Raw genomic sequence first — 250,416 nt, 5'->3', positions numbered from 1 at the left:
TGTCCGGAGAGTTGGAGAACTGGTTAGTGTGGGGGAAAAAAATCCACCATTTGGTGGCCAGAAGTATTGAGTCACCAAATGACATTCTGAAATTGAGCAGGACCCTGTAGGGCCCTCCTGGGCACAAAAGCTGTTCTGTGCCCCCCATTTCTTATTTGCAGGAAAAAGACTTCAGCCTCCTAGACCTTCCTCAATGCCAAAGAGCAGGTCCAAACAGTTGCTATTCAGGGAAATAAGGAAATGCTGAAACAGAGGAGGAACAATCAAGAAACTATAATGCAGAGATTATAGCAGGATCCTGGTTCCTCCTCAAGGAATATACATAACAGTATCTTCGAGTTCTTCTGCAGGAACTGAAGTCCTCACCCAGGTGGAGGATGGCAACTTCAGGCTGAGCACGGGATTCCTGGAACACCGCCCTGTTACCTCACCAGCAACCAATCCAAAGAAAGTCACACACCCTGCAGCCCTCACCCCAAATTTTGCCTATAAAAACTCCCTGAAAACCATCAGAGAGTTTGGGTTTTTGAGCATGAGCCATTTGTTCTCCTTGCTTGGCACTGCAGTAAACCTTTCTCCACTCCAAACTCTGACATTTTGGTTTGTCTGGCCTCACCGTGCGTTGGGCACGTGAACTTGCATTTGGTAACAATTTTCAGTTATATCATGTCCATAGAGTAGTCAAATTCTTAGAGACAGGAAGTAGAATGGTATTTGCCAGGGGATGGGGGTTTGGGGTGGGTGGGGAGTTGTTTAATGGGTACATAGTTTCAGCTGGGGAAGATGAAAAAGTTCTGGAGATGGATGGTGGTGGCAGTTGTACGACAATGTGGATGTACTTAATGCCACAGAACAATACACTTAAAAAGTGGTAAAAAGGTAAATGTTGAGGTTATTTATATTTTACCATGTAGGGGAGGGAAAAATTCCTTTTTCTTCTACCTTTCTAGAAGACTGGGGCACTAGAAGGCCAACTGATATAAGGCAGATGGACAAGAGAAAAACAGTTTATTGACATGTGCAGCATGCATAAATATGAGAGAAATGCAGTGCTGAGTAACTCAAAGGGGTCCTTAGAACTTGGGGTATATGTAGCATCTTAACAAAGAAAAACAGATCTATAGAGAAATGACAAGACAAAGGAAAACCAGGTTAGGTTTTTAGGGGTGGCAAACTGTGAGAAGGTAAATATATGGGAGAAACTACTGGAAGATGAGGGTTATTTATTTATTTATTTATTTTTATTTATTTTTTTGCGGTACGCGGGCCTCTCACTGTTGTGGCCTCTTCCGTTGCGGGACACAGGCTCTGGACGCACAGGCTCTGCGGCCATGGCTCACGGGCCTAGCCGCTCTGCGGCATGTGGGATCCTCCCAGACCGGGGCATGAACCCATGTCCCCTGCATTGGCAAGCAGACTCTCAACCACTGCGCCACCAGGGAGGCCCAACACTTTCATTTTTATTCAGATCTTATTTGAGGGATAAAATATATTTTGTATAATGACTATGGCTATTGCTTTCTTTTAGCTAGTATTACCTGGTATCTGACTAATGTTTTTTTTTTTTTTCCTTTCAACTTGATGGGTCCTTATGGTTTAGTTTTGTCTTCTGTAAACAGTACAGGTCTGGCTTTTGTTATTCATCCAACATGACATTTTATTTCTCTTATTTCATAAAACCAATCAATACTAACTTATTATAATAACTGATATATTTAGAATTAATTTCAACCATCTTATTTTTTACTTTATCCGGATTGCGTCATGCCATTTAAGAGGAAAAAGGAAACAAAATTATATATGTACAATATGAACATATATTTTACTCAATCTATGTAAAAATATACATTATTGTGGAAGAGAGACCAGAAGGAAAGATATCTAAGTACTAATGATGTAATGGTTTTTCTTAAAGAAGTGAAATTATGGGTGGTTTCTTCTATTTTTTTCCATATTTTCTAAATGTTACATGATGAGCAGATACTATTTTTAGGGTAAAAAAAAATTGGCCAGCAAATTAAGATAAATTTTATTTAAAGAATAAAACTGATGAGGATGAGGATGAACAACCCCACTCCCACTGGCGATCCTTCCCTTCATCCTGTCCAAAGAGCACCGGAGGCTCCTAGGGTGTGTGTGTCTCCGCTCACCAGTCCCTAGAGTGAGTTTTCCTTTTATGTCTACAAATGGCAGTGTCCTCACCTGGCCCTTGACTCAGGGCATGGGAAGAAAGGGGAGGGTTAAGTGAATGCTCAGGGCCTTATCCTGACATTGAGTCTCCTAGGATATCAGCAGGATGTGGCCCTGAGGTTTTTCCTCCCCTGGTTTCCCCAAACAGAAAATGCCATCCATTGTCTAGACAGTACTTTGATGGACTGTGGATACAGCCATATTAAAACTTTATCTGAAGTAGATGAAAATGTCTTGCAGCCACTTCAAATTTAATTTGTGGAGGTAAATGTTTGTTCACTCTTGGTTCCCAGCCTGGATGCAATTTGGCCGCCAATACCTACTGAAGTGCTTAGTCTGAATTTAATTTTGATGTACCCTTTATTTTTTGTAAATTCTTGGCACTGTTTGTAATGCCTTCTGATGTTGATCTGTGTCTTTGGTTAACAGGAGTTTTGTCTTTTCAAGTCCCAACTTTTAAAATCTAGGCTACCCTGTAAGAATAATAAAATCTCATACATTTTTCAAATGAATGAAACACAGGACCTAAAAACAAGCCAAAGCAAAGGAAGCAGTATCCTTATTGTTTTGGAATGATGAACAGCTCCACCCAGGGCTGTTTTAAAATCTTATTAAGTTCTGGACAGGACCAGCTACACAATTTGGAGGGCCCAGTGATAACTGAGAATGTTGGGTTCATTTTTAAAAAATTATTAAGACTTCCAAGATAACAACAGCAGATCATTAAACCAATCTCAGGGCCCTTCTCAACAGGGGCCTTGTCCTAATGCACAGGTTGCATGTCCACAAAAGTGGCCTTGGCTTTGGACACTTCTGATGGGTCCCACCCCACATAAGTTCCCATGTCAAAATGCACTCATATCCTACAGAAGATATGCTTTAATGTTGGAATCATTTGAGAAAGGAGTTTGCTTTGAAATTATGTGGCTACAAATAACTCATTTACTTGATTGACTGTAATATCTCTATCCATACAAATAGTGTATATGTTTAGAAGCACCAGTGCGGTGAGAAAACCAGACCTTTCAAATCACTTTCTTTTTTATTTTTTTAATATTTATTTATTTGGCTGCACTGGGTCTTAGTTGTGGCATGCAGGATTTCATTACCATGCGCAGGATCTTTAGTTGCGGCATGCGGGATCTAAATAGTACCCTGACCAGGGATTGAACCCAGACCCCCTGCATTGGGAGCAAGGAGTCTTAACCACTGGACCACCAGGGAAGTCCCTCAAATCACTTTCATTAACATTTTCATAAATATTAAAATTGGCAATGAAAGGAGTTGTCATTGGTTGTGTTGTATGAATATTTAAATAACTGTAAATCTCAATATTACAGCTTTCTTTTGATATTTTGAAGTTGATAATTGTGGGTTCTTTTCCTTTTTTTGCTTTTGTTTTTGTTTTGTTTGTTTTTGCGGTACACGGGCCTCTCACTGCTGTGGCCTCTCTCGTTGTGGAGCACAGGCTCCGGATGCACAGGCTCAGCGGCCATGGCTCACGGGCCCAGCCGCTCCGGGGTATGTGGGATCTTCCCGGACCGGGGCACGAACCCGTGTCCCCTGCATCGGCAGGTGGACTCTCAACCACTGCGCCACCAGGGAAGCCCTGTTTTTGTTTTCTTTTGCCTGAATCAGGTCTTAGTTGCAGAACGCAGGCTCTTCCTTGAGGCATGTGGGATCTTTCATTGCAGCTCGTGGGCTCTTCCCTTTGGCGCATGGGCTTCTTTCTAGTTGTGACGTGTGGGTTTTCTCTGTCTAGTTGTGGCACACAGCCTCCAGGGCATGTGGGCTCTGTAGGTTTTGCAGCACACGGGCTCTCTCGCTGAGGCACGTGAGCTCAGTAGTTGTGGCACATGGGCTTAGCTGCCCCACAGCGCCATGTGGGATCTTAGTTCCCTGACCAGGGATGGAACCCACGTCCCCTGCACTGGAAGATGGATTCTTTACCGCTGGACCACCAGCGAAGTCCCGATAATTGTTTTTTAGACCCAGATATTGGCATAGGTCCCTGAAACACTCAACACTCCATGTGCCATGACTAGAGAACATAATGGGGGAAAAAATGGTGCTAAGCACCCCGACTCCTATTCTGACACGTCCCCTCATGAGAGCAGGCCAGCCCTCTTCCGACGCATCCCGCTCATGCACATGCACACACGCGCACACACACAGAATGAAGGTCACTGATAAAACCCATGGGACTACAAAGCTCTGTCTGGTACAGAGGACATTTAGGGCTTTGTTTTCTCGTTTTGTTCACCTGAAGTTAGAACCGAGTGTCTTGGTATCTGTACACCCTGTAACGGACTTATCCTCACATCTCATTGGTTAAAATTGTACCACAAGTTCACTGGCAAGGGAACAGAACTCCTAAAAGGTCTAGATTCAACTCCTAAGGTGGCTGAATCCACCTTTTCTGAATCACAGGATGGCATGGAGTATAGATATCAGAACGAAACTGGGTCTGTGCCAGCAGGAAAAAAAGGTAACACTCAGCAATGTCCTCTCACCTGCCCACTTGGCCAGATACCTGCCTAAGCTCTGTCAATTGGACTTACCCACACAAGATTTTGATCTAGGAACTACTGATGCCAAGAGACTGACCTGTGTGGAATCCATCCTGTCTTAGGTAGGGCTACTACAGCCAGTTTCCAGAAGTGTGCAGGTCACGGTTCTAACAACACGGTCCCAGGTCTAGGAACAGTGCAGGAGGCTATGTCTGTGGCCAGTGGCAGTAGCAAGGGCATCTTCACAAGCCTATTAGAGCGGCACAATTTCGGACGTATTTTTTCTGTGGATATAGCCTTCAATCCTAGTTGTCCCCCCTACTGGACATTCTACGAATTATGCAAAAGCCTGTAATAACTTTTCCCCCTGATTAAGTTAGTAGCTTGGATTCTTTTCCTTGAAAGTCTGAACCTGTGATTATCCATCCCTTTCTGAGGGTCTAAGTCAGATTGTCACATGTGAAAACGCCATGCAGAACTTAGGTGCACAGGAAGAGAAATTCATTTCACTGGTTCTATTTTACAGCTTAATAGTCCAGGAAATCCTCAATTTGAGCTTAAACTTTCTCGTTCGGATAACCCAAAACTGAACTTAGAAACTTCAATTCTGCTTTCATGTGAGTTTTGCTTTAAATCCTGAAAAGAAAGGAGCGGCCTTATTCACTGAGCAAGACAACTCCTTCCTGGTTTGTAATATTCCTCTCTTTCCCTCTTTGAAGGTGGCCTCAGGGGACCTCTCGGGAAGGAGGGAGAGGTGCTGAAAGAGAAAGTTCCACAATGCTCAAAAGACAAGCTTTTCCTATTTCATAATAAAGCCAAGTTCCATTATCACATTGACCCATTCAGCAAAGATGTGGTTGCATTGTACTAACATACGAGTTATTGGGGGGCATCTTAGGATATGATGAATTTGTCAGTGTTTGGATGCTGTTGAGGAACGTGCTACAGGACATGCAGACTAAAGATAACGTACTCAGAATAGAACAGGATAGAGGTGTCTACTGGTCACTGGTATTCATGTGGGAGTATTATGGGCTGCAATCTTTTTTTTTTTAAATAAATTTATTTATTTTATTTATTTATTTTTGGATCTGTTGGGTCTTTGCTGCTGCGTGTGGGCTTTCTCTAGTTGCGGCGAGCCGGGCCTACTCTTCGTTGCGGTGCGCGGGCTTCTCATCGTGGTGGCTTCTCTTGTTGCAGAGCACGGGCTCTAGGCACACGGGCTTCAGTAGTTGCAGCACGCAGGCTCAGTAGTTGTGGCTCACAGGCTCTAGAGCACAGGCTCAGTAGTTGTGGTGCACGGGCTTAGTTGCTCCGCAGCATGTGAGATCTTCCCAGACCAGGACTCAAACCTGTGTTCCCTGCATTGGCAGGTGGACTGTTAACCACTGCGCCACCAGGGAAGTCCTGGGCTACAGTCTTGACTTGGCATCCTCAGGTCATCTTGAGTGAACTTCATAAGAGTATGAGGCAACCACACACCCAAGAAGAAATACCCATGTGGAATGGTCACATGAACCTTTAGAAGACCTGGGGCATCTGAAAGCCTTCAGACACCTGGAGACTTTTATGAGATGGACTATAGTTAGAGGGCAAGGATGACTACATATGCTACAGGAGCACAGTCGTGGGTCTGCAGATCCCCCCTGCAGCTCCTTCCTGGGCTCAGGCCCCTATCCCTGCTGCAGGGACATAGATTTTCCATTGCAGTTACCTTCAGGTAGAGCTCAAATACATTAACTCCACCATCTTTTTCTATCTTGGCCAATCCTGATGATCATAGCAGTGTGTCTCCTTGTTTCAGTTCTTCTGCTCTAGAGGAACCACGCGGAAAAACAATTCCTAAAACTATGGAAGTCACAAGACCACTCCTTGAATAAACTGTTTAAATTGCTGTCAGGCATGGACACCTGGCAAAGAGTCATTTGGAACTTTTGAGTGCTAGAAGTGTCCTCATTCTTCATGTAAGCTATTCAGAAGCCACAACCGAAGAAGAATCATATAATACCATTGCAAAGTTAAAGTCAGGCAAAACCTATAAATAGCTTGAACATGAGTTCCATGCTGAGTTCCCCCATATTGCTATGAGTTTCTTCTCTTTGCCAATATGTGATAGAAAATTTGGAGCTCCCCGCCCAGGTTTTTTTTCTGCCTGCACGGCTGGCGGGATCTTAGTTCCCCGGACCAGGGATTGAACCCGGGCCCACGGCAGTGAAAGTGCCAAGTCCTAACCACTGGACTGACATGGAATTCCCTGGAGCTCCTCTTTTAATCTTCAATGACATTATCTTTCCTATTCCGTCAGAACTGAGTAATTTAACCTGAGCCCTTCAATTTTTCTTTCTTTTTCTTTCTAACTTAGCCCGTATAATCCCCAAACAATGTGAATTTGCTCCTTGCCCAATATGTCTTTACTGACTAATGATGCCTTGAAATTCCCTCTCCTGTGGATTAAGATTCCATCCAACTACTGTTACTGAATTCATAGAATTCAGTGATGGTGCTTGGTTTTCGTATGTGGGATACAAGAGTATTTGGGGGATTAACTGAAGTAAGGTGGGAGATATCATTTGAATTTATAGGAAAAGAATCTGAGGCTCAGAGAAAGTCCCTGGTTTGCCAAGGCCACACATCTCAGTGACAGTGACAGAGCTGGGCATAAACCCACATATTTTTGACTCAAAGCCAGCTATCTTGACTTTCTCCAGACAATAAAGGATCTTTACTGTCCACATGTAGATGTATTACCTTGGCAAGGATGAGCTTCATATTAGACCACAGTTAACATAAACATCAGAAGGTAAGTTAGCTGAGGAGCTTTGTCAGCTAAGCCCCAAGATGATGCAGAGAAAATGGGGACCAGTAAAAGGAGTGCAGGATACCTGTCCTGGTGACTTGGGCAAGAAGAGCTGGCAGAAGTAGTTACTGGAAATGGAAAAAGAAACAAATCTCCCCTGTTCATTATCCTGCTGCTTTGAGTGCATGCTGAATGTTGCCCAGCCATCTCCCTATTATTCATGGGTCATCTGTACCTCACTTCTCCCCAACAGTGTTCTGTGACGTTGAAGATCAGATTGCCTGGATCTAATATCTCTCCTATTCCCCGTGTTAATCTGTTCTTATCCCAGAAGCTGAACCCCAATTTGAAGATGAGTACTATATACCAAATTTTCTAGATTCATATTCATGTCTTCCATCTTTTACAACTCTTCTGCCTCTGGCTGAATGACACGTATTCTCTGAACTCAGTTTCTCATGGGTAAAGTGGGTACTAAAAAGTAGTATCTATTTCACAGAGTTATTATTTCTGTGAAAGTGCTTAATACAGTTCCAGGCACATAGGAGTTGTTCAATAAACAGAAGCTATTACGGCAAGATATTTTACTAGAATACTGAATTGGCTTGTCCCTTGCTATGGTCTAAATGTGTGTGTCCTGCCCATCCCCCATCAAATTCATATGTTGAAACCCCAATCACCAAGGTGATGGTGTTAGGTGAGACCATTGCGAGGTGATTAAGTCATGAGGGCAGAACCTCATGAATGAAATTAGCGCCCTTGTAAAAGAGGCCTCAGCGAGCTTACCTGCCCCCTTCCACCATGTGAGGATACAATGAGAAGTCTGCAACCTGGGAGAGGGCCCTCATCCAACCATGCTGGCACCCTCTTCTCAGATTCTGAGCCTCCAGAACTATGATAGATTTCTGTTGTTTGTAAGCTACCCAGTCTGCAGTGTTTTGTTATAGCAGCCAAAGTGGACTAATACAGTCCCTGTATCTTCCCTCCACCAATTCCCCAATCCCAAATAAAAGAAATAGATAGCTAGGTTGCTTTTTTTGTTTGTTTTTTTTTTTGGCCATGCCATGGGATCTTAGTTCCCCGACCAGGGATGGAACCTGTGCCTACTGCAGTGGAAGCATGCAGTCCTAACCACTGGACTACCAGGGAATCCCCACCCCACCCCAGCTGCAATTACTTGACTGGGGAATTCTGGCACCAGGGAGAGTTGTGTGGGAACCAGACATACCGCAACTTCCATAACACATTTCAAATTTCTTGAGCCATGGTTTCCACCTGGGGGAGACCTGGCCCTCCAGGGGACATATGGCAATGCCTGGAGGTATTTTTGGTTGTCACTACTTTTGGGAGGGTGCTGCTAGCTTCTAGTGGGTAGAAGCCAAGTATGCTGTTGAACATTCAACAACGCATGCATGGGACAGCCCTCCCAAATGTCAACAGAGCTGAGACGGAGAGACCTAGATATAGGGCCCAGGGTCTTGATGGGCAGGCGAGGAGAAGAGATTGAGTAGAGTGTAAGATAGAGGTTGTAAATGAACAGAGCTGAGTCTTATGAACTGAAAAAACAGAATCAGTCAGATTTCATTAAGGGAGAGACAATAACATAGATGAGCTGGAAAAACACCTTTTGAAAAAACAATAAGCCACTTTATGTATTTACCCCGATGAGTAAACTCTTATTTTTGTTGTTGTTGTTGTTTTGTTTCGCTTTCTAGAAAGATATCAGATGGGATGGGGTAAAATCTTATTGTTGCAGCTGTTGATATTATTAGAGTTACTGTCTTGTATAACCTCAATTTTTCTATAAGAACTCTGTATAATCCCCTTGTTGCTGCTTTTTGTTTCTTTCTTTTTCGTCCCCCTCAGCTTTACTGAGTTGCTGTATTTCTATGTAACATAAAGGAAGATACTGGTGGGACTTTCCTGGAGGTCCAGTGGTTAGGACTCCACACTCTCAGGGCCAGGTTCAATCCCTGGTCGGGGGAACTAAAGTTCCACAAGTGAAAAAAAAAAAAAAAGATATTGGTGCCCATGCTTGAGACAGAATGTATGGTGGTAGTAACAGGAAGAAAACATGGCCCTTCTATTCCCATTGTCATCTTTGGAAAATCTGAGTTACAATTTGCTGTGACACAGATGCAGTGTAAGGCAACAGGCCTCTGTGGAAAAACAGATTCTCATAGCTGATATTAGTCACTGGGACCACCAGGCAGTGGGCTCAAAGCCTCAGGGTCAAGTCACACTTGAATCTTCTCAGTTTGTCAAGTACATCCATTGATCACCCCAAGTCAATGAATAGAGTGGGATGACAATGGACTCTTAAAATGGAATGTTAACCTTCTGTTTCATTATACTTGTTCACTCTCAAATGTCCTCCTAAATATTTTTAAAATAGAAAACTAATAGCCATATTCTTTGAAGCATATTTATTCCTGATATCTAAACACCTTATGTTTTTTCCTTTCAGAATTTTTGTTCATGACTAACTCTAATATATCCTTTTTAAACAGAGAAATTCTTATCTAATCTTTGAACTGTTTTCATACTTTTGAAATGTTTTTTGGAAGTTTTTTTTTTTTGGCCATGCCACATGCAGAATCTTAGTTCCCTGACCAGGGATTGAACCCGTGCCCCCTGCAGTGGAAGCACAGAGTCTTAACCACTAGACTGCTAGAGAAGTCCCTTGAAATGTTTTTTGGATGTTAACTTTTCCATGCCACCATGACTTAAGCAAGAGTATAGTTGAATTTTAATAAAAATATCACATCTGTATCACTGTACTTTGTTTCTTTGTATTGTCTTTAACAGTACATCAGGTTGTAATTCTTAAAGCAAGGGCAGATTGGGCACTGATGTTAAGTTCACATGGTTCTCTGCTAAACTTCTAAGTAAGCATTGATCTAGTGGAGAGTCAAAAGGCCTGAGATCTAATCCTGATATCACTAATAGCATGTTTTGGGCAAGTCATCAAATGCATCCAAGCTTCAACCTCTTGCCTGTAAAATAGGGGTCAGCACTCCTATCCTGTTTATATGAAGGCAGCTTTATATGCTGAACCTTTAAGGATGAGACAGTTTCTAAATCTGATAGTAGAGAAACAGCATTCTAGGCAGAGAACAACGTGTACAAAAAGAAGAGACTATACAGGAACACTGAGTGGGTACATACTCAGTTGAAATGTAGGGTTTTTGGGGGTTTTTTTGCCATTTAAAAAAAATGTCATTTTTAATCTCAAGTGACAACCAAAAAAATCTGTTGCCAAAGGGAGATGATATTTATTTATTTTTTTAATACATTTATTTATTTATTTTTGGCTGTGTTGGGTCCTGGTTGCTATGTGTGGGCTTTCTTTAGTTGCAGCAAGAGGGAGTTACTCTTCGTTGCGGTGCGCGGGCTTCTCTTGCTGTGGAGCACGGGCTCTAGGCGTGCGGGATTCAGTAGTTGTGGCTCACGGACTTCAGTAGTTGTGGCTCGCAGACTTCAGTAGTTGTGGCTCGTCGGCTCTAGAGCACAGGCTCAGTAGGTGTGGCACATGAGCTTAGTTGCTCCGTGGCATGTGTGATCTTCCCAGACCAGGGATTGAACCCGTGTTCCTGCATTGGCAGGCAGATTCTTAACCACTACACCACCAGGGGAGTCCCTCTCTCGTATATCCTAATGATAAACTCCACAGCTGAGATAACCTGTCCATGTTTTTTGCCTGACAGAGTTCAATTTTTATCTAGTTATTTGTATTTAATTTTAATTTAATTTAGTTTTATTTTTGGCTGCACCGTGTGGCAGCGGGGTCTCAGTTCCCAGACCAGGGACCGAACCTGGGCCAAGGCAGTGAAAGCACAGAGCCCCCCAACCACTGGACTGCCAGGGATTTCCCTAATTTTTATTCTTTATGCGATAGAGAGATGTAATAAAGGCATTCCAAAAATAGTTGCAAATAACTGTTGCAAACTGAATTACCACAAGTCCACAGACATCACCTACGGATGATCTGGAAGCTATTTGCCATAATAAATGATCACAGATAATGTAATTGAGAGAATATGGGAGTCAGGGAGGTTTGAAGGAAGAAAGCAGACTGACTGAAGTAGATGTGATTTATCCTGGCAGTTCAGGCTCCCAAGTCACACTGGGAGCCCCTTGCAACAGCTGGGGTTTCTTTCACTTGGGACGTTCTAAACATCTCTCAAAGCAGTAACATACAATCTGAGAATATGGGAATTCAAACTATGAAATGAGAAACTCTAGGGTTGTTGTTCTCAAAGTTTTTGGTTACAGAACCCTTTCATTCTCTTAAATACTATTGAGAATCTTCAGAGAGCTTTCCCTTTTATGGTTAAACCTGCTGATATTTACCATATTAGATAGCAACACTGAGAAATGTTTAAAATATTTACTAAGTCACTTAAAAATAATAGCGAGGGCTTCCCTGGTGGCGCAGTGGTTGAGAGTCCGCCTGCCAATGCAGGGGACACGAGTTCGTGCCCCGGTCTGGGAAGATCCCACATGCCGCGGAGCGGCTGGGCCCGTGAGCCATGGCCGCTAAGCCTGCACGTCCGGAGCCTGTGCTCCGCAACGGGAGAGGCCACAGCAGTGAGAGGCCCGCGTACCACAAAAAAAAAATAAAATAAATAAAGTAACAACGATAAACCTATTCAGCTTGACATAAATGTCTCCTACACTTGCAAATTTCTTTAATATCTACTAGTGTAACAGACAACAGCTGGATTCTTATACTTGTTTTTGCATTCAATCCATCATTACATGTTGTTTCAGTTGAAGGATACGCAGAAAATCTGGCCTCACCCTGATATATGGTTGGAAAAAAGAATCTCGAACATCTCCTGAAAGGGTAGTGGGCACCCCCAGGAGTCCTCAGACCACACTTTGAGAACTGCTGCTACAGACTTAAACAACAACTGTATATATATAAATTTTTTTTTTGGCTCCGCCACTGCACAGCATGCAGGATCTTAGTTCCCTAACCAGGGATTGAACCCATTCCCTCTGCAGTGGAAGTACAGATTTTTAACCACTCGACCTCCAGGAGGTCCCTACAACAAACTGTAAATACACATGGTGGAGATTCTGATATTAACTTCTTGTTCTTTAATGAGGAAACTGGGGACATTCTCAGGCAGATATGGACCATTTTTCTTATTGTATTTGGGGTCTGTTGATTCTACTCTGTGGATCGTGTGCCGATCCCTAGGGTTTTGACTTCCTTCTTTCAGAGTCATTCTTATTCACAGCAGAATGATTCTTGGATTCTGTGTACAGTTACTCAAGGGTCTTACCAAAAAGAGGCTTTTACTTGGTGGAATTTTAGGGAGAGTTTGCTCCTGTCCAATACTCTGCTAACAAGCCTGCCCTTACATTTTATCTATCACCCAGGGGTGGAACGTGCAAGCCTCGTGGCAGTGCAGACTCTTGGCCTGAGACCTCTGTGCTCATAGCCCACTGCCCTTCTCCCACTGTCACAAGAGAATTGAGGACAAAAATCCTGTTCATTCCTCACGAATAGTTATTTCCAAACTAGGTTTCAGCTAAAAACAGATTTCCACCTAATGCCTAAACATGGCTGTCGCGATGCTCTCTGTGTCACCCACTGAATACCCCTTCCACTGGAAGAAGGAAGTATTCTGGGCTTCCCTGGAGGCACAGTGGTTAAGAATCCGCCTGCCAATGCAGCGGACACGGGTTCAAGCCACGGTCCGGGAAGATCCGACATGCCGCGGAGCAGCTAAGCCCACGCGCCACAACTACTGAGCCTGCGCTCTAGGGCCCGCAAACCACAACTACTGAAGCCCAGGCACCTAGAGCCCATGCTCTGCAACAAGAGAAGCCACCGCAATGAGAAGCCCGTGCACCGCAACTAGAGAAAGCCTGCACACAGCAACAAAGACCCAACGCAGCCAAAAATAAATTAATTAAATTTTTAAAAAATCTTTGAATAAAAAAAAGAAGGAAACATTTTAAGGATTTACAGTTTAACCACACCATGCCCTCTGCTGGGTGAGTGTGGATTCAAGGCTGCATAAAATGAAAGCATTGCCCACTAGCATAAGAACGACAAGCTATATTTGGTTTTGCTTTTTAAACGTGTGGTAACAACTATGTCCTCCTGCCGGAAATGACATAGAAGTAAGAGATGCAGCCAGGACCAATTGTTCTGTCGGAATGTTCCTGGTGTGCCTGGCTCTCATATAGAATAAGCCTAATGTCTTCATATTCAAAATCCTTTTTTCTCCCTTATCTGAGCTCAGTGTTTCATTTACAACCTTTATCATACCCTCTTATCCTTGAGTCACTGTTGGAGTTAGATTTCAAGACCCTCAAGATCCTTGATTTTACTCTCAATTAAAGAAAGAAAGCATTCAGGGAATTTCCTGGTGGTCCAGAGGTTGGGACTCCAAGCTCTCACTGCCTAGGGCCCAGGTTGTATCCCTGGTTGGAGAACTACGATCCCGCAAGCCACGGGTGTGGCCAATAAAAAAAAGAATAAAAGCATTTAAATTTTTCTTCAAATTGAAGATCTGAAAATTCAAAGTGACATGCCTTTGCTAATTTTCCCAACACATAAATGATTCCAAACTAATGTGTATCTAGAAAATCTAAGTTATGCAAGATTTAAGAATATTGTAATAATTAACAATATCAGTTGTATCTTATATGAAATAAATATTAACATATGAATTGCATTGTTCCAAAGACTTCAATCTGCTATCATGAACAGACATGTGCCTGTATTATGTGTAATAATTTAAAAGTTTCATAGATAGTGCTTCACAAGCTTTAATGTTCACACAAATGACCTGGGAATCTTGTTAAAATGTTGATTCTGGTTCAGTAGGTCTGAGAACTTCTATTTCTTTCCTTTTTATTTTTCTTCAATTTTTGCCGTGCCACATGGCTTGTGGGATCTTAGTTCCCCGATCCCCAACCAGGGATTGAACCCAGGCCCCTGGCAGTGAGAGGGCAGAGTCCTAACCACTGGACCACCAGGGAATTCCCAAGAACCTGTATTTTTTTAAAAAATAAATTTATGTATTTATTTATTTATGGCTGCATTGGGTCTTTGTTGTTGCACACCGGCTTTCTCTAGTTGTGGAGAGCGGGGGCTACTCTTCGTTGCGGTGCGCGGGCTTCTCATTGTGGTGGCTTCTCATTGTGGTGGCTTCTCTTGTTGCAGAGCTCGGGCTCTAGAGCACAGGCTTCAGTAGTTGTAGCGCACAGGCTTAGTTGCTCTGAGGCATGTGGGATCTTCCTGGACCAGGGCTTGAACCCGTGTCCCCTGCATTGGCAGGTGGATTCTCAACCACTGCACCACCAGGGAAGTCCCGAGAACTGGTATTTTTTTACCCTTTCCCAGGTGATGCCGCTGCTGTTGATTCATGGGCCACACAGGGTATAGAGCATGCTACCTGCCTTTAATCATTATTTCAATTGAATTTTTTAAAATACACCAAAAAGTAAAATAGTGACTTAATGTTTTCTTCTTGCCACCAGGATGTCTTATTTTGTTTAGAATATATTAAATACATATTTTTGTCTCTCTGTAGTTATCAGTCTCTTGTTTAGATCACTAGTACTTATTAGCACAGGAATCTGGGAACTTTATCTGATAGAGAAATCCTTTGTTTACTTGATATTCAGAAATCAGGCCAGGAGCCAGCATTTGTATAGCAGAATTAGGTTCCCATGGCAATTTCAGAGCTTTGCCACTTTTGTTGCTATGCAGGATAGGAAAACTCCCGAGGTGGACTTTAAAGCGCTTTGTGAGCTAAATCCTGTTTGGCAGCTTTTAAACTCCTCCCTATTGTGTGCCTGTTGTATCCGAGGATTCCTCTTCAACAGTTTCTGGTGAGAACTGCCTCCCTGAACAGCCTGTGAAGTTCTTGGGGCCTGCTGTCTGATTACGTGTGTCACACGCTCATCTTTATAATCCCTCGTCTTCTTGAGCAACAGCAGGAATGGTCTGCTGTTGGAACCTTTCGTATTAATGAAAGAAAGTCACTCTTACGTAACTGCATGATGTCATTTTTGCACCCCTGTAATGCCTTTGTTACCCTGTGGCCCTTCCTCCTTTTAACACTTGGCATGGAAGAAACAGACCACACAGAGCGCAAAAGGAATGAAAGAATGGAATTCTTGAGTTTTTCAGCTTGAAGGGAACTGGTGCTGGCATAAAGAGCACGGTTTACAAGAAAACGTATCCAGCCAAGTTTTCCTCCACAGAAGAGAGGCTGAAACACAAGTCACAGGAGAGCAAAGGTTTGGGAACGAGAGGCACAGAGTTGGAGATCCCTGTCCCCAAGTGTCACCATCCCCAAACTCCTGGGCAAGGGCAAGTTAGGGGGAGACAGGATATGGCTTGTGCCTTACCGTTACTACAAGTGTGCGCGCCCGACGCAAAGTGAGGCCAAACTGAGACGCTGGAGTTTGGAGCAGAGAACGGTTTACTGCAAGGCCATGCAAGCTTATGCCCTAAAAATCCTCGAGCTCCCTGAAGGGTTTCAGCAAAGCCCCCTTTTTTTTTTTTTTTAATCTTTATTGGAGTATAATTGCTTTACAATGGTGTGTTAGCTTCTGCTTTATAACAAAGTGACTCAGTTATACATATACATCTGTTCCCGTGTCTCTTCCCTCTTGCGTCTCCCTCCCTCCCTACAGCAAAGCCCTTTCAAAAGCCAGGTGAGGGAACCGGGTGGCAGGGTATGTGATCAGCTCGTGCACAGTTCTCTGACTGGCTGATGCTGAGGTAGCCGGGTGGTGTCACAGAGATAAACGTTATCAGTCCTTAGGCTCCAGCACGCCTGGGGCTGTGTGCTCATGGTCGTTATGTCCTTAACACTTTCCATTTGTTGGAAGGAGTTTACATCTGCAAAACCACTCAGGAAGTGTGCATCAAATACTATTATCTAGGTACTTCAGAGAGGAGCTAAAGCAGAGGATATGGGGGGAGGGCCTGTCCCCCACCGCCGAAGGCCCCACGGGGCCCTGCTCGGTTACAATTCCCCCCTTTTCTTTGATACGCCTCAATCTTGAGGAGACAAAACTTTTTTTTTAATTAATTAATTTATTTACTTTTGGCTGCGTTGGGTCTTCGTTGCTGTGATGCGGGCTTTCCCTAGTTGCGGTGAGCAGGGGCTACTCTTTGTTGTGGTGCGCGAGCTTCTCATTGCGGTGGCTTCTCTTGTTGCAGAGCACGGGCTCTTGGTGCGTGCGTTTCAGTACTTGTGGCACGCGGGCTCTAGAGCGCAGGCTCAGTAGCTGTGGCGCACGGGGTTAGTTGCTCCGCAGCATGTGGGATCTTCCCGGACCAGGGATCAAACCCGTGTCCCCTGAATTGGCAGGTAGATTCTTAACCACTGTGCCACCAGGGAAGTCCCGAGAACAAGTTTTGAACAAGAAAAGGAATGAAGGTTCGGATAAGGAGGTGAATCGTAAACTTGACAGAGGCACCCACGTTCCGGCCGACACTGCTCTGAGGATGGCTTGTGGCACAGCTACCCCATTTGTACTTCCAAATGCATTTTTCTTCAATGGCCAAAGCAGATGTCACCATTAGTGATCTTAATGCTTTTCTATATATGACAAGATGCAAGGATTTGGACTCATAAAATCTTCTGAAAATATCTAACTATCTGAAGGCCTGTTCTGCCAGTTTTTCCCAGAGCACAGCGTGCCTCATTCCTCATCTCCACCTTGAACTCCTTTCAGGGGGTGTTGAAGGTCATCAGCTGCAGTAGAGGTAGATGGCAAGTGCTGATTTTCAGCTGGCAGGGCCCCTTCATGGTCATAAATTTGACCATGGTTTTGGGGGTATTTCATGACCATTTCGTCCCATGGTGCTAGGAATGCTCATTCCCAGGTCTGGCAAAGATTTCATTGGTAGGCCATTCCACGTGCTCTCACTGGAGCAGGACTTAGTGCCAAGAGTCTCTGGACTACCTACCTTACTAGTCTCTTATGGTCCAGGAAAATATTCCCTCCTGTTGCTTCTTCCCATATCTAAAGATTACATTATTACAATCACTGATCTCATCTGGAACTATATATCATTTTATCAGAGGCTCAGTCACACATTTGTTCATGCAGGAAACAACAAAAAAGGCAATACAGGTTATAAGTTGTTGCAAATATCTCCGGGTTTCTGCCAGACTCAGGAGAGGATGTGTTAATTTCTTCTTTCCTGCAGACCTTCACAGGTGGGCTGGGTCAGGATGTTCCCTGTGAGCTGAACAAAGGTATTCTAGCTCAACATTCAAGCATGGGGGTAGGGGTCCCTGAGCTGGGCCATTATGTATATTTTAAGCTATAGGTAACATCCCTTTAGTGATTAACTTGTAGCAAAAGCAATAGAATATGAAAGTGAAAGTGAAAGAAACAGGCCTAATATGGCGTCAGATTTGTTCTTTCCTATTACATTACTTCCTGCTGTAAGACAGTCGAGTTGGCAGCTTTGTAGAAGAGACCCCCATGCCATCAGCCTGTATTCCGAGTGAAGTAGAAAAGCCCTCATTTCCCACTTGGCGTCTGGAAACTTCAGAAAGTGAAACCAAGCAGGATCCTGTGGGGCTCCTGGGCAGAGAGCCCTTGTTGTTCCCCCGTTTCTCGCAGACAGGACTCCAGCCCCCATGACCTATCCCGAGTTCCAAAGGGCAGCCTGGAACTGCTGCTAGTCAAGGGAGGAGCAGCCAAGAAACCACCTGAGGCAAGATTAGAAGGACCAGAGAAGCTCCTCAAGATTTGAAGACCAGACCACCTGAGATGAGATTAAGGGAGTGCAGGCTCTGCACACACCCTCATGCTGTCAGCAAACACACCCTTGAACTATTGCTATAAAACTCCTCATCAGGGCTTCCCTGGTGGCGCAGTGGTTGAGAGTCCGCCTGCCGGTGCAGGGGACGTGGGTTCGTGCCCCGGTCCGGGAGGATCCCACGTGCCGCGGAGCGGCTGGGCCCGCGAGCCATGGCCGCTGAGCCTGCGCATCTGGAGCCTGTGCTCCGCAACGGGAGACGCCACAGCAGTGAGAGGCCTGCGTACGGCAAAAAAAAAAAAAAAAAAAAAAAGAAAACTCCTCATCAAATCCGCCCAGGTTGGGACACACAGTTTTTTGAGGCAGGAGCCCACTGTGCCTCCCCCGCCGCTTGCCTGGCAAAGCAATAAAGTGATGCTTTTCTACTCCACCCAGAACTCTGTCTCCACTGGTGTACAGAGAGGCTGAGCTTTCAGCATGAAAAGGGGGAGGCAGCAGGATTACGGACACTGTGAGCCAAGATAAGAGAATGCCATAGAAGAAGACGAAGCATGTACCATCCAGCTGGGAAGTACATGAGGACTCAGTTACAGCCGTCCTTTAAAATCCTGTAGCAGGGGCTTCCCTGGTGGTGCAGTGGATAAGAATCTGCCTGCCAATGCAGGGGACACAGGTTCAATCCCTGGTCAGGGAAGATCCCACATGCCACGGAGCAACTAAGCCCGTGCGCCACAACGGCTGAGCTTGCATTCTAGAGCCCGTTAGCCACAACTACTGAAGCCAGCTCGTCTAGAGCCCGTGCTCTGCAAAAAGAGAAGCCACTGCAATGAGAAGCCCGCGCACCGCAGTGAAGAGTAGCCCCTGGCTCGCTGCAACTAGAGAAAGCCCAACACAACCAAATTAATAAAAAAAGAAAAAATCCTGTAGCAAAGTTGATTTTGAAAACAAAATAAATTTTAAAAATATCTGCCCAGAAAAGTGGAAACCACTTTGCTAAAGTTTAAGAGACAACAACAGGAAGATAAATAAGAACGTTGCTTAAATCTAGAGAATGTTGTTACCGAACCAAAGCCAATCCGCTGACACTGGGTTGTGGTGAAGGAAAATGTAACTTTGTTGTAAAGGTGCCAATACAAGGAGGACAGGTGGCTCGTGCTCTAAAACCCCAAGCTCCCCGATGGTTTTTTTGGGGGAAAGTTTCTATAGGCAAAATTTGGGGTGAGGGCTGCAGGGTGTGGCTGATTGGTTGGTGGTGAGGCAACACAGCACTGCTCCAGGAATCCCCTGCGCAGCCTGAAGTTACCGTCCTCCACCTGGGCGGGGGCCTCAGTTCCTGCAGAAGAGCTCAGAGATACTGTTCTGTATATTCCTTGAGAAGGAACCAGGAACCCTGTCCCCTGCACTCTTGTTTCTTGACCGCTCCTCTTTTTTCTGCATTCGCTCCCTTCCCTGATTAGCAACTGTTTGAGTCTGCCCTTTGGAAGTCAGGGAAGGTCAAGGAGGTTGAAAGAAGCCTATTTCCTACAAACAAGAAAGAGGGACACAGTCACAGAAAGGATTTGTGCCCAGGAGGGCCCCACAGGATCCTGCTCCATTTCAGTATGATCTGTAACCAGGTTAGGCCTCTAATCCGTACTCTTCATCCTCCACAGTACAAGCACAGACACACTGTTTCCATATTGACAAGGCCATCTTAGCCTGTTACCTGGGAGCCCAGACCTGGTTCTCTGCGCACACTGATGTCTAGGCCCTTTCCTTTCCCATTTAACTAATACCCAATTCTCTTCTGCAAATAAAGGACACTAAGGACTCTCACTCATTTCAGGAGAAACATCAAACCCCTAAAAATAGGGTTACCTTATGGGTAAAAAAACAACAAAATAAAACAAACAAAAAACATTACATTAATACCTTCTCTCTTTGGACATTCAGGCATAGGGTCTCTTTCTCTTTATCAGGATTATCTCCATTGATACCAAAGGAAACAGTGATTAAAGGTAAGGTAGTCCCCTTAATTTTCAGCAGCCCATGCTGTGACAAAACTGACACCAACAAAGCCCATTAACAATTCCCTGGGAGAAAAATTGAATCTGGGTAATAAAATAAACCCTAACTGTTTCTTTCCCTTTGTGCTTCGTCTAGTTTTGAAGCAGGAGGGAAGGGGGCAGGGTGCAATCTTTAAAAGAATGACTTAGCCACAGGACATAACAAAAACTGAATAGGACCAACTAGGCCCAAGATGGCGGAAGATTCTACTTCCAGTGGACCTTGAGCCTCATTATATGTTCACTGTAATATATTAGCATGCAAAATGACACACCCACCAGCGCTATGACAGTTCTGAGGCCAACCACAAAAGGTTAAAAAGTGGGCAGTGGACCAATTCCTGGAAATCCCCGCCCCTTCCCCCAAATAACTGGAATAATCCTCCCACTCATTAGCCTATGAAATTACCTAGCCCATAAAAACTAACCACACCATATTTCAGGGCCTCTGGCCTTCTGAGATGTCCGACACTCTATCTGTGGAGTGTTTCTCTCTAAATAAATCCACTTCTTACCTATCACTGTGTCTCTCACTGAATTCTTTCTGCAAGGAGCTGGGTTTAGGCTGGGTTCGAGTCCTGGGCACTTGGATTCAAGTCCCAATCTGAGTTGCACGGCTTCAGTTTCACTTGCTCACAGGGCACCTCGTGCAGAGGCCTCGTACCTGGCCCTTCAGACCAGAGTCCCTAGTGCAAGATGGCTGCGCTGACACCTCAGCTAGGCCGGCCCGGTGCAGTAATGCTACGCTTGGCACTTGAATCTGGAACACCCCCTCCGCCAAGAACTTTATAAAGCAGCCCTGCCTATGGCCTTTTGGAGAGAGTATGTACTCTAGAGCAGGAGCTTGCACCTCTCCATTTTTTGATCAAAGACTAAAGGTGTCCATTGCTTCTGAACAGTACTTAGTTCAGAAAGGCAGCCCTAGAACTGGTAACTTGGCAAGTACCCTCATACCAAAAAGGCCAGATCCATCCTATTACTCCCTAGTCTATACGAAGGATGAAGTACACAAAGCCCAGGAATGGGGCTTCAAAAGAGATCTAGGAGGCCATGGAGGGGTAGTTAATGAATGTGGGCAATACTTCTTTCCCCAAACAGCAGCTTGTCAAGTCATAAGGAGGCTCATCGAGGAACTCACTATGGGAGGGATGCCCTATACAATTGGTTAGTTCACCTCATGGTAACTCCCGGCATGAAAAGTATAATTAGTCTGATAGTTGAGATGCGTCCCATCTGCACAATGAACATCCCCAACACCAGACCCCCAGAGGCCCCCAGATAAGGCCTATTCAGCCCAGAGGGACATATCCTGGAGAAGACTGACAGACTGACTTCACTGCCATATCGAGAGCACAGGGCAACTTCAGGTATCTCTTGGTGCTAGTGGACATGTTTTCAGGGTGGGTAAAAGGGTTCTCCGCTAGAACTGAAACGGCAGGCGAAGTGGTTAACGTAAAAGAGATAATCGCCAGGTTTGGGCTCCCAGGATCCTTACAAAGTGCTCATGGCCCAGCATTCCTGTCTCAAGTGACAAAAGGGATGGCAAGTGCCCTGGGCATAAAATGGACCTTGCAGTCAGCCTGGCGACCCCAATCATCAGGGAAAGTGGAGAAATCTAATCAGACCTTAAAATGAATCTCAGCCAAGCTATGCCAGGAAACTCAAGAAAACTGGATTAAGTTAATTCCAACTGCTCTACTCAGCCTGTGGTTAGCCCCAAGGGATAAGTTAAAGGGTGTTTGATGTCTTGTACCATAAACTCACTCCCCAAGCCCAAGAGAAGTGACACTTTAACCCCCTTGAAATGGAACGACTCGAGTGTGCCCTCCAGGTAGGAGACACCGCGGTAACCGGGTGCTGCCGCACCCTCCGACCTGCCCCCCACCCCTTTCAGCCAGAGGACCAGGTGTATCTGAAAACCTGGAAAACCTGCAGCCCCGCAATACCAGCGACTCCTAAGAGGCACGGACCCCACTTGGTGATGCTAAGCACCCATCCGCCCGGAAGCTGCAGGGCGTCACTCCATGGGGACATGACACTCGCGTGAAGGGGGCCCCGGAGCCCCAACCTCCAGAGGGACAACCTGGGGAAACGGACCCCCGTGATTACTCTTGCGAACCCCTCTCTGACCTGAAGCTTCTCTTCCGAAAATCAACAAGAGTCTGTCTCGAAAGAGCAGACGACTAATTATAGGAAACAACTGTGCTCAGAGGGGAGCTAGTGACCTTGGCCGGGGGAACCATATACAACACTGACATCATAAAAAAGCTAACAGCCACCCTGGCCACAGTGGCCAACGAAACCGGCCTGGACTTCCACATGTGACAAAAGTCCGCCGACTCACTGGCCGGTATGGTCCTGGGGGACCGGGTTGCCCCGGATCACCCTTAGCTTCCCCGGGGAGGAGGGCGGCGGGGGTCTGTGCACCGGGCAGCACGTGGAGCTCTTTTCACGTGGATGCACGCGGCCTCATTGGAGGAGGCGCGTACGGACCACGGGGAAGGCCGCTTGGCTGCAGAAACCAGGCCGCCTGACCTGGTGAACACTTCTGGAGCCGGGGAAACGCCGGCCACCCTCGCGCCGCTGGGGCTGGGCCTTTCCTGGGCCCCTTAATGACCCTCAGGATCTATAAAACTCCAGACGGCGGTCACTCACAGATGCAACAGTTAGGGCTGGGGCCCCGGGGGGCCACGAGACACGGCTACAGGCGGCGGGAGACGTCCTGCTCCTCCCCCCGGGGCCTGACGACCCCACACTCAGCAGGAAACAGCTCCAGGAGCCGGACCTGCGCCCCTCGGCGCCCCTCAGGAACGAGGCGCAGGACGGAAGCCAGAGGAGAGACGTGTCACCGGAAAAGCCCATCAACAAGTCCCGGGGAAGAAACACAGAATCTGGGTCCTAAAATAAAGTCTCACCTTTTTTCTTTTCCTTTTGTGCTAAGTCCAGCTCGCACCCGGCCCTTCGGAACGGAGTCCCGGCTGTGAAACGGCTGCGCCAACACCGCAGCCCAGCGGGCCGTGCGCAAAGAAGCTGCACCCATCACCGTGATTCAAGATGGCGGTGAGGGGGCCGTGTGCAGAGACGCTGCACCCGGCCCTGCGATCTGGAGCATAGCTGCGCCTGACCCACCAAAACTCCGCCCCCCTCCCCACTCACAGGAACCAAATAAAGCAGCCAGGCGAGTGACTTCCGGGGCAGTGTATGCTAGAGCGTAAGCTGTCACCTCTCCCTTCTCTCTTCTCTGATCAAAGACTAAAGCTTCCCTTTGCTTCTCATCTGAACTTGGGGTCCTTCTATGGGCACCAGGCGGAAGGGTCTGACTCGGGAGGGTCGGTAACAGAACAGGAAGAAATCAAACCCTCTTCTGCCCAAAAAAGGTATGTGACATCTCCCAAGGGAGAAGCACTGGACTAGCTAATTATTGGTTTCTTAAATGTGAGTGTAGTCTGCATCGTTCCGTTGAAAAGTGACGTTTACCCTTGGAAACTTGCGCCTCCCCTCCTGATAGAAGCCAGGTGAGGTTTATAGACCTTCTTGTTCTATCAGGTCAGAGACTTAAAGAAACAGACACTCAGGAACCTCTCAGAGGTGGGATTCTGGAAGGAAATCCGTTGTCCGGGAGACCCAGGCTCACACGAGACCCAGGAGCCAGCAGCATCAAGTGTTTTCTCCTTCAGACACCCCACCCTACTGAGCTGAGCCCCAGGAGACGCCCCTGTCACTCTAAACGGAATGATTTAGACTTGAGACTTGGCGACTGGCCAGGGGAATGGAGCCTGACGCAGGTGATGAGACCCTCCTGGGGATGAGGTTTTCCTATGAGGACGGGTCTCCTGAAGGTGATGGGTAGAGATTCACGTGAAGAGAGTTGAACAAGGGCCCTCAATAAAAAACCAGGGGCAAGAGGAATGGTGTGGACCCTGGGGAGTTCCCACGAAGGGACTTTTTGCAAAAGGCCCAGTTCTTCAAGTGATTTCCCTTTTAGAATCTGGGAAATGACAGGTTGTCAAAAACTCAAGCCATTTCCTTCTGCACTGAAGTAAATACCCTTTTGAGTTTATTCCGGCCCTTGAGTTAACTGAATTAGAATATCCCTGCCCAGTGCAGTGCTGCAGTTCCAGGGAGGCTGATGGGACAGGGTGGTGAGATGGGAAAGCAGACCCAGTCTCCTGTCCTCTACTCACTGACCTACTGACGAGAGAGAGCATCATCCTGTCAAGTGGACCGTGACCCAGAAACTCAGGTCTTGAGCGACAGTCCTATGAAGGGTGACAGAGCCAGGAGGTGAAGGGAAAATTCCACACAGTATCAGGGAGGTCTTCTCAGTGCACAGCTCAAGAACGCCAGTGAGAATGAATCTGCTGTCTGTCACTACATAATCCACCTGAGACATAAGTGGCTTAAAACAGCGGTCATTTATTCATTACTTAGTACACTTGTGAGGGCTGATTAGGCAGTGTTGTTGCTGGCCTCCCTGGGGTCACAGGCCCAGCTGGAGGCTCAGCTGGCACTGGGTGTCCAAGACGGGCCTCACTTCCATCGCAGGCCTGAGCTGGGATGGCTGGAAGAGCTGGGTTCGAGTGGTTTCTCTCTCCACGTGGCCTTTCATCTCAGGCTGCTTACAGCTTGGTGGTCAGGGAGGGAGTCTGATGGGGTAAGCTGTGAGCTGAGGTCTCCTAAAGGATTAGAAGGCAGCAGTGAGTCGGCCAAAGGGGGAGAGGCTGGTAAGAGGGAGGGAAATGATTTATAAGAGGGAATAACATGTGCCAAGACCCTGTGAGGGAGGAGGAAGTATGATGCTTTCTAGAAAAAGAGGAATAAAGTTAGTCTGGTTACTGCACAGAACACAAGAAAAGACGGAGGGTGGCTGCTGGTCATGCAGGTTCAAGGAGCTGAGGATTTTCTGTTTAATCTTATACTAGGAAAAATGGGAAAGATTAAAAGGTTTTAAGCAATGCGGTGACATGATACAAGTTGCTCTTTAAAGGAAGAGCATGGGGGTTTCCCTGGTGGCGCAGTGGTTAGGAATCCGCCTGCCAATGCAGGGGACACGGGTTGGATCCCTGGTCTGGGAAGATCCCGCGTGCTGCGGAGCAACTAAGCCCGTGCGCCACAACTACTGAGCCTGCGCTCTAGAGCCCGTGCTTTGCAACAAGAGAAGCCACCACAATGAGAAGCCCGTGCACCGCAACTAAGAGTAGCCCCTGCTCACCGCAACTAGAGAAAGCCCGCGTGCAGCAACAAAGACCCAACGCAGCCAAAAATAATCAATTAATTTTTTTTTTTGTTAAAAAGAGCATGGTTATGTATTCGAGGTATTGCAGGGGGACTGGAAGCAGGCTTTCTCAACCTCAGCACCATCGACATTTTGGACCAGGTAATTCTCTGTCGGTGGGAGCTGTCCTGTACATTGCAAGATGCATAGCAGTGTCCTAGACCTCTACCCACTAGATGGCAGTAGTCACTGCCCCTGCCTCCCCCCCACTTAGTTGTAACAACTGATAATGTGTCCAGACATTACCAGATGTCCTCTGGGGGAGCCGAATTCCCAGTTGAGAACCACTGGGCTGGAGTGAATGCAGGGCTTCTCTGGCCAGTATGACTGTCTTCCAGGAGAGAAATACTCTTCACTGGGCTTGAGTGGTGGAGCTGGAGCTGAGATAAGCAGATGGGATTAGAGATTCAAGGAGATGAACTCAACAGTATTTGGGTGGACAGACCCATCAGGACAGTCCAGTCCTCAATGCTCCCTCCACTTCCCTCCTTCAACATTCCACCCGCTCTGAAAAAAGAATCTGGTGTTGGGAATACTCATGGTCAGATGGCAAAAGGATAACATGTGAAGTATAAATTTCATTTTCACTCCTTTGTCATTTGTTGATGCAAGGCTCGTGTAGGGTCAAAGTCTGATCAAGGAATTGAAGATCAGCAAGGCAGTGTGTTTCCAGGCTTACTTTGGAATAAGGGAAGTCTAGGGATTTGGAGAGCAAACCCTGAGAAGTGAGGGCGGTGTAGAGAGGGCTCTGGAATGACCCTGCATGAGTCACTGGCAGCAAACCCTAGCAGTGAGGGCTGCAATTGTCCGATGTCCCAGCCATCAGCCCACCTGTCTGCAGAGGCCAGCTTGTTCTTTCTTATTGTAATTGTGCCCTCCTTCCCTTGGTTTTTACACAAAGACTAATAATTCTCTATCCCGCGCCTGCCTGTAAGGAAGGATTGTGAGGAATGGTGAGTTCCCAACCCTAAAATACTTGGAATTCATCGGATAAAAGATCCTGCCCTTATTTCTCTACCTACAGAGTGCGGTTTTCTGCAGGAGAGGAAAGGTGGTGTTTTCTGCCCCTATAAAGAAAAAATAGAAACCAAAACCCCTTTCAAACCAAAGTATTTTTCTTGAGTCAAAAGCACCTCCTGAGCCTCCAGCCAAGTCCATGAAAAGGCTTTGTTAGATGAAAGCTACCAGCGTTCATAAAGGTCATCATATCATCATTCACACTGAGCTTGAGAAGTCTGTCCTTTCTCTGCTTCTCACATGCAGAGGAAATTGAATGAGAAACTTTCATGTCATTTCTACCCTACCCACACTCTTTTCTTTCTGACTTAATGAATATAGTCACCCAGAAGATAATCAGTCATGTTATGGTCTATTTTGCTGTGAAAGTGTTATTATTAAATTAATGACAATGTAATCACATAATATTTTAGAGAATATGAATAACTGAAAGTCAATTCTTTTCTTCATGGTCAGAAGGCTGGTGCCTTTCCATCCACCTCCCAATTTTTCTCCTGGACAAAGGTGACCATGAATCATCACCACAAACCACAGAGCCATCAGCCAGGACACTGTCCTACCCACTGTCACTTAGAAGTGAGCAGAAGACTCTTTTAGAGTAAATTCCAATTAATAAACGTAGACAGATTGGCAGAAATGTTAAAAATTACCCTGTGGTAAACATCACAGTAATAATAGTTACAGGTAAGAATAATGCTAAAATTAATAGGCAAAAATATGAGAAACAGGATATTGGCATAGACTCAAAGTATATCCCCCAAAACCCCTAGTAAGTTGGAAGGGAAACAGTAAATTCACAGTGGAGAATCCTGTGATTGAGTTAATATCACCAATGCTGAAACATATCTACATCATGTATCTCCTAATATGGTGTCAGCTTGACTGGCTACAGAGTGCCCAGATTCACCATTGTTTCTGGGTGAGTCTGTGAGGATGATTAGCATTTGAATCAGTGGACTCTAAAGTAGATTGCCCTCCCCATTACGAGTGGGCATCATCCAACCTGTTAAGGGCCTGAACAGAAGCAGGGCAGAAGACAGAGGAATTCACTCCTTTTTTTCGTGTCTCACCGCGTGAGTGGACATCTCATCTCATCTTCTCCTGCCCTTGGACTGATATTTACATCTTTGCCTCCCTTGGTACTCAGGCCTTCTTCGGACTTGGACTGAATTACGCCACTGGCTTTCTTGGGTCTCCAGTTTTCAGATGGCAGATGGTGAAACTTCTCAGCCTCATAATCACGTAAGCCAATTCCTCATAATAAATCTCCCTTATATAGGTATATATGTATCTATATATATGTATATATCAATGAAAAATAGATCAATCGTCAATCTAAGAAAGAAATGGAAAATTTTATTGGTGCCAACCTGAGGATTATAACCCCGGAACACAGTCTTTTAGAAAGCTCTGAGGACTGTTCTGCCCTGGTTAGAGATCAAAGCACAGTTCTATATGTTTTTGAGACAAAGGGTAATTTGTCAAATGACGTATTGACAGTTACACAGTCCAGATCTGCAGGTACAAAGTAAGTAGTGGGACATCTGACACCTTACAAGATTAAGAAGGCAGGTTATCTCCTGAGGAGTTATCAAGTAATGGGTCATCCTGACTCTTTACAAGGTTAAGAAGGAATGTTATCTCCTAAGAAGGTCTGGTCAATGCAGATGCACGATACACACTAAAGGGGAGGGAGGAGGCCCATATGGACAGAGAAAATTTAAATTTTTCTTGTCTTGCCATAAAATATGAATTTTATTTCATCTCCTGTTAGTTTTTTTTCTCTGGAAGGACACAGCATCATTTCTGTGTTATTCTTGCCAAAAATGCGTACCTGAATTTAATCACAAGAAGACATTAGACAAGCCCAAAATTCACCAGGAACCTTCGTGTTGCCGAATTCAATAATCATTTCTCATTCCTCATTTTACTCAACCTATAAATATCACATAATATTGTTGAACAGCCGTCTTTAAATCACTTTCTTCTCTTGCTCTCTAGGGCATAACTCTCTTTTGATTCTCCTCCTACCTTATAGTTAGTCTCCTCTTCAGATTTCTTTTCATCTTCCTACTAATGGAACTTTACTTTCCATCAGTTGTACTGACCCCCAAGGTGATCTCATCCACTCCTATGGCTTTGCAGCTGCAGGAGGACCACTGATTACATTCTCATTCTAGGCAGCAGGTATAAAGAAGGGAAGGATAAGGCCCCCAACCAACACCCTTAAATATAAGCACAAAACTACTCCACCTACGTTCCATCAGCCAGAATTTAGTCCCACGGCCGCTCTTAGCTGGACGGACCATGTGCCAAGCTGCCAACAAGGTCCTGTAATTGCTGAATAAGAGAAGGACAGACATTGGATAACTAGTGACTCTTCTGTAGGTGGCAAATCTTATCACTCCTCTGGTTTACACAGTGCAGAAGCCAGATGGATCTAGAATAAAACAAGTGGATTATTATAAACTTAATCAGATGTTAACTCTATTAACAGCTGCTGTTCTAGGTAGAATTCTTTCCTAGAGAAAATTAACACAGCATCTGGTACCCGATATGTAGCTCTTGAGCTGACAGTTTCTTTCCTCTCACCCAATAAACAGGGAACATAATAGGCTGTTGGATGTTATCCTGATGTAGAGTGACATAAAGTGACAGAAGGCATTTTGTCCCAATTTGGCCTGCAGTGACTTTATCATCTCCTTATTACACAGGGTATCAGTCTGGTCCACTGCATTGATAACATCGTGCTGATAGGACCTGTAGAGTAGGAAGTAGCAGGCTTTGCACTAAGTGCTTATCTTAGGGAGACGTGGACTGCTGTGGTGTATCAGCCACACTCAGGGATAGCACTGAATAAGTTGATGTGAAATATTCCCTGTCAGCAAAATTTTGAGTGGTACGTGCACATCATTACCCACTTTGCCTAGAAGGCATGGCCTGAGAAATATGAACAGACATGAAGGTATATGTCCCTTTCCCCCACTTCCTTCCTCGCTTCCTCCCTCCCTCCTATCTATCTATCTATCATCTATCATAGCTAAAATTTTAGCCAGATGATAGGAATTAATGGTTGGAAGATTTGTACCAAGTTCTAAGGAAGAGATACATGAATGGATGGATGTATCTTTTGGCATCACAGTGAGAATATTTTTGTCCTATGTGAGTGCCCACTGGAAGTCCCTCACTGCTGAGGATGTTTTCAGATTGGGTATTCCCACTCTACGACAGCTCTTTGCTCAGCCTCTTCAAGACCTGCCCAATGAGTTCATGAACAAAGTGGCAAAGGTGCTAGGGCTGGAAACCGTGCCTGGACTCAGTAATACAGATCCCTTCCCTCCAAGCTAGCCTGGCTGCTGTCACTGCTGAGTGTCCAGCTTGCCTGCAACAGCAGCAACCAACCCTGATACCCTAATATGGTACCACACCTTGGGTACACAAAGCCACCCCAGCCATCAAATGGCATGTTGATGCCATGGGCCCTTCCATTGTAGCTAGGGCAGCAATATGTCCTCAGTGGAATAGGCACATTCTGGATTTGGATTTGGTTTCCTTGTGTACCATACTTGTGCCAGCCCCACCATCCATGGGACTTACTGAATGCTTTATTTATTTATTCAAGGTCATGCATTCCATTCCAAAGTTGATTCCGATCAAGGGCACTTAACCATGTGCATGAGCTATGGGACTGCAAATTCTCTACATCAGTTTCACTAGATTAGGTCTAACTGGCCCAGGGTCCTGACCTCCTCAATATAGACTTTCTTCCAGTTGCACCCCATCATCACCTGGACCAGATTTTTTTTTTTTTTTTTGCTGTACGCGGGCCTCTCACTGCTGTGGCCTCTCCCGTTGCGGAGCACAGGCTCCAGACACGCAGGCTCAGTGGCCATGGCTCACGGGCCCAGCTGCTCCGCGGCATGTGGGATCTTCCCAGACTGGGGCACGAACCCGCGTCCCCTGCATCGGCAGGCGGACTCTCAACCACTGCACCACCAGGGAAGCCCCAGACTTTCTTTTCACTTGGTGGTTTTGCTTCCTCCTATAGGGTGCATCTCCATCTATATTTCTCCCCCATACCCTGCCTCCCATGCTGCGAACTGCTCCTGCTTCTAGCTTCCAGAACTATGAACGAATACATTTCTTATATGGATGGTTGCTGCACACCCAGCTCATGGTGCTTCATTACAACAACCCTAGGCAGCTAGAGCCATATTCATTCATTGATTTCAGAAGTATTTGCTGGCCATCTACCATGTACCAAGCACTCTTAAAGACACGGAGGAATACAGAAAAAAAAAAAAAGCAAGAACAGATAAATAGTGTCTATTCCAGCTTAGTGGAGGATGACATATAAAGAAGTGAAAAAATGAAACCAAATCCCAATAACTTCAGATAATAGGGAGAGCTCTGAAATAAATGCAACACTTAGAATCTTTCCTTTTAAGGACACCAGTCATTGAATTTAGGGCCCACCCTAATCAAGTATGACCTTATTATTATTATTATTATTATTATTTTGGCCATGCCACACGGCTTGCAGGATCTTAGTTCCCTGACCAGGGATTGAACCCCGGCCACCACAGTGAAAGCCCTGAGTCCTAACCTTTGGACCTCCAGGGAATTCCCAAGTATGACCTTACCTTAACTTGATGACATCTGCAAAGACACTATTTGCAAATAAGATCACGTTCACAGATGGGAGTATTGGTGTTCAGACTTCAATATATTTTTTGGGGTATGGGGGGCACAATTCACCTCGCAACAGATCAGGACTGGGAGAGTGGCATCTCTGTAGAGACTATAGATAAGTGAAGGCCTAAATGATAAGCCATGTTGCACAGCACTACTGCAGTGTAGACACCAAGTGCTAATGGCTCTTGTAAACAAACAAATCCAGTGGGAACTAGTGGGTTTTCATTGGTGAAATGAATAGCTCATAATTGGCATCCTGGGTGTAGAAGTGAATCCTCGCTGGTGACTCAGTGGTACTCAAACTACAAGAAGAGATTAAAATATCTGAGACAGCATGATGTAAAACCACACCTTACCTGAACAAGGTAGACATAACTTCGAAAGACTTCCCTCTCTCTTCATTTGGACTGGATCCCAAAGCACCTTTCTGAAATGGTCTTGCATGTCCAGCCATGTTTTCAGATAATTTTGATTGCCAGTGGGTTAACTACTTATTATCTCTAGATTGCTGTAACTGTCTCAAGTCAACCTTTCCTAAGGTGTAGTTACAACATATATAAGGATAGGGAGCTGGGACTTTATGGAGTTTACAGAACAAGTTATGTGAACTGTTTTTATGCTCTCTTGCTCATAAATGTTTGCTAATAGCTGACTCTCCTTGTGGCAGAATTCCATCTGAAATCAGCTGTCATTAAAATTCTGTAGCAAGGTTGTTGCAGAGTAGTTAGCCTTTTCTTTTTTTTTACTTAAATTTGGCAGCTACAGAATATACCAAAAAGGCTCTGGGGATCTCCATAGGCTCTGACCTCAGTCTCCATTTTGAACCCTCTTTCTCTCTCTCTCTTTTTTTTTTTTTTTGGAGTCTTAACCACTGGACCGCCAGGGACGTCCCTGAACTCTCTCATTTGAGCCTGATTCTGAATGTTTCTGACCTCATCCTGGACCTGCACTTTCTGCTTTTCTCCTAGTCGCTTTGATTGATATCCTGGGTGGCACTGTCTTTCTCTTTCAGTTTCCTTCCAGATATTGCCTCTTGGAACATCCTTGACTCCAGGTGCTGCTACTCAAATCAAGTCCTAACCACCTAGGCGCAGCACAGGTCCCAGGAGCCCAGCCTGAGAGGACTGCTCCAATTTCTCTTTTCTAGTCAGATCACTTGGGCATTTTTTAGAGTCATAGGAAACCTTCAAGCCAGTTCCTATCTCCGTTGTTACATATCCCACATTAGCAGTCAGCATAATATGAAATATTCATTAACCTGGACTTCAAACTGAATTGAGAAAAACAAGGACTGACTTTATTTATTTATTTATTTAAAAATATCTAACAAAATTGATTTTAAAGGGACTATTCATCTATCAAAATATTTATTGCTATAAGGAAAGTTAAGAACAAACAAAAACAACTTAATAGAATTAACATATGTTCACTGAATCCATACCATCTGCAGTGTACTGGGCCTTAGATAATTTTACTTTCTGAAAAGTTTGCTATACTTGACGTTATTTTTGTTCTCTGGACTCAGGCAAATGTACTGCAATCAAGTCACAGCTTACAAATACTATTGCTCCATGACATTCATTTCTTATTTTTATCACAACTCAATAAACTTAAAAAAATAAAAAGTGTTTACTGTGTTGCACTCATTAGGGAAGAAGCACTGACTTTAAATTACAGGCATCAAAACCTTGCTAGGGGGGACTTCCCCGGTGGCACAGTGGTTAAGAATCCGCCTGCCAATGCAGTGGGCCCGGGTTCGATCCCTGGTCCGGGAAGATCCCACATGCCACAGAGCAACTAAGCCCGTGTGCCACAACTACTGAGCCTGCGCTCTACAGCCCGTGAGCCACAACTACTGAGCCCGTTGCCACAACTACTGAAGCCCACGCACCTAGAGCCCGTGCTCGACAACAAGAGAAGCCACCACCATAAGCCCGAGAGCCTCGATGAAGAGTAGCCCCTGCTCTCCGCAGCTAGAGAAAGCCCACGCACAGCAACGAAGACCCAAAGCAGCCAAAAATAAATAAATTAAATAAATAAATTTAGTTTAAAAAAAAAGCTTGCTAGGAGAGGAGTATATTGAATAGTACCATGACCTGTGGCTGTACCCTGGGATCTGAATAGTTAGGCTTTTATCTGGGCGAGGCATTCACTGTCTGAGCTACAAGAGTCTATACTTTGCCCTGGTGCTCATCCCACTTGGAATTTGGAACCAAATTGAGTCAGAATGTCCAATAAACATCAGTAAAAAAAGAGGTTACTCCAGCGAGATCTAGTCTGTATTCCCTTTCAGAATTCAAAGGTAAGGATGACTTAGCAATAATATTTTGATGAAACAAGACTTTTTTTTTTTTTTTTTTGCGATACGCGGGCCTCTCACTGTTGTGGCCTCTCCCGTTGTGGAGCACAGGCTCCGGCCATGCAGGCTCAGCGGCCATGGCTCACTGGCCCAGCCGCTCCGCGGCGTGTGGGATCTTCCCGGACCGGGGCATGAACCCGTGTCCCTTGCATCGGCAGGTGGACTCTCAACCACTGCGCCACCAGGGAAGCCCGAAACAAGACATTTTTTTAGTAACAGTGTTGAGAATTCATTGATTTAGTTATAGATTTAAATCAGTGTCCTCTACAAAGTATCAGCAGAAAGCCAACACTGTTCAAAGAAGACAAGCTGTGGCCTGATATAAAATATGTAAATGGGAATTTAAAGTAGAAGCAACATTGCTAAGCTGTAAGCAAAATTATCTTGTAGGTTCCATGAACTGTGAATTCACAAATATCTGGAAATACAACCAGGTATTTCTGTGTCACTAAAGGGGCCAAGGAGAGGTCTTCAGGGCTGGGATTAACTTAGGCTACTGAATGCTCAGAAGGGCCATAGAGTGAACCTGATGCCTCCTGTTGATTGGAAAGACCCCAGTCCTGATCCTTACTTGGGGAGGTTCAAAGACCTGCCCTCCTAGTTGTGTTGTGTGTTTGCCTTTCTACCACTTCTCCCTGGTGATATGACGGACCATCCCAGAAGTGCCAAGACTTTACAAGAAGGCAGTTTAAGGGGAATGTGGAATGCGGCATGGGAGGTTGGGGCAATGCAGATGGTACACCAGCCCAGCAATTAGTACCTCTGTCTGGTTCCTAGGAGGCCACATTGACATGGAAAATAAAGCGCTACACTTCCTGGAAGCACCAGGAAACCACCTCCTGAGTGACTTCTGACAGTGCCTAGCGCACTGCACTGACAGGATGGTGGTCCTGCCCACCCCTGAGTGAGTTTTTCCTGGAGCTGTTATCCTGGAAGGACAATAAACACCACACCCCTGAGACACACGTGGTGTCAGCAGCTGACCCTTTAACCACAGGAAGAGCACATGTGAGGCTGCCCAGAAATACCCGCTGAAACTTGGAGCAGGTAGGCTCCATTGATTTTACAAATGGGGGTTAGGCCAGGGACTGTTGCCAAGTTTCCATGCTCTGCCTTTATCCTTGAGTCAATGTAGCTGGAACATTTACTCAGCTAAGTGAGCCTTGGGTTCCCTACACCCTGTCTCTACATTATCTGTCTCTGCAATGGCGCCCACAGCTCAGTGACGGCAGTGACCCCAGCCTTTGGTACTGGAGGAACCAGTACCAAAGTTCTGGGAAGTTTGCAAGAGAACACACTGCTGGCCTCAGGCATTTAAGTATCCCTAAACTCCAGGATCCTTATAAGAATCCCAACTGTGTGGCAAAACTGTGTGTTTAACTTGCTGGAAGGTGCGGTGCCATGTCTTTTGGACTTTATAATCATACTATGAGGAGAATATCGGACATTCCCCTCTCTGTTGTAGCCATCTCAAACTCCTGAACTGGTTTTCCTACCACCAAAACGCAGGCCATTCTTGACAAATCAATCTCTCTCTCTCTCTCTCTGTCTGTCTCTCTCTCTCTCTGTCTGTCTCTCTCTCTCTCTCTCTCCCTCTCCATTGCTGACCTGGTCTACAGTAGTCATCTTTGACACATGCTTCTCCCTTCTCCCTTATTTTAGTCAAGCAAGTAGTCTTTGTTTCACCTTTGCCAGTGTTTACGTCCAATTCTTTTACTATGCCCTGGCCAGTGCTGCATATTAAGCTCTTGAAGTTGGGTTTAACTGTCTACATACCAACCATTATGCTAACTGCAGAGATAAAAGTAAATACAAGATTTCGTCCCTGTGATCAAGCTGTTATTATGTTTTGGGCAAAACGTAAAGATGGGAAAAGCTGCATGGTTTTTGTAGACCAAACATTGAATATCTTGCCTTAAAATTTAAAAAAAAATGTTTTTGCTTGTTCTGGTTATATTTTTTCTGTGATCAGTACTTTGATAGGATGCTACCTGCTATCCTCAAGTCTTTCCTCAAGGAAGTAAGTACCCACCAAAAACAGCAAACCAACAAATAACAGAAAAAATCCCTATGTTACAGCTCACTATACATCAGGCAATGTTCTAAGTGCTTAGTAAAAATTAGCTCATGTTATAAATATAGCTCACAACGCTTTGATAACGTTAATTGTTACTATTATTCCCATTACATGGATGAAAAAACTGAGCACAGGGAACTTAAGTAAATTCCCCCAAACTTTTATGACATAAACTGCAAAACTAGTATTCAGATCTAGGTGGATTCCTGACTTCAGGTCTTAGGCTGAATCCTCCAGGTCTTAGGCTCTTAAGTACTACACCAGTGGCTTTCAAACTTATTGGACTGGGACCCATAGTTAGAAATATAAATATTTATTTTATTTATTTATTTATGGCTGTGTTGGGTCTTTGTTGCTGCACGCGGGCTTTCTCTAGTTGCAGTGAGCGGGAGCTACTCTTCGTTGTGGTGCGTGGGCTTCTCATTGCGGTGGCTTCTCTTGTTGCAGAGCATGGGCTCTAGGCGTGCAGGCTTCAGTAGTTGTGGCACATGGGCTCAGTAGTTGCAGCTCGCGGGCTCTAGAGCGCAGGCTCAGTAGTTATGGTGTGCGGGCTTAGTTGCTCCATGGCATGTGGGATCTTCCTGGACCAGGGCTTGAACCCGTGTCCCCTGCATTGGCAGGCAGATTCTTAACCACTGCGCCACCAGGGAAGTCCCAGAAATATAAATATTTGCCGTATTTCTCTGGTGGTCCAGTGGTTAAAACTCCATGCTTCCACTGAAGAGGGTGAGGGTTTGATCCCTGGTCAGTGAACTGAGATCCTGCATGCCACGTGGTGAGGCCTAAAAAAAAAGAAATATATTTTGTATTGTGACCCAGTATTATCTCAACTATTCAGATGATGAAATTGAAGCACAGAAGGTTTAATAAAATTTCTCATGTAAAGCGCAGAGCTAGAATTTGAACACAGAAATCTGGTTTCAGAATCTGTTCTCTTATTTCACGTGGTGTCACACAGTGTGAGCTTAATAGATATGTTTAATACTCATCCTAGTGTGAATTATAGGATATTTGCTTTAGCTTTGCCATTTGTAGTTTTCTGGGATGGGAAGCAAGAGACTTCTTCCCTGAAATTTCCACAAAGGTGGTATGGCATCACGAAGAAAAGATGGGCATTTTCTGGGGTCCAAAAAATCCCATTTTTCTCCTCCTTGAGCCAGCTCTGCGAATTCTAACAGAATTGGCCAATAACTTTCTACAATTTCAAGTCATTAAGTAATTTATAGAATTAAATGCAGCACCATAGGCAAGTAGACATTTAAAAATAATCTTATAGTCATATCTTGATTATTATTTTTCACAAAATTATCTCATTGGACCTCAACAATTTATAAGGTATTAGAAATCGTATGCAAGAATGTTTCACTAGAGGTTTAACAACTTTATTGATCTTCTCAAAGAGCCAGCTTTGGATTCATTTTCACAGCCATTTTGCTGTTTGCTATTTCATCAACTTACACTTTGATCTTTATTATTAACTATCTTGCTTAATTTGGGTTTTATTGCTCTACTTTTCTAGTTAAGGGGAAAGCTGAGGCCAATTATTTGAGACCTTTTTCTCCAATCTGATACAGTCATTTAGTGCTATAACTTCTCCCTAAATACTACTTTGCTGGCATTCTACAAATTCTAACATGTTCTGTTTTCACTTTCAGTCAGCTCAAAATATTTCCTAATTTTCCTCTTGATTTCTTCTTTGATCCATGGGTTATATAAAAATATATTATTTCATTTCCAAATATTTGAGGATTTTCACTATATATGTATATATATATATATATATATATATATATATATATATATATATATATATATATATTTTGGCCGTGCCACGCGGCATGGCATGTGGGATCTTAGTTCCCTTATCAGGGATGGAACCCGCGCCCCCTGCATTGGAAGTGCGGAGTCTTAACCACTGGACCGCCAGGGAAGTCCCCAAACAGTCGACTATCTTTTAAAGAGATTTAATAAATACTCAGAAAAAACTTAGTATTTATTACTTAATATTATCTAATACTTAGCATATGCTTTCCAAGTAGTGACTGTTTCCAGTGCTCATCATTCTTGTGTGTAGATTCAGTGTACCACCTGATAATATCTTTCTTATGCATGAAGGACTTTCTGTAACATTTCTGTAGTGTGAGTCTGCTGTGATGCATTCTTTCAGCTTTTGTATGATTGCAAAAGTCTTTTGCTTTCTTCTAAAATAAATTTATTTTATTTATTTATTTTTGGCTGCGTTGGGTCTTCATTGCTGTGCACGGGCTTTTCTCTAGTTGCAGCGAGCGGGGACAACTCTTTGCTGTGGTGCATGGGCTTCTCATTGCGGTGGCTTCTGTTGTTGCGGAGCACGGGCTCTAGGCACGAGGGCTTCAGTAGTTGTGGCTCACGGGCTCTAGAGCACAGGCTCGGTAGTTGTGGCACACAGGCTTAGTTGCTCCGCGACATGTGGGATCTTCCTGGACCAGGGCTCGAACCCGAGTCCCCTGCATTGGCAGGCAGATTCTTAACCACTGCGCCACCAGGGAAGCCCGTCTTTTGCTTTTTTTAAAAATGTTGTAAAATTCTTATAAATTTGGTGGAACAAAGGTCATTTGCTTCAGAGCAAGAGATATCCCTGCTAAAGGGAAATTGGAAAGAGAAGGCCTTGCAAGAGGGACTCAAAAGCAACTTTATCAAGGCGTATTTTTTATGTCATATAATGCCCTCCTTTCAATTGTACAATTCCATGATTTTCAGTAAATGTACCAAGTTGTTTTCACTTTTGCTTTTGAAAGATAATTTTGCTACTTACACAATTCTAGTTTCAAAGGGTATTTTTTCCCTCAATATTTCTTTTTTTTTTAACATCTTTATTGGAGTATAATTGCTTTACAATGGTGTGTTATCCCTCAATATTTCAATGACTCTATACCAATATCTTTTTTCTTGAATTTGTTTCTGACAAAAACTTTGTTGTCATCTCGATCTTTGTTCCTGGTTTTTTGGGGGTTTTTTTCGACCGCGCTGCGTGGCTTGCAGGATCTTAGTTCCCTAACTAGGGATTAAACCCAGGCCCATGGCAGTGAAAATGCTGAGTCCTAACCACCAGACTGCCAGGGAATTCCCTCCTCTGTATTTAAAATATCCTTTTTCTTTTCTTTTTTCCTCAGGATGTATTTAAAGTTTCCTCTTTGTCATTGGCTTTGAGCAATTTGATTATGATGCACTTTAATATAGATTTCTTTGTATTTCTTATGTTAGCATTAATTGTGCATCTGTGATCCATGGGTTTTAAGTTTTCATCAAATTTGGAAATTTTTTTTTCAAATATATTTCCCCTTTCTCCATTCAGGGCCTTCAACTATACATCTATTAGGCTGTTTGAAGTTGTCCCACAGCTTACTGATGCACTTTGTTTTTTATTTTTTTAATTTCTTTTTTATCTCTGTGTTTTATTTCAGACAGTTTGTATTGCAACGTCCTCAAATTAATCTTTTCTTCTACAATGTCTAAACTGCCTAATCTGATTATTTTTTCACCTCAAAAATTGTAGTCACTAGAGTTCAATTTGAGTCTTTTTATATCTTATGTGCCTTTATTCAACCTTTTGAACATATGGGAAATAGTTATTATAGCTGCTTTAATGTCTTTGTCTGATTCTAACATCTGTGTTAGTTTTAGGTTAGTTTTAATTAATTGATTATTTTCCTTATTATAAGTTGTATTTTCTTTGTCTCTGCATGTATTTTTGTATAATCTTTCATTAGGTGTCAGCCATTGTGAAATTTACCTTGTTACAGGCTGGATATTTTTATAATCCTTTAAATATTTTTGAGCTTTATTCTGCAATGTGTTGCTTAGAAATTGGATTCTTTAGGGTCTTGCTTTTATAATTTATTAGGAGGCTCTGGAGTAGTAGTTAGTCTAGAGCTAATTATTCCCCATTATTGAGGCAACATCTTCCTGAATACTCTACCCAATGCCCATAAATTATGAGTTTCTCAATCTGGCCATTGATGACAGACATGATTCCTGGTCCTGTGTAAGCACCAATGCTTATTTCCTCTCATTCTTTCAGATGATTCTCTCTTAAGCCCCGGGTTTCCTCACATGCATGTGCTGATCTGTATTCTAGTGAATGCTTTTTTAAAAAAAATTTTATTTAATTAATTTTTTTATACAGCAGGTTCTTGTTAGTTATCCATTTTATACATATTAGTGTATACATGTCAATCCCAATCTCCCAATTTATCAGACCACCACCACCCCCCGACACTTTCCCCCTTGGTGTCCATACGTTTGTTCTCTACATCTGTGTCTCTGTTTCTGCCCTGCAAACCAGTTCATCTGTACCATTTTTCTACATTCCACATATTTGCGTTAATATACGATATTTGTTTTTCTCTTTCTGACTTACTTCATTCTGTATGACAGTCTCTAGATCCATCCATGTCTCAACAAATGACCCAATTTCATTCCTTTTTATGGCTGAGTAATATTGCATTGTATATATGTACCACATCTTCTTTATCCACTCGTCTGTCGATGGGCATTTAGGTTGCTTCCATGACTTGGCTATTGTAAATAGTGCTGCAATGAACATTGGGGTGCATGTGTCTTTTTGAATTATGGTTTTCTCTGGGTATATGCCCAGTAGTGGGATTGCTGGGTCATATGGTAGTTCTATTTTTAGTTTTTTTAAGGAACCTCCATACTGTTCTCCATAGTGGCTGTATCAATTGACATTCCCACCAACAGTGCAAGAGGGTTCCCTTTTCTCCACACCCTCCCAGCGTTTATATGTAGATTTTCTGATGACGGCCATTCTAACTGGTGTGAGGTGATACCTCATTGTAGTTTTGATTTGCACTTCTCTAATAATTAGGGCTGTTGAGCAGCTTTTCATGTGCTTCTTGGCCATCTGTATGTCCTCTTTGGAGAAATGTCTATTTAGGTCTTCTGCCCATTTTTGGATTGAGTTGTTTGTTTTTTTAGTATTGAGATGCATGAGCAGTTTATATATTTTGGAGATTAATCCTTCGTCCATTGATTCATTTGCAAATATTTTCTCCCATTCTGAGAGTTGTCTTTTCGTCTATTTGTACTTTTCGTTTGCTTTGCAAAAGCTTTTAAGTTTCATTAGGTCCCATTTGTTTATTTTTTATTTTATTTCCATTACTCTAGGAGGTGGATCAAAAAAGATCTTGCTGTGATTTATGTCAAAGAGTGTTCTTCCTATGCTTTCCTCTAAGAGTTTTATAGTGTCCGGTCTTACATTTAGGTCTCTAATCCATTTTGAGTTTATTTTTGTGTATGGTGTTGGGAGTGTTCTAATTTCATTCTTTTACATGTAGCTGTCCAGTTTTCCCAGCACCACTTACTGAAGAGACTGTGTTTTCTCCATTGTGTATCCTTGCCTCCTTTGTCATAGATTAGTTGACCATAGGTGCATAGGTTTATCTCTGGGCTTTCTATCCTGTTCCATTGATCTATGTTTCTGTGTTTGTGCCAGTACCATATTGTCTTGATTGCTGTTGGTTTGTAGTATAGTCTGAAGTCAGGGAGTCTGATTCCTCCAGCTCCGTTTTTTTCTCTCAAGACTGCTTTGGCTATTCGGAATCTTTTATGTCTCCATCCAAATTTTGAGATTTTTTGTTCTAGTTCTGTAAAAAATGCCATTGGTAATTTGATAGGGATTGCATTGAATCTGTAGATTGCTTTGGGTAGTATAGGCATTCACATTATTGATTCTTCCAGTCCAAGAACATGGTATATCTCTCCATCTGTTTGTATCATCTTTAATTTCTTTCATCAGTGTCTTATAGTTTTCTGCATACAGGTCTTTTGTCTCTTTAGGTAGGTTTATTTGTAGGAATTTTATTCTTTCTGTTGCAATGGTAAATGGGAGTGTTTCCTTAATTTCTCTTTCAGATTTTTCATCATTAGTGTATAGGAATGCAAGAGATTTCTGTGCATTAATTTTGTATCCTGCGACTTTACCAAATTCATTGATTAGCTCTAGTAGTTTTCTGGTGGCACCTTTAGGATTCTCTATGTATAGTATCATGTCATCTGAAAACAGTGACAGTTTTACTTCTTCTTTTCCAATTTATATTCTTTTTATTTCTTTTTCTTCTCTGATTGCCATGGCTAGGACTTCCAAAACTATGTTGAATAATAGTGGTGAGAGTGGACATCCTTGTCTTGTTCCTGATCTTAGAGGAAATGCTTTCAGTTTTTCACCATTGAGAATGATGTTTGCTCTGGGTTTGTCGTAGATGGCCTTTATTATGTTGAGGTAGGTTCCCTCTATGCCCACTTTCTGGACAGTTTTTATTATAAATGGGAGTTGAATTTTGTCAAAAGCTTTTTCTGAATCTATTGAGATGGTCATATGGTTTTTATACTTCAATTTGTTAATATGGTACATCACTTTGATTGATTTGAATATATTGAACAATCCTTGCATCCCTGGGATAAATCCCACTTTCTCATGGTGTATGATCCTTTTAATGTGTTGTTGGATTCTGTTTGCTAGTATTTTGTTGACGATTTTTGCATCTATATTCATCAGTGATAGTGGTCCGTAATTTTCTTTTTTTTGTAGTATCTTTGTCTGGTTTTGGTATCAGGGTGATGGTGGCCTCATAGAATGAGTTTGAGAGTGTTCCTCCCTCTGCAATTTTTTGGAAGAGTTTGAGAAGGATGGGTGTTAGCTCTTCTCTAAATGTTTGATAGAATTCACCTGGGAAGCCATCTGGTCCTGGACTTTTGTTTGTTGGCAGATTTTTAATCATAGCTTCAATTTCATTACTTGTGTTTGGTCTGTTCATATTTTCTCTTTCTTCCTGGTTCAGTCTTGGAAGGTTATACCTTTCTAAGAATTTGCCCATTTCTTCCAGGTTGTCCATTTTATTGGCATACAGCTGCTTGTAGTGGTCTCTTAGGATGTTTTATATTTCTGAAGTGTCTGTTGTAACGTCTCCTTTTTCATTTCTAATTTTATTGATTTGTGTCCTCCCTCTCCCTCTTTATCTTGATGGGTCTGGAGAAAGGTTTATCAATTTTGTTTATCTTCTCAAAGAACGAGCTTTTAGTTTTATTGATCTTTGCTACTGTTTTGTTTGTTTCTATTTCATTTATTTCTGCTCTGATCTTTATGATTTCTTTGCTTCTACTAACTTTCGGTTTTATTTGTTTGTTCTTATTTCTCTAGTTCCTTTCGGTGCAAGGTTAGATTGTTTATTTGAGATTTTTCTTGTTTCTTGAGGTCAGATTGTATTGCTATAAACTTCCCTCTTAGAACTGCTTTTGCTGCATCCCATACGTTTTGGATCGTCGTGTTTTTGTTGTCATCTGTCTCTAGGTATTTTTTGATTTCCTCTTTGATTTCTTCAGTGATCTCTTGGTTGTTTAGTAACATATTGTTTAGCCTCCATGTGTTTGTGGTTTTTACAGGTTTTTTTTCCCTGTAGTTGATTTCTAATCTCATAGCGCTGTGGTCAGAAAAGATGTTTGATATGATTCAATTTTCTTAAATTTACCGAGGCTTGATTTGTGACCCAAGATGTGATCTATCCTGGAGAATGTTCCGTGTGCACTTGAGAAGAAAGTGTAATCTGCTGTTTTTGGCTGGAATGTCCTATAAATATCAATTAAATCTGTCTGGTCTATTGTGTCATTTAAAGCTTGTGTTTCCTTGTTAATTTTCGGTTTGGATGATCTGCCTATTGGTGTAAGTGAGATGTTAAAGTCCGCCACTAGTATTATGTTACTGTTGATTTCCTCTTTTATAGCTGTTAGCAGTTGCCTTATGTATTGAGGTGCTCCTATGTTGGGTGCATATATATTTATAATTGTTATATTTTCTTCTTGGATTGATCTCTTGATCATTATGTAGTGTCCTTCCTTGTCTCTTGTAGCATTCTTTATTTTAAGGTCTATTTTATCTGATATGAGTATTGCTACTCCAGGTTTCTTTTGATTTCCATTTGCATGGAATATCTTTGTCCATCCCCTCACTTTCAGTCTGTATGTGTCCCTAGGTCTGAAGTGGGTCTCTTGTAGACAGCATATATATGGGTCTTGTTTTTGTATCCATTCAGTGAGCCTGTGTCTTTTGGTTGGAGCATTTAATCCATTCATGTTTAAGGTAATTATCGATATTTATGTTCCTATGACCATTTTCTTAATTGTTATGGGTTTGTTTTTGTAGGTCCTTTTCTTCTCTTGTGTTTCCCACTTAGAGAAGTTCCTTTAGCATTTGTTGTAGAGCTGGTTTGGTGGTGCTGAATTCTCTTAGCTTTTGTTTGTCTGGAAAGCTTTTGCTTTCTCGGTCAAATCTGAATGAGATCCTTGCTGGGTAGAATAATCTTGGTTGTAGGTACTTCCCTTTCATCACTTCAAATATATCATGCCACTCCCTTCTGGCTTGTAGAGTTTCTGCTGAGAAATCAGCTGTTAACCTTATGGGAGTTCCCTTGTATGTTATTTGTCATTTTCCCTTGTTGCGTTCAATAATTTTTCTTTGTGTTTAATTTTTGTGAATTTGATTACTATGTGTCTTGGTGTGTTTCTCCTTGGGTTTATCCTGCCTGGAACTCTCTGCACTTCCTGGACTTGGGTGGCTATTTTCTTTTCCATGTTAGGGAAGTTTTCGACTGTAATCTCTTCAAATATTTTCTCTGGTCCTTTCTCTCTCTCTTCTCCTTCTGGGACCCCTATAATGCGAATGTTGTTCATTTAATGTTGTCCCAGAGGTCTCTTAGGCTGTCTTCATTTCTTTTTATTCTTCTTTCTTTATTCTGCTCTGCAGCAGTGAATTCCACCATTCTGTCTTCCAGGTCACTTATCCATTCTTCTGCTTCAGTTATTCTCCTATTGATTCCTTCTAGTGTATATTTCATTTCAGTTTTTGTATTGTTCATCTCTGTTTGTTTGTTCTTTAATTCTTCTAGGTGTTTGTTCTTTAATTCTTCTAGGTTTTTGTTAAACATTTCTTGCATCTTCTCAATCTTTGCCTCCATTCTTTCTCTGAGGTCCTGGATCATCTTCACTATCATTCTGAATTCTTTTTCTGGAAGGTTGCCTATCTCCACTTCATTTAGTTGTTTCTCTGGGGTTTTATCTTGTTCCTTCATCTGGTACAAAGTCCTCTGCCTTTTCATCTTGTCTATCCTTCTGTGCATGTGGTTTTCCTTCTACCGGCTGCAGAGTTGTAGTTCTTCTTGCTTCTGCTTTCTGCCCTCTGGTGGATGAGGCTATCTAAGAGGCTTGTGGAAGTTTCCTGATGGGAGGGACTGGTGGTGTGTACAGCTGGGCATTGCTCTGGTGGGCAGAGCTTAGTAAAACTTTAATCTGCTTGTCTGCTGATGGGTGGGGCTGGGTACCCTCCCTGTTGGTTGTTTGGCCTGAGGAAACCCAACACTGGAGCCTACCTGGGCTCTTTGGTGGGGCTCATGGCAGACTCTGGGAAGGCTCACGCCAAGGAGTACTTCCCAGAACTTCCGCTGCCAGTGTCCTTGTCCCCCCCGCCTCTGCAGGAGACCCTCCAACACTAGCAGGTAGGTCTGGTTCAGTCTCCTGTGGGGTCACTGCTTCTTCCCCTTGGTCCCAACGCGCACACTACTTTGTGTGTGCCCTCCAAGAGTGGAGTCTCTGTTTCCCCCAGTCCTGTTGAAGTCCTGTAATCAAATTCCACTAGCCTTCAAAGTCTGATTCTCTAGGAATTCCTCCTCCCGTTGCCAGACCCCCAGGTTGGGAAGCCTGACGTGGGGCTCAGAACCTTCACTCCAGTGGGTGGACTTTTGTGGTACAAGTGTTCTTCAGTCTGTGAGTCACCCACCCAGCAGTTATGGGATTTGATTTTATTGTGATTGTGCCCCTCCTACCATCTCACTGTGGCTTCTCCTTTGTCTTTGGATGTGGGGTATCTTTTTTGGTGAGTGCCAGTGTCTTCCTGTTAATGATTGTTCAGCAGTTAGTTGTGATTCCGGTGTTCTTGAAAGAGGAAGTGAGAGCATGTCCTTCTACTCTGTCATCTTGAACCAATCTCCTCTAGTGAATTCTTGAGGGATTCTCTCTGTGCAGCTCTGTAACCACCTTGGTCTCCCTGGACCCTTGGCTCAATCTTCTTGACTCAGAGACTCCTGTGGGCTCTGCCCAGGTGCCCACTTCCTGCACCCTGGCCTGGAAACTGTTTCAAGACAGTAAGCTGAATCAGGTGTTGGCTCACCTTGTTGTTTTTCTGTGTCTCAGGGGTCACTGCGCTTCATTGTTTGATGTCCAGTGTCTTAAAGTTACACATATTTTTCTGATTTATTGTTGTTGTTCTTCTTTCAAGTGGAAGAATAAATCTAGTCCCTCTTATTTCATCTTGACTGGAAGCAGAAGCCTGTCAAAGTTATATTTTTGAAAGTTAAATTTCATTCAAAGGGAATTATAGGCAAAAATTAGATGAATCTTCCCCTGAACGCTTTTCTTTTAAAGAACATTATCTACCAACACCCCTTTGTCTAATTTTAAAGTAATTTCTAGGATTGCTAGGATCTGGATAGAAATAGTTGAGCCAAAAGGTAAATTATATAGACATTTTCTTCAACTATGCATCTTTCTTATCATTTAGCAATGATTCCTAATCAAATATAAGACTGCTCTTGGGGGCTCATTCTCCCTCTCCTAGAGTTTCAGAAGCAGAAAACCTTCCCCACTCCCACCCACCAGCCCCAGCCAGAAAGCACATGTGGTTGCATTTATTTATCAAAATATTCCAATCAGTCCAGGTAACATCACACAGAAATTGTGGGCAGAAGGAACCTTGATCAAGTCACCTGATGTTTCTCGTTTCATTTTCTCCCATCTCTAGCTACAAACACAAATCTGCTCAGTTGCATTGCTGTGAGAATAAAATGTACAGGGATTTGAACTTAAAATCTGTCTTCTTCCCCCAAATAATTAAATCATTACTCCGTACTTTTTAAATGAATTGACACTGATCCCCTACCCGCTCACCTCAAAAGTTAATATTTAACTTTTTTGTTGCTTCTGCCATTACAGGAGTTGTTATGGAAATTACCTGTGTATTGGTTTAGCAAATAGAAACTGGGTACATGAGGACCAGCTGTGCAGTATTAATTGGAAACTGAATATAAAAATAGATGAGAATTGAGACTTTACTTTTCAAACAAAAAACCTTGACTAGTTTGGTTTTAGTAATTCATTTAAGACTTGCTTTCTGCTAATTATTTACTATTTTGTGACTTCTTTTACTTAATTCGTTTTCAATCTGTAATTTCAGTTCTCTGAGATCAAAGGGATGACTAACAGGGTGAATGAATACACCTCTTCCTGGTGCCTCGGGCATCACCGTGCTTTAAGGTTACAAGTCTAGGGAAGGAAATATTCCTGGTTGTTGTCATCAGAGCTTGAAATCCCATTGGGGTGACAGGATACATTCATAGAAAGATAAACTTATATCAAGCACCAAAGGCTGGAAGAGACAGAAAGAGCAGGAGTAATTTACATGAAGGAGCTATCACCATGGCCTCCAGTTTAAGAAACAGATCATATAAGCCCTTCAGTATGATCTTCTTCATCCAGTCCAAGTACAAGCACAGTCACCCAACTTTCATTTTTCCAACAAAACGCTTGAGTACCCACGTGCCTTATTCACAAAAAGTTCAGTGTTTCCTTCTCTCCTTGGATCATCTTCATATATGCTCCCCCACCCACTGTGTTTAAGAAACCTGGGTCTCACTCAGTCTTCCTCAGTGCAGATGGATGGTTTTGGAAATACATAGAGTCATGTTTTTCTGGACCACATACTGACTGTTGCACTATTTGGTACCAGGAATGGATCACAAAAAAACAGACCCTCAAGATGGGAATCTGAGATTGGTCATCAAATTGATGGGGCTGGAATATAGTGACAACCCTATGGCCAATGAAAAACAGGACCCGGGTAGGGTATGGCATCAATGGCAAAAGAGGTGTTTGAATTATGGCCTGTGACTGCCTTGGATGAAGTACTTCTCAAAGGCAAGGCTTTGGGACACTGAGTGGCTACTGCATTTAACGTTTCATTTTGTTGGGAATGATGGTGCAGGGATTGTGAGGTTGGATGACTACTCCTTACTGTGTACCAAAGAGCCTTAAATAAAGAAAATGACAAACTCAGGACTTTAAATACTCAATTTAAGGCCATCAGAGAACCCAAGAACTTCTATGATAGCCCTAGAATAATCACTGATCTCTTGTAGCCACAGAACTCATAGAGACCTACAGTTGGATGATCTGGTCTGAAGAATTACAAGAGAAACTGATTTAGCAGCCTCTCCAGTTTTCTGGCATAAACCTTAGGGCATTAATTGAGAACTGGGACTCTGAGAACTGAAATGGGGACATTTGTGTGGATTTGAACAAATAAAATGATTTTGAAACACCAAAGGTCCCTAAGTTACCATTATAAGTGGATTCACTCTCTTCTCCGTGTCCAAGGAGGCGAGACTCCTTTTCCTGGTTGAAAACACCCTTTTAGGTTGGAGTGCTATTTTACAGGATAAGGTGCATGCTTTGGGTCAGAAATTAAATTAATATTTCTCCCACAGTCAGACACTGGTCCAGGATATAGGTGGTAGAAGTTGGAATAGCGCCTCTCAGTCTCACACCTGAAATTTGCTTCCCATTCCTGCATTTTTAATGTCTGAAGATTTAGTGGACTTACTTTATTTCTGAGAGGAGCATGTGTCCCCCAGGAGACACATCAGTGGTACCAGGTAAACTGATTCTCTTGCCACTGAATCAATATGCAGAGAAGGAGGTAAATTACTGACTGGAGTAATTGATTACAATTATAAGAGGATGTAGGGTTGCTACCACACGGTGCGGCAGGTAAGACTTAGTCAAACCAGGGACTCTCTGGAATGCTTCTTAATACCCTCAAGTCCAGTAATGAAGGTTAAAAGAATGACTGTATTCATCCAATTAAGGATTCTGATCCTTCAGGAATGAAGATTTAGGTCACAATACCACATAAAGAATCCCAACCAGCTGACTTCCTGGCTGAAGTGAAAGGGAAGATGGAATGGGTAATAGGAAAAAACTATAAATATCAACTAAAGGCTCAGGATCAGCTACAGAAATGAGGGCTACAGCAGCTAGGCACGTTTTTTTTTTTTTTTTTTTTTTTTTTTTTTTTTTTTTTTTTTTTTAGGCTCCGGACGCATAGGCTCAGCGGCCACGGCTCACGGGCCCAGCCGCTCCGCGGCACGCGGGATCCTCCCAGACCGGGGCACGAACCCGCGTCCCCTGCATCGGCAGGCGGACTCCCAACCACTGCGCCACCAGGGAAGCCCCTAGGCACGTTTTCTACTTTGTTGTTATGTACATGTTATTTATGATGAGCCTCGAGAACGTTATGCTAAGTGAAGTAAGCCAGTCACAAAAGGACAAATACTGTATGATTACACTTATATGAGTTACCTAGAGGAGTCAAATTCAGAGAGAAAAAAAGTAGTTGCCAGGGGCTGGGGGAGCAGCGAATGGAGAGAGATTGTTTAATGGGTACAGGGTTTCAGTCTGTGAAGACAAAGAAGTTCTGGAGATGGATGGTAGTGATGGTAGCACAACATTGTGAAAGTACTTAACTGCCACTGAAGTGCACCTTAAAAATGATTAAAATGGCAAATGTTACATTGTGTGTATTTTACCATAGTTTTCTTTAAAAAGCACAAGACTAGGGGCTTCCCTGGTGGCGCAGTGGTTGAGGGTCCGCCTGCCAATGCGGGGACGTGGGTTCGTGCCCCGGTCCGGGAAGATCCCACATGTCGCGGAGCGGCTGGGCCCGTGAGCCATGGCCGCTGAGCCTGCGCGTCCGGAGCCTGTGCTCCACAATGGGAGAGGCCACAGCAGTGAGAGGCCCGCGTACCGCAAAAAAAAAAAAAGCACAAGACTATTCGAGTTGTCAGATGTAGGCTCAAATATGGGTAGAAGAGCGTGTATGGAGTAGTCAAAGGGCAGAGCAAAATGAGCTTGGTCAACTCGTGTCTCCCACCCCTAAGTCCATCCTTCTTCTTCTTTCTTTTTAAAGTAAAAAAGAAGTCCATGTTCTTTAATGTACAAAAAAGTATGAGTAGAACCAAAAGCAAATTAAACATTCTCACATTGGTTTACACCACAATCTAGTTCTTTATATTACCTTTACTATTCAAACAACAGAAAGTAGGTGGCAGTTTAGGGATTGGGAAAGAGAGAAAACCCCAAACAACATTTCTACTGTGTTTACTCTATGCTGTGTATACAGCCATCCTTTAATAGGCTCCTCTACAGAGCTGGGGCTAGGATTCTGGAGACCACTTTTCCCAGACTCCCTTGCTGGCTTGTTCCTGTTAGATTCTGTCAGCAGGAGGCACCAGAGGGAGACCTGAGGCCCAGGGGAGGGAAAGGAGGCTTCACATGTTGGTTTCTGCCAGCATTCCTCCAGCTTCTGGCACCGCCTCCAGCCACAGCCCAAGCCCCCTCTCAGCGAGGCAAGAGCAGTGGCAGCTGGAGCCCCGGTGGAGCTGAGCTCCTTAATGCCCCGTCCACACCTCCTGGTTTCCCAGAACTCTTCTCCTCTCTGAGCCCCTGTGCAGTCAGGCCTCTTCCTCAGGGGTCCACACAGCTGCTGAGGCCTTGCCTGAGCACCGGTTGGGTGGACACTGCCCTCAGGAGTCTGAACAGCCCCTGCAGTGCCCTTCTCTGAACCTTTAGTTCTGGCCACCCCACCTCTCCTCTTCCGTCTCCTCAACCCAAGGGATTTTATCTGCTTCCTGCAGTTATTTGTTTCAGGGTTACCTCAGTAACTCCACTGTGCTCTCAGATTTCCAATACCTAGGTAGCCAGTTTTCTGTGTTAAAGCCCTTCTGTGTAAAGTACTAGTGTGGTTTCTCTTTTCCTGATTGGATCCTGATTTATAGAAGTCAAAACTAAGGGATGACTTTCAAACCACCAGATAGAAAAACTCACAAACCATGTCACATGGAACTCCCACAGAGAAGATAATCTCCTTGGAAGGCCATTACTGTTTGCAAAATCTCAATTACCAGATTAAACAGCAGTTTAGAAATAGCTGAAAAGTGACTTAGTAAATTGGAAGAGAAATCTGAAACTATCCAGATTGTAGCCCAGAGAAATGAAGAGATGAAATATATGAAAGCATGATTAAGAGAAACGAAGGTTGGGATGTATGAAACTAGAGGAGAACTGAGGGAGAACAGGTAAAAAGGTCATTTTTGAAGAGAAAATTGTCCAGAATTGAAGAAAAGTAGGGGCCTCTATCTCAAACAGGGCTTTAAAATGACAATAAAATATAAGTGTGGTGTTTTCTACTTATCCTATATATAACGTATGTATTGTATTATTACACTCATCAGTCATAAAAGAGATTTTCAGATTGGACAAGAAACACCATCTATGGGGAAGTTCCTTTGCGGTCCAGTGGTTAGGACTCTGAGCTCTCACTACCAAGGGCCTGGGTTCGATCCCTGGTCTGGGAACTAAGATCCCACAAGCCACATGGCATGGCAAAAGAAAAGAAAAAAGAAAAAAGAAAAAAGAAAAAAAGAAATACCATCTATGCCATTTATAAGAAATCCACCTAAAACATAATGAAGTCAGAGGTTTAAAGTGAAGGAAAATGATATACGAAGAAAACATTTCCCCCAACAAAGTTGGTATAACAATATTAAATGTTATGGACTGAATGTGTGTGTCCCTCCAACCCCAATTCATATGTTGAAGCCCTAAGCCCCTGTGTGACTGTGTTTAGAGGTAGGGCCTTTAGGGAGGTAATCAAGGTTAGATGAGGTCATAAGGGCAGGGCCTCGATCCAGTAGGACTAGTGTCCTTGTGAGAAGAGAGAGAGAGTCCAGAGTTCTCTCGCTCTCTTGCTCTCTCTCTCTCTCTCTCTCTCTCTCTCTCTCTGCAAGCACACACTAAGGAAATACCATGTGTGTACACAGTGAGAAGGCAGCCCTCTGAAAGCCAGAGAGAATATTCACTAGAAACTAACCATGCTGGCACCCTGATTTAGAACTTCCAGCCTCCAGGACCGTGAGAAAATAAATTTCTGTTTTTATAGCCACCCAATTTGTGTTTTGTTATGGCAGCCTGACCTGAGTAATACATTAATAATAGATAAAATAGATCCTGTGGCAAACAAACAAAAAACAAAAGAAAGAAAAGAAAAGAAAAAAGACAAAGTATCATGGATAAAGAGGATCAGTATTATAGTATTTTTAAAAAATCACAAAGTCAGGAGGGGGGAATTGGATGAAGGCAGTCAAAAGGTACAAACTCCCAGTTATAAGATACATAAGTACTAAGGGTGTGACGTACGACATGATAAATATAATGAACACTGCTGTATGTTACATATGAAAGTTGTTAAGAGTGTAGATCCTAAGCGTCTCATCCCAAGGAAAAAATATCTTTTTCTTTAATTTTGTATTTATATGAGATGATGGCTATTCACTAAACTTATTGTGACAATCATTTCATGTAAATCAAATCATTATGCTGTATACTTAAACTTATGCAGTACTATATGTCAATTATATCTCAATAAAACTGAAAGAAAAATGAAACAAAATTGCAGAAAGTTAAAACAATCCTGAGTTTGTACACTCTGATGATTTAGCATCAATATATAAATCAAAAGTATATAGAATCAAAAGATCATTTGATAGGGACTTCCTTGGTGGTCCAGTGGTAAAGAATCCACCTTACAATGCAGGGGACATGAGTTCAATCCCTGGTCGGGGAACCAAGATCCCACATGCCGCGGGGCAACTAATCCCGCGCGTCACAACTACTGAGCTCGCGTACCTCAATGTGAGAGCCCACGTGCCGCAAACTATAGAGCCCATGCACCCTGGAGCCTGCACACCACAACTAGGGAGAGAAAACCCAGACGCCACAACTAGAGAGAAGCCCGCGCGCCACAACAAAGAGCCCACATGCCTCAACGAAGATCCCATGTGCCACAACTAAGACCTGATGCAGCCAAAATAAATTAAATAAATAAATAAATAAATAAATAATTTTTTAAAAAAGATCATTTGATAAATCCACACATATAGAGATTTTCATACATGCTGCTTAGAAACTCCAGATCAAATACAAAATTAATATAAATGTAAAATTAGTAAGCTTGATCTCAAAGATGTATAGAACTCTGTCCAACAAATATAGAATTATTAAGTGCATATGAAATATTTTTATAAATGTATTAGGCCACAACAGAACTAAAAGAATTGATATCATAGAGTAAACGCTTGTTGACCATGATGCAGTAAAATTAAAAATAAATTGGAAAAAATTAACCCCAAAGAATATATATTTTATATATTGGGAAACCAAAGCCGGTTGTTTGCAAAGGATAATAGCATAGGTAAAGGTCTGGCAAGGTTAGTCAAGGGAAAAAACAGAGAAAGAGAAGGAAAAGAAATTTTAATTTAAGATTGAAAAAGGGTGTGTAAAAAAGTCAGAATACTATAAAGCAATTTAATGCAAATGAAAACCCATAATATATTTTAATCATACTTAATAAGTTCACTTCAACAATCCAAAGATAGTGTAATACCAGTAAATAATGTAATTTATCATATAACAGATATAGGGAGAAAACCTACATGATATCAATAGATTATAAAATCATTTTATAGCATTCAATATCAATGCACAATTAAGTCTCCCCACTCCACCCAGAAATGTAAACTACAATTAGAAGGGAAATCCCTTAGCCTAAAGGGAACCTAGAAGAAATCTATATCAAGTACCATATTTTAGTGGTTAGGAATTAGAAAATGTCTCTTCAAAATCAGGAACCAGGGCTTCCCTGGTGGCTCAGTGGTTGAGAGTCCGCCTGCCGATGCAGGGGACACGGGTTCGTGCCCCGGTCTGGGAAGATCCCACACGCCGCAGAGCGGCTGGGCCCGTGAGCCATGGCCACTGAGCCTATGCGTCCGGAGCCTGTGCTCTGCAACGGGAGAGGCCACAACAGTGAGAGGCCCGTGTACCACAAAAAAAAAAAAAAAAAATCAGGAACCAGATAAGGATGCTCATTATCACAACTTCTACTGAGTATCTCTATCTTTCTCCTGAATAGCACAAAGGCTTTAAAATTCTTTAATTCAGAGAGGGCATACCATTCCCTGAATACACTTACAAATATACTTTGAAAAGAAGAAAATGGATCCACAAGGGAAGTGTGGGATCCAAGAAGCAAGAAAGATCCATAAAATTATCCAACACTTTAGAAATGTCAGTGGGGACACAATTATATTAGAATTTTAAAGTTTAGGGAATTTATTCCACTCATTCTTTTTTATTTAACAAACATTTGTTCATACCCTATCGTGGGAAGTAGGTTTTCAAACTTTTTATTATGGAAAATTTCAAACATATCCAAAAGCAGAATAGTACAATGAACTTCAGCAATTATTAACAATGAAACAAGCTTCAACAATTATTAACATGTAGTCCATCTTTTTTCATTAAACTCTCCACTTTTGCTGCTTGCCTCCAGTATTTAACCCAACTCCCAGATACATATAATTTCACTGATAGATACTCCCATACACATCTCTAAGAGATAAAGACTTGAGAAAGAGAAACACAATACCCTTATCCCATTTAATAATCACCTTAACATCACATAATATGTATATGCTCAGTACTATGTGTCAAGAACATGTTGAGAGGACTTCCCTGGTGGCACAGTGGTTAAGAATCCACCTGCCAATGCAGGGGACACAGGTTCGAGCCCTGGTCTGGGAAGATCCCACATGCCACAGAGCAATTAAGCCCGTGCGCCGCAACTACTGAGCCTGCGCTCTAGAGCCCGCAAGCCACAACTACTGAGCCCGTGCACCTACAACCCGTGCTCTGCAACAAGAGAAGCCACGGCAATGAGAAGCCCATGCACAACAATGAAGAGTAGCCCCCCCCACCTATGCAACTAGAGGAAGCCCTCGAGCAGCAACGAAGACCCAATGCAGCCATAAATAAATAAATAAATTTATTTTAAAAAAATAGAACATGTTGAGAAACTTAGATGCCTGCTGAAATCTTTATACAGGATCTTGCTACAGTTTTCTTTGGATCCATTGGTCTTTATAAGCATATGCATTTAATTTGGCATTACATTCCTATATTTATTGAACCCAAGAAGTCATTCCAATGATCACTGCTTCCTTTTCTAAATTGCCACAAGCCATCGGTTTAATAGTGCATTTTGGAATTTTACTTGATGGCAGTTTCTGGAATGATTCATTTCTTCCCTTTGAAATGCTGGATAAATAAATAGCTTCAGTCTTTTTTTTTGAATAAAAATTTTTATTAGTATAGTTGCTGTGCAGTATTATATAAGTTACAGGTATGCAATATAGTGATGCACAATTTTTAAAGGTTATACTCCATTTATAGTTTTTATAAAATATTGGCTATATTCTGTTGTACAGTATATCCTTATAGCTTTTTTAAATTTAATTTTATTTATTTTTTTATACAGAAGGTTCTTATTAGTCATCCATTTTATACACATCAGTGTATACATGTCAATCCCAATCTCCCAATTCATCCCACCACCACCACCCCGCCACTTCCCCCCACTTGGTGTCCATACATTCGTTCTCTACATCTGTGTCTCTAATTAGCTTCAGTCTTATCTTGCTACCAGTCCTTTCCTTTTGTCGTTATTATGCAATAACCTAATCAGAGAGTCTGCCACCCAACACCTGAGTCAGAAATTTAACATGCTCTTGAGGAGAGGTCGGAACAGACGTGGAGAGGTGGTAGGGGCTGCAGCGTGGGGGTCAGGGGCCACAAAGGTAACTTTTCCCCCGTCACAGTGATGGGGGACCTGGGTCTGGTGAAAATGCTATGGTGTTTGCCTTTGCTGCATGTTACGTGCCCCACACCCTGGTTTAAAAGCTGAGAGAAGAAGCCATTCAATACCTCAGACCCTCACGCCTTTTCCATCCTCAGCCCTCCCCTCCTTGTCCTTCTGTGTCAAGCCACTCAAATATCCAGGGCTAAGCTTTTAAACAACAGAGAAGTTAGCTTAAGAAAGATTCCAGCTCTGAGACAGAACTCTGGGGAGATCCGGATGGATGTGAGGGCAAGTCCAAGGGCAGATACAAGGGCAGAGGGGAATAGAAGGGTGGAGATGGTGGGGGCAGGGCAGGGGGCGGGCCGGCCGAGGGGTCGGAGAACACTCATTCGTCTCATCCTCTTCCCCACCTCTCAGTCACCGGCTCACTCAGCAGTCAGGGGGCCGGTTATGGAGACACGACAAGCCTTCTCTCGGCCTCAGTCCTGCTCTTCTGGGGAAGGTGAGTGAAGAATGCGCTACATCTCTGTTTAAAAATCATGGACATAAATGCATGCACAGCGATGCACCCCCTGAGGTTACACACAGCCCCTGGCGAGGTCTGTAGGGAGTCTCTCTTCTCTGTATTCTAGGTCTGGGAGGCATCTGCCGGCGATGTCTCTGGCAGGTTCCCCTGTGAACTCTAGGCCAAGTTCTTCATTCATTTGATCCACTTCCCCAGGGAGCTCCCCTGTGTGGCTTTTTGTCTAATCTGAGTTTTCCAAGTGATGTCCCTATACCTTGCCAAACTTCCCAGAGCCAACTTGGACAAAGGCCAAAGAGGACTTCAATTAATCCCATCCTTTTCATGTCTGGGTTTATCGTTGAGATCAAGGCCTCTTTTCCATAGGGAAATTGGAAGCTCTCTTACTATGAATGAAAACAGAAGCGGCTGGTTAACAGCACCAGTTCTTAATTACCTGTTCGTTTTGTCTTGACAAGCTTTCCTGACCTGAAAGAGGAAAAAAAAAAAAAAAGCTAGTGCTCTTCATAGCTTCTTTGAAATATTGTTCAATGCTGGTCTTCCTGGGCTTAGAGTCTGGCTTTGTGGGTCTCCTAGCCTTGAGCTGGATAAACTCAGGACCAGGAACTACCGGGACACAGAGGTGATTTGAGTGGACAGTCTGTAACTTGTTTTCTTCCTGCTATTTGGTATTTTCTCTGTCATGTATAAATCATCTGATCCAGGCTTTCTGGAGTGCCTCCAGAGATTTCTTTTCTTTTTAGTTATGGTAAAATATACATACGATTTACCATGGAAACCATTTCTAAGTGTACAGTTCAGTTGTGTCAAGTACATTTACGTTGTTGTACGATCAGTCTCCAGAATGCTTTTCATTTTGCAAAACTGAAACTCTGTACCCGTTAAACAACAACCTCTCATCCCTCTCCCCCCAGCCCCTGGCGACCACCGTTCTTTCTGTCTCAATGAATTTGACTCCTCTACGTGCCTTGTGGAAGTGGAGTCACACACTAGTTGTCCTTTTGTGTCTGGCTTATTTCACTGGACATAATGTCCTCAAGGCTCACCCATGTCGTAGCATGAGCTCCACAGATTTTCACCTCATCCATCTGACTTTATCTGAGCTTTTTCCAAGCTTTTTCCTTTCCTCCACTTTCGTATGACTGAGCTAACAGCAGATAAATCTGTTCATTAAAAAAATTATTCTTTCAGGACTTCCCTGGTGGTCCAGTGGTTAAGACTCTGTGCTTCCACTGCAGGAGACACAGGTTTGATCCCTGGTCAGGGAACTAAGAATCTGCATGCCGCATGGTGCAGCCAAAAAAAAAAAAAAATTCTTTTCAAGGAGGGAAGCAAGAGAATTGAAGATAAAAAGGTGTATTTGAAAGAGGAGAAAAAGAAGGCAGGTAGAGATGCTTTGAAAGCACTGCTGCAACAGCAGCATGGGAAGGAGTAGAAACAGCAAAGCAGTAGAATTGGGGATGACAGGAGGGGACACTGGCCATCATGTCCCCAAGAAAACTCTGATGGGGAGTCTTCCTCATCACCTGCCCTGCCTCCAAGCAGCCTGAAGAGTGGAATCCCTACCCCTCGATGCCACCGTGCCTCTAGGAAAATCTTTTTTTTTTTCTTTTTTTGCGGTACGCAGGCCTCTCACTGTTGTGGCCTCTCCCGTTGCGGAGCACAGGCTCCGGACGCACAGGCTCAGCGGCCATGGCTCACGGGCCCAGCCGCTCCGCGGCATGTGGGATCTTCCCGGACCGGGGCACGAACCCGTGTCCCCTGCATCGGCAGGCGGACTCTCAACCACTGCGCCACCAGGGAAGCCCTAGGAAAATCTTTTGAACAACTGGATGAGAAATAAGTCAGGACTCAAATCCTGCGATCACTCAGGCACAGCAGGACATGCCAGTGTCATCTCCAGACTGCCCAGTGCGTCCTCTGATGTGACCCAGTTCCTCATGCTTGTTGCTCCAAGTGTCCGCTGAGTTCCCCGGGAACACCTGCTCCGTATCAGAGCAGGACCGCCCTGCAGTCCCACCTCATCCCACCGAGCTCCCACCTCCTTTCACTAACGGGCGCTTCCTCCACAATCTTTTGCAGATTCCCTTTATCTTCACACACACCACTCATCTCAGGTCCCAAGGTGGGTTCTGTGCCCTTTTTCCCCAGCCTTCCAGACCTTCCTCCTTTTCCTTCTTGCCAAATGGGACCAGCTCCCCTGATGCCCAGACCATGAGGCCACCCCACCTTCTCCCCAGCCGCCTTCTGCTTTCAAGCAGCTTCTACTCACCGTCCCCCCTGTCACTTAAGAGGAGTTCTTTCCACCCCACCTTCGATCAGCATTTACACTCTGGCCTCTTCTTTCCTTAGCATCTCATCCACAGGAACCTTCCCTCCAGTCCATCCATCTGGGCCACCTGGCCCCAATGCCAAGCCCTGCATCTTGTCATCACCAGGAAGTGTGCCGCCCCTGAAATCTCAGATGTAGACACCCGCTTCTCCAAACCCATCCCCTACCCTTCCCGCATATTAGCTCCAGGACGCCCATGGGAACAACTCTTCAGCCTCAGGGAGACACCTCTCCACGGATGCCATCACCTCAGGTCCCAGCGTCCAGCCAGGATTCCACTACCCGGAATTATCCTCGCTCCCTGGTAAACACCTGCAACTTCCTCTCCTTGCGTCAGCTGCATCATCTGGAAACACCCAGTCCTAGAGAGTGGGAGCCCCATCTGCTCCAAGACTGCCGCTGGGCATTCCCGAGGAATCACCCACCTGGGCAGACTGAACTTATTAGAAATGTAAGCGCAAACTTTAAATGGACTTTAAGGAATAAGAAATTGTACTAATGGGGTCACTTTCCCACTCCCTAAAATAGCTACCTCAGGCCTTTTCTTCTCCCTTCAAGCCCTCAAACACACACACATACACACACACACACACACACACACACTCCTCCCCAGTCACGGTGTTTGCAATTCTTTTTTTAAAAAATAAATTTATTTATTTTATTTTATTTATTTTTGGCTGTGTTGGTCTTCGTTGCTGCGTGCGGGCTTTTCTCTAGTTGCAGCGAGAGGGGGCTGCTCTTTGTTGCAGTGCGCGGGCTTCTCATTGCAGTGGCTTCTCTTGTTGCAGAGCATGGGCTCTAGGCGAGTGGGCTTCAGTAGTTGTGGCACGTGGGTTCAGTAGTTGTGGCTCGCGGGCTCTAGAGTGCAGGCTCAGTAGTTGTGGCACACGGGCTTAGTTGCTCCGTGGCATGTGGGATCTTCCCGGACCAGGGCTCGAACCCATGTCCCCTGCATTGGCAGGTGGATTCTTAACCACTGCGCCACCAGGGAAGCCCCACTACAATTCTGGATATTGTCTCTATCTTAGTCCAGAATTGACCATTTATTAATGTATCAGATGCCACAAATTGGTTTTTATTTGCAAAACTATTGGCCTGTTAGTTTGAGTGATGGATGTTAGAAAGGGCCACTTCTTGGGGACATTAAAAGTATCTGATATGTGTGGACAAGGTAAAATAGCTTGAAAATACCACTCTCTCCACTGCCTCAGATACCTACCTGCCTTACATGAACATGGAAAAGTATCCACTGAAGCCTCCAGTTTGCACCTCTTACAGATGGGGCTCGTGGCTTCCTGGGTCCAGGAAATTGGTTTAGGGAAATTTCTGACCACACAATATCAGAAAGAGGGCACAGAATGTTGCTTCGGGAAAGCTGTCCAAGTGAATCCTTTATAGAGTGGGAAAAGTAGGTTGGAATTCCTGTGTATCAGTCAGCCTTAGCTGGCTTGTGTTTTGGTAACAAACAGTGCCCCGATTCTCAGGGGCTTCCAGCAACCAAAGCTGTTGGCATGTTGGCCGCAGGTTGGCTGAGGTCCTGCTCTGCATCTCCTTCACCCCACGAGCCTGAGGGAGGAGCCCCTCTGTAGGATATACTGGTCTCAAGGCACAGGGCAGGGAATGATGGTGAGACCAAAGGAAGGATCTTAAAACCTCTACTTGGAAGTGACACACATCACTTCCACTCACCTTTCATTGGCCAAAGCAAACCACATGGCCAAGCCCGAGGTTGCTGGGTCGGTGGCAGGGAACATGGACACACGCACAACCTACTAACCCTCCAAGGCTGGCGAGCTGGGAGTGGGTTGAGCTTGCAGAACTGGTTGCATGAATGGTGTTGTGCCTTCTGTGCTGATAACTGTTGGCCTAATAAATATCTCTGGCTGAAGCTGGTTTTACTCTAACTGTGTAGTGAGGCTGTAGGGGGAGTGGATTCTTTGACAGCTCCCCTTATCTAGCAAAAGAGCCCAAGTTGTGCACACCCCTCCCCCGACTCCCTGACCAAGGCAGATGGCTCCACGAGTGCTCCTGGACTCTTCATTCCATCGAGCCTTTTCAAAGCTTGGCTTCTGCAGCTTTCGCCAATCTCTCTTATGCATCATCAAATTCTTCCTTTTTTTTTTTTTTTTTTTTTTTTTTTTGTGGTATGCGGGCCTCTCACTGTTGTGGCCTCTCCCGTTGCGGAGCACAGGCTCCGGATGCGCAGGCTCAGCAGCCATGGCTCACGGGCCCAGCCGCTCCGCGGCATATGGGATCCTCCCAGACCGGGGCACGAACCCGTATCCCCTGCATCGGCAGGCGGACTCTCAACCACTGCGCCACCAGGGAGGCCCCAAATTCTTCCTTTTTACTGAATCATTCCCATCAGCACATAAACATGCAGACGTTTTTCTCATCTTCAAAACAAAAACACGGACCTTGAGGGCATTATGCTAAGTGAAAGAAGTCAGACAGAGAAAGACAGATATCATATGATTTCACTTATATGTGAATCTAAAAAACAAGCAAACAGAAAAAACAAGCTCACAGATGCTGAGAACAGATTGGTGGTGCCTGACGTGGGGATGGGGAGTGGGACTTGGGTGAAAGGAGTGAAGGTGTTCAAAAGACACAGAGTTCCAGTTACAAGATAAGTAAGTCCTGGATGTAATGTACAGCATGTGACCATAGTTAACAGTACTGTACTGTATACTTGAAAGTTCTTAAGAGATTTGGTCTTGAAAGTTCTCGTTATAAGAAAAAAAAATTGGAACTGTGTGGTGATGGGTGTTAGTTAACTAGGCTTACTGTGCTGGTCATTTTGCAATATATACGTATAGCAAAGCATTATGTTGTATACCTTAAACTAATACAATGTTATATGTCAACTGTATTTCAATGAAAAGCAAAACAAAAAAAAAAAACCCAAATTCTTTTAAACCCTCAGCCCCCTTCGGTTACTGCCTTTTGCCTGTTTCTTTTCCAAGAAAAACATCTTTAAAAAATTGTCTCCACTACTCTTTCTGCTTCTTCAATATTGAATCATTCACTAACCCGCCTAGGTCTGCCTGCACCTCCAGGATGCCACAAAACCCTTGGCAGAGATCACCAGGAAGCTCCCTGTTCTATGTCCAGTAGACATTTCCAGTTTGCATGTGTTGGCCTCTCCATGGCATCCAGTGCCACTGCCTACAAGGTCCACTGAAACACTCTCTTCTCCTCACTTCCTCGACAGGACCCTCTCCTAGTTTTCCTTGTGTCTCTGCTCAGTCTCTCCTGAAGGGAGCGCTCATGTCTTTTCTGAGCGCCACACACTGATGTCCAGCTGATCATCTGCCTGGGACGTGGCACACGCCTTTTAGGCTTCTCAGGTCCGCGTCTGAGCTCTTGATCTCCCCTGCAAAACTCGTGCTCTGCCCTTTTCCTCCTATCAGTGAGGGCACTGCCACACGGCCAGACGTGCATTCCCAAACACTCTAATTGTTATGACCTGCCTTCTCTCTCTCCCACCTCCTCCAGCCCTTTTCCAAGTCCAAACGTTTCTACCTACAATTTCTTGACTGTCTCTCTGCTGCCACCGTGCAGTCTAGGCGGCCACCACCTTCTGCTTACAGAGTGACAGCAGCTTCTCAAAACAGGCTCGTTTCACTACCAGTGAAAGAGCATTTTGAAAACCCCGAGAGATTTGTTTTGGCCAGAATTTAAAGAGCTTACAGTAATATCATTATTTGGAATTTGTGATTTGAAGGAAGGAAGGATTAAATACAGTTGTGCTTTATTCAAGGATTCCCAGTTAAGCGCCTTTAAAAACATATTTTGAGCACATACACACACAAAGACACAGAGACACAGCTGGCTGTTTCAGGTGTGGTTTTCATTGAACCAGCTCTGTAAGAGGGAGGATTCTGGGTGTGCTGGATTGGAAGGAGAGGAAGTAGTTCTGGGCTTTCCCAGGTGAGCTGGGGGGGCCCCACACCTCCTCCAGCAGGGACCTTGGGGTTCTGGCTCCAGGTGGCTCTCAGGCCGCAGGGCAGACTCGAGAATGGAGGGCTTGTCATGCACCTGTGCCTTGACCTCCAGATGATTCTTGGACAAAACCCAGAGCACCCTTGGAGATGATAACAAAGTGTGGGAGGAGATTTATTTTTCTTCCCATATAAATTAGTGTAATTTGATACCACTTTTCTCCTGCCTCCACCGGACGGACTAGAAAGTGACTGGCACCCTAGTTGGCACTGTGGTATTTCTAATTGAATAAATAAGCATCTTTTTTCTTTTACAGTTTTTAATTTTATTATTTTTTAGAATTTTATTATTTTTTTATACAGCAGGTTCTTATTAGTTACCTATTTTATGCGTATTAGTGTATACATGTCAATCCCAACCTCCCAATTCATCCCACCACTACCCATCCCCCGGCCGCTTTCCCCCCTTGGTGTCCATACGTTTGTTCTCTACATCTGTGTCTCTATTTCTGCCCTGCAAACCAGTTCATCTGTACCATTTTTTCTAGGTTCCACATATATGCGTTAATATACGATATTTTTGTTTTTCTCTTTCTGACTTACTTCACTCTGTATGACAGGCTCTGGATCCATCCACGGCTCTACAAATGACCCAATTTTGTTCCTTTTTATGGCTGAGTAATATTCCATTGTATATACGTACCACATCTTCCTTATCCATTCGTCTGTTTATGGGCATTTAGGTTGCTTCCATGACCTGGCTATTGTAAACAGTGCTGCAATGAACATTGGGTGCATGTGTCTTTTTGAGTTATGGTTTTCTCTGGGTATATGCCCAGTAGTGGGATTGCTGGATCATATGGTAATTCTATTTTTCATTTTTTAAGGAACCTCCATACTGTCCTCCATAGTGGCTGTATCAGTTTACATTCCCACCAACAGTGCAGGAGGGTTCCCTTTTCTCCACACCCTCTCCAGCATTTGTTGTCTGTAGATTTTCTGATGATGCCCATTCTAACTGGTGTGAGGTGATACCTCATTGTAGTTTTGATTTACATTTCTCTAATAATTAGGGATGTTGAGCATAAATAAGCATCTTGAAATATAAACTTTGTTACCTTTTCATTTTTTAATTTTTTTTGCGGTACGCGGGCCTCTCACTGTTGTGGCCTCTCCCGTTGCGGAGCACAGGCTCCGGACGCGCAGGCCCAGCGGCCATGGCCCATGGGCCCAGCCGCTCCGTGGCATGCAGGATCCTCCCAGACTGGGGCACGAACCCGTGTCCCCTGCACCGGCAGGCGGACTCCCAACCACTGCGCCACCAGGGAAGCCCTCATGAACTTTCTTTTCATAGTTCTTTTCCTTCCTCTTCTTCAAAACAAATAAATCACTAAACCGATAACCCAAAACAACCCCCCTCGACAACTTATTCCTTTTAATAAAAGATGAATCAGTGGCGTGTCGTTTGGGAAGAGGGGAGCAAACCCCAGTCTTCAGCAACTGAGGGCTGTTCCTGGGGAATAAGCACCTCGTCCTGGCGAGACCTTCCCAGCTGTGTTGCTGACAGATGGACCCAGAGAGAGAGGAGGGAGGCGAGGGGATACATTTCAGGGGCTTTATGAACGAGCTGAGCATAAATCTGTTCAATAGATTAGGCTTTCGTTTCCCCTTTCTGCAGTATGAGAAATATTAGAGGCAACTGAGATAGAAGTCCTTTGTGTATGCAAAGTCTCATTGATGGTGTCCCCTCAGCAAATATAATACAGTCTTGAATTTACACATGTTCCAGCCCCAGATGAGTGCTGTGTGCTTAGTGAGTTCCGGGTGCTGTGCTTGGTGGTCCACAGCGTCATTCCATTTTTTTCCATCGAATGACCTCCCCTGAACAGGGCCTCTTCCTTTCTCAATGAGAATCTAAAGCGAAGGTGCCACGGGGAAGCTGGGACTGGGAAGCAAGCCATTTGATCCTAAAGGCTACATTCCCCGCCTCTGCTCTGCAGGGCCTCCACACGTCCTCAGCCTTCGCTCGCCTTCTCAGGTTCAGGCCCCCTCCGTGGGCCCCAACCCTGCAGAGCTGCGGGCACAGCAGCAACCATAGTGTCCTAATGGTGCATGGCGCCATCTGGTGGCCAAACTAGGCAACTGTAGGGATCCACACTACATCCACTGTATTTGGGAAGCGTGACTTTTATTTGGGGTGACAACGGAGCTCTCTAGCTGTTCTTTTCTCTTTTTTTTCTTTTCTAACAGAATAACATTAACTCATATGCTCAAAGAAATTCATGTTCCCATTTTAACTGACTCATGGCAGGAACAGGAAGTGTTTATGTGGACAGAAATGGAAAAGGGGAGGATCGCAGGAGCAAAAATGGGTTACAAGGAGCATTTTATTTTATTTTTATTTTTTAATTTAATTAAATTAATTAATTTATTTATTTTTGGCTGCATTGGGTCTTTGTTGCTGCACGTGGGCTTTCTCTAGCTGCGGCGAGTGGGGGCTACTCTTCGTTGCGGTGCATGGGCTTCTCATTGCGGTGGCTTCTCTTGTTGCCGAGCACAAGCTCTAGGCGCATGGGCTCAGTAGTTGTGGCGCACAGGCTTAGTTGCTCCGCGGCCTGTGGGATCTTCCCGGACCAGGGATCAAACCTGTGTCCCCTGCATTGGCAGGTGGATTCTTAACCACTGCGCAACCAGGGAAGTCCCAGAGCATTTTATTATTAATGCAGTACTGATGCCTCTTTTTCTGGCATGATTCAAAGACAGAAGTACAAATGTGCAGAGGTGTTGTGGTAGTAGCACTTTCAGAAGTATATACCATACATCTACATATACAGACTTCTCTCTTACATATATAAAATATATATATATATTCCTCACTTCCATAAATGTGAAATGTAAGCAGGACTAACAAAGCCCGTTACATGTTTACTCATCCTTACTTGTACATCTGCTGGTGTTCCCTGACTCCTCTGGGGAAGTTATGACCGATTTCCCTGCCTGGGTTCATTTTAGGACAATAAGAAGGTGATTTGTTTTGTCCAAACCTGTGCTACATGACTGTGAATGCTGGGAATTTCTTTGACAGAGACCAAAGCCTGCCTCTCAAGTACTATACTGTGCCTTTTCTATATTCTTCGGCAATAGTCAATTCTGCTTAGGAGACAAGAAATACAGGCAGAATGGATGAAACTCAAAAGTGTTACGTATAGATAGTAGGTAAGCAAGTAGCTTATGAAACATAAGCAAACCTAATAGGATATATTAGATATAGCTAATAAGTAAGTTGATCATCTGAAAGCCATGCTAAAAAATAAGCAGAATAAAAGGAATATACAATGGGACAAGCATTATTCTTCATAGATAGAAAGATGGAGAGACCAAGTCACTGTGCTTCCCCTAAGCTGGCAGCTGGGTCATGCCCACGTCAACCACACATCGGTGATACCCAGTATATCCCATCTGGTCCTGTATGTGCTCTGCCTGAGAAAAGTGAAGTAGAACGTTGAGCTGCACAGGAGACTAACTGGCAAGCTCCAGCTGTGGCCAAGTGTGCACACCTGAGTCTCTCTGATAGAGCAGGTGGTGTGTTGGCCCCCATGGCTGCTGTCTTTTGGGTCTGCTTGCTCAACACACAATACTGGTCCTCACATGCGTGCTGCCAGGAGGCGATGCAGCAGAAAAAGGGAGAGGGAGGGCTTCCCTGGTGGCTCAGTGGTTGAGAGTCCGTCTGCCGATGCAGGGGACACGGGTTCGTGCCCCGGCCTGGGAAGATCCCACATGCTGTGGAGCGGCTGGGCCCGTGAGCCATGGCCGCTGAGCCTGCGCGTCCGGAGCCTGTGCTCTGCAACGGGAGAGGCCACAACCGTGAGAGGCCCGCGCACCGCAAAAAAAAAAAAAAGAAAAAGGGAAAGGGAGAGGGAGGGAGAGAGAGGAGAGACAGGACATATGGAATCTGCATGATCTGGGATTCAGGCAGTGTGGTCCCTGTGTCCCTCTTACACCCCATCCTAAGCCTTGACCGACCGTGAGTCTTTCTGATCCATGACCCCTGGGGTAGCCTCAGCGGTGCTCGGTGCTCGTGGAGGCTGACATCGCATCCAGGTAATTCCTACATAACAAGCACAGGTAAGGGCTAAGCTGTTGAAAACCCAGAATTTCTATGTAGGAGGGGCTAAGGGACAACAATTTGTTAGAAAAGCGGCCGGGGACTGTCTTAAAGTTGTATCTACATAGCAAACACTGTTTAGAGTGACGGAGGTAAGTGGGGGCACTTTAAACCATCAGTCGCTGAGTTTAAAAACGTTTATCCGTGGGAAGCACACACAGACTGGAATCCACACTGACCTCAAAGGACAGCAGGTCCCCTGCTGAGAGCAGCTCGGGTTTGGGGGAAAGAAGACAAAGGAAGGGTTGCTGATGATGGAGGAAGCCACCAACGAGGAAGAGACGGGTAAGGAAAAGGTGGCCACGGTTGGGCTGGAAAAACCTGGGAGCTGCACACCTGGGGAGAGTCCTGGTCCACACAGGCCTGGTCCTGCCCAGGCCCCAGAGAGCAGCCCTGAGTGTGGAGGAGACAGACCTGGAGACACCGGAAAGAAGAAGCCAGGACTCCAATCTCCCAGGAGAGTAAATCCGCACCGGACTCTGCTCACCTCAGGGAAGCAGGGGGCTGCCCCACGTGGTCGCGAAATGCAGTCTCCACTCCTGCCTGGGAGACTGACTGATGCTTCTGAGGACATGGAAGCCTTTTACACACAGTTCTCATTGTGCATGGTTCATGTTTCTATGATTTCCTATTTCTTCTCCCCCAACATTTTATTTTGAAATTTTTCAACCAGAGAAGTTGACTGTATAGTGCAAAGAACACGCAGACACCCTCATCGAGGTTCATCAGTTATCCACAATGTCTTGCCGCCTTTGCTTTGTATATACTTATTTTTTCTGAACCATTTGAAGGTAAGTTGCCTACATTTTACACTGTGACATTAGGTTAGAATTATTAGCTGTGCTCCCAGCAACACAGAAGAGTCCTAAAAGTACAGAGTTGACAAAAAACAACAGAGTGAGATACAGTAACATAACAATATGTTTTATACACTACATTTTTATAAATCAATAAAACCTGCACATCAAACAACCATGTACCTTTTTAAAAGAATACAGAACAAAAGAAGCCACAGTAAACACCAGAGGACAGTGGTTTGTTTATGGAAAAGAGGAAAATGGAAATGGAGACGAGGGACAAAAGGAATCAAACAAGAGAGCAGCTTCCCACAGTGCAAAGAGGCTGTTACGTCATGAACTGAGGCGTACGATGAACCCGACCATCTGCACCTAAAATCAGAAATGAAAGCCAGAAAGGAACGAAAAAAACAGACAAGAAGATGGAAGGGAGAAGAGAGAGGGAGGGAGGGAAATAATAAATGAGTTTATCCCAAATGAGGGGAATTCTGGAATTTCAGATTTCTGCAAATTCTTTTGTTTTACCTGCTCTCAATGCATATTTAGCTTCATTTGGAAAGTAAGTTGTATGTGTTTAGGGGAAAGAGCTCTCCTGAAAAAAAAAAAAGAGTGATAAACCCCTTTCTTAGTACATTATATTTTTCTTCATCAAACTGTGAGTCGAATTCTCAGAAAAGATATGCTTGGTTCTACATTTAAGATGGAAACCCAGGAAATTCCCTGGCAGTCCAGTGGTTAGGACTCTGCACTCTCACTGCCACAGGTTGGAGTTCAGTCCTTAGTTGGGGAACTAAAATCCCACAAGCCTTGCGGTGAGGCCAAGAAAACCCAGCAATTTAAAATGAAAAACCACTTATTTTCTTATACCATTCAAATCAAATTTTTTTGTTTATTTGTTTGTTTGTTTGTTTGTGATACGCGGGCGTCTCACTGCTGTGGCCTCTCCCGTTGCGGAGCACAGGCTCCAGACGCGCAGGCTCAGCGGCCATGGCTCATGGGCCCAGCCGCTCCGCGGCATGTGGGATCTTCCCGGACCGGGACACAAACCCGTGTCCCCTGCCTCGGCAGGCGGACTCTCAACCACAGCGCCACCAGGGAAGCCCCCAAATCAAATTTTAAACTAGATTTTTTTAAACTTAAAGACATTAATATCTACCTCTTTTGGTCAATATCTTGATTTCAGGGTTTAATTAGAGCCCCGTCAAACAGTCTTCCAAACGTTTAATAACTAGCACTAAAAATTAAGTAAACAATTCTGTCTATAAGTAATTATTAGTATCTTAGTTTGCCTGCCAGGATTTTATGCAGTTTGATTTTTTTTCAGGTGTAAATACAGGTTAAAGTCTCCTTTCTGACATAAAGATTCAGAGGATTAGAACATGAGAAAGAAAACGGAGAGAAACACTACCTGGGTGAGTCTGCAAATGCTTTGGGCATAAGCACATTCCTAGCTCACCTCCCCCCCGCCCGGAAGGGAAAGAAGAGGTGACTTCTCTGGAAGAATTCAGCTGAACTTTGATCACTATCTATTGTCAAAATTGCTAAGAGATACCAAATGTTATTGTTTTTGAGCTTTTGCAAAGCTTCCTGGAATTCAAAAGGCAAATTCAGATGAGGGTGGAGGGAAGAATCCATTGTAATTAATCATAGAAGAAAGGGAAAGAATTAAGTCTGCAAAGACAGAAACATTAGAAATAGCCAGTTTAAATCATGGAACACTCGGCTAGAGGGATGGCAGTGGGGTGCTGTGAGTGGAGCTGTAATTCCAGGTTTTCTTTGAAGGGGGGTGGAAATCTGTGAACCTTTCCAGGCTCATAAATTTTATTATATCACAAATACCTCCCCTCCTAAGTCAGTGTGAAGATTATGGCGTCATACATGTAGAGCACAGTGAAAGTGCTGAATAAATGTCAGCTCTTATTATTATTATTCCCAGAAAGATGAGGATACTGAGATCAGGGTGACCAACCCTCTCAGTTTGCCCAGATGGTCTAGGTTTTAGCACTGAATGTCCTGTGTCCTGTGAATTCCCTCACCTCCAGGACACAAGTAGTTCCAGGTTTTCGGCTTTTGTTGGGGTCGAGGAGGGTGGAGGAAAGTGACTGAATTCCTATTTTCCACAATCAAACGATAATCTCCTGTCAGGGGCCCAGCATTTCCTGTTTCTACCCTATCTTTCCCTCACACTGTCACCTGCCTGCAAAAAAGAAGGAACTTCTTGTCCTGGGAGGTAAGTGAGCTCATTGTCCTGAGGAGGGCGGCCTGAGACTCCATCTGGACTTAGTGTTCTCGGCACCACTCAACAGCTACCAGCAGAGGGCACACTCCAACCTACCCTGCTCACTGTCTGTATTCCCCTCCCCAACCCACCCAGAGTTTCTGCCTCCTATGAAGTTTTAGTACATTGCTCTTACAAGCTTAGATGTGTGCGTCCCTTTTCCTCTCCCGTTTTTCCCTCCCTTCTTTTTTTTTTTTTTTTTTTTTGCACTACGCGGGCCTCTCACTGTTGTGGCCTCTCCCGTTGCGGAGCACAGGCTCCGGACGCGCAGGCTCAGCGGCCATGGCTCACGGGCCCAGCCGCTCCGCGGCATGTGGGATCCTCCCGGACCGGGGCACGAACCCGCGTCCCCTGCATCGGCAGGCGGACTCTCAACCACTGTGCCACCAGGGAAGCCTCCTCCCTTCCTTTCTTTCTCCTTTCTTCCTTCCTTCCCTCCCTTCCTCTCTCCTTACTTCCTCTCTCCCTCCCTCCCTTCGTTTCCATGAGTAAAGTTGCAAGGAACACAAGCTCACAATCACAAGTCACGAAGCACACATTTTAACAAACCACTATGAATGACAGATTCAATAGGAAAAACTATAATCCATCCCACCTGCAAAAACTACAGCTGTGAACATAATCAGACACAGAATATAAAATAAGTATCTTTAATACTTAATAAAATAGGGCGTTTGAATTATGACTAAAGAACAAGACATTAGAAAAAAAGAAACAGAAAAATTTGAAAAAATAAAGTAGAACTTCTAGAGATTAAAAAAAAAGGAATTTAGAAATTAGAGACTCTGGATGGGTTAACAGCAGATTATACATAGCTGAAGAAAAAATTAATGTATCAACATATAGCTGAAAAAACCCCCAGAATGCAGCATGGAGAAATAGATAAAAAATGTTAAAGAGAGTTTGAGCCATAGGACAAACTAAAAAATAGTTCTTACCAGAGTTACGAAGGAGATAAATAAAGGATAGGTACAGAGGGTAATATCTTGAGAGGAAAGGAACTAATAGTTTTCCAAAACTGATAGAAGATATGAATTAGTGGTTTCAAAAGTTTAGTAAATCCCAAAAAAGACTTAAAAAGAAATCTACATTTAGAAAATCAAAGTGAAACTGACAAAACCAAAGACAGTCTTAAAACCAGACAAAGAAAACACAGATTAATTTACAAAGAAATGACAAATCAGACTCTTGATTTCGCAACAGCAATGATGGAAACCAAATCAAAATGGAATTATACTTCAAAGAACTGAGTCAAAATAACTGTCTACTTATAACTGTATACCCAGCAACATTATCTACCAAAAGCAAGCATAGAGTAAGTATATTATCTGACACACAAAAACTGAGAGACGGAACTACCAACGGTCCCTCACTTCTGTTTCTAGAGAAACTTCTCAAGAATAGACTTTAAGTGCAAGAAGGAAGAGATATGGGGATATATGTATATGTATAGCTGATTCACTTTGTTATACAGCAGAAGCTAATGCACCATTGTAAAGCAATTATACTCCAATAAAGATGTTAAAAAAAAAGACTTTAGGAAGAAGAAAATAAACTCACAGGGAATGTTTGAGAAGCACAATGGAATAAAAGCAAAAAAAAAAAAAAAGGTAAACAATGACAGCACACAGTAATAATAATACTTAGTGTGGAGTTAACATTTGTGGAGGTAAAAATCCAATTTGTGAGGCTAAAAACCAAACAACATAGAAATAAAGTAATAGCATAATAAATAAAAACTAAACAACGTAACAAATAACATTTGTGGAGGTAAAAATCCAATTTGTGGGGCTAAAAACAAAACAACATAACAAATAAAGTAATAACATAGACCAGAAGAGGAGTTATTAATGTTAAACATTTTAAGGTCCTATGTTATTCAGAAGGAGAGTACAGACAATAATTTTATATATTAAATTAGATATGTATTAACATTTCTAGAGTAACCGTTAAACAATACAAATAGTGTATAACTTCCAATTTAATAGAATGGAAAAATTGAGGTGTGGGAAAAAACTCAACTCAAAAAATGCAAGAAAGAAGGAAAACTATATGTATATACAAGAAAAAATAATAAATAATATGTTAGGGACTTCCCTGGTGGCACAGTGATTAAGAATCCGCCTGCCAGTGCAGGGGACATGAGTTCGATCCCTGGTCCGGGAAGATCCCACATGCCGCAGAGCAGCTAAGCTCGTGCGCCACAACTACTGAGCCTGCGCTCTAGAGCCTACGAGCCACAACTACTGAAGCCCACGCGCCTAGAGCCCATGCTCTCAACAAGAGAAGCCACCCAATGAGAATCCCGGGAACCACAACGAAGAGTAGCCCCCGCTCGCCACGACTAGAGATAAGCCCGCGTGCAGCGACAAAGACCCAAGGCAGCCAAAAATTAAAAAAAAAAAAAAGAAAGAAAGAAAAATTTTAAAAAAAGAAATCATACGTTAGAGAAAATAGATGTTAGAGTGAGTCCTAAGTTTAAGGATAAATCTGGCAAAAAAATGTAACAAGGCCTTTATGAATTAGAGTGTATAACTGAAAGACATTAAAGATGGGTTAAATGAAGAGACATATGATATTCATTGACAGGAAGACTCAATTTTATAACGTTCTCCACTTTCCTCTAACAAACATCCTAATAAGTATGTATGTGTGTAACTCCACTTATTCTAAAATATATAAGGCACAGCAAAAAGCTAAAAACAAAACAAAAAAGTCCGAGACACTCTTGAAAAAGAAGAGCAAGGTAAGAGACACCAACAAGATCTCAAGGCATAGTTATAAAATTTGAGTAATTCAGAAAGTGTTGTATTGGTGCAGGAATAGACAAGCAGGTAGATGGAACAGAGCAGAGAACCCAAACACAAACCATGCAAATACCGAGACCTGACCTGACAGAGGTAGCATCACAGATCAACAGGGAAACCAGGGACATTCAGTAAAGGTAGAAAAAATGGGTTTCCGTTTTAAAAAAATGAAATACAATAGATGGCACACCATAAAACACACACAAAAAATCAGTTCTGGATGATTTAAGAACTTAAATGTGAAGGCTAAAACTCTGAATCGGAGGGAATTCCCTGGCGGTCCAGTGGTTAGGACTCGGTGCTTTCACTGCTAAGGGCGAGGTCATCAAGATCTCAAAAACACAAATCATTTAGAGAAAACGTGATAAATATGACTACATTGAAATTAAGACTCTTTATCAAATGACCCATAAAGACAGACCACAAACTAGGGGAAGCTATTTCCAACATAAATAACCAACAAAAGATTACTCTCCAGAGTATTATAGAATGAAAGATAAATTTATTTAAAAATCAAGCATCTCAGTGGATAAAAATGGGCAAAAACTACAAATGTCTTTGTAGACAAAAACACGGAGAGTCCATAAACACAGAAAGATGCTCAACCTCACTGGTAATCAGAAAGTACAAAACAGGAATCATAATGTGGTACCTTTACACCCGTCAGACTGGACAAAAGAAAAAAAACAATTCTGAGAACACCACAGTACCAAGTGCTTTGAAATAGCGTGGTGGAGACACAACCTCTGGCAGCGGGACCGTGTACTGCTGTGACTCCATACTCATTAGAGCAATTAACATCATCTATAAAATAGAAGATGGGTATTTCCTACTTCCTAGCAATTCTCTTTCTAGGATTTACCTTGGAAAAGCACTTGCACCTATACTCAAGGAGAAACGTGTGAGAATGTTTATAGCTGCTACAATTAGTGATATTAAGAGGTAGAGGGTGACGGGGAAGCAACATACATATTCATCTCCAGGAAGACAGATAAATTGCAGCATGTTTAATAAAACACTATATTCAGCTATAGTAATTAGTGAACGATAGCTATATTCCTGAACACAGATCAATCTCACAAACATAACGTGTGAAAAAATAGGTTACAGAAGGAAACCTAAACTATGATTCCACTTATATAAACATTCAGAAGTACACAAGCGTAAAGCAATAGGTCAAGTAAGCCTTAACCGTTACTATATAATTTGCACTTTGTAATACCTGGTCCCTGCATGGTTCATTAAGCTTCAGGCTAACAGAAAATTAAACATTAACTATGTGGCAGGAAAAAAATCTGCGAACTCCAAACCTTTAGAATCCGTCTACAAACTTTTAGTAAATATACGTGTAGGAAGTTAGAAAGATCGTCTTAGGCTACCTTTAAAATGCCATCGGTAAATCAGGCTTTATCCTAAATTCCGGTCCTTCCTCAGGCCACCCGAGCATGAAGTACTGTCACCTACCCGCATTAACTTGCTGCAACACTGGTCCAAGCGGGTTGTGTCCGCTGCATGCCTAGACCACCGCAGCAGTCTGTCTGGGCAGTGTCCCTGGAGACGCCTGAGCGACATGTCCATGGCACAGATCTCAGCTCTGGTGTTTGGCGTCGGGGGCTTTGGCGCTCTCGTCGCTGCCACCGCGTCCAATGAGTGGAAAGTGACTACGCGAGCATCCTCGGTGATAACGGCCACTTGGGTTTACCAGGGTCTGTGGATGAACTGCGCGGGTAACGCGTTGGGTTCTATCCATGGCCGACAGCCCTTTATTATCTTCAAAACAGAAGGTAAATATAATAGCTTTGTTTGGGGTGGAAGTAAAATGTTGCTTTCCCCTCACTGTGCTGAAGGGTCCGTATACAGTTGGCTGTTAACTGAGTGCTTAATCCAAGTGCCAAGGTTGGCCTAGGATGGATGGGGTTTTTTACATGGCAAAGGAAAGTTAGGAATAACTTTATGGATATTTTAGAAAAATACCTAGCGAATAATAGACTCCAAAGGAAAGTGACTGGCTTCTTTCACAAACTAATTTCGATTTGCCTTGCATCATGGAGGAATTATATACTATATTTGTACATATATTATATATACTTACCTATTTATACACACATGCTGTCAGCAGATCACACATTATTCTAAATTCCTGTATTTCTCAGGCCATCTGAGCATAAAATCCATATACACACATATGTATATTCATATATATATATATATATATTCACAGTGATAGAAGCACATGAGAAGATGGATAGTGTTGAGAGAGGGAAGAATTCTGCTTTTAGAGTTTCCATATTTTTTTTAAAAAAATCATATTTAGGGCTTCCCTGGTGGCGCAGTGGTTGAGAGTCCGCCTGCCGATGCAGAGGACACGGGTTCGTGCCCCGGTCTGGGAAGATCCCACATGCCGCGGAGCAGCTGGGACCGTGAGCCATGGCCACTGAGCCTGCGTGTCTGGAGCCTGTGCTCCGCAACGGGAGAGGCCACAACAGTGAGAGGCCCGCGTACCGACCGCAAAAAAAAAAAAAAGTATCATATTTAGTGATAAAATAGCAGAGCAAGAAAATTAAAAAAAATATTTAGGTGAAAGAAAATACCCATGATCTTTCCCTTTTTGCTACTTGGTTTTATTAAAAATATATATGTAGACAAGCTTTCAATGCTTTGCACGTTAGGAACTATTACAAGCATATGTATGTTAAAGAGGGAAAACATTTTAAAGGCATTTTCAGGGAATTCTCTGGCAGTCCAGTGGTTTGGACTCTGTGCTTTCACTGCTGAGGGCCCAGGTTCGATCCCTGGCTGGGGAACTAATATCCCACAAGCGTGCACGGTGTGGCCAAGGAAGGAAGGAAAGAAGGAAGGAGGAAAGGAAGACATTTTCAGTATACTCTATAAGAATATTGAATCATTATGTTGTACACCTGAAACTAATATAATATTGTAAATCACCTATACTTCAAAAAAAAAAAAAGGGCATTTTCATACCTCAGCATACCTCCAGGGGCACAATTATTGGCTATTGGCTTGTATGTCATTATAAGAATCACTATCTGTATCTGCTTTCTGCCTATTTGATTATTTTTACAAATCTGCCACAAGTTGTGGGTTTATTATATTAAAAATTGCCCCTGGTGTTTTATAATATATAGACTTTTCACAATCAAATTGCAAAACTGTACTTTGGCCCCGGTAAAGAAAATGAAATAAAATTTTAACTAGGAAGTTACCAAAGCATCATATTTTATGGGATTTTGTGTCAAGTATTCACGTTATTAGTCCACAGTGCATGCCAAAGAATAAAGAGAGGAAGGCTACTTATTTAAAGCCAGGAGATTCTAATGACAATCAAGGGAAGTGTTCAAGCTTGGACACCTCAGTTAGGCCTCCAAGTAACCTGGACTTTCCTGAGCACCCATTAGAGGAACCAATGCTAGTCTCTCTTCAGTCCCAGCTTCTAAACTTACTTTGGGATATTTCAAAATTGTTCCTTCTACTACAGAAGGTTTCCCTAGGTGCAGGGAAAATTGTAAAAGGAGAAGAGTATGATGGGGACACGGTTGTCATTCCACAGACCTCTTGGCCCATTCCCACCTTGAGGCAGCAAGTAGAAGTTATGTCATGTGGCTAAGTGTATTTCTTTGTTCGTTACTGGGCTCATCCTTTAAAAAAATATTTTTTTTCCTTATTATCCTTCATTCTGTATTCCTTAATGAAGCCCAGGTATTGTGAAAAATAGGTGTTCGACCTTAGCTCCAAAGTAGATTTCTGTTAGGATTTCAACAGCTGCTTCCAAATGCATCTTAGGAAACATGGAGTTAGAAATTTTGCTTCTAAATAGTGTTGATGGTGGTCCAAATAATCTTCCCCCCTTAAAACTTGACCCTTTTGATTTTGCTTCTCAACAGTAAAAATAATGTATTCTATGTCTGCTGTGTACCCTGCACACAAAAGGTAATTTGGAAAACCTTGTCCACTGACAATGCTTCAATTAGAATTTGTAAAATTCATTTAACATAATCTCTCCACTTTCTTCATCCTGAATCAAAATCTTTATCAAAGATACAAGTTACTACAGAAATCTACATTCAACATCAGGAACACTGATTCATATTTCCAAAGGAAATGGACACTCACCAGTTTGGATTTCCTCATTCACACGGAGTCATTGCTGACGAGGCTGGTTGCTTTTCCTTTATTCCTGTTTGAAAACACAACAGTGGGGTGTCGGGAAGCTTTCTATGCCAATAGGCTCTCAATCATCCCAATAATTCCAATTGAGCAAAGAACCCACAAGCCAAAGAGGAACAAAAATAGTTATATCGCCTTTTAAAATAATAAATGATTTAAGCCGACATTGTCAATTTGAGACACATCTTCTAGGTTTGGGCCAGATTAAGCCTCCTCTAAGAAAGAAAAACAGAAAACCTTTTTAAGCTGCCAGATTTTTTTTTTCCTTGCTGGTTACATAACTTATTGGCAAAGTCATACTTTCTCGTTGCTAACCCTCTTAGACGCCCCAGTATAGCCACGGGTTTTTAGGAACTCTAGGACTCTATATAGTCACTATTAGATTAATAGTGATTACATCCGGGCTTCCCTGGTGGCGCAGTGGTTGAGAGTCCGCCTGCTGATGCAGGGGACATGAGTTCGTGCCCCGGTCCGGGAAGATCCCACATGCCGCGGAGCGGCTGGGCCCATGAGCCATGGCCGCTGAGCCTGCGCGTCCGGAGCCTGTGCTCCACAACGGGAGAGGCCACAGCAGTGAGAGGCCCGCGTACAAAAAAAAAAAAAAAAAGTGACTACATCCTTTAATGATGTTATACAATCCACACCTCTTTGGACAAGGAGCATTTACGGCTATTGTGAAAAACACAGGCCCCCTTCAACTGTAGTTCTGTGGAATCAATTTCAGGACAACACCATAGGGACACTCGGAATTCAGTCCTCATTGTGGCCCGAAAGCTTCCTGACTCAATTTCAGAAGCAATTCACTGTCTTTCGATGCAATATCCACTCTAGGCTGTGTCTCTTGTTTTTTTTTTTTTTTTAGTGTTTTTATTTTTATTTATTTATTTTTATTTATTTATTTATTTATTATTTTTTTTTTATTAGTTTCTGCTTTATAACAAAGTGAATCAGTCATACATATACATCTGTTCCCACATCCCCTCCCTCATGCATCTCCCTCCCTCCCACCCTCCCCATCCCACCCCTCCAGGCGGTCACAAAGCACCGAGCTGATCTCCCTGTGCTCTGCGGCTGCTTCCCACTATCTATCTACCTTACGTTTGGTAGTGTATATATGTCCATGCCTCTCTTTCCCTTTGTCACAGCTTACCCTTCCCCTTCCCCATATCCTCAAGTCCATTCTCAAGTAGGTCTGTGTCTTTATTCCCGTTTTACCCCTAGGTTCTTCATGACATTTTTTTTTTTTTAATTCCATATATATGTGTTAGCATACGGTATTTGTCTTTCTCTTTCTGACTTACTTCACTCTGTATGACAGACTCTAGGTCTATCCACCTCATTACAAATAGCTCAGTTTCGTTTCTTTTTATGGCTGAGTAATATTCCATTGTATATATGTGCCACATCTTCTTTATCCATTCATCCGATGATGGCTGTGTCTCTTGTTTTGTTGTGTTTTGTTTTTCTCTCTTCTCGATGTTAGTAGAGAGTTTTAACTGTGAAAGCAAAGCATCTCTCACAGGGAGAGCAGCAGTCACTGCTGACGGGGAAGGCTGGATCCAGAAAGCATTGCTCCAAGGAGAGAGTAAAGCTGAATCATGGTCGCCTGGAGGGCAGGGACCTGGTCTGTGATGTTCTCCTTGTGCTCCAGGCACACAGTGGGCTCTGGATACATATTTGCAAAATGACTGAATGAACAAAATAATGAGGAGACAGATAGTTTGTGATGAGGGCAAAATTGTATTCCTGGACGAAGGCTGGGGTGTTGAGGAATGGTTTAGGATGGGTACTCAGGCAGGAAAAAGGAAGATCACTGGACAGCAATTCAGCAGACTGAGCTTCAAGTTCTGACTCTTTTATTCGCTAGTCTCAAGATCTTGACCTTGGTAATGAAACTCTCTGTGCCTCATTCATAAATTTCCTCCTCCATAAATTGAGAGAGCTGGATGCCAGGAGTCCCTTAAGGTATGTTTCTACTTGAAGTTCTCTCAAGAACTTTACAGTCCTTGACCATCTCAAAGTAGAAGTTCACTACAAAATGATGACTATGGGACTTCCCTGGTGGTCTAGTGGTTAAGAATCTGCGCTTTCACTGCAGGGGATGCAGATTTGATCCCTGGTCGGGGCAACTAAGATCCCAAGATCCTGCATGCCATTCTGTGCGGCCAAAAAAAAAAAAAATGGCTATAAAAGGCTCCTCTAACATAATTGCTGCTGAGAATAGTCCTTTTCTCCCCCTCCCATTATCTATTATCTTGGCTGGCTTCCTGGTTCCTGACGGTATAGAATCTTATCTGCATCTGTGTGGAGATAGGTCTGAATGACCTAAATGACCGTATGACTCAAGTGAATGTGCCAGGGTTTCAGTGGAATGGAGCTAAACATGACTCTGGGAGCTGGCGGTCACAGGATGCTGGCTGCCTGCAGGAGTGTGGACCTCTCCTCACCTGCCTGTCCTTCACCTCTCACCCCATCCCCTTATCAGCCAGGCCATAAGGATGGGGGTAAAGGAATGGCATTTGCTAAAGAAAAGGGGTTTCTGTGGGTGTTTGTTCTCACATAGGGGATAGTTTGGAGCCATCTGATGTTATAACTTTAGATTTCTTCCTGGTTGAAAAGTGTGCCTTAGTCCACAATTAAATAAGAGTGAAAATTGGCTTGAGTAATTCAGATGCTTCAAAAATATTTTCAAAATAACTCATTTGATAGACCTGTGTACGCTTGGAAGGCATTTACCTTTAATCTCAGGACAGGTGTCCATTTGCTAAGATTCTGAGTGCTTTCTGAGACTTAATTTCATTAAATAAGCCTAAGGTTAATTTTAATTTAGTTTTATTTTCTTGCTGTGTTCCAAATGCATGTAAAGTTATCTAAAAGTGTGTGGAAAACCTCAAGTTCTGTCTTTCGCAGTTCTCACCCCCCAAATAAGTATAAGAAACATTTGATGTGTTCTTATCCTAACAAAAAATGGCATAGTTTTATGTTTACTGATGCAATCAATGACCCAAGGTAGGTGAATTGTATTTTCGCAGTAGACTCTGGACAGGAGGAGCCACCAGAAAATTGTCTCTGTGCCAAGAGAATTGGACCCACATGCTGAAACATGCCCATACCTTGTGGTGGTGAGGATGGTGCCAGAGCCAAGGCAGCCCACAAGTGGACTTGGTCCTAAGTCAGTCTGCTGCAAGGTGTTCAGAGGTTTTCAGGACAGCCTGTGTCCATCAATAGCTCCTCTCTTAGGGGCCAGGACCTTATCTTACTTATCCTGGTATCCTCAGCACCCACCATTATGGCTGGCTCCTAGCAGGCTCTCAATAAAATTTGTGGGTTGAACAAATGGACAAAGAAATCATTCACTGATTTAAATCACAGCATTTAATAGATGCATAAGGACTCTCCTCTCATGTCACCAAGCTCTGGCAAAGGAAGAAGCCTTAGGGAAGTGCTTAGGAGAAGAGCCATGAGTGTTGTGTTTTTTATTTTTGTAAATTTATTTATTTATTTTTATTTTTGGCTGCATTGGGTCTTTGTTGTTGTGCGTGGGCTTTTCTCTAGTTGAGGCGAGCAGGGGCTACTCTTCTTTGCGGTGTGTGGGCTTCTTATTGCGGTGGCTTCTCTTGTTGCAGAGCACAGGCTCTAGGCACGCGGGCTTCAGTAGTTGTGGCACTCGGGCTCAGTAGTTGTGGCTTGCGGGCTCTAGAGCACAGGCTCAGTAGTTGTGGCACATGGGCTTAGTTGCACTGTGGCATGTGGGATCTTCCCGGACCAGGGCTCAAACCCGTGTCTCCTGCATTGGCAGGTGGATTCTTAACCACTGTGCCACCAGGTAAGTCCCTGTCAATTAGTTTTTGCTAAAGGTCATTCCTTCTAAAGCTACCTAGACTCATGGCAATGCTCAAAGCAAAAAGTGTGCCTGATACACTGTACCGAGGATTATTTTCAATAGCCAGTAAAATAGATTTTAAAAATTCTCTTCCTGTATCCTACTGGCTAGGGGCCCTGGGATTCAGTCCAGCCAAAACACACACATCCTATCCAGTGGTGCAGTGTGATTTTGTTAGCCTTTTCCCTCACAGAATGTTCAAAGAAATTGTTCATGGTTATTTCTTTGTGAAGTTTTTGATTGGATTAAAACACCAATATAAATTGAATTTAAACTGCCCAATGGCAATTTTTTTTATTAAAAATAAAACAAGGGGCTTCCCTGGTGGCGCAGTGGTTGGGAGGCCGCCTGCCGATGCAGGGGACGCGGGTTCGTGCCCCGGTCCAGGAAGATCCCACATGCCACGGAGCGGCTGGGCCCGTGAGCCATGGCCGCTGAGCCTGCGCGTCCGCAGCCTGTGCTCTGCAACGGGAGAGGCCACAACAGTGATAGGCCCGCGTAATGCAAAAAAAAAAAAAACAAAAAATAAAACAAATCCTAAACTCCTGGGGGACAGAACCAGTAGCTTATATTTCTCTCTCTATTGCACAGCACTTACCTAGCTCAGTGCCTGGTACAAATAAGAACTCTGTAAGTTCATTTGTTGGATGAATGAATTTACTTATTCATGAATAAATTCTTTATTCATGAATGAACTTATTTACTCACTCATTACTTTTCTTCCTTTCCTTGCATTTTATCTGCCATTTTCTTTATTCTTTGGACTCAGTAATACTTTTCATATCATTTTCAATAAGAGAGCTGAATAAATGCATATTGACCTGACCTGAAAAGAGTAATGAAAACAGACAGAAAATCTTTAGCAATTGGACCTAAATCCTCCCAGTGAGTTGCAAATTAATCCAGTGAAATATTCCGGATGTTTTGGATTAGGGAATTCTATCCCAGACAGGTCACACTCTCTTACTAACCTTGGGTTGAAGGAAGATTCCTCTAATCCAAAACATCCTGCGATTTTAATTTAATTGCACAACAACACGTTGTGCAAGTGAAGTTGAACTTCAAGATGACGTAGCAGAAAGTCCCTGCTTTGATAATGAAAACAGATGCCATCTAGAGCAATAAAAATGACTGCACCAGGCCGAGCAGTCAGAGACAGGTCCAAACAAGCTGGAATGGCTTTTTTTTTTTTTTTTTTTTTTTTTTTTTGCGGTATGCGGGCCTCTCACTGTTGTGGCCTCTCCCGTTGCGGAGCACAGGCTCAGGATGCGCAGGCTCAGCGGCCATGGCTCACAGGCCCAGCCGCTCCACGGCATATGGGATCCTCCCGGACCGGGGCACGAACCCGTATCCCCTGCATCGGCAGGCGGACTCTCAACCACTGCGCCACCAGGGAGGCCCTGGAATGGCTTTTATTTAACGTGATGTTAGGAGCAATATAATTCTGTGTCATTTGGGGTTAAACTTTAATTTCACAGTTTTTAAATATAAAACTGCATTTGTTATTTGCACACCAAGTAGACCGTCTAGCCATCTTTACTCTTTTTCCTTCTCGAAACACAACTTACTTTTATGTTCTGCCAACTCTTCTTTCTGACCTCTTACATCTGTCTGTTTGTTGTCCCCGTAAAATCCCAGCTCTTTCCAACCTCTGCTCTCCTGTCCTGTCCCACTTTGCTCTAAGGAACTCCAAGAAGCAAAGGTAAACCCCCTGCTCAAGAACATTTGAATATCCATCCATCCATCCATCCATCCACCCATCCATTCAACATCCATTAAGTATCTTCTATGTGTAAGGCATTTTGCTTGGTTTGTGAGGGCAGATCAAAGAAAACCAAGTTATTGTTTCCATTCTTCAAGAGAGATTTAAACTTGAAGGGAAGATTGAAGCAGAAGGGGGAACAGGAAAAAGATGGAGCTGATACACATAAATATAAGACACGTAGAGGCCCTACCAGGTCGTAAATAGGTCCCAAACCAAACTCTTCATGTTCCCCCACAAACCACTTCCTTTTCCAGCCTTCCTCGTGTGGTCATGGCTCCACAGCTGCTCCTCTGTCTTCAGGTGGTATTTTATTGTACCCATCTCACCCATCCACCTCTATTGTTGTCATTTATGCATTTGTCCACTTCTTGAGGAGGACTCTATCTTGAACCTGGAATCTGATGGCCGATCTGATTCCTAGTCACCTCCTCACCTCTGGAGATGACTCCAGTTTCCAGAGGAAAAGACACTTCTCAAGGCCTTGATTTATGCTAAAAACCACTTTACTTTTTTCCTTCACCATTGATCCCCATTTATTCTCATCTCCAAATTATTTGGCTTTTCTTGTTGTGTGGTTGAATGTCCAGAATTTTATCTAAGTGTTCCTTCCACTCTCCCACACTGTGCCTCAGTACCATCAGCATGACTGTTTTCCTGACCTACTATAGCAATGGCTTATGAAGCCCAGGGTTCCCTTGGGGGGGATCTGCATTATTCTAGGAAAAAAAGAACTTTGAAATGAAACAACTTAAGCTTCCTAAACCAAATTCCTGAAGGCTACTCTGCTTTTTAAATCAAAACTAACTATTCCTATCACAACGCAAATGCTTGAACTCTGTGTGCTTCTGTGAGATACAGAACAGCAGAAACTGCCCTTTATTCTTTTTTTTTTTTTTTTTTTTTTTTTTGCTGTACGCGGGCCTCTCACTGTTGTGGCCTCTCCCGTTGCGGAGCACAGGCTTCGGACGCGCAGGCTCAGCAGCCATGGCTCACGGGTCCAGCCACTCCGCAGCATGTGGGATCCTCCCGGACCGGGGCACGAACCCGTGTCCCCTGCATCGGCAGGCAGACTCTCAACCACTGCGCCACCAGGGAAGCCCAGAAACTGCCCTTTAAAGAACACTTTGTATGCAGTATTTAAGCTCTATTACTAGGTCAGCCTTTTTTTTCCTCTCCACATCCTTGTAAAATATTTACAAGCTTCCTAACATTTTCACACTGTCCATAATACACACAGACACCATTTATCCAAGCCTAGGATTCCTTGTGAGTTGGGGGAGGAAGCAAGGGATAGGGATGAGGATAAGATGGAGAGATGTTAATAAAATGATCACCACTGACGGGAAAAGCTATGAAAGATGTTGGAAGGGCAAGAGAGGCTGCAGACTATCTTTTCAGTGGAATGTTGGGTTATGATCTTTGCAGGGTTGTTTTATTCTATAGAGTTGAACATCTTTGTTTTTCACTATTTTACAACTCTGTTAAGGTAGAAGTTAACTTGTAGAAAACTAATAGTGATACAAATGATTCCTGTTCACAGCAGTGCAAACGATCCTGTTCATGGCAACTGAAAGGAATTTTGTCAGGGAGAGACTATAAAAACCAGTTGTAAAAGAGTCATGTATCACAATGTTCATTGCAGCTCTATTTACAATAGCCAGGACATGGAAGCAACCTAAGTGTCCATCGACAGATGAATGGATAAAGAAGATGTGGCACATATATACAATGGAATATTACTCAGCCATAAAAAGAAACGAAATTGAGTTATTTGTAGTGAGGTGGATGGACCTAGAGTCTGTCACACAGAGTGAAGGAAGTCAGAAAGAGAAAAACAAATACTGTATGGTAACACATATATATATGGAATCTAAAAAAAAAATGGTCATGAAGAACCTAGGGGCAGGATGGGAATAAAGACGCAGACCTACTAGAGAATGGACTTGAGGACACGGGGAGGGGGAAGGGCAAGCTGTGACAAAGTGAGAGAGTGGCATGGACATATATACACTACCAAACGTAAGGTAGATAGATAGTGGGAAGCAGCCGCATAGCACAGGGAGATCAGCTCGGTGCTTTGTGACCACCTAGAGGGATGGGATAGGGAGGATGGGAGGGAGGGAGACGCAAGAGGGAGGAGATATGGGGATATATGTATATGTATAACTGATTCACTTTGTTATAAAGCAGAAACTAACACACCATTGTAAAGCAAGTATACTCCAATAAAGATATTAAAAAAAAAAAAAAAACCCAAACCAGTTGTAATATCTTACTGATTCCATTGTGAATTAATAATAGTTAATAATAAATAACTCACAGATTAATGATGACCATTTATTATTTGCATGAGAGTCATGATTTTACCTTTTTAAAAATTACCCTCTTAAAAAAAATTACCCTCTAATGCTGCATCACTGGGTTGCTTTCAGATTACAATCCTTATTGTCACTTCTGCTTATTTTATTCATTCAGCCTGTAAGGAGAAGTGTCTAAGTTTATTAACACTGTAATTGATTTTCTTTGATCATTATTTGAATATTTTTCAGAAGTAAATAACTTTCATAAAGGCAAAGGCTTTGGTATCAAAGGAAACTAAGAGGCCCAGAATGAGTAGTTGGTCGCATCAAGGGCTGGAGATGGTTCTATCACATGTTCCCCTTTTGCACAGGTAGTTGGGAGCCACTCAGGGGATGGAAGGAAGGGAAAAGGAATCAGGGCCTGGTGACTGCTTGACAGAGGAGGGCGCTCTCGGGCCAGAACACATTGAAGTGTTTGAAAAGTGCTCAGAAAAGCAGATGAAAAAATTAAATGGTGGTCAAGTACCACTTTATTCTAAATAGAAGCTAAGTGTTAGCCAGGAAAAAAGAGGGGAAGAATTTATGAAGGGATCTGGAAGCAACCAGAAATGGGGAAAAGATAAGCAACTCTAAGGATTCTGTGATGCTACAATTCAGAGCTTTTAGCAGTTCAGTTCCTGCCAAGTATTTATCTGATTGGAAGGAAATAGACCACCTATGTGTTCAGGGATACAAAAGAGAAATACCTAATTTATGCTTGTTCCACTGATCAGAGATTATATGCTGCTTGTGCAGGACTGAGGCCTCCACACCCTGTTTGTTTGGCTGGTTGGCGTTTCTGAAATGTTTTGGACATAAATGCTTTTGGACAGGGTGTGCCCTCTGATGACAGGCCCCCTTCTCTCTGCAAGAGACCGTAAGGCCTCCCTCGGTTGTTTTACCCACGGAAACATTTGAGTGTGCACCCTCAACTAATAACTACATCTTTAAGCAGTTTTTGAAACCATTTACACAGATGTAACGATGTGACATTATTTGTAGCATTTAGCCAGAGCCAAAGTAAGTTCAAGCTCTACCCCTATATGAACAAAATCACCCTTTGGCAAGTTCCCAAAATACAGGCAGAGGACTTGCCCTGCAAAATCCTCTTTTTTGGCAACACCCGGCCAGTGCTATCTTTTCTTCGTGTCATTTATGTGTTTACTTTATTTATTTATTTATTTATTTTTCCAGTAAACAGGGTGATTTTATTAGTGGATTTTACTGTATATCATGAATTCTTCTTATTATTTTTTACATCTTTATTGGAGTATAATTGCTTTACAATGGTGTGTTAGTTTCTGCTTTATAACAAAGTGAATCACCTATACATATACATCTGTTCCCATATCTCTTCCCTCTTGCGTCTCCCTCCCTCCCACCCTCCCTATCCTACCCCTCCAGGCGGTCACAAAGCACAGAGCTGATCTCCCTGTGCTATGCGGCTGCTTCCCACTAGCTATCTACCTTACGTTTGGTAGTGTATATATGTCCATGCCTCTCTCTCGCTTTGTCTATGTGTTTACTTTAAATGTACAACTGCTAAAATTGTCCAAATAAATTTCATTCTATGCCCATTTATTCTTCAGTTTTCCAGGTTATTCGAGCAGCAAGTCTAGTCCTTAAACAAGAATATTAGTCCCTTTAACTTGTGATTATGAAGTCCTCTAGCCTGACATCAATCTATCTAAGAGGCAGACATAAGTCCCAAGACAGACCCATGATTTACACCGCCTTGGATGTTGTTCATCATGATGAATACTTCCATGGCCCAGGCACTAACTACTTCATAGGTATTATTTTTTAAAATTCTCATCTTATGGTGTTAGAATCCTAATTTCAGATATGAATAAAAGCTAAAAGAATTCTGAGGCTTAAAATTTAAATCACTGAGCTACTATATAACACAGCTACTGTTAAATCTAAGTCTAAAGCACTTGCCCTAAATCTCCAAGCCATTCAAAAGGCCCTTTAATTATGGTACCACAAAAATACTCATGCCCATCTAGCAGGTGAATAATTATGCCTGTGGCAAAGAAGGAATACACACACCTACACTTTAAAAGTTTATACTATGTACTCCTCTTAGGTCTTAGATAAATCGTTTACACTGTCATTGTTCATGATCAAGGTAGATTCAAGAAGACTCTTTCCAGGGACTTCCCTGGTGGTTCAGTGGTTAAGAATCTGCCTTCCAATGTAGGGGACGCAAGTTCAGTCCCTGGCCGGGGAACTAAGATCCCACATGCTGCGGGGCAACTAAGCCTGCACGCTGCAACTACTGAGCCTGCGTGCCACAGCTAGAGAGCCCGAGTGCCACAACGACTGAGCCCAAGTGCAGCAACTAGAGAGAAGCCCAAACGCCGCAACGAAGATACCACTGCCACAACTATGATCCTATGCAGCCAAAAAACCCAAAACCAAAACAAAAAAAGAAGACTTTTTCCAATAGATTCAAGAGAACATTTTTTCCCCAGTAGCACCCTTTAAATTTACCTTCTAGCCCTCGGGTGTTTCTTCACTATTATTTGACATCTGCTATGTTTAGAGACTTTCCAGAACAGGTGTTCTTAACCAGGGGTCCATGAACTTGGATTTTGTCAAATGCTTTTCCCACACCTACTGAGATTGATCATGTGATCATCCTTGCATCCCTGAGATAAATCCCATTTAGTCATGATGTATTATTCTTTTTATTATTTTACTATTTTTTATTGTGGTAAAATATATATCACATAAAATTTGCCATGTTTAAGTGTATTCTTCTTTTACATGTTGCTGGATTTGATTTGCTTGTATTTTGTTGAGAAATTTTGTGTACATTGAATGAGAATATTGGTCTGTAGTTTTCTTTCTTGTGTGATGTCTTTGTCTGGTTTTGATATCAGAGTAATATTGACCTCATAAAATGGGTTTTTATTTTATTTAATTTTTTTAATTTTTTTTTTTTTTTGCGGTACGCGGGCCTCCCGCTGCTGTGGCTTCTCCTGTTGTGGAGCACAGGCTCCGGACGCGCACGCTCAGTGGCCATGGCTCACGGGCCCAGCCGCTCTGCGGCATGTGGGATCTTCCCAGACCGGGGCACGAACCCGTGTCCCCTGCATCAGCAGGCGGACTCTCAACCACTGTGCCACTAGGGAAGCCCTATTTTTTTAATATCTTTATTGGAGTATAATTGCTTTACAATGTTGTGTTAGTGAGTTTTTTAAAACTTTATTGAAGTATAGTTGATTTACAATGTTGTGTTAATTTCTGCTTTACAGCAAAGTGACTCAGTTATACACATATATATTCTTTTTCATATTCTTTTCCATTATGGTTTATCACAGGGTATTGAGTATATTTCCCTGTGCTATACAGTAAGGCCTTGTAGTTTATCTATTCTATATATAATAGTTGGCATCTGCTAATCCCAAACTCCTAATACTTCCCCCCCACCCCCTCTCCTTGGCAACCACAAGTCTGTTCTCATGTCTGTGAGTCTGTTTCTGTTTCGTAGATACGTTCATTTGTGTTGTATTTTAGATTCCACATGTAAGTGATATCATATGGTATTTGTCTTTTTCTTTCTGACTTACTTCACTTTATATGATAATCTCTAGGTCCATCCATGTTGCTTCAAGTGGCATTATAAAATGGGTTCTAAAGTGTTTCCTGTCTGGGAATTCCATGGCAGTCCAGTGGTTAGGGCTCTGTGCTTCCACTGCAGGGGGCACAGGTTCGATCCCTGGTTGGGTAACAAAGATCCCACATGCCGCTGTGTGGCAAAAAAAAAAAAAGTATAGAAGTGTTTCCTCTTCTGCACTTTGGAAGAGTTTGTCTGACATGTAGGATGGAGTTTGATTATGGTGGGGTTTGTTTGTCGAAGTAGGGGGCACCTGCATTTTATTACAATGTGATGAGGAAATATTGACTCATATATAGACTATGCATTTCAATAAAAATTTAAAAATCACTACAAGTAAATATGACAAAATAAACGAGTGCCCTCCTCATGAGATAGAGGAAGGAGTTAAAAATCATATAGTTTAGGAGGCAAATGAAAATATATTTGAAATAGACACAAAAGTAATAGGTTTTTGTTTTTGTTTTTGTTTTGCGGTACGCGGGCCTCTCCTGTTGCGGAGCACAGGCTCCAGACGTGCAGGCTCAGTGGCCGTGGTTCACGGGCTCAGCCTCTCCGCGGCATGTGGGGGTCCTCCCGGACCGGGGCATGAACCCATGTCCCCTGCATCGGCAGGTGGTCTCTCAACCACTGCACCACCAGGGAAGTCCTCTGCTGAATTATTTTGAAGCAAGTGTCAGATATCAAAATTATTTTACCCACAGTCTATATCTGAAAAAACGTGGGCTTTAAAAGCATAGTCTGGGGCTTCCCTCATTGCGCAGTGGTTAAGAATCCACCTGCCAGTGCAGGGGACATGGGTTTGATCCCTGGTCCGGGAAGATCCCACATGCCATGGAACAACTAAGCCCGTGCGCCACAACTACTGAGCCTGCGCTCCACAGCCTGCGAGCCACAACTACTGAGCCTGCGTGCTGCAACTACTGAAGCCCATTCGCCTAGAGCCCGTGCTCCACAACAAGAGAAGCCACTGCAATGAGAAGCCCTTGCACCGCAACGAAGAGTAGCCCCTGCTCACCACAGCTAGAAAAAGTCCGCTCGCAGCAACAAAGACCCAACGCAGCCAAAAAAAAAAAAAAAGGCATAGTCATGGGACTTCCCTGGTGGCCCAGTGGCTAAGACTCCGTGCTCCCAATGCAGGGGGCCCAATCCATGGTTGGGGAACTAGATCCCACATGCCGCAACTAAAGATCCCACATGCTGCAATGGAGATCCCACACGTGGCAACGAAGATCCCACGTGCCGCAACTAAGACCCAGTGCAGCCAAATAAATATTTTAAAAAAAGAAAAAGAAAAGAAATATGGAGCAAATCAAACCTATTAAAAAAAAGCATAGTCACATAAACATCATTGCCACCTCTCCCAATTTAGAGTATTTCCTTAACACCATCGAATATCCAAGCAATGTTTTGAGTAGCCCTCATTTCCTCATTATTTATTTTTTAAAATGTCTTTATTTCATATTCCTCATAATTTAAAAAAATTTTACAGTTGGTTTGTTAAGTCAGTCTCCATATAAGACCCCTATATTCGCTGTTGCATTTGGCTGATATGTCTCTTAAAACTCTTTTAATCTATAGGTTCCCCTTATTATCTAATTCAATAAATCACAACTTCATACAAGGCTCTGGGCTACAGGGGATTTTGTAACAATCAGAAGTCTCCAAATATGGAACTGGCTGCCTTTAAGTTAGTGAAGTGGGGAATGGAAAGTTGTGAATTATCATCAGATGCTGCAGAGGGAATTCCTGCAGAGGTCGAGGGATGGGATTCAACGATACCCATGTCCTTTCTAACCTGGGAGTGGGTGAGAGATTTGTACACTATAATTTGTGTGATGTCACTATTAAAGTGGCTTGTTTGGGGTGGAGAATGACAACCATTTATACAAATAGACACAACATGTGTTTCCCTCCAAGTTCAGTTTCCATTTACAGCCTTGTCCACAGAGCCTGAGCATATCAGAGAATCAGCCAGAGTGAGCCCTCAGGGAAAGTCTCCAGGGCACGTTCATCCTGGGAGCCCTCTTCACACACGACAGGACAGGCTTTCTGCGAATCACAGCAACCCCCTGTTGGCCAGGCGCTTCCTGAACTTGCAACTTCTTTTCTTCCTTCTCTCTCCAGCTGTCTTCTATTTAAATCATATACTTCTCTCTTCTTCTGATACCCACCACCTGCCTGGGGTTAATTGGCCGCTAAGTTCTTAGTCCAAGGGGAAATGAGAAGCAAGTGGACACATCTGGGGCTTGGAAAGTTCTTCACCTACAGCCTGTGTGCTTTCAGAGTCACCCAGCAAGTACCGAGCCCTACTGTGCGCCAGGCTCCGAGACAGGTGCTGGGGTCCATGGAGGAGACACAGGTTCCGCTCTTCCGGGCTGAAGGAGGAAGGAGATGAGAAAGGAGCAGACACGGGGGAGTCCGGAGGGCGAGAGCAGGGCAGGGGGCCTCACGGAGGAGGAGGAGGCGCCCTGCTGGGCAGAGCGTGTGTCACTTGTGACCTGAGGAAGAGGGAGAGTCGGTCAGTGAAGAGGAGAGAGGGCTCCAGGCAGGGGAAAGACGGGTGCAAAGGCCCAGAACAAAGGGGGATCGGTGAGTTCCAGGAGCTGAAAGGGATTAAGGCGCGTTGGAGCTCAGGCTGGAGAGAGAGAGAGAGTCTCGAGATGAAGCAGAGAGGAAGGAGGCAGGACTCAGGTGGTGGTGCCTGTCCCCGCGCCCTCGACACGGGGTCCGAGTCACCCCCGTTTCCTCCTAGGCACACAGTCTTCAGTCCTAAAGGAGTCCTTCCCCAGCCTCTCAAACGCCCCACCAGAGTCTTTCCCTGAGGGGTTAAAATCCAGCCTTTGCTCAGCACCTGCTGGGGGCAGGCAAGGCACTAGGCCTGGGAGAAAAACAGGAAAAGCCCGCGGCCCTCCAGTAAGGAGCTCATAACGTTATATTCTGTCTCTCTTTTTAAAACACCAAATATTTACCACAACAAATACATCCAAGAACCAAGCCTTTAAAAATTAAAGGCTGAAAAAAAGAAAAAGCCATATCATCAACTCTTTTAGACTAAACTTTAAAATAGAGGGGACACATCACTACAGGTAAATCGAAACTCTAAGGCAATAGATAGCTTTCTAACTCCCTTGACAATTTTTTGTAATTGAGGTATAATTGACACATATCATTATATTAGTTTCAGGTGTGCATCATGATGATTTGAAATTTGGATATACTGCAAAGTGATCACCACAGCAAGTCTAGCTAACATCCATCATCACTTTTAAGATCTACTCTTAGCAACTTCCAAATATACAAGACAGTGTATTAACTGTCGTCACCGTGCTGTACATTACATCCCTACGACTTCCTTTATAACTGGAAGTTTGTACCTTTTTAGTATCTTCACCCACTTTGTTCCTCCCACTTCCTGCCCACATCTTCAATAAGCAATCTACTCTTTGTGGCTTTGAGTTCTGTTTCAATGTGAAGTTTTTTCTGTTTTCTTTTGTTTCTGTTTTTTGTTTATTTTTTATTTTTATTTTTTTGGCGGTACGCGGGCCTCTCACTGTTGTGGCCTCTCTGTCGTGGAGCAAAGGCTCCGGATGCGCAGGCTCAGTGGCCATGGCTCACGGGCCCAGCCGCTCCGCGGCATGTGGGATCTTCCCGGACCGGGGCACGAACCCGCGTCCCCTGCATCGGCAGGCGGACTCTCAACCACTGTGCCACCAGGGAAGCCCATGTTTTTTTGTTTATTTTTGACAAAATGTATTTAATTTAAGAGTGAGGATGAGAAACCCGGTGCCACGACTACACCGTGGGACCTGACTGCACCGACCATGGCGCTTAGAATCCAGGGCTCCCTGGCCATTGGGTTTCTGCTCAGGACACTCCTGAGACCTTCGCGTATATTAACAACACCCTGGGGAGGGGATACAGTACAACACGGGCTGAGGAAGAGATGGGCAGCGGGCGTCCCAGGCGGCCGTAATGCCCAACGATTCCCAGTGACAAGGGACCAGGGGAGAGCTCTTCTCTCAACCAGGCACCACCCTGTGATGTCTAAGTCTAGGCTGAATACTAATAGCAAATTCCATTGACATCCCATTTCCTGAAGCTCTCATTTTTAAAACTCAGCTGATCTTGATCTTGAGTGTGCATCAGAATCACCTGGAGGGTTTGTGAACCCAGGGGCCCCACCCCTGGAGTCTGACTCAGCAGGTCTGGAGAGTGTCTGGAAATTTGCACTTGTGACAAGTTCGCAGGTCATGCTGACGCTCTTGGTCCAGGGACCACACTCTGAGAATCACTGATGAACTTGTTCCACAAAAACTGCTCAAGGGCTGCTCTGTGCCAGGCTGTTAAGCTTTAGGAGGACACAAACCCCTGCCCTCCAGGGGTTCGCCCACTAGTGGAGGAAAGAGAAATAAAAAGGAAGTGACGCAACGCAATAAAACCAGGCTCTGATGGGGTCAGAAGAGGCTGTGATGGGCACAGAGAAGAGGAACGGCCCCATCCGTCCGGGGGCGCTGAGAGCAGGTTAGCCTGGGCTTTTGAAGGGAGGGGAGTGAATGTGAGATGAGGGAGAAGGAGCCACGTGCACAGAAAGGGCAGGAGGCCCACGGGCAGTGGCCTGTGTCTCAGTGGAACTGGGAGGGGGCGATGCGGGGAGAGCGCTCACAGAAAGTGACCAGGGATGAGGAGGGAGGAGGACTCCATCAAAGACTGGTAAAGCGTCCCGAGGGGGGTGAACCCTGATGGGATTTGCCTTTTGGGAGGATCGTTCCGGTGGTAGAGGGGGATAAAGATGGAGGTGGCGTAAGGGTGGGGACAGACCTGCCTGGAGGCTGTTCTCTGGAGCACACGAGGCAGGTTTAAGCTTGGGCGGCTTAAACAACAGAAATTCATTCTCTCAGCGTTCTGGAGGCCAGGAGTCCAAAATCAAGGTGTGGGAAGCGGTGGCTCCCTCCGGGGGCTGTGAGGACCGTCTGTTTCCTGCCTCTCTCCTAGTTTCTGGTGATGTGTTGACAATCTCTGGTGTTCCTTGGCTTGGAGACACAGCACCACCATCTCTGCCTGCATCTTCTGCTGGTGGTGTCCCTGTGTACAAACGTCCCCTTTTCATAAGGACACCAATCATACAAGCTGGATTAGGACCCACCCTAATGAGCTCACCTTACTTACATCTGCAACACCTCAAGCTCACATTCTGAAGGACTGAGCATGAGGAATTCTGTGTCTGAATTTGGGGGTCGGGGACACAACTCAGCCCATAACAGGCACTACCAAATCCGCTCCCCCAGCTCTCTGCTGAGTTACTAAAAGTTGGGAGGACATGACCTCCGTGGCCCCATCAGATCCTCCAGCCAATCTCTGAGACAGAACGTGCCTCACACATGTATATGGTTAGACATATGGAACTCGGGAGGGACATCTGAGTCGGGGGTGGAGACGTGGAGACTGGGGAACAGACAGGACATCCCAGGCAGTGTGTGGGGCCCTAGACAAGAGTGACGAGAGAGGGAGGGAAGGGAGGACGCTACTGTGTGGATGAAAAGGAGCTTTCCACACGTGCATCTCATTTACTCCCCACAAAAATTACGGCAGTAATTGAACAGGTGAAGTCACTGAGTCTCAGAGAGGCCATCTCTTGGTCAAATTCTCATAGAGCAGGTCTCAAACTCCAAGTTCAGAGCTCTTCTCACCACGTCCGCTCATTTATTCATTCAGCAGTCATTGGTGAGCTTTCCGCGTGTGTGCAGGTCTGTGTTCACACCATGGGCCCGAGTGGGATGAGAGGCGGGATGGAAAGAGCTGGAAACCCGCTGCTGTCCCCTCGTGGCAGGGAAGGCAGAAAAGGAGCCTGAAACAGCCCAAGAACAATCGCAGAGGCACCTGTGCAGACAGAGGCTGCTGTCCTACAGACCCTGCCACGAGTGGGCCCTGCACCAGCAGGGGTGCAGCCCCTGGAAGCTGCCTAGCAATGCAGACTCTCAGCCCCACCTGGACCTCCTGAGTCCGAATCTGCATATTAACAATATCCCCAGGTGACCTGGAGGCACATTCAAATATGGAAAGTGCTGGCCCCAACTACAGACAAACCCACCGACAGATGGAGGAGAAGTGTGATTAGTTAGGAAGGATTCCTGGAGGAGGCCTCTAGCAATGAAAGCAGATGCCATTTGGGAAGAAATGAGATATTTTGTCTCCAACAGTGGTTCTCAAACTTGACTGCAGGATGGAATCACCTGTGGTGTTGTTTTTTTAAATCTTTTAAAAATTGATTTTATTTATTTATTTTTGGCTGCATTGGGTCTTCGTTGCTGCACGCAGGCCTTCTCTAGTTGGGACGAGCGGGGGCTACTGGTGCGCAGGCTTCTCATTGCGGTGGCTTCTCTTGTTGCGAAGTGCGGGCTTCAGTAGTTGTGGCTCGTGGGCTCTAGAGCGCAGGCTCAGTAGCTGTGGCGCACAGGCTTAGTTGCTCCACGGCACGTGGGATCCTCCCGGACCAGGGTTCGATCCCGCATCTCCTGCATTGGCAGGAGGATTCTTAACCACTGGTGCCACCAGGTAAGTCCCCCAGGGGACTTTTTTTTTTTTTTTTTTTTTGCGGTACGCGGGCCTCTCAGTGTTGTGGCCTCTCCCGCTGCGGAGCACAGGCTCCGGACGCGCAGGCTCAGCGACCATGGCTCACGGGCCCAGCCGCTCCGCGGCATGTGGGATCCTCCCGGACCGGGGCACGAACCCGCGTCCCCTGCATCAGCAGGCGGACTCTCAACCACTGCGCCACCAGGGAAGCCCCCCAGGGGACATTTTTGAGTAGCAAAGGCGGGCAGAGCCTGAGCCTCCTCTCTCCACCTGGGTGGGTGCGTGGGCTCAGAGCAAGCACTTTTGGCAGTGTTTGCAGCCAGCTACTAGTAAGTGGGTGCCTGCGCGCTGGACCCGGTGTGCTGTGCAGCCCGCCTACCCGCCTCCATCAACTGCGCCTGCGGCCTTGCCTCACACCTGCCTGTGGCTCCTGGCAGCGTCCGCTCGGCCCCCCTTCATCAGGCAGCCTTGCACCTTGCGCGCTGGCTTCGCCTCACAGGCCTCAGCTGCGCTTAGAGGGCGCTCCTCCCCTCCCCGCCCCCGACCCTAGGCGTGTCCGGAAGGCGGCGTGGCTGGGGGTAGACGGGGCCGGAGCGGCCGCCGGTGCTCCACTCCAGGTTCCTATGGAGCGGAGGCGCCCGGGGCTCCAGACTCCCCGTCAGCGCCGGCAAGATGCTGCCGGCGTACCCGGAGGTGCAGCGCAGCCCGCTGCAGGACGCGAACCTCTGCTCCCGCCTGTTCTGGTGAGTGACTCGCCGGAGCTGCGACATCCCGTCAACGCGGGCCCCTGCCGGACGCCGCCGGCGCCCTTTAGGGGGCAGAGTGTTGGGCAGAGGGAGCGCTGTCCGCCGCCGCTGCAGCCTCCCCACGCCGGCGGCGTGTTCCCCTCTGCGCCCGGGCGCGCGGGGCGGGCGGGAGCAGGGCCGGGGAGGAAGACCCGGCGATCTGGTGGCTGGGGCACAGGGCCTGCCTCCCTTGCCGCTGGTCGCCCCGCCAGCCTGCAATGCCAGAGAGCAGGAGGCGGGGAGGCTGAGACCCGAGGCTGCCCCGGGGGCGTCACCACCCAGCGGGAGGAGGGGCTGCAGTCCCCGCACCCCACCGTTAGCCGGCTTCCCCCATGCCGCTCAGGAATTCGCAGTTTTGAACTAAAGCTGTAGCCTTTTTACCCCCAAAGCAATCAGCTTATTAACAACCTCCTGTATCTAGTTAGCGCCCTGGACCGCTGCCGGCTTCCAGTAATATCACCACCTCTTCCCATATATCTTATGTGACAGCGCGTTCCACCTCCACCCGGTCCTCTGTCCTTGTGTCTATGACCTCGTCTCTCTCTGCCTCCCTCTCTCTGTGTGTCTTTCACTGTATGTCCTGGTACCTAATCATAGCAAATTTCGTGTTGGTGAAAAACACTTATTTTTTAGTTTAAGGATTAAAAAACACTTATTTTTTATTTAATATTTATTTTATTCTTGAAAATGTTTTGATGGGGACACACAGCCACTACTGGAGTGTGGATTTGACCAGACCCTTTCCCTATTTCGAATATTTCCACTTCCACCTTTGAGGACCACCCTGGGGGTGGGGTCTTATCCATATCTTTAGGCTTTGGAGAAGCAGTGCATGGTCTTGATGCAGGTGGTCTGCCTAGGAATCATTTGGTCCTGAAACCACTGAAGGTGCCTTGAACTGGGAGGAAACACACAGATTAAAAACAGCTGAGAGAGGTGACGCTCTTAACTAAAGTTTTCCATCTAGTAGCTGGGACTACTAACAAGATGGGCCTGAAACTTGGGGCTTTTTTTTTTTTTTTTTTTTTTTTGGTTATTTATTTGGCTGCATTGGGTCTTAGTTGCGGCACACGGGATCTTTCGTTGCAACGCGTGGGCTTCTCTCTAGTTGTGGTTTGTGGGCTCCAGAGTGCGTGGGCTCGGTAGTTGCAACGCACAGGCTTAGTTGTCTCGTGGCATGTGGGATCTTAATTCCGCGACCAGGGATCGAACCCGCGTCCCCTGCATTGGAAGGCGGATGGTTTTTTTTTTTTGGCTGTGTTAGGTCTTCATTGCTGTGCACGGGCTTTCCTCTCTAGTTGCGGCGAGCGGGGGCTACTCTTTGTTCTGTTCTCTTGTTGCGGAGCGCAGGCTCTAGGCATGTGGGTTTCAGTAGTTGCAGCACTCGGGCTCAGTAGTTGCAGCATGTGGGTTCTAGGGCACAGGCTCAGTAATTGTGGCAGACGAGCTTAGTTGCTCCGCGGCATGTGGGATCTTCCCGGACCAGGGCTCGAGCCCGTCTCCCCTGCATCGGCAGGCGGATTCTTAACCACTGCGCCACCAGGGAAGTCTGAACCTTGGGGCTTTAATCACAGTTGGGTGATTATTAGATCTTTTGTTTCTGGACCTTAACCCATTCATCTTTCCCACAAATTCTGATATTTTCTTTTTCTATGGGATGGCCTAGGGGATCCCCAGGGGATGGGAGCTCCTATGCTTATTTTGATTGTGGTGTATTCAGTGTGTGTAGCTACATCTCTTGGCTATTTGATGGCCCTTAAGGCAAGAGGGGCCTAGAAGAAGGTGTATGGGTGTAGTTAATGTAAATAATAACAAAGTAGACACATGTGTCCTTAACTTCAGGCAGGGCATGGAACTCTCCAAACACCTTCTGTTTGTGCATTTTCAAAACGTATGTGGATGGAAATGGGAAGGTGAAGACTTCTCATTGATTTTGGTAGGCACCCATTTCCAGTTTTCCTGCTGGAAGGAAAGGAGCTGTTACCTCTTATTTTACACCTGAAGGCACTGAAGCAGAGAGGTTGCGTAAGTTGCCTACCATCACACAGCAAGTGAGTGGTGGTGCAGGATCCCAAACCAGGCGGTCTCGTTCTGGAGCCTATGTTCCTTGTGTAGGGAACTGCTGTACTTGTCACCGAATTGGTCGCCTGGACTCATGCCGGGGTCCTAGCCCAGGCTAAGAACCCTTATCTTGGCTGGGGCGGTTGTTTTTCCATTCGGATTCCCACAGCCAATAATTAAACCCATGGTGAATTTGGAACAGCACAAGCTTTATTCAATGGCCAAAGAATGGAGAAGCAGGAACTTAGTTTGCAAATCAACTTCTCAACCCAGTTTGGGCTGAGGCACTGTATATATATATATATATATATATATATATATATATAGGAGGGTCGAGGTAAAAGGGAGGGAATTGAGTCGAGAGGGAGGAATATTCGTGACTTATCTGAAACAGGCTCTTGTAACAGGTGAAACAGCTCACCCATCCCCACATAGCTTGTAAACAACAGAACTAGGATTAAGCCCGAAGCCCGGTTTCTTAACCGTCGTTACATTATTGCCTTCTTAGTACCTGTGGTCCTGTGGAATGTCTCATTAAGTCTAGTCTTCATCATCTCCTCTTACTCTGAAGACCTTCAAAGGTTCCCTGTTTCCTGCAGAGTCAAAATGTTAAACTCTAGGCTCCACTGGCTGCTCTGTTTCCCCGCACATGACCCTCCACTCTGGCGGGGGAGTGGGGAAGGGGGCTTGTCCCTGTGACCTGCCTCATTCATCCCCACTTTTGGGTCTTGGCTCACTCTGCTGGGCCCCCTGGGTTTGCCTTCTCATCTGTCCTTGATTTAAGCAAATGCTGCTGAGCCCTCCAGCAGCCCCACGACCCTCTCCCAGCACTTTCGTTCGTACTGGTCTAGGGCTTCCATTTATGTGCACGGCCAGTCCCGCACCGCCCAGCATCGTGTCAAGTGGGGTGATCCTGACTCCCCAGGAGTATTCTAAGGCCTTTCACGGCGGACTGTATCTGGTAGTTCTTTAGCATAGTGCCTGGCCCATGTTGGACACATCATGGGCATCAAATAAACACTGGATTGCCTGAAACAACAGGTGCAGGAAACAGCTGGGACCCCACAGAGGTCCAGGGTGGCTCAACCTGTTCTAGATGCCAGAGGAATGCAGAGGGAGGGAGCAGATTGGATTTAAGCATTCCTGGAACATCGGGCCTTGGCAGGGTCTCAGCGCAGGGGAGCTGGATCTTATGCAGAGTGGGAATAGATCTGAATCTTCCCCTTGTTCTGTGTGTTCATCTGTGTGTCTCAAACCAGCCCTACTGGACTTGATACCGACCAGGGTTCTTGCCCTTCCCCAGTCAGTAGAAATTGACTTGAGGCCAGACAAGAAATTCAGGCAAGGCTTTTTTGGGGACCCCTGAACTGGCTGCAGGAGGGAGCGAGAACAAGTGACAGGTTCCCTCGCTCGCTCGCTGAGGGGGGCTCATTCCTTATACTGGATGAGGGTGGGGTATGTCCAGGGGTCAGACTGGACGGGTGGCTTAGGTGGTCTGCCCACCCCTTTGTGGTGTTGAGTGCAGGGGGTCATGCGCAGTACCCTGCTTTTACTCCCGACACCCAGTTCTTTTGCTTCCAGCTCTTCAGAAATGGCAGTTGGATTTTTTTGTCTGTCTTTAATCTTTTGGTCCAGAATTTGCCCCAACTGTGCATGCACACAGTTATTTTTAGTCCCATATGGTTTCTTTGTATTTCGTAGCTGGAGGAGAGGTGTGTCCAGGTGCAAGCTGCAGGCCTGTCTCAGACTTGGTGGACCTGCTTTCTAAAGAGAGGAACTGTGCCCTGCACAGCCTGGTGTTCATGTAGACTGCGGGCCTGGCTCCTGGGCTGGGCTCTTGGGCCTTGCAGGTATTTAGAAACACCTCAGTCTTACTTGGATAACAGCGTTAGTCTGACTGTCTTCCTGATCACCATGAAATAAAAGAAGATTAAAACAATGAAGCTTTATGCTAAAACGCATTTCAGGTCTGAAGGTGGTCAGGAGAGAGGATTCCCTCCTCTCTGGAGTTGGTCAGTCTTTATTTTCTGAAGGTCTTTGTCTAATTGCACGAGGCCCACCCACTTACAGAGGATAATCTGCTTTATTCAGAGTCTACTGATTTCAATGTTGATCTCATCTGAAAAATACTTTCACTGTAATATGTGTTTGAGCAAGTGTCTGGGGACTGGGTTTAGCCAAGTTGACATAAAATTAAACATCACACCCTCTTGTATCCCCATCTCTTCCTTTGAGCTCCTGGATGTGACTTCGTCCTCACTAAGCCATGTGTTTGTGGATTTCTTTCCCTCCCTGAACTCCAGACTTATCTAAAGGGCAGATACAGTGCCTCATTCACCTTTATACTCCTCACAGATAGCAGGTGTTCAGAAAATGTGCAACTGGAGGTACCGTCCAGCTCCATGATGTCTGGGCTCCTACAAATGCCTAACCATTAAGCATGGTTTTAGTGGAAAAAGTGGTAACTGATTCTTTGACGGATTATATGATGCACCAAAGAGTGTAGCATGAAAGGAGTCCTACAGAAAGTTTTCAGGGAATTATGCTCAAATATTTGGGTGGATTTTATTTCTTTTCCACAAAAGTGCATCTGAATTGTCTGAGTCTTGAAATTCCTTCTCATGTAGGTGTGTGCAGTAACATTAAAATTATGACCTGCTGAGAACTTTGGATTTTCTGGGGCTGACTTTGTCAGGCTGCTTTGTGTCCTGATGAAGAAGCGTCTTTGATTTGGGCAAGAAACTTAAATTTTACCTCATGTACATAAATTTTCCAGCAGGAAGGTGGTCTAGGAATTTAAACTTCTTTTGGCAGTAGTTGCTTTCAGTAAAGGCGGGACAAGTGGCCAAGAATTAGAGTGGTGAGAAGGGTTGGTGTTAGCGTGACAGACTCCTTCTTGGTGGGTTGAAGTAACCGTTGAAATATTATTTTCTTTTAGGTCTTAGATTCTGTATATGGTTTCTATAACCCTTTAAAAAATTTATTTCTCTAGTTCGTCAGAATCACCTGGAGTGCTTTTTAAAACTAAATGGTCACAACTTGGAATTTCTGATTCACTAGGTCTTGTCTGGGGCTCAAGGTGTCTATGTCTTGAGTAAATGCTCCTGTATACCTGAAAATAGGCCACATTTGGGAAACATTGCCCTAGTTGTAGAAAGAAACACACAAAGCCAAAATGTATTTTAGCAAATATGAAAGACGACCAGATCTTGTTATGACTAAAATCAGTTGAGAGGAAAAACTTGTCTTGGTTTATGCTAGACTTTTTGGGGAACCAATTTGGAATTTATTCATCCATTCAATCACTTATTCCACAAAATAATTGAGTATCTACCTGATGCCTGGTGAGGTACTGGATACATACGTACAACGGCAGGTGGCAAATGCGGAGAAGTCCTTCCTGCTTAGAATTTGTTTCATCAAGTTGAGGGTTAATAAAGAATCAAGTAGTGAAACTCACTGTGGATGCGCATTTGTGTGTCATTAGTCCTTGGAAGGAAAAGTCCAAGGGGCCATGAGGTGTTTGCGTTTGTGTGTCATTAGTCCTTGGAAGGAAAAGTCCAAGGGGCCATGAGGTGCTTTGGCAGAGATGCTGGTGTAATTTTGGAGGTCGTGCTTCCCGGGAAGGCTGAGGAAGTTACCTGGAGAATTACGTGGGCGGGGGGAGGCTGATGCTCCGCATTTTCCTGGGGAGGGTGATGTGACACAGGCTTTTAGTGCACAAGAAGGGGATCCACGCATTTGAGGAAGCACAAATGTCTGAGGCTGCAGAAGAGAGGCTCTGGAGGCCTGAGCAGGGGACTATACAGGACCGTACAGGGAACATGAAAGTTTTTATTATCTCAGAGCTCACCCTGGCTGCAGCCTAAGGAAGGGGTCAGGGAGCTGGGGATTGGGATCCAGAGCGGAGGCAGGGAGACGTGTCAAGAGGCTAATGCAATCCAAGGACCATGTGGTGTGGTTTGGTTTAGTGTGAAATAGAGAGACTTGGCCAGATTTGAGAGCCACTCAGGTCAGGTCTTGAGTTGGGTATGGGGGAGGGGGGAGGCGGATCGTGGGCTGCAGAATCACCTGGAATCATTGATGTATGGAATAGGGGAGGAGGAGAGCATGAACTTAGTTTTGAATTCTGAAAGGCTTTTGAAGTATCTGGTGTTTGCTGTAAGACTCACACCCCTGGCAGGCCCTTGGCCTGATTCAGCCTCCTTTCCTGTTAGATGACAGGTACCAGGCAATGAATATAATGAACTGATTGGATGTTCACTTTTCTTCCTTTCCCTGTCTTTCACTTAGATGTGTCAGTGCCCACTTAGAAGGTGAAACGTTCAGCAGGAGTGGACGAAAAGGCCAGCCGAGTGGATTGACCAGGTAGTCAGAACAGGGTGCTGTTTGACCACAGGGGGACTGGAATCGTGACGGGAGCGTAGAGTTTAGAGCAGTGTTGTGTTAAAGCCCGGCTGCTCCACTGCCTTCTGCAGCCTGGGACTCAGTAGAGTGGATGGGCCATCTTCCAGCATCTCCAGTCAGGTCACCTTGGAGGTGGTACGATGGTCCATACCCTCGAGGCAAACCTACACGTTCATAGTGTTGTGTCTTCTTGTTTATACATGCTTTTCAATGTCCTTTTCTTCATGTACAGAAAATGAATGATTTATTATGACCTTATAGGGCCAAGAAGTCCCTCTATTTTTCTCTTAGTAAGAAAGGGGGACTGAAGTTCTTGGCATTGAACAACTTCAGCAGCACAACTCCAGATATCTTGTCTTAACTTCAAAGCACTGAAAGTCTTCAGTGACTTTTACATTTGTTAAATGTGTCTCTGAGGTTATATTGTTCACAAAGCTGCTTAGGTTTTCCCCTACCAGCTACTCGGATGTCAACCTTTTTGGCTGCAGTTCTGACATTGATACTTTCCTGCAAGACCTGCTCTGGGTCTGCACTCCATGGCTCTAATGGCAATTTAATTTCAGCGTTTGCATCAGCCTGAGTCCTGAAGAAGAATCTGGCCAGAGCTTCTGGCACCTTTACAAACTGGTCATGTGTTGGAGTCTCATTTAAGCCCTGGAAGATTGTGACTTCTTTACCCACTCAGACCTATTATTTGTGGACAAGTGCTCAATAGATTTAATTTCTCATTCATTTACGGAATACTTTTTCTTTACTTACTTTTTTTTTTTTGAAAGTGGGGAATTACTGTTCTACTATGCACACACTGAATATTGAGTTTTTGTCTTGGTAACATGCTTAACAGATAGTGGTTGGACGGATTTGAACCAGCCCTACAGTCTGTTCCTTCCTTTAGCTGATGCCCACGATGGGCTGACTCTGTGCAAGGCTCAGTCTTAGTTGGAGTTGGGACTGTGTAAGTGCGTGAATGACGTTGTGTCTACCATCTTGGTGACTTAATATCCCTATGGGGATTCAGAGCTAGGGAGCACAGTGCCAGCCTGGATCCTCCTGAGCTGGTTCCCAGGAGGATTAGCATTTGTGATGGGCCTGGAAGGATGGGTGGGATTAGTACTCAGGGCATCCAGGCAGAGGCCATGTGGGAGTATGGACTTAGGTGCTGTGGGTCACCGGAGGGTGTGAAGTGTGGTGGACACTCTCAGAGGCGTTGTAAAGAGGTCAGGAGGGAGTGGTGTTGGGGAGGGCTGAGGAAGGAACCAGCAAAAAGAAAAAAAGTTGTATCAGGGGCTTCCCTGGTGGCGCAGTGGTTGGGGGTCTGCCTGCCGATGCAGGGGACGCGGGTTCATGCCCCGGTCCGGGAAGATCCCACATGCCGCGGAGCGGCTGGGTCCCTGAGCCACAGCTACTGAGCCTACGCGTCTGGAGCCTGTGCTCCGCGACGGGAGAGGCCACAACAGTGAGAGGCCCACGTACCGCAAAAAAAAAAAAAAAAAAAAAAGTTGTAGCAGTATTTCAAACGATTAATAGTATTGCCGCAAAACCAGGCCTCTGTTCACCAGTGACGAATAGAAACGCGGAGACACAGCTTTGGAGGAGTAGAAGGGAGTAGCTTTATGACTTTGCCAGGCGCAATGGGCCACAGCAGGCTAATGCTCTCAAGACTGTGCCCCCCTTCCTGGGAAATAGGAAGGGGTCTTATAGTTTCAGAGTGGAAAATAGGGCTGTAGGTGAGGATCGGGGCTGCTGTAGTCTTGGATTCTTCTTTCCTCCTGGAGACACGGAGATCATTAGGGCTGGCATCAGGTGGTTCTGGAACAAGTTCTGGTGGTCCTCGAGGTTATCTTTCTGTGAGCCTCTTTCTGGAATGAAGAATGCTCACAGAGGATAGGAAGGCTAGGGAGTGTTGTCTTGGGGAAGTAAATATCAGGGGCATAGTACAACTTTAGCTAGAGGGTAGTCCTTTTCAGAGTGCAATGAAGCAAGAAAGAGAGGGAAAAAAACCTGTAGACCGGTTGAATGGGTGGAGAGAATAAGGGCCAACATAATGGGGGGGTCGCAGCTAGTTTCTGCTACAGCAATAGCAAGTGAGATTCTGAAATGATGTTGTTTCAGGAGGGAAGGAGAATCGGGAGAGGTAGGAACTGTGACAGAACAGGCGAGAGCTGGTACCCGGCTGACGCTGGTAGGGGGGCGTGGAGGGAGAACTCAGGCTGCAGCGGTGGGAAGCCTGCAGAAGAGTCCTCAGACCACTGTCCATCCTGCCTCCTGCCGGACACGGGCTCGGGGTGGGTGGGAGCGGCCGTGCCCAGTGCTCAGGTTCTCAGTGAGCCTGGATGAGAGGAGGAGGGAAGGAGAGGATGGCGTCTCCCGCCAGCTGGTCTTTGAGAGAAATGCAAGGATCCCGTCTTCCTTTTCAAGTTCAGTTCGTACTTGTTCTTTTGACATAGAAGGTTGCAATCACATTTGTAGCTTTGTGGCGTGATAGGTGGGGATGTCAAGGACTTGAAGGGTGTTTATGATGTTAAGGGTAGTAGGTTACTATTCGTGTGTTGTTTTTATTTCTCAAACATCCTCACATGCTTGTTTCAGTTGCCCCCCTGTGTTGCTTAGGACTCAGTTTGCCTGTGGGTCCTGGAATTACCCGGGTTAAAGCTGTTTTCACAGATAGTTTGTTTTGATCTCATTCAAGAATCCTTGTACAAAGGCTCAGTAACAGTTTCCTGAGGCTGCCGTTACAAAGCATCACAGAGCAGGTGGTTAAAACCACAGAATTTTTTTTTTTGCGGTACGCGGGCCTCTCACTGCTGTGGCCTCTCCAGCTGCGGAGCACAGGCTCCAGACGCGCAGGATCAGCGGCCACGGTTCACGGTCCCAGCCGCTCCATGGCATGTGGGATCTTCCCGGACCAGGGCACGAACCCGCGTCCCCTGCATCGGCAGGCGGGCTCTCAACCACTGCACCACCAGGGAAGCCCAAACCACAGAAATTTATTGTTTCACAGTTCTGGAAGCTAGAAGTCTGAAATCAAGATGTCAGGAGGTTCAGGATCTCTCTGAATCCTGCAAGGGGTGAGAAATGGGATATCTCCTACCATATCAGTAAACAAGATGTCACACCCATCAGCGATTGCAGCGCTCCACAACGAGCTGGTGAGCCCTGAGGAGACTCAGGAAGGGAAAGAATACCTGCCATCGAGCAGCCATCAGACTGCAGCCACTCCCTGTGGGGAGCCCTGAGGAAACTCAGGATGTGAAAACACAGGATACTGGCCCCAGATAGCTGAGGTGCATATCAAGGGAATGATTTTGGTGAGCCCAGACTCTTGTGTCTTCCCATACATAGAAAAGCACTAAATTCCTTAGCTTGGGATATCTGGTTTTCTTTAATTAACAGTAATCTTTTGTTCCTACTACTGGCCCTTTGTTGCAAAACTCCTATATATCCTAGCTTCCGCCTCTCCTCCTTGGAGTTTTCTTGTAGTTACTTGAGATGCTGCCTCCTGGGCTTGAAGTCCTAAGAATACTGCAGAATAAAACATCACTGTCAACTTTTAGATTGTGAATATATTATTTTAGTCGGTGGGGGAGTCCTTCCTTGCCTCTGTTAGCCTCTGGCGGTTGCAGGCACACCTTGGCGTTCCTTGGCTTGTAGCTACCATCACTCCAACCTCTGTCTCCATCGTCGTGTGGTGGTTTTCTGTCTGTGTGTCTGTCTCTGCATCTCTCATAAGGCCACCAATGATACTGGATTCAGGGCCTGAAGCCGACTCTGGCCTCTATATCCCTACACGGAATTAAATCTTGGAGACAGTTTTGGGTGAAGTAGAAAAGAATAGCTTTATTGCATTGCCAGGCAAAGGGGGCCACACTGGGCTAATGCCCTCAAAACTGTGTATCCCAACCTGGAGGGGGTAGTGAGAAGTTTTATATTAACGGTTCAAAGAGGGCGTGATCAGCTGGTGGACAGTCTTCTGATTGGTTGGTGGGGAGGTAAGTGGGAGTCAACATCATTGACCTTCCGGTTCCAACTGGTCTGGGGTCTATGTGCTTAACCGTTAACTTGTCCCACCTCGTGTGGGTTTCAGTATCTGCAAAACAGCTCAAAGATATCTTTCTGTGTATCCCTGGATGGGGAACCAGGACCCTGCCCGCAGGGCTGTACTATTGTTTCTCTTGACTGTTTCTCCTTGTCTCCCACCCCCTCCCTTCCCTAATTAACAACAGCTTGAACCTGCCTGTTGGAACTCAGGGAAGGTCATGGAGGCTGAACGAAGCCTATTTCCTCTAATCTAAGAAATGGGCGACTCAGAAAGGCTTTTGAGCCCAGGAGCCCTACAGGGTCCTGCTCAGTATCAGGCCCACCCTACTCCAGCGTGATCTCACCTTAATGGATTACATCTGCAACAACCCAATTTCCAAATAAAGTCACGTTTTGAGGTAACTGTGCTTAGGACTTCAACATAGCTTTTTTTTGTGGGGATACAGTTCACCCCATAACAAGTTCCGTGGTTAGTATGATCTCCAGGGTGTTAGGAACCCAGACTCTTTCTCTCTTGTAACTCCTCTGCATGTGGCCTTGACCCAGCTGGTAACCTCCAAGGCCCAGGCCATGGGGTGGATGAAGGTCCCGGACATTGTCACTTTCCACTGGCCTGGATGTAGTCACATGGCTGCACCTATCTGCTCGGGGGGCTGGAGAGAGAGAGGGCCTCCTTCCAGGCTGCCAGGTGCCAGCTAAAATCTGGGGTTTGTTACCTCAGAAGAATGAGAGCAGATTTTGAGGACAGCCAGCAGTCTCTGTCTGCCACACATTCACAGTTCTTGGCGGGCGGGGGTGGGAGTGGGCAGTGAGGGTGGTATTTCTCTACCACTGTAGCTTTCCTTGTTGAATTATGTCCAGCATTTGCAGGGCAAGAGGGAGTTTTCCTATATATGATTATGTTAGTTCAGTAGTGGTTCGCAGGACTTAGTTTGTTCAGCTGAATTGCATTGAATAGCTCCTAAGTGGTATGAAAATAATAAGTGGGAGATGCGGCCATTCCTGCTGTCGAGGAGAGAGGGCGTTGACTAAGGAGAAGAGACAAGTGATTGTGAATAGATGCTTGAAAACTATTTTTTAAGAGACAGAAACTTAATAGCATTTCATTTTTAGAGCGATAGTGATAGTTCACTTGAGTGATAGTAAATGACAAGCAGTGATTGATTTAACACACATGAGGAGAAGACCAGAGTGTACTTAAGTGCCCAGGAAAAGGTCACGACTCAAAACAGGCAGAGCCAGGGTTTTCGTTCAGAGTCTCTGCCATTTGTCTTGTGTTCCCAGCCTGTCCTGTGCCACCTGATTCCTGAAGGCCTGGGAATGGCCTTCCTCTCTGTGTTCCTAGTATGTCACATGGTGCTTGGTACATGGTGGGATTCAGGAAATATTTATGGAATCATTTCCTACCGACTCCAGCTCCCCTGTTTGCTGTTAGTAACACAAAAGTAAAACAATAAAAATGTCCAGGTTTTAAATGTGTTGGAGTTTGGAGCCATATTTTCTCCTTAAGGAGCAACTAGTAAACCAGTAAGCTTGTTGAGAAAGTTATAACTTTTCTCATGGCCTGGAACTCTTATTTATTTATTTATATATATACACACACACACACACACACACACACACATACAAACAAACACACATACATATATAATATATATAATCTATATGATACTATGTATACTGTATGATTGTATATACTATATGCTATAATAATAGTATATATTATTCTATATATTATTTAGTATGTTCTGATGTGAACCAACATGTTAAATATAGTTGGCAAAATGATATATATAAGCTGTATAAAGTTTTTTATTACAAATTCCAGAAAAGCGATTATTTTTGTTTGTGTTTTGTTCCTGCAGTTTAAACAATCTATTTTTCCTTTTCTGTAGACTTTTCTGTTACCTGATGAGATATCACAGTGCAACCCTCAGCTGCCATCAGATGGTAAAACCATAGTGGACGTGCAAGATTTCACTGCTTTTTGGGATGAGGTAACAAATTCTTCATTCTAAGATCTTGACTGCTAACAGACAACTGAAGACATAGATTTATCAGAGAATTTTCCGACTTTACACATGTTGTAAAGTATGACTTGCTCATTTACTGAAAGTATGTTATAAAAATTCTCAAAATCAGGAATAGGTTTGCAACTACCTGAGATTAAGTATAAAATCAGCCTAAGACGTTTGACGTGTTGCTCTCTATCTCATTTTCAGGAGAGCTTTCAAAGTATTAGCACATTTTGAACTTCAAGTGCATACGTTTGTAATGTTAGACTTTATAGGATTGGACAGACAAAATGCTGCAGTATGGAATGGGTTAACTAACAGGTACATAAACAGTTGTTACAGACCAGAGGCTTTGGGGAATCAGTGTACATGTTTTGCCTTGGTTTCTCAGATCATCTTATTACATATGGAGTGAAGCCGTGGATCTTCATACGGATCTTTACTGTGGGGCAGGGTGGAGGCTCCCCATCCTAAGCTTCTCGATGGTTCTGGCTACTTTGGTGGCAGCCAGGGACGGGGAGGCGACAGCAGGAGGGCATAGTGAGCACCAGTGATTCCCAGTTGAAGGGTTGCACTGTGTGGCAAGCTGACAGGGAGAACTGGTGATTTCCAACACTTGGTTTATTTATGATGTTCAGGCAAACAGAAAACACACAGGGTCTGCTCTCAAGAAGTTGTCAATATTGCACACCCTGTGCAGCCCCTTTACCGACGACTGAAACGCTCCCCCTGCCTGCTGGTTCCATGGTCCTCTGTGCACATAGACTTACCTCCAGCGTGGTATTTCTCATAATGCACATTTATGGAAAGCATCATTAAAGTGCCATTATAAAGGCGACTCTGTGTGAATGCTAACACGTACTTTGAATGACCCATTACCAAATTTCTTTTGTACCAAACTATGTAGTATTTAAAAATGAGCTTCTTTGTTCTTCTTTCAAGAACTTAGTAACATGTTCTCAGATTTCTGTGCAACTTGCATTATGCTACAGAACACCCTATTCTGTTGTCCTGGCCTTGCCTATGGAAGGATTCTGCTCCATGCTGGGGTCATTAGTAATTAGGACCTGTCAACTTAGGTCATGGGTGAGAGAGCCCTCGGAGGGGGAGGGGCACAGTCATTGGAGGTTTTGGGGAGAAGCTGCTTCTGAATGAAGGGCATGCTGGGTTGGGAGGCAGGAGATAGACACGAGCTCTGTAACCTGCTCCGCTATACAGCCAGGTGGGCAGTAGGGGAGGTTTTCGGGGACCCAGTTCTCATTCATGAAATGATGGGACTTGGTCTCAATCTTGAAGCTTTAAAATAAATGGTCCTGTGAGGGCTTCCCTGGTGGCGCAGTGGTTGAGAGTCCGCCTGCCGATGCAGGGAACACGGGTTCGTGCCCCAGTCCGGGAAGATCCCACATGCCGTGGAGCGGCTGGGCCCGTGAGCCATGGCCGCTGAGCCTGCGCGTCCAGAGCCTGTGCTCCGCAACGGGAGAGGCCACAACAGTGAGAGGCCCGTGTACCGGAAAGAAAGAAAGAAAGGGAGGGAGGAAGGAAGAAGGAAGAAAGAAGGAAGGAAGAAAGAAGGAAGGAAGGAATAAATAAATAAATAATGAATGAATGAATGAATGAATGGTCCTGTGAGAGCCTCCAAATCTCCACGGGGCAGGGATTTCAAACGGTCTCTGCTACAGAGTGGGGCTCAGCTGGTGATCAGATGATCATCCCTCAGACGGTCCTTGTTGAGTCAGTGTCCCCTGAGCCTGGATAATCAGGAGACAGTCCCCGGTACCCCTGGGCTGTCGAGTGCTGCCCCCTTCTGGTCACGGCAGAGCAGTGCCCGATCCTGAAGCCTGAACAGGGAGGGAACTCGGTGTCTGGCCCTGATAGACTGTGAGGGGCTGCAACGGGAAGCTGATACTTGTATGTGGCTCATTGTTTTGTTGTCATAACTGAGTGAAAGATAGTAAAGTAGGAACCCTAGGTGTCAGACAGGAAGAAAGGAATGGAGAAGCTTAAAAAATGTTTCTCATGTATTAAAATCTAGCCTCTTATTGATAGATTTGTAATACCTTTAAAATCTGGGGCTAGTTTTTTTGGTGATGAAAAGTAATTGTCATTTCTTTTAGTATGTGAATGTTTTATAATTAGTTCTTTCCAGCAAAATTTTTCATTTTGAAGATTATGCAGACTCTGCCTTTCGATCTTTTGGGCATTTTATTAATCAAGTGTAACCACTCTTTTTTTCTTTTTAAACAGCAGTTACTGACAATTTTCTTAACACATGCATACACTCTTACGTCTCTCAGGAATACTACCTGTGATTGGCGTGATGAGTACTTTGTCCTTCTCCCTTGCGTTGGCTTGTGTGCTGTTGCATGTATCTTCATGTTTTTTGTTTTTCTTACAGTAGAAGTACTTTATTGCCCCTGTTTAGCCAGGACAGGTAATGCATGAAACATGTATAAATATGAGGCTTTATCACTCTGATCCATGATGTCATAATTAATTTTTTTAATAGAGTTTTAAAAATTAATTTATTTATTTATATTTTGCTGTGTTGGGTCCCCTGCACTGGCAGGCGGATTCTTAACCACTACGCCACCAGGGAAGTCCCCGTAATTAATTTCTTTATTCCCCATTTTTTTTTTTTTTTTTTTTGCTGTTGGTGTTAAATTAGAACTCTCGTGAAATTAGAGCTTTGACCGTTATTTGTAAGAGTTAATTTAGCAAGAGTGACTTTATCATATAAAGTGCCCCTTTGTGTGCTGAGCATTACTGAGATTCATTCTTTTTTTTTTTTTTTTTTTACGGTACGTGGGCCTCTCACTGTTGCGGCCTCTCCCGTTGCAGAGCACAGGCTCCGGACGCGCAGGCTCAGTGGCCATGGCTCGGGCCCAGCCGCTCCGCAGCATGTGGGATCTTCCCGGACCGGGTCACGAACCCGTGTCCCCTGCATCGGCAGGCAGACTCCCAACCACTGCGCCACCAGGGAAGCCCGAGATTCATTCTTTATCAAATGAAAATGGAGCGATTAGTGGAGATTTCAAATTATTTATTAGTAAAGGGCCAGACATGTATGCACTTATGCTGCCACCTTGTGGAGATTAATGAAATAGACAGTTAAAAGCAAGGGTCATAATGAAAACTTAGAAATGATTAAAAACCTCATACTGAATATTCTATTAAGTACCTTATTTTAATAAGCTAGTAAGCACGTTGTGTTTTCCTTCCTGGTGCTTCATGTTACACAGTTGGGAACTGCTTGTCGGGACTTTGGACGTCTCAGTGAAAGAAGTTATTTATGTGACAGCTGTTCAGGACAGAATGAAGCAATGGGGACTTCTTTCTGTCACAGTGGTCCCTCCAGGAGGTCTGGAGGTTGTAATGGCTCTTCCGGGAAGCTTTGAGCATTTCCTCATGTGACTTGACTTGGTCCCGTCAGTGCACGTGTAGTGAATGTGCAGCCATGTGCTGGAGCTAAAGATACAGACGTTAATGGCTCTTCTGGGAAGCTTTGGGCATTTCCTCATGTGACTTGACTTGATCAGTACACGTGTAGTGAGTCTGCAGCCATGTGCTGGAGCTAAAGATACAGACGTTAATGGCTCTTCTGGGAAGCTTTGAGCATTTCCTCATGTGACTTGACTTGATCAGTACACGTGTAGTGAATCTGCAGCCATGTGCTGGAGCTAAAGATACAGACGTGAGCAAGACCCAGACACCTCTGCCCTCCAGAGGCAGCCATGTTCTGGGGCGAGACAGATACGCAGGCAGATTATTTCAGCCCAGTGTGGTGAGCGCTGTGATGGTGTGGACACAGACACGCCACGTCTGTGTGTTGCAAGAGATTTTAAGAACATGTGCACATGCACTTAGTCTCCTGTGTTCTGTACAACAAAATACAGAAATCTAAATGTGGGATGTGTACACAAGAGGGTGATGTGTACACAAGAGGGTGATGACGTCCTTTATGATGGACTTTTGCTCTTTGGACACAACTCACTTCAGAGTTCTTTTAATAATTTTGGATATATTCTTCACACACAGTTTTTTTTTTTTTTTCCGGTACGCGGGCCTCTCACTGTTGTGGCCTCTCCCGTTGCGGAGCACAGGCTCCAGACGCGCAGGCTCAGCGGCCATGGCTCACGGGCCCAGCTGCTCTGCGGCATGTGGGATCCTCCCGGACCAGGGCACGAACCCGTGTCCCCCGCATCGGCAGGCAGACTCTCAACCCCTGGGCCACCAGGGAAAGCCCCCCACACAGCTTTTTAAGAGCAAGTATTTGTCAAGTAAAGGATACCTGGATGCAAGAACAGCTGCATTAAACATCAGATACTGAAATCCACGTCCTGCTGGGCTGCTCTGCTAGTGAAGAATGTTAAACATTCTTAATTAGTCTTTGCTGAATATAGCACTTCATTGGGGCGAACCTCTTGGGCAGAGTAGATTGTTACACTATTAATAATCCTTATCAACCATTAGTTTACGTTGACCAATAGTGTTATGTTTCCATTTTTTTTTTTGTCCCCGACTGCCTTAATCCTATTCTAAACAAAAGGGTTTAGAGTACTGTACTTAATCCTATTCCTTTAGAATAAGATTCTAAATGAAAGTGTTTAGAATCTTATTTTTTCGTTATTCTAAAGGAAAGGGTCCTATAACGATAGGACCCAGGGTGGGGACAGGTGTTCTGCGGGCGTGTCCGTCCTGAGTGCCGCCTGTTCACGCGTGTGTGTTGCCATCTGTTTCAGTCGTCACTGTTGAGTGCTGTGCTGGGGGAGCTGCCCCCGAGTCAGGGACTGGTCAGCGTGCACGGGAGGATCGCATATGTTTCTCAGCAGCCCTGGGTGTTTTCAGGAACTCTGAGGAGTAATATTCTATTTGGGAAAAAATATGAAAAAGAACGATATGAAATTCAAGTAATAAAGGCTTGTGCTTTGGAAAAGGTGAGTCATGACGTTTGAGTTGCATATACTCGAATTTCAAATAATGAGAGCATTGATTTAAACTACAAGGTTTGTTAAAAGTTTCTTTCAAATTTTGAAGGATCTTTTTTCTTTTTTTTTGCGGTACGCGGGCCTCTCACTGCCATGGCCTCTCCCGTTGCGGAGCACAGGCTCCGGACGCGCAGGCTCAGCGGCCATGGCTCACGGGCCCAGCCGCTCCGCGGCATGTGGGATCCTCCCGGACCGGGGCACGAACCCGTGTCCCCTGCATCGGCAGGCGGACTCTCAACCACTGCGCCACCAGGGAAGCCCTGAAAGATCTTTTAATGTTGTTTAATACTTTAATCTCGTCTTCTGTGTAAATATGCACACATGTATGTCACTATTTGAACCCTGATGTGATGACGACAATCATAGAATGTCTTTTTTGGGGAGGGAGTTGTTTCACTTTGTGAAGTTTTATTCGCTTTTAACTTCTCTTTTTAATGGGCAATTACAAAAATTTGTAAAAAATAGAGCACAGTGTAATGAATACTCATGAACCCACCCCCAGCTTCAGCCAGGATCAGCTCGTGGCCAGTCTTGCTGCATCTTTACCCCTGCCCACTGCCAGCCCCACTCCCACCCCAAATTATTCTGAAGCAGATCCTAGACCTCAGATTAGTTCATCTGTAAACATTTCACTAGTTTTCTCTAAAAGATAGGAAAGCCTTTGGAAAAAAGTCGCCATGTTATTACACCTGAACAGTAACCAAAATTCCTGAATATCATCAACCTTCTAGTCCGTGTTTGCATGTTGTTAATCATCTCACTGGGAAATCTCATTCACTGGTGGTTTGAATCAGGCTCCACATAAGGTCTGCCCCCTGCGCTTGGGTGATGCCTCCTCCTTCCCTTTCAGTCTGTAGGTGTCCCTCTCCACTTCATTTCTGACTTGTATTTTATTATTTAAGGAAAGCTGAACGCTTTAAAATTGCTTCTTAATATTGCATTGTTTCCCTGGGGGAAAGGTTGTTTTCACAAATGGCATTGAGTTTCACAGAAAATGGCAACTGAAACATTGAACTCTGTTGGGATTTAAATGAACTTAGTGAATGAATGACGAAAACTGAACTTATCTGATAGGAGAATGTAATTTGGCAAAAAGAAAGAAAAATGTAAATACTGATAAATACTATGTTACTCTCTTGGATTATAAAAATCAGTGAATAATAGCATTAAAGGGTTCCCCCGGGGTCTGTTCAGTGCATTTTGGACGTCTGACTGCCCTTTTATGCTGTGAGGAAAAGGCTGGGACAGGCTTTCGAGGGCGTGGTGTTGAGGGCTCCAACCCCGCCCGCTTTGTGAGGGAAGAGTAATTCTGCTTGATAATGGCTTGAACATCATAGATTGCATCCGTTGATGTGGACAAGACAGAATTGCTTGCTCGTTTAATGGACTTCTGTTTCTTTCTCCCAGGTTATTGTTAATGGGAGATTGTGCATTTGCAGAAGTGACATCAAGTTAGCAGTAATGAGCTAGATTTTTATTAAGTGGTATATATATTGTGGAAGAAAAGAAGGAGGAAAGCAAATGTGTAACAGTGAGAACAGTAGCTGCCATCTATTCAGAGTCCACGTGCAAATCATTTTTCTATCTCTCACAGACGCTCATGCGCACACATAAAAAGTACATGGGTTGGGCTTCCCTGGTGGTGCAGTGGTTGAGAGTCCACCTGCCGATGCAGGGGACACGGGTTCGTGCCCCGGTCCAGGAAGATCCCACATGCCGTGGAGCGGCTGGGCCTGTGAGCCATGGCCGCTGAGCCTGCGCATCCGGAGCCTGTGCTCTGCAACGGGAGAGGCCACAACAGTGAGAGGCCCGTGTACCACACACACACAAAAAAAAGTATATGGGTTATTAATTTTTTGTGAGCGTCCTCGATGTTACCATCCTCACTTTATAGTTGGTAAAGCTGAGGCTTGGAGAGATGAAACAGCTTTCCTCAACATTTGCACCTCACATTCAATCTTTTCCTGCATGACTCTAGATTCCATGCTTTTCCACGGTGTCAGCTGCCTCTCAAATGAAGAAATGTAAAAGAAGGAACTTTTTAAAAAGCGGGTGATGGATGAAGGTAAGGTTGAATGTGGAATAAGCAGATCTCAGGCGTTTCCTCTTTACCTTAATCACGTCCAGCTCCTGATTCCCAGATCATACTCCAGAGACCCAGGCCAGTGTGTGGGTGTTTCTTTCACGACCTTGCCTTTCTGGTGAAGCTCAGCCCTGTCTTTCCCCCCAACATTGAGCATCTCTGGAGAAAAGCAGGTGTTGAGATAGTGGCTGCCATTCAGCGTTCTCCCCGGCGGCTGAGGCTTTACCCCAGCCCCGTGGGGTGATGGGACCAGTAACTCGGGCCGTGTTCTGGGGCTTCACCCACCCTCGGGTGTCCCTGCGGCACAGACTCTGGTGGGAAGGGGCCCCTGCGGGATTGGGCTGCACAGCGGTTCTTCTGCACGTGACGTGAGGTTTATACACACGGACTGCCCTCCTGTTGTGCTGCGTGGTCGGGACGTAGAGTTGGGCCCCTCGTGCCCATTCCCTCCTTGACAGGAGGGGAGGCCCAGGGCGGAGAAGGAGCGCAGAGCGGAGTCCTGGCCCCGGGTTCGTCACTTGCCTGCTGTCACTTTGGACACGTCCTGTTTCCTGCCTGGGCCTCTGACGTCTCTGCAGCAAAATGGGGGCGTTGGGTCAGACGGTTTCTGAGAGGTTTTGCTGCTGCTCTGAAATGTCGTCTATGACTCTGATTAGCAAGGTCTTTACGACATCTGGGAACCACGTAATGAGTAATGAGATCCTCTGCTTATCTCCTTCTGGAATCCCTGTGTCAGTGGATGGGCATTAGACAGTCACAGATAATAGTGGTATTCTGGAATTATTTTGGCCTGTAGATACAGAGACTGCACAGGTAGTAGAAAAGGCTTGGCCTTTGGAGAGAAACAGTCTTGGGTGGTAACTCCAGGTATTTGTCTGTTTCCTCTCTTATTAAATGGGGGAGGTGTGGGATTACTGTAAAGGCTACAGGCAGTGGCTATAAAATGCAAATATGCCAGGTTTTTAGTAAATGGTAGCTATTGTTACTCTTATAGCCCTTTTCTCTACATCCACACGTATGTACGTAGGTACATATAAATATAATAAAGGTTTCTCCTTACAGATCTCCTTACCTCCCACTTCCCCCAAATCCTGAGGGAAAAAAACAAAAAAAAAGCAACATTTCTTGTGTTACATATGTTAATAACAACATAGATGTATTATACTAGGTCTAGTTAACGTAATTACATATGTTAATAATAATATAAATGCATTATACTATATCTAATTGAAGTAAACATTAAAGTTCATTGAGCTGAAAACTTTTCTGTAACAAAATAGAGAGATAAGATGTAATCACATTTGGCAACATCGATTCAGGCTGATGACATCAACTCCAAGGCCCAGGAGTCAGAAGGCTCAGGGATTGGGTCTCAGTGTCTCTATGTGTTTCAGGTGTGTGATTTTGGTTGATTGTCTGAACCTTACAAGCCTGTTTCTTCATTTGTAAAGTGGAGATAATAATACTGTCAACCTCATAAAGTTGTTTTGAGGATGAAATGCAGTAATGATTCTAAAGCACCTGATTGCTAAGGATGTAACAAGCACTCTATAAATGTTAGAGTGATTTTGAAAATAAATTAGCTATTAATTATAAGCTCAGCTCGTTTTTGGCAGAATCACATCCATAAAATGTGACATGTAAGAAGGAAGGTATCTGAGTATTTAACTTCCATTTTTGAGTTGATATTTATATAGGTGCTCGACACATGGTACATTATATAAATCAACAATAAAATTTTCTGTTACCATAACATAAGTAATATAGTATGTCATATTTGTCTGCATATTATCTTCAGCCACTTGAAGGCTCTTAAAAAAGTTTCAGGCAATACATATTTAAAGGTATCACAGTGATAAATTCTAGTTTAATATTTTCTCACATAGATCGCTTGAATTTACAAACCCCTCTTGGGTGCCCACAAGCTTGTACTTTTATTTCATATTTACCATATTCCTGCCAACTTGGACATTTTAAGATTGCCTTGACAGTCACAGAATAATAAGTTTATTGATACTTCCTTATCTAGGTATAGAGGCCTTCAAGTCTTGAATTATTTTAGTATTGCCTTCATTTCAAATATACTTTTCAGTCACCACTTGGATAGCATGATGTGAAAGAGCAGAAGGCTATGAACTGCCATGAGCTTGGTTCAGATTCCAACTCTTCTGTTTAAAAGCTGACAGTCCTCAGACCAACGGTGTAACCTCACTGAGTCTCAGTTTCCTCATCTGTGAAATGGGGCCAGTACTTACTGTGCAGCTTGTTGTGAGGATTAGAGATAATCAGTATCAGGGTTCAGAACAGTGCTTGGTGCACAGATCTTACCCTCCAGGAGCTGAGAGAAGGTCCTTCATGAAAGATGCAAACAAAGCCTTAGGAACCCAGCAGGAAAAGAGACGACTCCAGGATGGTTTCATGGAAGAGTGTGTTTGGGCTGAGCCTGGAAAGATGGGCAGGATATTGACAGGCTGTGAGAGGAGGGGCAATTCCAGATGGAAGAAAAACTGTGAAGAAAGGCAGGGGCCTCCTGCTGTTTGACTCTGGAACCCAGCCCTCCTCTGCCAGGACCTCACGTCCGTTCCTCATCAACTATTTCCACAGTCTGCTCCGTGATGTTTCTACTGTAAGTCTCCACCATCGCTGAAGGGCCCTTGATGTGCTTCAGGATGGGTGGCATCAAACCAGCATCGCCATTTCCTTGTGTTTCTCTAGTTTATGTACTGCTTTTCAGGAAAATTGGTGAAATTTAACTGAAAGGTAACAATTCCTCCAGTGGGAGGAACTGTAATATATGCTCAACTCAGGCTTTTCCCTTTAACCTAATTGGAAAGTGGTGGCTGGGAAATTAGCCTGACTTGGATTTTACTTCAAATCCTTTGAAATGGTTTTCCCATTTGCGGCTGGTCCATAAATAATTTGCAGAGTAAATAACACACTTGAAGTCCTACTACCAGACTCAGAGAGCCTGTTTCTTATGCCTAATTGTGCTAAATGAAAGAGTGGATTTAAGTGCCTCTTCTAGAATGTGGTTAAGATTGCTGTGCTATAGCTTGGTGCAATTTTGAGAAGGAAACCAAAATGACAAAATCAAGGCATAAAATCTAAGTGGAACAATTTGCAAGGACTGTCAACAGTGAAACGGAGGCTAAGTAACTGTGTGTGCGCATGTGTGTGTGTGTTTAAGGCTGGAAACCTATCTTAAAATGGCTCATTGTTTTTCGTGAAAACCAAAAGCAAGAGATGGTATAAACTTTTGAGCCTAACAAAGAAATAATGTAAAATAATGATGAATTTTCACGACAGAGCAATTGCTGCCTTCATTTGATGCAATTCAGTGAGGGTGCAGGGAACCTGTGTGTGCCTGTGTGTCTTTCTGGCTGTCAGGGAGGCTTATGATGGAGATAGTATTTGTCTTCTTCTTAGGGTCATGTGATTTCCCTGTTGTGATTCACACTGAATGGGGTCCCACTGTTGGTTTGATGAGAAAATAGGGATAAGTCACCAATAGTAAGTTACAATCAATTCATGTCCTTTTTCCACTTACAGAGGGTGTTCAAACACTTCTTTTTTTTTTTTTTAAACATCTTTATTGGAGTATTATTGCTTTACAGTGGTGTGTTTGTTTCTGCTGTATAACAAAGGGAATCAGCTACATGTATACATATGTCCCCATACCCCTCCCTCTTGCGTCTCCCTCCCACCCTCCCTATCCCACCCCTCTGGGTGGTCACAAAGCACCGAGCTGATCTCCCTGTGCTATGCGGCTGCTTCCCACTAGCTATCTGTTTTATATTTGGTAGTGTATATATGTCCATGCCACTCTCTCACTTTGTCCCAGCTTACCCTTCCCCCGCCCCGTGTCCTCAAGTCCAGGACAGGAATAAAGATGTAGAGAATGGACTTGGGGACATACACTTCTTTTGATTCTCACAGCATCCTTGAGTTTACTGACTCTTGTTTCTGCAGCACATTCTGTAGAAAAGGAAAATGAGACTCAGGGAGATCAAACGACTTGTTTATCATGGAGACCCCAGTGTGCCACTTGCTTTCTCCCCAAATTTGCTGAAGTAGAGACCAAGAAATGAGGGCTTCATCTGCAGAAGGATTGTGCTGTGTATCCTAGGTTGATGCCTGAGGAGTTTAGTAGATGACAAACTCCCCACAAACTCTGCTTGTCTATGCCACGTTATGTCTAGTGATGATTATAGGCAATCTAAGTAAAGGTTTCTAATATAACACTGTATGACTTAAATCTGGTTGTTATCTTGTCATTTGGGGGATGTTCTTGTCATCTTTTCTTTTTTTTCCCAGGTACTCTGATTGGTCTACTTACTTCTTAAATAATATTCAAATATAACTTTTGATAGAGTCCCAGATCCTCAAGTCAAAACTTCATATCCTTCTTAAATCTGAGTGTTTCTTGCTTCCACGGACAGGCACCTACTTAGTCCAGCTGATCTGCTTGGTGTCCCTCGAGCACACTGTCTCCTTCGCTTTTGTGTTTCCTGCCCAGCCTGCTCTTTCCGCTCCCATTTCTTGTATAGACCTTGTCTGTCACTGTCCATATGTCTTAAGTATCACTGTGAAGACAGAGGTCAGGTGTTATCCCTTCTCTGAAAGTGGGAAGCTGAGGCCGAGATCAGCAAGATGTCCAGTTTAAGACACACTTATTCCTTGATAAAAAAAAAAAAGTCCTGTGCCTTCACCAGCCTGGGACTCCAGCCCTCACACTTGTGCCTCTAGCACAGACCTTCCCACTTGTATATCCAGCTGCACTGTGACATCACCAAGAGGTTGTCTCAGCTCGTCCACAAGCGAAGTCTCCTCAACCTGCGTCCACCATCTTCCCCAGCTCAGTACACGGAGACCCTGGTCTTCCCCTTCCTCACGCCCCACACAGCACAGGCGTCCTCTTCTCTTGCCACCTACACCCGTCCCATCAGCAGGCCTTACAGACTCCACCTTCCCAATGTGTGTGGAGCGTGTGACCCTGTCTCTCCGTGCTCCCTTCCCCCACTCTGGTCCTGGCCGCCGTCACCTCTCACCTAGGTTATTGCCATCGCCTCCTAACTGGTATCCTCTCTCACCCTCCCCCCTTCCTGTCTGTCCTCCACAAAGATGCAGGAGTGATTCCTTAAAAGCCTCAGACCGTGTCAGGCCCCCCATTCCCCTCCCCCTGTTATTGGGCTGAAACCAGGGCTCCTCCTGCCCTGTCTCTGCCCTCTTTCTCCTCATTCTCACTCTGCTTCTGCTCTCCTGGCCTCCTCGCTTGTCCCGGGACACCTTGGCCACCTGCCCCATAGCCTTTGTACTCACTCATTCCTCTGTGTGGAGCTCCCTCTCCAGGTCTGTGTAAGCCCCTCCGCCCTCCAAAAGATCTGCTCAAACCCCCTCTGAACAGAGCCCTTCCTGACCCCAGTAGTGACTCACTTTCCCTCCTTTACTCCCTATCCCCCTAAGCCGCCTTCCTTTTTCTTCTAGTCGGTAGTACTTGTGCTCATGTTAATTTTCCATATTGTCTCTCTCCCATCACGGAAAGAAACTCTAGGGACTTTGTTTCCTCTTGGCTGAATTCCTTGTGCCCAGAACAATGCCTGGTATATAGTCGATCCTCAATAAATGTGTGTCAAAATAGTCAACTGCCTAAATGCTGTGAAAAGCTACAGAATGAAAAAAAATGAAAAACCCTGAGTTTTTTTTTTAATGTTTAAGGTTACAATTTAGTCACTATAAAATATACCCATTGCTGTTGATCACATACTTGTATAAAGAACTGATGCTAAAAAGGTTAGCATGACAAGAGGAGAGCACATTTGAAATCTTTCTCTTTTTCCCCTTTTCTGTCTCCATGTAGGATTTACAGCTTTTGGAGGATGGAGACCTAACTGTGATAGGAGACCGGGGGACCACGCTGAGCGGAGGGCAGAAAGCCCGGGTCAACCTCGCGAGGTAAAGGGCGTTTCCGTTGCCATCCTTCCCCTCCCTCCCCCATGGCTCCTAGTGGACGTGAGCACGCAGACCCCGTGCACCGGGTGGGCCTGTGTGAAGCAGGGTCTTGGCCCTTTTCCATGGGCTGTTGGAATGAACATTGAGTTGTTGGACACCATCTTGATTCGAAGACGGGACCCGGGAAGCTGGAAGCGTTCTTCTCCTGACGTCTCTCTACGTTTCCTAGAGCCGTGTATCAGGATGCAGACATCTACCTCCTGGACGATCCGCTCAGCGCAGTAGATGCAGAAGTGAGCAGGCACCTGTTCGAACTGTGAGTTTGTTCCTGTTTTCTGTCATTTCTGCTTTCCAAGAGCCCCGTGGAGATCAGGGAAGAGAGCTCAGGAAAGCGCTTGTGCTTCAGGAGACTCGGCTTGTTCTGCACTGGGGTCTGCTCTCCCCTCCCTTCCCTCCACGGAAGATCCATCCTAGAGAAATTTGCATCATGATGAGTTCAAGACAGGAAAATGCAGAAGGAGCTTCCAGGGTGTGGAGGCCAGTGGAGGCCATGCTTTAGGCAGTAGAGGAGCAGGTGGCAGATCTCCCTGCTGCTTGCGGTTAATCACCAGACACTGGATGGATCCGGATCCCAGCAGTAAGAAAGACGGTGTATGGATTTCAAATCGGAGAGTGGGACTCGGTAACCTGGTACTTGGCTGCCGGTCCTTTGACTCCATCATTTGTTGAAGGCACGTCAGAAGTGAAGTGTCCAGTACTGACATAGGGCTTCCGTGGAAAGGCCTTGTTGGTTTACGCTTATTATTCTTTTGGTTTGGAAATACTTAATACAGTCTAGAATTTAATAATGAGTTATTCCACATCTAAGTATGACTTCAGATATTTAACATTGCTTCATGGATGCTTACTAGAATTAATAATTAGACCCACAGTGTACGGTTAACTTGAATTTGTAACTGGGTATCTAGAATCTGGCTGAAATCCTGACTTTCACTTTGAGTTTCTGGAATTTGTTGTCAGTGGCTCTTGTTTGGCCACGGAACCCCTGAAGCAGAACAGCTCTGATGCTTTTCTGTGTATAATGTGTCCTAACACACGCTGACTGAGGCCTCTGTGGAGTCTAGACTGGCCTCTTTGAAAGCCTCGTGGACTTGCTTTTTGTGAAACGGCACCCACACCTACCCCACGGGTAGTTACCTTGCTGTTGTGCACCGTGTTAAAGCCAACGAGCCCTTCCAGCTGCACTTATTAAAGCCCTACTGTGTGCACTGAGATCCATGCCCTTACAGATGTTGCACACAACCTCTTAGTGTACAGAGGAGAACAGTGAGCCAGGAGAGGGGAAGGACCCACACGGGGCAGGATAAGGGAGACTGAGACGTTCAGCTCTCATTTCTGCCTCCAAGGAATCTGTCTCTATGGAGCTTGTTAAGACGGATGCCTGGGAAAAGTTCAGCAGAGTCGCGGTTTAGAGGGTTTGGATATAGGATGGTAAATGCTAAGTGGAAGTAGAAGTGGGCAGCTATAGGCTTTCAGGTGAAGTTGGAAAGCTCCCTGTGCACTGGCCTTAGTGGGAAGTGCCCTGTGGGCCTGCAGGCTGGAAGGGTTTGTGGAGGCTGAGCATAGGATTCAGTTCCTTTTGCTAAAGGAATAGTAGAAGCACAGGTGTAGAGGTAGGAAGAAGCAAGGCTGTGAGAAGAACAGCAGGCATATCCTCAACTGGAGGATGCAGGTCGTACAGCAAAGAGAAGCTATTTGGAAATTCTCGCTGTCAGTTCCTCTATTAGTTTGCTAGGGCTCTGTCTGTCCAGGCTGCTCTCACAGGAGACCATAGACTGGGTGGCTTCTAAGTAACAGAAATTTATGTCTCAGTTCTGGAGGCTGGGAAAGTCTGAGGTCAGGGTGCTGGTAGATTTGGTGTCTGGTGAGGGCCTGATTCCTGTGTCTTCATATGCTGGGAGGGGTGAAGGAGCTCTGTGGGGTCCCTTTTATAAGGGCACTAATCCCATTCATGCAGGCTCTGCCCTCATGACCTGTTCACCTCCCAACGGCCCCATCTCCAGTACCTTCACAGTGGGGATTAGGTTTAATGTGTATGAATTTTGAGGACACAACATTGTCTGTAGCAGGCTGTCACAGACGGGAGGGAGCTTAAACAATAGAACTTAGTTTTCTCACAGTTCTGGAGGCTAGAAGTCCAAGATCAAGGTGTGGACTTCTGATGGCATCCTCCTCACTGTGTCCTGTCGTTTCCTCTGTTCACATGCACCCCTGTGTCTCTGTCCTTACGTCTCAGTCTCTTCTTCTAAGGACACCAGTCAGATTGGATTAGCCCCACCCTAATTAAGAATAACAATTACCTCTTTAAAGGCCCTGACACCAAATTCTAAGGTACTGGCAGCTACGGTGTCAACAAGTGAATTTGGGGAGACATGATTGATTTACAGCCTGTCCAGAATAGCAAAGTAGAGGGCTTCCCTGGTGGCGCAGTGGTTGAGAGTCCGCCTGCCGATGCAGGGGACGCGGGTTTGTGCCCCAGTCCGGGAAGATCCCACATGCCACGGAGCGGCTGGGCCCGTGAGCCATGGCCGCTGAGCCTGCGCGTCCGGAGCCTGTGCTCCGCAACGGGAGAGGCCACAGTGGTGAGAGGCCCGCGTACCGCAAAAAAAAGAAAAAAAAAAAAAAAGTAGAGAGACTTCAGCAGAGGCAGCAGTGTGAGAGAGAGACAGGTGAGGCAGCCCTGAGCTCTGGACACGAGGAGCTGGGATTCCACATCCACTAAGCAGGGGTCAGCGGGCAGGTTCCAGCAGAGTCAGTACGTACCTGTGCTTAGTGTTAAGGTGATGAAAAGGCTCTGCAGATGGATCGTGGTGATGGCTGCACAGCAATGTGAGTGCACTTAATGCCACTGAGGTATATGCTTAAAAATGGTTAAAATGGTAAATTTCATGTTACGTATATCTTAACACACACACAAAAAGTGCACAGTTAGCATTGAATCTTTCAGCACACGAGAGGGCAGGGCAGCCGACACGTGGCATGGCCTCCAGCTCTCTGACCTGACTGCCTTTCCCACCCTCTCCTGATTGTGACTTGATGAATTTTCCCTTAGAGAAGTGCCTTGTGTCTTGTCACGAGTGCAGTGACAGGCACTGGTGCTGTGACAGAGGTTCCCCACTCCCACCCTCCCGGGTCTTGAGTAGCTCGGCCTCCCTGTTCCCAGCGCCCTGCCCTGCATTCACAGATGTCTGTCCCTCCGTCTTGTGCGTGTCTGCTCAGGTTCTCCATCACTCCAAGCAGTTTCCGCTGGCCATTGCACTCATGTCACAGGGAGGAGAGAGGACGGTGTTCTGATGGCCACGGATCAGCGTGCTTATCACAAAGCCTCTCCCAAGTTCTCTTTCCAGCACAGTAGGTGTTTATAAAGTCCTTTCCAACCTTTTGGATTTAATGAGCTTGGATGGACACTTGATAGAAGCAGCCTTGTTCAGACTGTTGTTTGCTAATCAGAACCACAGTTTTTGGGAAAACTTAGGGCAGGGAGCAGGAAGGCAGTTCAGGAAATCACTCAGCAGCACCTGGAGAATGTTCTCGAGTTAGAAAATTGGATGGAACAGTTTGCTATGAAAGATGGTGGTCGTGTCAGAGCTTAGTAATGGGGAGTGTTTTGTATTAAAGTGTATCAGTCGCATTTCTACTTGCTGTTGACAGTTTCCTTCAGTCATGAATATATATTGAAGGTTGTTAAGGTTTGTGAGTTTTACAACTATACGTTGTAAACCTTAAGTGGATTCTCTCACCTACGGAAGGTTAGAGCCTTAGGTGAACTGATGCAGTCTCACCTGTGTGCAGCTGTGGATCCCGTTTTGGTTCAGAGAGCCCCACACCTCCAGACCCCCCGGCTCCTGCGTCACCAGCTCTCGGGTCTGTCCTGGTCAGGTGCCCACGCTGCTGTCCACACAGTTCACCCTCCCTGCTCCGGCCCTTCACAGACTCCCCTCCTGTACAGGCTGCAGCTCCAGGTCCTCAAACGGAGAACGAGCTTCTTTTGCCATCTGCCCCCATCAGCCTTTCCAGCTGGTCCTCACACCCACTCGGCCTTCCAGCCGTGCTGGCTTTGTGACGGGCCCTTTCTCACACCTGTCTGTCTGTCTGTAGATACGGCTCCCTCTGTGCCAGAGCCCCTGCCTTTCTCTCCTGTTCCTTCAGGGGGAGCCTGTGCCCTTCTGTCTTCCCGCAGCCCTCAGTGGGTTGCACTTGACCATTTATCAGTCCTCCCCACCCGCTATACGCTGTGAATGCATGAAGACGCCTTAGCAGGGCGTGTTCTGTCCCAGGACACTTGGACCTGCTGTGCCTTCTTCTAGCGATGTTGCCCCAGATAGTCTCCCGTGTCACCCCCATCTAAGACCGCAGCCCCCCTTGCTTTTCCTTCAGAGCACACATCACGGCCCGATGGTGCATTTTCTGTACTTGTTTAGTGTGTCCTCCTATTCACGGTGCTGTGTAGTGTCTGCTTTCCTGACCTGCAGATGTAGGTCAAGTGCCTGGCACTTCCACACACCTCTGCTGATTGAAGGAATGAAGGCGGGACTCTGTCTTTCTTATTTGTATCCCCTCTACTACGGGGTGTGTCCCCTCTTAACACAGCCCTTATATAGGATTATATATAGGATTATAGGATCAACACAGCCCTTATATAGGAATAACAGGTAAACAACTGGTTGCTGAATCAATCATTTTTATGTCATGACTTGGAAATCTTTATTCTAAAAACTAGAGAAATAGAGTATTTCCTAGAGATCTGGATAAAATGCATTATTTAGGAAAAATTTAAAGTCATCAACTGATCACTTCATTGTAATTATTTATATTACCTCATCTGTGATGGAATGTTAGGAAGAAAATATTTTAGAATTTTTGGGTTGCTCCATCTTGGACATAGCAGCCCTTCAGATTTGCTTAACATCCACCTTCAGGGACTGTTGGCAGCTAATTTTGAATTAAGGAGAAACAGTTCCATGAAAAGCTTTAGTACTAATTTTGAATTAAGGAGAAACAGTTCCATGAAAAGCTTTAGTACTAAGACTGAAGACGGGTTTACTCAGTTAAGAAACTTAGGTATGAAAAGCTGAACTAACACATGTCGAAGGGAAGAATGAACGCTTTTGGACATAATGGAGCGATGGTGTATGTGTCTACGTCCTGGAGTCCTGCTTTTTTTTTTTTTTTTTTTTTGTGATACGCAGGCCTCTCACTGCTGTGGCCTCTCCCGTTGCGGAGCACAGGCTCCGGACGTGCAGGCTCAGCGGCCATGGCTCACGGGCCCAGCCGCTCCGCGGTGTGTGGGATCTTCCTGGACTGGGGCACGAACCTGCGTCCCCTGCATCGGCAAGCGGACTCTCAACCACTGCGCCACCAGGGAAGCCCTGGAGTCCTGCTTTTGATCACAGTCCCAGTGTCCAGCGTGTCCCCTTAGGACTTTTCTGTCCTGAGTCCAGAGCACATGACCGCTCATGGGTTAGCAGGAGTGCAGGAGGGGCTGACGTGTACTGAGCGGATTGGTGGTTTGATTTCTCAGAACATGTGGTGAGTTGTCATTGGCCTTGTTTTGAGATGAAGACACTGAGGTTTAGTAGCTTGTCCGACGCTGTCAGGCTCGTGAGAGGGATTGAGCTGCAGTCTGCTGCCTCCAGACTCTGTATCTGGCTCACTCAGCAGGCTGAGCTATGGCCCAGGTCCCTGAGATTTGCTCTGCGAGGGGCTCGGACACCCAGAATACACGCCTGGAGCCCTGCTCGTGGTCACCGGGGCCCCGGACCCAGCTACTTGCCTCACTGGAGGGGTCGTTGTCCCTTGTGGGATGGGCCTGGGGCTGAGTCCCTAGGGGTCTGCATTTAAAATGTGGAGCAGTCTGAGGGGTTACTGTAAACACACATGCAAGGTTGGATACGGAGGGTGTTTGTTGGGCTGCACCCCGCAGCCTGCAAGGCCTGTGTTTGCCCAGCTTAGACCTAAGAAAGAGCCCGGAGTCAGCGACAGAGACACAGATGGTTCGATGGCCACTGTGAGCTTCCATGTCTGAAGCAAGGTCCTGGAGGGACACCCCACCGTGTGTGGTGGACATGGCAGCAGTCTGGGCTCCTGGCGGGGAGGCGGGGGAGAGGGAAGATGACCAGTTACAGGGGAGTTGACTCAGGCTGGCTCATCGGTTACCATGGGAACCAGGGAAGGAGCACACCCCTCACTGCCCCTCTGGTAACCATAGTGGAGCGTTCTGTTCTGATCTAAAGCTAGAACAGTCATTAGCTGGGGCCTGGGGCAAGTGTGTAGGAAGGTCAGTCGTGTGATTGGCGTGTAGGTGAAGCAGGCACTGGACGAGCAGGGGATGGACAGAGAGCAAGAGAACAGCCATCTCGGGGGGGCCTGACCACACAGGGGTCTTGGCTATAGAGAATTGCTATGTCTTTGAGCTGTTGGATAATTTCCACTGTGATTTGTGCTGTTTGGATTCTGTTCTTTCATTTTCATATTTGGAAGGTGTTCAGTCCTAATGAAAAAGGATTTGCTTCCTGGATGGGACTGGGAATGTCTTAGAGACGGATGGAGGCCACGCTAGCATTCATTTTCTATCTAATATTATCTGGGAAGAAGTGTCTAGAAAGTGCACTCTGGCAAAGGTTGCCAAGAATCTATTAATTTTTTTGTTGTTAATATGTACATTATATGTCATAAATAATCAGAAAACTAAGAAAAATGTACCCACTTTTATATGACGTAAATCCGTCTTCTCCCATTCCCACAAGGTGATAAAATAGTGTTTTGGTTCAGTCAAGTTTTGGAATCTCAGTATTGCTCAATTGTTTTTCATTATGAAACATGTAAATAATTGTTAAGCTGAGTTTTTGAAAGAAAAAAACCTTAGCTGTTGGTGCGTCTTTCACTGGACTGCTTTTTAGAATTTTTTAGCAGAGCTAGATTCAAGTTTGCTGCTGATGAATTTGAGGCCTAGTCAGAATCATTGGCTTATATTTATATTTAATTTGTATTATTTATACCGGTATTTAAACTACACATCTTTGACTGCTGTGTTGTCTTTGTCTCATTATGTTTCCAAATACAGGTTTTCAGTTTGGAGCACACCCATTAATGTGCTTTTGCATGCTGTACCTTTTACATTTGTAGGTGTATTCGCCAAGCCTTGCACGAGAAGATCACAGCCCTAGTGACTCATCAGTTGCAGTACCTAAAAGATGCAAGTCAGATTCTGGTATTGAAAGATGGAAGTAGTTTCTAGAAGCCTGTGGAACTTGCTAGCACTCAGGTGTGTTGAAGGCCACGCCTCCCAGCAGGTCACTCTCCTTGAGTTCAGGGTAAACAGCCTCGTCTCCCTCAGTTTTATGCCCCCTTCTTCTCAGAGCTGGTGTTCATGCCTTTGAGGATGAATCCGAAGACCTGTAGAAATGTCACTATTACACCTGAGGCCACGTAAACCCTAAAGTATATGAAAGTGCTGCGCAGAGTTACTGAATTATCACTGTTCTAGTGAAATGTATTAAGGATAACGATGCTATTTTATTTAGAACTATTCGTGTTCCCTTTCCACAACTTAAGTCAAAGAGTATTAGTATTTGGAAATTAGAGATACTAAGAACTGTTTGCATCCATGTGATTGTCATGCTTGGTTTGCCTGAAGAGCGCCTTCCATTAACACCAGAAGGGAGGCAAGCACCCTAGTCAGAGACGCCCACGCTGCTGCTGTAGCCAGTTGTGGTCTCACTGCCCAGGCCCCTTTCTGTGCCCCACACCTGTGAGAGCCTGTGCGGCAGTAGGACAAGGCGCTGCCTTCGTGGGGCTTCTGTTCTTATGGGGACAGATGTGATGACAGAGAGAGGGGGTGGGGCTGATATCCTGACTCTTTGGGGAGCTGGTGCCTCTCGGGCCTGAGTGACATGAAGGTGAGGGTCATCCAGGCACCTGGGGGAAGGGGGTCCTAAGGAAGGAGCTGAGCTGGCAGGTTGGAGGAATGGCAGGATGGCCAGCGTGTCTGAGGAGAATGAGCAGGGGGACGTGGAGGGCGCTGGTCTCTGAGCAGTGGGCCGCGGGCCAGGAAGTGGGATGGAAGCCGCTGGATGGTCCAGAGCAGGGGAGTGATGTGGTCTGACATGTGATTTAAAAGATTCCTCTGATGTTCACTGGAGGGGCGACAGCAAAAGCAGTTAGAAGTCTTAGTACAGTTGAGAAGACAGAAGTGTGGGCTCAGGCTAGTGTATCAGTTTCTGGAGCTGCCATAACAAAATACTGCAAACTGGGTGGCTTAAAGCAACAGAAATTTATCATCTCACTGTTCTGGAGGCTACAGGTCCCAAATCAAGGTGCTGGCAGGGCCGTGCGCTCCCTGAAGGCTCTAGGGGAGAATCCTCCCTTCCAGCTTCTGGGGTTCACCGGCCTTCCTTGTGGTTCCTTGGCTTCCAGCTGCAGGACTGTAGTCTCTGCCCCTGATGTCACGTGGCCATTGTCCCGTGTCTGTCTGAGTCTCTTCTCATAAGGACATCAGTCATATTGGATTTAGGGCCACCCTACTCAATATGACCTCATCTTAACTTGATGACATCTGCAAAGGCCCTGTTTCCAAATAAGGTCACCTTTACAGGTGTCATGTTTATAGCTTGAACGTGTCTTTTTTTTGGAGGGGGGCACCATTCAACCCACAACTCCTAGCATGGTTAGGGGTGGATTGGAGATTAATGAGAATTTTTCAGACTTGGTGGTGGTTTGATGCTCCACTCCTTGGCTTGTTTGCCTCTGTGCCTCAGCACCTCCATCCTTAACCACCGTCTGTTCCAATAGGCCCTTGGTAAACTTCCTGACTTATCTAATGAATTTCTGCTCCAAGTAAGATATTAAAATGCAGAACCTCTACCTCTCTAGAAGCAGTTCCATGGTCAGCTGTTCCCTACTCCTCCAGGAATGGGGGGCTCAGATCTCTCAAGCTTGAGAGCAGTTGATTTCACGCTCAGAGGGGGTGATACTAGTGTATAAAACCCCAGCATTGGCACTATTATGAGCATGAATCAGTGAGCAGGAGAATAACCTATTCAGCCAGTCCCTAGATGTTTTAAGGTCCCCTTATTGCTTCTTTTGAGGACACTACCCTCAATTTTACTATTATCAGAACAACCATTTGTCCACTGGTGAGCACCCTTGGGTGAGTTGGGGTCCATCCTTACTGTCTGGTCCCTCTCTCACAGCAGAGAGGGGATGACTGCCCTCTTGTCCCCTCAGAATTATCAGTGATTGGCTGCCTAGTAAAATTGCTGTCTTTGTACCATTAGTTGTTTCCTTGTGCATCTTACAGATACTAAGTGGGAAGTGATAATTTCATCAAATAAGGTGTATGAATTTTGCCTCCCAAGTGGAACAAGACACAGCGTATGATGAATAATTTTCTAATCCTGCAGTGTCAGACAATGCCCGAAGGCTTCATTGGGCTTCTAGTGGGCCACCTCAGGGGATAGAATGAGAGGGGTACCAGCTGGGGTCATGGGCCACCTTCTTTACCTGACCTGTCTTAACCAGACATACCCTACTTTAATTAGTTTTTCCTCCTGGGATTTTGCCCAATATTTTGTTTGCCACTGAGTGAATCAGCTGAGTCTTGTTTCATGGGGTCAGAAAATAGTGAAAACATCTGCACATTATTTTATATAACTTTGTAAGGGAGGGAAACTGTGCAATGATATGTCACACATGTTCAAAGAAAACGATTAGATTGGCTGTAGCTTAAGCAGTTGCCTGATTTGGGGAAGCCTGGTTGGCTGCTTGTGATGGGTTGTGATCGATTTTGGCTTAGGTTTTGGTTTGCTGGCACAGGCTGCCAAGGCATTAGAGCCACCCCGGTCTCATGGCCTCCTTGTTTATTAGCTATTTCATCAGCTGGAATATTGAATTTTCAGTTGGGAACTTCCTGTGTTTGTGGGGCAGTTGTGAAGACCATGAAGACGCAGCTCGTGGGTCCTCCGTCCAGGGCTGGTTCCTACATCGCTCGTCTCAGCGGGGCACATGATACTATGACAATGGTCAGCGAAGATTTGATGAGTGACCCTTACCTATGCACATGTGCTCGTGCCCACCTCTGGGTCAGTCTTAAGTTTCTTTCCTGGAATATCCTTCCCAATTGACTTTTTTAAAATCCTGCTTGTCACATGAGGCTTCTTTCAATTTCCATGTTGTCTAAACAGACTGTGTTGATAATATCACCAGCCTCTGTGCTTTTTGATTCCCGAAGTGCCCACGGTAGTTATGTCAATGGCATCCATTTTTAACACACGAGCACACATTTCTTTCATATCCCCCAGTACCTAACACAGGGTTTGGCAGAGATAGAATGCTCAGTTCTGTTTCGAGTTGAAGCAGATTTGTCAACCAGAATTCCAAACCTAAGGATCATTTTCTTTGGAAAATCATAATTTAAGACCAGTTAACTTTTCTTGATTAGTATTTAGAATAGATTAGTATTATCAAATGCAAATGTATTCGTCTCAAATTCTTTATTTTAGGGCAAAATAGTGCAAAAGGGGACTTATGCTACGTTTCCGAAATCTGGGGTAGATTTTGAAGATATCCTTTTAAAGACGGTGAATGAGCAGGCTGAACTATCTCCAGTTCCAGGAACTCCCACTCTGAGGAATCAGACCTCTGAGTCTTCAGTTTGGTCTCAACAGTCTTCCAGACCCTCGTTGCAAGATGCCGCTCCAGAGGACCAAGATGTGAGTTTCTCATCCTGCAAATGCCCTGGTCTGTCCACTCTTGGTGGACTCATGGACCTTCAGTCTGCTCTGCTCATGACATCTTTGTTTGTCCCAAAGTAGATCCAAAGTTTCCAAGGCCTTTTTCCATGGAATTGGTAGAATTAAATTGCTCCCTGAATGGGGTTCTCCCTTGGGCGTAGGATGGAGAATCTTATGGAGATCAGTAGTGGGTGGACTGCTATGAATTTCTGGGTGTATGTGGCTCACACTGGTAGGAGGACTCTTCAGTTTACCGTAGTTACATCCTACTTGCTGTGTTGGCTCCTGGGTTCCTTTATGCATCTAGAGGCGTGATGTTAAGACCTCCTTATATTGAGTCCTGCTGTGGCCCAAATTAAATCAGCTGCTTTCCTGTGTGTTAACTGGCACTGTAGGTGACTCATGGTATTATTTTGCCCCCTTGTCAGATGGTCTGTGATAGGCCAGAGGTAGCCTGTGCAAAGGACCTGACACACAACAGACAGTTTGGAATCAGTTCCCATCTTCCTTTCTTACCATTCAAGACCAAACCACATCTTATCCACCTTCAATCCCAGTGGCCAGCGTAGAGCCCAGGACATCCTTGGCTCCTGTGACTCTGGAATGCATTCTAAGTCCTCCAGACAGAAATGCACTAGATCTCCCTTAAAAACATACACAGGTATTCCTCGATATCCAAACCCTCACTATCCAAACCCAGGATCCTGGATGATTCTGGTAAGTATTTAGATTAGTCCCTCACTTTCCAAACTCAGGAATCCCTCTCTGAAATTCAGGAACCAAGTGGATTCTGATCATATGCTGTTCCCCTGCTATCCAAACTCACATGTCTCCAGCTCACCGTGTGAACTTAGTTTACTGTATTTGGCTAGTATTTTGAGCCCCAAGTATGTTTTATGTTTCCATCACTGAGTGATACAAATAATCTAGAGGGATACATTAGCTCCATATCATTTTGTGTATTATTATTTTGTGCATTATTTTAAGCTTCTGCATTTATACTTGAATCAGGTATGTTGTGTGTGTGCTGAGGCTCATGATCGATTTAAAGCAAAGCCACCCAACAGTGAATAACTTTGTGCAAATGATGTTTCCTTGTTTCTAATAGATTCCTAGGAATAGGATGGCTGGGTCCAAGGGTGAATGCATACATGGTTTTGCTAGATAGTTCCACATCCTTCTCTGTAGGAGATGGACCATCTTGCGCTCCTACCAGCGTACGAGATGTGTCTGTTTCTCCACAGCTTTGCAATGGAGCGAATTGTTGAACTTCTAAAATTCGGGGGTTCATTATTTAAAATGTTGTCTCTCACTGTCATTTTTGCCTCGCAGACTGAGAACACACAGGTTACACTACCACTGCAGAGCTCTTCGGAGGGAAGAGTTCACTTTAAGACCTACATGAATTACTTCACAGCCAGTGCCCACTGGCTTATCATTTTCCTTCTTCTAGTAAACATCGCAGCTCAGGTAAGTAAGGACATTTATTTTGGTTTGTGTCCTGAACTGGATATATATGTACTATTTATACTGTATTTATTTTATTATTATTTTTAATATGTATATTAAGAGATTTATTTCAAAGAATTGGCTCATGCGACTGTGGGATCTGGCTGGGTGAATATGAAATCAGTAAGGCAGGCCTGCGGGCTGATTCAGGCCGCTGACCCTGCAGTCTTGAGGCAGAATTTTTTCCCTTTCCAAGAATCCTCAGGTTTTCCTGTTCAGGCCTTTGACTGACTGGATGAGGCCCACCACGTTGTTGAGGGCGATCTCCTTTACTTAAGTTGACTGACTGTGGATGTGAACCACGTCTACAAAAGACCTTCACAGCAATATCTAGCCGAGCGTTTGGTTGAATCACTGGAGACTGGCCTGGCCAAGCTGACACAGAAAACTGACTGTCACAGAACCTGTCAAGCGTTTTTCCTTCAAAAAATCCTGACATTTATACTATTACTACTGCATTTTGCAGTCCACTTGGATTTGCATTGAAATGCGTCATCTGTGGGGATCAAAACAAGTGAGGCTTTCTGGTATCACATGTGCATGATAGAGAGCTTTCAGGAAAGAAAGGAAGTCTTTTAGAGATTTTAAAATGTCACATGCCCTTCCCTGACCTGTGGTTATCTGGGATGTGGGGCTTAGCCACTGACCTGAGCTGGAAGGACTGTCTCCATTCTCTGGAGCCTTTTCATCACCCATTCTAGTGATGAGTGGGGTTTTGAGGGGGTCAGTAATGTCAGTGTTTGAGTGATTGTTGTTTCCTGCTCCAGGTTGCCTACGTCCTTCAGGACTGGTGGCTTTCATACTGGTGAGTGATTCCTGGTCTGACCCAAAGTGCTGTAGAATCAAGAAGAAGCCGCAGTTTCCCACAGAGTCAGGGGGAGAGATGGGGCTTGTTCAGCTCCCTCTTCTGATCCTCACGTAGTTTCCCCTGCTCTCATGATTCAAACTGAGTCTTTATAAGGTAGATGGACACAGGGCCTTGTGAGCTGGGAACCATTTTCCAGCATAAAACACATCTTCCAAATTAAGGGATTTTTTGGGTTGTTATTTATCTGAATTCTATCCATACCACAATATATATATATATATATTTTTTTTTTTTCTCTTTTGTGGTACGCGGGCCTCTCACTGTTGTGGCCTCTCCCGTTGCAGAGCACAGGCTCTGGACGCGCAGGCTCAGCGGCCATGGCTCACAGGCCCAGCCGCTCCGCAGCATGTGGGATCTTCCTGGACCGGGGCACGAACCCGTGTCCCCTGCATCGGCAGGCGGACTCTCAACCACTGGGCCACCAGGGAAGCCCAATACCACAATATGTTTTTCTTCCCTGTTCCATAGGGTGAATGGACAGCGTACACTGTACGCCGTGGTGTATATGGAAAAGGAAGCCTACTTGTGGTGCCTGATCCTGACTGGTACTTTACAGTGTATTCAGGTAAAATCGAGTAATCTGGTCTATTATACAAGAGTCTGAGGTGCTTACAGTGAGCCTGTGTGAGCAACGAGGCCTTGCAGGAGTCATTCAGTAATGTCGTAGCGGGTTGAGAGTCTGAGTCGCATTTACTCTGTGAATTAATTAGAATGATTATTTTTAAAATCTACTAGAAGAGAGAGATTGAATGAAGACTCTTAATTTGCTCTGTACTGGATTTTGGAAGTTAAACCAGGATTGCACATTCAGAAAATCAGCCACTAGAAGTATGTGGCTATTGTCTATTCTAATAGGTTGCTTTAGCTAAATCTTACATCATTATATGGATGGGCAAGAGGATTAGAAACGGATCCCCACCGTGTGGTTCGGATTGTTCCAATTCTGTCTGAATAAAACCTGGCTGTTATTGAACTTGGATGAATCCTTTGGCAGCAAGCGCCCCCAAATAAAAGCATTATTTCCTCACAGGTATGCAAAGCCCCCTTTCGCCATACTGCTCATCTCTTGGGCTTCACTAATTACTTAAGAGGGAAGCTAAGCAGGGAGAAATCCAGTGTCTGGGAATTAGGATTGCTTCTCTTTCTTACCTTGAAATTACGATGTTATCGTGTCCACAACTGTGTGATTAATTTAGCATCTGACTTGCTAGACTAATATTAACACGGCTCTCTGCTTTCAAAAGAGTGCTTAGAATATATGTAGTGTTACATACTTCTTAGAGGAAATACTCATCTAAAATATTAAATATTCCCATGGGAAACCCTCATACAAGCTTTCTGCAGAGATAGAGTGTGCTATCTTTGTAAGAATCCACTCATTGAAATTTGGTGTTTATTGTGTTGATCTCTTGCTAAGAAACCTAAATCCACTAGTTGTTTACCTTCTGAATTGGTGGACTATGGGAACTTAAAGGAAGAAGAAAGGGAATCTGTTATACATTCACATAGGATGATGGGTTAAGGCAAATGCATGTTGATGGAATTCAGGAATTTGAGCAGCTTTTAGAGTTGAAATAAGCGATGTGTCAGCTGGTGGGGAGAAAAGAAGTACTTGATGGAATATTTATTATAGAAGTTATGTCCACTCTATTTAGCATTGTCAGTTCAAGAGATGTTAGGGCTATTTTAATTTTTATATGCATAGCAGGTGCTCATTTATGTTGTTAATAAAATATAAGTTTAAGTGATTATGTTCATTTCCAAATGCTTTGCATTTCTATAAAACACTTAGAGATTAGTTGCTCATTTAGATTAATTATGTCATGTTAAAATATAATCTGTAGGGGCTTCCCTAGTGGTGCAGTGCTTGAGAGTCTGCCTGCTGATGCAGGGGTTCGTGCCCCGGTCTGGGAAGATCCCACATGCCGCGGAACGGCTGGGCCTGTGAGCCATGGCCGCTGGGCCTGCGCGTCCGGAGCCTGTGCTCCGCAACGGGAGAGGCCACAGCAGTGACAGGCCTGCGTACCACAAAAAAAAAAAAAAAATATATATATATATATATATATATAATCTGTATTTTCTTGCAATTCAATTATTTAAGAGATTTTCTGCTTGCAACTTAATATGATGTTTTCATACTCTTTAAAGCTACTTGGGCATGGAATTAACTACTTTACGTGGAATTAAATTTCGATGTAAATTTACCATTTACAAGGAAACGGTGAATCATTTCTCCTGTTCCCTGTTAATTCATGATGGTACCAAAGCATTCCTCAATTTTAGATTATGGGACATGTTTTAATTAGTAAGATTTGAAATATGGAAAAAGGAAGATTAACTACTTTTTATAATTTTCTTTCTTCTGAGTTTTTATTAGAACTTGTAATTGAATTAGAAAAGCATAGAATGAAATTGTGGTTTATACATGATTTTTTTTCCCATGTGGTTTCTGTTTAATAAGAGGAACATAGTGATTTTTATATTCTTCCTTAAATGTATCTTGTGAATGTATTAAACTCTTAATCCATTATATATATAAATTTATTCTATATTCTATTTATGAATTTATATATAAATTATATTTATAGAATAAAATACATAATATCTTTATAAACTGCCTGCCATGCTTTAGCATCATGGAAGGAAAGGCAGAGATCTTGTGCTGAATGATGTTTCTTTATTTCAGCTCTAACTGTAGGTACTGTCCTTTTCAGCATCACAAGATCTCTGTTGATATTCTGCGTTCTTGTTAATTCTTCACAAATTTGGCACAACAAAATGTTGGAGTCCATTTTGAGAGCTCCGGTATTGTTCTTTGATAGAAATCCAATAGGTAAGTCGGACACCAAGTTTCTCAGCATATATGTCTTGTTAATGCATTTAGTGCCTGATTACATTTGATATTTGAAATTGGAGGAGATTCTTGGGAGAAAATCACTGTGCATGTTGATCCATCTTGTACAAAAAGCTTTACTGATATTTTTTTCCTACCAGAGAAAATCTAAATATAAGATCATATAAGCTTTTATTCCAATTTATGTGTGTGTGGAAAGATAAATGAACGTTCACTTTGCAGAATGATTTAGGAATCCATTTTTTGTGTGGTGTATGAAACACCCTACATTCGATACAAATGTGTTTCAATGTTGTTGAAGAGTTGCTAAAACGTTGCCTGTGTCACATAGTGTCAAGCTAGGTTGTCCCCTCAGAAGGAACTTCTTACAAAGAATCTCTACACGAGACAGGCTGTGTGTTTCTTTCTTTCATTTCCCATCCATTTCTGGGATCACAGTGCTCTGACATGTGCCTGTACTTTGAGGTTTACCTAAAAAGGTAATGAGAGTGGTTCAAGATGGCAGAGTAGAAGGCTGTGCACTTACTACCTCTTGTGAGAGCACCGTAATCACAACTAACTACTGAACAGTCATCGACAGGAAGACACTGGAACTCACCAAAAAAGATACCCCACATCCAAAGACAGAGGAGAAGCTGCAATGAGACGGTAGGAGGGGCGCAATCACAGTAAAATTAAAATTGTACGTAATACGTTATAGACTTGTTTCAGGCTCGTTCGGGTTTTTTCTACTTCTGACTTGACAAATATGCCACATTCAACCTTTTGATGAACTTATTAACTCTTGGGGATATGTTCCTAGAAATGGAATTTTGGGGTCAGAAGGGATGTACTCTTAGAGTTGTTTATACATATTGCTCAGCTCTTCCCCAGAATCTACCTGTGCAGAGCGATGTGGATTTTCATTTTACACATTTTGTGTAAAATGGATTGGATTCACATTGGATTCACATTTTGGGTCCAAAATGTGATCTGGCCTCCAGAATTTACTGTTATTGTTGGCTTCATGATTCACTATATCCTATGCAGGATAGGGGAGGTGGTGATACCAATTTACCCCAGTACCTGGGGTACTGATTTTAATCCTGAGCACAAGGCATTAACTGAGACTGGCCATCTGAGTCTGGTCAAGAGGCAGCGGCCAAGATAGGACCCCGAGCCTTATGAGGGATCATTGAGGCACCAAGGAGTAGTTGCTGGAAAGGATATGATTCACTTCATTCAAGTATTTGAAAGGTTGCCATATCAAGAGAAATTAGGTTCACTTTGTGTGGTTATAAGGGCAGAAGAAGCGGCAGAGGTTGGATGTTCGAGGAAGGCAAGATTCGGTTTGATGTGAGAAATCCCTGTCTAACAGAACAGACTGAAAATGGATTGGGTTCCCGGTGTTCATGTGAATCCCCCTTCCCTCTACCTCCCTGGAGATACTCCAGCAGGGAGCACATGTCCTTTGGATGAAGAGTCCTGGCATGTGTGTGAAGGGAATTCATCGTAAGGATTTCATTTGGAGACTTTTGAGAAAACTTTAACACTATGAGGCCATGAACTGAAATCCCAGCTCTGTTTACAACAGTCTATCCCTAAGCCTGATGAAATACTCTGCAAATACCGTTCATTCTCTTAATGTTTCTTAGTGCAAGGAAGTAGCTACTGAACTTTCTGATTTCACATTTTCTACACTCAGCTCATTGGTGAACAAGACTTTAGTTTTTTGACCTGCTTTGACATTCGGTTCCATTTTTGTGGTCATTGTATGTGGGGAGATAGTTTTTCTCATTGTTTTTGTTTTCCTTGTATTTTACACTATTTGCCAACCCTCGGTCTCTCAGACCTTAAGACTTGCACATCTGGTAAAAGGTAAAGGGGTAGTTTTCACTTACTGTTCATCCCTGAGTAGCCTTTTCATCTTAAAAAATTCCTGTATTGCTTTCAACACTTTCTAAGACAAATCATACTTGCAGTGTTTCTGAATCCTGCTATGTTAAAAAGTTGCATTTTTCCATCAAAGAAATCACAAGCATTTAAACTATGTCTTTTGTGACGTCTATTTTCCTTATTTCTATATTGCTACTTTGGGAAGTTAAAAAATGACTGGGAGGCCGCAAAATCCATAAGAATATGTGGAAAAATTGTCCATCTGATTTTAATATTTTTAAAGCAGAATTGATTAAATGATTCCCATCTTCTTGCCCCTCGAAGTGTGATCTGGGAAATAGCAGAAAGGGTGGGGGGGTCACCTGACCACTGGGAAGAAATGCAGACTCTCTACCTCCCCGCAACACTCCTGAATCAGCAAGTACATTTTAACAGGTGGACATTCCTACGGTGTCTGGTAGACTTTCCCAGGTGACATGATGCTGCAGAACCTGGGGGAATAGTCATTATCTCACCTTGGTGGTTAAGCACCCGTTAACTCACCGGGCATGGTGACTGGGTTCTTCACCGCATGAGCCCATTTCATCCTGAGAATCACCTTCTAAAGCAAGCATTCCTAGAGGCTCCGAAAATTTGTCCCTGGTCCTCCAAACGTGTCACTAAAAGACGGTTTCTGGAGTCTGTATTTCCTAAGCCTGAGACAGGAGAATTGAGGCCCAGCCTGTAACGGCCTGGCCTGGCCAAGGGCGAAAGCCTCCAATGTCTGCAGCCCCCGGCTTGGGCGCACCCTGTGCCTCCAGTGAGCCAGGCGCCCCGTGGAGGACAGCAGAGCTGGCTCATCCCGGCAGTGGAAACCCAGTGCCCAGCCTCTGCTCATTCAGTGTCCAGCTGCGGCTTGGTGTGGAGGGCCTCGGGAGAAAGTCACCTCTGACAGAGGTCAGGAAGAGCACCTAGAGGTCCCACATCTCACCTGCAGGCTGGCTTCCTGGAGCCTCAATTATGAAAGAAGTTCAAGGGCCTAGATAACATATTTCTCAAGAGTTGCTACCCCAAAATAGGCTATATGTTTGTGTGTGTGTGTGTGTGTGTGTGTGTGTGTCTTCAATTTCTTTAAATTTAATCATAAAACGACTATTGTCGACTGAAAAAAAAAGTACAACCTAAAAGTTGAGAGTTATGCTTTATTCTGTGGACAAAACTGAGGACTTAAGCCCGGGACACGCCTCTGAGATAGCTCTGAGACACTGCTCCAAAGAGGCAAGGCCGGGGGGGAGCCAGGATACATAGAAGGTTTTGCAACAAAGAACAGGTAGTCAGCATATCAAAAGGTTACTGTTAATAAAAGAAAACCAGATATCTCAAGTTAGGGAATTCACTGCTTTTCTATGTATGGGAAGATGCAACAGTCTAGGCTCACTGAAATCATTCCTTTGATGTGCACCTCAGCTATCTGGGGCCAGTATCCTGTGTTTTCTCATCCTGAGTTTCCTCAGGGTGCACCATCGCAGGGTTAGCTGCAGTGCCTGATGGCTGCAGTATCCTTTGTTTACCTGATATGGCAGGCGGCATTTTTAGTTCACATTAGATATTTATTAGAAATTATTTCTCATCTTCCAATCCTGCAGCCTTTAGGATATACTGTTTTCGTGGATTCTGAGAAGGGAAATAAAATTAATGATCATCTTTAGTCACTAAGTAATATTTCTGTTTTCCTGCTTCCATCCCTCTGGTCTTCTTGGATGCTTAAGCATGAGTCTGTGTCACACCCAGTGCACCTCTGAAAATAACAACTTATTACCCCAGTAGTAAACTCACAACTTGGAAATGGCAGGAATCTACAATTTCCCAAAACGTGAGGTCCTGTGAACCATCTGGAGGGAAAAAATTACAGAGAAGTTATAATTATGTTTATTTAAAAAGTATCACTTAGCAAAATTACTTTTGATAACTAAAGCAAAATTAGTGTGACAATTAGGATTAATTTAGGTATTGTGCAACTGCTTATTTGCTGACTTAGCACTTGGAATGAGTCTTAGATGGGATGGATCTAAAAGGAGGGAACATTCTCAAATCCACCAGCCCTTCCCGATACTGCCACAAGATTTTCCCCCATTCTTTTTTTTTTAATAAATTTATTTATTTTATTTTTAGCTGCGTTGGGTCTTCGTGGCTGCACGCAGGCTTTCTCTGGTTGCGGTGAGCGGGGGCTACTCTTCGTTGCGGTGTGTGGGATTCTCAATGCGGTGGTTTCTCTTGTTGCAGAGCATGGGCTCTAGGCATATAGGCTTTAGTAGTTGTGGCGCGCGGGCTCAGTAGTTGTGGCGCACGGGCTGTAGAACACAGGCTCAGTAGTTGTGGTGCATGGGCTTAGTTGCTCTGTGGCATGTGGGATCTTCCCAGACCAGGGCTCGAACCCACGTCCCCTGCATTGGCAGGCGGATTCTTAACCACTGTGCCACCAGGGAAGCCCCTCCCCCAGTCTCTTATAATAAAAATCAGGTTTCAATTTCAGCTCCCCCACCCACTGCCATTTGGTGGCATTTTTGTTTCTCTTTAGATATCATTCTATTTTCTCTTTCTTTACCACTGACATTGGCTTATTTCATATGAATCTGTAATATATTACATACATATACTTTAAAAATATTGTTTTGATTTGTTTGTGAGTTGTTTCTCTTAAAGGGTATATCTGGGGAAATGAGTAATTTCTCATATCCTGTTCTTGCAGGAAGAATTTTGAATCGTTTCTCCAAAGACGTTGGGCATATGGGTGACTTGTTGCCCCTGACATTTCTTCATTTCATCCACGTAATGTGACAGTCATGTCAGAGTTCCCACAGCACAAAGCAAAGTGCCTGTTTTTCAGGGCCTTTTCACAGGGGCTGAGATGGGCCTTTCAGCCTGACGGTGTTATCTTAATTAAGTAAAAGGCCACGTTTGTAAGAGAAAGGTGTGGTTGTGGTCGGGAGGCTGAGTTAACATGAGTGACACCTGCTGTAGGAGTGGCTACACAGTCACGGTCAAGGTTGGTTCGAAGCAGCGACATGCTTGGTAAGTGGTTCTCCTGCTGCCGTTCAGGTATCTGGCGTGGATTCCCTTTACTGTGAGCACATTTCACAACAGAGAATCACCTCTCATGGTAGCCTAGATTAACTAAATTATGCATCGGATTACCACAAAGGACAGATACTTACTGCACGGGTTTTTTTATTGTGTATAAAGCCAGGTGTGGTTACTTACAAAGAAAAGAATAGTAATAATAAGGTGAAAATAATACTTTAACAAGGACAATAGAGACCAGTTATGGAAGATACAAAGCCTTTAAAAGCAAGGACCTTTGGGCCTCCCTGGTGGCGCAGTGGTTGAGAGTCCGCCTGCCGATGCAGGGGATACGGGTTCGTGCCCCGGTCTGGGAGGATCCCATATGCCGCGGAGCGGCTGGGCCCGTGGGCCATGGCTGCTGAGCCTGTGCATCCGGAGCCTGTGCTCCGCAACGGGAGAGGCCACAACAGTGAGAGGCCCGCGTACCACAAAAAAAAAAAAAAAAAAAAAAAGCAAGGACCTTTAAGCCAATAATTTGAGTAAGGGATCAGAGTCATCTCAGAAAATGTCTTTTTTGGTTTTGTAGACAGCTTTTCTTTTCACACGTTGATTGCTCTGTCTTAAGGTGTCTTTTAAAAAAAAAAAGACAGAAATACCCACAGGAATATCTTGTATCCAGCCTTTGTTTTGTCTGTGAGCTTGAGGTTCTAAAGAATAATGCTGGGTCATCTCATCTCTCATCCTCTCATTCAGTATTGCTGCTCATGTGGGATGTTTTTTCTGTCACTGAATTTTGTCTCCTTTAAAGTGATTCAGGCTGTGGGGACTTTCTTCATTAATTAATTAATTTTGGAAATGAAATGTATTTCTCAGAAGCTGCACAGAGACTTGCAGCAATGAATATCTCACTGCAAACAGCATAGCCTATGGGCAAAGGCTTCCACTGTTTACCAGCGTGAACTAAGCTGTGACTCAGAGACAGAGTACTTTTACTGCAAAGATGTTTGATGGGATATGTCTGATTTTTTTTTTCTCTTCTGCAAACTTATTTTATAAATATGTCCTGCTGGGTTAAGCCATATGATTTATCCCCAGAAGCAGTCTTTCACTATAACAGTGTCATGTTTTGACAGTGATTATTAATTATATTGAGATTTTGTGAAAGGTTCTGTTTCTTTGCTACTACAAGCAAGGCCAAGGTTAGGTTTCCAAAGCTGGCCGGCCCACCGTGTGCTGAGCCCCTGGTTAGTTAACCATCATGATCAGAATCCGTCACATGTTTTTGTGTGACGTATAGAGGGACGGGGATAGATGCTACCTGATTTCAGATAAGACACGCGCAGTCGTGTGAGGAGAGAAAATTCTGGTCTCACTGATTCCCAGTCCCAGCTCTGCCACTTTTAGTTCAGTTATCTTGAAGTTTGGGACCTCCAGGGGGAGGCGTCCTGCAGGTCATTGGAAGTAAGAGTCTGGTGTTTGAGAGAGAGACCTGGGATGAGCGTGGTGCCTGCGTATTCTTCACTGAGCAGGTAATAGCTGAATCTGTGACAATGGATAAGATTGCCCAGAGAGAGTGAAGCATTTTTAGGGACCAAGATCAGAAACTTACGGAAGCCTCCATATTCAGAGAGAAGCAGAGAGAGGAGGGAAGAAGAGGAGACACACAAGGAAGAGAGGAGGAAATAGGTTGGGGGACCGAGGAAGGACAGGTCTGTTAAGTGCAAAGGAGAAGGTAAGTCCCTGGAAAGTTGTCGGTTGATTTAGAAATCAGGAGGCTTCTGGTGACCTAAGAAGCAGGTTTCAGATGGGAGGGGCCAGACTGCAAAGGGCTGGGAATGGAGGAGGCGTGGAGGAAGCTGAAGGGAAGGCAGGCCACCCTTGGAAGGAGTTTGAGTAAAACCAGAGAGAGGCCCGTCCGGAATGTAGGGTCTGCTGAGGCGTTGCTGGTTGGGTGTTTAGTTTGGGGGTTGGGGGTGTGTGGTGGGTAATATTTTCCTCTGTCGCTCCTTCCCCTCCACAAACAGGGATTAGCGTTGACGCCCTGAAGGACAGGGGTGAGTCAGGCCGGAATCCTCCCCTCCAGGCCCCCAAGGGGAGGGAGACACACAGAGATCCACCCCTTGCCGCCTTTGGAATCCTAACTGTGGCAGCGCCCTGGCGCAAGTCCTGGAAGGCAGACTGGGTGTGGGGCTGGAGGTAGTGAGGGAGCCTGGTCCAGGAGGTGGGCGTGGCCTCTAGAAAGCGACTTTGATCCCAGATGAGAGGAAAAGGCCTCTGTGGATGGTGGGGCAGGAGGGGCTGCTGAAGCCGTGTTCCCAGTGGGAACCAGTCTTTTCTCTCTCTGTCGTCAACTGAGAGTGGGATCGGGAAGGGGCTTGAAGGTGTTGTTTGTTCAGTTCTGTTTTAAAGGACATAGTTGGTGCCAAATGTGTTCGAAGTCATTTTTGATGATTCTGCTTATCCTTGGTATATTTGATAAACCTTGGAAGATACTTGATCATGTTCATTTTTATTTTTACTACTTCTAAGGTGTTTATTCCATATACTTTTCCTCATCTAATTCCTTGTCATTCCCGTAAATGAGATATCAGATAATTCATTTAATATTTTGTAATAGTGGTGCCAAGTATGGCTGATGAAAACCCTGGATCCTGAGTCGTGGGCCACACTGCAGGACAGTCCATTCCCACAGGCAATGTCATTCAGAGACCACATCCCAACAGAGGGGCGCTCACGAGTTTGTACACCATCATGTATGCTGACTCTTGCAGCTACCAGATATGTTGCCTGTCCAGTCACATTATAGTTGCTGGCCAAAGTGGAGCTGTTTGCAATTCCAAAGGAAGAAGGAAGGAAGCATTAAAAAAAAATTATGTAGTGTGATTCCACACGATAATCATTTATGACGTCAGCAGCTTTAAAGTGTGGTAGAGTGGGGACCCCCACAGTCTCCCTTTCCAAGCTTGAGTCCTAGCTCTCCCTCTTACTGTCTCTGCCCCACAAAGCCACACCTCCTTATCTGTAAAATAAAATAATACCCAATTCTGTAAGGGTTGTTGGAAAAACAAAATGAAGTCGTTTTAATAAAATTCTTTGCATAACATCTAAGTGCATGTTGAGCACTAAATAATGGGTGGTTATTTTTTAAATACCACATGTAGGGACTCTCCTGGTGGTCCAGTGGCTAGGACTCCATCCTCCCAGTGCAGGGGGCATGGGTTCGATCTCTGGTCAGGGAACTAGATCCCACATGCCTCAACTAAGAGTTTGCATGCCACAACTAAAAGATCCCACATGCCGCAACGAAGATCGATGATCCTGTGTGCCGCAACTAAGACCCTGTGCAGCCAAATCAATAAATACATAAAAATTTTAAAATAAATAAACACCACATGTATTTTTAAGTAGGAGAAATAGTCTGATAATGGCATTATGTTGCATTAAAATTATTGTCACAGACAGTTTCCAGGCTCATAAATATCGCCTCGTGAGTTTGTATTACAGAGATTCTAGGTTTGTAATCCCTGAAGATTTTAATGGACATTTTCCCATGTAGACTCACAGAATAAAAATCAATTATTTTCAAGATAGACCATTGAGCACGAAATATTTCAAATTAATGTAGTTTTCATACGATTTGCCAGAGTCCCAGATAACACTGAGTAAGGAATCTTAATTATCTACAATGCTTGTCATTAAAATCATCACTTCCAAGAAGTCTTCCTATTAGTAAAATAAGTAAAGATGAAGGTAAGATGTGGAAGTCAGGTTTAGGCATTTTAATTTTGTTTTAAAAAGTTTGGGACTGCTCTGAGAATGTGAACTTGCACACAGCTGCCCTCAGCAAAATGCTGTAATTTATTGAGGAAAATTGAATTGCAAAACCTTTTTCCCCACACACCCCTCATTCAGGGGAAAAAAAAAAATCAGCAGCTTGGCTGAGCTTAAACAACTGACTTTTCATATCCTTTCATGGACACAAAGGGCTAATCCTGAGGCTACTTGAGCCACCAATGCTGGCAGTGGCGGGGACCACCATGGAACGTGTCATTCCCTCCTCACCACACACAAAACACATTGACTGCAGCTTTATGAAGTGAAAATGCCCAAGAAAAAGAAAATGTGAAGGAGGTGTTCTCAGTCATTTCTTTCCAGAGGGGGAAGCACAAAAGAACAAGCTGCTGCATCTGGATATTGAGAACAAAGCAAGCCTGAGACCAGGGCATAATAGGGTTGGGTCACTTGCTTTTATAGAAGCAAAGAGTGGAACTGCCTTTACTTGTCTCAGTACCACTGACCCTTGCATTTCATTGTGTAGAGATGTCAGGGAAAGTGTGTAGAAAGCATCTCAGCCTCTCTCACTTAACAATGACTTTGTCATTTTGAGGTTTCTGTGGTGTGTTGATCCCTTCCCCACCCCCTCCCTCAAATCCCCATTGGAGATATTTATTTTAATATATATTTAATACTATTCCTTTGTGAATAGTTTCTTCCAGTCTGTGGCTTGCCTTTTTACATCCTTAATGGAGATCAAGTTTCAATTCTGATGAAGTCTAACATGTACTCTTTTGTTTCTTTTGTAGTTCATGTTTTTGTATCCCAAGAAATCTTTTTATCCTTAGGAGCGTGAAGATATTGATACTTCCCTATTCTACCTTTTTAGAAATTGATGATGCATCTTGCGTTAGTTTTTGTGTATGGAAGAGTAGTACATGGTTGAGGTTTATTTTTTTCCAGTTATTCTAGCCACATTTGTTAAAAACACTTTTATGCACTGAATTGGCGCCTTGGTTAAAAATCATTTGACTGTATTTGAGGACGTCTGCGTCTGTATTCTTTATTTTGTTCCACCGACCTGCTTATCTATCCTTATATCAATACTGCAGTCTTGGTTATTATACATTTTAGTAAGACTTGAAATCCAGTAATTTCGACCTGTTTATCTATCCTTATACCAATACTGCAGTCTTGGTTATTATACATTTTAGTAAGACTTGAAATCCAGTAGTTTAAGTCTTCTAATTTTGTACTTCTTTGTCAAGCTTGGTTTTTTTTTTTTTCTTTTTCTTTTTTTTTCAAGCTTGTTTTGATCGTTCTAGATTCTTTTCTGTGTAAATTTTAGAAGCCTTTTCAAGTTGTTTTTTCCTGCTGGAATTTTTATTAATATTTTCTTTTATCTATAGATTGATTTGAGGAGTCTGAGTCTTAACAATGTTGAATCTGCAATTATGAATATGGTATCTCTCTACTTATTTAGGTTTTCTTTAATTTTAGGAATGTTTTGTAATTTTTAGTATAGACATCTTACACTTCTTTGGTTTAACTTATTCCTGAATATTTGATGTTTTTTTCATGACATTATTGTACTGTTTTTAATACTGTTTTCAACTGTTTGTTGCTAGTTTATAGAAATACAGTTGATTTATTTGTGAATTCATTTTGCATTTCCTGGAGTTGGTGGTGGTGCTTTTAAAAATTCTGCAGGATTTTGTACATAAACAATCATGTCAGCTGTAAATAATGACAGTTTTACTTCTTCATTTCCAATATTTATTTTCCTTTCTAGACTTATTGTTTTGGCTAGAGTTTCCAGTACACCATGGGATAGAAGTGATGAGACATTCTTGTACTCTTAGGGCAAAATCTTCCAATATTTTTTCATTGTGAATGATCTGAACTGTGATTTTTTAGGTAGATATCTGTTATCAGATTGAAAACTTTTCCTTTAATTCCTCAATTGCCAAGAGTTTTACTTTTTTTTTTTAATCAAGAATAGGTGTTGAATTTGGACAAATATTTTTTCTACATCTCTTCAGATAATCATATAATTATTCACCTTTATTCTTTTAATGTGAATTATAGTGATTGGTATTTGAAGGTTAACCTTACATTCCTGGAATAAACTCCACTTGGTCATGATATAGTATCTTCTTTTTTAATGTATTATTGTATGTAATTTGTTAATGTTTGGCAAGAATTTTTGTTTCTGTTGTTCATGAGAATATTGGTCTGTAATTTGCTTTTCTTGAACTATTTTGTCAGCTTTTGGTATCAGAATTATGCAGGCCTCAAAAAAGACGTAGGAAATATTTCCATTTTGTGGTGGTCAGTTTTACGTGTCAACTTGACCAGACTACATTCCACAGTTATTCAATCAAAAGGTAATCTAGGTGTTGTTGTGTAGGTATTTTGTAGATGTGATTAAAGTCCATAATCAGTTGATTTTAAGTAAGAACGATTATCCTGGATAGTCTGGGTGGGCACAGTTCAGTCAGTTGGAAGGGCTTAGGAGCTAAGCCTTCCCTGAAGAAAAAGAAATTCTGCCTGTGGGTAATAGCCTCAGCTCCTGCACAAGAGTTCCAGCGTAGCCTTTGTAACAGCCAGCCCTGTGAATTTTGAACTTGCCTAGCCAAGTTTGATTGTGGAGTATTATCATTTTTATATTGTTAGATTCAGTTTATTGGTATGTTGTTTCATGTTCCTAAGACAGTTTGGTTTATAATTTTTCTTTCTTTTAACGTCTTTGTCTGGTTTTTACATCATAATGCTGTACTCAAATTTCCTGGAAGAGTTTGGTAAAACTTCTTTTGTACAATTTATTTGTGTAGCCCTCTTGGCCTAAAGTCTTTTCTGTGGATACAAATTCTTTTATTTATTTATTTTTGGGGGGCCACGCTGTGCAACTTGCAGGCTCTTAGTTCCTCGACCAGGGATTGAACCTGCCACCCCAGCACCCTGGCAGTGAGAGCGCCAAGTCCTAACCACTGAACCACCAGGGAATTCCCCTGGATTCAAATTCTTAATTCAATATGGAATTATTCAGATTTTCTGTGTCTTACGTCAGTCTTTGTATGTCATTTTTCAAGACATTTGTCCTTTGCCTTAAAATTTAAAAATTTATCAGCACAATGTTTATTATATCCTCTTTATAATACCCATGGTATCTCTTGTGCTATCCTCTTTTAATTCAAATTAATGGTAAATTTCCCATTTTCTGTTTTTGTTTTGTTTTTTTCCTTACATTTCACGGTGCTTTCAAAGAACCAAGCTTTGTATTTGTTGATTTTTCTGCTTAGAAGTTAGTTTTCTATTACATTCATGACTACTTTTTTCTTATTTCCATTCTTCTACATACTTTAGTTTAATATGCTGGGTTTTTTTTTTTTTAATTATAAGATATATTTTAAATTCTTGACTTTTAGCTTTTTCTTTTTGTAAGACTTTATTTTTTGTTAGGATATTTTTGCAGTTCACAACAAAATTACGAGGACGATATCGAGATTTCCCATGTATTCTCTGTAGCCTTTAAAAAAATGTTTAAACTGTAAATTTACCTCTAAGCACAGCTTTAGTTTGCAGCCCTCAAATTTTAATATTAGTAGATTTTCATTTTCTTTTGTCAAAATACTTTCTAATTTTATTGGAATTTTTGAACTAGGTAATATTTTCAAGTGTATTAGTGAGCTTCCAAACATTTACTAATTTTCTAGCTACCTTTTTGTCACCGATTTCTAGTTAAATCCATGTAGGTTAGAATATGTTGCGTACAATTTCTGTCCCTTGAAGTTTGTTGATTCTTGCTTTAGTATAGCATACATGTAACTGAAAAGAATGTATTATGTAGTTGTTTACTGCAGTATTGTATATTTCTTAATTAGGTCAAGTTTGTTCATCATGTTTTCAAAATCTTCTATATCCCTCTTGATGTTTATCTGCTTGTTTTATCAGTTATTGAGGTGAGTTTAATTCTCCCACTGTGAGTATGGAATTGCCTATTTCTCCTGAGTTCTGTCAGATTTTCCTTTATATATTTTGGAGCTATGTTATTAAAGGATGATATAAATTTAGATTTTAAAAAGTATCTTCTGGATAAATCAGCCCTTAATTCTTATGAAACGTTTTCCTTATTTCTAGGAATCCTTCCTAACTTCACGTTCGTAGTGGTGTAGATAGATACTCCAGCTTTCTTTTGGCTGGTGTTTTTATGGGGAACCGTTTTCAACGTTTCATCTCCAGCTTCATGTGCTATTATTTTTAAGATGTGCCTTTTAAAAGCAGCAAATAAATGGACTTCAGTCTTGAATTTTGTAATAAGCATGAACCCTGACAAAAGGTAGAAAGGAAACTATTGATCAGTGAGATATGCTGAACACAAGGGAAGAAGTGCACTATGTTTCCCCAGTGCTTTCTGTTATGTTGATTAACAAACTGTGAACCAGACACCACCATTCACTCTTCAGCGCAGTTAGCTGTGACTCTCAATTGGGAGCTAATTGAAGGATACACAGGTCCCAGAGCTGGTGTGGTTGTGAAAAGATCCAAGGCAGCCAAATGAGGGATGAAGGTGTGATTCGTGTATCCCAAGGAAAAGACAAGTTTAGAAAAGCTTAGTCTTAGGGTTTGTGTACATCTCATCATACAGATATGACACCCCAGTGTTCTGATTGAACAGAGTTAACCGAGGTGGGTGAGGTCAAAGGAAACAGAGGTGAGAAACGAGGGATCTGGGAACCAGAGCTGATCTCTGAACCTCCTGAGAGGTGCAAGGTACTCTATCAGCTTACATGCAGACTCAACACTAACCCTAGGTTGGCATTAAGTTTAGGAGCTTACATTTAGAAACCTTCCATGTTTTTCCTTTTGCTTCTATTTGTACTGTAATTGAAGGGTAGTGAGTATTGTAGGATAGGAGTTCCATTTTATTTCTTAATTCTTTCAGAGTTTTGTGTAGTCTGTTCAGGATTTTACTGTCTCCACAAGAATCTTGTGTTAGCCAGCAGCACAATCTATGTGACAGCCATTTCATTGAAAGGTTATTTTTTAATCTCATATGTTTCCAGAACGAGTAGGTAGAACAGTCTCTCCTACACCCACATCAGTAAACAGCTTACTGATCAAAAACTAGGTGTCATTTTTTTCCCTCTCTAAATCACAAGGAAATCTTGCCTTGTTTTCTTGCCAAAAGTTTATTGCACTTAAGTTATATCTTTTGCAAAATCAGTAATAGTTTAAGGAAATCTGGATGATTTGTACTTAACCACAGCTTGAAACAGAATTCTTAAGAGTCTGACCATAGAATTAAAAGCTTTGAAATTCTTTTGAGGTGTTAGCAATCTTAATGATCCTGGTTTTATTTTTTAATACTGTAAACAAATAATAAAAGTAATGTCTACTGATTAAGTGGTTTTATGATTAAATATATATTTCACATTGTGCCCAAAATAGATATCAGAGTGAGCAAGAGAGAATTAAATAAGAATAGAGAGTGAGCCAGAAGTATGGATGGCATATTTATTTGCATTAAATAAGAAGAATACATTGTTACTGATGTTTATAGAAAGCACGTTCTTTGACATAAGCTTCACAGAGACTAGCAGGAACAGAATCCCTTGGAATTAAGTTTAAAGTAACATGTGGGTAGATACCTAGGAATTCCTACAGGACTGTAAGCAATTTGGAAGTTAAATGCCAAGGAGGCAAATGGGGCCTTGTATTTCAAACTGTGCTTGTGAAAGGAATGTGTTAAAATCTGCAATATTATAATACAGTGTTAATTCTATAGGTCGAGACTTTCTGGTGAAAATTTAATGTTTTTACCACCATGCAAATACAGGTGTTACACATTTAAACTACTCAGCCTCATTTTGTGTCCTTGGTGTTTATGTATTTATTAAAATTAGATAGGGTTTTTTTTTTTTTCCAAGTCATTTTGCTTTCTGGGCTTAGACCTCATCTTTCTTATGAAATTTTCTTTTTTCATATTTAAAGAATAATTCTTAAATCGACACATGTTAGTGTGTTCTGTAGGCAAGCACTTTTAAGACCTTTTAATGATCAGTCTGCTTGGTGAGCTGAGCAGGCTGTTATTCCCTAACTAGCTGGGAATCTAGGACTGCTCCCCTCATGGGAGAGAACAGATACGATCCCACGAAACCCAACAAAAGTAGACAATGCAGACGGAAGGGAAAATATAATCCCAGTGAATTTCCTGGGATTCACTAGTGTACGAAATCCAGCTTTTGTACTTCCATTGATATCAACCCACGAATTCATGGTGCATGAAATAGCAAATATCAAATTGATCTTGTCTTTGGAATATATTGAATAATCTCGTTTGCTTTTGTTGGTTTGGAGGTCCACCACATTTTCCCTTAGTCTCCCATAAATGCTCAGTAGCTTCCTAACTAAGTCTTCACCAAGAAAAAGCAAAACTTGAAACAGAAAGAAGATATGGAATAAGAAAACAAACATCTCAAAAAATGTTGACTTGCTGCCGTATCCCTAAGGTTATCAATCTTTGGAAGACCTAGACTTGGGAAGAAAATACAGAGAGGACAGAAATTGTAGGCATGAGGTTTATTGGTCATATTACTTTAAAAGTGCATCTTCAAACAAAATAGAGCTCAGATACGTTTTTCGCTGTGACCAGAGAAAAGCCACAATCCCTTTGGCACAAAAGTACATGTACCAATTTTTATTACCACATCTAGGAAAAATAGCACCTGCTCTGATCCATCTTTGGATAGTACTAAGCTGTTCTAGTGGTTAGAATGAGCTGCCTCTCAAGGTCCAACTTCATGAGACTCATAAGATTCTTTGGACCTGTAAGTCTATTAATACACCTCCTCTCTTCCCCCTGGCTGCTGGCACGCAGAGCATACTGAAGGGTGGTAATGATGGAGTTACAGTTTATATTTATTATATATGAACTGGTAAGCCTTTTGTATACATTATCTTATTTAATTCCATCCACCATCCTTTTATGTTGTTGGTATATCCCAGTTTTTACTAAGATTGAGAGTAGCTGTAGGGTCTTAACCTCCCTGTTAATATTCAAGAAGGTTAGCCCTAAACCCTATCTCAGTACAATACGTGGCTAATGGAATTTCCACTCCAGGTGTAGGTTGTCATTCTCTGCAAACTAAATGATTCTGAATTGTGAGAAATCACCATGTACTCTCAAGTGAAAGATTTCATCTAGGAAGTTTTTGTATTTGTTCATGTGGCTTCATAGACCTTGGATAGAATTTCCCAACTGCTGTGCTCCAAGTGGGTTATAAGCATATCAACATAATGATTCCCCTTATTTCTTAGGGCATTAGGACTTGGGTCACTTGCTTCTATTCTAGGTCAACATGCTTCTTGCTGTGTACACATCATCATCTCTGTGCCATAGTGTGACAGAGGTACAGAAGCACTGGCCATGGTGAGGTGGGTCATCATATGGGCCTGAAATCCAATCAGATGGGGGGAGTTGTGTGTGCAGCTTGGATTAGGCTCCTTGGAATTCCTGGAAATGTGGAAGGAGAAATGGGATTTGCTTCAGGAAGGGTTGTTTATCATGTACCAGAATCTTTCTTTTCCTTCTTCAGATGTTGACTTTTTGCTTAGATACTATTTTTATCTTCTACCAACTTCTATAAACAGTTTGAGACAGCTGGCAATAAAAGATTCACATGTATATACATAGATACATATAAATGTAAACCCATGTATTGTATACATATATATTTTTTATGAAAAAATATATTTTATATATTTTTATAATATAATATCCAGTCCACAATGAGGATGGCTATAGTATGACCAACAAGTACAAATAAAACTCTTGGAGAAAGCCTCTGTGAATTGCTTCAGAATTTAGGGGCATGAAATCTGAAGGACCTAACCTAACTGGGGAGCCTCTGAGAGCAACAGTTACCAGTCTTTAACGGGTACCCAAAGAAAGGTGTTGGCACAGCTCCCATGGAGCCCTTTGTTTTGATCTTACCTCTGCTTCCCAGGTAATCTGCCGGGCTGGGTTAGTCATAAAAGACCCTCACCTGGGGAGAGCCAGATTATTGAAACTGGTGAATGTTGTCCAATCAAATGATGAAAATCTGCTAAAAAACTGTAATTTGGATTTTTTCCTAATTGACATTTCAGCAGTTTTTTTCCCTGACAACCAACAATGGCAAGCCAAGTGACTACTTAAGGCTAGACATAGAAGGAGCTGGAAGGACCCTCCCCGTGGCTGTAAGAAATTCTTCAGCCATAGGTATAATAGGAGAGAGGTCAGACAGCCCTATTTTTCTCCACTTATGATTGGAATTGTTCCTTCAGAATTCCATTCCTCTTCACTCTGAGTTTTATACTGATACCACGACAGAGACTGGGAGAAACAGGAAAAGCACATGGGTCTACATCCAGATCATGCAATTTGGTTCACAAGGGCTCCTGGTCATAAAGTCACGGTTCTGGAAGCTTCCTCCTCCTTCCAGGCCCCTCCTGCCTGCAGCTGTGGCTCTGGGATTTCCTGAGTATGAACAGTTCCTGGCTTTCTCTAAGGAACGCACTAACTTTCCGGGAAAACTCAGGACAACTACTTACCTCCCAGCTTCATGTTTCTTATCTGTAAATGGAAAGGACAGTTCTTACTTTTCTTATTCACAAGATGGTCGTGAGGATCCCCTGAGAAAACTGATTTGGAAGAGCTGTGAAACGATAACCTGCATCTCTGTGATACGGGCATTACCCCGCTAACCCATCCCTCAGAGACGCGCCGGGGCCAGCTGCCTTGGGTGACAAGGCGGGGAGGGCCCTGCGCTGGAGAGCACAGGATGCAGGTGCTGGCGCTGAGAGGACACAGAACAACTGGTGTTAACTCGGACAAGCATCTCAACCTTCCCAGCCCAGCTCCTTTTGGGTCCGAATTTCCATCAAATGCGATTACTACCTGCAAATTATTCACGCCACTCTTTCTGTTTGTTAAACCAGCCTGTGACATTCAGTTGTCAGTCTCTTAGAATCCTCAAAAAAGTGTTCACACATTCTTCCCTGTGTTTCCCCAGCGCTCTGTGACTTGTACAGATCACCATGGATTTGTATCCATCTGAGGCTGTAAAATTCAGAGGCCTTGGCTCAGGCTACGTGAATCTGCGAGTCCCCCCATCCCTACCCCGCTTTCACAGCAGGCAGATGCTAAGTGCTGATTGCATTCCTGTCGCCTGAAGCTGTACACCATGATCTCATACTTCTCCTGATAAAGATGGATGTTGAAATCAGCAGCCTTCAATGCCTTGGGTTTCTATTCTGTCTGCTGTCTTTTTAAGCCAAGATCATTTCCTGAGATAAAATCACCTCAAGGGATGAGATGACGATGAAGTGAATGTTCATGGAACTCTTAGCACAGTGCCTTGCATACAGTAAACACCTGGTGAATGGCATCTGCTGCTGTTATAATCATTAGCCTTTGAAATGGACATTTTAAATACTTAGCATAATGATGGGAAGTTGGGAGCAAGCTTAAATGTGTCATGATGGCTCCTAACCTGGGCTCTCCAGCTCCGAGCGTCTTGATCAAGTTGCTTTTCCTCTCCCTGTGCCTCAGTGTCTCCATCTGTAAGGTGAGATAATACTATTACTCTATAGGGCTGTTGTGAGGATTAGCTAAGTAAATACACGTGAAGTATTAAATGTACAGCCCTGTACACATTCAGCACTCAGTAAATACTATGGTTAGAAAACCAAGAAAGAAAGAGGAATTCCTACTTCCAAAGGTCAACGTTTGAATTTTTTCATACTTTTCTGGACACTGAATTCGTAATTAACCACCTCTTTACCCCTACATGTATAGATGAAGCTTCTGAATTCCTCATCTGTGGTACCTGCTTGCTCATCTCTCTGGTAACACCTACTGACTCATGATAGTTTGGGATTCAAGTCCTACTCTGAGTCTCGAATATTCTCATCTGTGAAAAATAGTAATGCCTGCCTCACAGGGCTACTGAGTGTATCACAAGAGCTAATACCTAGAAAGTTCTTAATAGTGTTTGACACACGCAATAAGTAAATATGAGGACCACCTATAATTTTATTTCTTTGGATGGGAAAGCATTGCCTACCATTCCAACAAGTCTTTCAAGGAAAGGAATGCAATCCGAACAAAACGGCCAAGTTTATCTTTGAAAAGAATCCTTGACAAGGAGGCCTCTGTATCTCTTTCTGCTATTTTAGACATTTCTCCTTGGGATTGGTGTGGCAGGCGTGATGGTGGCTGTGATTCCTTGGACTGTTATGCCCCTGGTTCCCCTTGGCATCATTTTCTTCGTTCTCCGGAGATATTTCTTAGAGACGTCAGGAGATGTCAAACTCCTGGAATGTGCGAGTGAGTTCCCCGGGGCTCTCAGGTTGGGATGGCAACTCAGGCTGGCTTCCATTTATGCTGTAATGAACCAGACCCCTGAAATTCTGCAGACTCTGTCTTCTGGAATTTCTCACTAAGTTAACATTCGGTAATTGGATATCATGGCCACTGTGAGTCCATGTGGCCCTTAAGGCAAATGGAGCTGGTGGCGGGTCAGCTGCAGCTTTGCATTTTAGCACGAGGAGGACGAATGTGAACACCGTGAGGATGGGGACTGTTTCTGTCTTGTTCATGACATACTTCCTCACACAGAGGAGCCACTCAGTAAGCATTTTTCTAAAAAACAAACATGTCATCATGTTGGAACTAATGAAGAAGGAAAACGGGATTTTTCTTCTCCAAAAGTTACTAGAAGTGACAAGGAAAGGAAAAGATGAGGAAAAGGAAAGGAGACATCAGGAAACATGTGTCAGAAGTAATATATTTGAAAAATACATTCTTTCTCATGTTCAAAGAGGGCGGTTAAGTTGCACTTGTTCAATGCTTTGGAAAGGTAAGTGCTGTTATTTTCAGGTTTGCATTTATCATCACCAGTATCTGGTGTGATACCACCCTGTTTGTGTTCCCCCTTCCCCAAAGCTGTTCATATAAATGGCTGCTGAAAATAATCCCCTTAGAAGGACACAGGAGGGGGAATCCGTTCAGTACGCATTTAGTGTATTACTCCATTCAACTTCCTAGTTTTAGAATAATGGGAAACACATTTTATGATTAATTATTCTATTCTGCAGGTAATCAGAGAGGATGAAATAATTCAGAGCTTATCTCACTATTAATGCACATATTTCATTAATATTGAAACAAAAAATATAAGTAGAATTGTTATATATTTTTTAAAAAGGTATAAGGATAATAGACAAAAAGTAAGGAAGGAAGATGTTTACATCAGAAATCCCAACCATGGGTAGTTATTGCAAATTAATACCAACTTAACTTTCTAGAAACCAAGCCAAGAAGAGAAGCATATTGATCCCAAGGTTCTTCGTATCTACTAAGTGGAAAAAAATCTAAACTCATCAAGACAAAGGAGTATTTTTGTTGTGGTATTTGTGTGGTTTTTTGTTTTGTTTTGTTTTGTTTTCGGTTCGCAGGCCTCTCACTGTTGTGGCCTCTCCCGTTGTGGAGCACAGGCTCTGGACGCGCAGGCTCAGCGGCCATGGCTCACGGGCCCAGCCGCTCCACGGCATGTGGGATCTTCCCGGACCGGGGCACGAACCCGTGTCCCCTGCATCGGCAGGCGGACTCTCAACCACTGTGCCACCAGGGAAGCCCTGTGTGTTTTTTTTAAAGTAAGAAATTCTTAAGAGGCACTTATTTACGTAAAGGATAGTGGGCATCAGTTTCATAAAAGCTGTAGAAAAAATTTTCAGTCATCAAGAGAACCAGCTAAAGCCCCGTGAGGCTGGTTTTGTGAGGTGTTTGAATGGACTGTGGAGCAGTGGAGTCCACATGTGTGCGCTCTTCTGCCCGTGTGACTTGGTAGGATGGTGGGACCTGGGGAAGCAGAAGAGGAAGTGACGAGCTCCATCCAGTCTTCTGTGCACGCAAGGCTTCAGATGTTGTATGATTTGAGGCCACTCATGAAAGGGAGTCATTCAGTAGTCTTGGTGCAAAGCAGATCTGGTACATTCAAAGAGTTGTTCCAGAAGGAATGCCTGACAGAGATTTTTGCCTGGGGCAAGGACCACCTCCCATCCATATGAGAGTGAGAGGAGGGCACCTCCTGAGGCTTTTTTAAAGAATCAGTACAGGAATGTTTCAGTGTTTGCTATGGGGTTTTGAAACCTTGGGCACAGCCCCTGTGGAGTATTTGTGTTTCCGGCACCCTAGCAGGCTGTGACAGTGTTAGACCATAAATTCAATCTGGATACACCCCCTCCACTCCCCCAGATCACTGAATGTGGTGGTGAGTTCATTAGAACTGTTTATGTTTTCTCTCTAGATAGCGGGTCTGTGTCATAAATAATAACACTGCTGTTTTCTCTATACGGTAAATGATAGTATGTCTTAAGGCCACTGCTAGAGCCACTAGCAAAAAGAAGGATGCCTGATTGCTGTGGCCAGACGACATAAACCTGCTTCATTTTTGTGCTCAGAATAACTACTAAAGTTCTGAGGTTTATTTTCAGATCCTACTGCCTAGCTGCCTCTGGAAGCGTAGGTTAACTTTTGTCATCTTAATGACAAATCTGCAGCTGATTATAATGGGGTTTTTTTTTTTGCATATTTTTGCAAAAGTGAGCATAGCAGTGGTCAGCCAGGGAGCAGTCCATAGAACCAGGATGAAGTTTGGTTGCCTTTCTCTAGCCAGCTTTATTCATTTGGCAGCGCCTGAATGCTGAAGCCATATCCAAGGTCACAGACTCACACTATCTGTCCCTGACAACAGCAGGTTATAGCTTAGTTCACGGTGGGGAATGAAAATCGTAAGGGTCCTCCCTGCTCAGCAGCCTGAAGCCCACCTGTTCCCTGATGTGCAGGAGCCAGGCCCTGGTGCTCGTGTTCAGTGTGTGCTTAGAAAAGATGCCAGGAAATGAATGGCCAGTCATGTGACACCAGGCCCCAGACCCACATGAAGTCACTCAAAAGAGAATGGACATTAAGGCCGCGGTCAGATTCTAAAAGAGTGATGTGAGTGTCACATGCAGAGTGACCTCCAGAGGCCTCAAGTATCCAGCAGGCAGTTACAGAAACATCCATCAGGTTCATGCAGTGGAGTCAAGACTATTCAGAGACGCCTCGGCTGCCCAGGTCCTATGGGCAAAAGGGCAGTGCGATACCCAGGCTCCGGGACCTGCAAAGAGACTCTTGATGCAGGTTCAGGAAAGTCCCGGGATGCAGGGAGACAGCAGACTGTCCACTCACTTTCCTCTCTCACCCCTGTCCTATGCCTGGCACTGTTCCAGTTTGGGGGATATGCCGATTTTATCCAAGCCCTTAAGTTATTAATCTAAGGTGGAGACAACACAGAGATAACTCATCAAAATTCAGTGTGGTGAGCACTTTCACAGAGAATTTAATTTAAAAATGCTGCCGACTCAAAAATTAGTGGACAGTAGTTACTCAGCCATGAAAAGGAATGAAATATTGCCATTTGCAGCGCAATGGTTGTACCTAGAAAATATTATTCTTAGTAAAGTAAGTCAGAGAAGGGCAGGATAAATACTATATGATATCACTTATATGTGGAATCTAAAAAATAATACAAATGACTCTATGCAAAACAGAAACAGACTCAGAGACATAGAAAACAAACTTACGGTTACCAAAGCAGGCAGGGAGGGAGGGAGGAACAAATTAGGAGAATGGGATTAACAGATACACGCCACTATACATAAAGTAGGTAAGCAACAAGGGTTTACTGTATAGCACAGGGAATTCTAGGCAATAACTTGTAATAACCTATAATGGAACATAATCAGAAAAAAACTGAGTCACTATGCTATACACCTGAAACTAACACATTATTGCAAATCAACTATACTTCATCAAGTTTTTAAAAAATTAGTGAACAATTTCCAACTGGAGGGATATCGGGAGAATCTGGAGGGAAGCATGTTTGAGGAGGACCTTGATGAATGAGCTAGTAAAAGATTTCTTTATCTAAATCTAGCTGTGATTTGAATTTGGTCAAAGATAGGTTCAGAGAGAATCTTCATGTCCAGGTCATTAAAGTGAAGCTTGGTGTGAGCAGGAGTTAGAGGTTTCATGTGGAGGACCCTCTACAGCAGGGGCATCATCCCTCTTCTCCCAGGCAGCCCACCAGGAAGCCCTTATGGCAGGATGTGCAACCACGGAGCACGAGAGGCAGGTGGTTTCCTTGCATCCAGCCTCCCTGACTTTCCCTGTTGTTTGTCTCTACTTCCCCAGCTCGGAGCCCAGTATTTTCCCACTTATCATCTTCTCTCCAAGGACTCTGGACCATCCGGGCGAACAGTACTGAACAGAAGTTTCAGGAAGTGTTCAACACACACCAGGACTTGCATTCAGGTCTGTAAGTTTCTGGACATGGTTTCAAAGGATGGGAGGTGCTGCCTTCTGAGGCTCGAGTCCTTGTCAGGTGGCCTTGCCGGCCCCCACCTCTCTCTGCGCCTCCCCGGCCCTTCCTCTCAGCCTCCCCTCTGAGCTCCCCTCTTCCCCTGTCACACCCCTGCTTTTCTCCCCTCACTGGCTTGCATTGTCCTTCCATCACTGTGACCTGTGGCTTTCTGTCCTTTAGGGCAGGAGTCAGCAAACTTTTTTTTGCAAAGAGCCAGAGAGTAATATTTTAGGCTTTGTTTGCCATACTGTCTCTGTTGTGACTTTTCAACTTTCCTGTTTTAGCACAAAGACAGACAAAGATAATACATCAGCAAATGGCTGTGGCTGTGTTCCAATAAAACTTTATTTTCAGAACAAGTGGTGGGCCGTTTTTGGCCCCCAGGCTGTAGTTTGCCGACTCTCTTTTCACAGCATGCAGGGCAGCAGATGTGATTGAGGAAAATAATTTCCTGATTTGCCACCCACTTGCTGTGTATTATTCTTTGTATCAGTGAAGTTTTTTCTAGGTAGAAATTTCAGAGTTTCCTCTAAGTCTATAAAATCCTGGCTCAGTTATCCAGTCTTTACTGTATTTTGAAGATAAAGTGGCATTTTGAAAGCCACATGCAGATCCTGTTAGCTGATGGTTGTTTAGATACTGGCTCGTAAGAATAAACGCTATGCAGGGCCCCGCAGTAAATGCAGAAGGTGCTGGAAACAGAGTGTGAGCTGAGCTCTCTGCTACTGGAGAAAAGGGAATAGTTGACATGTGAGAGGATGAGCCTCACTTTGAGGCCCAGCACTGCAGCAAATGTACCAATGAGACCATTTTTCCATGTTCTTTATTATGATTGTATTTCTGTTTATAACCTGTGGGTTGAATTTTTCAGTGCATGCTTCCCACAAAGCCCCTGGACTGATTCCTATGTGTGCCGCATGTTGTCTTCTGTCAAAACCTAACTTTCTGGAGTCTTCAGGCTCCTTGGGTGTGGAGCTTTGCTGTCCTACCTTGTGTAAAATCTTCTGTAGCTCAACTGAGCAAAATGCTGTCCCTCATTAGCAGCAGCTAACATGGTTTTTCTACTTATTTATCATGCTTATTACGGTTCACAAATCCAGAGGCTTGGTTACTGCTTTCGACTACGTCCCGATGGCTCGCTGTGCGTCTGGATGCCATCTGTGCCATCCTTGTCACTGTTGTTGCCTTTGGGTCCCTGATTCTGGCAGGAAGTAAGTACAGATGTGAATGTCTGTGGTGTGCCTACAGTTTATAGCTTTGTTTACAGTTATTAAATTAGACTCTTGCCTTGTCTTGTCTAATATACACTGGTTCTAATAAATTGTATTATAGCATTTATAGTGTGTGATTCCACAGTGTGGTCCATGTGAAGTCATTTGTGTCTTGATGAGACCTTTTATCTTTTTTTTTTTTCTTTCTTTGAATGGGTGGAGGTCTTCGCAACTGTAGCAAGCTGACCTTCTGAACATTCCAGGTAGTGTCCTATAGTTGGGAGGAGAGAACCAAGTTTACCATTAAGCTTTTTGTTCAGCTTAGCACTTTAGGTTTTAGCTTTAGGGCTACTCTTGGCTGTGGGTATTGAGGTGAGAAAGATTCCCTGTAGGGAAGAACAGTATCCTCCCTGCTGTGTGGGTACCAGATGAGCAGGTATTGGCCTGCGTGCCATGAACTCACCATCCCTAACTATTCCATGGTAACAACACTGAATAAGAAACAATGAGAGTAGTATTTTAGATTTAAAAGCACTGGTTCTTAAAACCCATTGCCTGCGTGCCATGAACTCACCATCCCTAACTATTCCATGGTAACAACACTGAATAAGAAACAATGAGAGTAGTATTTTAGATTTAAAAGCACTGGTTCTTAAAACCCATTGCCTTGTTTTTCTTGGTTTCACCTGCAGCTACATTGGACGTAGTAAGTGAAATTACATAATGATTCTTGAAACCGTAATGACGAAAGTCTAAATAATGACATTATTCCTCACCTATATAATACTGTAAAATGTATGTCAATCCTGTTGGGATTAATGAACGCATCTAACAGTCTTTCTAAATTTATAGTGGGCTTTTTTTTTTCACTGCATTATGCTCTCAATCAACAGATAGTAAAAGTATGAGTAATACTATCATTGCATGAAATGATTTAAATATGTAAAGGGGTCTTCGTGGTAAAGAAGGAGCTGAGCAAGGGGTTGAGAATGAGACTGACTTTATTCCCCTTCTCCTTCCTCATTTAGCCTTGGATGCCGGGCAGGTTGGCCTGGCACTGTCTCTTGCCCTCACGCTCATGGGGACGATCCAGTGGTGCGTCTGGCAAAGCGTCAAAGTTGAGAATATGGTGATGTTTATCTAATCTTACTGTTCTTAGCTTTTTCAAGTCTCTTTGCCATTAAATGGCATAAAAGCAATTCGTATGTAAAATAGTAAAACTGTTATTTTTACGTCATAGTTAAAAAAATTTTTATATCCTCCTCCATCTGTTTAAAGTTGATGTAAAATAAAAAATATATATCTTTTTCTCAGTCTTTTGTGTGCCGTATCAGCAGGTTTTATGTTCATCACAAGCTGTCTTCAAATATAATAAATGTCTCTGTAAGAGGGAGGTTCTGAAATCCTGGAGAGAATATAAGCTAATTTCTTAGGGGGTTATTTTTGTTTCTTAATGGGTAATTCCTCATTTTTGGTAAAAGAAGAATTCAGTATTTTGAGGTTTATTTAATTAATAGGTTCCTCTGTCCCCCATTTTAGCATTTGGTCTTGTATGCGTTGAACACCTGAATTTGCTGGTGTCCCTTTTTTCTGGTAGGATAAGCCCCCTCTCAGAATGAGCTATCAAAGGTGTCAAATTAAAGTTGTTTAAAAGGCCTTAGTCAAGGACTTCCCTGGTGGCGCAGTGGTTGAGAGTCCGCCTGCCGATGCAGGGGACGCGGGTTCGTGCCCTGGTCCGGGAAGATCCCACATGCCGCGGAGTGGCTGGGCCCATGAGCCATGGCCGCTGAGCCTGTGCGTCCAGAGCCTGTGCTCCGCAACGGGAGAGGCCACAACAGTGAGAGGCCCGCGTATCACAAAAAAAAAAAAAAAAAAAAAAAAAGCCTTAGTCAATATGTAAATTATACTCTCATTTGAATATTAGCATCTTCTCCTAAAGGGAGAGAAACAATAAAAACAAAATCTTTCCATTTCTTTCCTTAATAGAGTAGAAAGTGATTAATTATTAAAATGAGGTTTGCTGACCATCCAGTTCTGCTCATCTATAACAGATGGCCTTTCTGTAGCAACACTTGACTGATTGGCGTCCATAAGTATTCTTTTCTTTAACAAAATTCTTTTGCTTTTTATTCAGGTGTGAAAAGTGGATCAATAAAATCTTTGCATTCATTTCTCTAATTCTTTAATATAATGTTGAAGGAAGGAGCTGTAAAGGACAGTGTTACAAGGCCATAAACAAGTTTGCAAATCATCAAAGGCTTCATCAAACTCCTACTTCTGTCCTTTGTGTTTGCTAAGACCGGAGATATTCTTAACCATAGAAACGCAGATGTAAAGATATAAAAGCAGAATGCTTCATTTACAATCTCTGAACATCCATGAACAAGACCTTCCCTTCCTAACTCATGTGATGTCATATGTGTTTCAGATGATTTCAGTAGAACGAGTGATTGAATATACAGACCCTGAGAAAGAAGCACCCTGGAAATACTTCTTTCATTGTCCACCACCAGCCTGGCCCCATGGAGGAAAGATTTTCTTTCAAAATATTAACTTAAGGTACAGCTTGGATGGGCCTCTGGTATTGAAGGACCTGACAGCAGTCATTAACTCAAGGGAAAAGGTTTGTTTAAGCCATTTGCCTCTTTAAAATCCAGCTTAAGATTTAGCACTGCATCAGCTGGGTTCCTCATCAGTGTGTCAGGGGGACTCTTTGTTCTTCTTGGATGCAGATTAGATCAGTGACATTGTAGGTGAATCTTTCTTGGAAACCGACCATGGAATGGGGATCCCAGCATTTCTTTCCCTGTGTGGTGAGCTGCCTCACGGTGGTTGGTGGGCCCTGGAGCTTCTTCGAAATGCAGAATCTCAGGCCCACCCAGACTTCTTGACTCAGAATCACATTTAAACAAGACCTCCCAGTAAAGTCGTTTCTCTCCCGTAGGCAATTTTTTTTTAATTTATTTATTTTATTTATTTATTTTTATCTTTGGCTGTGTTGGGTCTTCATTGCTGCGTGCGGGCTTTCTCTAGTTGCGGCGAGCAGGGGCTACTCTTCGTTGCGGTGCACGGGCTTCTCATCGCGGTGGCTTCTCTTGTTGCGGAGCACGGGCTCTAGGTGCGTGGGCTTCAGTAGTTGCGGCACGTGGGCTCAGTAGTTGTGGCTAGTGAGCTCTAGAGCACAGGCTCAGTACTTGTGGCACATGGGCTTAGTTGCTCCGCGGCATGTGGGATCTTCCTGGACCAGGGCTCGAACCCGTGTCCCCTGCATTGGCAGGTGGATTCTTAACCACTGCGCCACCAGGGAAGTCCCTCATAGGCAATTTTTGATGACTGATAACCTGTGATTTCCAAGAAATGTCCTTTGACAGTTTGCAGTTAAGCTCATGAATCACCTAACCCCTCTTGTGTCTTAGCATGTGGCTCTAGAAAGTTCTGTGCCACTTACCCTACAAATTTACTTACTTTTATATTCTGCAAATCATGCCTTTACATTATAATCTAATTCTGTGTGATTCCAGTGCATTTATTTGCATCTTTTCAGTGGAGTCTGTCTTCATCACAGGCAGTTTTCATCCTGCTGTCTGGCCTTCCCCACACCAGCCTTCTGTGGGCACTACAGGTATTTCACCACAGGCTCGGCCCTGCCTGGGCTCGGAGTCAGAGACAGCCCAGTGTAGCAGTGTATGTGCAGTTCTTTCACTACCTGACGGGATCAAAAATTACTCTTGCTGCCCGAAGCAGGGCACTAGGTCTGTTTGGCCTGTTTCCCAGGCACCATGTGCCCACTTAGCTGCAGGTTTCTCTGCCAGCCCAGCTGTGGGTGCCAGTTCTTCCTGCTGACAGCCAACTCACCTGAGCTCAGGTACCTGTGTCCATGTCATGCTTTAACTGTCTGGCATAGGGTCTATATGGTAGGCCTGTTCTTTTAACTGCAGCTACACCTCTCCCCACTTTCTCTTCTAGCTACACAGAGGGACATAATAAGCTGCCAGGCCATCCAGGTGATAAGGAGGCCATCAGCAGAATGGAAAAGAGGCCGATGCGCGTGTATTTGAGTCCCGTCCTGTGACTTACGGGCTCTGTTATTTCAGGCAGACTAATTAATCTTACTAAGTCTCAATCTTTTCTTTTGCAAAATGGAAGTGATAGGACCTAACCTCTAGGGTTGTTGAACAACTTAAACAAGATAAGACACTTACAGCACCCAGCATGGAGACTAGCATAGAGTAAATGCCTGGACAAAGATTGTTGTCATTTTCAGAGTGTGTAAAATGACCGTAACCACTTATACTGTATCAGTTGTCTGCCCCATGAAAATGTGAGGTTGGCCATTTGCAATTGTATTTATGGCGGTAGGATCCATCTGCCATGTCTTTTCTCTGTCCAACTTATCATGTACCTAAATAATATGGTAATCAATTTTCCATAAATTTCTCCAGCTTGAGTTAAAAATCTCAGCTCCCTACATAATGCCTCTTTGTCTCAGGACACCACAGGTAATACAAATAATACAAAGGCAAATCCAATACAGATCCTGCTGTCAACATATACAATCCAGTTGAAAAAATAAGAAAAAGGTCATATTAGCTTTGTAAGATAGAAGGAAGTCATCATTTTTATGGAACTTTAGAAAAAGATGGTATCACATCTATTAGGGTTGAGAGAAGTCCACAGGAGGGGTCAGGGAGAGCATTTCTGAGGGATTAGTCTGGTGAGGCAGACTTAGTGATATATGGTTAGGGTTTCAGCAGGTGGAAATGCACATGGAAGGCATTCCGGAAGGTGGGACCAGCATGAGCAAAGGCACGATGCCTTGATTCAGTGAATGAAGAACCAGGCACCTGCAGAGCATTCAGGGAAAAGAACTGCCATGTGTATAGCACGCATTTTCACATTCAGCCGTCACAACTACCTAGTAACCCCAGGGAGGCTGCCTCGTGGAGATGGAGGATGGAGAGGTTAGAGGGGACAGTTTTGTAGCAGAGACTTCCCGGGGTGGAGTGACGGGCACAGAGCCACCTTCGGGAGTTTAATCTGAGAAGTGGGCGCACATGGACCAGAATGGGCAGATGCGGAAGGCAGGGAGCCAGTAGCTGCTGGGCCTCCAGCAAGACGTCAGGGTAAGTGATTCCACTTTTTGGAATCAAACTGATGTCAATTAAAACAAAGTTATAACACCTAGGTTTGTGAATGTGCACCTACATTTATGAGTGGGAGTAGAAAATGGTATCCGGAATTCCCTGGCAGTCCAGTGGTTAAGACCCAGCACTTTCACTGCCATGGGCCCGGGTTCAATCCCTGTATGGTTAGCTAAGATCTCCCAAGCCATGCAGCACGGCCAAAAAAAAAAAAAAAAAAAGGAAAACAAAATATTATCATATTTCTGGAGGGTAGGTTGGCGCTACTTAACAACTTCCTCTGAAAATGTTCATACCTGTTTATTATCAATTGCACACCTAAGAATTTCTCTTAAGGAGATAATGAAGGGTGTTTGCAAAGATTTAGCTTCAATGATATTTAACAGAGTTACTTATAATAGCAAGATATTGGAGACCATCTCCCTATCCGGAAATTGGGGGTTTGTTAAATAAATGATCACACATACTGTAATATTATGTAGCCATTAAAATAAATACTTTTATGAAATACTGACTGAAAGCAGATTACAACAGTATGTTCATGTTAATCCCATTCTGTTTAAGTTTATGAGCTTGTATCTTCAAGAACACATCAACATACAAGTCTAGAAGGTAAAAACATCAACATCTTAAGAATGGATTTTTTTTTTTTTTTTTTTGCGGTACACGGGTCTCTCACTGTTGTGGCCTCTCCCTCTGCAGAGCACAGGCTCCGGACGTGCAGGCCCAGCAGCCATGGCTCACAGGCCCAGCCGCTCCGTGGCATGTGGGATCTTCCCGGACCTGGGCACGAACCCGCGTCCCCTGCATTGGCAGGCGGACTCTCAACCACTGTGCCACCAGGCAGGCCCTTAACAATGTTTTTTAATCAGTGCTAGGGTATAGCTAGAATTTACTTTTAAAATTCATTTGCACTGATTATGATTAAGGAAAGAGTTTCAAAGGAAGGAGACTCAGTGAGGGACTGAGTCATGAAACATTGCAGTAGTGGAATCTGCAAGGCTTGACACCATGCTGGACTCAGGGAAAGCTGGAAGTAAGGTGGACATTGTGAGCCCATGAGCCTGAGAAAGAAGGAATGAGACTAAAGTGGGGAAGTCAGAGGAAGCAGCTGTTTTGTGTGGGGCATTGGGTGTTGATCATGTTGAGTTTGACGTACAAAGAGAGATCCAGGTGCAAATGTCTAACAAGTTGGTGTGTTAGTCAGAGGCCAACCCTGGCCTGTTTGAGAAAATAGAACGGGTATGTCACAAAACACTGAAATAAGACTGTCTCGAAGTGTCTTTGGTGTTAGGAATGTAAACTTACTGATACTGGTGACACTCTCCACGGGCAACTGGAAAAACCCATTGGTGTCCTGGGAAAGACTTCCAGAGTGTATTTTGATAACTGAATGGTAGAAATAGCCAGAGCAAATTTTCTTTGAGTTGCCTTTTTCTCAGGCGCTCACGTTGTGAGCAGCCCTCGGTGCTCCTGCATATCTCTGCCATTTACCAGGAGTCTACAAATGTTCCAGTTTGCACAGATGGATCAGTTTCAGTAGAGCTGATAGTATGGGAACATATGCACATTCTCACAGACACAATTCTCGCCTGTGTCCTGATGTGTGTTGGTTTACATCTGAGAACACCCAGAAATACAGGCATACCTGGTTTTATTGTGCTTCACAGATCATGCATTTTTTACAAATTGAGCATTTGTGGCAACCCTGCAACAAGCAAGTCCATTGGCCCCATTTTTCTTACAGCCTTTGTTCACTCCCTGTCTCTGTGTCACATTTTGGTAATTCTTGCAGTATTCCAAATCTTTTCAATATTATTATATCTGTTATGGTGATCTGTGGTCAGCATTCTTTAATGTTACTACAACCCAATGAAGTCTCAGATGATGATTAGCATGTTTTTTTTTTTAGCAATAAAGTATTTGAAAATTAAGGTATATACATTGTTTTTCAGATATAATGCTATTGTACACTTAGTAGGCTACAGTATAGTGTAAGCATAACTTTTATATGTACAGAGAAACAAAAAAATTCTTATGACTTGCTTTATTTGGAGATATTCACATTATTGTGGTCGTCTGGAACCAAATCCACAATATGTTCAAGGTCTGCCTATACACAGAACACATGAGTCATATATATATACACGCACTAGGGCCTGCCTATATGCAGAGAATGGCCCATCTATATTACATATATTAGGGTTTAACATAAGGTATAAAATGGCTACAAAATAATAAAATTAGCTAAACTCACTTTTCTTACATTTAATCTCTATAGAGATAAATTCTTTTTTGAAATGCTATGATTGATTTTACAGACAAAGATTCGAAACTTTGGAGGCATTCAAATGAGAAAATATGAAAAGTTCCCAGCATTCTGATTACATGCTCAGAAAGACTTAGTTCTTCTCTGTTTAAAGCTGTGAGTTTAAAAAATTTGCTGAATAAATTTACAAATGATTGAAAAGCATGTCTTACACCCCACATCAATTCCAAATTTCTGAATAGAAATGAAATCTCTTGGGAAGCTCCCACCACGGAGCTGGGCAAGCTTATTGATTAAAAAAAAGGCCAGTTTCTGTATAGTACATGTTTGGATGCACACATTTAAAAGCCAGTTTTTACAGTATAGTTTTATTCCTGACCAGCATTTTACCTGCATTATATTGATTCCTTAATCTTATTCTTAATGCACTAAATTTCTCTCTACTTTGGCTTTAATAACTAGACTGAAACTTGCATGTATCTTTCCAAGGAGCAATTGTAAATATTAAGGTGTTTATAAAATGACTTTTGAACTGCTCAGATGAAAGGTCCCATATACATAGCAAATGTTGTTTGTGTTGCTGTTGATCTCATTATGTGTATTTTGTCTGCTGCCTACTGTCTTTTACGACACTGAGACCTGCATTTTATAATTTTAAGATGTTTCCTTTCAAGATAGGGTACAATTAAGATATTTAACATCAGGAAGTGATTTAGTTTCTCTACCAAAGAATAATTCCTCTTAAATAATAGATCCCTGAGAAAATGAGTACTTGTTTATGTCTAACACTTCTTACTTGACTTGTTGACATCTCTGTAAAATTACCCACATAATTCTCAAGGTCAAAATGCCTAGACAGTAGGAATAAAGCTAATTTAAAAGTGAACTTCTTATGGGCCACTTAGGGTGGGGTCCCCAACCCCCCGGGCCGCAGACTGGTACCAGTCGCAGCCTGTTGGGAGCTGGGCCGCACAGCAGGAGGTAAGCAGCGGGCGAGCAAGTGAAGCTTCATGTGCCGCTCCCGATCGCTCACTCGGGCTACCGCCGGAACCGTTCCCCACACCTCCAACCCCGTCTGTCCGTGGAGAAATTGTCTTCCACGAAACCAGTCCCTGGTGCCAAAAAGGGTGTGGACCGCTGACTTAGGAGACTGCTAGCTTTGTTTTTTTTTAGTTTCTCATATATATATATATATATATATATATATATATATATATATATATATATTAACATCATTATTAGAGTATAATTGCTTTACAATGCTGTGTCAGTTTCTGCTTTATAACAAAGTGAATCAGTTATACATATACATACGTCCCCATATCTCTTGCATCTCCCTCCCTCCCACCCTCCCTATCCCACCCCTCGAGGTGCTCACAAAGCACTGAGCTGATCTCCCTGTGCTTTGTGGCTGCTTCCCACCAGCTATCTATTTTACGTTTGGTAGTGTATATATGTCCATGCCAGAGACTGCTAGCTTTTCACTGCCAGTAGATTGAGTCTGTTATTTTTAACTCTTTTTGGGACCAGGGGGTCTCAACCAGGGGACATTTGTCAATATCTGATATTTTTGGTTACCAAAATGTGGGAGGTGCTTCTGGTATCTAGTGGGTAGAGGCCATGGCTACTGCTAAACATCCTACAGTAATACACAGGACGGGCCCCTGACCCCCCAACGGTGAATTATCTAGCCCGTAATGTCAACAGTGCCATGGTTGAGAAACTTATAGACTACTCTTTATATAGAACGTTAAAAATTCATCTTCAACAGCCAGGGTTTCTCCTGGGTTTGTTGCATATTGTGAATTCTTAATCCCTCCTGGATCTCTTTACAGGTTGGCATTGTGGGAAGAACAGGAGCTGGAAAAAGTTCCCTCATCGCTGCCCTTTTTAGATTGTCAGAACCTGAAGGTGAAATTTCCATTGACGGGATCTTGACAACCATAATTGGACTTCACCATTTAAGGAAGAATATGTCAGTCGTACCTCAGGTATGCATGTCAGAACATTCTCACATGTTCTTTTTATAAGGCACCTAAGTTTAACTGCTTTTAAGTTGATTCGTTTTTTCAAATTGCGTGAAAGTGTTGATCCGTTTTCCCCCAATAGAGCATATTTTTAGCAGCAGGTGTTTTCAGCAGATACTTTCCTCAGATACCAGGGTTTGTTTGTTCTTTCGTTTGTTTTGTGTGCATGTGATTTAATAACTAACCCAGACAGATTTCTGGACTCACACTTCCTCAGGTGCCACAGTTTTATCCACTGATATAACCACATAATACTGAGAACAAAATGCTAAATGATTAGCTTAGCACTGGAGAGGTTCCTATAGAGAAACACGAATTTTAAGTGTCTTAAAGATGGAATTGTGCTGTAGGAAATAAAGCTACCTTTTCAAAGGTGATTATCTCCCTGGAAGGCTTTGTGAAACTGTGGAGCTTTGAGGATTACAGGGTGTATTGATGCTCTGGGGAACCTTTTAGAATTCAACCCTTAATAAATGATTAACCAGGCAGGCAGTACAGAATAAATAGGAAGAGCACAGGACATGGAGTCCCATCTCTGTGCACCTCAGTCTTCTCCCCCTTACAAGGTAACTGACAGGACCAACTCATCGAGCTGCTGTGAGGACTACATAAGTCAGTGCGTGTGGAGTGCTTCCCGTAGACCCCATACACAGTTGCTGTGATGGTGGAGCGTTGAACGGACCTTCTCTTCCTGGGCTCTGATTCTGTTCTCTTTTGTTCTGCTTCTTAAAGATGTATGACTCAGGTGTTGTTTTAGAGATTGGATTATATGCACAGTAGAAGCTCCTGCCATTCCTTATGGTTCACCCACCCAACATAATTCAGTGAATATTTATTGAGTAATTACTATCCTACAGGTATATACCCAAGGGCAACATAGGCCCTGTGCCTTCATCTTCCATCCTGCCCTCTGCTTTGACAGCCTTGCTGATTTTGTTTTTTAATTTTGAGGGGTTTTTTTTTAATTCTCTACAATTATCTGGCCATCAAGGGAAGCTCAGAAAAACACCCTCTTGAGATGAGAAACACAAAGATGAGACGACACAAAAAGATCCAGGCACATGTTCATCCTGGAATGTGGGTATAATGAGCTCTGTAATGCCTGTTTATTAAGAAGCACATAGAACATGGCACCCAAAGGAAGGAGAACGTGGACTTGTGTCTTATGACTGAGTACAGCAGTTGCTACCTACCCCTGGCCTCTAAAATACCTGGAATTACTGTAAGTAATTTTGAAATCAAGATATTCCTTCCAGACCACAATGAGATGCCACTTCACACCCCCTTAAGATGTCTACTGTCAAAAAAAAAAAAAAGAAAATAACAAGTGTTGACTAGGATGTGGAGAAATTACAATCCTCATGCATTGCTGGTAGGAGTGTAAAATGGTGCAGCCACTGTGGAAAACAAGATGGAGTTTCCTCAAAAGAGTTAAAAATCTAATTACTATATGATCCAGTAATTCTGCATAAGGTTATAAACCCAAAAGAATTGAAACAGGGTCTTGAAGGGCTCTCTGTACAAGCATGTTCATAGCAGCATTATCCTCAATTGCAAAAAGGTGGAGGCACCCAGGGGTGCATCAACAGATGAATGGATAAACAAAATGTGGTACCTATATATACAATGCAATATTATTCAGCCTTACAAAAGAAGGAAATTCAGACACATGCTACAACACAGATGAACCTTGAGAACATTATGCCAAGTGAAATAAGCCAGTCGCAAAGGACAAATACAGTATGATTCTACTAATATGAGGTACCTAGAATAGTCAATTCATGGAGACAAGAAGTAGAATGGTGGCTGCCAGGATGGAGAAGTGGGAAGTTGTTGTTTAATGGGTACCGAGTTTCACTTTTGCAAGATGAAAGGAGTTCTGTGGCTGGATGGTGGTGATGACTGTACAACAATGTGAATGTATTTAATACCACTGAACTGTACACTCAAAAATGGTTAAAGTGGTAATTTTATGTGTATTTTACCACAGTTAAAAAGAAATTTTTTAAGAGATCCCTTTCAGGAAAAATGGGAAGAACTTTTCAGTACATATATAATCCCTGTATTTAAAGATTCCCTCTGGCTATTAGATTCATGACTGAGTGATTACAGTAGAAAATAATGAGTTTAGATTCCCAAGTTTTAAGTTTTGACTGTACCCATTTCTGAAATGGCCAAATGAGACTATTTAGCAGCAATAATGGGCATGTCTCTAAAGTTCTTTCATATTCTCGGATGAAAGGATCTGGAAGCGTGCCCTGCATTATCTTTAATTTAGTTTCTTAATAAGAAACGGCTGTATGTTTGTGTACGTAAAGAACTCTATAAAGAAAGAAAGGTTGGATGATTCTTGGCTCTGCCGAAAATGTTTGGAAGCACATCTGAGCAAAGACTAAATATACCTTGACATCACCAGGTTTGGGTTCTATTCCATCAGTTTCCACCCTACTTTTGAGCATGCTCTGTGTACACACTCCAGAGAGTGTGTTTATAAAACAATGCTAAGCTTTGTATCCATGTAGATAATGATGACCAACCACTGTAAGCACAGAACCTTTATTTTCCACTTTTTATGAGTTTGTCTCCAGGGCGCAGTGTTGGTTGATTAGAGGGAGAGAATCTGTAGACACTGTGCAATGTGTAAAGGTCCCAGGAAATCATTCAGGAGGCAGCCAGGGATAGAATATTTAAGAGCGTAGACTGAGTGTCAATATGACCTACATCTTTATTCCTTTTCTGCCTCATACGAGTGTGTGACCTTGATGAAGTCACTCGGCTTCTAAGCTTCATAGTCCTCCTCATTCTTAAACCAGGTCTGGGAACTACTGCCACACAGATTTGCTGTGAAGATGTAAGTGGGTGTGAAAACATTTGTGGCCCATGCCTCGTTCTTGGGAACACTCAGTCGATAGGAACTATCATTGTTCTTAAGGATCAGGGCACTAAACTTTTAGGTATTATTTCTACTTATATAAAAAGAGTAACACATTCTGGGCTGACTTTGCTCTTTAATTTCTGTTAATGTGTCCTTGGTGATTTTCTTTATATTTATTGCTTATAATAAAAGCCAAATTGTTTCCATCAGGATTGCAGCCTATATGGAAATTCAAATATGGGTAACACTATGAAAAGTTGTATTCTTCAAATAACTCACACATGCTAAAGAGTATAAACATAAACCTATGTTTTTTAATATACAAAATTATAATTTCTAAAAAAAACCCAAATTGTTTATATAAATTTAAAGAGTAAAGCAAAAAAAAAAAACAAAAAACACAGGAGTTTTGGGGAAAAGCATTAACAGAGAAATGTATCTAATATTTTCTACCAAGAACAAGAAGAGAGAATACCACTTTTTTGTAGTCTTGTGATTTCTGGCTCCCCTCCCACCAGGTTCTTTCCTGACTACCACCCTCTACCCACCTGTACTTTCCAGCTCCCACCAAGACCTCCGGCATTGTTTTCTCATCCCTCCCCACATTCTCGACTATATTCTTCCTCTCCTTGAAGAGAGGGCCTGTCTCTCTCATTTCTGTTGCTCTAGTGCTTGTTGCAGGCCCTGACAAGTTACACAAGTATTAATAATAATTCCTAACCTTCTCAGAATCCTTAACACGTTTTAGCCTCTTTTTCTACCATCTGCCACTTAATCCTCACAATTCTCTCGTCATCCTTATCTGACAGGTTTAAAAACCAAGGCATTGTGAGCTTACCCCGCTTACCAAGTAAGCGGCAGAGCCAGGATTCAAATTGTGTGTGTGTATGTGTGTGTTTGGTTTTTTTTAATTGAAGTATAGTTGATTTACAGTGTTTCAGGTGTATAGCAAAGTGATTTTATATTATATATATAAAAGTTATATGTACATAAATTTTTCAGATTCTTTTTAATATAGGTTATTGCAAGATATTGAATATAGTTTCATCTGCTACAAAGCAGAACCATGTTTATCTATTTTATATATAGTAGTGTATATTTGTTAATCCCAAATTCCTAATTTATCCCTCCCCGTCACTTTCCCCTTTGGTAACAATTACTTTTCTGTGTCTGTAAGTCTATTTCTGTTTTGTAATTAAGTTTATTTCTATCATTTTTTTAGATTCCACATATAAGGGATATGTGGTATTTGTCTTTCTCTGTCTGACTTCACTTAGTATGACAATCTCTAGCTCCATCTGTGTTGCTGCAAATGGCATTATTTCGTTCTTTTTTATGGCTGAGTAATATTCCAGTGTGTGTGTGTGTGTGTGTGTGTGTGTGTGTGTGTGTATTGTTTCTATGTCTTCACTATTGTAAGTAGTGCTGCTGTGGACATTGGGGTGCATGTATCTTTTTGAATTAGGGTTTTCATCTTTTCCAGATATATGACCAGGAATGGAATTTCTGGATCATATGTTAACTCTTTTTTCGTTTTTTAGGGAACCTCCATACTGTTTTCCATAATAGCTGCACCAATTTACATTCCCACCAATGGTGTAGGAGGACCCCCTTTTCTCCACACCATCTCCACCATTTATTTTTTGTAGACTTTTTAATGATGGACATTCTGACTGGTGTGAGGTGATACCTCATTGTAATTTTGATTTGTATTTCTCTAATAGTTAGTGACATTGAGCATCTTTTCATGTGCCTGTTGGCCATCTGTATGTCTTCTTTGGAGAAATGTCTGTTTAGATCTTATGCCTATTTTTTGATTGGGTTGTTTGGTTTTTTGATATTGAGCTGTATAAGTTGTTGTATATACAGAAATCTGTTGCATTTCTATACACTAACAACAAAATATCAGAAAGAGAAATTACAGAAACGATCCCACTTACCACTGCATCAAAAAAAAAAAAAAAAAAGAAAACCTAGGAATAAACCTACTTAAGGAGGCAAAAGACCTGTACTCCAAAAACTATTAAGATTCTGATGAAAAAAGTGGAAGACAACACAGATGGAAATGTGTACTGTGTTCTTGGATTGGAAGAATCAATATTGTTAAAATGACCATACTACCAGAGCAATCTACAGATTTAATGCAATCCCTGTCAAATTACCAATGGCATTTTTCACAGAACTAGAACAAAAATTTTTTAAATTTGTATGGAAACAGAAAAGACCCTGAATAGTAAAAAAAACAACCTTGAGAAAGAAGTAAGAAGCTGGAGGAATCACACTCCCTGACTTGAGGCTACACTGAAAAGCTACAGTAATGAAAACAGTTTTGTACTGGCACAAAAATCAGACCCATAGATCAATGGAACAGAACAGAAAGCCCAGAAATAAAACCACACACTTATGGTCAGTTAATCTAAGACAAAGGAGGCAAGAATATACAATGGAGAGGCTTCCCTGGTGGCACAGTGGGTGAGAGTCCGCCTGCCGATGCGGGGGACATGGGTTCGTGCCCTGGTCCGGGAAGATCCCACATGCCGCGGAGCAGCTGGGCCCATGAGCCATGGCCACTGAGCCTGCACGTCCGGAGCCTGTGCTCCACAACGGGAGAGGCCACAACAGTGAGAGGCCTGCGTACAGCAAAAAAAAAAAAAAAAAAGAATATACAATGGAGAAAAGACAGTCTCTTCAATAAGTGGTGCTGGGAAACATGGACAGCTACACATAAAAGAATGAAATTACAACATTCTCTAACACCATATACAAAAATAAACTCAAAATGAATTAAAGGCTATTAAACACCTAGAGGAAAACATAGATAGAACACTGTTTGACATAATTTGCAGCAATATTCTCTTGGATCTCTTAGAGTAATGGAAACAAGAACAAAGATGAACAAATGGGACCTAACTAAAAGGCTTTTGCACAGCAAGGGAAACCATGAACAAGATGAAAAGACAGCCTACGGAATGGGAAAAAATATTTGCAAATGATGCAACCCACAAGGGATTAATTTCCAAAATATACAAACAGGATTCACATTTAATTTACGGAGATTTCTGACTCCATAACCTGAGAAGCTAACCACTCTGCTAATGACTTCAATGCACTGTTGACTGCTGACACAACAGAACTGCTTCCTATCATGATTTCAAGTGTGTGTGCACATGCACACACACAGAGAGGAACAAAAATTTCACAAAACAATATCACTCTTGCTCTGTACTCTGATATTTTCTATTATATCGGTTCTGTTCTAGTTCATATAAAAGACAAAATGATGGTCATGGGGTACAAAATTGACATCATGATTCATTGGATGCACCTGCAGTTTGACAAACACCACCCCTCACTGTCCCCCTGGGCTAGGCTCCTGGTCCATGTTAGCATCACACCAGGAGCTTCACTGTTGCTCCAGATTCTCATAGCAGCCCCACAGGGTTAGCCCTGTTTTCCAGTTAGGGAACTGAGTCTTGAGGAGATTAATAACTTAGCCTGAGTCAAATAGCAGTAGAATCAGAATTTAAAACTGCCTGACTCCAAATTTATTTATGTTCAATAAATGTTTGTTGAACTTAATGATGTTCTCATCAGATGTTTTCCCCATTTTTCCTACCACCCCATTCAAAATGATTCTCCAAAGCATAACAAAAGCGAGTAAGTATAGAGCAAAGGTGGAAGATACTACTCCTAATGCTATGTCCCTCATTTGGAGAGTATCAGTTTAGAAATGTGTTATTCACTTATATGTCATGGGCTAATAAGTGTCAGGAGAAGATACTCAAAATCTTACCCTCCAGAGCCAAGAGCGCTTTCTCTTTACAATGTCTAGCTGGTTGTAGAGGTGGAGAAAGTCTGGTCATTTGGTTACTTGAAGTTACTTATCTAAGTGCAGAAAGCTTACATCCCTCTTCTCCTAAAATGAGTAGGAGGCAGTGTTGCATGTGTCTCAACACCCTGATTTAGGGAACCTACGAAACTGTGAGCAAGCTGCAGAGGGGAGCCCAGTGCTGTTTCTTTGAGTCACCCCTCTTAGGTGGGCCAGGCCCCCATCATTTTCCCTGGCTCCCTATGATCCTGGGAGTAGGAGCGAGCTTCCAGGATGTTCTCTCTCCCAGGCTTATCGCTGTCACTGCTGACCCGCCCCCCTATGAGCGTGTCAGAATTGGGGGAGATGTGATAGCAGCAAAGACCTGCATAGGAACCAGAGGCAGGGGAGTGGTGACAGTCAGTCTTGGAGTCTTGAGGGGAACTTTCAAAAACAAGTACTGTATTTGTAAGAATGAACTCTTCAAACTGTGTTCAAAATTTCAGGAATAAGCAAAAAATGGAAGCACTTCCTAGGTAATTTCCTTAAACAGAAAGGTAGATGAAATGTATGCAGCATTTGTGTTCACCATCTGAAGTAATTAAGTATGTTCCCCAGAAAGAACACCAAGGTGAGATTATATTCAGGGAGTAGCTTGCTTATCTGAAAGGATCTGGAAAAATGGATTTCAAAACTTCTTTGGATGATCTCTACACCTAGAGGCCCTTGTCCTCTTGGCACAAAGAAAATGTTTTCAGTTGAAGAGGGCTTCCATGCAAATTCAGTATTTATGATTGCTGCCCAAGGGTTGACACACATCAGCAGCCATCATCTTTATCAATGATTAAACAGATTGATATTTTGTATTTAATAGGTTTTATTTTAAATCAAAGCAAAAGCTAAGTATTTTTTTAAATAGCCCACTCTGCTCTTTTGGTATTTACATTCCCTGAGTTTTCTTCAGTAGGTTAAAGAAGGTGAACCACAGCTGTCTCTGTAAGACTTCTCCCTGGTTACCTGGTTTTATTTCCCTTTTTTTCTTGTTGAGAACAAAACTGAAAGAAAAGAAGAGGTGGCTATGCTGTTACTAGTAAAGAAATACAACTGGATTCTAGTCTAATGCAGTCGGCCCTTTGTCTCTGACACTGAAGTCTTCATTAAATCCCTTAGAACTGCTCCCTGGAGCCCCTGAAAGAGAACTTAATGGGACTTAAATTCTTTTTCCTTTGTTGGCAAAGAATCTTCTTTTCTGAGTATGGATGATGTTCAGTTCAAATTCTTTTTCCTTTGTTGGCAAAGAATCTTCTTTTCTGAGTATGGATGATGTTCAGTTCATTCAGAGGCTATACGATTTAAAAAAGGAGAGCAAGAGGTAAACCAAGATTTAAAGTGATTTCAGATGATTCCCTCATTCTTGAACCAGGTACACTAGTTGACCCTTCAATAAGGTCCTCCAATTAGAAATGGGAACCTACCCCTTAGGAAACAGCAGCAGTAGCTGCTTTTGATGATAGATTTTAATAGAGGGCAGTTTCCCAGTTTGGCACTGAAATAGGGCGAACTGTTGTGTATTATCTGCTTAATTTGTAACCACTTGTACTGCTTTTGCCTTGATCCCAAGTTGTTTTAAGCTTAGAAGGTGAGTGGGTAGGGTTTCTTTTTAAGATAATGAGGGTCTTGTCTTCCAGCAGAGTATGCAAAAGATCCAGTAAGACTACAGTTTTCAGTCTTGCAAGTTGTGTTGAGGGATGATCAATTTACTACATTAAATGCTCTAATTTAGAGTGGCCATTTTTGGGTCACACGCCTAATATGAACTTGTGTTATGTTAGTAACAAAGGAAAAAATTACTACTGAATATGGCACAAAGGATTAGAGAAGTGTAAACTTGAAACCTTGATGAAAACAGTTTTGAAGCTAGTGCTCCATTTAAAATATTACATTGAATAAGAGTATTTGTTTTCCTGACTCTGTTGTGCCACCTAACTCTTATTAAATGAGGTTTAATTGTGTACCTTCAGAAAAAAATATACATGGGCCAGTAAATTTAGTGTATATTTACATGAAGTTTGTGTGTCCTACCATAAATCACTACACTGAAGTGTTCTGCCTGCACTTATTTATAAGATTAATTAATTAACTTCATTGCTTAGAGGTGGGTAATTTAAATAATCATATCTATCAGAAATGATCATTAATTTGCCCTTATCTGCTCTTGCAGTATGTGTCTATTGTGAGCACTTTTATTACCTTTTGAAGATAATATAATGGTCTCTTATTTGGCAAGTGATGAAGGTAGAATGAGCAGAAACCAAAATGAACACCATGCATAAAATACGTTGACATATTTAGACGGACATTTTTCAGAAACTGCCTGCTGGCTTTAAAGAAAAGTATAGCTTCAATCAGTTGATGTTATAATAAATCATTCTTTTTTTTTTAATTGAAGTATAGTTGATTTACAAAATTGTGTTAATTTCTGCTGTACAGCAAAGTGATTCAGTCACACACACACACACACATTCTTTTTTATATTCTTTTCCATTATGGTTTATCACAGGATATTGAATATAGTTCCCTGTGCTATACAGTAGCACCTTGTTGTTTATCCGTTCTAATAGTTTGCATCTGCTAACCCCAAGCTCCCAATCCATCCATCCCCCATCCCACCTCCCCCTTGGCAACTGCAAGTCTGTTCTCTATATCTCTGTCTGTTTCTGTTTAAGTTCATTTGTGTCATATTTTAGATTCCACATATAAGTGATATCACGTGGTATTTGTCTTTCTCTTTCTGACTTACTTCACTTAGTATGATAATCTCTAGGTCCATCCATGTTGCTGCAAATGGCATTATTTCATTCTTTTTTATGACTGAGTATTATTCCATTGTATATATGTACCACAATTTTTTTTTCAGAAATTTATTTTTAACATCTTTATTGGAGTATAATTGCTTTACAATGTTGTGTTAGTTTCTGCTGTATAACAAAGTGAATCAGCTTTATGTATACATATATCCCCATATCTCCTCCCTCTTGAGTCTCCCTCCCACCCTCCCTATCCCACCCCCCCATCCCACCCCCTAGGTGGTCACAAAGCACCAGGCTGATCTCTGTGCTATGCAGCTGCTTCCCACTAGCTATCTATTTTACATTTTATGTACCACATCTTTATCCATTCATCTGTCAATGGACATTTAGGTTGTTTGCATGTCTTGGCTATTGTGAATAGTGCTTCTATGAACATAGGGGGTGCATGTATCTTTTTCAATAATAGTTTTGTCTGGATATATGCCCAGAAGTGGAATTGGAACCTCCATACTGTTTTCCACAGTGGCTGCACCAACTTACATTCCTACCAACAGTGTAAGAGGGTTCCCTTTTCTCCACACCCTCTTCAGCATTTGTTATTTGTAGGCTTTTCAATGATGTCCATTCTGACTGGTATGGGGTGGTACCTCTTTGTAGTTTTGCTTTGCATTTCTCTAATAATTAGCAATGTTGAGCATCTTTTCATGTGCCTGTTGGTCATGTGTATGTCCTCTTTGGAAAAATGTCTATTTAGGTCTTCTGCCCAGTTTACAATTGGGTTGCTTGGTTTTTTGTTGTTGAGTAGTATAAGCTGTTTGTATATTTTGAAAATTAAGCCCTTGTCAGTCTCATCATTTGCAAATATTTTCTCCCAGTACATAGGTTGCCTTTTTGTTTTATGGTTTTCTTTGGTGTACAAAAGCTTGTAACTTTGATTAGTCCTATTTGTTTATTTTGCTTTTATTTCTGTTGCCTTGGGAGACTAACCTAAAAAAACATTGGTACGATTTCTGTCAGAGAATGTTTTGCCTGTCTTCTCTTAGGAGCTTTATGGTGTCATGTCTTATGATTAAGTCTTTAAGCCATTTTGAGTTTACTTTTGTGTATGCTGTGAGGGTGTGTTCTAACTTCACTGATTTACATGCACTGTCCAACTTTCTCAACACCACTTGCTAAAGAGACTGTCTTTTCTCCATTGTGTAGTTTTGCCTCCTTCATCAAAGATCAGGTGTGTGGGTTTATTTCTGGGCTCTCTATTCTGTTCCGTTTATCCATAGTCTGTTTTTATGCCAATACCATGCCATTTTGATTACTGTAGCTTTGTAGTATTGTCTGAAGTCTGGGAGGGTTATGCCTCCTGCTTTGTTCTTTTTCCTCAGGATTGCTTTGGCAATTCTGGGTCTTCTATGGTTCCATATAAATTTTAGGAGTATTGGTTCTAGTTCTGTGAAAAATGTCACGGGTAATTTGATAACAATTGCCTTAAATCTGTGGATTGCTTTGGGTAGTATAGTCATGTTAACAATATTAATTCTTCCAAGAGCTTGGGATAGCTTTCCATTTCCTTGAATCATCTTCAGTTTCCTTTATTAATGTTTTCTAGTTGTCAGCATAAAAGTCTTTCACCTCCTTCATCAGGTTTATTCCTAAGTATTTTAATTTTTTTAATATGATTTTTGTTTTTGTTTTTGCGGTACACGGGCCTCTCACTGTTGTGGCCTTTCTCATTGCAGAGCACGGGCTCCGGACATGCAGGCTCAGCAGCCATGGCTCATGGGCCCAGCTGCTCCGCGGCATGTGAGATCTTCCCGGACCGGGGCACGAACCCGAGTCCCCTGCATTGGCAGGTGGACTCTCAACCACTGCGCCACCAGGGAAGCCCTTTTTATATGATTTTAAAAGCGATTGTTTTTTTACATTCCCTTTCTGATATTTCATTGTTAGTGTAAAGAAATGCAACCAATTTCTGTATGTTAATCTTGTGTCCTGCTACCTTGCTGAATTCATTTATCAGTTCTAGTAGTTTTTGTGTGGAGTCTTTAGGGTTTTCTATGTACAGTATCACGTCTTCTATTTATAATGACAGCTTTACCACTTCTCTTCCAATTCAGATACCTTTAATTTCCTTTTCCTGTCTGATTCCTGTCTAAAAAATCATTATTTTCATTCAACTTTTTATTGCAATTTTACTGATTTTGAAATACATATTTGGCATATCATAACAAAGAGAAATATTCTTATTTACTAAACTGTGTTCTTCCATCAAATACCACTAAATAAACATGTGAAATTGCCCAATATGTCCTTTTAGACTGACAGTATAGACTTAAGTGGGGACCCTTATTGCAGTGGGAAATCCTTAAACTTATTTTTTTTCTTTTTATGACAATCAGAAGTGGTTTGATGATAATTAGCAGAACCTCCTTAAGGCCTAAAGAGTGTCTGAGGGCTCTGATTAAAGCTCAGAATGAAGCAGCTGCAGGCATTGGTCAGGGGCTCAGAAATGAGGGACTCCTCTTTCTGCAAAGAATGCCACTTTCGTCCCCCAGTCGTTGGGGGGCTTCATCCCCTTTGAGGAGTTTCCTAAAGAGAAGGTGAGGGAGGTGACAATAGAGAGAGGCTTTGATTATGAAATAGGTGATTGAACTTTAAGTGGGTATCCCTGTTCTCTTGAGCAACAAAAACCACCCTTCCCAAACGTGCTGATACTGTGAGCCCATTCATTGCTCAAGAAGGTCTATCTTTTAAAAACAAAGAGTTTTTTTTTTGTGGATTAACTCAGGTAATGCCTCTATAGAGTGTACATTGAAAACCAGGTGGACACTTCAAACCTTAGACCTCTTAAAGGATGTAAATTTGCTCTATGAGAGGGGCCTGAAGGAAAAAATGTGATGGGCACAGAAACATTCTTGTCGTTATTATAAGCAAAGAGACCCTGTCTCACTTCTCCCAGTTGGGCTCAAACCTGGTTCATTAACCTGGCCTCTTTCAGGCCCTTTATCTCCTCAAACACCAGTCCTTGAAGAGGCCCTCATTTGGGCCCCAGAGTAGAATCATGCCCATGGTTTAGAGCACTGGGGAGAAGGTGGAGGAGAGTCAGAGAGGGAGGAATATTGGGGACCAGCCTCCCCTTGACTGGCCACGTCATTTGTGTAAGCCTCATGGAAACAGCTAAAGGAAGAGAAGTTGCCTGCATGTTAGAATCCTAGAGGTAATAATAATTACAAGGAGTAAAAAATTTTTATAAAAGTCTAAGTAAAATGATGGTTATTCCCCTGACAAGGAATTCTTACCTTTGCTTACATGGTTGCTTAATCTTTGATCCTAAATTTGAGAGTTTTAAGGGAGACCTTAAATTTGGCTCCAGGGATTTTTCAGTTCAATTCAGTAATCATTTTGAAATGTCATACGACCAGTGATTTTCAGTGCTTTGGAGGCATACTGTCCACTTAATCAACTTTGTGCCAATAAAGCTCCCTTTATAATGTCTTTTTAATTTTGGATTTTGCTTAGTGATACATCTTTTTTGGTGGCACACCATGTGTCTTCTGCATCCATTCTCTCACCAGACTTAAAACTAAGACAATAGGGAAAGAAGGTACAGGAGGCTCTCTGAGTGTCACTCTTCATGGGCAGAGAAAAGAAGTGTCTGCCTTCTTCCTCTTTCTTCTCAGGCTTTTGTGAAGTGAGGAGGAATAGTCCAGCCCCAAGACCAGGCAGGATTTGAGGCTGGTGATTCCGAGCAGTTCCCGGGCACTTGTGGAAGACTCAGATCTCCTCTTGTTCCCACATGTGTGCATCATATTGTTCTATCCCCTTCACTGAAAGGAGCCAATTGGGCTCTTCTCTGCTGCCCATATTCTTGTGCCCTGGCTTACTAGAGCCTTCCAGAAGAAAACGTAAATGACCTGCATAAGCTTATGTACAAGATTCTCTCTTGAAACCCAGAAAGGCATATATTTCCAGAGTAATTTCCTTGTGGTTCCTCTCAAAGCAGATGAATAGGAAAAGCTTTTTAAATTAAAATAATTTTATTATGGCTCATGTCACAGTGGGTTTCAGGTTATCCTGCCCTTGCAGTTAGTAATGATGTTCTGTGAGGCTTGTAATCTTGATGCACAGGTGAGATAACGTGGGGATCAGCTGATGCAGAATCAGAAGCAGTCTCTTCATGAACAGAGGTGCCACGGGCTCCTGTAGTTGACATTCTCTTTGAACATATGGAGATGTTCCTTTCACACATATGGAGAGATTCCCCATCCCAGAAGGCTCCTGTACCAATGGAGAAGATATCCTAGTTCATTCTTCAGTGCCAATGTGGAAAAATTTAACAATTTTGCTTTGAGGCACAAACCTCAACTAATCATGCTGTTGGTATTTCCCAGTATCACACCAAGACTGACAATCAATTTATCCAGCTCTCTTGATGTAAAGTTACTCAAATTAGTATATCCTCATTTTTTTTCTGAGCAGATATTACCAGGAAGGTATTTTTAAAAAATCAAATCTTTCTTTCTCTTCTTCAACTTTTTTTTTTTTTTTTTTTTGCAATATGTGGGCCTCTCACTGTTGTGGCCTCTCCTGTTGCGGAGCACAGGCTCCGGATGCGCAGGCTCAGTGGCCATGGCTCACGGGCCTAGCCGCTCCGCGGCATGTGGGATCTTCCCGGACTGGGGCACGAACCCGTGTCCCCTGCATCGGCAGGCGGACTCTCAACCACTGAGCCACCAGGGAAGCCCCAACTTCTTCTTAAGATGACACATTTCCACACTTTCTTATTAGTGTTCAATCATCCAGACGATATTTTGGAGCATGCTTTGTACAGTGGAAAATTAATTGGGAGATACTGTTTTGTAAAAAAGCATTTGCAACCTTATTAATGATTATAGGGAATTTTGGTGGTTTGTTTTGTATTTTAATTCTGTTCTGTAAGCATTCAAACATGATGAAAAGAGTTTAAGGTAATAACATTCACTATTTTGGGGTATTTAGGAACCGGTTTTATTCACTGGAACAATGAGGAAAAATCTGGATCCCTTTAATGAGCATACAGATGAGAAACTGTGGAATGCCTTAGAAGAGGTAATTTATTGAATGTAATTAACTTGTTAGTATCAGTATGTGTGTGTATACATTTACAGCAGCACACATAATTAAGGGGAGCTTATTGGTTTAACTGACTTTATTTAGCTCCAAGGAGAACACTGATGACATGGGTACATGTGTAAATTAAAACATGTATATTAATGGTGATGAAAACCAACAAGAGAATGCCTTATGCTTTCATTTTAGCTTTTCCCTGGAACCCAAAGCAACTAGGTACATTATCTTGTCCTTAGTAGAACACTAAACTAGAAGTTATAATTATGAGTTCAAATTCTACTAAGTGACCTAGTGAATTAGTTACCTTAATTACCTTGCAATGTTCATTTTATTCCTCTGGTCTTAGGGAATGAATATCAACTAAGTGGAGACAATAGTAGTTTTTCATTATTAACTGAAAGATAAATGAGATCATACCAACAAAATGTCATGAAGTTTCATAAGAAAGTATCTATAAAGGTAAATTATATAATTGGAATGTGATGATATTTATTGGCGCTCATGTCCTTTTAATGCCGCAGCATGAACGCAGGTAAGAGAACCCTGGAGCTTTTGCTTAGTTTTTTTATGGATCGGTTCATTTCTAGAGGATTTTCTGTTATTTGTGTCATGTTTCCCTTTGGCCCACTTTGAATTTCCTCACCCTTTCGTGAAAAGGATTTTGACTTGTTAAGTTGCTGTTGGTTTGTATATTTTGATACAAATTATTTTGTGTATTGGTCCTAGTTTTGCAAATTGATTCTACTAATGGCAGAAACTGTATCTAGACTTCTAAACCATAAACAGACTTCTAATTTCTCATAGGACCTAGCTCAGTCTTATTCTTTGTAAAAAGTAAGCACTTAATAAATAGGTACTAAACGTTTGATTGATCTCATTTCAGAGAAGTGTGGCTTATTTCTTTAAAATAAATTTTTTTTTACATATCCAAATGACTGATTGTTCACACTGTTGTTTTGACTTGGTGTGTTTGTCATTTAGTGTCACCCTTCCAGGGAAGCTCTGAAATCTGTAATATATAGATGAGCTTTGACTGTTAGCAAGCAGATTTGGAGGCCTGACAATTTCCTGCGGGGAATTCTGGTTTCTGAAGGCATGTCGGCACTGAGTCTTTACAAACTGCCCCTCTTTCCAGCAACTGTGGGGATTTTATTTTCCTAAATCAGGCTGATTGCTTCACGTTCTCCTACTTGAGAAGCAGTGGACCTCTGATTTCATTTAAGCTTGTGAGTCTTTCTACAGTGAAATTCTAGAAGAGAAGAGGTGGAGAGAGCAGTTAACCATTAAATATAAAGAAAGGATGATCCACTGCTCTTGAACTCGCAGAACAGATTTAATTGGTGAAATTGTGACATCTTAAAAAAAAAAAAACTGGAAGTACTGGTAAGTTATTTTCCTATTTGTTTCCAAGCTCGAGATCTCTCTTAACAGAGTCTCAGGTAGTAAAATTACTCTAGAATTTTGGACAGAGAGGAAATATTAATTGGGAGACAAATCCTGTAAAAAAACTATCTTAGAACTTGGCCCTAACTTATACTTAATTCATCTGTAGGAGCCAAAATTTAGATAAAATTTAGTAGCCTCTCAATTCTAAAAATGATGAGGTGGTGGAAGTGGTAGAGAACACTGAGCTCTACCTTTATTTAAACTACATTTGGAACTTACTGTAAAAAGAAATAAACATGAGTTTATTTCACAAAGTGAAGTGTGTGGTTTCCATGTATTGCTTCTGGAATTGACCCTATTACTTTACTGATATGTCTTAGAGTGAGAAATCATCCCATTATTTTGTTTGTCTAGGAATTGTTTCTTTATGACTTTTTAAAATAAAACCTACCAAAATAAATAAATAAAGTAAAACCTACCACATCTTTTATTGAAAAACATACAAATACGTCATAAAGAAATAATTCCCAGAGAAAAAGAATGATGGGATGATTTCTCACTCTAAGACGAAGAACTAAAGCAATGAGGTCAGTTTTTTTTTTTTTTAACGAGGTCAGTTTTTAAGTGAACTAAAAACTCCAGTCATTGGTTAATAAATGATGCCAAACTGGACATGTGAACCCAAACACATAGAGTTGGCCTGCAAGTGAGTGAGAGGGCACCACTATGTTTTCCTCTTTAAGAACTTCAATTAAAAGAAAAAGATGCTTTAAAAAAATTTTTTAGGTCCCCTTAGTTCTTTCTCCTCCTTCTCCCTTGGTGGAGATGGACATTCAGAAGGGAGACAGTCCTAATAATGGTGCCCATCTCATCTTGGTTGCTTTTCAAAATATGCTGAAATATGTTTTTCTTATACTGAAGAATAGCCAGCTGACTGTAAACTGAAGAAAGTTCATCAGAAATTGGTGCCAATTAGGCACCTAAAAAGCAAGGGCAGCTCTACAAATACAGCATAAGTAGTGACTGAAGAAGGTGAAGCACTTTATCACTCAAAGGTTAAAAGAGCACAGTAGATAAAACTCTGGAAATGAATCATCGATGTGTTGCTTCTGTTAAAAAACAAAAACAAAACAGCTTAGATACTGGGATTTACAATTGAGAGTGCTATGTCATGTCAAAACTGTGAAGAAATCACCCAGTTATGTTCTACGTTGATACGTTGATCCTCTGTTAGGACACAAGTATGTCTCATACTGAAAACCAGGATACAGAAATCTGGGTATCAGCAGCCTGTGCATCAGGAACCACGTGCTTCAGTCCTGGCTTTGGCGACAGGTCACATTTCCATTTCTCTGGGCCTTGTATTTAGGTGAGCAGGCTCTCCTTCTACTTCATTTACTGCTGGCTCTGCTCTACTAAAAGCTCTTCCCCATCTGTTGATTGCATTTCACTCTCTCTTTCCAGCCCACACCAGCCTTTCTTTTTGAAAAGAAGGTTCCATAAAATGTGGAAACCATCTGACATCTGTGTTAACTTCCTAAGAGGGGCGTTGGCACCTGGTTGGTAGATACAGTACACGCAGTAGGTTACTTTGAAAATGTTTATGATGATAGAAATAAGGTGCCTTATAAGTTCAGTTTATTTATATATTTATTTATTTTAAAAATTTTATTTATTTTTGGCTGCATTGGGTCTTCATTGCTGCACCCGGGCTTTCTCTAGTTGCGGTGAGTGGGGGCCACTCTTCATTGCGGTGCATGGGTTTCTCATTGCGGTGGCTTCTCTTGCTGCAGAGCATGGGCTCTGGGCGCATGGGCTTCAGTAGTTGTGGCACGTGGGCTCAGTAGTTGTGGCTCGCAGGTTCTAGGGCACAGGCTCAGTAGTTGTGGTGCACGGGCTTAGTTGTTCCACGGCATGTGGGATCTTCCCAGACCAGGGCTTGAACCCGTGTCCCCTGCATTGGCAGACGGATTCTTAACCACTGCACCATGAGGGAAGCCCCCATAAGTTCAGTTTGTTACCTTTCAGTTTTGCTATAGTTTATTATTTTCCAAAGCTCAAAAAGGATCTGAAGTATTCTATACTGAGATGTATAGTTTTTAATAGTATTATATGCTCCATTTTTCTTAAATTATAACTTTTTAAAGTTCTTTCCACAGCTTAAAGTATGATGTTATGATATCTTGGAGCCAGTTAATTGTTTAATAATATATTCCTTTTACACTTATATTTAATAAGAAAATAGTGTTATATATAAATTATTTATATGGATTTATTTTCTAATTTATAGGAACAGACATGTCACAAGAAGAGATGAACTTGTGGCTTCATTCATACAGCCAACAAATATCTACTGAGAGCTTTCTAGACAGCCATTGTTTCAGATTCTGGGGTTACCACAGTCATTAAAAGAGACAAAGTCTCTACCCTTTTGGAACTTAAATTCTCCTGGAGAAGATGGAAAACAAGCCAATGCATATGTAACAAAGTCTCAGTGCTGGGCTTCCCTGGTAGCACAGTGGTTGAGAGTCCGCCTGCCGATGCAGGGGACACGGGTTCGTGCCCCAGTCCGGGAAGATCCCACATGCCGTGGAGCGGCTGGGCCCGTGAGCCATGGCCGCTGAGCCTGCGCATCCGGAGCCTGTGCTCCGCAACGGGAGAAGCCACAACAGTGAGAGGCCCGCGTACCGCAAAAAAAAAAAAAAAAAAAAGTCTCAGTGCTGATACTTGCAAAGGAAAAAAAGCAGAATATGAAGAGGGGCTAGCTGACAGCATTATTAATAATGGGCAATATCTGTTGATCTCTTTGTATCAATCACTGTTGTAAATTCTACACATAATGACTCATTTTATACTCTTGACAATGTTAGGAGGTAAACCCCTTTATTATACTATAGTCTTATTTAGAGTTTAGGAAGCTAAGATAAACTTCAGGAAGTTGCCCAATTGGCAGAGCCAGGCAGGACTTATGCTCAGGCTGTCTGGCTTCAAGGCTCTAATTTTTTTGTTTTAAAATTTTCAGATCACAAGAACATGGAAGGAGTAGTATGATGAACACATATGCACCTTCACCTTGATTCACCAGTTGTTAATATTTTTCCACGTTTGCTTTCTCTCTTCCATATATTTTGCTGAACTGCTTGTAAGTTGTAGAAATGTTTATTAAAAGTTGCAATTTACCTTTAAATACATAAATATACACCTTGTAAGAACAAGGACATTCTCTCACATAACACAGTTTTCTAAATCAAGAAATTTAATAGTAATATCACACTATTATCTGTTTTCAGATTCTCCAGTTGTAACTCCTAGTTATTACTGTCTACTGCCTCTATTGTGATTTTTTCCATTCTAATACTAAATTATACTGGGTTGGCCAAAAAGTTCGTTCAGTTTTACGTATAAAAATAAAAGACACTTCGTGTTCACCAAGACATTTATTGAACGATGTATTCGCTAACCGAATGAACTTTTTGGCCAACCCAATAACTTGAATATATGATTATACTATAGAAAGCCTTCATATTCTTATTATTCTCATAACCATCCCTGATTCATAAATGAAGACAGAATCTCAGAAAACAGTATTTTCTGAAAAACACTGCTTCTCACAACCCTTATTCCTCATGAGGCAAATATGGACAACTGGAAAGAAAATAAAAAACCAGATTAGTGATGAGATGCCATCCCAGTAAGGGGCAAGTGTAAAATTATTTCCTCAAAGTCAGGATGTCAGTCTTAAGAAACACCAACCCACTTGCACAACAATGCAAATCTTACCCTTTAGATTTTTGTACTTTTCATGCAGTCACTAAATACGAATACCATATTTAATCCTAACTCTGAATTCCCCTTTCTTGGGATTGGACTTCATCAGGAGCACAGTTTGGGATCACATTCATAGAAGTGCTCCAGCATTTAGGATACCACGAAAATATTGCCCACTCACCCTTGGTGTTTTGTTATTTGACACTATAATTCTGTGTCCCTGCTCATTGGCCATCACTCATCAATCTGTTGGTGTCTTAATTTGAAGTGTATTTACTCTTTGTTCTTTAACTTCAAATATAGCCTGAGTTTGGTTCTTGTTCTATAGTACTTCTCCAAAATAAATATTTGTTGAATTGATCCCTACCACCCAATATACTTTCAGATTAACTTCGGAAGTTAAAAGTTTAGTTTTCTTTTTTATCTTATGATTACAGTTTTATGAAGATACATTAATATAAACACCACTTATACCCATAGTCTGGGGGAAATAAGATGTTATGTTGTATCCTGTTTTTCATGAATTTTCATTCACTGCAAGACATTTTTGACATTGAAGAAAATGCACTTAACTGGTCCAGTATTTATGAGATTAAACTTGGGAAAGAACCATTACCAGAATAGGCTCCAGGATTACTAATGTATGAGGTGCAGTTTGCCATTGTTTGAATTCGTATTTTTTAAAACTTTTAGACCTTCCAAAATTGTAAAGTGCTGATAAGATTATATCTTTAGAGAACCATACTTCCTGTAATATATATATATATTTTTAAGTTTCCCTTTAATGTACCAACCCATATGCAAAATGTACTTTGGTAAACTTGACTCAACCATAAAATCCTTTTAACTTTTCCATTTAAACCTGACTGGGAGAAACAGCTTCAGTTTTTGAGAAACTTCCTTAACTAATCCTTAGGTGGGGTTTCTGGTAGGTGTCATGTGGCAGGGAAGGGGGACACTGATATTTTTCTGTCCTGACTTGACTCTACATCTTCTCAGTGAATGCTAATTGGAAATAGCTCTCCCCATCACGTGGCTGTACATGTAAGATACATAAGAAGTCATGAGGACTTCAAAGCTCTAATGTCTAAGAGGACTGTCTGCTTCAGTAGCAGTTTGTTTAGGAAAAATGTTCTTTCTGTATCCACAGGTATAATTTAAAGAAGCCATCAAAGGTGTTCCTGGTAAAATGGATACTGAATTAGCAGAATCAGGATCAAACTTCGGTGCTGGACAGAGACAACTGGTGTGTCTTGCTAGGGCTATTCTCAGGAAAAATCAGATACTGATTATTGACAAAGCCACATCAAATGTGGACCCAAGATATAGAGCTGAGGCCCATGAAACCTGCTATCCAAAATTTAAGTGTTGTAAATGGAAAACATTTAGTGATGCCAAGAAATGTTTCTAAGTGTTCTCTTTGCCCGAAAGATATCTCTTGTTAACATTAATTCCAGAAAACAAAAGAAGAAACCAAAGCATTTTATATGGTGTTAATGTTGTTACTAGGCATCCTATGAGAGCTAGATTCCTAAATCCAGCTCCTGACAGTTTCAAGCAATTTTGAGGGAAGACTATTTTCGATTGTTTTATGAAAAATAGTAAATTTCTAAGACTTTTTATACTTAGTTATTGTAGGAACAAGATTATGTCTTAAAGTATTATTTTAAAAACATTATAAAATATTATATTTTAAAGTCTTAAGTCCACTTTTCCTGTCTATACTGAACTAAATCAACTTCTGATTCCAGAACTAATGAATTAATACAAAGAAAGTCCATGAGAAATTTGTTCAGTGCACTGTGCTAACCATCACAAACAGATTGACCACCATTATTGACAGCGACAGGATAATGGTAAGACCTTCACCTGTGGAATTTCAGTTGTTTCCATTTATGTTCAATTTTTCAATACATCCTTCCTTGTAAAACTTGATAGGAAGGAACCTCCAATAATTTTTCTCTTAGTTTCTCCTCTCATTCCTGACAATAACTCAAGTACTTAACTATACTTTCACAATGTGCTATTAAATAATATATCCAGTAATTTCGTATTTTCGTATCAACACATTATTGACTGGGGGATTTTTGCAGAAATTAACGCCTGTGGCTGGTGATTTGTTATGTAACTGAATATTGAAATGTCTCTGGTCAATAATGTTCAGATAACAAAAGACATATTATATGTCTCTGGTCAATAATGAGTTAAAAGTTTATTAAATTGTCATTTTTTTAAGATGGCCAACCATGAAAATATTCCAAACCCGTTATGGCTTCATATTTCAGAGAGGTAGAAGATGGTCATCTTGGCTGTGTCACAGTTGTTTCAGCATTTTTGGATTCCCTTAATCAAAAAATTAGCCTTTCATTTAGACTGCCACAAGGTTGTTGGCTAAGGTTGCAGAATTTCTCAGCTGTTGCTGTCACAGGGGAGTCCATGAGAAGAAAGGGCCTAGTGAGAAAAAGAAAGTATGTCAACGGAAAGGATTTAATATAGGAAATTTGTTACGCAGGAATTGGAGGGCTAGAAAAATGAAACACTGGGGTAATAAATTTAGGAAGCAGCTGCTGTGTCCTAGGACAGATCTCCAGAACTAAGAACTCAGAAGAGAGGCTCTAAAGAGTCAGTGCTCAGACCTCCAAGGAGAGGTCACTGCCTAGTTGCTGGCCATATTTGTGAGGGAGCACAATGAGGCTAGTTCTCCATGTGCTAATAGAAGCTGGGAGCTGGAGTCAGGTCCCACTGCTGAGATGCTGCTGCAGGAGCAGCAGGAACCAGGTAGACAATTAGCTCTGATTCCCACCTTCAGTCTCCCTCTAGTGCCCCCTACTGACAAAACCTAACAAAGGCCAGCTGGCCAAAGGTCTTCTGAAATGAGATTTGCAGAGACCCAGCCTTTGCATCACAGATGAGAGTACAGAATGAAAAGTGGATCAGGGGCTGAGATACTGCATATAAACAACTAGTAAGTCTCACACAGTAAATCTGGACTCTGCACACAAAACTTGGGCCTCTGGATATCTGTCTAGTATCTTCCTTCCAGGTTTGATTGGCTTTTTCTTCCTTAGTAATTTAATATTTCCTTCCTTCCTCCCTCTATTGCTTTTCTCTCTCATTTTTATCTTCTCTCTTTCTTTGTTCTTTCCCTGCTGAGTTTCAATAAATGTTAGGGTGTGGCTTTATAAGATGGTAAGGGAATCATCCCTCAAAGGAAAAACGTTTGGCTGCATATAATCTCAAGGAATGCAGGGTATTTTAAGGTTAACCTGTAGCCTGTGACAATGAGCTGATTTCACTCATGTTATGGATGGTAACTACTGTCAGGAGACACCACAGTATCCAGTGATGCTGATTAGTAATGAAATAGATAAAGAATGCCTGCATATAATGCATAGGAGGCAACAGATGAAGTTAACCAGTGAATTTGATGGTCCATAAAAAAACAGGTAATAATCAGTAATACCCAAACTTCCTTATGTTTAATGATAATGGTACTCTCTCTCTTGACTTCTTAGGCCGTTTCTGGAATATCACCTCCCATCCTACTTCACATTCATTGTCAGAGGGGATCATCAGTGGGGGCACTGAGTAGATAGCAGACTGTCAGCACTGAAGCAGTGCCTTTAGCCTCACTCCCCCAAGCTGGACGTGCACAGGAGTGAGCTCTGGGGAGGCAGACGACAGGAGTGGGGCATCCCCAACCAAAGGGATGCTCTAGGCTCCAAGCAGTGTCTCTGGTCATCTGGACTAGGACGTAACAGTAGGAAGCAGGCCTCTCCTGCAGACTTTCATGAGGGATCAGGTAACATTCCAAGATTGCAGGACAGTGACTCTTAAATTCCAGAAATGTTTAGCATCAGGCATCCTTAGTCCCTCATTTTGTTTCTTTTTTTTTTTTTTAATATTTATTTATTTGGTTGCACCAGGTCTTAGTTGCGGCAGGAGGGCTCCTTAGTTGTGGCTCGCTGACTCCTTAGTTGCGGCACGTGGGCTCCTTAGTTGTGGCATGCACTTAGTTGCGGCATGCATACTCCTAGTTGCGGCATGTATGTGGGATGTAATTCCCTGACCAGGGATCGAATCTGGGCCCCCTGCATTGGGAGCATGGAGTCTTAACCACTGCGTACCATCAGGGAAGTCCCTCTCATTTTATGGTCTTGAATGAATGCTAATTGGAAAAGTAACATTTTAGTTCTACTTTTTACCTGTCACTTTGTTGTTCTTGCCTCTCAGCATTGCAGCACTGTATTTCTCAGACTATCCCCAAAAGTGTCCTTCTTCTACAATAAACGAATGATGCTGTGAAATCTACCTGTTTCAAGCCCCTTGTCAGGCTTTAGAGGCAGCTGCAGAAAGAAGGCTTGATCTCTAGCTCAGTTAGGGGTCCATTCAAATAAATTCTTTTCTCCTAAATGTACCCTGGAGTTTTTGGTTTTTGTTATCGCAGTCACCTTGCAATATATGATCAGTTAGGGAAACAGTGAGGCAGGACAAAATTTGGCAGACATGTCAGCTCTTCAGTCCTAAGTCTTATCCATCAGCACTTGATCCACAGGTGTGAACGTCCATAGATGTGAATCAATCAGCGTTGTTGCCGTTATCAAAATATGTCCACTTGTTTAATGCTTTACTTACCAGTATCTTCTGGTAAATTTCTATAACCTCAAATTTTTCTCTTTGTCAGTGTCTTTGAACAAATCTTTAACATGTCTTTTACAAAGCAGTTTACATCCTGGTCCCTCCCCACCTTTCTAGTTTTGTCCTTCTCAGCTCTCCCTCTTTCCTTTAAAGCTAAAACCACGTTGATGGTCTTTCAGTTCTCCAAATGCAGTGTTCACTCTCTCTTACAGTTGTGCCCTTTCTCGACTCTTGGTGGCTTAGACTAAGGTGCTAGCAGTGGAAATGGTGAGAGGGTTGGCTTTGCGGGGGATAACAAAGTGGAGCCAAGTGGACTGTGTGATGGGTCGAACATGGGATCTGAGGGAAGAGAGAGGGGTTGATACTGGTTTCTGGGTGTGGAGACTGGCCATCTGGGTGAATGGGGAAGACGGAGGGAGAAGGGAAATGCAGGGGTTCTCTTTGGAGCCCGTCACCTTTGCGATGACCGACGTTCTTCATGGTGGACCTTGTCCTTCACTGTGGAGGCTGCCCTTCCCACTCTTGTGTTGGGAGACCTTCGGTTTAGGGCTCCCTGGCCAAGATTTCATCGGTGATAATACGGGGAGGTCCAACCAGGAGTTGTAAACTTGGCCACTTGTTTATATCCTGGTCCGAGCTGGTTGCGGTCGCTGACTCCTTTGGTAGGAATGGCAGGATTAGACCTCAGAGGACCCAAGAGACATGCATCCCCTAGCTTCAGAGCTGGGGAATTGTCTTCTGTGCTCCATCCACCCCAGGTGTAAACCTTGTATTTTGTTCTAGAGCTTCTGATCATCAGTTGGCTTTCAATTCAACAAAAACACCAATAATTAATGTTCTTTCTCAAAACTTTGATTTTTGAGGCAATTTTTTTTCTTGCTTGCTTTAGAAATAAAGGATATTTGTAATATTTCTATTGCACTTCACAGATACTAATTTTTTTTTTTTTTTTTTTTTACAAATTGAAGGTTTGTCACATCTCTGTGTAGAGCAAGTCTATCAGTGCCATTTGCCCAACAATATTACACACTCAGTGTCTTTGTCACATTTTGGTAATTCTCACAGTATTTCAAACTTTTTCACCATCTCTACATCTGTTTTGGTGATCTGTGATCAGTGATCTTTGATGTTACTATTGTGACTGCTAAAGACTCTGATGATGGTTAGTATTTTTTAGCAATAAATTATTTTTAAATTAAGGTCTGTACATTGTTTTTTTCCACACAATGCTATTGCACACTTGACAGGTTGCAGTATAGTGTAAACATAACTTCTATATGCCCTGGGAAATCAGGAAATTCATGTGACTCACTTTATTGTGATACTCACTTCACTCTGGTGTTCTGAAACTGAACCTGCAATATCTCTGAGGGAAGCCTGTACCTCTTTCCTTTGTGGAAAACAAGTGATTGTCTGTTCTGAAAGCTCTGTTTTTGTTTTTGTTTTTTTTTAAGTAATGACAGATTCCAGAAACCCAATCCAGAATATCAAACCATACTCTCAGGGATTGGGCCTGTATTTTTTTTTTAACATCTTTATTGGAGTATAATTGCTTTACAATGGTGTGTTAGTTTCTGCTTTATAACATAGTGAATCAGCTGTACATATACATATATCCCCATATCTCTTCCCTCTTGCGTCTCCCTCCCTCCCACCCTCCCTATCCCACCCCTCTAGGTGGTCACAAAGCACCAAGCTGATCTCTGTGTGCTATGCGGCTGCTTCCCACTAGCTATCCACCTTACGTTTGGTAGTGTATATATGTCCATGCCACTCTCTCACTTCGTCCCAGCTTACTCTTCCCCCTCCCCGTGTCCTCAAGTCCATTCTCTAGTAGGTCTGCATCTTTATTCCCATCCTGCCCCTAGGTTCTTCATACCCCCCCCCTTTTTTTTAAAGATTCCATATATATGTGTTAGCATACAGTATTTGTTTTTCTCTTTCTGACTTACTTCACTCTGTATGACAGACTCTAGGTCCATCCACCTCATTACAAATAACTCAATTTCGTTTCTTTTTATGGCTGAGTAATATTCCACTGTATATGTGTACCACATCTTCTTTATCCATTCGTCGTTGGACATTTAGGTTGTTACCATGTCCTGGCTATTGTAAATAGTGCTGCAATGAGCATTGGGGTACATGTGTCCTTTTGAGTTAAGGTTTTCTCAGGGTATATGCCTAGCAGTGGGATTGTTGGGTCATATGGTAGTTCTATTTTTAGTTTTTTAAGGAACCTCCATACTGTTCTCCACAGTGTCTGTATCAATCTACATTCCCACCAACAGTGCAAGAGGGTTCCCTTTGCTCCACACCCTCTCCAGCATTTATTATTTGGAGATTTTTTGATGATGCCCATTCTGATTAGTGTGGGGTGATACCTCATTGTAGTTTTGATTTGCATTTCTCTAATAGTGATGTTGAGCATCCTTTAATATGCCCCTTGGCCATCTGTATGTCCTCCTTGGAGAGATGTCTATTTAGGTCTTCCACCCATTTTTTGATTGGGTTGTTGGTTCTTTTTGATATTGAGCTCCATGAGCTGTTTGTATATTTAGGAGATTAATCCTTTGTCTGTTGCTTCGTTTACAAATATTTTCTCCCATTCTGAGGGTTGTCTTTTTGTCTTATGCTTTTTTGCTGTGAAAAAGCTTTTAAGTTTAATTAGGTCCCATTTGTTTTTGTTTTTTTTTAAATAAATTGATTTTTAAAATTATTTTTGGGTGCGTTGGTTCTTTCTTGCTGCACGCAGGCTTTCTCTAGTTGCGGCGAGTGGGGGCTACTCTTCGTTGCAGTGCGCGGGCTTCTCATTGCAGTGGCTTCTCTTGTTGCGGAGCACGGGTTCTAGGCATGCCGGCTTCAGTACTTGTGGCACGCAGGCTCAGTAGTTGTGGCACACGGGCTTAGCTGCTCCGCGGCATGTGAGATCTTCCCAGGCCAGGGCTCGAACCTGTATCCCCTGTATTGGCAGGTGAATTCTTAACCACTGCACCACCAGGAAAGCCCTATTTGTTTTTATTTGCATTACTCTAGGAGGTGGGTCAAAAAAGATCTTGCTGTGTTTTATGTCAGAGAGTGTTTTTCATGTTTTCCTCTAAGAGTTTTATACTGTGTTACACTTAGGTCTTTAATCCATTTTGAGTTTGTGTATGGTGTTAGGTAGTGTTCTAATTTCATTCTTTTACATGTAGCTGTCCAGTTTTCCCAGCACCACTTATTGAAGTGTCTTTTCTCCATTGTGTACTCTTGCCTCCTTTGTCATAAATTAGTTGACCATATGTGCATGGGTTTATATCTGGGCTTTCTGTCCTGTACCATTGATCTATATTTCTGTTTTTGTGCAAGTACCACGATGTCTTGATTACTGTAGCTTTGTAGTATAGTCTGAAGTCAGGGAGCCTGATTCTTCCAGCTCCAGTTTTCTTTCTCAAGATTGCTTTGGCTATTCAGGGTCTTTTGTGTTTCCATACAAATTGTAAAATTTTTTGTTCTAATTCTGCGAAGAATGCCATTGATAATTTGATAGGGATTGAACTGAATCTGTAGATTGCTTTGGGTAGTATAGTCATTTTCACAACACTGATTCTTCCAATCCAAGAACGTGGTATATTTCTCCATCTGTTTCTGTCATATTTGATTTCTTTCATCAGTGTTTTATAGTTTTCTCAGTACAGGTCTTTTGCCTCCTTAGGTAGGTCTCTTCCTCGGTATTTTATTCTTTTTGTTATGATGGTGAATGGGATAGTTTCCTTAATTTCTCTTTCTGATCTTTCGTTGTTACTGTATAGGAATGCAAGAGATTTCTGTGCATTAATTTTGTATGCTTCAACCTTACCAAATTCATTGATTAGTTCTAGTATCTTTCTGGTGACATCTTTAGGATTTTCTGTGTATAGTATCATGTCATCCGCAAACAGTGACAGTTTTATTTCTTCTTTTCCAATTTGTTTCTTTTATTTCTTTTTCTTCTCTGATTGCCGTGGCTAGGACTTCCAAAACTGTGTTGAATAAGAGTGGTGAGAGTGGACATCCCTGTCTTCTTCCTGGTCTTAGTGGAAATGCTTTCAGTTTTTCACCATTGAGAATGATGTTTGCTGTGGGTTTGTCATATATGGCCTTTACTGTGTTGAAGTAGGTTCCCTCTATGCCCATTTTCTGGAGAGTTTTTTTTTTTTTTAATCATAAATGGGTGTTGAATTTTGTCAAAAGCTTCTTCTGCATCTGTCAAGATGATCATGTTTTTTATTCCTTAATTTGTTAATATGGTGTAGCACATTGATTGATTTGCATATATTAAAGAATCCTTACATTCCTGGAACAAATCCCACTTGATCATGGTGTATGATCCTTTTAATGTGTTGTTAGATTCTGTTCGCTGGTATTTTGTTGAGGATTTTTGCATCTATGTTCATCAGGGATACTGGTCTGTAATTTTCTTTTTTCTGTGATATCTTCGTCTGGTTTTGGTATCAGGGTGATGGTGGCCTCGTAGAACGAATTTGGGAGTGTTCCTCCCTCTGCAATTTTTGGGAAGAGTTTGCGCAGGATAGGTGTTAGCTCTTTCTAAATGTTTGATAGAATTTGCCTGTGAAGCCATCCGGTACTGGACTTTTTGTTTGTTGGAAGATTTTTAATTACATTTTCAATTTCATTACTTGTGATAGGTCTGTTTATATTTTCTAATTATTCCTGGTTCAGTCTTGGAAAATTGTACCTTTGCAAGAATTTGTCCATTTCTTCTAGGTTGTCCATTATATTGGCATATAGTTGCTCATAGTAGTCTCTTATGATCCTTTGTATTTCTGAGGTGTCAGTTGCAATTTCTCCTTTTTCATTTCTAATTTTATTGATTTGCCCTCTCCATTTTTTTCTTGATGAGTCTGACTGAATTTTTATCAGTTTTGTTTATCTTCTCAAAGAACCAGCTCTTAGTTTTATTGATCTTTGCTATTGTTTCCTTTTTCATTTATTTCTGCTCTGATCTTTATGATTTCTTTCCTTCTACTGACTTTGCGTTTTGCTTGTTCTTCTTTTTCTAGTTGCTTTACGTGTAAGGTTAGATTGTTTATTTCACATTTTTCTTGTTTCTTGAGGTGAGATTGAATTGCTATAAACTTCCTTCTTAGACCTGCTTTTGCTGCATCCTATAAGTTTTGGGTCATTGTGATTTCACTGTCATTTGTTTCTATGTATTTTTTTCTCTTTGATTTCTTCAGTGATCTCTTGGTTTTTTAGTACCACACTGTTCAGCCGCCATGTATGTGGTTGTTTACAGTTTTTTTTTTCCTGTAATTCATTTCTAATCTCATAGTGTTGTGGTCGCAAAAGATGCTTGATACGATTTCAATTTTCTTAAATTTTCTGAGGCTTGATTTGTGACCCAGGATGTCATCTATCCTGGAAAATGTTCCATGTGCACTTGAGAAGAAAGTGTATGCTGCCACTTTTGGGTGGAATGTCCTATAAATATCAATTAAATCTACTGTCATTGTGTTACTGTTGATTTCCCTTTTTATGGTTGTTAGCATTTCCCTTATGTATCGAGGTGCTCCCATGTTGGGTGCAGTTGTTACATCTTCTTTGATTGATCCCTTGATCATTATGTAGTGTCCTTCCTTGTCTCTTGTAACAGTCTTTATTTTAAAGTCTATTTTATCTGATATGAGTGTTGCTACTCCAGCTTTCTTTTGATTTCCATGTGCATGGAATATTTTTTTCCACCCCCTCACTTTCAGTCTGTGTGTGTCCCTAGGGCTGAAGTGGGTCTCTTGTAGGCAGCACATATATGGGCCTTGTTTTTGTATCCATTCAGCCAGTCTGTGTCTTTTGGTTGAGGCACTTAATCCATTTACATTTAAGGTAATTATCGATATGTATGTTCCTACTGTGATTTTCATAATTATTTTAGTTTTTTGTGTTTTTTTTTCTCTGTGTCTTTTTCTTCTGTTTCCTGCTTAGAGGACTTCCTTTAGCATTTGCTGTAAAGATGATTTGGTGGTGAATTCTCTTAGCTTTTGCTTGTCTGTAAAGCTTTTGATTTCTTGGTTGAATCTGAATGAGATCCTTGCTGGGTAATCTTGGTTGTAGGTTTTTCTCTTTCATCACTTTAAGTATATCCTGCCACTCCCTTCTGGCTTGCAGAGTTCCTGCTGAAAAATAAGCTGATAACCTTATGGGGATTCTCTTGTATGTTATTTTTTGCTTTTCCCTTGCTGCTTTTAATATTTTTTCTTTGAATTAAATTTTTGTTTGTTTGATTAATATGCATCTTGGTGTGTTTCTCCTAGGGTTTATCCTGTATGTGCCTGAGATTCCTGGGTGGCTATTTCCTTTCCCATGTTAGGGATGTTTTCGACTATAATCTCTTCGAATATTTTCTGAGACCCTCTCTTTTTCTCTTCTTCTTCTGGGACCCCTATAATTCGAATGTTGGTGTGTTTAGTGTTGTCCCAGAGGTCTCTGAGATTGTCTTCAATTCTTTTCATTCTTTTTTCTTTATTCTGCTCCTCAGCAGTTATTGCCACCATTCTGTCTTCCAGCTCACTTATTCATTCTTCTGCCTCAGTTATTCTGCTATTGATTCCTTCTAGTGTATTTTTTTTATTTCAGTTATTGTTCATCTCTGTTTGTTCTTTAGTTCTTCTAGGTCTTGGTTAAATGTTTCTTGTATTTTCTCGATATGTGCCTCCATCCTATTTCTGAGATTTTGGATCATCTTTACTGTCATTACTCTGAATTCTTTTTCAGGTAGGTTGCCTATTTCCTCTTCATTTATTTGGTCTTGTAGGTTTTTACCCTGCTCCTTCATCTGTAACATTTTTTTGTCATCCTTTTTTCTTTGATGGGTGGGACTGTGTTCCTGTCTTACTGGTTGTTTGGCCTGAGGCTTCCAGCACTGGAGTTTGTAGGCCAGTTGTTCAGGGGTTGCTCCCATCCCCAGAGTCTGGTAGATGCCCTAGTTGTGGGGAGATGTGAACTCTGCATCCCCCTACTCCACTATCTTGACCACTTTTCTGCCCTTAGGAGACTTAATAAATGTTTCCAATTAGATGACATGGGATGGAATTAACTGCAGTACTAGATATGGAAGAACAACCTGTGTCCTGTTTAGAGTTGCTGCATATTCTCTTAAGATAGTTACTCTACATGAAGAACTAAGTACCACCTAACATCAGAACTATCTTTATAGCTATGTCATTTGGGCCAATTGTTTCAGATTCTTTTTTCCCCTCTAAAACCATTATGCAAAGCCACTAGTAAGTAGAAAGGCAGAGTTAAGACCCCCTTCCTCTCCCTTTTAATTTTCAACTAGGGATATATCAATGTGCACAAAAGGGCTGAACGGCAGACAGCTGAAGAGAGAAAGAAAAAGAAGCAAAGAAAGATAACTTGTGAAAACAGATTCAGATCCTCGGCAGTTCAGATTGGGCTGTTCCCGGGTACTGTGCGGGCTGTGAGCATTAGAATTTGAAGCTTAATTTCCTACTTGCTTCTTTAGTCTTAGTCAAAGAAAAAATTGGATTTCTCGGTATTTCTTCTGTGCAGAGAAATTCTGCTAATGCTGCTTATGTAGCAGCTCTTTTTGCCAGCCTTTCACTCTCAGAATAATAAACTACAATCAAAGCCAAATTGAAGAAGCATCTTAACCTCTCAGACAAGGGATTCTGCCCCTCTTAGCAACTAACATAATCCAGGACCCTGTCGACTGAAAAAGAAAAAAAAAAGCACAACCTGGAAGTTGACAGATACGTTTTATGTGGTGGACATGGTGAGGACTTAGGGACAAACCATCTCATAACACTGAGAAATGGTTCTGAAGAGGCAAGGGGATGAGCCAGGATATGTAAGAGTTTTTGCAACAAAAGACCAGGTAGTCAGAACATTAAAAGACTACTGTTAATCAAAGAAAACCAGACATCCCAAGTTAATGAATTTAGTGCTTTTCTATACAAGGGAAGATGCAAAGCCTGGGCTCACTGAAATCATTCCTTTGATGTGCACCTCAGCTATCTGAGGCCAGTATCCTGTGTTTTTCTCATCCTGAGTCTCCTCAGGGTGCACTGTTGGGGGTGGCGGCACAGATTCTGGTTCCATCCTGAGTTCCCTCAGGGCTTATTGTCGGGGCAGCTGTAATGTGGTGGCTTGATGGCTGCAACATCCTTTGTTCACTGATATGACAGGCAATTTTTTAGTTCATAACCCTGAAGAAATTCTGGAGGCATTTACTTTTTTCCCAAATACTAAGATTCTGTCAAACCAACTTAACAATTGCTGTCAGGTCACTACCATCTGGTTTGTATGACATCAACCTGATTTTAGATAGAGTTTGATTTTCTTAAATCAAGAAATTTCCCAACTCTGTGTATCTGTATAAATAGCCCTTAAAGCTCAGAGTCTGAGAGCTAAAAGCACTAATGATAACCACCCCAAATGCCCTGGGCAGAATATAAAATGCCAGACTGCTGACTGCTCTACTTGATGCACTGGGGTGACCTAAATGGGGGGGAAATCCAAAAGGGAGGGGGTATATGTCTATGTATGGCTGATTCACTTTGCTGTGCCGTAGAAGCTAATACAACGTTGTAAAGCAACTGTACTCCAATAAAAATTAATTTAAAGAAATCATAGTCTAAAACTCATTTCTCTTCCTTTCCTATAACATTATAGTAATAAAAGGTCAGGTTAGGCCCTTATCTGCCTAGTAAAACAAATTAATCAAACCATTAAAACACCAGCCAGGCCTACCACCCAAACAGATTTTCTCTATTCTTCCCTCCTGTTCCTTTACAAAATATTGTCTGAGTTATAATACTTTATTGTGAAACATTGTGTGCAATGGGTTTTTTTTCCTGCTGATCAACAGGTTTTGGATTCAGGGAGACTAGAAGAATACGATAAGCCATATGATTTGCTGCAAGATAGAGATGGCCTATTTAACAAGATGGTGCAACAACTGGGCAAGGACGAGGCTGCTGCCCTCATTGAAACAGTAGAACAGGTAAGCCTGCCGCAGGGAGTTGTGATTAAAGTTCGTCTCCAGGGTTTACTCTTCACACGATCTCTACCAGGGGACTGGTGATAAGCACTCTGTGCCCTTTTCAATTATAAGCCTCCAGAGACAAAGCTTCATGACTGGGTCTTAACAACACACTGCAAGTTGAAGGTGGGTCTGCTGAGCATCTGCAGAAGCGGTGAGGGTGGGGTGCAGGACGTGCACATGCACATGTGCCTGAGAGATTTCGGATTGGACTTTCCACATGTTTGGACTTCATGGGTTCAGATTCCCATAGAGCATAGAACACTCTCATTTTGCAGACCCTCTACATTTCATTCTGATTGGTGCTCAGCACATTGTGATACAAGTGCTGTCAAGGAACATCCAGAAAGTTTGAGGGGAAAAACATCTGGAATATTTCTGGCCTAGGGAGATCTACCAGGGAAAGGTGTAGGTCACTTCTGTTTTCTAACGTTCTAGGAGTAAAAAAAACTCCTACATGATACTGTCACTTTCTCCCTAATTCTTTGTTGTTTAGAATTAGGTCCAGTTGCCCCCTATGCTTCCTGTACCTTCTAGAAGATGAAATTGTCACCAGGACAAATCAAGAATTCACAGTAACCCTAACACTGTAGTCGGAATGGTGCTTGAAGGTTTACAAAGTATTTTCACGGAGATGAGATGTGTGAAAGCACTAAGCACTGTACATGGCGTGAGAAAGGTGCTTGACGAGTAACCTTGGGTCACGTACCTTTCTAACAATGGTCAGGTGGTAGCATCTCCTACAGATGTGATAACTGAGGTCTGATTTTAAGGGTTAGCCATTGTCATGCAGCTGCCTGTAATTCTTTCTGGAACAAGGTGGGAGTGGGATTGATGGAAGGAGGGAGGGAGGGAGGGGAGGTCTGGTGTTCTTGCCCACTGAGATGCGTGGCTCATGTGGGAAGAGGTTTCCGATTGTATATGATAAGTCTTCCCATCAAAACTTTATCTCTGGGCATTAAATTATGGGTGCATTTTTCCTCATTTATACTTTTCTGCATTAAATTACTTGTATAATATTTAATCCATCACTTAAAGAAAACATGTCCCAGTATCTAAGTACTTCTTTAGAAAGGTTTATCTAAAATGTAGCCTAAGTTCCCTCTGTCACTGTTTCATCTCATTCCTCCTCCTTAGAAATGAAGAGCAGTACCTTCCACTGTTCATAGAGTAGGCAATGGTCCAGGGTCACAGAGCTGGCTGAGGAATGGGCAGAGTTGGAGTTCATATCTAGGCTTAGGGATGATGAAGTCTGTGTTCTGAACTTTTCATAAGTACTTATATTGTATGCAAACACACAGAAGCTGCCCTTGGAGCCCTATATTTTTTTATGCCTGAAATTCACAGAGTGCTTTCATTTACTAGAGTGAGACCTTCCTTCTGAAGACGTGATAATAATTTGAGATTCCCTGTATAACCTAGTCACAAAATGGCCAGGAATCTCCCAAACGCTTTTGGTCTTTTGACCTTAGGCATTTCACATCAAAGAGAGATGTCTCCACCTGTGTGTCAAAGTCTTCATTTAAAAAGTGTCTTATAAGATAATAGGGTTCAACATCCTCATTTTACAGGTGAGGAAACTAAGGCCCCTTAGAAGGAAGGTGGTCTTCTATATATAACTAATGTTAAGCTAGTTTGCAGCAGATACACAATTAGAAATCTGTTCTTCCAGTATATGTTTTAAATCAACTGTAACATAAATACAAAAGCAGGGATAGGTCATAGAATTAGAAAGCCTGTGATTCCTGGTCTAGTAATCCTGCACCTACTTTAACAAGATTAATGTTAAGTTACATTTGTGTAGTTCTTTATAATTTATTTTACATACTTCTCACATGTATGATTGCACTTAATCCTCATCACAGTCCTTTTTTATCCCAGCTCATGGATGAGGAGACTGGGTCCAGGGCTCACCTAAGGTCACAGAGCTGGTCCAGGGAGTGCAGGGGGTGACTTGGTGGGGGAGGCTGAGTTCCACCCTATGTACTCTGCTCTGTGTCGAGCCTGAGAACGCTGCTCCTTTCATGTGGTAGCCAAGGCGGGGCCAGTCACCCAAGTTCACAGGGTGGCAGAACATCACTCTTGGATTTCAGTCCTGCCACTGGCTCAGATCACCTCTACAGAAAGACATAAGGAAATACATATCTTGATTCCCATCCTAGTTGAATATCCTCTTGACATTATTTCTGCATATGCTCAGTCTTCTTAGAACAACCTGTCAGATTGCCAACTTTTTAAACGTGCAAGCATCAGATATCAGTGCATTGTTCAGAGCTGTAACACAGGGAGGACTAGCCTAAGTCAACAAGCTTTTCACTCTAACAGAATTCATTCATTTGAAAGAAAATATCTGGGGAGAGGTGCTTCGTATTCTTGATCACATAGTTGCTTCTGAAAACGTTGGTGCAGGCAAGCTGAATCACTGTCTGATTGACCCTTTTAGATGATCCATGAAATCGTAGAGAAAGTACTTTTTAGATACATAAAGTTGAATGATGCGTTAGTTTGCTAGGGCTGCCATACAAGGACCACATAGTATGCGACTTAAACAATAGACATTTATTTCCTCACAGCTCTGGAGGTTGGAAGTCTGAAGTTAAAGTGTTGGTAGGGTTGTTTTCCTCTGAGGCCTCTCTCCTTGGCTTGGAGATGCTGTCTTCTCTCTGTGTCTTTGCATGGTCATCCCTCTGTGTGCCTGTGTCCTAATCTCTTCTTATAAGGACACCAGTCAGATTAGGGCCCACCTATATGACTTCATTTTAACTTATTCACCTCTTTAAAGATCCTGTCTCTAAATACAGTCACATTCTGAGGTGCTGGGGGTTAGGACTTCAACATAAAATAGAAGGTGACAGGACTCAGCCCATAACAAAGGATGAATGCCTGTCATTCATTTTCTTCTGTGATGAAGCAGACATGATTGAGGTTTTTTGGAAGCTTCTTTGTCCCCAGTGGGTAACAGAGGTGTCATTTTATCTACTCATGAAATCACTAGATACAACCCAAAAGTTATGAAATCCTAATATCCTAGGAGCCTGGACCAGTTTGAATAGGCTGCAGGAGGCACTTAGCCATGTGGCCTTATGTCCCCCAAGGTCTCTGAGCCTCAGGGTCCTCACCTGTATGCAGTGCAGGGATTACAGCACTGCCTAGCTTCTTCACACTTATTACAGGGATCAGATGAGATAGCAGATGCCTAAGTGCTCTAAGTGCTTTGAGAATATAGTTTTACAATATAAAATGGGATCATTTTTTAAAAGGCTATAGATTAAACCCTTCCCTCCCAATAATAATTTAAAAATGCATCCACAGTTCTTTTAAGTAGCTTTAGAGACTCTAAATAATTAAAATGTATTATTTTTAATAATGTTTTTAAACATGATACATCTAATGCTACAAAATTCAAACTTTTTTAAAAAAAGTCTTTGTACATTTATTTCATACATTTGTCATGTTTAAGAGAATTTGGCATATTAGAATAGTGAGTACAATTTAAAATATCTAGTTACTAATTTACACTTGTGATTTTAAGATGAAAAGTATAAAAATATTTTATCACAACTTATACTATATTTAAGAGTCCACATTATTAGAGTTGTTTTTTAAAATCTTTATTGGAGTATAATTGCTTTACAATGTTGTGTTTTCTGCTGTATAACAAAGTGAATCAGCTATATGTATATATATATATATATCCCCATATCCCCTTCCTCTTGCGTCTCCCTCCCACCCTCCCTATCCCACCCCTCTATGTGGTCACAAAGCACCAAGCTGATCTCCCCGTGCAATGCAGCTGCTTCCCACTAGCTAGCTATTTTACATTTGGTAGTGTATATATGTCCATGCCACTCTCTCACTTCGTCCCAGCTTACCCTTCCCCCTCCCCATGTCCTCAAGTCCATTCTCTAAATCTGCGTCTTTATTCCTGTCCTGCCCCTAGGTTCATCAGAACCACTTTTTTTTTTAGATTCCATTTTTATGTAAAAACTTTACTTTTTAAAATTTATGAATAAGTCACTCTGCGACTCCTGTCATCACACAGCTCCTCCCCCAGGATGGAGCCCCAGCACAATTGTTGACTGTTCTGTTGACATGTTCTGTGCATCAGTAAGAACTTGTGCATATGTGGCCTTCCTTGTTTTTAAGCGCAAATGATAGCTGTTCCTTGATTTTTCATTTAAATATCTCAGATTATATTAATACAGTTACCTCATTCTTTTTACTGGCTACATAGTATTTATGCTCTCTCCATTCCCTACTCATTTTCCCTTCTAAGGAACTGTTACAGTTTTATGTTTTTTCCCCCAAAGAAGGAACTCTCACATTCACTTACTACTTGTATTCTTTTTGATAATTTATCACTTTCTGCATTTCAACTTTAATCATTCCTTCCTTCCTTTGGTTTATTTTGTTGTTTCTTCTTACTTCTTGAATACATTTGTTTTCTTTCTTATTTATTAATATAAATATTTTAAGGCTGTGAACTTTTCTCTGAATACTGTTCTAGCTATATCCCATAGGTTCTGGTGTGTAGTGCTTTCATCGTAGTTAGGTTTTTATTTATACATTCTGCAGTTTTGGTTGTCATTTCCTCTTTGGCCTAAGAATTATTTAAGAGATCTTTAAAATTTCCTGTGGATAGAAGATTTTTTTATGTTTGTTATGTTTTCTATTTTACTCATTTCATTGCCTTATGATAAAAAAAAAAAGTTCTCTGTACCATTTCCACCCAGAAACAGTGTTTAATAATACTTTAAGTTCTAGTTTATAGGTAATTTTTGTGAATGTTCTTTGGGCATTTAAAAAGATGGACTAGGGGCTTCCCTGGTGGCACAGTGGTTGGGAGTCTGCCTGCCGATGCGGGGGACGCCAGGTTCGTGCCCCGGTCTGGGAAGATCCCACATGCCGCAGAGCGGCTGGGCCCGTGAGCCATGGCCGCTGAGCCTGCGCGTCCAGAGCCTGTGCTCCGCAACGGGAGAGGCCACAACAGTGAGAGGCCCGCATACCACAAAAAAAAAAAAAAAAAAAAAGATGGACTATTGGCTATTTAAGGTATAGAGTTTAATTTTTAATTACAGTGATTTTATTAATTACATTATTTAGGTTTTCTCTATTCTTATTTATTTTGGTCCATTTGATGTGACTTGGACCTAGAGAAGTGAATTAGTCTCATACTGTACCAAGTTCCATTTTATAGTTCTTGTAATTTGTTTTGATAATTTCAGTGCTATAATTCAGTCCCTAGATATTCATGACTTAGGTTTTTCACTATGAATTACATTTTCTACTATTTTAAAGTGCCTTTTTTTGTTTTGTTTCAAATTTTATTGGAGTATAGTTGATTTACAATGCTGTATTACTTTCAGGGTGCACAGCAAAGTGATTCAGTTATACATATATTCATTCTTTTTCAGATTCTTTTCTCATATAGGTTATCACAGAATATTGAGTAGATTTCCCTGTGCTATTCAGCAGGTCCTTGTTGGTTATCTATTGGGTTGGCCAAAACGTTCCTTCAGTTTTTTCCGTAAGTCAGCTCTAGTAGTGCTTAGTTGTCTTTAACTTCATTCAAAACAATTTTGTTAGATTGTATTGTGACAGCTGTCATATCAGCCTGCATGTAAAAAAATAACTTAAAATTGGTGAATTTTTGTGTAGCCATTTTAATATTGAAGATTGAAGAAAACAACATTTTTGGCATATTATGCTTTATTATTTCAAGAAAGGCAAAAGTGCAATTGAAACGCAAAAAAAGATTTGTGCAGTGTATGGAGAAGGTGCTGTGACTGATTGTATATGTCAAAAGTGGTTTGTGAAGTTGCGTGCTGGAGATTTCTCACTAGACGATGCTCCACGGTTGGGTAGACCAGTTGAAGTTGATAGCAATCAAATCATTAATTGAGAACAATCAACATTATACCATGCAGGAGATAGATGACATACTCAAAATATCCAAATCAAGCACTGAAAATCATTTGCACCAGCTTGGTTATGTTAATCGCTTTGATGTTTGGTTTCCACATAAGCACAAAAAACTTTCTTGACCATATTTCCACATGCAATTCTCTACTGAAACTAATATAAACAGTCTGTGACAGGCGATGAAAAGTGGATACTGTACAGTAATGTGGAACAGAAGAGATTGTGGGGCAGGTGAAATGAACCACCACCAACCACACCAAAGGCACCGGTGGTCTTCATCCAAAGAAGGTGATGTTGTCTATATGGTGGGATTGGAAGGGAGTCCTCTATTATGAGCTCCTTCCAGAAATCCAACGATTAATTCCAACAAGTTTGGCTGATGCCACAATCTTGGCTCTCTGTTCACCAATGCCAAAAAGAAATACGAAGAGTTTTAGCAGAACGAGAAAAAGTAGCTTTTATTCTTTAACAGGCAAAGAGAGGACACAGCAGGCTACCACCTCAAGAACTGTGCCCCCCCATCCCTGGGGAATAGGGAAAGGTTTTATAGGCCAAGACTCCATGGTCTGGGGTAGGTGATAAGGCTCAAACCAATGAAGGTCTTGCATTTCCTTCTTCTGCAAATTTATGGCCGAAAGCTGGCATCAGGTGGCTCAGCAACCAGGTCCGGTGTCCCTGAAGTTATCAGCCATGACCTTGTTTTTGAAATGCAGAATGCTACAGGGGAGTGTAGGGGGAGAAGAATGCTAGGTGCAGAGTATAATTCATATGGAGTCAGAGAGTAATTGGCTTTGTTTAGCTTTGTGAAGGACAAGTCTAGCTACAAGTGTGTGTTAGTAGGAACAGCTAAAGAATAACCAAGACTGCTTAACTCTTGCAGGCCTGTTTGGCTGGTATGTGCCTAAGGCCATTTACTCATTTCTCGTGTTGCTGCAACACTGCTCCCAATGAGACCAACTGAAAGCAGCACTTGATGAAAAGCATCTGGAATTAGTCGCAAGAAAATGCATAATCTTCCATCAGGATAATGCAAGACCGCATGTTTTTTGATGACCAGGCAAAAACCATTACAGCTTGGCTGGGAAGTTCTGATTCATCTGCCATATTCACCAGACATTGCACCTTTGAATTTCCGTTTATTTCGGCCTTTACAAAATTCTCGTAATGGAAAAAGTTTCAGTTCCCTGGAAAGCTATAAAAGGTACTTTGAACAGTTCTTTCCTCAGACAAAAAGTTTTGGGAAGATGGAATTATGAAGTTGCCTGAAAAAAGGCAGAAAGTAGTGGAACAAAATGGTGAATACATTGTTCAATGAAGTTCTTGGAGAAAATGAAAAATGTCTTATTTTTACTTAAAAACTGAAGGAATTTTTTTGGCCAGCGCAAAATTTTACATATAGTAGTGAGTGTATGTTAATCCCAAGCTCCTGATTTATCCCTCCTCCCCCGACGTTTCCCCTTTGGTAACCAATAGTTTGTTTTCTATGTCTGTGAGTCTATTTATGTATTGTAAATAACTTCATTTGTATCATGTTTTTAAGATTCCACATGTAAGTGATATCACAGGATATTTGTCTTTGACTTCCTTCACTTAGTATAATCTCTAGGTCCACATATGTTGCTGCAGATGGCATTATTTCATTCTTTTTTATGGCTAATATTCCATTGTATATATATGCCATGTCTTCTTTATCCATTCATCTGTCAAAGGACATTTAGGTTGCTTCCATGTCTTGGCTATTGTAAATAGTGCTGCAATGAACATTGGGGTGTATGTATCCTTTTGCACCATGGTTTTCTCCAAATATATGCCCAGGAATGGGATTCCTGGATTATGGTTCTATTTTTAGTTTTTTAAGGAACTTCCATACTGTTCCCCATAGTGGTTGTACCAATTTACATTCCCACCAATAGTGTAGTAGGGGTCCCTTTCCTCCACACCCTTGCCAGCATTTATTGTTTTAGGCTTTCTGATGATGGCCATTCTGACCAGTGTGAGGTGATACCTCATTGTAGTTTTGATTTGCATTTCTCTGATAATTAGTGATGTTGAGCATCTTTTCACATGCTTTATGGTCATCTGTGTGTCTACTTTGGAGAAATGTCTATTTAGGTCTTCTGCCCACTTTTTGATTGGGTTGTTTGGGATTTTTTCTTTTTTTGATACTGAGCTATATGAACTGTTTGTATATTTTGGAAATTAATACCTTGTTGGTCATCACATCATTTGCAAATATCTTCTCCCAGTCCGTAGGTTGTCTTTTCATTTTGTTTATTGTTTCCTTTGCTGTGCAAAGCTTCTAAGTTTAATTAGGTCCCATTTGCATATTTTTGTTTTTATTTTCATTACTCTAGGGAGTAGATCAAAAAAGACATTTATGTCAGAGTTCTGCCTATGTTTTCCTCTAAGAGTTTTATAGCCTTACATTTTTTGTGTGTGTACGGTGTTTGAGAATGCTCTAATTTCATTCTCTTACATGTAGCTGTCCAGTTTTCCCAGCACCACTTAATTAAAGAGACTGTCTTTTCTCCACTGTACAGTCTTGCCTCCTTTCTCATAGGTTAATTGACAAAACTATAGGTGTGTGGATTTATTTCTAGGCTTTCTATCCTGTTCCATTGATCTATATTTCTGATTGTGCACCAGTACATACTGTTTTGATGACTGTAGCTTTGTAGTATAGTCAGGGAGCATGATTCCTCCAGCTCCATTTTTCTTTCTCAGGATTGCTTTGGCTATTCAGGGTCTTCTGTGTTTCCATACAAATTAATTTTTTTGGTTCTAGTTCTGTGAAAAGTTATCATTGGTGATTTGATAGGGATTGCATTGAATCTGTAGATTGCCTTGGGTAGTATAGTCATGTTGACAATATTGATTTTTCCAATCCAAGAACACGGTATATCTTTCCATCTGTTTGTGTCAGCTTCGATTTCTTTCACCAGTGTCTTATAGTTTTCAGAGTACAAGTCTTTTGTCTCCTTAGGTAGGTTTATTCCTAGGTATTTTATTCTTTTTGATGCAGTGGTAAATGGGGTTGTTTCCTTAATTTCTCTTTCTGATCTTTTGTTTTTAGTATATAGGAATGCAAGACATTTCTGTGTGTTACTTTAGTATCCTGCATTAAGGAATTCATTGATGAGTTCTAGTAGTTTTCTGGTGGCATCTTTAGGATTTTCTATGTATAGTATTATGTCACCTGCAAACAGTGTCAGTTTTACTTCTTTCCAATTTGGATTCCTTTTCTTTGTTTTTCTTCTCTGATTGCCATGGTTAGGACTTCCAAACTATGTTGAATAAAAGTGGTGAGAATGGACGTCCTTGACTTGTCCTGATCTTAAAGGAAATGCTTTCAGCTTTTCACCATTGAGTATGTTGTTAGCTGTGGATTTGTCATATATGGCCTTTGTTATATGTTAAGGCAGTTTCCCTCTATGCCCACTTTCTGGAGTTTTTTTTTTTATCATAAATGGGTGTTGAATTTTGTCAAAAGCTTTTTCTGCATCTCTTGAGATGATCATATGGTTTTTATTCCTCAGTTTGTTAATGTGGTGTATCACACTGATTGATTTGCAAACACTGAAGAATCCTTGCATCCCTGGGATAAATCCCACATGATCATGGTGTATGATCCTTTTAATGTGTTGTTGGATTTGGTTTGCTAGTACTTTGTTGAGGATTTTTGCATCAATGTTCATCAGAGACATAGCCTGCAATTTTCTTTTTTTGTGGTATTCTTTGTCTGGTTTTGTAATCAGGGTGATGGTGGCCTCACAGAACGAATTTGGGAGTGTTCCTCCCTCTGCAATTTTTTGGAAGAGTTTCAGAAAGACAGGTGTTAATTCTCTAAATGTTTGATATAATTCTCTTTTGAAGCCATCTGGTCCTGGAATTTTTATAAATCACTGCTTCAATTTAGTACTTGTGATTGGTCTGTTCATATTTTCTATTTCTTCCTGGTTCAGTCTTGGAAAGCTGTGCATTTCTAAGAATTTGTCCATTTCTTCCAGGTTGTCCATTTTATTGGCATATAGTTGCTTGTAGTAGTCTCTTATGATCCTTTGTATTTCTGTGATGTCAGCTGTAACTTCTTTTTCATTTCTAATTTTATTGATTTGAGCCCTCCCCCTTTTTTTCTTGATGAGTCTGGCTAAAGGTTTTTCAACGTTATCTTTTCAAAGAACCAGCTTTTACTTTCATTGGTCTTTTCTGGTTTTCTTCGTCTCTGCTTCATTTATTTCTGCTCTGATCTTTATGATTTCTTTCTTTCTACTAATTTGGGTTTTGTTTGTTGTTCTTTCTCTAGTTGCTTTAGGTGTAAGGTTAGGTTGTTTATTTGAGATTTTTCAAATAAACTTCCCTCTTCAAACTGCATTTGCTGCATCTCATAGGTTTTGGCTTGTTGTGTTTTCATTTTCATTTTTCTCTAGGTATTTTTTGATTTCCTTTTTGATTTCTTCAGTGATCCATTGGTTGTTTAGTAACAAATTGTTTAGCCTCCACGTGTTAGTGTTTTATACATTTTTTTCTCTAATTGATTTCTAATCTCATAGTGTTGTGATCAGAAAAGATGCTGGATAGGATTTCAGTTTTCTTAAATTTACCAAAAAATGATGGTTAGATGCCCTGAAGCAGGTGGCAATGCCTTAACCATTTGCACGTCGTCAGGCCCAAGGACCTCTTCCATCCTTGTCAAGGGGAGTGCTAACGTTCTCTTCTTTCATACAACACTCAAGTGCCTTTCTTTGATTCAGTTTCTGACCCTGAATCCAACCTGGTTCAAAACTGAAATTAAGGGCCTCCCTGGTGGCGCAGTGGTTGAGAGTCCGCCTGCCGATGCAGGGGATACGGGTTCGTGCCCCGGTCTGGGAGGATCCCATATGCCGCGGAGCGGCTGGGCCCGTGAGCCATGGCTGCTGAGCCTGCGCATCCGGAGCCTGTGCTCCGCAACGGGAGAGGCCACAACAGTGAGAGGCCCGCATACCACAAAAAAAAAAAAAAAAAAAAAAAACTGAAATTAAGTCCCCAGTTTTCATTTGCCTGATATGTCTTTGTCTTTTGATAACAGATTGTAGATGTGTCTCCTGCAATGGCAAGTATTATAGTTAGGTTTAGGCCTGAGATTTAATCTTAGCCCTTAGGGGTATGTTTTATCTTAGTTCTGTTATGCTTTCAGTTTTTAGTATTCTTATTTTAAAACCTTTTATTTTGTAGTCTGTAATTTTTGGTTTTTTGTTCATTATTTTGTGTGTTGCTTTAATATCTTCCAGGAATACTTTATTTCCTTATTATTGACTCCACATTATAAACATGTTTCCCTTTACTCCATTCTACCAACAAATTTTAGTTGTTTAAATGGTTTTTCTTCTACTGCTCACCTTCAAATCTTTAAAAATACTTAAACCTCTATTATTTTACTTACCTGTGTTAAATGATACTTTTTGCATCTCTAGTTGACTAAAGTTTGCTCCTTGTATACTGTTTTTAAAAGTTTGGGTTGTGAGTCCTTAGTGGGCCTGTGAAATCCATTTAGTCAGTCATGACCAGCATGTTTTAAGAAATGAAATAGAAAAGAATGGAATGGACGAAGAATAGCAATGTATCTTTCCTAGTAACAGTAAATATTTCATTAAATTCCTTTCAGGATAGATGAATATAGACAGTGAAATCTGCACTGGTACTCAGTCTGTACTGGTACTCAATGTAAATTTAAATATATTTACTACTGTGGGTGGCAGTACAAATAAAGGTTTGTAAACAAGGCTCTATATCATTTTGTGTATTGGAGTTAGAATCCCTGACTTATTGTAAATATAGTTAACCCTTGAACAGTACAGTTTGAACTCCACAGGTTAACTTGTATTCACTTTCAAAAAAATTTGTACTGCAGTACTGCATGATCCACAGTTCATTCAATCTGTAGATATGGAGGGTGACTGCAGTGTTATATACAGACTGTCCAGAGGATCAGCGCCCCAACCTCTACGTTGCTCAAGGGTTAACTGTATGAAATATTTACCTGCTGCATCTCTAATTTGATAAAACTTGATCTTCTTTCCTGGATTCTTAAAGGATTCTTTCTGTATTTTGAAGGTCATTAGTTTTTCCTAGGACATCATGCACTCTTGATCTCTAGATTCGAGTCTTTTATTTCTAAGCATTTGCTTGAATTACATCTTTGAATTTATTTGATTAGACTCTCCTCTTTACAGCTATCTATAATGTATATGTTGCTGTCCTTTGTCTGTTTTATAAAGCTATTACCTCCTTAATCCTTTAAAATTTTTCATTAATTTAGTTATTTGCCTTGCTTTCTCAATCCTATCCTCCATGTCTCATGTTGTTTTTTCAGCAGTGACTAATCTTCATGCTGCCTTTTAGAATGATTTCTTTGATGTTTTCATTTTTCTCTTCCATTTCACTTTCAGCCTCTGTCAACTCATGTTTCATCATTGTTGCTGTGCCATGTTTTCCTGTACTCTTGGATGTCCACAGGTTGACTGTTCTACTATATTTTCTTTGAATGTATTGTTATATTTTTAATAATTTTCATGTTTTCAGTGAGTATTTTTTCATCCATCATATGCTCATCTTATTCCTTCATTTTTGTTTGTGTATTTTACAGATCCTATACTACTTTTTTTATTACTGTTATTCCTACTACTCACCTTTGAATTGAGTTTGTTTTAGACCATATATCTGTGGGATGGTTGTGGCTAGGGCATCATTTGAGACTAAAGGGAATTCTCTGTGCTTAACACAGAAGTTCCACATGGCCTAGAGAGAAAAAATAAGCAAGTGAGAGAGAAATCGAGAACACAAATTCATTTAGCCTGTATTCCTCCCTAGCCTGCAGAGATGGGCAGTCAATGGTGCTTGCATTTCAAAATCTCTCTTCTCCTAGGACCTCGCCAATCTACATGCTTCAGGCAAAGATACTGATTCTATATGATTCCTCACTGGCATTTGCCCCTTAGTTGGAGAGCTATGTTCTCCCATGATGCTGAGATTTGCTCCCCTTACGTACCATCTCTGTCGTGCCACAGCCCACTGGATCCAGTTGCTTAATGTAGCCTGTCCAGATATTTTGTCCCTTGGAATTTCAAATGACTCCTGATTTCATCAAAGATTGGGCTTATTTTTTATCTCCCAGTATCCTTGCTGTTTAGGGTGATTTCTGAAAGGATAAGGGGAAAGAATATTCATTATTTCGTTAAGTTAAAAGCAAAAATCCTTTCTAACTCTCCAGCACTCTTTAACTTCGGTAACGTACCTGCCAGTATGTACACAAAGTTAGACCTGCTTTCAAGATGAGGAGTTTGAGGGTTACTGGGATTGAACTAGGGCCATGCAGTTCAGGGAGAATAAACGTATAGTCTTGAGCCAGAATTCTACATATATTGAAGCACTGATTGCTGGCTTTTATCCATGCAAGTGAGCTTTTATTGTTGTGTTGCTCTTAGTAAGATCTAATTCCATGATGGTGGTTTTATTTACAAGCTGGAGTTTAAGTACTAGACTGTTTTAACCTACACTGGAGGAACTATAATGAACCATGCCCGAGAGAAGACGGGGAAGAGGGCCAAGAAGCCCACCACTCACTGGTCTTATGCTCTGCTTACCATGACTTGAGTATTTTGGGCGTTATCTCTTTTAATCTTCACAACCATTCTGAGCTGGCATTATTATCCCTCAGATGGAGAAACTGAGGCAGAAGAACCGAGGTAACTTCTCAAAGTCACAGATTAGAAAGAGTAATTTTTTAACCACCTTTCTGCCACCCAGGTTACCATGTTCACTGAGCTAAATGTGTCTCAACTGGGCTTCTTTTAAGATAAAACTACAAGATTCACAAAAGGGCCTCTGAGATGTTCTGTTTTCATCATTCAATCTGACTGATGCTGCTACTTTCCATGGACTAAGGGGCCACGTCTCTGAGCAGCATCATAATCTCACCCAACACTTAGCTCAGCATGTTTTAAACCTGCAGTTTGCGGCCATCACTTAGTTCCTATGAGGTAGGTCATTGTCTCATTTCACAAATGCAGTAGCCAGTGTGGAGAAAGCTTAAGTGATTTTTCCAGGGTCAGCAGTGGTTCCAGGAGAGAGAGAGAGGTGAGATTGGGCCTCTCCATTCAGGCTCAGCCCATCCACAAGGACTCTGCTAACAAGCGTTCAGTCATCTCAACTCTCTTCATAACCCGCCCTGTGAAAAAGATGCCTTCTGTCACTTCTGCTGTCAGCCAGAGTGTGGTCTACACCATGAGAAAGAGAAGGGTCAAATCAAGGCTTTTATACACAGAAAGCTTGTTTTCAGTATTCGGTTTCAATTATTGCAGACCATGAAGCAAAGGCCATTTTGGTTAAAAGGTGCTAGTAATATTTTCTGGGCTCCCCTAGTGGTGCAGTGGTTACGAGTCTGCCTGCCAATGCAGGGGACACGGGTTCGAGCCCTGGTCTGGGAAGATCCCACATACCGCAGAGCAACTAAGCCCATGTGCCACAACTACTGAGCCTATGTGCCACAACTACTGAAGCCCGTGCACCTAGAGCCTGTGCTCCGCAACGAGAAGCCACTGCAATAAGAAGCCCGTGCACTGCAACAAAGAGTAGCCCCCGCTCACCACAACTAGAGAAAGCCTGCGCACAGCAACGAAGACCCAACACAGCCAAAAATAATTAATTTAAAAAATTTTTTTTCTTTTAAAAAATTACATTGAGAAGAGGTATAGGGAAAGGAACCAGGTGATTTGGGGAGGACCGTCAAGCAGTAGAAAGTTAAAAGTATTTCCATTTGTCTTTGGGCTGTTTTTAGTTTCACCAAGACAGTACATAATAGATAACCACACAAAATATGGCTAGCTTTAAAAAATGGAGGAGAGAGATCATATGCAATTAGCCTCCCCGCTAAAGGCCTTATTTTTTTAAATTCTTGCATTATAATGGAAATAGCCTCAGATTTCACCCAGTGGGGTCCACGCATTCTTGGAGAATTTCTTATTTTTCTGCTTAACTTAAGGGACATTTTAATATATAGCATTTCATATTCAGTGCTGTTCAGAGGCGGGTAGCAAGTATGCAAGCAACAAGAGAAAAAGAAAGTACACTTGATATGAAGGCCGGTGTCTCAGTGCTTTTCTATTTCATGTGTGATGTCCATTATCTCTCATGATAACTTTGTTGACAACACCCACAAATGTATTTGGTCCCAGGTTTTATAAAATAAATCCATAATCCTATGTTTAGGTGACCCAGATCCTGACACAAGTCAGCCTCAGATAGATGGTACATTTTCTGTTATAAAGACTCAAACAAAACATTTCACATTCGTCTTTGGGGGAAAAAAATGACATCTGAAGTCCTTTTTCAAAGAAATACATTTTGAGATAACAGCTCACAAACCTTGACATTATTTCATTTTGTTCTGCACATCTGTCACGGAACTGAGATACAATACAGCTACTAAAAACTGATGACTGTGGAACAGAGAAACTTGACAGCATTTCATTTCCTTTATGTTCTGATTATACATTTATCAGAAAACCTTTATTTCTTCCAGTTCAGCTAGAAATTGGTAGAATTCAAGAACTCTTTAAGGCCTGGCAAAGACCTGTCCTATTATTTGGTATCATCTTTCTTTTTCGAAGTTGCTTGGTTGAGTCTTTGTTAAAGCTTTTGATTCTCTTTTCATTCCTGTGACCCACCATCCACAGATCACATTTCTATAGGCCCTATAACTGCTTTGCTGCACAAATTAAATGCTAGCATATTTCATACATATATGCCAGTGTTTCAATGCTTGTCAGTCTGAGTTTATAAAATATAGGGATGACAACCTGATATTAACATCCAAATCTGGTGTGCTCATTTTATGTGTGAAAATGAGAAACACTTTTCAGACACTAGATTTCCCAACCTCTCTGTCACCGTTTTTAATATATCTCCAGGTTTTGAGTCAGTAAAATGATTCTGCTTAACAATGTAATATAGTGATAAAACATATCTGTAAATCAGAATGAGCAGAACTCAAGTGGATCTACAGGTTGTTTGGTAATAAGCTCAGCCCCACTGAGGGTTTTAAAGGGGCTACTTCCTCCATAGAATAAATACATCCCTGGTTTTTTTTTATTGTGCCTCCAGTAGTGATATGATTTGCTTCACATAAAGAAGTGGACCTAGAAATGCACTGCCTTAGGGAGGAGGACTTTAAAACTTTTAAACATGTTGTTTCTGTCTTTTTTCCCCTCAGGTGCACTTCAAAATGACATAGACATATTACTCACAGTAACCATGAGGTTATGAACGCTTCCAATGGACAGCCCTCAGCCTTAACAATTTTTGAGTTAGCACCATGATTCTACCACGAGGTCAAGTCTATTCCGAAGGCATTTCTCCAATAGTTTTCACACTGCATAAGCTATATTGTATTTTCTTTACACCAGCAACAAATATTTACACATACAAGATGTTCATTTATTTGGATTATTTTCTCCAACTTCACCCAACGATTCTAAGCTCTTACAAAAGGATTATTTTTATTATGTTATACTACTTTTTTTCTTACCTAAATCAGAGGTACAAGCCACCAATAAAAGCTGTCTCCCAGTTTTTGTGCCTTGAGAGACTCCAGAGACAAAGCACATTTTCTAAGGTGCAAGACAAAGTTGTCACAGATGTTTCTTACTATTCCCCAAATTATATACCCCTGTCCAGTTATATCAGGGATTCTATTTAGTTGAAGTGTGTGAAGTTGCCATTTTGTCTCACCACTTTAACAGAACTGGGTTCCATACCCAAAGACCCCTGGTTAAAATAGTAAGAGAAAACTAATAGGAAAAACAAAAAATATACCTTAGTTTAAGTGACATTATATGAGAGAGAGGCATCCCCCCTCTCCAGAAGAAGAAAAAAGATATAGGGTTAAAATACAGAAGGACAATATTATATGTTCTAAAAGAGAAGGGAGAGAAAATACACTTTTTCAAAATAGGAGCCCTTCTAGGGGATTTCATAATGAAGGACAGATGTGTGATCGATTGTCTTTTAGACTGAAGATCTTATTTTTTAATTTTTATTGTGGTAAAATATATATAACATAAAATTTGCCATATAACCATTTTTAAACATACAATTCAGTGTCATCAATCACATTTACAGTGTTGTGCAACCATCAATGTCTGGTTAATTTTTGGTAATTATTTTAGGACTATTCAGTTTGTTATTTCTATAGAGTCATTTTTGGTACGTTTTATTTCTCTAGGAGTGGATTGCCTGTGAGTTTTGAACTTGATTGACATAAAGTTATTCACAATATCTTATATGTTTAAACTCTGCAGCACCTATAATTGTGTTTTTTTGCTTTTTATGGCTTGATTGATCCTTTCTGATTTTTTAAACATTTTCTAGTTCATTATATTACTCTTTTTTCCTTCAACTTTTCATTTATTTTGAGATTTTTTTTCTCAATTCTTAAACTGGAAACTTATATTAGAAAAAGATTAATTTTTAACTTAATTCTAAGTACATAAAGCGTACTTTTTTCCCCTAAGACCCACCTTAGCTGCAACCTACAAGTTTTGGTGCTTAGCACTCATCAATAACCATAGTATTAGGTATTTTCAAATTTCCAATTTAACTCAATTATATATTTTACCCATGAGTTATTCATAAGTATAATGTCCTCTAAGTTTCAAATGCTAATGTATTTTTTCTATTAGATTGAACCATGTGGAATTGCTAACATTCAACCTTTTTTTTTAACTTATAAAATGGCAGTTTCATATGCTTCAACATAATAGTTTTCTTTTGTTATTAATAGATAATTTCAGTTTGGTCAGACAACATTAGATTGAGGATTTTAAACCAAAGGTAACCACATTCACCCACAAAGTCCTTGTTTCCACCATTTTGTATTTTACTTGGTGATTCTAAAATGTTATATGTGTAACCAGTAATTTTCAAATAAAAATCCTCCCCAAGTACTGGAATGTTTTCTGATACATGCTGCAAGTTGGTTCTCTGGGATACAGACCCAGATGGAGTTTAGTGTTGGGATGTTTATTAGGGGTGCCCTTGGGATCAATACTTGCAGAAGCGAGAGGGAAGAAACAAGATAGGGCAGAGGGAGAAATCAAGCTGGAACACTGGCCAGATGACCTTAGCTGACCCCATGGGGGCTCTGGAATGAAGACGACCCTTCAGGGTTTCCTGACATGTCCAACGGCCAGGCCTTTATACCTCCACCTTGATGGGTCACTGCATACAGGCTGCCCCCAGAGGAGCTGATGGCGAAAGACTGCCTACTAGCAGCACTTCCAGCAGCTGGGGCAACAAGTCCTTGAAGGGAGGTCTGGACAGTACCTCTCCATGCCCCCCCATGGCATGTGTCACAACTCCAGAGGTAGATAATTAGAATGTACTGTGGCAGAAAACTCTTGGTGACTGACATTTAAGTCAGAATGACTAAGTGATCCTCCTCAATACCCTGTGGTCTAAAAAAAGAGAAGAAGGTCCATGTAGGGGAGATAGCCTCATTCTCTAGGGTCAGCCCAGTTTTCACCTCTTCTAGGAAGCCACCTTAAGATCAATCCTCATCCTAGGTAACTCATATTTCTGTAATACCCTGACCGCCTCTCATTTGTTAAACTGAACCATACTTGGTTGGTGTCCTGTTGTTGCTATCTTGAAATAATTTCTAAACAGTGGACCCTGCTTTTTCCATTGTGCACTGGGCCCTTTAAAATATGTAGCCTGCCCTGACTATGAGTATTTGTAGGTGGTCAGTTTTCTCACTGTTAGTTCCCTGGTCACAAGAAAAGAAAGAATGGAGTGCTCATGGAATAGGCAAGGCCAGCCTGTATATAGTTTAAAGGGGGGAATCAGGTCTTGAAATAAACCCACACACTACTCATGGTCAATTAATCTAGGGCAAAGAATATAGGCAAAAAATATACAATAGGGAAAAGACATTCTCTTCAATAAGTGGTGCTGGGAAATCTGGACAGCTACATGTAAAAGAATGAAATTAGAACATTCTCTAACACCACATACAAAAATAAACTCAAAATGGATTAAAGACCTAAACATAAGGCCAGACACTATAAAACTCTTAGAGGAAAACATAGGCAGCACTCTGACATAAATTGCAGCAATGTCTTTTTTGATCTACCTCCTAGAGTAATGAAAATAAACCAAAAATATGCAAATGGGACCTAATTAAACTTAAAAGCTTTTGCACAGCAAAGGAAACAACAAACAAAATGAAAGAAAACCTATGGACTGGGAGAACATATTTGCAAATGATGTTTTGACCAACAAAGTACTAATTTCCAAAATATACAAACAGCTCGTATAGCTCAGTATCAAAAAAAACCAACCCAATCAAAAAATGGGCAGAAGACCTAAATAGACATTTCTCCAAAAGACATACATTGGCCAACAGGCACATGAAAAGAAGCTCAATATCACTATTAGAGAAATGTAAATCAAAACTACAGTGAGGTATCACCTCACACCAGTCAGAAAGGCCATGATCAAAAAGTCTACAAATAATAAATGCTGGAGAGGGTGTGGAGAAAAGGGAACCCTCCTATACTGTTGGTGGGAATGTAAATTGGTACAGCCAGTATGGAAAACAGTATGGAGGTTCCTTAAAAAACTAAAAATAGAGTTACCATATGATCCAGCAATACCACTCCTGGGCATATATCCAGAAAAGACAGAAACTCTAATTCAAAAAGATACATGCACCCCAATGTTCATAGCAACACTATTTACAATAGCCAAAACATGGAAACAACCTAAATGTCCATCGATAAATGAATGGATAAAGAAGATGTGGTATATATATACAATGGATTACTCAGCCATAAAAAAGAATGAAATAATGCCATTTGCAGCAACATGGATGGAGCTAGAGATCATACTAAGTGAAATAAGTCAGGCAGGGAAAGACAAATACCATATGATATCACTTACACGTGTAATCTAAACTATGATGCAAGTGACCTTACTTACAAAACAAGCAGAGTCACAGATATAGAAAAGAAACTTATGGTTACCAAAGGGGAAACTGGGGGAGAGATAAATTAGGAGTTTGGGATTAACAGATACACACTACTATATATAAAATAGATAAACAGCAAGGACCTACTGTATAGCACAGGGAACTGTACTCAGTATCTTTTAATAACCTATAATGGAAAAGAATCTGAAAAAAATATATATATATGCATAACTGAATCTTTGCTATATACCTGAAACTACCACAATATTGTAAATCAACTATACTTCAATTAAAAAAAAAAAGATACTAAGTCCTTCTTCAAAAAAAATAAAGGGATCAGATCCTGCCAACAAAAGTGCATGTGATAATACCTAGTGAGTTCACCTGACCATCACTCCTCACTTGCACTCTGTAGGTGGGTTCCCGAGCTGTCTTCCCTCATGTTACCCACAGGCACTCAGGATAGCCATGCCTGTATGTGTGTTTACATACGGGTAATATTCCAAGACTCTGGGCACTGCAAGGAAGCAACATTACCTAGCACTCTTCACCTTTATCAATGGCCCTACACCTACCATGAAAAATTATAACCCATTAGATAACAGGGATTTCCCTGGTGGTGCAGTGGTTAAGAATCCGCCTGCCAATGCAGGGGACACGGGTTCGAGTCCGGGAAGATCCCACATGCCGCGGAGCAACTAAGCCCGTGCGCCACAACTACTGAGCCTGCACTCTAGAGCCCGCGAGCCACAACTACTGAACCCGTGTGCCACAACTACTGAAGCCTGCATGCCTAGAGCCCATGCTCCGCAACAAGAGAAGCCACTGCAGTGAGAAGCCTGCGCACCACAACAAAGAGTAGCCCCCACTCGCCGCAACTAGAGAAAGCCTGTGCGCAACAACGAAGACCCAACACAGCCAAATTAATTAGAAAAAAAAAATTTTAATTAAAAAAATAACAAAAGAATCCATGATTTTTACTGCTCCATAGACAGGAGAGAAGGGAACTATCTTGTATAATTAAATGCAAAGAAATACGAAGGAACAATGGACGCAGAAAATTATCCACTGAAGGAAAAAACAGTGGGTGAAACTGTGATGTGGGGCACCATACTGGCATAATATCAAATTATCTCTCTGCAAATTACTTATTATAAAAGGAAAAAACAACTGTACAGAGGATCGCCCCCAAAACCTATTCAAATCCATTATGCATTATTTAAATGATTTAATATGCAGAGGTATCCCAAAGAGTAACACCATTTTACTGATTTTACAGGGTAAGGAAATTTCCAAGGCCAGACAATAACCACCCATGAAGGCAGAGATCACCATCCTCTTATTTACTGTGTCATTCCCAGCATAATATAGATACAGAGGAGACACTCAAGAATCATTTGTTGAATAAGTGGATGCCTATGAATTATTAAAGAAGCAATAAGAGAGACTGAGCTTCAGACTTTGCTAACCCTGGTAGCTTGGCACCTCTAAAGCACCCCAGTCCAGGAGTCAGAAGACTGGTTTCTAGTCCCAGCAGTGGTACTGAGGCCCCAGGGCCTCAACTGTCCCCCCAATCTCCTTCTCCACTCCAGTTCAGCATCTCCATGCCCCTTAATATCTCTAGGTCTCAATTTACTTCCAAAACAAAAGTATAAATCTGTGAGCTTTACAAGTAAACAGGTTTGAAACGTGTTGGGCCATGTATCTTACAGTTATTTCCTACAGAGAACACTCAGGGAATTAACACTGGGACTTACCCTGAAAGGCCCTCTTTAAAATTCTGCTTGCACAGGAAAAGATGCTCAAAATCAATAATGGTTAGGGAAATGCAAATCAAAACCACAATGAGATACCACTTCACACATATTAGGAGGGCACTATGGGAGAAAAAAAGAAAAGGAGAAAAGAAAGTTTGGCAAGGATGTGGAGCAACTGGAACCCCTGCACACTGACGGTGGGGATGTACAATGGTGCAGTCACAAAGGACAGAAACTGTATGATTCTACTTACATGAAGGTACTCAGAGCAGTCAGATTCAGAGAGGAACCAAGTGGCGCTGTGGTTGCCAGGGGTGGGAAGGAAGGAGAGTGGGGAGTTAGTGTTTAATAACACACTAAGGCAGGATGAAAAGAGTTCTGGAAATTGATTGCACAATGATGTGAATGTATATAACAACACTGGACCAAATGCTTAAAAATTGTTCAGATGGTAAATTTTATGCTGTGTGCATTTCACCACTATTTTTTTAAATTAAATGAGGAAAAAAAAATTCCACTCGATGTGCCTCAGGTGGAAATCTTCCTGTGTTAGAGTCTAGACTTTGCCACTTTCTGGTTGTTATGACCTTGGACTAGCCACATAATGTCTCAGTGTTGGCCTCTGGCAAATGGGGAGAACACATGGAGATAACACCTCCCAAGGCTGCTGAGGGATCAACTGAGAGGATCAGTGATGCTCTGAACAGGACAAAGTTCCACCAAACAAAGCGCAGCCTTCGCCAGGACAGCGCTCTTGAGTAACCCCATGTAGGCCCAGCAGAAAGCCTCTGACAACTTTGACAGATGAAGTCACAACAATAGTAGAGCCTGTTGGGAAGAAGACAGACTCCTCTTCTTTCCCCGCAAAGACTCAGCAGTGAAAAACTCTGTTTTCTACAGCCCTCCCAACTTCCTTTTGCTACGTGTAAGAGTTCCTCTTCCCTTGCCCTTTGGGGACTTGCACGTGGCTCCATGGTGGCAGACCTTGAATTGCAATTCTCTGCTGATCCCGAATAAACCCATTTTCCTGGAGAAATATCTGACAGTCTATTTGTTTCAGGTCAACCAAAGGAAGGGAGTTAACAAGATCTGGGGACCCCGGAAGACTCAGAAAGGCAAATTATCCGGGCTTCCCTGGTGGCGCAGTGGTTGAGAGTCCGCCTGCCGATGCAGGGGACACGGCCTCATGCCCCGGTCCGGGAAGATCCCACATGCCGCGGAGCGGCTGGGCCCGTGAGCCATGGCCACTGAGCCTGCGCCTCCGGAGCCTGTGCTCCGCAATGGGAGAGGCCACAACAGTGAGAGGCCCGCGTACCGCAAAAAAAAAAAAAAAAAAAAAAAGGCAAATTATCCACTTGACACATCTGAGTGGACACTAGTTGACACCTCTCAGGCTGACCAGATGCAGGACTATAAAGACCCAAAAAACCAAGAATGAACTACAGGAGATAAATTTGTTACACTGTTTATTTTGTCATAAAGACACAGTAGTAAATTATAATACACCTTCAGGCTGTTCTACATTTGCTTGGGGCTGTAGTTATTGTATAAAATTACCAAAACTCATCAAACTAAATGGTTAGGAAAGGGGAAGAGGTCAAGGCCAGAGAAAATGCCCTTGAACGCTCACCCAGTCTCCATCCACATCATCTGGATTTCTGACTTTTAACGAGGAACAAGATTAATACAAGTGGTATTCTGAAAATAGTGCAAAGAATCCTAGTTGGAAATTAAACATTTCTATGCACTCATGATCACTAGTTACAGAGGGCCTAACAGGACCAACCTCTCTAAACCATCACAGCACTCAGCCAGTTTGCATTCCCCCTTATGTCATCATCTTTCTGAGACAAGAGTCTCCAGAGAGTTTGTCTTGACACCAGTGGCAGTTTCCACAACTGCACTCCCTTTGCAAGGTGACAGTTCACTGACTGAGGTGTGCCCAGCATCGGGAGAGCCAGGATTTAACCACTCCCTGATGGGCCAAGTGCATCTGGCCCAAGACACTGTTCAACCCTCATCTCTTGGGACAGGTCCTGCACTAACCCCCAACCTGCTGGCCTCAGAGATGAGGGTGGGAGAGAAGTGCAGACCACACCCCAGAGGCCTGCAGTGCAGGACAGTGGGGACATGACCAAGGAGAGTCTCAGCAGACTGGACAATCTAGTACCCAGCTGGACACAGTTATAAACTGTGCCCCTTACTTTCAATGACGGGGGAAAGGAAGAATTAGTCCCATGATGGGGAAATGGGATGTTTCGGAAAAAACGGGGCCTAGCTTATATCAAATACTATAAGAAATTCTAGCTGCCTTTATTGTTAGATAAGAAATGATAAAAGAGCTACAATAAAATGCTTACGGAGATTTAGATGATGCTGGGATCTTAAAAAAGACATAGTACAAAAGCAACAGGAGAAAAAAAAAAATCTCAATATAATTAATGATATATAATTTAAAACCTCTAAACTAAATTACAATACAAATGAAAATCTGGCAAAATATTATAAGCACTACTTCAAGTTATTTCAAAAATATAAAGGCCTCATAGGAAAAAACCCATTAAGAGACAATTCAAAAATGACAAATAGATGGTCAATATACACAAAAACTTCCATCTCTATAAATCAAATAAATTCAAATTAAAACTGTCTGATATTATTTTAGACTTCAGACTGAGAAAAAATGTAATTCAGGTACTCAAAATTGACAATGAAATAAGCACACAAACAGCTATTAAGAGGGCAAATCTGTCCAAACCTGATGGAAAACAATTTGGCCTTTCACCAGTTAGTCTACTTCTAGGAATACAGAAAAAGGAAAAATGCACCAAAGTACATGGTCATGGATATGCATCACATCATAATTAGAAATAAACTGTTAAACAAAAATGAAAGACTGCATAAACTGCAATACCATGTTTCAAAGATTATGTAATGCCCATAAATAAATGTAAACCACAGAAAATTAAGAAGGATTCAGGATTCAAAATTGTTTAGTTTTATAGAAAAGATGTGGCTGTGTGCAGATGTGCATAAAGATTTCTACGGGAAGGACTAAGAAACAACCAAAATATCAGTAAGTGTACTCGGCTAATAGAAAGAAATCCTTATTCCTTTCTTCTTCTATAGTTTGAAATTTCTTACAGAAATAGAAAAATATTTATTCTTTTCTAAAGTTCACAATTACCACTAGCCATAATGTATGACTCCTCTTAGACCTTAAGTCCAAACTGAGCTATAAAAACACTAAAACCCCAGTGAAGCTGAAACGGAGCAGGACCCTATGGTCCTTCCCCCCATGTCCTCTGCCTGCCTTTTGTCTGTGGAAAAACTTTAGCCAAAGAATAAGTTTAATCAGGGCTTCCCTGGTGGCGCAGTGATTGAGAGTCCGCCTGCCGATGCAGGGGACACGGGTTCATGCCCCGGTCTGGGAAGATCCCACATGCCGCAGAGCGGCTGGGCCCCTGAGCCATGGCCACTGAGCCTGCGCGTCCGGAGCCTGTGCTCCGCAACGGGAGAGGCTGCAACAGTGAGAGGCCCGCGTACCGCAAAAATAAATAAATAAATAAATAAAAGAAGTTTAATCAGAGAAGTGAGAAAATACAGAAGCAAAGGAAAACAGTCAACCAGGACAAAACAACAGTAGTTTAGTCAGTAAGCAAATTCAAGGACCTTTAGTGCCTCCTCAAGGGCTATAGATCATATTCTGAGCCATAACCTGCGAGCTGTCTTATAGATACTGAAACCGTCACCAGGTAGAAGAGGTGAACTACATGATGACCAGGCTGTAGCCATGACATAAGCTGCCACAATTCCAAGAACTGGCCTCGAGGAAATGGGAACAAACCGACCCTGGGACTGAAGATTAACTGTCCTTAAAACAATCAGGATGACGATGGTCAGACCACCAGTGACCAATTTCAAGATGACTGTCAGAGCTGACTGTGCTGTTTCTGCATGCAGCCCTCTCCATCTGTCTATGAAAGCTCTGGCCCACTGAATGTCGGGGTGGGGAGGGGGGAGTTGGCCTTTGGACAGGCATCTGCCTTCCCCCCCAACCCCCATGACAGCACCCAAAATAAAGCAAACTTTCCTTTCCACCAACCTTGCCTCTTTATTGGTTTTTGAGCCGCGAGCAGCCCGACCCCACTTTCGGTTACAAGGTCATTCGTATAAAAGTCAGTAAGCTAGTTACTGGCATCATTTACAAGTTTAGAAAACAGATGAAATTTGAGAAGAGCAAATACCCAATGAAAAGATGAAAACTCAGTTTTTCTCTACAAAATGGGCCTCATCTCTGGGCAGCACTTGCTGGCTGGGCTCATTTCAGCTTTCCCGGGGCAGTGAGGGGGGGACACAAGGAAATCACTAAGGTACCTCAGGCTTTACAGACAGATGGTAATCATGGTCAACACCTAACCCCTCTTTAGAAGTTAATACTGAAATAACAATGCCAATGGGAGGAGTGGCTTGAAGCAGTGGCCAGCCTCAGCCTTCCATCAGAATCACCTGGAGCACTTGTTTAAACACCATCCCCAGAGTTTCTAATTTTACAAAATTGGTTTAGAATGAGTGCGGGGCAATTTGCATTTCTAACAAGCTCCCGGGTGATGAGGACGCTGCAGGTCTGAGCGCCATACTTCGAGAACCGCCACCCTAAAGCTTGGTAAGAGATGTTTCACTTGCATCATCTCCAACAGCAAGAACTTTAAGAACTTCCCTTGAGAAACTCCTGTCTACAAAAACAAAGGTGTGTTTGGAATCGCCTTTTCCCTGCATTTAAGAACAAGTATCCACATCGAAGCAGCTCAGTAGAGCAGTTACATCCAGGGTGAACAGCCGCTTGGGAGCCAGACCTCCTGGTTTGGGATCCTGCACCACCACTCACTAGCTGCGTGATGGTAGGCAACTTACGCAACCTCTCTGCTTCAGTGCCTTCAGCTCCTTCCCCTCCAGAGGGAAAACTGGAAATGGGTGCCTACCAAAATCAGTGAGAAGTCTTCACCTTCCCATTTCCATGCATATACACTTTGAAAATCCGCAAACAGAAGATGCTTGAAGTGTTCCTTGCCCTGCCTGAAGTTAAGGAGATGTTTGCCCACTTTGCTATTATTTACGTTAACCACCCCCATATTCCTTTTAGGCCCCTCTCTCCTTAAGGGCCACCAAATGACCGAGAGATGTAGCTACACACACTGAATACACCACAGTCAAAACAAGCATAGGAGCTCCCATCCCCTGGGGATCCCAGAGGCTGTCCCATAATAAAAGGAAATATCAGAATTTGGGAAAGATAAATGGGTTAGGGTCCAGTAACAAAAAATCTAATAATCACCCAAGTGTAATTACAGTCCACCTAGTTAGTAGTTCCAGCTACTAGATGGAAAACTTTAGTTAAAAGCTTCACCTCTCTGAGCCATTTTCCATCTGTAGGTTTCCTCCCAGTTTAGGGACCTGTCAGTTTCAGGACCCTAGGACTCCTGGGCAGGACCACCTGCATCAAGACCATGCACTGCTTCTCTAAAGGCTAGTGATCTGGATAAGACCCCACAGGCTCCAGGGACCCCATCCCCTGAGTGGTCCTCAAAGGTGGAAGTGAAACATTAACAATAAAGAAAGGGCTGGTCAAATATAATACACACTCCAGTCGTGGCTGTGAGTCCCAGGCAAATGCAAAACGTGTTCAACAGTGTCCCCGTTCATTAAATACAAAAGAGTGTTTTTTACCCACAGGAAATCTGCTACCACTAGGTACCAGGACATACAGTGAGAGACGCACACGGAGAGAGGAAGGCAGAGAGAGACGTGGTCATAGACACAAGGACAGAGGACCGGGTGGAGGTGGAACGCAGCTGCCACATAAGGAAGATGGGAAAAGGTGGGGACATTATTGGAAGATGGCAACGGTCCGCGGCGCTAATTAGATAAAGGAAGCTGTTCATAAGCTGCTTGCTTGGGGGGGCGGGGGGAAGGGTGCAGTTTTAGTTCAGAACTGCGAATTCCTGAGCAGTACTGGGGAAGCGGGATAAGGGTGGAGTGCGCGGGGTCCAGTCCGTTCTCCCACTGGGCGGTGACTCCTCCTGGGCAGCCTCGGTCCTCTACTTCCCCACTCCTGCTCGCCCTGCTCCCGGACGCTGTAGGCTGGCGGGGCGGCAAAGCAGGGAGACCGGTGCCCCAGCCACCAGGTCTCCGGGTCCCCCTCCCCGGCCCCGCTCCGGCCCGCCCAGTGTTCCCGGGCGCAGGCCGAGACCAAGCAGCCGGCGTGGGGAAGCCCCACCGACAGCAAAAAGCCGTCCTCGGCCCGCCAAAGGCGCCGGCGGCGTCAGGCACTGGCCCCCCAGCGGCGGGATGTTGCAGCTCAGGCGGGGCGCGCCCCGTAAGAACACGCGGGAACAGAGGTTCGCCTCCTGCAGCGGGCTGGGCGGCACCGCCCGGAACACTGGCTGCATCATGCCAGCCAGGGGCGGCCGCGGACCGGGGACGCGCTACTCCAGCTGCGGTGCCACTCCCGCTGCTCCTGGAGGCGCCGGCGGGGATGCTGGAGACCTGGCCGCCTCGTGGGCGGGAGCCCAAGAACCACATGCTTCTGGGAGGGGAGCGCCCACGGCCCACCGGTCCCTGCCTCCCGGGGTCGCCTCGGGGGCGTCCGCTACGCGCCGCTGCCTCGGCTGCTGGGAGCCGGGTGCGGGGCGGCGGGACGAAGGGGCGGCCAGGCGGAATCTGCCGGGAGCCACAGGGAGGTACGAGGCGAGGGGCCAGAGCAGTTGATGGAGACGGGTAAGCCAACTGCGCAGCACAGCGGGTCGGCACCCAGACGCCCACTTACTCGCACCTGGCTGCAAACTCTACCAAAGTGCTTACTCTGAGACCAGGCACCGACCCAGAAGGTGGAGGGAGGGGAGGCGCAGACTCTTCCCTCCTCTGCTGCTCGGAAACACCCCCTGTCCTCAGGGAAGACCAGGAGAAAGATGGCACAAGGCATTAGCAGCCCGCCCTCATCACGACCAAACAAGGGTGCGTGGGAGGTTCTCCAGCTGTAACCAAGCAGGACCCTGTGGGGCCTTCCTGGGACAGACACCCCACCCTTATGTCCTCTGGCTGTCTCTTGTTTGCAGAAAAGCTTTAGTCTCCCAGGCCTCCCCTGAGTTACAAAAGGCCGGCTCAGAAATTAACCATTGAAAGAATGTGAACATGTAATAACAAAAAAAGTTTAAACAATAGGTCAGCCATGTTACAGTCACAGAACCTTTAGTTCCTCCCCAAAGGACACAGATAGCGTCTGGCACACATTCCTCAGTTGTTTGGCAGATACTAAAACCTCTTCCAGATGGAAGAAGTTAACTGCATGATGACCACGAGCAGGTAGCATCCAGACCTGCTGGAGCCTAAGGACTGATGCTGATAACCCCTGTGACACCACTGTGTTAACTCACCGTCAACCAGAGAACAGTGCACGAGCTGACTGCTGTACTGTGGAAGAAGAATGCCGCCTGCCATATCAGTAAACTAAGAATATTGGGGTGTCAAGCCCTCAGCCACTGGAGCCACCCCCAAGTGTGCACCCTGAGGGGATTCAGGATGGAGAAAAAGAGGATACTGGCCCTAGATAGTTAATGTGCATGTCAAAGGAGCGATTTCAATAAGCCCAGACTCTTGCATCTTCACATACATAGGAAAGCGCTAGGGAATTCCCTGGCGGTCCAGTGTTAAGGCTCTGCGCTTTCACTGTTGTGGACACAGGTTCAATCCCTGGTCAGGGAACTAAGATCCCACAAGCCTCACAAAACGGCCAAGAAAAAAAAAAAGTGCTAAATTCATTAACTTCAGATGTCTGGTCTTCTTTAATTAACAGTCATCTTTTGATGCTCTGACTACCTGGTTTTTGTTGCAAAAACTCCTATACATCCTGCCTCCTCCATTACCTCTTGGGAGCAGACCCTTGGAGCTATCTCTGAGCTACAGGGTTTAAGTCCTCAGCAAGTCGGCTGAATAAAAGATAATTCTCAAGTTAGTACCCTGGACTCTCTCCCCCACCTTGCCTTTAAAAATCCTCCCCTGAAATCCATCAAGGAGGATAAACCTTTCTCTGCTCAGAACTTGGACAGTTCGGTTTATCTGGCATCACTGTGCCTTGGGTACAGGAACTTGGGTTTGACAACACAACCCGAGGCCAACACAAAGCAGGATTTAGCCCAGATTATGTTTGTAGAGCTACAAAGACTTAAAGAAAGGTAGAAGAAGATTAGAGGAGCTCAGATGATTCTGGAAGACGAATGCATGCTGTCACTGGGGACAGCCTTTTGGCATCTCACATGTTACATTGTGCGAGGGACCTCTGTAAGCTTTCTGCTGCCCTTGAAGATTGCGAAAGGGGAATACTGGGAGAGAGAGACTGCCATATGATTTCTTTCATCGTGTGCTCAGAGCCTAGATAAATAACAATGGCACATGTTACAGAAAACAGGTCATGCGCATTTCTGGGGACCTTACTTCCATTTTAACTCTAACAATGCCCTATTCAAGAAGGTATTATTATCCCTATTGTACAGATGAGAAAAATGAGGCTCAAGGACAGCACTTGTCCAAAGTCTTTGAATTAGTAAATGATGAATCCTGATTTGGACTCAAGTCTGAGTCCAGTATGGTCTCACTGGTGGATGGACAGTGTGTGTGGAAAGTACCTAGAATACATGGTTTGAATGAATGACTGTAGGATTGAATGAACAAAACCTTGGGCTTCCACTCATAAGTGTTTAGTTATTTGTGTGGCTATCTTACCAGCTCAGCAGTTTCTCTTCCCTTTCACCCTAAATGAAGGAAGATCAAAGTTCTTGATGCTTATAACAAGATCCCATTATTATTCTTTAATACTTTCCCATATACCTCGGTTAAAATAGTGTTATTAATAATGGCTTTAGCTTCAGTTATGCAAGATGAATATGTTCTGCAGAACTGGTGTACAGCAATGTGGCTTTAATAGACAATATTGTACTGTGTATTTTAATTTGCTGAGAGAGTAGATCTTGAGTGTTCTCAACACAGAAAAGGAAAAAAAGGAAAATGGTTAAGGTGTGAAATGATTATGTTGACTGGCTTGGCTGTGGTGAATATTTCTCAGTGTATACGTAAATCAAGTCATAAGATTGTACATCTTAAATATGTACAAGTTTTGATGGTCAGTTATACCTTAATAAAGCTGGAGGGGAAAGAAATGACATTTAAAGAATGCCTTAAAAGGGACTTCCCTGGTGGTGCAGTGGTTAAGAATCCGCCTGCCAACGCAGGGGACACGGGTTCGATCCCTAGTCCGGGAAGGTCTCACATGTCGGCGGAGCAACTAAGCCCGTACACCACAACTACCGAGCCTGCGCTCTAGAGCTTATGAGCCACAACTACTGAAGCCCGCGCACCTAGAACCCGTGCTCTGCAACAAGAGAAGCCACCGCAACGAGAAGCCTGCGCACCACAAAGAAGAGTAGCTCCCTCTCGCCACAACTAGAGAAAAGCCCCCGTGCAGCAGCAAAGACCCAACACAGCCAAAAAAAAAAAAAAAAGCCTTAATGTATTCAAACATTTTTTATACATCAAACATATAAGAATGGCAAAATGTTGATAATTTTCAATTGATAGGCATGATGGGGGTTTATTATACTACTTTTTTTTTTTTTGGCCACACCACGCAGCATGAGGGAGCATGCGAGATCTTAGTTCCCTGACCAGGGATTGAACCCGGGCCACAGAGGTGAAAGCACCGAGTCCTAACCTCTATACCACCAGCGAACTCCCTGAAAATTGTAATTTTTCAATTACGTACTTTCTGGTGTTATCTCTTTCCCAGATAATGCAATCTACAACCTACATAATCAGTCCTCACCTGATTTAGAGCTCTCTGACATTCCCTACATTTTCCAGCCCTGCAAATGCTCAACTACTAGTTCTACTTCAAAAGATGAAGAGATTTCTTGCTAAAGTTGGAAGTCTAGTGACTTCCTTTGTCAGGCTTCCCCAAACTGTTCTCTGCAGTCCCCACAACTATCTCAGGACCATAATTAGCTGTCTCCAAACTGCCAAATACACTCAGTCCCTTCAGCTTTTGCTGTCTTTTTTAAACTAAGATCTTTTGAAACTTCTCAGCATTCTTTTCTGAACGTTAACTAATAAGGTATTTAAAAGACATATTGAAAAATCAGTGTTAAATTGTACAGAGAAGACTGGATATGAAGCCAGGGGACCAGCGATCTAGATGCTTCACTTATTACCTAGATTTCTTAGGTCTAAAATGGGCAATCCCCACTCTTCCTACTTCCTATAGTGTTATTTTGAGCCTTAGAATTTGTGAATGCACTTTGTAAAAACCTAAAATCTAAGGCAACATGCAAATAAAAGGTTTGGGATTTTTTTTTTTTTTTTCATTTTCATTCATTGAACAGATGTTTAGGGAGTGCCTTCTAGATGCACCACCACTAGGCCAGGCACAGAGCTTACAAACATGGGGGAGATGTCGTAAGACTTCTTTCTGCACTTGTTTACTGATCTTAAATGGTTCAACACTATAACTAAAAAGACAACAACAAGTGTTAAAGAGGATGTGGAGAAACTGGAACCCTCATACATTGCTGGTGGGAATGTAAGATGGTACAGCTGCAAAGTTACCATATAACCCAGCAATTCTACTCCTAGTTATCTACCCAAGGTAAATGAAAACGTATATCCACATGAAAACTTAATATACAAATGTCATAGCAGCACTATTCATAAAAACAAAAAAGTGTATTGGGGGTGGGAGAAACCAAGTGTACATCAGCTGATGACTGGATAAATAAAATGTGGTATTACATGCAATGGCACACTGTTTGGAAAGATAGACATACTGATGCATGCTATGACATGATCCTTTTGAATGGAATTCAGAATGTCAAGGGCCTTTCAATAATTGAAAAAGCAATTACTTCAGGTCCCCGCCCTGGCCCTCCCAGATTCAGCTAAACCTTAGGATCTTTACATTCATGAGAGAAGGGGAATCACCCTTGGGGTATTAGCTCAAGACTGGGACCCCTTACTCAGTGGTTGCTTATTTCTCTGAACAATTAGATCAGACTGCAAAGGGATGGCCTCCTTGCCTACGGGCAGCAGCAGCTACTACAACTCTGCTAAAGGAGGCTGAAAAGTTAACGTTTGGTCAGCCAGTCACTCTATGGACCCCATGTCAGGTTCAGGCTTTAGTAAGTTCTAAGGGAACAGAATGGCTATCCCCTGAAGGTCAAGTTCAGGCTATGCTTTTAGATAACCCAGTGGTTACCATAAAGACCTGTCACACACTAAATCCGGCTACCCTGTTACCCACAGAAACAGGGCCTCTGGAGCCTGATTGTACAGAAACCACAGACATGATCTATTCCAGTCGCCCGACCTAGGAAGTGAGCCTCTCCCAAACACAGAAGAGGAATGGTTCACAGATGGGAGCAGCTTCACAAGAGAGGGAAAAAGGCTGGTGGGATCCACAGTGACCTCCCAGACCCAAGTCACAGAGGCACGAAGCCTAACCCCAGGGACTTCAGCCCAAAAGGTGAGCTGATAGCACTCACCTGAGCACTGGAGCTCGGGACAGGGAAGATCTTAAATGTTTACACAGACTCGCGGTATGCATATGCCATCCTACACACACACGGGGCTATTTGGAAAGAAAGGGGTATGCTTACTGCAGAGAATAAGCAGGTAAAACATGGCTTAAACATACTGAGACTCCTAGAAGCAGCTCATCTTCTGGAAAAAGTGGCAGTGATTCACTGTAGGGGTCATCACACAGGGAATATGGAGATTATAAAGGGAAACAACAAGCGGAAGCAACCACCAAAAGGGTGGCCCTAGAACCAGTAACTTGGTAATTACCCTCATACCTAAGAGGCCAGATCCATCCAACTACTCCCCAGTCCATACAAAGGAAGCAGCAGACAAAGCCCAGAAATGGGGCTTCAATATGTAACCGAGCCAAGACCCTATGGAGCCTTCCAGGATAGACGCCCGCCCTCCTCTCCATGTCCTCTGCCTGCCTCGTTTGTAGAAAAGCTGGCTCAAGAATTAAGGATTGAAAGACTGTGAACATGTAGTAAAAAAAAAAAAAAAAAATTTAAACAATAGATCAGCCATATAGCAGTCACAGAATCATTAGTTCCTCCCTGAAGGACATAAATTACACTGTCTGATGCACATCCCTGAGTTGTTTTCTGATACTAGAACCCCCACCAGATGGAAGAAATTGCATGATGACCATGAGCACATGGCACCCAGACCACCTGGGGCCAGAGAATTGATGTTAACCCCGTGACTACCCCTGTTACCTCACCATCAACCAGAGGATTGTGCACCAGCTGATCACGTACCCTGCGAATCTCTCCCTCACCTTGCCTTTAAAAACCCTTTCCTGAATAAAGACGCAGACGTAGAAAATGGACTTGAGGACACAGGGAGGGGGAAGGGTAAGCTGGGACGAAGTGAGAGAGTAGCAGTGACATATATACACTACCAAATGTAAAACAGACAGCTAGTGGGAAGCAGCCACATAGCACAGGGAGATCAGCTCGGTGCTTTGTGACCACCTAGAGGGGTGGGATAGGCAGGGTGGGAGGGAGACGCAAGAGGGAGGAGATATGGGGATACATGTATACGTATAGCTGATTCACTTTGTTATACAGCAGAAACTAATACACCATTGTAAAGCAATTATACTCCAATAAAGATGTTAAAATGAAAATAAAAATAAAAACCCTTCCCTGAAATCCACTGGGGAATTCCAGTTTCTTGAGCATTAGCCGCTTGTACTCTTTATTTGCACCTGTAATAAATGCTACACTTTTCTTCATCACAACTTGGTGTCAGTAAATTGGCTTTATTGTGAGAGGGCAAGCTGACCCTAATTCAGGTAACGGAGATCTAGGAGGCCTCGGGGAGCTAGTTAATGAACAAGAGCAATACTTCTTTCCCCAAACTGCAGTTTGTCAAGCCATCGGAGAGTCTCATCAAGGAACTCACTACAGGCGGGAAGCTCTATATAACTGGTTAGTTAAGCTCATGGTAACACCCGGCATAAAAAGTATAGTCAGTCTGATAGTTGAGACACGCACCATCTGCACAATGAACATCTTAAACACCAGACCCCCCAGAGGCCCCCAGATAAAGCCCATTCAGACCAGAGGAACATATTCTGGAGAAGAATGGCAGACTGATCTCACTGTCATGCCGAGAGCACAGGGCAGCTTCAGGTTATCTCTAGGTGGTAGTTGGGCACGTGTTCAGGGTGGGTAGAAGGGTTCCCCTCTAGAACTGAAACAGCAGCCAAAGTGGTTAACGTAAAAGAGATAATCCCCAGGTTTGGGCTCCCAGGATCCTTACAAAGTGCTCATGGCCCAGCATTCCTGTCTCAAGTGACAAAGGGGATAACAAGTGCCCTGGGCATAAAATGGACTTTTCACTAAGCCTGGAAACCCCAATCATCAGGGAAAGTAGAGAGATCCAATCAGACCTTAGAAGGAACCTTAGTCAAGCTATGCCAGGGGACTCAAAACATTTGGCTTAAATTACTCCCAATTGAGCTGCTCCACATTCCGTTAGCCCCAAGGGATAACTTAAAGTCAAGTGCAGTTGAGCTCACCTTCAGTAAACCCACTCCCCAAGCGCAGGAGCCTCCTTGAAATGGAACGACTCGAGTGTGCCCTCCAGGTAGGAGACACCGCGGTAACTAGGTGCTGCCGCACCCTCCGACCTGCCCCCCACCCCTTCCAGCCAGAGGACCAGGTGTATCTGAAAACCTGGAAAACCTGCAGCCCCGCAATACCAGCGACTCCTAAGAGGCACGGACCCCACTTGGTGATGCTAAGCACCCATCCGCCCGGAAGCTGCAGGGCATCACTCCATGGGCACATGACACTCGCGTGAAGGGGGCCCGGAGCCCCAACCTCCAGAGGGACAACCTGGGGAAACGGACCCCCGTGATTACTCTTGCGAACCCCTCTCTGACCTGAAGCTTCTCTTCCGAAAATCAACAAGAGTCTGTCTCGAAAGAGCAGACGACTAATTATAGGAAACAACTGTGCTCAGAGGGGAGCTAGTGACCTTGGCCGGGGGAACCATATACAACACTGACATCATAAAAAAGCTAACAGCCACCCTGGCCACAGTGGCCAACGAAACCGGCCTGGACTTCCACATGTGACAAAAGTCCGCCGACTCACTGGCCGGTATGGTCCTGGGGGACCGGGTTGCCCCGGATCACCCTTAGCTTCCCCGGGGAGGAGGGCGGCGGGGGTCTGTGCACCGGGCAGCACGTGGAGCTCTTTTCACGTGGATGCACGCGGCCTCATTGGAGGAGGCGCGTACGGACCACGGGGAAGGCCGCTTGGCTGCAGAAACCAGGCCGCCTGACCTAGTGAACACTTCTGGAGCCGGGGAAACGCCGGCCACCCTCGCGCCGCTGGGGCTGGGCCTTTCCTGGGCCCCTTAATGACCCTCAGGATCTATAAAACTCCAGACGGCGGTCACTCACAGATGCAACAGTTAGGGCTGGGGCCCCGGGGGGCCACGAGACACGGCTACAGGCGGCGGGAGACGTCCTGCTCCTCCCCCCGGGGCCTGACGACCCCACACTCAGCAGGAAACAGCTCCAGGAGCCGGACCTGCGCCCCTCGGCGCCCCTCAGGAACGAGGCGCAGGACGGAAGCCAGAGGAGAGACGTGTCACCGGAAAAGCCCAGCAACAAGTCCCGGGGAAGAAACACAGAATCTGGGTCGTAAAAATAAAATCTTACCTTTTTTCTCTCCCTTTGTGCTTAGTCGAGTTTCCCTTCTCCCAGGGCGCCCCGTGCAGAGGCCTCGCAGCCGACCCTTCAGACCGGACTCTGCCGTGCAAGATGGCGGCCGGCGTCTCACTCGGCGGCCCGTGCGCAAAGCCGCTGCGCACGGCACTGCGAGCTGGAGCCGTGAGCAGCGCGGCTGAGCCCCGCCCCGCGAGAGCCCCGCCCCCTCCCCGCTGACAGGAGCCCGGGAGAGCAGCCCTGCTGGTTTGGGGCGGAGAACGTGTACTCTAGACCACCGGCTCCTATCTCTCCATGATCTAATCAAAGAATAAAGCTCTCCTCTCCTTCTGAACCAAACTAAGTCTCATTCTGTTGGTACGAGCAACACGGGGCGGAAGGACTCCTGTTGGGGTCTGACTCGGGAGGTTCAGTACTAGAACCGGAAGTTATCAAACCCCCTTCTGCCCAGTAACGGTGTACTGACATCTCCTAGAGACCTAGATAAGGGAGAAGCACTGGACTAGCTAAGAAAATTATTGGTTTCTTAAATGTGAGTGTAGTCTGCATCGTTCCCTTGAAAAGTGACGTTTACCCTTGGAAACTTGCGCCTCCCCTCCTGATAGAAGCCAGGTGAGGTTTATAGACCTTCTTGTTCTATCAGGTCAGAGACTTAAAGAAACAGACACTCAGGAACCTCTCAGAGGTGGGATTCTGGAAGGAAATCCGTTGTCCGGGAGACCCAGGCTCACACGAGACCCAGGAGCCAGCAGCATCAAGTGTTTTCTCCTTCAGACACCCCACCCTACTGAGCTGAGCCCCAGGAAACGCCCCTGTCACTCTAAACGGAGTGATTTAGACTTGAGACTTGGCGACTGGCCAGGGAAATGGTGCCTGACGCAGATGATGAGACCCTCCTGGGGGTGAGGTTTTCCTATGAGGACGGGTCTCCTGAAGGTGATGGGTAGAGATTCACGTGAAGAGAGTTGAACAACGGCCCTCAATAAAAAAAAAACCAGGGGATGGGCTTCCCTGGTGGAGCAGTGGTTGCGAGTCCGCCTGCCGATTCATGAGACGTAGGCTTGTGCCCCGGTCCGGGAAGATCCCACATGCCGCGGAGCGGCTGGGCCCGTGAGCCATGGCCGCTGAGCCTACGCGTTCAGAGCCTGTGCTCCGCAACGGGAGAGGCCGCAACAGTGAGAGGCCCGCGTACCGCAAAAAAAAAAAAAAAGAAAGAAAAAACAAGGGGCAAGAGGAATGGTGTGGACCCTGGGGAGTTCCCACGAAGGGATCTTTCTGCAAAAGGCCTAGTTCTTTAAGTGATTTCCCTTTTAGAATCTGGGAAAAGACAAGTTGTCAAAAACTTTAGCAATTTCCCTTCTGCCCTGAAATAAATACCCTTTTGAGTTTATTCCAGCTCTTGACTTAACTGAATTAGAATATCCCTGCCCAGTGCAGTGCTGCAGAGACCAGGAAATGAACTCAATAGTATTTGGGTGGAGAGACCCATCAGGACCTTCAGTCTTCAATCCTCTCTCCACTTCCCTCCTTCAACATTCCACCCACTCTGAAAAAAGGATCTGGTCTTGTTTGTGTTGGGAAATATTCGTAGTCAGATGGCAAAGGATAACACAAGATATAAAGTTCATTTTCACTCCTTTGTCGTTTGTTGATGCAAGGCTCGTGCAGGGTCAAAGTCTAATCAAGGAAATGATTGAAGATCAGCAAGGCAGGGTATTTCCAGGCTAGTTTTTGAATGAGGGGAATCTAGAGATTTGGAGAGCAAACCCTGAGAAGTGAGGGCAGTGGAGAGAGGGCTCTGGAATGAACTTGCATGAGTCACTGGCAGCAAACCCTAGCAGTGAGGGCTGCAATTGTCCGATGTCCCAGCCATCAGCCCACCTGTCTGCAGAGGCCAGCTTGTTCTTTCTTATTGTAATTGTGCCCTCCTTCCCTTGGTTTTTACACAAAGACTAATAATTCTCTATCCCGTGCCTGCCTGTAAGGAAGGATTGTGAGGAATGGTGAGTTCCCAACCCTAAAATACTTGGAATTCATCGGATAAAAGATCCTGCCCTTATTTCTCTACCTACAGAGTGCAGTTTTCTGCCCCTATAAAGAAAAAATAGAAACCAAAACCCCTTTCAAACCAAAGTATTTTTCTTGAGTCAAAAGCACCTCCTGAGCCTCCAGCCAAGTCCATGAAAAGGCTTTGTTAGATGATCTAAAGCTACCAGCGTTCATAAAGGTCATCATATCATAAAGGTCATCATATCATTCACACTGAGCTTGAGAAGTCTGTCCTTTCTCTGCTTCTCACATGCAGAGGAAATTGAATGAGAAGCTTTCATGTCATTTCTACCCTACCCACACTGTTTTCTTTCTGAATTAATGAATATAGTCACCCAGAAGATAATCAGTCATGTTATGGTCTATTTTACTGTAAAAGTGTTATTATTAAACTCATAGTAATGTAATCACATAATATTTTAGAGAATATGAATAACTGAAAGTCAATTCTTTTCTTCGTGGTCAGAAGGCTGGTGCCTTTCCATCCACCTCCCAATTTTTCTCCTGGACAAAGGTGACCATGAATCATCACCACAAACCACAGAGGCAGCAGCCAGGACACTGTCCTACCCACTCTCACTTAGAAGTGAGCAGAAGGCTCTTTGAGATCCCAATGAACAAGTAGAGAAGGGATGGCAGACATGTTAACAATTACCCTGAGGTAAACATCACAGTAATAATAGTTGTAGGTAAGAATAATGCTAAAATTAATAGGCAAAAATATGAGAAACAGGATATTGGCATAGACTCAAAGTATATCCCCACAAAACCCCTAGTAAGTTGGAAGGGAAACAGTAAATTCACAGTGGAGAATCCTGTGATTGAGTTAATATCACCAATGCTGAAACATATCTACATCATGTATCTCCTAATATGGTGTCAGCTTGACTGGCTACAGAGTGCCCAGATTCACCATTGTTTCTGGGTGAGTCTGTGAGGATGATTAGCATTTGAATCAGTGGACTCTTTAAAGTAGATTGCCCTCTCCATTACGAGTGGGCATCATCCAACCTGTCAAGGTCCTGAACAGAAGCAGGGCAGAAGACAGAGGAATTCACTCCTTTTTTTGCTCTCTCACTGCTGGAGGTGACATCCAATCTCATCTTCTCCTGCCCTTGAACTGGGATTTACACCGTCAGCTCCCTTGGTTCTCAGGCTTTTGGACTTGAACTGAATTACACCACTGGCTTTCCTGGGTCTCCAGTTTGCAGGGGGGGCAGATCATGGGACTTCTTAATCAATTCCTCATAATAAATCTCAAATATATATATATATATGAAAAAAGTAAGGTTGGGGAGCTGGGATTGGGAAGCAAGCAAGCGAGCGATTTGATTTCAAGGTCTACTTTCCCCACCTCTGCTCTGCACCGTCTCCACGTCCTCAGCCTTCACTCGCTTCCTCAGGTTTGTCATATTGTTTTTGTCCCTTCTCAGGGTCACCACCCCTCCTTGGTCCCCAAGCCGGCACAGCAGCCTGCACCGTAGTAGCCATAGCCTCTTACTGGTGCATGGCGCCATCTCGTGGCCAAACTAGGCAACTGTCGAAATCAACATTACATCCACTGTATTTGGGACACATGACTGCTTTATTTGGGGGTGACAACAGAGCTCTCTAGCTGTTTTCTCTTCTCTTCTTTACTTTTCTTTAAACGGAGTAACATTAAGTCACATATGCTCAAAGAAAGTCATGTTCCTATTTTAACTCACTCCTGGCAGGAGCAAGAAGTGTACGTGTTAATAGAAGTGGAAATAGGGAGGAGTGCAGGACCAAAAGGGGTTGCAAAGAGCATTTTATTATGAATGCAGTACTGATGGCTCTTTTCCCAGCTTGATGCAAAGAGAGAAGTACAAACGTGCATGAGGTGGGGACTTCCCTGGTGGTCCGGTGGTAAAGAATCCATCTTCCAATGCAGGGGACGCGGGTTCCATCCCTGGCGGGCGAGCTAAGATCCCACATGCCGCTGGGCAGCTAAGCCCATGCGCCACAACTACTGAGCTCGCATGCCTCAGCGAGAGAGCCCACGCACCACAACTAGAGAGAAGCCCGCGAGCTGCAACGAAAGATCCCACACGCCTCAATGAAGATCCCACGTGCTGCAACTAAGACCTGACACAGCCAAAAAAATAAAGAAAATAAAGAAATTAATTTTAAAAAACACGCATGGGGTATTCTGATAGTTACACTGTTCAGAAGTACCTAGCATTGTGAAAACAGATCTCTCTCTCCATATATGTATATATATTCCTCACTTCAATAAATGTGAAATATAAGACATTACTATCAAAGCTCATTACCCATTTACTCATCCTTACATGTACATCTGAGAGTGTTCCATGACTCCTCTGGGGAAATTATGACTGACTTTCCCTGCCTGGGTTGATTTCAGGACAATATGAAGGTGATTTGTTTTCCCCAAACCTCTGCTACATGACTGTGAGTGCTGGGAATTCCTTTGATAGAAACCAAAGCTTGCCTCCCTCTCAAGTACTTTTGCTGTATTCTTTGGCAATAATCAATTCTGCTGTAGAAGACAAGAAAAACAGGCAGAACGGATGAAACGCCTAAGTGTTAAGTATAGATAGTAGGTAAGCAAGTAGCTTATGCAATATAAGCAAACCTAATAGGCTATATTAAATATAGCTAATAAGTAAGTTATCATCTGAAAGGCATGCAAAAGATAAGTATAATAAAAGGAATATGTAATGGGACAAACAATATTCTTCATAGATAGAAAGATGGAGAGACCAAGTCACCGTGCTTGCCCTAAGCTGGCAGCTGGGTCATGCTGATGTCAACCACACATTGGCAATGCCCAGTATATGCCATCTGGTTCCGTATGTGCTCTGCCCAAGAAAAGTGAATTAAAGTGCCAAGAGCTAGGCAGGCTAACTGGCAAGCTCCAGGTGTGGCCAGGTGTGCACACCTGAGTCTCTCTGATAGAGCAGGTGGTGTGTTGGCCCCCATGCCTGCTGTCTTTTGTGTCCGCTTGCTCAACGCGCAATACTGGTCCTCACACCTATACTGCTAGGAGGGGATGCAGCCCAAAGAGGGAAGGAGAGAGCACGCGCGAGAGAGAAGAGAGACAGGACATATGAAATTTGCATGATCTGGGATTCAGGCAGTGTGGTCCGTGTTCCCCCCTTACACCCCATCCCCTAAGCCTGTGCACCTGTTGGACCATGAGTCTTTCTGATCCATGACCGCTGGGGTACCTCACCTCAGTGGTACCCTTGGAGGCTAACATCGCATCCAGGTAATTCCTACATAACAAGTACAGGTAAGGGCTAAGCTGTTGAGAACCCAGAATTTCTATGTAGGAGGGGCTAAGGGACAACAATTTGTTGGAAAAGAGGCCGGGGACTGTCTTTAAGTTGTATCTACATAGCAAACACTGTTTAGAGTGACGGAGGTAAGTGGGGGCACTTTAAACCATCAGTCACTGAGTTTAAAAACGTTTATCCATGGGAGGCACACACAGACAGGAATCCACACTGACCTCAGAAGAGACGGGTAAGGAAAAGGTGGCCACAGTTGGGCTGGAAAAACCTGGGAGCTGCACACCTGGGGAGAGTCCTGGTCCACACAGGCCTGGTCCTGCCCAGGCCCCAGAGAGCAGCCCTGAGTGTGGAGGAGACAGACCTGGAGACACCGGAAAGAAGAAGCCAGGACTCCAACCTCCCAGGAGAGTAAATCCGCACGGGACTCTGCTCACCTCAGGGAAGCAGGGGGCTGCCCCACGTGGTCGCGAAATGCAGTCTCCACTCCTGCCCTGGGAGACTGACTGATGCTTCGGAGGACATGGAAGCCTTTTTACACACAGTTCTCATTGTGCATGGTTCATGTTTCTATGATTTCCTATTTCTTCTCCCCAACATTTTATTTTGAAATTTTTCAACCAGAGAAGTTGAACATATAGTGCAAAGAACACGCAGACACCCTCATCCAGGTTCATCAGTTATCAACAACATCTTGCCACCTTTGCTTTATATATACTTATTTTTCTGAACCATTTGATAGTAAGTTGCCTACATTTTGACACTGTGACATTAGGTTAGAATCATCACATGTGCTCTGAGCAATATATAAGAGTCTTAAAAGTACAGTGTCGACAAAAAGCAACAGTGAGATACATTAACAGAACAATATATTTTATACACTACATTTTTATAAATCAATAAAACCTGCACATCAAACAACCATGTACCTTTTTAAAAGAATACAGAACAAAAGAAGGCACAATAAACACCAGAGGCCAGTGCTTTGTTTATGGAAGAGAGGAAAATGGAAGTGGATATGAGGGACAAAAGGAATCAAACAAGAGAGCATCTTCCCACAGTGCAAAGAGGCTGTTATGTTATAAACCGCGGTGTGTGATGACCCCAACCAACTGCACCTAAAATCAGAAATGAAAGCAAGAAAGGAACGGAAAAAACAGACAAGAAGATGGAAGGAAGAAGAGAGAGGGAGGGAGGGAGGGAAATAATAAGTGAATTTATCCCAAATGAGGGGAATCCTGGAATATCAGATTTCTGCAAATTTTGCTGTGCTACCTAATCTCGATTCATATCTAGCTTCATTCAGAAAGTAGTTGTATGTTTTTAGGGGAAAGAGCTCTCCTTAAAAAAAAAAAAAAAAAAAAAAAAAAAAGACTGCCTGATAAACCTCTTTCTTAGTACATTATATTGTATTTTTCTTCTTCACACTATGAGAATTCCCAGAAAAGATATGCCTGGCTCTACATTTAAGATGGAAACCAGCAATTCAAAATGAAAAACCACATATTTTCTTATATCATTCAAATGAAATTTTAACCAAGATTCCTTAAAACTTAGAAACATTAATATTCGTCTCTTTTGGTCAATATCTTGATTCCAGGGCTTAATTAGAATGTTGTCAAACATTCTTCCAAACGTGTAATAACTAGCAATAAAAATTAGATAAACAATTCTGTCTATAAGTAGTTATTAGTCTCTTATTTTCCTGCCAGAATTTTATGCATTTTGATTTTTTTCAGATGTAAATGTATATTTAAGTCTCCTTTCTGACATAAAGAATCAGAGGATTAGAATATGAGAAAGAAAACCGAGAGAAACACTGGGCGAGTCTGCAAATGTTTTGGGCATAAACACCTACCTAGTTCACCTCTCCCTGGGGGGAAAAAGAAGAGGTGGTTTCTCTGGAAGAACTCAGCCAAATTTTGTTCACTATCCCACAGTCAAAATTACCAAGAGAGACCAAATCTTAAATGTTTTCGATCTTTTGCAAAGCTTCCTGGAATTCAAAAAACAATTGCAGATGGGGGTGGAGGGAAGAATCCATTGTAATTAATCATAGAAAAAAAGGGAAAGAATTAAGTTTGCAAAGCCAGAAACATTAAAAATAGCCAGTTTAAATCATGGAACACTCGACTAGAGGGATGGCAGTGGACTGTTGTGAGTAGAGCTGCATTTACAGGGTTGTCTTTGGCGGGGGCAGAGGGCAGAATCTGTGAACTCTTCCAGGCTAATAAATTTTATTATATCACAAATAATTCCCTCCTAAGTTGGTGTGAAGATTATGACATAAGGCATGTAGAGCACAGAAAAAAGTGCTAAATAAATATCATCAATTGTTGTTATTCCCAGAAAAATGAGGCTACTGAGCTCAGACTGACCAACCCTTTTGATTTGTCCAGATGGTCTAGGTTTTAGCACTGAATGTCCTGTGTCCTGTGAATTCCCTCACCCCCGAATTCACCAATAGCTCCAAGTTTTCAGCTTTTATTGGTGTTGGGGAGGGTGGAGGAAAGTGACTGAATTCCTATTTTCCACAATCAAACGATAATCTCCTGTCAGAGGACCAGTATTTCCTGTTTCTAGCTTATCTTCCCCTCACACTGCCACCTGCCTGCAAAAAAGAAGGTACATCTTGTCCTGGGAGACAAGTCAGCACATTGCCCTGAAGAGGGCAGCCTAAGGCTCCATCTGGATTTGGTGTTCTCTGCACCACTCAGCAGCTACCAGCAGAGGGCACACTCCAACCTACCCCACTCATTGCCTGTATCCCCTCCCCTGACCCACCTAGAATTTTTGCCTTCCATGAAGTCTTAGTACATTGCTCTTCCAAGTTAAGATGTGTGCATCCTTTTTCCTCTCCCTTCCTTCCCTCCCTCCTTCCTCCCTCTCTGCTTCCCTCCCTTTCATTTCCATGAATAAAGCTGCAAGGAACATGAGCTCACAATTACAAATGACAAAGCACATGTTTTAAGCCACCATGAGTAAGAGAGTCAAACTTTCAGGAATTATAGGAAAAAATATAATCAATCCAACCTTCAAAAACTACAGATATGAGAATAATGAGATACAGAATATAAAATAAGCATCTTTAATACTTAAAAAATAAAATATGGAGACCTTCAAGATGGCGGAGGAGTAAGACGTGGAGATCACCTTCCTCCGCACAAATACATCAGAAATACATCTACATGTGGAAGAACTCCTACAGAACGCCTACTGAACGCTGGCAGAAGACCTCAGACTTCCCAAAAGGCAAGAAACTCCCCATGTACCTGGGTAGGGCAAAAGAAAAAACAGAGACAAAAGAATAGGGACAGGACCTGCCCCTCAGGGTGGGAGCTGTGAAGGAGGAAAGGTTTTCACACACTAGGAAGCCCCTTCACGGGCAGAGACGGTGGGTGGCTGGGGGCGGGGTGGGGGAAGCTTCGGAGACACAGAGGAGCGCGCAGCAACAAGGGATGCAGAGGGCAAAGCAGAGAGATTCCCGCACAGAGGATCGGTGCCGACCAGCACTCACTAGCCCAAGAGGCTTGTCTGCTCACCCGCCAGGGCAGGCGGGGGCTGGGAGCTGAGGCTCGGGCTGCGGTCGGAGCGCAGGGAGAGGACTGGGGTTGGCGGCGTGAACACAGCCTGCAGGGGTTAGTGTGCCACAGCTAGCCGGGAGGGAGTCCGGGAAAAAGTCTGGAGCTGCTGAAGAGGCAAGAGACCATTGTTTCCTGGTGCGAGAGGAGAGGGGATTCAGAGCACCGACTAAACGAGCTCCAGAGACAGGCGCGAGCCGCGGCTATCAGCGCGGACCCCAGAGACGGGCATGGGATGCTAAGGCTGCTGCTGCCGCCACCAAGAAGCCTGTGTGCAAGCACAGGTACTATCTGCACCTCCCCTCCTGGGAACATGTGCAGCCTATCACTGCCAGGGTCCCGTGATACAGGGACAACTTCCCCAGGAGAACACACGGCACGCCTCAGGCTGTTGCAACATCATGCTGGCCTCCGCCGCTGCAGGCTCACCCCGTATCCGTACCCCTCCCTCCCCCCAGCCTGAGTGAGCCAGAGCCCCCGAATCAGCGGCTCCTTTAACCCCATCCTGTTTGGGTGGGGAACAGATGCTCTCAGGTGACCTACACGCAGAGGTGGGGCCAAATCCAAAGCTGAATCCCAGGAGCTGTGCGAACAAAGAAAAGAAAGGGAAATTTCTCCCAGCAGCCTCAGGAGCAGCGGATTAAATCTCCACAATCAACTTGATGTACCTTGCA

General features: G+C 43.1%; 1 protein-coding gene across 1 annotated transcript; it reads left to right on the top strand.

The window, feature by feature from the left end:
* Nucleotides 1-104,402: 104,402 nt before the first annotated feature.
* On the top strand, nucleotides 104,403-220,624 carry LOC307064891 (ATP-binding cassette sub-family C member 4-like; the record flags this gene model as incomplete). Its single annotated transcript, XM_079721614.1, is given in 27 exon segments — nucleotides 104,403-104,471; nucleotides 107,368-107,427; nucleotides 107,979-108,080; nucleotides 112,838-113,032; nucleotides 121,024-121,118; nucleotides 121,345-121,431; nucleotides 128,301-128,401; nucleotides 131,685-131,884; nucleotides 133,238-133,375; nucleotides 134,182-134,219; nucleotides 134,751-134,827; nucleotides 136,969-137,115; nucleotides 141,740-141,819; nucleotides 156,049-156,199; nucleotides 160,109-160,228; nucleotides 161,378-161,488; nucleotides 162,517-162,617; nucleotides 163,917-164,111; nucleotides 170,734-170,889; nucleotides 185,411-185,500; nucleotides 191,826-191,828; nucleotides 191,832-191,998; nucleotides 192,427-192,440; nucleotides 192,443-192,531; nucleotides 204,177-204,311; nucleotides 220,519-220,532; nucleotides 220,534-220,624. Coding segments are annotated over 27 exon segments (2,826 nt in total).
* Nucleotides 220,625-250,416: the final 29,792 nt, after the last annotated feature.

Source organism: Hyperoodon ampullatus, assembly GCF_949752795.1.
Source record: "Hyperoodon ampullatus genome assembly, chromosome: 16".
Taxonomy (NCBI): Eukaryota; Metazoa; Chordata; class Mammalia; order Artiodactyla; family Ziphiidae; genus Hyperoodon; species Hyperoodon ampullatus.
The sequence above is the reverse complement of the archived record's forward strand: the minus strand, read 5'-3'. Positions and strand labels throughout refer to the sequence as shown.